The sequence below is a fragment of the Hesperophylax consimilis genome, chromosome 21, assembly GCF_061612785.1.
Source record: "Hesperophylax consimilis isolate HC1 chromosome 21, BYU_Hcon_1.0, whole genome shotgun sequence".
Taxonomy (NCBI): Eukaryota; Metazoa; Arthropoda; class Insecta; order Trichoptera; family Limnephilidae; genus Hesperophylax; species Hesperophylax consimilis.
This window is the reverse complement of record NC_142856.1, coordinates 21,826,974-22,115,331: the sequence shown is the minus strand read 5'-3', so window position 1 is coordinate 22,115,331 and position 288,358 is coordinate 21,826,974. Positions and strand designations below refer to the sequence as shown.

Here is a 288,358-nt window from a genome sequence, read left to right as displayed (position 1 = left end):
TACCCAAAGGCCGCAAAGCAGCTTTCTGACCATGGGAGGATAAGAAAGCTAGTATTTACCCGGCCGGCGAGTACTGAGCAAACGCGCGCCCGGACACAGTATTTATGTGGTATCCCCTCCCCGGCTGGACAGCACTGGGCACATTGCAAGCCGTGGACCCAGTATCTACGTTGCATCCCCTCTCCTTTGCCTAGGCGAAGCCAAGCCAAACAGTGAACGGCGACGGCTAGCCAATCACCGCAAAGCACGATAAACCTAGAAATATTTCTCTTTTCATATATAATTGCGCAAATTAATGTTAGATTTGCGTGAGTCTCGCCGCAATAATACTAAATAAAAATATACAGGTTGAAAGGCTGGACTCGCGTCTATGTTGTAAAGTAATATTGAAATATGTAAACATTAATATTAAGTAGTTATAAGGATTTCCTCACACCAATGTCGGTCTGAGGACCCACTGATTCATATTGTACAATTTATTATAAAAACATTAAAAATGCTAGGGAAAAACAGTGTTCATAAGATGAAGCGGCGTAAAGAGTACTATTGAATAAATAATTTTAATATTGACTATTAAAGTCATATGAAAACACACGAAGCTGCACAAAATGCACCTCGTTTACGTGGGGCGGTTCAGACGCGCGCACACCGAAGTGTGCACGCCCCCGCTAGTCCTATATATACCGCGCGTAAAGCGATCTCAACTCTCTCTCTTCCGACATCTACTCTGACCGCTTCACTCTGGACTGCTTCTCCCGCTGGAACCACTACAACCGCCTTTGACTTCTGACCTTGCGCTTCCTTGGACTACCTACTACTCTCTCCTTGGATACACGACATCACTCTCCTTTCACTGTCATCTCTGTTTATAAAACTTATTCGTGTAATTAATATGTTGTTAATGGACTATTTGTCCGTAAATAAATAAATAAATAAATAAATCACAGCAACCGGAAAAGGCCCTGAACATAAAGCAGCTCACCGACTAGAAGATTCAGCACCCCTTATTTACAGTCAATGTAAAGGACTTGCGTCTGATATAATATCCATATTTATATCCATCGAGATTTGTTCTAGGTATGACTAACTACCATTCTCTAGAAACTCGTGGATGTTTTGAGTGGCTAAAATATTTCTTTCAATTAATCAATGGCCTTGTCTCTAACGGTGTGACTCTGGCGCAAATCAATTTATTTGTCCCAGAGTCTCACTTTCGGGCACGTCACCATAACATATTATATTGCCGATTGAGTCGTACAAATCTGTACCCGAATTCGCCCGTGGGAAGAGCGATACGCTATTTAAATATATTAGATAAAAATTTTGACATATTCTTCGGAAAATTCGATGAGTTTGTAAGGTTTTTGGCGCTACATTCTCACTGTGAAAATGGTACTTTTACAATTAGTTAGATAAAATATCTGTTATGTTGTAAAATTTTTTGTACACAAATAAAAAAAATTCAAAAAAAAAAAAATGAATACCTTATGTTGAAGCACTACGAAATAATGCAAAATCATGTGTTGTTATTTGAAATTTTGATCACTTTTATTTAATTATTTGATTACAAATATTTTACTTCATTAAATACTGCGAATAGAACGAATCTTGGGATTTGACACAATAAAGAAACTTTTTTTTTTAATTTGTATAAAAATTACATACAATGTTATTTATAACCCCTAAGCTACTGCAAGTAGCTTGTCAGCAGGAGATTTGTTGCACGTACAATACATAAATTGAATAATCATCAACGCTTTATCGTAGTAATAGATACATATCTACAAAAACTTAACAAAAAAACAAAAAAATTGTGTTATACTTTAAAGTTGAAAATACAGAAACAGTGTTATGGGGAAAAACAGTGTATCACAGTCTTAATACATGAGGTTACTCCTTAGTAGCCATGATTTTAATTTTAAAGAGAATTTAATAATGGAGCAATGTTCTTTTAATTCATATGGCAATTTGTTAAAAATTAAAGGGATTTTGTATTCAAGAGTTCATTGACAATAACTATAACAATAACATTAACTATACTACTTTCTTAATCTCTATCAATACGCTTACATCACACAGACAGAATATAGAAACTGTTAATAATACTATATTTTCTCGAACTTACTCATTACGCTTACGTTATCCAGATATAATATAGAAACCGTAAATAATACTACACTTTCTTAATTTTACCCATCATACAGACATAATATAGAAACTGTTAATTAAACTACACTCTCATAATCTTACTCATTACGCTTACATCATACAGACATAATATAGAAACTGTTAATTAAACTACACTCTCATTATCTTACTTATTACGCTTACATCATACAGACATAATATAGAAACTGTCAATTAAACTACACTCTCATAATCTTACTCATTACGCTTACATCATACAGACATAATATAGAAACTGTTAATTAAACTACACTCTCATAATCTTACTCATTACGCTTACATCATACAGACATAATATAGAAACTGTTAATTAAACTACACTCTCATAATCTTACTCATTACGCTTACATCATACAAACATAATATAGAAACTGTTAATTAAACTACACTCTCATAATCTTACTCATTACGCTTACATCATACAGACATAATATAGAAACTGTTAATTAAACTACACTCTCATTATCTTACTCATTACGCTTACATCATACAGACATAATATAGAAACTGTTAATTAAACTACACTCTCATAATCTTACTCATTACGCTTACATCCTACAGATATAATTGCTCAGCTCTCTAATTGAAACAGCTCCAATTGCTACGGTGGAAGGGAAAGGTTGCTACGGTGGAAAGGTTGTTACGAAATCTTTACTATTGTGGGGTAGGTAATATAAGGTATGGTACATAGATGCAATCAATTTGCACAGTGAACAGCTTCATTTCCTTTGATGGAAACTTGGACGCCAAACTATGCCAGTGAAGACAAAGTATGGTGAACTGTGTGGTAGAGTCTGAGAATCATCATTATCAGGGATGGGCACTGTTTTTTTTACATTACTTAGAGCTTTGGAATCATAATAAAGAAAATAGAAGTGGATTGATATTAAAGATTTATTAATTAATATACCTGGGTTTAAACACATACCAGTGGACCAATTTCACACCTGAGCTATCTATCTAGTACCTAAGATCACTCGATGCGACGATTCGGGTTCCTGGAAACGGGATGGAGACTCCACGGGCCTGAGGAGCCCTCCATCTCCCTCCTCATGGCATCAGCGTCTGGTCTGGTAGCTCTTTCCTCCCTCTGGCTGGTGTGCGCGTGGATCCTCGACATGAGGTCGGTGGAATCCCCAAATTCCACAAATAAGCCGACACAAAGCTACGGTAATGCGATGTGACGTTTATTCCTCCGCTGTGTAGCTCGAACGTAGTCAGATGACTTTAATATCCATCGGATATGAATGTTACATTGACGGTATCACCACCCGCCATTATAACCGGAATTCCGAACATGAATTTCCCGATAAGACAATTAAATCAGCGCGGTCGCTCCTCGACCGGCTGTAAACTTAACGATCACATAATACTACTAAATAGCACATCGATCCGTTACACTTTATTAATAAATAATCCACATTTTTGTGACCAGTCGGTAACGTGCCGTGGCCTGTCGGCGCGTTCCCAAAAAGTGACCCGAACGACCAATAACCCTCTGTAGATCAAATCTTAAACTATTCCCGGAGAAACGATGAAACTATACATAGCCAGTCGATAATAATGAACTGACTGCAATTTACCCGGGGTAGTATGAAACATTACTAATTTTAGTTCGGAAAATAATTATTTATAAAACAAAAGTAATTATTTTCATAACAAATAGAAACTGTTAATTAAACTACAGTCTCATAATCTTACTCATTACGCTTAGATCACACAGAAAAAATATAGAAACTGTTAATTATACTACATTTTCTTGATCTTACTCATCGGGCCTACATCATACAGACATAATATAGAAACTGATAATTATACTACACTGATATGTTCAGAGAGCGTTCATTGGCCCGAGGGGAAAATGGCTAATCATGATTTCTTTAAAACAAAACATGGCAGCGGGTTTGGAGTTTTGTCTGATATTGTTTTTGTTTGTTTCGGGTATAAAAAAGCCTACGGAATAATGTTTTCTATTATTTATAATGTTACACTCTGAGCCTTTTGGCTGCCTAATTTTTTGTTACCTGTGAATAAAGCAGGGATGAAATTGTTATTTTCCTCCCACGCCTTCCGATGACGAAGTGAACTAAGTGAGGTAAGTGAGGTGCGGCTTTAAAATAATATAATAAAATACCCCTGCACAACAGTCCCAAATTTCCGTAGCAAGTAGGGCAATGACATCTCCAATTATTAGAGTATTGGTGGGGGGGAGGGGAAGCAGATGGAGCAAAATTAATTTTGAAGTACCTGGATTGTCAGATCTGGTCACCAAACATGGCTCAAACCATTGGAAGCAACGTTTCGATTCTGAGTGGTGGTAAATAATCAGGGCGATACTGAGAGTATCTTCTACACAAGATAGGAGGAAAGGAAATTAGGAAGATGAAGATGTTCAGATCTGGTCATCAAACACGGCTAAAGTCATTTCAAGGTATGCTTAGATTATGAATGGTGGTCTTTTGCCAGGGTGATACATCTGTATTATATTATAATGGCGACCCGCGAAGCCGAGTATCGAGGGGTAATGCTCTCGACTAGCATGCTGAAGGTTGCAGGTTCAAATCCCGGCGTAGGCAAGTAAAAAAAAAAAAAATTGTGTTATTTCACAAATTTAAATTTAATTAAAAATAATATTGAATATTTGCGGTATGTTCCAAAGAAGAACATACTCTCAGTATCGCCCCGGTGTAAGACCACCATTCAGAATTAAAACGTTGCTTTAAATGGCTCAGTCCTCTTTGGTGACTAGATTTGAATAGCCAGGTACTCCCCACCATCATCTTCCCCATCTCCTTCTACCCCCCCCCCCCCAACCTTCGGCATCACAACATACCCCAATTGGGGATACCATAGTCTCACCGGCTTCTGACGGTTGGTTGCATTTCGGTTGCACATAAAACATCGGCTACGGAGGCTGTCGGTTATGAAACATGCTATGAACGAAACAATGTCATGCCATCATGTTCGAATGTCTTGCTTCAGTATGAAAAATATCGTATTTCGATAGTCGAGGTGGACATTTTTACTATCGTTTGTAATTTATTTATTTATTTATTAAACGCCATAAAAGGCTTTTACAATAATGTGAAACATGAGATTATAAGTACACAGTGGTACATAGGCGAATATTAGTATTACATTTAAGAACACAACAATATGTATACAAAACGACATTGAACGTGATACAGCTGAAATTTTCTTAAGGCATAGAATGCTACAATAATAGAAAACATTTCATTTAAACAGGATAAAATATACAGAAAAGGTGACTTACCAACAGATATAATCTAGCAAAATATTATAATAGCGCAAATAGTAGTGAGTTTATTGTTACAATCAAATTTATCTCCACTTGGCCACTACGGCCGGAGGGTATGGCAAAGTAGCTTCAACAATTCATGGCTGTCAGAGACTTGACAATTAAAAATAACATTTTTGCTAGCCAACACTATAAGACGTCTGAAGCAAGCAGTTTATATGGATGCTATACATATACATTTCACATATATGTGGAATGTATATGTATAAGAACACCATACATATTTTACACATAAGAACATGTCAGTATGATGCAGTACAAACAGACATTAAACATTTCACAAACATATCAGTTACATTCACAACCAAGTATTTTTGCCTTGATGCAAGACGGTGAGGTTTTGAAAATATCAAAAAAGTCTGTATACGTGTTGGCAGTGCGGTGAAAACGCGCCAACGGTGAATGATACAAATAGTTAGTGCTAAGATTCTCACTGTGGAAAAGGTGGTGGAGTCGAGTTGATTTAACAGGACACGAAAAATTATAACACTTAACATTAACGGAGTTGATTAATTAGTGAAGGTGTACACATCATTACTACTGCGAAAATATTTTATTCATAAAGGTAATTCTTACTAACTGGGAGAATAATATATGCCATAACATATATATTTACTTTTGAAAAAGAAAAATATTTCTAACGCAAAACAATCGATCACGTCCACCATTTAACCAAATAAAACTTCTACATTGTTTACTTAAATGGGAAAAATGATTGATTAACCAATACCAATGTAATACTTCACGACGCGCCCCGACACTATTTTAATAAACACGAATAAAAAGAACGTTTCTCTTTGAAACCGAAAAAGGTTTTTCTTTGAAGGCTTCGGGGCAAAGGCAGGACGTTTTATCCACTAGTTAAACCTCCGTATTATTATTAAGTGGAGAACGGAGCAGGACTATTATCATATGTGTATTCCCAAATCGGATAATTAAGGACTAAACGACCAAAACTAACTTCAAAGCAGGGTCTTGTAAAGATACAGATTTACGGATAGAGAATTACAGGTGGGATGCTTCGAAATAATTTATTTATTTTGTAAGAAACAATCAGCTTTTATATAATATACAATGATATATATAAATATACAAGTTAACTGAAGTCAAGCCAAAGAAGTTTCTCTTGTTAAAGTTCATTGGAAATGAAGTTTTAATATCTTAAAATTAATTTGGTGTTAAAGGGAGGGGAGAGGAAGAGGAAAATAGGAAGAGAATAGGAGATGCTCCCGATACATTCCATACTCTCATATTAATAATCGATCGTACGCATTACTTCATATCGATATTTCTTTAGGTTATTACCAAAAATGTCAATGCTGTAAAATTTTGTATTATATTATGCACATATACGAGGAAATGAGGATTTTTTTCGAATGTTTGTTCTACACGAGGGTAGATAAAATAAATTAGATTGTCGGTTGATCTAGATGGAATATGAAGATTTATTAAATTGGTAAATTGTGGTGAGTCCAGACCATTATTTAGGATTTTAAACAATAAGATTTGATCAAAAGTTAGACGTCGTGTTTGGAGGGAGTTAAAATTATGAAATTTATTGGATTCGGTATAAGTATTATTATTATAATGTTATATTGAAATGAAAAAGGACATTACAATGTTTCGAACTGACATTTACATTAATTTTTTTCAATTGAATCTGAGTAGTTTTTTTTAAAATAAATAATTTGTGACAACGTGTGTGGATTGTTCCACTTAATTATTAATTTACGGTTACGACAGAAAATCAGCAGTTCAAAATCATCGTACCATTCCTTATTCAACAGCCTCAATCAACGGGCATTCCTTTTGGCTGGTGACCGGGGCAAGAAATGAGCTGATGACAAGACTCCCCGCTCTCTCAAGGAAAGAATGAGTTTGAGACATCCTGGCTTCTGCTGCCAAAGTCTGCTTGCAATGCAGTTCGATTTCAAATCGCCATGAGACTGCACGGTATCACATTATAATTATTACTTAAGAGGAAGCTATATGCCAAAAATGTGTATATTCTTCGTATGCCTTACATCGTCACTAATATAGGTAATAGGCATTAAAATCGGTTGACAAACGGAGTCTCGAAACGCTCAATTTCAAGCACAAAAGTGGTTTTTATCTATTTTGTAAATATTTTTTTAAGAAAGCAAAAAAGTAAATCAAGTGAAACTGTCACAGATAATCTTATCTATAATATTTTATTTTTAAAGGTTGTTCTTCTAATGCGTTCATACATTGCTTTTGAAAAAAATCATTATTTTAGAAGTTTGCATTTATATTTTTTCTAGAGTAATTAATTTTTTATTTGTATTCTACTCAAGCGAAACGATAGGAAAACCTTCAATTTATCTTAAGCATATTTTTTGGTATTCATAATGTAAACCAATTCGTTATAAAGATTAATCGAAAATAGTTATTCAGCATTTAGTTCGCCTTAAGCAAGCCTTTTGCCAGATAGATTATTAACTTAGGATGAAACTGATATTTAATAAATATACAATACAATTTTTGTCAATACATCACTGATATTACAATTTTTTATTCTTTACATACGTTAAACAATGTTCTAGATACTGTTCGAATTTTCAAGTGATAAGTTTACAACTAAATAGACGTTAAATTTAATTATTCAGCTTAATGACAGCAAATTTATTTATTATTTTTTACCATAGTGTTGTACTCTCGATAGCCTTATAAACTCAGTGTGAATTTCAATTGGAAAACAGAAATAAAAGAAATATAATATTTTTATTTTAAATTTTGTTTATTATTTTCTGCATATTTGATTTTTAAATTTTCAAGGTCCGTTGGAACATAATTTTTTTCCTCAAATTAACCAAGCTGTTTATGGATCGTACTCAATAAATTGTGATAAAACTTGTTTTTTTTTTTTTTAATTCAATCACTTTTTATTAATTTTTCATTAAAATATGTCAGGGCATTGTAAAATGGGAGACTCCAGTTCATGAAAGTAAAATCATGTGCCTGCCAGTTTTAGTTGTGCACATTGAAAATAAATTTAAAAATTTAATTATCTTAAACTGTTTTAAGGTGGAAGGAATTACGCGCCAACCTGGTGAAATACAGAAATATACAGAATATAAAAGTTGCCTTAAAATGCTTTCTAAAATGCCATTCTCTCACGTTATTTAAAATTTAAAAGGCGATGCAAAAGATTTTCAAACAAAAACAAATTCGGATCGACGAACTTGTCAAACGAAATATAAGACTTTAAAATATTCGTAGACTAGAAAACCTAAAATGATTTTATTATGCAATTGTTCTATCTTTATTAAAATACGGTATTATCGGCTGCGGAGGAACATATGATAATATTTTAAATCCGCTTTGAATAATTCAACAATAACAATAAAGTCATCTTCGAAAAACCATCTATATTTTGGACTGAAATATTTTTTACACAATCAATAACACAATTTTTCAATGAAAAACAGTTAAATGACTTTAATTTATTATTTATTTATTTATTACACGCCCTAGTGGGCTTTTCTTTAAAAAAAAATACAAGCATTTTGTATCAGAGTAAACACTTAAATTAAAAAATTAATACAATAAAGAAGAATGTAAACATAATGGCAAAAATGAATCCTCACGCATATAATTGAAATTAAAAGATTCAATAAAACAAAATAGTAGAAGCGTAGAAGTTATATGGGTACATAGGTCTATTTGTGTCTAAAAGAATAAAAGTGATAGAATATACAACATTTATACTGATTAGTTTTCAAATGAAATATATTACTCAGATCATAATATTTGTTTCCGAGATTGTGAAGTCTCGGAATCGGAGAATTTTGGTAAGCTAGTGTCCTGGTGTTATTGAAGTAAAAAGGTAAGAAATGTCGGCATGATTTTTTGGGAACATGGATATTGATACATTGAAGTAATTCGGGACAGTCAATTTTAAAATGTAGTATTCTTTGTAACAGTTTTAAATCTGTGCTTATTCTTCTTTCTGAAAGTTTCAATAGAGACATTTTATCCAAGAGATAATTGTAATTTATGTTTTGTATGGGAATATATAATTTATAAACCTTAGAAACTTCCGTTGAATCTTTTCAATGTTATCTGAATGAATATTGAAAAATGGAGAACATAACGTAGAGTTATACTCAAGTTGGCATCTGACAAGGGTTTTATATAACATAATAAATGTTACTAAATTATTGAAATCTTTTGCAGCTCTCAAAACAAAGCCAAGAGTCAGAATTTCAGCAAAACATCAGAATAACATTAAAATCCCAAAATTGAATACTAAGGCTCGTATGTGAAACGATCTACCGGCATCTACCGACCGGTCTGTGGCTGAGTTGACATGGCGTTTGGGTCCCACCCAGGCGTAGTGTGTTCAATTTCTCGGCTGGCTAAGTCCTCCATCACAACACAAGCAACATTTTCCGCCTACTGTGGTGGTAGTAGGAGATTTTCAAATATTGTCAGGTTACTCTTAACCCGGCAATGTTTGCCTTTCTTTAAAAAAATAATATTAAGAAAACTGTTTTCCTCCTTCAACACCATTTAACCTCTCCCCTCCATTCAACATCTCATCTCTTCTAAGTCTGAATTCGACTCCAATCTTCTTAATAATTATGAAATTTGCTAATATAAACAAAATCAATATATAAATTCACCTTCCCTCTCTCCATAATTTAAAATGGTGGCTTAGAACACTCTTGAACGATGAAGAGAAACTAATCAAAATACTTAGCTGTAAAACTATTAAAAGAGTTTAATTTTTTTTTATTATTCTTCTGTTTATAAATATTCCTTTTTTCTTATTTATTATCTTGTTATCACAATATTTTATTACTTCAGCTTAAATTCCGTCACCAAACAGAAGAGCATTGTCTCTTTACGTTGAGGAAAAGCTATTATAATTTCTCTTTAAATAACATAACGCATTGCTGCGGCTTAGTCTGTCTGTGCAGAGAGAACAAACAATAGCGCTTGTTCCTTTTACGTGTAACAGATGGCGCTGTTTAAAATTATAAAAATAAAATAAAAACATGTTTTTAAGTGTCCCAAGTGACATCTATATAATATAGGCAAATACAAAAACACACGCGTATTCGAATGCAACTTGTGTCATTTCAGAGCAATCGGTGAAGATCTTTCAAAAATTTAAGATTTTGAACAAACGAAAATTTTATAAACACTTACATTTTTATTTATACCGAAGATAGATTGGGAAAAAAACATGTATTAAATAAATAAAATATATGAAAAGATGTGACTTCTTTTAAGTTATTCATTAAGAGTTTGTGTATTATCAAGGTATTGGACAGATCCTCATTTCCTCCCTTCCCCGGTGTCTAGATGATTACAGCAAAGACGTGGAAGGAAGAGTCCGACCGGACAGGCGTTGTTTATGGAAGCTGTGGACAGTCGGCTAACACGACACAGGTAAACAAACAATCAAGGAAGGAACATCACTCGTGATTTTCTCAGCGTAGTGTTTGTTCGTGCAGATCAAGCAATACAAAGGACAAACAATACAAAGGGCAACGAATGTAAAGATAAACACTTTGGTTTAAATAAATGATATAATGCAAGTAGCAAAATAACTCTTCTTCTTAAAATTTTATCTGGAATATTCTAAAGCACGTAAATTTTGTCAATATTAAGGGTCAGTTGTTAGAACGACCATTGCGTTTTAACTTTGTCTCAAATCGCTATTTTGAGTAATCGCACATTTTAATGGTCTTTGGTTTTTTATTAACCCAGAAGTAACAGAAGGTAGCTAGCCTCCGGCCGGAGATGAGACAATGTCGAGCCTTTTTGTTGAGCTAACCGCGGATTGAGGTAGATTTTCTGACAGTCAAACAACTCGGTCTTGACACACACTCCTTGCCTCATTCACATTCATACATCGTCTCATACATACTCTTCTATTATTCTGACTCTTGACATGGCCCGACTCGAGTATCTGATTCACTTGATCGTGCCATGTCTTCCTCGGGCGTCCCCGACTTCTGAAACCATTCGCTCACTTTTATACAGTTTGCAATATTTTCTGTGAACTTCAAAAGCGCTATAAACATTTTTTTTTAATTTTCTGTAAAAAAATACTGTTTTAGAAACTACATAAAATTATCTTTCCGGTGAATACATTTAAAATAAAAATTTCTTTTACTAAATAGTTGAATTTTGGCATCAAACGTGAAAAATGTTGTCAAAAACTCTAACCACATTTTTACTTAAATTTTGTAAGAAAACTGTTTTCCTTCACTTTTATCTCGTTCATATAATAAAAAAAAAATATAAATAATTTTTAAAGTTAAATCAAATGTTACGATAGCGGCGCCAAATATAAATTATTCGTTTTGGCCATTTTTAGGATTGTATCAATGGGTTGCAGTATAAATATTTGAAGCAAACTGGAAAGAATAATGTTTTCTTTTTTTTGAGAAGTACGAGCTTCACAGATGCACCCATAGAGGGCAGTGCATAGAGCTTGCGTGGAAGTCCGCAAGATGGCAGCTAGTAGCCAGTAGTCGCCAGGGCCAGTGAGAATGCTCCCAGACAAACTTACTGTTTCAGACCTCAATTAGCCAGCTTCTAGTTAGGTTGACTATCGAGTCACCATTGTAATATGCGAAGTATTTATAAATCCCTGATTTATCACAAATAACCATTTATTTATAATCTCCTTCCATGACGAGTTCTAAAATTGTTTGTTGGAACACAACACTTCTTAACGTCAAAAATGAAATTATAAATACTTTTATAAAATATGGTCGCCCGGTCATATATGGCCCTCAAATGCTGAAGGGGTTAATGACTTGACAGCCTTATCAACGGCTGTTAATTATTAATATCGATGATTGTTGATTATTTGTGATAAAGTTAAATAATATGACTGTCGGTAAAACTACTATAATAATAACATATTTATTTAAGAAATTAGAAACTATAACTGACAATACATTTTAACAAATAGAAAATGTTGAAGTTTCTCCTAACTTGCCTTACTAGGCTAGCGACTACTCTGTTCTGAGGCAGTCATTTAAAAAAATAATATATATTGATTTAATGAACATTCCAAATTTTATAGCTGCATTTATAAACAAATTACGTTTAAATGTTGTTACCTATCTGCAGGTTTCCAAATACATCTGGTCTGAAAAATTGCTTTTTAAAATCATTATTTTTTTAATTTATTAACGCCATATTGGGCTTACAAGAAAATTTACACTTCTTTACAGAAAGTATGTATGTCAGGATACATTAACATATTTGTAGATAAATACAAATAGTAATACTCTGATTAACATCGAATCCAAATACAATCTGATACAATAAATAAAACATAATATAAAATACAAATGCAAGTATGTACGGATATGCATACATGTGTGTTGCAAACCATTAAAATAAAAACAAGAAAATAATTTTGTCATAAGGTGTATTTTTTGTTGTTCTTTAAAGTTTCCTCTCGTTAAACCACAATTAAGCAGTTTGTAGAAATATTTCAATAGTTTGAGGAAAATAATTTCACTCAAGGCCTATGTTGCCGATGATTAGGAAGAGGAAGTTCTAAGAAGGAAAAAGGTATGAGAGGTTTTTAGGAATCTAAGGATCAGTCTGTCCAGGACTGAAGTATAAAAATATCCCTCCCGCTGTAATCGCAAGGCGATTAGTCCAGTTGGAGAGGTCAAAGGGTCTCTCCAAAGCAGCCTCTCCCGATCTGGCAACCCACGCAACTGGTGGGCAGCCGCATCCTGAACACACCTTAACGAATAAACCCAGGCACCCCTGCTAAATCAGCATTTTTGGCAGCTTAAAAAAGTTGAACTGCTTGATATATTTGTTTCAGCTCCTTTTATAAATCTTAACTTTAAAAAACTCTCCAGCTGTAAAATTGAAAAACTTCAAGAAGTTCGCCTTTTATAAGAAATGGAAAACATACAATTTTAATGTGATTTATCGCTTAAGAGTGCTGATTTTAATTCAAATTACTCTCAAAATAAAGGCATTGTGTTTTTCTTCCTACTTATCTGAATCAATGTTTTACTTTATGAAGGTTTTTAAAATTTAATATAGAAACAGACTCGCAGATGTACATCTTAATGATAGCATTCGGATGGGGGTGACAATTTACTCACCGAGAATTGAAATAATCGTAGAGGAAAGCGAATTCCATTCTTTTCTCTTTTACACACCTATTTTAAGATATTTTTCATTCATTATTCTATTGAAAAATAAATAATTTAAGAACGCATTTTATGCTTTATTGGAATTATTGTGTCCTTATTTATTTGAAGTAATATAATAATATTATGTATGGTACGATTAAGTACGAGGAGGAAAACATAAAGAAAGGATACTTATAATTAGTTCACCAGACAGTTTCAATTTCATAAAGTAGCTCACATCCTCTTTGAGTTTGGAGACTGCTGGTATAGACTAATAAAAGAGACAAGATTTTTTTTTAAATATGAGAAATAATAAAGTTAATAAATAGCAAAAAGTTCTGAAAATAGTCTGCCTTTTGAAGCTTACAAAAATATTTACAACATTATTTATTTGCAAGACGATTCTAGCAATTGGTGAATATTATTCTCAAGACATTCTTCAGTAATTCAAAGCTTTCCAAATTGTTCCCGAGTGGAAGCAAATAATTATTAATCTGTATTTAATATTTTTAATGACGGCTCCCATTTTAGTTGTAATCCAATGAGTGAAGACAATACATAAAGCTATTATCGATGTCAGATTTAAAGATTCCTGCGGAAACATTTTTTTTCCTTTTCCATTGAAAGCCTCCGTGGTCGAAGGGTAAGGCTCTCGACTAGCAATCCGGAGGTCACAGGTATCAAATCCCGGCGTGCGCAAGTAAAATTTTATTTGATTAAATTGTATTATTTTGCAATTTATTAATTAAAAATAATATTTTGTATACTCGCGGTACGTTCCGGAGTGGAAGATACTCTCAGTATCGACCTGGTGTAAGACCACCATTCAGAATTGAAAAGATGCTTGAAATTACTATGGACGTGTTTGGTGACTAGAACTGAATAGCCAGGTACTTCTCCACCTTCCTTTTACCTATCTCCTTCCCCTTCCCATTACCGTCAGCTTCACAACATACCTCATAAATGTAAGTCTACTCATACTTACGTAAAAAGTCAAATAAATATGTATATAAAATGAACTGCCTGGGGCAACTGAGGAAACTTGGGTCAATAATAATAGTCAATACGGTGAACCAACAGCTTGATTGGCACTTAACTACTCTCAACCAGAACCTGAAAATAAATGCATAAATTTTAGCTCTTGTAATATATATTATCATGTATCTTTACTATCATATATTTCAATCAATACTAATCTAACCTAGTCTACCTACAAGTTTTGCATGTACTTGTATCTCTAGCTTTTATATTTTATTTTTGTATCTGTTTATAATTTATTGTATACGGATATTTTATACCGTTGATATTAAAATAAATTGGGGATTCCATAGCCCCACCGGTTTTGAAAATTAGTAATCACTGTTAATTTCAAATTCATTCATGTTAAATTCAAAATCAGGTATCAACAGCTCACTGGTTAGTGTCCCGATAAAGTAGAGGTCCTTGGTTGCTATCGTAACATTTTCCGTGTCTTGATCTCTTTCAATTTATTAATAGTAATATATCTGAGAATTGCCTGGTTGCTATCGTGACATTTTCCGTGTCTTGATCTCTTTCAATTTATTAATAGTAATATATCTGAGAATTGCCTGGTTGCTATCGTGACATTTTCCGTGTCTTGATCTCTTTCAATTTATTAATAGTAATATATCTGAGAATTGCCTGGTTGCTATCGTGACATTTTCCGTGTCTTGATCTCTTTCAATTTATTAATAGTAATATATCTGAGAATTGCCTGGTTGCTATCGTGACATTTTCCGTGTCTTGATCTCTTTCAATTTATTAATAGTAATATATCTGAGAATTGCCTGGTTGCTATCGTGACATTTTCCGTGTCTTGATCTCTTTCAATTTATTAATAGTAATATATCTGAGAATTGCCTGGTTGCTATCGTGACATTTTCCGTGTCTTGATCTCTTTCAATTTATTAATAGTAATATATCTGAGAATTGCCTGGTTGCTATCGTGACATTTTCCGTGTCTTGATCTCTTTCAATTTATTAATAGTAATATATCTGAGAATTGCCTGGTTGCTATCGTGACATTTTCCGTGTCTTGATCTCTTTCAATTTATTAATAGTAATATATCTGAGAATTGCCTGGTTGCTATCGTGACATTTTCCGTGTCTTGATCTCTTTCAATTTATTAATAGTAATATATCTGAGAATTGCCTGGTTGCTATCGTGACATTTTCCGTGTCTTGATCTCTTTCAATTTATTAATAGTAATATATCTGAGAATTGCCTGGTTGCTATCGTGACATTTTCCGTGTCTTGATCTCTTTCAATTTATTAATAGTAATATATCTGAGAATTGCCTGGTTGCTATCGTGACATTTTCCGTGTCTTGATCTCTTTCAATTTATTAATAGTAATATATCTGAGAATTGCCTGGTTGCTATCGTGACATTTTCCGTGTCTTGATCTCTTTCAATTTATTAATAGTAATTTATCTGAGAATTGCCTGAAACTAATAATACTATAACACCCCTGTTTATATAGTGCGTAATGTGAACCGGTGACCTCTGGGTCCTGTGTCAAGATTCTTACCACTCTGTCGTGAAGATTGTCATTCTCCGCCCTGATGTAATTTCAGACTGACAGTTAATTTAGAAACGCGGTTTATCCCTTTACTCTGCCTTTCGCTAACAGAAGAGACATGTGACATTTTTGATGGACAAAGCCATTTGTTTATGGCTCTCACGTACAGATATTTCACTTTAAAGTCTTAGAAAAGTAATGTTGGTAGGAGTTTCCATAATTTTTTGCAATTTTTATCATGGAATTATTAAAAAAAAGTGATAATAACAATATCCTCACTGGGATCTCCAGTGCTGAGGATTTAGTAGTATGGATAATATGATGTAATTATAAATATATTATGTAGTTTTTTTATAATTATAACGATAATATCTACATACATTTTGTTTTTAAGGATCTCGACTAGTAATCCGGGTTCCAGTCCAGGCGTGCTCAAGTAATTTTTTAAAAATTTAATTTGTGATAGTTCACAATTTAATATAGTATGCAGTATACTTGCGGTACGTTCCAGAGTGCTCTCAGTATCGCCCTGGTGTAAGACCACCATTCCGAATTGAAACGTTTGAAACCAAAACGATAAAAGATTATTGAAATGGCTTTAGCTATGTTAGGTGACTAGATCTAAATATCAAGATACTCCCCTACCTTTCTCTGGCCCATCTTTACCCATCCATACCCCAGTTGGGGATGCCATAGTCTCACTAGCTTCAAACGGTTGAGAGAAGTTGAGACTCTTGTATGGTATACACATTTTAAAAAAATCTCTATTTGGGTCAGTATATTTTTTTTATTTCTGATCTCCCTATGTTTTGTACCCAGCTTTTGTTTTAAAATTTAATTTTATTATATTTTGTGAGTTTTGAATGAGAGTGGGATTATATTGTAGAGTTTAGTACCATTGTTTAGGAAGATTTTTTGCCCAAGTTTTATATTTGTAGTTGCTTGTTAGATATATTTTTCACCCTTAGATCTAGTATTCTTAACATACTATATTTATTTTCTTGTATTTTGTATTTATTGTATGAGTGTAGTTTTAGAATAGAGTTGTCATTGATACAGTGTTAGGATTGTTGAAGATTTCATCAGTGCTAGTTCTTATAGAATAATTTACACTGTGGCCTTATGTAGTATAGTTTATAGTACCGTTTCATGTACCTAAATATAACAAGTACAAGGAATGATAGGACATGAAATTGTATTTTCGCTGACATTAAAATAATAAGCTCCTAGCTTTCAAAAAGGTTATTATTCTACCCACAGCGAACTACGATTGATAAGTCACGCTAATAAAGGTTCACATTAATTTCTCAAGGTTAATCACTGATAACATTATAGAAACATGAGGTTAAATCTGATAGTATTATTTTCTTATTGACTGTACAGTATAAGATTGTCGTAAACGTAAGTGGTGCCTTCTGTTATTTTCAAAACGAACCGTTGAAATTCGTGGTAACGGGTTTTTATCTGCTAATAATTAAGTAATTGACTGATTAGAAAGAATTGCTAGTTTAGCAAGAATGTGACGACTTGTTGTGGAATCTATTTTTATTAATTCAATTATTTGCAGTTTTAACGCATTATTATAACGATATGATTTAAATTTTCAAGATTAATTTTTTTCGGTGCTATGCCGTGTTGCGCTTCTGTATTTTTTAGCCAATATTTCTCACTCCGTTACAGTGTACATCTTCAGGCATAACCCAAACATAAAGCACGATAATACTTTTGACCATGAAAATCTCAAATCACATGATTAAATTTGAATTCATTTAAAAATTTTACAAACAGAGCATTGAACCACTCGTCTAGAAACTGTTAAATCTTTATAGATCCGAAATTATCTTCTGGTAAAAAGCTCCTGCCCGCTAATAAAAAATAAAATTACCTATGAATAAATCTGCCCTGACGTTGAACACTGCAACGCTGACCAAAATGTTGGCTGAAAATGAAGGAAGCGCAACATAGCATAACACCTCAAAATAAACCTATTCAAGCAATTTGATGCGTTACAGAGCCGTTAGTAGTTAATAGTTACACGGTAGTTCTGTTTCTTTGGTATTTTTTATGAACCATTTATTCCTTGGGCCAAGTCCAGAATAGACAACAACGTTAATTTATTGTTTACTGTTTTATTAATGTGATTACAGAAAGATAGTCCAAGCCAATAGAACCACCTTCCCAATTATAGGGATACGTTGTAAGGTGGCCTAGAACACTACTTCCGTTTCACAGGAGCTTATAAAGAAACGGTGTTTTATCTAAGTAAAAAATTACGTTTTTTTCCACGAGCCTGCCATTAAAGGAGAGGTTTATCGACGCCATTGGGAGGAATGCAATCACAAAGGTCCTTTAACAACTCGGTCCTTTAGTATGCTATGTACATGCTTTGGCCGCAGAGGGCGGGACAGTCGCCACAAAGGGAAATTGCCAAACATCAGGGTGGACAAGGGTGGTCCTGACGGACCGTAGCCGCCCTTAGCTGTGATGAACAATTTTGTCGAATTTAAGATGTTCAATAAATTAGCATTAGTAAATGATCGGTGGCACTAACAAGGAGAACCATCGCGTTTGCTTTTTGTTGCGCATTGAAAACGGTCCGTGGTAACAAAATTCATTTACAATTGTTTTCTTAAATACAATAGCAATGTACCTACCGACGCATAGCGTAATCAGTCACCAATTAATACAATAGCAATGTACCTACAGACGCATAGCATAATTAGTCACCAATTAATACAATAACAATTTACCTACCGACGCATAGCATAATCAGTCACCAATTAATACAACAACAATGTACCTACCGACGCATAGCATAATTAGTCACCAATTAATACAATAGCAATGTACCTACTGATGCATAGCATAATTAGTCACCAATGAATACAATAGCAATGTACCTACCGACGTCTAGCATAATCAGTCACCAATTAATACAATAACAATGTACCTACCGACGCATAGCATAATCAGTCACCAATTAATACAATAGCAATGTACCTACAGACGCATAGCATAATTAGTCACCAATTAATACAATAGCAATGTACCTACCGACGCATAGAATAATCAGTCACCAATTAATACAATAGCAATGTACTTACCGACGTATAGCATAATCAGTCACCAATTAATTGTTAATCAGAAAACATTATTACCTTGCTTACAACACATTTCAATTTGTAATGTCTATTGTATCTTTGTATGGTCTATTTATAGAAAGAATGTTCAAGTCCATTCATATCTTAGGTTTCTATTCTCACGGCTTTATTTCATAGCTTATATTAAATAGATCCGGGAGAACAGATCAGGTGAGAACCCGGCTTTACTTACAATTTTTCATAGAATTATCAATTTCCAGTTCTTTCTTCAAGAACGCCTTCACATACATAAGATGTTTTGTCGACTTGGAGAAAACTACCGGTATTGAACGGGATAATCATGAACAATTTTTTTTAAATTAACTTTTTTTTAATTTGCTGTGTCAATACGCTGTATCTATGTATCTTCACAGCGCTCAATCAATTCCATTCGTCGAGTTACATCATATGGACTTCCTTTTTGTTTTTGTTAACTTCCCAAGGAATTGTCTATGGTACAATACCGTAACTAAAAAAAAAATTTGTAATGGCAGAATATTGCAAATTTAAATAGACCATTCTGCCAGGACAACCCCCATAATTACACGGTTTTTTTCTATCAAAGAGCTGCTGCCGTGCGGGAGACGGCATTTTTTAGTTAAAGCTTATTGGGCTCACATTTCGGCAGCTATCCGTGTCATGTGTCTCATTATGCCATATCTCCACGAAGCTCTTTTTGAGATTAATGACCCTATTTTGTTATTTTCCTCGCAAACCAATAGTAGTCACAATTAAAAAAAAAATTTAAGGTTTTATTGAGAATTAATTTTAAATGTTTAAAAAATATAAGCACCATGAATTTCAAAATAAGATAAAGATATCAAAAAAGTTTAAATTGATTTATCTCTAAACTGTATTTTTGGACATCATATTGCCATTACACACTGATGTATAGATGGAAGACAATAGGTTGATAAATAAACATAAGCAAATCGAATACATTATAAAATAAATACATATTCTTTATAGGTACGTTTTGGTAAAATTATAATAAGTAAAGAAAAGTTCATTTACACAAAGGGATTCAGAGGGTGATATTTTTTTACCTATTCTTGGAGATTTTTGTTGAAAAAATCATATCATGTCGCAATCACCAAATTGATCTTCGGCCCGAATATTCCGTTTTTATTCGCTTTAAGTCCATCAATAATTATAACTCAAATGAACAGTTATCTATGAATTATTTAAAAAAATCAGGATTAATTTTTTTTGGTCAATGCAACTCTGCTAACCAAATTGTCAAATTATTAATAAATAAAAAAAAATTCCGTTTTGAGCCATTTAGAATCCACAGAATCGTGGCTGGTAATAATGTTCCCCGTCAAAATTTTGCTTGTCAAAAAGTTCCCGGTAAAAATGTTCCCTGTTAAAATATTCGCAGTAAAAATGTACCCAGCTACAATTTTTCCTACAAAAATTTCCCCCGTTATAACACCCCCTGCTAGTTAATAGTCGCACAGTGGAATAGAGGTTACGTTAGAAACTTTTGGAAGGAAAATTATTACTGAGAATATTTTAAACGGGAACATTTTAAATGGGAAATTTTTATTGAAAACATTTTAAGGGGGATCATTATTACCTAGAACCCTACAGAACAATTCTATCATACAATCAAATGTTCGGAGATATAACGTGTTACATATAAGATTTGTAACAAAGTGAATGTGCATCACTTTACTTACATCGCATCTATGGTCTTGGTGTGTGGGACCTTTAAGTACCTACACATTGTCATTTTGCTATTGGTCAAATTGACAGCCCTGGAATTCTGACTTGGAGAGTTGCCAAACCTGAGGGAGCAAGGATCTGTGATTTGCATTGGAAGCAGTCGCCATTCTTTGATCACCAGCCCAGAGAATCGGATGACATCTGCCGATCCTTATTGGTTAAGAGGGACCATTTCGGAGAACAGCAGTGTGAGGTTGTTTTGCAGTGGACTACAAAATTATTCTTTGGATAAATTATAAACTGAGAGTGAAGAACCGGAATCTACTACTTCGCATCAAGAACGAACTGGTATCACACCTTCATTTTACCTATGCAACCCCTTTGCCAGACAGATTATATAGTAGGATGCTAATTAATTTCTTTTTTATTATATCTTTTTTGTGGTAATACATTTTTAGTATCCTAAAATATTTTTTTTATTTCTAGATAATAAACCCATCCTTACTTTTATTTGTTGCCTGAAATAGTAATTATTTTCAAAATTGCTTAATAATATATTGTATCAGTAATCAGCTTTAATTGCAGTTTAAATCTTCTTAACGTAAAAGAAGATATCGTTCCGATACAATGCACCGCTTCCGATGCATCCTATGACTTCCGAAACTCGGAGCATTAGACACAAGACAGGATTTGCTAAGAATAAACAAAGCTAAGTTTCTGTCAGAAATTTATAAATAAATGTAACTATTCGTAGCTATATTTACCATAGAATAGATTTTTACTATAAGTAGGTATATAGAACGGTGACCGGATAAATCATCAAAATTATAATTCATCACATCTTTAAAAAGTTATATAAGTTATATAAGGATCAGTAGGATTTATAGGCCCTGTTAGAAGTTCTACCGAGCCGAACCCTCTGATATGAAAATATCTGGAGTCGGTGAATTATTTTCCCATTTGATCTCTGGTGAGTTGACGTGTTGTTATTGTATTGTTTTGTATTTATTTTGCTTATATAATGCACTTGCATAATGTTGATTGACTAGATGATCATTTGTGGAAAAGTGAGTGGAAGGGTTAAGTTTTTCCTTTGGGGAAGATTTAACCCGGACAACTAAATCGGAAGTTAAAAAAAAAAGTCATGGAAAGTGATGAAACAAAACTTTATTATCTGGGTTAAGTGGGTTAGGTTAGGTTAAAAAAAAATTTCATCATTTTTAATGACCTTATATCAATTTTTAAAAGTGTGTTGAATGGTCACTGTGTTGAGTTAGCATGGAACCATACAGAACATTAGAAAATAGTTTTTTTCACGCATATAAATGGGATTGGGAGATATGCATTATCAAAGACTTGGCGAATAGCAAATCTCAAATCCTACGATCCCAATGTACCCATGCCAAAAATGACATGTCACCATGACCAGTTTAATTGTTGCAAGATAGGGAACAAAGTGACTCTGCAGAGCTCAGTACAAAATAGTATCTCAGACAGGGAGAATTTATCTATAACATAACCACAACCCTGGAATAAATTATTGTGCATCCAGAATCTGTTAGACTTGTCCCAACTGCGACGCTTGACTTGTTTTTTATTCTATAATCCAATCTGGGCTTTTCTAATGTTCCAGAAGCTCGGGTATAAACATTGAAGAGTACTGTCTATCAAGCTTAGCGGATGCATTAAAAACCAATTGTCCAATATAACATATCAATTAGCACAGTTCTGGGACTGGTCCTTCGTGCGTGTTGCGTAGGGCTTATTCCAACAACATCAATAATAGAGTGGAATCGCAGTTTCGCGACACCACATTTCATTCCATATTCCTTAACACAAATCTTTCGCAGAGAAGATTTCATAAAAATATTTTTGATTTGTTACCGATGCACGGAAGAATAACCAATTGTTTTATTATAAGTTATTAAAAAAATTAACAATTATTACGTAAATTAGCGCCAACCCGTAATGAATCCGTGGATATTATAAATACTGTAGTATTGCTGTAGGATGATCAAGTAAAAATATTTACGAGAATGTACTATTTCATAGGTATGTATTTTATCGCATGTCTGAATTCTTGACATATTAATTTTCAATTTTGTAAAAGATAAAATAAATTTCTATCAAAATATTATATTTTCGGATTGGTACTTTATCGCTTGTCTAAATTCTTCATAAAATTAGTTCCAATATTGAAAATGACTTTTAAATTCAAAGCTTATATTCATTGAATCTGAGTTACACAACATTATACAACAGATAGGCTTGTCTAGAAGTAGATGATAGCGCAAAACTGGGCTATTCTATATACCTACTTAATACAAAACAATTTTAACGATTCTGTAGAATTTTCTGTAATATGAAGACTTTTAAAAGGAAATCTTGAGTTTTGTGACATAAAAATATTATTACAATCATAAAATTTTATTGCAAAATGTATCTGTGTTACCATAATGACATCTGTCGTTTTTTGTAAAGTAATAATCATTTCCTTCAAACTTTTCAATATTTCGACGTTTTATCGTACATTCACTTAAAAAATAAACATTAATGGGTAGTAACAATATATATTTAAATTGAATAATAAAAATATTAGTTTTAAGTAATGAGAATTGTTTGGATGTAGAATTAACGAGATATACCTACGCTTTACTACAAACAAGTGAATTGAAATTGAGGAGGTATACTAAAAATAAAGCCATCATCTTGGCGACGTAAGCTAAGAAGAAGTGTACAAAAATAAACGACGCGCGGCCCTGGTGTATTGGACTTTAATTTTCCCCACCAAATTCTCTAAAATAAAGTGGGAATCTTAACGTCATAAGTGAACCTAAAATCCTGTTTTTAACAGGATTACAAAAAGTTTGAAACAGATTCTTAATAAATTAGCAATATTCGTTTTTCTCCGTGTATAAAAAAAGCCAAATCCTAATTGGATGGAACGGAGAATTATTTCATGTATAAACTGCTGTAAATTTGAATAGTGTGAGGAATGCATTGTCATCAACAATGAGTCTAATTGCAGAGTTTCAGCTCCATCGGATGTTGGAAAATGGGTTAATTTCCACTTCCCATATTCTACTTCCTTCATTCATTTATTTTTTTTCACTCAAGAAAACGAAATCGAAATTCAAATATATGTATTAAAAAACTTAAGTCCTAGCAGTGCGCCTTGAAAAGTAACCATGTGTTACTTATAGCAGGGTGGGAAAGCGGTGGGTCCCATCAACATTTATTTATTTATTTATTTATTTATTTATTTATTTTTTAAGACATACACAGTACAATAAGATACAGTTAGATAAATTTAGTTATTACATAGTTGTAGTACCTATTACGTATGTCCATAAAATATCATTACGTAATTTCGCCTGAGATTGTTATAAAAGGAAGGAAGTGTGTGGATAATAATAAAAATGATAAATAATAATAGTAATAAATTAATTGAAAACAAGAATTATAATAAGCTCACGAATTGTAATTGACTGTTAATATGTACATAGGAGTTTTGAAAAATGATGTGAAAATATTTTTGAAATATGTCATGCCAAGAAATTTAATAATTATAATAAGCTCACGAATTGTAATTGACTGTTAATATGTACATAGGAGTTTTGAAAAATGATGTGAAAATATTTTTGAAATATGTCATGCTAAGAAATTTAATAAGTTAGTTTTGTATGTTAGAAAGGAATCATGAAAGATGTCTAAATGTAGTAATTTTTCGTAATGGGTGTATGTTGTGATTGCGCGAGTAATTACTGAGTTGTTTGCTGCATTGGTATTGTTGGCTTCAATATGAAAAAGTGTAGTGTGCCTGGTACGCCTTGTTGGAACATTTAAACCAATGACGGATAGCAATTCGGGACTATCTATTTTATTATTTAGCAGATTATGTAGAAACAACAGGTCTGACAATGTGCGTCTTTTTTGTAAAGTTAACATATTATTTGTAGTTTTGTTGTATTTCTTGAGCAAATGTTTCGAAAATTTATTCTGTATACTTTCTACTAAATCTATGTATACCTTATATTGAGGATTCCATATTGTGGAAGCATACTCCAGTGGACTTCTGACCAATGAACAAAACAAAATTTTCAGAGTCTTAGCACTTTTGAAAACTTTGCATATTCGTAATAAGAAACCTAGCATTCTGTAGGATTTTGAAATAATGTGTTTAATGTGCTTGTCAAAAATTAATTTGCTATCTAAGTAAACACCTAGATCTTTACACGTAGACATAGGTTGTAAAGGTTTGTTATTCAAGTTGTATGGATATATGATTTTGTTTTTATTTCTAGTAAATGTAATCGAGTGACACTTAGATATGTTTAAGGACAATAAATTTGATTCACAATATACGCACAAATTATCAAGATCGCTTTGCAATTCCATACAATCGGGTAAACTCTGTATAGCTTTATAAATTTTCATGTCATCCGCGTATAAAACAAAGTAACTATTTTTAAAGCATACGTAAATGTCATTTATATAAATATTAAATAAGAGTGGTCCAAGATGCGATCCCTGGGGCACACCTGAGACGATTTCCGTTAAGCAAGATGCAAAACCATTGACAACCGTGATTTGATGCCGATTATTGACGTATGATGCGATCCATCTATAGAGGTCACCGTGAATTCCTAGACCTAATAACTTTTGTAAAAGAATATAATGATTAACGCGGTCAAATGCTTTAGAATAATCCGTATAAATGGCATCTACCTGGCATCGCATATCCATTTGAGCATGAAGAAAATTTGTAAAAAATGCAAGATTTGAAGTTGTGGAGCGATTTTTCATAAAGCCGTGTTGATTATTTAAGAGTGAGGGTGAGATAGTAGAATATAATTGATCGTAAACAATTTTTTCCAATACTTTACTTAGTATCGGTAATTTGGATATAGGTCGATAGTTCGAGACATCATTTTTACTGCCATTTTTATATATTGGGGTAATCAAGGCTGTTTTCCACTTGTCGGGAAATGTTCCTTCAGATAGCGATAGTTTGAAAATAACAGAAATGGGGGGTGTCAATTGTTTACTACAATAATTTATGAAGATCCCTGGAAGTTGATCATCCCCTGGCCCCTTTTTGATATCAATGGACTTAAGGTATTTGAATGTGATGTCTTCATTGATCTCGATTGAGTTGATTATGCTATTTGAATTAGAGCAAAGGCTGGCATTGCTTGTATGTGCAGGTTGAGCATTCGAAAATACAGATCCAAAATACTCAGAAAATAAGCTGGCTACTCCTCTACTGTCATTAGCAGTTTTTTCACCGTAAATCATATGATCAGGGATGGCAGGAGATTTTCTTTGAGAATTGACGTAGGACCATATTTTTTTAACATTATGCTGTATACCGGATTCTATTGTAGAAATGTAGGTTTTGTAAGCTGCTGAAGCGACTGTTTTTTGCCTTTTGCGAAGCAATGAAAATGAGAGATAATCAAGGGGGTTCCGATAACGCTTCCATTTTCTAAAGAATTTTAATTTTTCGTTTGTTATTTTTATTAAGGCTGCCGTGTACCATAGTGGGTATTTTCCAGATTTCACAACTTTCTTAGGAATAAACGCTTCGATAATCTGTTCAATTATAACATAAAACGAATTTAACGCTGTATTTACATCCGGTGCATTTATAACGGTTGACCAGTCGGTTTCTTTCAGTCTCTCATTGATCTCTGCATAATCTGCTTTATGGAATAATTTTATTGTTCGAGGAATTGAGAGGGTTGCAATAGTGGATGGAAATTCTAGTTCTACAATCAATGATTTATGATGAGCATCTTCTTTAACTAATGGGTGGTCGGCAAGCGACACATTAACTGAAGTGTTACAAAAGACGAGGTCCAAAATTCGACCGTATTTGTTAGGTAAATGGTTAAATTGGGTTAAATTTGCAAAAGATAAGCAGTTAAGTAACGCGAGTGCGCATTGATCTCTATTACTTGGCATTTGTTGATTATTCCATTCGATATTGGGCATGTTATAGTCGCCAATGATTAAAAACATGTTCTTCTTTATTATATTCTTTGGCCTCGTAGGTATTTCACGTTTTCCTGTTTAAGCATTGTCACCCTTCACCCCCTCCTTCGCCCTTTTCACCGTCTCTCACACCTGATCTAACAAGAAAAAAAAATATTTTCGTGCTCTTAACTCGTAAAATGCATATTTTATTTTATTCATAATATCTGCCCAGGCGAGGCATGTTTTTTTATAAAAAGCGATGAACGGAAAGTTACGGTTTTCCACCTCATTATAAAAATATAAAATTTTACGCAAAACGTTTGTCGGAAATACAGAGTTTTCCAATAAGAGGTATTATTTTGATATTCAATCGTAAAATATCAATGGTTTCGTTGCTTGTGTGGCACGTAGCGCCGTTTTGTTGAAAGTAAAGGTTGTCCAGATTAAAACCATACACTTTCGGCCACAAAAAATCATTAATCATCTCTCGATAGCGATCCATTTACTGTAACTGTTGCTCCAGCCTCATTTTCAAAAAATTAAAGTCCAATGACTCTGCCGGACCATTAACCGCACCAAACAGTCACACGTTGAGAATAGAGAGGCTTTTCAACAATAACTCTTGGGTTTTCCGAGCCCCAAATGCGACAATTTTGCTTTTTGACGAAGCCACCAAGGTGGAAATGGGCCTCCTCACTCAAGATTATTTGCATTTGATTCACTCAAGTGAATTTTAATAATTTCAATGCGTTTTTGAAGCGTGTATCATTCCATTTTTATTAATGGCGTAGTTTCTACTTGTCAAATGTTAAAAAATTACAGCTTTAAATGTAACATCTACCGAAATAGCGGGCTATTTAAAATAACACCTCTTATTGGAAAACTCTGTATTTCCACCAGACTAAAGAAACATGAAATAGAAAAGTCAGTAAACGTATTTCATCGTTAAAGATAAAGAAAAATAAAGAAAACAATGCAAGAACTGCTGCTATGAAAAATGTGGAAGTGTTGGATGTTTATTGAATTTTTATTAATGGCGTAGTTTCTACTTGTCAAATGTCAAAAAATGACAGCTTCAAAATTAACATCTACCAAAATAGCGGGCCATTCAAAATAACACCTCTTATTGGAAAACCCGTTATTTCAACTTCTGTAAATAGTGAAATTAGCATTTATGATAGTATTATTTATCGATGGTAAAATTTTAATTTTTGAAATAAAAAAAGTTCAATATAAGTACCGAGTTTTAAATTTAAACGAATAAAAATGCAGTTTTGGAAAACCAACATTCCGAAAGCTTTTTACAGCCTACTTACGTTAAATATATACATATACGTTCATACGTGGAACCCGCATCGCATTGGAACATAATGGTAAGACGACGAAATTACTGATAGAATAATAGTAAGGCCGCCGGCTTATCTACTTGCGATTGCACGGATTGTTCTCGAACGCATTTGCAATAATTAGCTGTTACAAGTGATTACGCGCCGCTATGGGCTACGGGCCTACTACGCCCGGCGTTGCACGAACCTTAAAGGAGAGGCTACGGATAATCATTGACTCTGTGGGATTACATAAGCGCCTTGTCCTTGTAATATCTTCTCTGGCCTGCGCTCCCCACTCGCTTAGACCCTGCGACATCTTCGTTGGTCTGCGTCTTGACCTTGCAACATCTTCGCCGGCCTGCATATCCCACGCATCTGCCGACCAGGTCAATTATACCTCAGCTCTCTTGCTTTATTCTGGAGTACCAGGAATGTCATCCCTAGTGCTGAACACCATCTACAAGTCCGGTCTCCACTAACGCGATGTCGAGCCACCCACTTTCGATCACTTCACCGCCATCATCTCCGCTTACATCTGGTGTCGATATTTGGCTTAGAGGACTACGTTTACCGACGCGGTGTCGATCTTCGGCGATAAACTATGTATTATTTAAATTTTATTTATTATTAAATAATGTATATTATTTTAAATGTATGTGTATATGTTTTTTTCGGCGATATATTGTTTTTTTTTCGGCGATGTGTACGAGTATATAATTTTTTTTTATATGTTTATTTAAAAAATATTATTAGATTTGTAGCATTCGAGAAGATTCCATTGAATAATTTATAAAAAGCAGCTCGACGCTACTTAGGTACGTATTTGCAGCTGAAATCAAAACAAAGCAACCTACCTGTTTCAAGTATCTACTCGCGACAATACTATCGCGCAGTCAGTCTGGGACATTACGAGAACTCGTCAGAAGGTTCGAGTCTGCCGCCTATGCATAATTGCCGCGCTGTCGAAGGTTCCCGAAACACACAGACTGAGCGAGTGGCCTCGATTTAGTTGCCATTTAATTACCTGCTGTTGCCACCAGCCGAACAGTATAAATAAGCCCGACGCAGCGAGTCAGTCAGTCAGTCATCAATCTGCTGCCAACGATTTACTAATCTCACGAGTGACGATCGGTACGTATTTGCAGCTGAAATCAAAACAAAGCAACCTACCTGTTTCAAGTATCTACTCGCGACAATACTATCGCGCAGTCAGTCTGGGACATTACGAGAACTCGTCAGAAGGTTCGAGTCTGCCGCCTATGCATAATTGCCGCGCTGTCGAAGGTTCCCGAAACACACAGACTGAGCGAGTGGCCTCGATTTAGTTGCCATTTAATTACCTGCTGTTGCCACCAGCCGAACAGTATAAATAAGCCCGACGCAGCGAGTCAGTCAGTCAGTCATCAATCTGCTGCCAACGATTTACTAATCTCACGAGTGACGATCGGTGCGCCCCTCCCGCCCCCCCCCCGTGAAGGACAAGATACCCGGCTTCGCCCGTACCATCGTGGACTCTATCGGGACATCATCATAGCGCTTTGTCCAGATCACCGTCCCTGGCAAGCGCTACTCGGATAACAAGCGCCCTGGTTCCAGTGTCTCTGACTAGCGCTTCTTCCACGCCACCATGACCACCACGAGGACACGCAGCATCCTTACTGGTCTACGCCGCTCCCGCTCAACCGCCTACAAGGTCCGCCGCACCTTCGGCCTTCCGTCAGCACTGGAGTATTGATTCCCCAGATCGCCAGTGCCTGACAGTCATCGAGTCCCGGTCACCAGCGCCCGGCGTTGACTCACTGACCCGCGCTTGACCTGTCATCACAGCCAGCATCCGGTGAATTCTTCCGTCCTACGTCAACTCTCGTTACGGCTACTCTGACTCATCAATAAACACAGTGACCTTCACCACACGACTTTTATTTCGTGTCTCACCATTGATCCCCAAAGATTAATTAAAATATTTACAGAAAACATGTTAAATAATAATCATTTCACACTATGTTATACATGTACAGGGTTTTCCAATAAGAAGTGTTATTTTGATATTCAATCGTAAAAGATCAATGTGTTCGTTGCTTGTGTGGCACGTAGCGCCGTTTTGTTGAAATTAAACGTTGTTCAGATTAATACCATCTAATTTTGGCCATAAAAAATCATTAATCATCCCTCGATAGCGTAATCCAATCACAGTAACTGTTGCTCCAGCCTCATTTTCGAAAAAGTAAGGTCCAATGACTGCGCTGGACCATAAACCGCACCAAGCAGTCACACGTTGAGAATAGACAGGTTTTTCAGCAATATCTCTTGGGTTTTCCGAGCCCCAAATGCGACAATTTTGCTTGTTGACGAAGTCACCGAGGTGGAAATGGGCCTCATCACTCAAGATAATTTGCATTTGATTCACTCAAGTGAATTTTAATAATTGCAATGCGTTGTTGAAGCGTGTATTGTTCCATTTTTATTAACGACGTAGTTTTTACTAGTCAAATGTCAAAAAATGACAGCTTTAAATTAACATCTACTGAAATAGTGGGCTATTCAAAATAACACCTCTTATTGGAAAACCCTATATATAACAAAAATTATGAAAATATAAGCAACTGAATACTTATATATAAATTAACGAACACCACAACACTTTTTCCACATGCTCATGCCTATTTTTATAACTGTGGTACATCTCATATCAGTTGTTTATATTTTCAGTGTGTTTGTTAGATGAAAATTATTTTTTTTTAAATATATTTTTATTTCTTGTAATGCATTAAAAAAACCTTACTCCAAGATATTAGTTGGGAGAATTGAAATTTGTCTGAATTTTCAATTAGCTTTAATTGGTGCAGTTTTATTTATAAAATTATCGCGGCGCGTAAACTGTGAGCATCCATAGTATACTGAAATATGGCGCGGCGCGGATTGCTGTACATTGTACAAGTGCATAGAAGCGCTTGCCTTGTAGAGCCGGGAAAGTTTCTGAAGTCGCAGGTAAAACGGCACACTTTCGTTGCCGATCTAGAAGCTTCGAGTTGTAATGTGAACTGCCCACGATTGAGCTGCGAATGGCTCGTATAATTGTAGTAGCTTGCTGCTACAAATGAATATTGTAATGTTCTTGCTGTTTTAATAAAAAAGGTTATATTATACGAAGTATTGTTTATTGTTAACTCAGTTGTTAAAAAGTACAATCCAGTCCAGCTGCATGGAAGGAATCGAATAGAATGCGCTCCCGTCCGTCCCACCGCCCGCGTTCCCCGAGCAGAGTCGGAAGCGTTCGTCAAATAGCCCAGTCAATGAAGGGAAAAAAAGACCCAATGTCGGAACTAATTCCCCGGAAGCTGAATTTCTCACAGATGTTAGAAGACCTTTAAACATGTATTTTTACAAAAGTCCCCGACTTTCCCCCTTGTGCTTCCTTCCCCACCCCCTCTTGAATATATTTTTCAAAGCCTTTCGGAATACGCTAATATCTCCTTAATGGTTTTATTAAATCAGATTATTTATTTTTTGTTTAGTTTTTAATTAGTTGTTCTATAAAATTGTATTCTTTCATTTTTGCGAGAAAAGCTATACAATCTCTACAATTTATTAGTAAAGGAAAAATATCAGTTTTTAAAATAGTATTTCAGAATATATTTGCACATAACTTTTTTCTGAGCTTGTTAACGAAAAAAAATAAATCAACAAAACTTGTAGACAATATTTTTAGCTATAAAATAATGTATATAATGATGGGTTTTAATTTATAATAAGGCACGTAGGCTGAATAAGGAGCACGGCGCGCGGCAGCGGCTCGAACGCGCAGCGGTTCGCGGCGCAGCGAGAAATTACAAAAACCTAAGGAAAGTAATGATTAATTCATGTGTTTGCTTTATTTTTATAACAAATTCATCTAACGTTGAAGAGTTTTATTGTTATTTACCAGTTTTAGTTCGGAGGGGGGGGGGGAATATAAATATTTTCCCCTACCCAATGAAGCGCTTTCATTATCCACCAACCGCCGTGCCCTGGTCTGGCTAAACAGTCGTATTATGTTGTATGATTGTTTGTAACTTATTATTTAAATAAAAGTATGTGGGAAATTTTTGAGAATCAGTTTACGCGTCCTCACAAGTCCTACATGCTCCAGGGTCATGAATATTCTCGGGCAAACAGAGCCTACACTTAAACAGCAGCGTCTCTTTTCCACGTAATGAGAGAAGAATAGCAAGATATTGATGGTAAATTAAGACAAATAGAAATATGTATCAAGATTTAGTTACGCGGAAAAAAGATATGGAGGAGTTTAATAATGATGACAATCTAAAAGAGACGATTCCATATACTGAAGCAAGTGAAGACAGGATTAAGGAATCATCGAGTAGGACTGCCAAGTTGTGGCTTTACCTTCTACATTGCATCGACCTCATGCTTAGATTTATATTTGCAGAGAAGTCCGGGAATCGGAAAATGCACCTAAATACTATTGTTGATATGCTTCCATTTTTCAACTCGGCAGGACATTTACCATACGCAAAATCAGCACATATGTACGTTCAAGGTATGTTGCAACTCGAATCAAGAATAACCAAAGAATAATATAAACTATTCACTAAAAATGGGTACTTTATAATAAGAAGAAGCGACAGATATTGGTCCGGTACGTGGACGGACATCATCATCGAGCAGTGTCTCATGCGACCAATGAAGTCAGTTGGCGGTTTGACACATGGGCGCGGAATCACTGACGGCGCTTTTTCAAAGTGGAAACTTGGAATCACTTACTGCGTGAAAGTGCAAGAGAGCATTGAAGAATTCATAGGTATAGAATTTGATTTTAGTGAACAGTATGTTGAGCTGCGCGAATCACGGAAGAAAAGGGGTGAGCTAGATATAGGAAAATATACATCATGGCTAAGACAGCACAGCCCGTTCGCCAAGCTCTCAGGGGAGTTGATGTCTTTATCTTTAGGGTTTGTTTCAGATAATAGTGTCAATTGTGATAATGCTTATGAGGTGGGCCTGGCAGCTGTTCAAAAAATGAAAGGATGTAATTTTGGATATATAAGACTGAAAAGGAAAGACATGGTGACTACCTAGCAAGATTCAAATCCGCAAGTGTTAGGACGAGACAAGTTGCAGTAAACCCCCAGCAGTTATTTAACAGAATACTGTGCATTAGTGATAGTCCTAGCAAGCTTTAGACCTACTTAGGATATGAATTGGCTTCAAGACCCCCGTCTATTTTTGATGAAGTCTTCCTTCGTAAAGGAACAAAATCATGTATGGCGAAAGTATTTAGCGAAAGTATTCATGACGAAGTTAATTTGGAAAATGCTGCAATAGTCATCGATGGGGGATACCTCCTACACTCTGTTGTTTGGGAAACTGAAACTTCTTACGGAGACATCATTAAATCATACTCACGTTTCGTCCATATTATATTTGGCAAATATTCTATTGTCGTTTTCGATGGATACCCTGAAGAACCAACTGTAAAATATGAAGAGCAAAGACGAAGTTCGGCTAACAACTCATCGTGCGATATTGGATTAAACTTCACTACACGTTGTTTGACTAAGAAGGAAGCTTTCTTATCTAATAACAACAAAAATAATGATTGAAATACTGTGTCATGAATTTAGTGAATCTGTTTTGAAAACAGTCACGGCCGCAGGTGATGCCGATATTGACACTGTACTAACCGGCATCGAAAAACTCAACATCTTCTCAAAAGTGATTGTTGTTGGCACGGATAGTGATCTTTTGGTATTATTTTTAAGTCTTGCTCCTGAAGGAAAATCTATTTTTTTCTGTAAAGATGTTGGTGGAAAGGCCCCTTCAAGAACTTTCTACATCATAAAGAAACCTTTAATGATACATAAATATATTCTAAATCACATGCTATTTACGCACTATTACGGGCTGTGATACGACCTCACCTTTATATGGGTTAGGAAAGCTAAAAGCTATTGACATGATGAAAAACAATCCCGAAGCAAAACGCGCAGCTGAGGCATTTCTGGAAAAAAGATGCAACTGAAGAGAACTTGTTGCAAAATGGAGAAAAATTCGCTCTCGCCATGTATGGTCTTGGTAGCTTCTCTAATTTAAACGAAGCTCGATACTATAAGTTTACCAGACTAACGACAAAATCAGCTTTTAAATCTAAATTTGACTTGGCAAAACTACCAACGACTTCAGAATAGTGTCATCAAAATTTGTTGAGAGTTTATTTGCAAGTACAGTTTTGGTTAGGAAACAAACTAAACCCTATAAACTGGGGATGGAGGTATGAAAATGTAAATGAAAATGGTGGAAAGAAGAAATTTATGAAACCATTTGCTCCTGATGACCTTCTTTCTTTGGTGTCCTGTTCCTGCAAGTCTGGATGTGGAAATTACTGTGGCTGCAGAAAATCTGGATTTACCTACTCTGCCATGTGCGACAACTGTAACGGATTATCATGTCTGAACACACCCCAGTATGACGAAGAAATGGAAGACTCCCTTGACTAGAAAATTATTTGAATATTTGCCTAATTTTGTCATAGATAATATTGATAAGTATATAATTTACAAACCGTTTTGTCATTATAATATTTTAAGAAGCTTGTTTGAAAGTAAACCATTTTAGATCTATGCACTATTTTAAGTGATTTGTTGTTTCGGTATTTTATTGTTGATAAGTGCACATAATAAAACAAGTGAGAATTTCCACAAAAGATTTTTTAGAACTTCGCCATAACATAAGTCTGCAATATTTTAATGTGATGAAAGGGTAATCCCACGCTGTCTTAGGTATTTTTGGCTTCTTTCACATAACTTTATTTAAATAATAAGTTACAATCATACAACATAATACGACTGTTTATCCAGACCGGGGCACGGCGGTTGGTGGATAATGAAAGCGCTTCATTGGGTAGGGGAAAATATTTATATTCCCCCCCCCCCTCCGAACTAAAACTGGTAAATAACAATAAAACTCTTCAACTTTAGATGAATTTGTTATAAAAATAAAGCAAACACATGAATTAATCATTACTTTCCATAGGTTTTTGTAATTTATCGCTGCGCCGCGAACCGCTGCGCGTTCGAGCCGCTGCCGCGCGCCGTGCTCCTTATTAAGCCTACGTGCCTTATTATAAATTAAAACCCATCATTATATACATTATTTTATAGCTAAAAATATTGTCTACAAGTTTTGTTGATTTATTTTTTTTCGTTAACAGGCTCAGAAAAAAGTTATGTGCAAATATATTCTGAAATACTATTTTAAAAACTGATATTTTTTCTTTACTAATAAATTGTAGAGATTGTATAGCTTTTCTCGCAAAAATGAAAGAATACAATTTTATAGAACAACTAATTAAAAACTAAACAAAAAATAAATAGTCTGATTTAATAAAACCATTAAGGAGATATTAGCGTATTCCGAAAGGCTTTGAAAAATATATTCAAGAGGGGGTGGGGAAGGAAGCACAAGGGGGAAAGTCGGGGACTTTTGTAAAAATACATGTTTAAAGGTCTTCTAACATCTGTGAGAAATTCAGCTTCCGGGGAATTAGTTCCGACACAAAACCTTCATTGACTGGGCTAAAACCTCGGCTGTCTCCGGCCGTGCACGATCGCCTATACGATACACTACAAATATCTTAACAAATTGTATCATTGTGTCCTCTGTTTACTTCAACCATATAAAACCTCCATCCGATTAACTATAGATTCAAATCTTTGAATTAATATCACCAGATTATACATTTTAGTAGGTTATAAAAAAGTTAAAAACGTTTGTCTATCTTTACTGACATTTAAATCTTTATCAGAATTATAAGATGAGGAAGAAGTGGAGAAGTACCTGGATATTTAAATTTTATAATTAAACACCGGTAAAGTCATTTGAAGCGACTTTTCATTTCGGAATGGTGTTACTTCGAGTACCTTGCGCTTTGTCAAAATTATACTTTGTATTTTTTATAATTAATTAGTCGTGAATTAGAATAAATCAATCATATAAAATTGTATTTAAATATTAGAAATTAAGCATAAACTACATAAGGTACTTTTTTAGAATTAAATGATGTCACATTTTCTTTATCTATCATTTCCAAATATGTAACATTATTTTACCTTCGACCAGTGTACATTTTTTCTCATACTAGCCAAAATAGGTACCTACTGTTGTGTTGGTTGATTTCCCATCGGTTTTAACGGGACCCTGACACGTCAATAATACATTGCAAACACCTGTTTATTGAGAGTAAAAATACCAATATTGTCAAAATACACCAAACAAAATGCAAACTTTAAATCCTTAAATCTTAATTTATTACTTAACAAAAAAACAAACTCGGATTTTTTTTAAATAATTTTAATATTTTACGAAAATATTTGTTGAAGAAAAATAATCCCAACTGAAGAAGATCATTTTTAAGAACTGGTGGAACTCAAATGTTGGGTATTTAAAGCTTTTTTATTATATTTTTTATTTTATTTATTTATTTAACGCCCAGAGGGCTTTTACATGCAGGTGGTACAATTTTAATGACAGTTTTGAAACATGAGAAAGAAATAATAAAAATAAAATTACATTCAAAAATAATATATGCAAGAAACAAAAATAAGAAGAACGAGAACATAAATTAAAAAATACAGCGATTTGACTGGTTTACAAAAATACAACTTCCATTTAGGAATAGTGTTGAAATAAATCTTTTACGTGATCCACAAAATTCGCAAAGTTAATGTTAAATATATCGAAATCACCTAAGTATTGGTTTCCCATAGTGTGGAACTGTTGTATTGGGGAGTTCGCTATGTAATTGCACCTATGTGTGTTGCAGTGGAATAGTGTATTTTGTCGTGTTGTTATTGTAGGTATTCGTAAGTTTATGAGTTGCAGAAGTTTGCAACAGTCGAATTTAGAGTTAAGAATCTTGAATAAAAAAGTTAAGTCGTTTATTTTACGCCTGTCTTCCAATGTGTGTATTTAATTAATAAGAAATGATATTGTAAGTCTTCTAGTGGGATATTTAATTTAAAATTTACATAATATGTTATTAATGTGAATCATAATATATTATGGGAAATATGTGTTTTAGTAAAAAATTAATGGCCACCACTGATAAAGGATATTTTTTGCTAAAAAGTATTAGATGTTAATATCCCCAAGTTAGGCATTCGGCACTGGGCATTCGCATTCCGTAATGCAGTTTTCTCCACTGCGGACATATCCCTTGGCGCAGACACATTTCCTCTGGGGGCAGTTATCCACGCAGTTCTTGAGAGGGGTTACACCACAGGTCCTGTCGCAGGGGGCGGGGCAGTCCACTAGCCGTGTGCCCGGCTGCGTGCAACCTTCACAGACAAACACAACAAACAACACAAAATATTAATTTAACATGCGTAATAAATAAAACTGTACAGTGACAAAACATGACAACGAAAAAAGTAACAAAAAACAACAAACCTAATGTTATTTTCGCGTTCACTTTGCTTCTGTTCTGTTATATCTGGTTACATACTAAATAAAATATAAATGTATTCCACTTCGGTCTTAAGAGATATGGCTGCGCGGCTTTTTGCATATAAAATTCAAATTTGGATTTGAAGCAAAAAAAAATACTTGACCAGACTCAATTTTTTTTTTAAATAAAAAACTATAGGAAATATCTAGTATAATATTACATAAAATAACGCATTTTAAAATTAAATGCCCTGAATTGCTTCAATTAATCAATTTCCATGTTCCCAGAAATTTTTACCGAGATGTACAACCTTATTATTTTAACACAACACCAGATTAAACAACATATTTTATCTTAAAACTAGCCAATATTAATGTTGTTTATTCTACCACTTTTATTTTTCTATACACAAATAGACTACTGTAGGTATATATCTCTACTGTTTTCAAGTTTTGTTTTGAGCCTTTTAAATTCCATAATCCATGCGAGAATTCTTATTTTCGGTTAAAATTATTACCTATGTAATTTGTTTTTTGTTTTTGTTTAATGAATAATACCTACTTTTTTCAACTTATTACGTACTTTAAAAAACAACTGTGGTGTTATTGTAAAAATGCGAATTTAATTATATTTCGGAATAACTTTTATAAGCAGAGTTTGTAGTTAGAGTTAACATTTACTTGTTACTCTTATTAGTATAATGTGTCATTTACCGGAATGTTATTCTTGATACAAAAGATGGCTTTAACTAAAACATCATTTATCATAAGGCCGAGACACTCATTCAAAGCAGCTTCCTAACTTGTATGGGGTTTTACAAAAAAAAAATATTTTTTTCTATTTATAACTATATTTATATTTATTATTAAAAAATCTTAAAATGTTTTAATTAATTTTTAAAAATAAATAAAATATTTTTTTTGGAGGTTCTCATACAAGTTAGGAGGCTGATTTGATTTAGCGTCCCGGCCTTGTGCTCTAGGAGGTTTTGCCTCGGGACACGGGAAATATTGAGTAGGTGTACCAACTTAGAACCCGGTTACCCGGCTCAGAACAGAAATTGTCTAGTGAGTCGGGTAGCGCACATAATTTGTAAACAAATATTGATGTCAATAAACGCCCGGGTTACCGGCAATAATAAAAAAAAATAATAATAATAATTTTAACTAAATTGCATTTTTTGCGTCTTCCCCAACGTAGGTTTATTTCAATCATTTGTGCGTATAACTTAGATACAAAAATACATAATTACATTTTAAAAAATAGTTTCAACGTTGACATATAAACCGTATTTCTATTTACACCCTCGTCTAGGTTATTCTGGTGAAGCGTTTATGAAATTTTCTTATGCTAGAGATGTCAGATTAAGTGAAATGCATAGAATATGTACAACTTACTTATGACTGCAGGACGACGATCGTACAAAATTCATCAAAAGACATTTTAGAAAAAAAAATCGGATAATATACAGTTTTCCTTCGTTTAGTATTTTACACACAAAGAAAATTAAAATAAAAAATCTGCTCAAATTATTCGTGTTCCCTTTTAAAACACGAGACTGTAGGCCTTCAACGAATGAATTGACAGGTTTCCTAACAAACTGTCAGTAAAACACGAATATATCATTAGGATGACGTAACACGTGTTCATAAAAATTCTTATACTGTCGCATTTCGTCATTATATTTACCAGGAAAATTGACTAATATCTTACTAACATGTTTTTTATAGAATTTCAATAAATCATCAATATTCATTTTTCTCCGTAAAAATCATGTTTACAAAACAATAATAATTTACGAACTTTTTTCCAACTTTCGCTACCGCCAATATTTTCTTTCTGACTTTCTCGCTAAATCATTTACATATATATTACCTTCTACCGCCAATAAGCGATCTGTCAAAACCAAATCCCATCCTCTCTTACCTTATCTGCACTTCTAAAATCGAACACGTGTTTAAATACGAATGAAAAAATTGCAAAAAAGTAGTAAGAACTGCCCAAAATACAGTATGGATTCCTAACATTTTGTTTGATATTAGGCTCCGCCATAGGTGTTTTCAAATTATCATTATCGAATTCACAGCCCACGCAGCCACGCTTCTTGCTTTGTTTCACTTGCTTGCTCTTTCCTTTGTTGCTCCCAGCAATGGACTCGTCTATTATCATCTGTTATAGTTATTTATCATAGCAACTTCAACGTCACAACAATGCATCCCTACCGACTCTACCCTGCCCTATATTCACACAATGCCCAGGGCTACATTAAGGGCGGGGGTTGATGGGAAAATATTAATCAGTTGGTTTAACAATTGTGGGTTAATTTACGTTGTGCCTTTTCACAACCGAAGTGATGTTGTTCGTAAAATCAGGTTTCACGAATAAGGGTGAGAAATGCAGAAAGGGAAAAGAAAATTATGGAATTACCGACAGACACGCCAAATGCGTGCCTACGCGTTATTTATTACACGGAGAAAACTTACTTATGGAAAATCCTGATTCTCATCAGGACCATCGTTCAGAATCGAAACTTGGTTGTATTTAGTGACAAAAATTTTAATATTCAGTAACACTAACAACAGTGACAACTAACAATATATCCCCAATCGGAGTCCCCATAGTAGTCCCCATAGTAGTCCCAATAGTATTTCCCAAAATAGTTCACATAGTAATCCCCATAGTAGTCCCCATAGTGGTCCACATAGCAGTACGCAAAATAGTCCCCATAGTAGTCCCCAAAATAGTACCCATAGTAATCCACATAGTAGTCCCCATAATGGTCCACATAGTAGTACCCATGGTATGTCCCGTAGTAGTCCCCATAGTAGTCCCCATAGTGGTCCACATAGTAGTCCCCATAGTGGTCCACATAGTAGTCCCCATAGTAGTCCCCGTAGTAGTCCCCATAGTAGTTCCTACAATAGTCCCCAAGTAGTCCCCATAGTAGTCCCCACAGTGGTCCCCATAGTAATACCCATCGTATTCCACTTTGTAGTCCCACTGGCCGTAGAACGTGACCAAGCGGGTAACCAAGTGGAAACAACTCAAATATAGGACAAGTAAGAGATGGACTAACTGTGTAGAATGATTGCACATAAGAAAAGTAAGGATTGGATGTGAATGGCTAATGAACAGAGCCTGTGTAGAGCATTTGTGTGAAGTGGCCAAATCCCACCGTTTGATTTATTAGCGATCAATGTATCTGTCACGGCTACACTATGGTACAAATTACGACTTATATTTAACCCGCATCGATATTCAACTGGAAGCTATTAAAAATACACGAAATATGGATTAATAAATAGTTCCGAAATATTTATTTACGTACATAAATAAGTACGAACAGAGAAAGTCGGAATCCCCAGGAACGGCTACGCGCTTATTAATAACTGGAGTTCGTGGATGCGGCCGGGAGAAGTACTTCTACGGAGTAACGTCAGCCGCCGGATGGGGGTGCGGGACGTTCCGTCGCTTCTCCCATCAAGAAAACGCAGTGTTCGGCACTAGAAAACGCGATGTTCGGCTCCCGTAGTTAAGATTCAGATAGCTAAAAAACTGGTCGGTCTTTGGGGTAAGTCAAAATTGTATAATACTGTTGATCTGTCGAGTTAGGGCTCATTATCAAAATATTACGTTTCCAATACATGCACCGCCTTTTATTTATGTATTATGTGATACTATCCTAAAAAACATCATGATACTGACACTTGACCTGGTTGCGAACTTTTACCCCTGAGTTTATTTGTGCATAAACATTCTAGAAGTTTGATTACTACCTAGATTGGCGCGTTCCAATTGAACAAAGTTTATGCAATAAAATATTTGTATATCTAATAGTGAAGTATTGTTTAGAATATACTCCTTTGTTTGGTGTTTGATCTCTGAGTCAAAATATCACGTAACAATGCTTTCATCCTTCCTCTGCCAATTTCATGCCTCACTGCTGTATATCAGGGTCGGTATCAACACTCCACTATGAACAGTTAGCTTAGCTTCTGTTCTTGTTTTTTGTTAGCACCAACCGCATTCAGTTCTGCATTAATGGAGACCTGTACCTTAACCTGCATTTAAGATGAATAATGTAATGTATGAGAACATAAATACGTTAATAATTAAAAAAATATTAAAAAATATGGTGATAGTCCCATCGTATCCGGAAATGAAACTTTTACAAGGTACTCATTATATTAATAATTAGGTTATAACATTTTTGTGGAGAAACGCAGTCATTCCCAATCCTCACAAAACCGTTCTTGCAGGTACAGGCTGGTTTACAGAACATTTGGTCTGGTGCTGGTACAGTACAATCCCTAATCCATCCATTGACATATCGGTCACAGTAATCGTCCGGATTGCAGTAGTCGGGACAAGTGTTCCAATATTCGTTATTTGGGCATGGCTTTGGAGCTGAAAAGACAGAATAAATATCGGTTGATTGAATAACTCGAATCTGAAACACAAGCCCAAATTTTATATTATTTTTGTTTACATTAAACCCACACAAGAGGCCTTGGGAAAAATAATTTAATAATAATAATCCCCATGGTCTATGTCGTCTTTTGGGATGCTGTGTAGGGGGTCTTTTTATGGAAAGGAATTTATAGGAAAGGAAAAAGTATGAGGAGTGGGTAGGAATCTAAGGATCAGTTTGTCCAGGAGTGACGGACGAATGTTCTATCCCTCCCATTACGGCGCAAGGCGATGGATCTAGAGAGACTACTTGGAGAGATCAAATCCCAAACACACCTCCCCTGATGAACCCGGGCACCCCTGCTAAATCACCAAACGTTGCGAACCACTTCGGATGACCTAAGGCAGAGATGTTGGTTATCTAATAAATGGTTCCCGGGGCGGCGGTACTCAAACCCGCCTCCCAAATTGAGAAATATTTTAGAAGAACGAATCCATAAAACGGTTCTGTTCGGGACTATGTAAATCCGTTCAAAGTCCAATGTCGTCAAGGCTTTTACTTGAAGTATTGGGACAAAACTTGTAATGCAATAATTTGCATTAGTTATCAAATGATACACTTGAGTAGGGTAACTCCAAAATTATTAAAATCCCTTTAAAATTCCATCACGCATGGCCAACTGCTTTCATCTTTGATTTTCTATCTGAGCATGCGCAGACCTGTCACCCATCTTACGAAATATCCTTAACTCCTAATTTCAAGTTTCAGATTTTTTTTTACCATGTAAAAAAACAGCTTTTTGATGCAAAGAAAATTAATTATATATATTAAAGGTTCAAAGTAAAGCCAAAAAAGTTTCTTATGCTGATGTTGATTATAGATAGGAGTTTGATTTTACATTAAAATAACATAATGTTAAATGTGAGAAGAAGAGGAAGATGAGATGGGGATATTCGATATATTCTATACTCATGCATTAATTTGTGATTCTGTGTGGAAGAGAGACGAATGACAGATGGGAGCAGGTGCGGACAGAGGATTGACGATATCGGTAACCTCTTACTCTTTGTCATTTTTCTGTTACTTGCATCAGTTTTTTATAAAGAGAGAGGGTTTGTGAAAAAGATTTCAGCTGTATTAAAAATATACAAGCGACAAGGTTTCCTGAAATGAATTAAATTTCTTACGGCACTCTGTGGATTGGATGCAAATCCCTTCGGAGTTGAGGACGTAACCTAAAAAGCAGGCACAGCCTTGCGGACTGCTGGTCTGGTTGCAGCCGCCCGGGGGCCCACTCAGCTGGTCGCAGGTCGCGGGGCACGGGTTCGGATTGTTTACCAATTCCGAGTAGGGGTCGGGGCAATCGTAGTCTATGAAAACATATCAATATTTAAGGAGGAAAGAATAGACAAAAAAATAATCGGAGTTTTGAAGAATAACAGCAAATGCCTTACAATATTAATAATACCGCCAAATTCTGACATTTCCCATATATTCTGATGGCAACATGCTACACTAGCGGCAAAAGTTGTGCGAATTGGTTTTCTCTCATTCATTTTATGTGAAATATATTCTTTGTTTTAAGTTCGGAAATTATAGAAATAAAAAAAAAGAAATTCGTAATTTCGAAAGGGGATAAAATACTTGTAAGAAATTTTACAAAAAAAATGTACATTTAGAAATTTATTATACTTATTCCGTACTAATACACATATCAATCTATTTAATACATTCAATATTACATTCAGAACATCAACATTGACAGTGATTTATAAATTCAACATGAACATGCTACATGCAACTCAACTAACACAGCTTTGCTGAATTAACCTAAAAAATATACAATTTTATTTTTCGTGATATAATTCACCTTTTACGTAATCGATAGCATTTTATTTTCTAGGACTTAACGATCACATATTATATTTCAATAACATCATTAATAATGATTTGGCATCCTAAAAAATGACATGAAGTTTTTTTTATGTTTGTAATTATTAGATCCGTAAAAAATATTTTTTTATCAATATAAAACACCGTCACCAAGTACTAAATAAATTAAATTTTCCGTCATTTAAAGGAATATCAAAGTCAATATTGCTACACTGGCGCCTCTAGGTGCCTAAGTTGTTGATATTGCCACTATTACGCTGGAGTTGGACGTATTATTAATATTATAGGGTATTTGATAACAATAAATACGTGTTTAAGTGCGGGCAAATAAATTTAAGGAGGACAAGCTTGAATAAATATCTGAATACGAATCAGATAGTATCCAAAGTTTCAATTAAGTTTTTTGATGTGGAGTCCCAAAGTCCCTCTTACCCCGCTAATTTCCAAAGATCCCGACATAAATCAATTTTTATTTTTGTTAAAAGCTGGTTCAACAAATTCATATTTGCTTTGAATTTAAGTGTCATTTTCAAAATGGGGAGTGATTGTTCGAATAATTCAGACAAGCGATTCAATAGACAAATAATAAAATATTTTAATAGAAAAGTATTTTACTTTACTCGTCTTTTTCAAAATCGGAATTACAATATCCCGTGATTTTTCACAGATATTCAATTTTCGCCTATCAACAGTAACCTACACAAGGTCTAGTAAAATGTACAAATTTGAATTTGTTCCGAATGTCAAGCGTCAAAGAGGTGAATAATCCTTATTTCTTTATCAACGGCTATGGGTAAAATGATCCTAAGCAAAATGATCGTAAGCAAAATGATCGTAAGCTAAATGATCGTAGGCAAATAACTGTGTCTGTGTGTCATGTTAAAGTAAGACAGCCTCCGTGGTGGAGGGGTAGATTTATCATTAAAATCTTAATAATTTTCAACTACTTATGTACTTATAAGAAAGGTCTTAATATACTATTCATTTTCTAGGATATTTGGCGAATATAAACTAAAAAGTAATTCAAGAAAATACTAAAGTAATTATGTTTGGACGCCAGGGCCTCGATTCTCGACGAAGTCATTCCACTCGAACAACGAGTGATTCTACCCACTCGTTGTTCAAGTGGAATGACTTTTGACGTTTGGCGTAAGATTGTACCTTTACCGAGACTCAAGAATAAGATCGTCGATCAATGGATGTACTTTTGACGGCCTTTGCGAGCGGCCTAAATTGGAGAATCGATACCCTTACATAATACAACAGCTGAATTTTCAATCAAAACTTAGTTTTCGCATTAATTTTAGAAAAAAAAATATCCCCGTTATGGAGGGTTGTTAACATATTATGTATATATATATTAACATTTTCACTATTAACAATCAACATAGCAATTCAACTACTCCGATTCGAATGAAACGATTCTGCATTGACCATCGACATTTTCAACGTCACTACATACAGTTTTGCAACTGTCTTTTGACGCATGTCACAAAATAGTAAAAATGCCCCCGTGACCTTTTTATTCTTACATGTACTTCAAATTTGTAAACTTCTCCGTAATATAGGGTGTATAACCGTTTTATGAAAACACAAAGAAATATATAAATAAATGTCATCATACCACCAAACACCAGAGCAACAATTAATGCACAAACAAAAAATACCACTAGTAAGGCACGCATGTCTATTTTTTTAGACCCAACTCGAAAAATTTTCTATAAACTGAAGAACACGACAAGTTTATTGATCATGCTAATTCATTATAATATAATGAATACAGTCAAAATAGTTTCACGAATCGAACAACAGTCCGCCATCGTGACTATAACGAAGGCCAAGCGCACACAACGTGTTAAGTGCAATTTTAAAATGCTAAAAGTTAAAAGAATACTCCATATTTAAAAAACAACATAAATTAATCGTAATGGTTTCCAAAATACTTAATTGTATTTAATTTAAACTGCAACTAACACATGTGTAAGCTGGGCCATTGATAACATGTTTTTGTGTTCAAATTCATCTATATGTTTTCGACTTTTGTTTTCGGGGATGAATTAAATACACCCGATCGAGCTAAAACTCGGCAGACAGTAATAATAATATTTGGCTGATTTATATAGCGCCGTTTCGGTGAAAAATCACCTCTCAAACGGCGCAAATATATGTTTTTTATTGTTTTTTAAAGTTTACAACTAAGCCGTTTGTCAACAGAATGTGCATATTTAATTACAATGTAAATATGTATACATAATATTATTACTAATTAGTTCTGTCAAAGAATTTATTTATAAAAATGCAAAAATCAGTCATTTTAAATACATGTAGGATTACGAAAAACTTTTTAAATATTTATATTGAAGGATCAGTAGAATTAATAGGTCCAATTAGAAGTTCTACCGAGCCGAACCCTCCGTTATGAAAATATCTGGAGTCGGTGAATTATTTTCCCATTTGATCTCTGGTGAGTTGACGTTATGTTCTTGTATTGTTTTGTATTTATTTTAATTATATAATGCACTTGCATAATGTTGATTGACTAGATGATCATTCGTAAAAAAGTGTGTGGAAGGGTTTAGTTTTTCCTATGGGGAAGATTTAACCCGGAAATAAAGTCGGAAATTTATAATATTAGAAAATGAATTTTATAAAATATATTATGATAAAACTATTCTAACAGACCGATCGATTAGTCATAATAGACCCAATATAGTTTTACATAACAAAATTTTAAAAATAACTTATATCAGTAATGTCGCTATTCCAAATTCCTGTAATATTCAAAAATCTGTATCTGAAAAAATAAGAAAATTCATAGATTTAGAAAATTAGATGATCATTTGTGGAAAAGTGTGTGCAAGGGTTTAGTTTTTCCTATGGGGAAGATTTAACCCGGACATAAAATCGGATGATAATATACGTAATACTTTAGCTATTTATGAGATGTTCAGATTATTATTATTGGCACAAATAGTCTAAAATAACATTAAATCTACATGCTAATACATAACAACTATTAATTGATAGTGATGATTAGTACAAAGTATTTCTACTTATGAGCCATGTTTTCAGCATATATCTGAATCTATTTGGGAATTCACAATTTTTATGTTACTTGGCAACATGTTGAACATTCCCGCTCGTTATATTCTAGGGTTAGTTATCCGTACTTATTATTATATTTTGGAACAAGCAGCCTTCATTATTTGTGAACCTAGTGTTGTATTCATGTTCCAACTTATTTTTATATTCAAAGTCAGATATATGCTGAATCAATATTTTGTCCCATAGTAAGGCCTGCCCAGGCAAAACATTTCAGTTCAATACAACAATTAAATGTTACGTCTCTGTGAAAAAACATTTTTTGTAACTAGTAATTTAACCATAGAATTTAGTACTTATTGTAGGTAATTTTTATTAGTTTTGCAAGAATGTCCTCAAGTGGTTAATCCATATCGTATAATTATTTTTTTTTAATTAACGGCAATATGAAGTAAAGTAAAAAAGATACAATATTAAGTAACATAAAAAGATATAAAGTGATGTAGTTTGTTCTCAGTCCTCCTCAATAGGTATTGCTGTTCCGAGGCGGACTGTAGATTTTTGTATGTGTGTTGATCATGATTTCCTCATCTTTTAATTTGTTGGTTCCCACAAAATATAAAATAAAAAAAGCAAAAAGTATTTTTGTTTGTTGTCTGTAGGTTGCGTTGGGGTGAATTCATAAATTTAATGATTTCCTCATCTTCATGTTTAATTAGCCATAAGTTGGTGTGTTTTTTAAACTTTTCTATATCCATGGTATTTTTAATTTCAATAGAAAGGGCATTTTATAATTTTATAGCATGGAAATAGTGGTTTTTCTGGCCGAAAGAAGTATTTAATTTTGGAATGTTTAGTAGATTTGAGGATTTCTGTATGTGGTTCAGCAAGGTACTCATATTTTTCTTTAAAATTGAGTAGTGCATTTTTTGAGTACAGTCAATAATAGTTCCATACATTAGTTGATTCTTCAAGTGATAGGCAATGATTTTTAAAATATTCACAGGATCTAAACTACGAAATAAACGTATTCATTTACCATTTTAATTTCATCGCATTTGCAGTGAATTATTAAATAAAAAATATGACAGGCTTACTACTAGGATTCATATTAACTAGTGACCTACATCTAGGAATATGCATTCCATCAACTTTTGGTGGCAATATATATGTGGCAATTTATCTGGAATCTGATGATATTACAGCAGTTGAATACGAACTAAAAGTCGGTCCTACCCGATCGGCATTTGGCGAGGTTGTTAGTGCGATTGACTCCAGTCCCTCGGAAAGGAAGGTACAATCCTCAGTCAAACCAATGAAAAAATTTAAAAGACATTATTAAATTAAAGAATTACAGTTATAAAAAAACTTGGTTTTTACCGGTTGATTTTTTCTATTATTATCATTGTGTTACAAAGTACTGAAATGATGTGATTCGTGATCTTCAAAGTCATTAAAATAATTTTTTGATCTTATTTTTTTTGTTTAGTTAATAGTTTTATCGTGTGCAGATGTGAAGTTTGTGCTGGTTTCATCATGTGCAAATGTGAAATTTGTGCTAGTTTCATCATGTGCAAATGTGAAGTTTGTGGTAGTTTCATCAAGTGTAGATGTGAAGTTTAAGCTACATAGTTGCATCATGTGCAAATGTGAAGTTAGTGCTAGTTTTATCATGTGCAGATGTGAAGTTTGCGCTAGTTTAATTCCGTGCAGATGTAAAGTTTGCAAAAGAGTGTTAAATATTATGTACTTTACTTTCATTTTTCTTAAATAATGTTTTGATAAAATTCTAAAAACACTGCTAGCTTCCATTTTAATTTGCACAGTTTAATGCGTTCCTACCATTCAGTCTGTATCAATAAACTGGAAAATAATTCACTTTTTTTTAAATTTTAACGTAAAAAAATGTTTTTCCTAAAACTGAACAAATTTACTTTACATGTTTTTGCACCAAGCCATTGATATCACTATGTTGATAATTAAAATTACTGCTTATCTCTTCAAGTTCGTTATGAATAGAAATCGTGACACATTGAATAATTACAAAATATTCAATTAGGTAAAAACCAAATAGCAAAAAAAATTACAATTTCTTAAATTGTTTCACCAAAACTATTAATTTCATTTGTATTAAAAACTAGTAATCAATTTTATTGGGTGTATGATAAGAAGAAAATTAATTTGAACTTAAACAAAATAATATTTTAAAATTAATTTTATTGGTTCTAATAGTCGTGAAATTTGAAGTTATAGTAAACGTTCGTCAGACATTAAGATATGCATAATGTCAACCGTAATCGAGAGGTATGGCTCTCGACTAAAAATCCGGAGGTCGCGGGTTCAAATCTCGGCGTGTGCAAGTAAATTTTATTTGATTGATTTGTGTAATTTAAAAATTTACTCATTTGAAATAATACATATACTAAACTTATACTAATTAGATTCTTAGCCGATCATTCAACGTCGATGTGGTAAAGCTGGCCTTGAGCCTGGTTTAAAGCCGTTTTAACCAAACAAACGCTATGGTAATAAATCAAGTTTTTCACTGTTCTGACCTTACGCGCCGTTTAATATTTACACCACATTTTTGATGTACATAAGTAAGCACCTGGTGTAAGACCACCATTTAGAATTGAAACGTTGCTTGAAATAGCTTTTACCATTTTTGGTGAGCAGATCTGAATAGCCAGGTACTTCCTCACCTTCCTCTTTGCAATCTCCTTCCCTTCTCCACCACCTTCAGACTTACAACATACCCCAATTGGGGATAGTATGGTCTGACTTCCTCCAGACGGTTAAGGGCAGTTAGGAATCTTGTGCAGCTTAACGTAAAAAAAAAAAAAAAAAATAAACAAAAATAAAATAAAAAATTAAAAAAATTAAAAAATTAAAAATTAAAAATTAAACTAAAAATTAAAAATTAAAAATTAAAAATTAAAAATTAAAAATTAAAAATTAAAAATCAAAAATTAAAATAAAAATAAAATAAAATGGATAAATAAATATTATTATGGTATATTGTGTAATATAAGGTACATAGAAAATTTTAATTGTTTCCCATATTATTAAGAATTTTTTTATGTGAAATTATGTTGAAAACTTGTATTCCAAACGAACCAGCTGATCTAAGACTGTTTGTGTGTGTGATGTGTTTGTTAAAATGTCCGGAGTAGCTTTTCCACACCTGAGCAAGTTTCCCTAATTCACTTCGCCAAGAAATCACTTAGAACGCTGACAGAAGAAACTACGGGTAGCCCTTAGGCAAAAGTAAGATATCTGTGGACATTTCAGATTCCTGGTGCTTCAACTAATTCTTTTGAAGCATTTTGATGGCGATATCCGCAGTCGTATGTAAATTATCACTGTTCGCACAAAAAATTAAAGTCCCACACACCTATATTATTTCTAACATTGCTTTTAACGCTAGTAGTGTCTGTGAGTAGTAAACCTAGCGTACAAAATGTAATTTTTCTAATTTTCTCTTGTTTTAAATCCGAACCAAACTTTCCTCTTAAATCTTTTTTTGTTTTCAAATCTCGTCTGTAATAATTTTACTGGTGTCATAAGTTCAATTTCTCGGCTGGTTACGTCTTCCGTCGCGACACAAGCAATATTTTACAATGACTGTGGTGGTAGTAAGAGATTTTAAAATTAAATTTTTTTAAATTATATTGTCAGGTTGGATATGTTTTGAGATATTCACTATAAGTAAAAATATTGGCTATAAAAGGAGAAAGCGCAAGATGCTATTATAATATTCATAATATTTTTTTTCTATCCATGTCCTATCATATCTCAACATAAAAGAAAATTACATATTGACCTGGACCCAGGTATAGGTGTCTGCAACATGGAATTAAAGCGGGCCACAGATAGATGCGCTCGACTACGTTTCACACGTGGTTTTAGCTTCGTTCATTATGACCTACCGTTTATGTTAACCCATAGCGGGCCACGCGCACGCTGCGTGGGTATTATTGTTGATTTTTTTTTCATAAACCCCACACGAGAGGCCCTGATTCTTGATTTGAGCGAATCTTGCGGGGTCACGGCAGCCACGTTTTTTCCACACTGACTTTCCCACTGCAAACCGTTACAAACACTTGAACGAGTTAATACGTGTTTATTTTTTTATTTGACAAAGCATCTTGGAAATGGGCGTTGTCATGGTGAAGCTCAGTTAGCAATGTGTGTCCACATCACTGCACCAAACTACGTAGCTCTCGTGTCAATCGTGGCCGTGCTATCTGTGGCCTACTTAATATTCATACTAAGGGTCTACAAATATATTATATATTTGTTTTATTTGTTTGTAGACCTAAGGGTCTACAAATATATTATATATTTGTTTTATTTGTTTATTAAAATGACAAAGAACCTGTTATAAAATGTACAACGATTGAGAGTTAAATTAAGAACAGAATGATTTAACATTGAATTGTAGCTTGCCTGTACGAGTTACTGTTAAATTCACCGGCAGGACGTACGTGTTTTTCGCCGCGCGCCGTAATTTTAATTTATTAAATAATTTACAAGTTTACAAGTTTATCCTAATGGATATCAACGAGGAAACGAATGCGCTTCGTTTGCTAACGATGGCCATCGAAGTTCTCTCGGTTAAAGTGGACAATTTAACTAGTGAGTTGAATGTTGTTAAAAATATTATAAAAACGTCACCAGTAATTGTCGGTAGTTTGTACAATAGTGAAACTGCGGTTGCAGGTACATGTGTGCACAACATTCCCGTTCTCGCTACAGGCGACACACTCGGCCCGCCAGCGCCCCTCGTCACCGCCACCTCACCGCCCCCGCTCGCTGCTACCGCAGACAATACAACTGCAACTGCCGGGCCCGGTTTCTCCGTTCCGTTCCCCCCGCACGTCGACCCGTCTACTAAGCCGACTCGTACCTCAGATGACACTACAAGTTTGGCCGTCGGAAAAATAATAACCCGCTCACAGGCTGCAAAAGCCTCCCAAAGAGGGAAAAAAACGAGTAACGCTTCAGACAAGGGACAATCTTCTTCCCCTTATGCTTCATCCCGAAGTACTCCTGATGTGACACCCGTTGCGTCTACCTCCACAGCGTCTACCTCCACGCCATCTGATAGTGATGCGCTGCCACCGGCCGGCGGAACTGATGTGGATGCACCGCCCCCGCCCGATGGAGCTAAAGCAGATGCACCGCCCTTACGTCAAACTCCAGGAAGTCAACCTTGGATTTTGATTAATCGTAATCGTAAACGGCGTCCCATCACCGTACGAGGTAGTCAAAAGGACCAGGAGGAAGTGAAATACTTCCATCTTTACCCCTTGCATCCAGACACTACAGTAGATGACTTAACATCGCACCTCAAAACAATAAGTAAATCTGTCAGTATCTCCTCATTTAAAATAACAAAAATCAAAACGAGGGGAGAATATGCATCATTTAAAATCGGTGTACCCGGGTCAGCGGTGGCAGAATTACTGCAGTCTAAGCATTGGCCTAAGCATTCGTTCTTAAAAGAATGGGTCAATAAGGTAATTACACCACGGCTACCAAATATTAAACATAGTTGACAGTACAATAGTTTTCATTTCTCTTACCAAAACGTTAGGGGACTAAAAACTAAATGTTCTCTATTTTATTCTAACGTTTTGGTAAACAATTACGATGTAATAGGGCTCACTGTGACTTGGCTGAACTCCAGTGTGTGCAACCAGGAGTTATTCGATGACAGCTTTCAAGTGTACAGAAAGGACAGAGATAGTGGTAGTGGCCACAGACAAGGCGGAGGCTGCCTTTTGGCTGTCAAAACTAAGTTTAAGGCCGAACAAATGCCTGATCTGGAAGCTGACATCGAAGACTTGTGGATAAAAATTACAATCGATTTGTTTGTTACTTTTATATGTGTAATATATTTTCCACCGGTATCAACTCTGGAAACATATCAACTATTCTTCGATAAGTTACACGAAAACGTGGATCTTCTCGGAGGAAGGAATATTACTGTTTTGGGAGATTTCAACATCCATTCAGCGCGTAGCGGCAAGGATGTTGAAAATGACCTCAATTTTTTATGCGAAGTGTTTGGGCTCACCCAGAATAATGATATTCCCAATTCTGAGTTGAGGATGTTGGATCTAGTTTTGTGTAACATTGAATTAAATGTCATACATAGCGATTCTCCCCTCGTATATGAGGACAAATATCACCCCGCATTAGAGTTCCGGTATTCTTGTAAAAAGCCTCCGAAGACTACCAAATTACCTAAAACTACAGACGGCACTTTGCGGGGATGGATTTTTGGTAGGGGTGATTTTGTCAAACTTTATCAGATGATGAGCCAATTGGATTGGCATGAACTTTCTAAATTCGATACCGTTAATGAGGCGCTACACCATTTTTATTCATGTATATTTAATGTATTTGACGCTTGCTTCCCTAGGAAACCTCCCAACAGAGGTGGACGTAGGTATCCGAAGTGGTTCACTAGAGATACCATCAGGAGCATTGAGATAAAACATGCTCACCATAAAAAATGGAAAGCTACTGGTGACCAAAATGAGTATGAAATGTTCAGTAACCTCAGAGCAGTTGTTAGAAGAAATGTTCATATAGCATTCCGAACGTATGTCGACTCAATAGAGAGTGATATCAAGCATGATCCCAAGGCATTTTGGGACTACGTAAAATCACTGCGCAAAGATGGTGGTATAACAGACATCATGATGCATGGTGATCGGGAAGTTAGAGGAGCGTATGAAGCCAATGCATTTGCAACTCATTTTCAATCAGTGTACAGTAATGAGCCTCCATTACTAAATCCCATTTCTGCTTCCAAGATGAATGTGAAGGGAGCCCAAAACATTGATATAAGTCATATAGACGAATCAGATGTTAAATCTTCAATTAATAACATGAAACATACACATTCACTTGGGCCAGACTTTCTTCCAGTATTTTTTTTAAAAGGATGTGTTGAATTTTTAAAAATGCCACTATGTTTTATATTCAACCTATCTTTAGATACTGGTGTATTTCTTGATTCCTGGAAAGTCTCAAAAATTTTTCCCATTTTCAAAAGTGGATCAAAGACATCTGTCGAAAATTTCAGGCCAGTGGCAATACTTTCCGCCCCGGCTAAGTTATTCGAATCGATAATTCATAAACATGTGCTGTTTCAAGTAGAGCCTTTCTTAATATCGGAACAGCATGGGTTTAGAAAAGGTCGATCAACAGATACTAACCTACTGGTACTCACAGATTATGTTTCCAAATCTTTAGATATGGGCTACCAAGTAGATTGCTCATATAATGATTTCTCGAAGGCATTTGATACCGTAAACCATGACATATTATTGAATAAATTGTCAACTAAAGGTTTTTCTTTACGGTTTCTCATATTCTTTGCAAGCTATTTTACTGGAAGAAAGCAATTTGTATCTCATGGAATATGCATGTCAAAATTATTCCTTGTACTCTCAGGCGTTCCACAGGGCTCTAATTTAGGACCGCTCCTCTTTCTAATTTTTATTAACGATATTACAGAAAACATTCTGCATTCCAGGTCACTTCTTTTGCTGATGACCTAAAACTATTCTTGGAAATTAAAACTTTAGAAGACTGCATTCGACTCCAATCGGACATCAATAGAATTGTTGACTGGAGTAAACGGAATCGGATCGAATTCAATGTTTTTAAATGTTTCATTCTTTCTTTCACAAGGGCACGTCATACTTGGTTTTACCGGTATACCATGAATGCCCGAAGTTTAAAACGTGTCTCCACTATGAAAGATCTTGGCATCATGTTTGATAGTAGGCTGACATTTCATACTCATATCGAAATGACGTGTAGTGCTTCACTGAAAATGCTGGGCTTCGTCCTACGCACTGCGATGAATTTTAGAGACACCCGGGTTCTCCAAGTGCTATACATTGCGTTGGTTAGGAGTAGGCTTGAGAGTGGGTCGGTGGTTTGGAGCCCACATCAGGTTAAGTATTCCCTCATGTTGGAGAGAGTGCAGAAGAAATTTCTGAGATTCCTCTACCTGAGGGAGTATGGCTACTACCCGTGGCTCTATCCTACTGACTTTCTCTTGGGCATGCTCGGTATGAACCATCTACGGGTCAGAAGAGATGTGCATATTGTATCACACTTCTTCAAACTGATTCGTGGATGGTTAGTAAATCCGACTATCATGGAGAGTATTAGTCTCTATGTTCCTGATGGTTATCTCCGTCACCGACAGCATAGACTGTTTTATCTCCCGGCCTGCAGGACCAACTTGCCAATGGTCATGCCGGTGAGGAGAGCAGTCTTGCTGTTGAACAGAATTAATTCGGATATAGACATATTTAGCATCGGTGAAGCTGCCTTTAAAAGGCAAGCTCTATTGATGCTGGTATAGTTTATACACCACTTATTATGTAATACCATTTTAAAAATGTACTTAAAAACGAAATAAAATGTAATTTTGTAATGTTTTTAAAGGAATAAACTAATTGAATTGAAAAAATTGAATTAATTAATACACTTGATACTATTTTGGGGACATTATTATAATGTTTGCTTTATTCTGACATCAAATTCTGTTATTTTGGCAATTAGGCATAACAAATCCTATAGTGAATCATTTTATATTACGCAAATGTCTTAGTTTCACGTTAATTATTGTATATATACCAGAAAATGTGAAAAGGTTGAAATGTGGAGGTTAGAGGAAAATTTTAAAAGAATTATTCTTCTTCTAACACAGCAAACTTATTTTGTGGCACCATTTTAATTGAAATTAATAAAATACTTAGTTTTTACCACTTTTATTGTTTATAAATACCAACATGTTTCATGAGCAACGCTCACTTCTTCAGGGTTTTAATAATACTTATTATAAATAATAGACATAGAAAATGGTGTCATTAAAAAATATAATAGACATAGACAATGGCAACAATGAAAAGATGAGAATGGATAGGGGAAAGAGAGGCAACATGGAACAATTTACAAAGGGAATAGGTTTAATATTGGGTCATTTAAAAATAATTTTTGATTGTTAATAATATTCAATTTTGCATTCACACTCTTTCTAATCTCTAAAATGTCTAGTTTATCCAACTGAATGCCATTGACATTCTATGAATCCTATTCTGTGAATTCTATTCTATGAATCTCTATCTTTATTATTTACTATGTAATTTTTAAGTTTGTTATTTGCATAAAATACTAGAAATTTTAGTCAAATTATAGTCCTTACTTGCAAAGCTCTGTTGCTTAGGTTGTGTCCCATTTATATGATGTCTAAATGTATGGGCTATACTTGGTAAGATCGTACAACTTTTTTATTTTCTTCTTCTTTGTCTTTATCTTGTTGCAATGTACCTAAAATTTATTTGTCCGAAAGTAGTATGTATAACAGGAATTTGGAGTAAATCTTTGTCATTGTTTCGAGTACAGCGAGTATTTAAATTTTTTTGTTTAGTATTTATGTATGTTTGTATAAAGGTGCGTTAGGATTGTTTTTGCGTATATCTGCCGAGCAACACATTCATAATATTAAAGACTTAGTTCGATTCCGTTGTTAGAGGTAGCCTAAGGATTATTTTGATTATTGTTTTCTGGGCTTCTATGATTGGATCTAGTGCCGATGAAGTGGCACCTCTCCATGCTATGATTCCATACTCAATGATAGATTGAAAATTAAAATGCCCAACAAAGGTTTCAAGGAATCACGATTCCGAATGTTTCAAGGTCATGGCCATTGCCAGCATGTTTGAGTCGGGCATTGTTAAGAGTCAGTATATCAGAAAGAAATGTATGAGACGATATGAACATGAATGAAACATAAAAGCTACTGATAGATTCTGTGGTGATTTAACTCTTCTTTCTACAGCTGCGGAGAAATGGTATGATAGTTAGGTGGTTACAACCAGAAGATGTATCTACTAAATATCTCTCACAGGCCACCCTGGTGTATTCTTAACCATTGCGTGACAGCTAACAAAATGTCAGGATGCATCTACGTGAAAGGAAATCACCGTTAGAACTTATACGTTGGAAGTACTGTCTAAGAAAAATACTTATTTGTTCGTTAAATGAATTACTTATTTGATTCATTGAAGGATGATTTAGAAACGCTCTTTCCCTCTTTTACGTAATAAAATAAATAACTACATAAGGAATCAACTCTAAGCACAGCATAACAAAATGTACTTTGTTTTTCGTAATTATTTTTTGGGTTATCGTGCCGTGTTGCGCTTCTTTAGCCAACACTATCTGTCCCGATGATGGACACTAAAGCTGTCTGCAACCTTGTCTAAAGTAAACGGAGGAAAAAAAAGTATGTTTTTTTTGTTAAAATTCTGTTAAAAACGTGATTACAATCCATTTCCTAATAAAATATTAGTCGATTCAGAATATATCGGAAAACGTGTTCATGCAGGTATCATTTTCCTGATATATATGACGAAATGTTACAATATTAGATTTTTTATGAACACGTGTTCCGACATCCTAACATTTTCGTGTTTTACAGAAAGTTTGTTAGTAAATTTGTCAATTCATTCGTTGAAGGCCTGCAGTCCCGTTTTTAATAAGAATACAAATAATTTCAGCAGATTTTAAATAATTTTTACAATATTTTATATCAGTGAGTTTTCTTAACCATAATCCTTTTGGTCGTGAAAATTTGAAATCATATCAATCCGAAGTATTTTGATATTTCTGCCTAAATTAAAATTATTTTAAATGCATTCTTAATTATCTCTTCATTATATTAAAAATTAGTTACTTGGGATTTCAACACAAGAAATAATATACTAATTTTGTATACAGCCTTACCTTCGGGTATAAAGTGTAGGTAATAGAAAACTTTTCATGTAGTCAAACAAAACTTTGTTCAATAATTGACTAACTAATGAATGTTTTATGAGTTTGTCATTGCTATATTCAGGTGTAATTATTTTGTAGATACCTACCATTATTTTCTTTAATATCTACTGTTTCTAATTTAGTCTTATATGCTGTGTACTGTGTTATTATCAGATAATATTCTGTAAACAAATGTAATCATACATAAACAAAGTTAATTAATGAAAATATACACATGTTGAAATATTAAATGTATTCATAATTGCTCTGATGAACAACAACTATATTCAGAATCAAAACGTTAGTTTTGCTTGAAATGGATGTGATTTAGGTATGTTAAACAAGAAGCTATATTTTTATTTTACAAATTTCCACTTCTCGGTACTGTTTCATTTTTCTCCACAACATAACATTATGGAAAAGAGATAACTAAGCCACAAGCGCTGAGCAATTATTTAAAAATATTTGTAAGATATAATGCATCGCTAATTTCTCTTGTGAAATACCACCTTGACGACATAAGACTCTAATAACGGGGGTTTGCTCGATGATCACATGGTAATTATTTCTGATGAACGTATTACTAAAATCTCAAATGTTACTAGAGGGACCTCTCGAGAGGTTACTAAATCATCGTCTTGAAAGAGATTAATAAAAACAGGGCCTTAACACTATTTTTTTAAAGTAAAACCTTTTGAACATTTTATAAAACGTTTTTAGATTATAAAATTAGCGTTAAGCATCAGATTTTATTTTTCAAGACGATGATTTAGTAACCTCTCGAGAGGTCTCTCTAGTAACATTTGAGATTTAAGTAATACGTTCATCAGATATAATTAAATTAAACTCCACGGAAAGATAGATCTTCGACTGCTAGGGCAAAGTCGACCGTAGGTCGGTCCATTACGGCAGGCCGCGCTCCGAATATTGTTTTTATACGACTTCATCACTTATGTCGTAAAGATTCCCACTTTTCTTTAGAGATGTGTTATGCCAAATTCAACCGCAGGTCTGTCCAATACACGTGGGCCGCGCGTCGCATATTTTTTTTTCACGGCTGCGTCACTGATTCTGGCTTTATTTTAAGGTATCGTCTTGTCTATAGGGTGCTCTATACTAGAAATAAATCATTTAATTCAAGGTAAAATTAAATTGAAAATTACCTTAATATCTACTACGATTAATTTGGATTTTTGAAGTGAACCATTTTTACATATATTTTATCTAAATTCTGTGGTTGTAGGTTGGTTCCTACATACTCATGAAATAAACTAACAAATTGTTTTTAAAAAGTTGCACAACTTTTTTCAAAATTGCATAGGTAGGTACCTACTTGAGTTGTGATTTTTTCATTCTTCGGCTGGCTCTGAAAATATGGTTTTCCGCTCAGTTTTCCATTAATGTAAATATATTGGGATGCTTCAAAAAATTAAATTTTATATTTATTTAGCGGGGCCCACTTGGTCGCTATCATTGATCAATGTTTCGAAAATACGCGCCGTTTGGGGGAAATATTGCAAAGCTTTAATAATAAATAATAATATTTGGATGATTTATATAATGCTGTTTTTGTGCAAAATCACCTCAAGGGCGCTATGACCAAACATATAACTGCATTCAGCTGAAATACACCCCACACCTAACCCCCGTAGAGTATATTATAAACAATAAGAAGCGATGTATTTTGATTTATTTTTGGGATATTATGCCGTATGCGCTACCTGTTGTTGTGCCCCAAAAATAAAACACTATAATACTTTTGGCCGTAAAAATCTCAAATCATATCCAATAAGAAGCGAGTTTAAACGTTTTAGTATTGTAACTTCTTTTAGTATTGTAACTTCTTTTAGTATTGTAACTTCTTTTAGTATTGTAACTTCTTTTAGTATTGTAACTTCTTTTAGTATTGTATCTTCTTTTAGTATTGTAATTTCTTTTAGTATTGTAACTTCTTTTAGTATTGTAACTTCTTTTAGTATTGTAACTTCTTTGATCTTCTAGTATTTGAGTAATAACGTATTCATTGTTCTTAGACAGAATTTACGGTTGTACCATACACTCACGTCTACCAGGGAAAGTGTTTCGATGGGTAAGGCTGTCGACAATCAGCTCGCGGGTTCAAATCCCGGCACGAGCAAGTAAATTTTATTTGATTAATTTGTGTTGTTTTAAAAATTATAAATTAAAAATAATATATAGTATATTTGCGGCACGTTGCAAAGTGGAAGATACTCTCAGTAACGCCCTGGTGTAAGACCACCATTCAGACTTAAACGTAGCTTTAAATATCTTTGATCGTGTTTGGTGATCTTTCTCTCCTTCTTCCTCTCCCAACTACCTTTAGTCTCACAACATATCCCAATTGGGGATTCCGTAGTCTCACTGGCTCCAGACGGTCGGGATTATTGTGCATTTTTTTAAATAGTGAGGAAAAACAATAACCCATCTGCAACTTCCACTGCGTGTGATGTTCTTCAAATACAGGAAAAGGCAAGTATTTCCACCAGACTAAAGAAACGTGAAATAGAAAAAAGTCAATAATCATATTTCATAAGAAAACAATACAAGAACTGCTGCTATGGAAAATGAGGAAGAAAATTGTTGGATGTTTATTGAATAATGCTTATGCCAATACACTTGTTTATCCTAAACACGTTAATTAAACCAAATGTTAATTATTATAATCAATAATTATTAGCCTAAAACAACCATACAATTTCTATTTAATCTTTGAGAAAAAATAAATGCCGCCGACCAGAATTAAACCTGTAACCTTCCGATTTCCGGTCAGCTGCTCTACCATTACGCTACATCGGCTTATTCTAAACCCGCCAAATAATTAAATACTCACTAGTATCTTTTCATTCAATATAATTGCTTATTAGGTTTTTATTTTTTTGTGCTATGCATAAAAAAGCTTTCATTAAAAATAATAATTTATAAAATCTTTTTTAGTATAAATTATGTATTATTTTATGTTACTGTTACACGTTCATATTTAGTTTTCAGTTTATTATGTTGCATGCTTTAAACACTTTTTTGTTTAATTTTCGTTTCGAGAGCTCACTGGGCATATTCTGTTGTTATAATTCATTTAAAAGCTCAGTTGGTTGTAAAACCAAATAAAAATAAATATATTTGAATAAATACCAGGATTAAATAGCATCTTTATATACATGTGTTCCAATTATATTCTCTGGGTGTGGAACAATAAACAGTGTTAATCTCAAGTGACCTGCCAAGTAAATATGATCCTATATATAAAATAATTACATAATTTGCATATTTTAGGCAGCATTGGTCACATCCATTAGCCAAATGCATTGAACATATGGTTTTGAATAATTGATCGATGAACTGGTGGATGCAATAAGGACAATAGATCGTCTAATGTATATTTAGTAATAAGACAGAGCATTAAAAAATAGGGAAAAGCAGTTTTCATGAGATGAAGCGGCGTAAAGAGTGCCTACTACTGAATAAATAATGTTAATATTGACTATTAAAGTCACGTGAAAACACACGAAGCTGCACAAAAATGCACCTCGTTAACATGGGGGGTCCTGTATATTCTGTGCATACCGATCTGTGCACGGTCCTGCTATCGTCTTTAGAAAGATCTTTATCCTCTGCGAGAAAAGCGATCTCAAGTATCTCTCTTCCGACATCTACTCTGACCGCTTCACTCTGGACTGTTTCTCCCGCTGGAACTACTACACCCGCCTTTAACTTCTGACCTTGCGCTTCCTTGGACTACCGACTGCTCTCTCCTTGCATATACGACATCACAGCAACCGGATCAGGCCCTGAACATAAAGCAGCTCACCGACTAGAAAACCCAGCACCCTCTATTTACAGTCAATGTAAAGGACTCCGGTCTGATACAATATTTACAGGACCCTTGAGGTAAAATTATGTCAACGATGCAGTGATTGGTATTGGGTTTAGTTTTATTAATAACTAGTTTGAAAGAATGCGAGGTGAAGTGACATTTCAACTCGAAAAAGGATTTCCGTCATCAGTTAGGCAACTAATATTATTGAATCAGGAAGGTCTCGAACACAACTTGTGAACCCTCTTCATGCTTGCTGTGTCCACAGAAAATAATCAAATCTAGATTCACTAATGGCAAAATTCTTCTCTAATCGAACTTACATATTAATGTAGCAATTTTTTCTTTAATAGAATTACTAGATATTAAGTGAATTGTTAATGATGGGTAGAATATAAAAATAAATTGTTTGTCGATGTAAAATTTATGCTGTTTATTGTCGTATTGTGCTAAAAGTAGTGAGTAATAATGTAAATGGTAAAAAATATGAGTTAAAAAGCAAACATCTTTATATACGAATGTCTATTTCATACTTATAGACATACGTTAATGAGATAAGCAATTTAAATGTTGAAACTCAGGCAAGGTCGGCCAGTATCTCGTACGTCTAGTAATGCACATATAACTATGAATAAGTGGCATATTATTCAAAATTGTTTATTGAGATAATGCTTCAAAACAGTGACAATTCAACACACTTTTGAAAATTGATATACAGTCATGAAAAGTGTGAAAAATAGTCCATTTATTTCATAACTTTTCTAAAGTGTGTTGAATTTCTACTATACTCAGTTGCTTTTGAGCTATTTTCTCAATATTTTTTATTTACTCGAATGTTTTTTTTTTACGCTAACCCACACGTGAAGGAAAAAATTCCCTTAGGGCCTATGTCATATTTTGGAACGCGGGTCTTTTTAGGGAAAGAAAGGAAATGAAGTTTTTGGTAAGTTTTTAAAGATAAACTTATGTTTACACGACAAGGTTGTTATGCAAAGCACAAAGGATAACACATTATTATAAACAATAATTTTTAGCCTGAAACACCTTTATTAATTAAAAAAATTAATGCCGCCGACGGGAATCGAACCCGCATTTCTGACTGCCGTTCAGGTAAACTAGCCACTACGCTACGTCGGCTTATTTTTAAACCGCAAAATAATTCAATAAATACTAGTATTTTATTAAAAAAAAGTTCTTATTAGATTTTTTCTTTTTTCATTGATGTATAAAATTTTGATAATTTTTGTGTACATACTGAAAATATTGTCACGAATAAGTTGGAAAAATAGAAAACTTATTATTGTTTTTTGCGCTATCGGAGGATGAAGTAAAAAGCTACACTCCTGGAGATTTGTGATTTCTGTGGCGCAGTCCAAGACTAAAAAAGATTTTTACAAAGTTGGCATTATTGGAAATGTTATAAATATCTGCAAAGTTTTACAACAAATCTACCTTTTTCCTGGGAACTGTGAAACAGAATGCCAGTGTCTCTGTTGTTGTAATTGTGTATTATTGTCAGCGCAATACGACATCATAAATTCCAGTTATCCGTCATATAAAATGCACCAACTAATTTTATTTAAATAATTCGTTTCATTTCACAATTAATTAAACAATATGTATCAGTGGAAGATACTCTCAGTATTAGATACTCTCAGGTAAAAGACCATCATTTAGAATTAATTAAAACCCTGGTTGAAATGGCATTAGCCGTGTATGATGGATAAATCCGAATAGCCAGGTGCTTTACCATCTTTCTCATTTTCTTCTCCTTTCCCTCTCTTCTACTTTAAGCCTCACAATATACTCTAATTGAGGATAGTCAAAGTCTCACTAGCTCCAGATGGTTGGGAGAATTAGGGACTCTTTTGTGGTTTCACATAAAACAACAACATTTCACAATTGTAGAGAAGTAATTCAATTTTTCAATTCAATTAGTTTATTTCTTTAAAAACATTACAAAATTACATTTTAATTCCTGTTTAAGTACATTTGTAAAATGGAATTACATAATAACTAAGCGGTGTATTAACCATACCAGCATCAATAGAGCTTCAGCTTCACCTTCAGCTAAATATGTCGATATCCGAATTGATTCTGTTCTACAGCAAGACTGCTCTCCCCACCGGCATTACCATTGGCAAGTTAGTTTTGCAGGCCGGGAGATAAAACAGTCTATGCTGTCGGTGACGGAGATAACCATCAGGAACATAGAGACTAATACTCTCCATGATAGTCGAATTTTCAACCCATTCACGAATCAGTTTGAAGAAGTGTGATACAATATGCACATCTCTTCTGACCCGTAGATGGTTCATACCGAGCATGCCTAAGAGAAAGTCAGTAGGATAGAGCCACGGGTAGTAGCCATACTCCCTCAGGTAGAGGAATCTCAGAAATTTCTTCTGCACTGTCTCCAACATGAGGGAATACTTCACCTGATAAGACTCTAGCATTGCAATGTACCTAGCATTATAAACATTTTTGGAATCGAAATATGTTTTAAAAATTTATTATATGTATTATTCTATCTTTGTACTCGGTGCTTGTTTCAATATATCCATTTCTGAGACTTTTTTAAGAAATTACATACATGTTTTACTTACAAGTATGGCCTTACCTCGACTTAGGTAAACTAACTCAATTGTAAACGGCAATAATTACCAATTAGAAGTGTCGTGGCTCGCTTTTGACATAAAGCCCGTTGTCAAACCTAGGAGAAAGAATTATAGCGACATAATGAATAATAATAGTGAATTTATAATAATTTCATCACTTTAAGTCCAGTAAAAGTTTGCTTTGCCACCAGAGATACCCCACTATTGACAAGAATATCAATAGCATGCCAAATAATGATTCTCGATGAAATAATATGGAAATAGGTCAACGCGTTTTGTAGCAACGCAACCACTTACAGAATTCAATGGTTCTTAACTGTTGTAGAGTGGTGAACAAAACTTACGTAAGTGGCGTCGTGGGTCCCCGGGCCCCATATTTTTCAAAACCACTAAAATAATAGATATAGTTAATATTATATGCGTTTTTTATTATTGATCACAAATCTTTAGAATGCATTAGAAATATTATGCATTTAAATAAAACAATAGTTTTATCAATGTTAAACTTAATACGGCAAAAATTCTCTCCCAAAAATATCTACAAGAAACAAATAAGATATACCAAAATACGACATCTTCGTTACTAAAAACGATGTTGTCTTACAATAAATGACAAACTTTTAAAATATGTGTAAACAAAACATAATATTTTGCTAATTTATATAGAGCCGTTTTCGTGAGAAATCACCTCAAGGGCGCTGAACATCAACCACTTTTTACACAAATATACTGATAAGTGGTAAAATTTCCATTTTTTTTGCACTAAATGCAATACATCTTGCACAAAGTGGGATTGAATCATCGAATTCTGCATAGTTTTACAGTTTCTCCAATAATGGCCAACGCTTATGTGGTATTTAAAGTACTTGGTTCGGGGTTTTGACTCGAAATCTTCACAATTATTCTGAAAAAAATATATATTATAAGTGACGTGGTGGGTCTCGGGGACCCACATGACTTTCGTAAATACATTTTGTACGTATGTGAGCAAGATATCTAATAGTAGGTATACATTTGCGAACCATGAAATACGGAAAAGGAACAAAGCAACTGCAAGCGTTGTTTCGCCCCCTTTGCAGATGCTTCGATTCTTTCCCATAAGTTGAGGTTCATTTCGGCAGTTCGGCTCACGGATGTATACGTAGCATAACCTTCTGCGTGATTTCAATCAGAATTTGGGAAGGTACTGAGATGCGCGGGGCTTAGGGGGTATTTCACTATGTCGGGCTAAATATCTGACTAGCTATCCGTTGGCTGGATTTAAAGATCAGAATAACTTCGTTATTCAACGGCGACCGTTTCACCATTGTTTCGAGCTTCCAGATAGATAACACTCGAAATAGTCTGGCAACATCGCAAAATGTTTGCAGTTACTCCATCTACTGCCACGGCTGTCATGCGTCACAGTCCGCACACCGCGAAGTGTGCATTTTTTTGGTTATGTTATGTTGATTATCAGGTCATTTTAGATAGATTCGTGTCGAATTAATACATTGTTTCTTATTTTGAACACAATCAAATAATTCAGGATGGATCATACAAGCATTCAAATTCATTCAACAAAATTCGACTCACTTCTCAGCTGTCAAACTCGGAATGTTTTGACGCCATCTTTGATTCGAGGAATAGCACCTAACGTGAAGTTCGAGCACTGATTAGTCATATCGAACTTTAACCCGAGCGTTAGCGTTATTCAGATATAGTGAAAACGAAAAAATGACTAATCCGCGGAGTAGTGCTTGGTCAGAACATAATCAGAGATAGTGAAATACCCCCTTAGTGGTGAATAGGATGGCAGAGAGTAAGAGTTTCGATGTGGGTCCCATGGACCCACTACGTCGTTTAAGGGTTGATATAACACACAAAAATGAATAAAAGTTAGATTTTATGACTTTTACATAAAAAGCTCACGTTGGAATTCATCTGTTACCGTGTATACACAAAATAAAGAAGAAAACTAGAAGCGCCTTCAATACTAATTCGAATGGAAACAAATTTACCACTGACTGTTCTAAGTTATAGTAGTTATAATGACATTTTAACTACGATATTCACATTAAAGCAGTAGAAGCGCCTTCAATACTAATTCGAATGGAAACAAATTTACCACTGACTTTGTACTAAGTTATAGTAGTTATAATGACATTTTAACTACGATATTCACATTAAAGCAGTTTAATGGCTTTGATTAGTGTTCAACTAAAAAACAAAACCCCCTAAAAATATTTTCAGTGTACCTACTCAAAAATCCATAGGTAGGTACGTATGACGTGTGATATATACTTTACGTAGTTTCATTCGGAAATCAAAATGATTGAACTTGGGGTAGGTACCTATACAAATAAAAAGGCGTGAAAAAATACTTACTCAATAAAAATAATTTAGATAAAATCAGCTATTTTTTATGCAACTCAATTTTTCAACTTTTGAAATGTTAAATTTCTATTTTCAATTGCACAAGTCATTTTTTTCCGTTGAAATTTGCAGGAAAACAAGACTTGAGTTATTTCCTACAAACATCATTTTTCTGTTTAACAACATTTTTTTGATTAAATTGAGTAATTGATTATTTTCCTCTATTCTCTAAAAATTATTTGTAAACATTTATCAATGGATATTGTGTACTTTCTCTCATTTTTTCACAAAAGATAATTTTCTTATTCACAAATTTATGTGAAAAATATTTGGCTTAAAAGGCTTATTATTTTTAACGGCTGTTATCTTGATTTATGAGAAATAGTTAGAATGCAGGTGAGTTCTCCAATTTAGGCTTTTTATTGTCTTGTTTTTTTACTATCTACGAGTATATAAATAAAACAACTCTTTTAAAATACTTAAATAAAAATATTAGCTTGCTATATGATGCAACGTATACACATTCTAAGTATACGTACTTGTACTAATATCACTTATACTTAAGAAGAAAATAAAATCATAAAACGATTTCAATTGATTTATGTTTATTATGTTATATGCTACCTACCCGTCTCCAGGATGTCCTTCTCAATAGCAAAAAGGGGGTTGCCAATAGCAAAATACAGTGGAATTTTTTTATGAATGTTTTGACATTTCCCTTTGAAGTGATGGTTTGTTCTGACCTAGTTAGACTTCGATCAGCACACTATTCAGGAACATGTTTAGTAAGGTGTTCACTTAGATTTCATGATGAAATAACGTTTGGTTTCGTTAAAAAATACACGTGTTGAAGATTAATACTTCACAAATATATTTGATTTCTTTTTGACCTGTTTTCCTTACTTTAATAATAATTTTATTAAGTTACTAATAATTTCGTTCAAAACAGGAAGTGAAGAAATTATGAATTTTCGAAAGAGCATTTTAAACTCTTTATTCACTAGCTGAAGACTTCGTGTTGCCTGGAATTTACACAGATTTTTTCGTAATCAGATGTAAACAGCATTTGAGGAGCATTTTTGCAAAGATAAATTATATACAAACCTTTTTTTGTTAGACAGTTTTAAGAGAATAATCCATCGGGATAAGTGTGTTGTGATATTCTTTAACTGCAAATTATTTTAAATGAAAATTCAAATGGTTACAAATTGTATGAAATGAAAAGACAAATGATTACAAATTATATTAAATGAAAAGACAAATAAATAAGTAGAAAACTCAAATCATTTTCTAAAAGATATCTTTATTTAAGAAAAAAAGTAGAAAATTGCGAATTATGATGAAAGACAAATAAAATCAGTACATTTTAGCTCTAAAACATAGTTTGGTTAACAAAAAAAATATTATTGCTTTATGTTTAAATGTAACTACATAAAAATATATTACAAAATAATAACAATTTTATTTATAATTCACTAGTGGACCCTGTAATGCTTCCCTATGACTTATGTCTTTCTCGAGCGTCTCTGACTTCTTTCACCATTCACTGCTGTATACCACAATGTTACTGTTTAAAAACTACATGACATCGACTATTTCAACTCCGTGTCTCATTCCGGTGAAGAGATATTGCGTTTAGTATTCCTTGGGCGTTCCCGATTTTTTTCTACCATTTAAACCACTCTATAAATACCCATGGCACTGATAAGAACAAACTTTGTAATTTTCAGCGATATCAGTAGACTATTTTTCGAGTTTCGCTAGCGGAAACATACGCAGGCTGATTATTTAGTTATTAAAGATTATTCCTAATGAGTTTAATAAAACTCATTTCAGGAAAGACAACACAAATAAAAGCAAATTATTTTTACACAAAATTACATTTATTTTTGTGAAACGCTCATCAATTTTTCTCTTAAAATAAAACCGTTTGGGTTAGATATTTCTCTTTGTGAAACGCTCCTCAATTTTTTTGTCAAAATAAAACCTTTTGGGTTAGACATTTTTCATTGTGAAAAGCTCCTCAATTTTCCTCTTATTTCGATCGTCAAGTGAGAACAAATTTCGAATGTGATTTTAAGCAAAACATTATTTTTTTAAATTGCCACAACTAAATACAATTCGCTGAAAAACTGCGCTTTATGAGAAAATAACAAATAAAAATGTATTGCACAAATATATCGACAGTGCTTTAAACTTTTAACTTAGTTCTCGAACTCAATAAGCTTATGTGTGTTCATGACAGACCGTCGAAACTTTTTTTAACAATCTTGAAAAACTGTTTTCGAACATTTTTGACGACTTGAAAGTGATTGAAAATTGAAGAACTTTGACCCTTTGTATTTTTTCAAGGACTTCCCAATTCGTTTTACAAAATTCTTTCTTCGCAAATAACGTACTTAATACACACATTTATGCTTATAACTTAATTGATTAAGTATTAAGTGTTTCTTTTATTAACTAATCATTATTCTGACAGAACGAAAAATAGAAAAAAAATTAAACATTCACTTATTATATTTTTTATTTCAGTAATTTTTTACATCCGAGTTTACGAATTACTAATTTGTTATAAGTTAAATACATTATTACACTTCTATTATTTAGTACATTTTTTAATTATGTGGCTCCTACAATCCAGTGTGAATCTAAACGGAGAAAACGTAGTGATATAAAATATTGCTAATTTATTAAACATCTATTAAATTATTCATATTCCTGTTAAAAAACTGGACTGCAGGCCTTTAACAAATGAATATCGAGATTTTCTAATAAAATATCAGTAAAACATGAGTGTTATGATATATTGTGAAAATACTATTAATTTATCAGGAAATGGCATGCTGTCACATTTTTAACAAGGTTTTAATAAATCAGTAATACACATTTTTTGTTGGTGCTGACTTTAAAATTTCATTCACTCACCAATTTCAACATTACATCAAATTCACTAATTTTATCGCACGTTCTTGTGTTTTGTCTTTGAATATCCTTGATTTATATTATTTTGGTTGAAAAGTATTTTGGTAATAAGTCATTTATTATTTTATGTATAAATATTATCACATCACTGTTAGCTAATTTAGTTCCTTTAACATTTTAGTTACTTTTGAAAATCAATTTTCTTTTTTGTATACTGAGCATGCTTGTTAAAGATCAGTTTAGAATCTAATATATCTTAAGTACTTCATATCAGTGACATTTTCATAATTTCACCATCAATTTCAATTTTGCTTTGACTGCATGTGTTCTTATGTCCAATTATCCTATATTTTGTATTTTTTATCTGCTATCTGGTGAAAAGTAAATATATTCACCATCGATTGCAAATACACTGATTGATTGCTAATTAAAATAAAGCATTAACCCTTAGAGCTCGACTTAACGGAAGTTTATTCGCACAAAATGTATACCAATGAGCGAGCAGTTACTCAGTTACGTTGGTGACAGAGATTTGAGGTACGATTTATCAATCGCCCAGTTTGAATACTTAGCAAAAACGGACGGGCTTTTAATTTCTTCAAAATAAAACAAGCCTATAATGATTCACTGCGATATCGAACACTGATTACAGTGATAAGATTGGAGCTATATTTGGAATTTTTCCTGTAGTAAGGCGATACCAACTAATTTTCCGTATTTGGAGATTCCGAAATTCTACAAACTTTTTGTAAGACATAATAACGCTCTAAGAAACTCGATTAATTAAAATTATTATCTTCTGTTTGTAAATTTTATAACGTCAAAGAAATCATTTTACCTGATCCGAATTAGGAATTTTCATGACAAATTAAGTCTATTGATATAACTTGATTTGCATTATGTTCGGTGTAATTGAAAAGACGAAATAATTTCTAGAACATATGTACTAACACACAATATATTTATCGTTTTGCTTAAATCATCATATTTTCAATCAAAATAGTTAATTTTTAACATAAGTGTCATCTAAATATTAAACTCATAAAATTAAATGTTGAATTTAGTTCCGGAAAAAATTATGTGAAGAATTATTATTTAATTTCTCAAAAGAAGTAAACACATTGTGACTTGACATTTTATATAAATTAAACGAAAATATTTTGTTTTAAGTCACCTTATTGATTTATTTTATTATCTATCGGTTATTTATTTATTTATTTTCACATATTACGGCACAACATGTGCCATTCACATACTAAATTACAGAGAATAGTACAGCAACATAAGGAATGCAACAATATAAATGTAAGTATAATGGTATAATTAGTAAATAGTAGTAAGGTTAAAAATATGAAAAAAAAAGATATAAATAAAATATAAGTAGCAATCTGTAGTATAGTATTAAGTCAAAGTAAGAAATTATATGTAATAATATACAATAAAGTAGTATAAGCAAGAATGAAGTGCTTATAAAATTTCTGAAAGGCAATAAGAGTTTGTAAAAAATAAAATAAAAAATTTTAGAAAGGTTTATACTATTAGAAAATCTAAAGAATAAAATATATACTATTATGATATGAAAAGGAAACAAAAGTAATAAATGGGCGAATCGCGTGTATAATAATAATGTGCGACACTGCTTGACAGTCCGATAAAGCTTTACATAGTACCTATGATGACTATGATATAAATATAATGCATATCAAATAATGCTATCAAATACAGAAGTACAAATACAGAAGTACTTCTGAATTTTAATAGGGACACATATAAACCGATTATTGTGCTATATAGCCAATGAATTTACTTATATTTGATCGTATATTTTTAAGAATTATTAAAAATATTTTAAAAAGCGCAAATTCTGTGGGTCAAAAATGTTTTTGTTTTGCAAACTCGGCATAATATGGCCAAAATCACTCAAATGGTTAAGTACCTACTTACAAAATATACGACTTGAGAGGAAATTTTTATTTTGATTTATTAAACAAGATAAAATTAGAAACATACATTTTTTGACGCGTGGGTAACTGTTCACAGACTTACTAGTATTAATCGCGCTATATAAATGTATTACAATATTTTCCAAAGATATTGGTAAACATAAAGAGACCGGATGAAATAAAGCAGATAATAAACCTACTAGATGGGAATTCTAAAGATAATTTTTTTTTTTTTTTTAAACAAATTCAATTTATTCAATAAATAAATATACAATGTGTGATATACATATATATATTTCACTAGTAATAAGATAAGATATATTATGATATGATTAATATTTATTATTTTTCAATGTTCTCCCATAAAAAGCAATTGCAATGAATGTAAATGAATGTCGGCCTATAACACTCCTAGGAGATAACATTACTTTGAATGATTATTACACTGAATGGATTATTGTACGTGATAAATTTTGAGAGACTAACAAAATATTATTAGTCTTTTCGTGACCAACATCATATCAATATAACTGGGATAAAAACGAGCATTTTGATTGACTTCGTATTCGGTTTATTATATATTCACTTCTAACCACATTTATTTATTAAGACATACACAGTTGCACAGTTCAATTTACTACAAGTGATATGATTGGTATATTAACCCCTCAAGGTAATTTGTTCGGTTTTGCGAACAACTCGTATGGTCTAATATAAGTCGATCTATACCCCTTACTTTCATGTTGAGAAATATGAATTAAACGGTGTTTTAAAGATAAAAAACCAAAGAACTTTAAAAAAATATGGGTATGCGAGAGCTAAAGGTATAAGAATATAAGACATAAATAGTATTTAATATTGTTATATCTGTTTCTTACTATGCAGATTTTGGTGTTGGGAACTCTTTGTAAAAAGTAAAAGGTTCTATTTATAATTGTGTTTATTTACGTTACAATAAATAGGTCTGGATTTAGCTACACTGTTCATTACCCGAGGGTTGGTAATTCTCTGGTTCGAGAAGCTTGTTCCCTGTCACTATAACCTCACAAGCATTTGTTACACTCTAGCGACATCTGACGGACTCTGGAGTAAACTTTATGACTAGCGCATCTATTGCTTAAATACTCAACTTATTACCATACATCACAAGTATACATACAGGTTGTCCGGAGGTACAGTTCACAAACTTCGGGAGGTGATTCTACAAGATAGTAGTTTTTAAAATTAATATACAAAAGTTAAAAATGAAAAAATAACAAGCTTCTATAGAAAAAAAATTTTCATGGGAAAGAAACAACGGACGTTCTAAAAAAGTTATATTTCATTTTTACTTTTACCGTCATGTAGAATCACCTGTTTGTGCACTTTACCACCCGACACCATGTATCTACATCGTCAGTTAGATCATAGCTTAGCCCATATTTCGTGTAGAAGAATCATTTAAAATAGATTCTCGCTTGTGTAGTTATGTCCTTTTTCGTAGGCGGGGTAAGAGGGGACTGCGAAGGTGATTTTTTTTTTCAATTTCAAATCAATTTGAACCACTGTCGAAGTACACAAATGCATTCAAACGTGCGCTCTAAAAGTGATTTACCTGTATTCACTTAGTAACAAAGGAATGAAAAAAACCCAGTGGTTAAGTCCATTGGAAATCCTATACGAAGCTTAAAGGATTTTTTTTAAATACTCTATTATGATATGAAACTGTGATGTATGGTAATAAGCTGGGTATTCAAGCGATAGATGGCACTAGTCATAAAGCTTACTCCAGAGTCCGACAGATGTCGCTAGAGTGTAGCAATTGCCTGTGGGGTATCCTTGTCAGACTTCAAGCTTCTAGAAACAGAGAATTACCAACCCTCGGGTAATGAACAGTGTAGCTAAATTCAGACTTATTTATTGTAACATAAATACACGCAATTATTGTAAAGAACCTTTTACTTTATCAAGAGTTCCCAACACACTAAATCTGCAAGTAAGCAGAGATATAACAGAAACTTAAATCGTACTTTGCCATAAAACTTGAATATTCATTTTTAAATTTGATGAATGGTTGAAATTCTGTGAAACAACCCGTCCAAAGTTAAGCTAGGACTATTTTATGTAAATATAGAAAAGACGTTAAGTGGAACATAATTATGGTTATGTAAACAGTAGAACGCGCTTAGTATTGATTATTTGTATTTATGACAGCTCGTGAAGCTCATTCTGGCGGATTAAAAAGGAACTATTCAATACGGTTACCATCTACACAGGATTGAGCGTACACGGAACAGATGAAATGGACTTCGTTATGTTCAGTAACAGTGAAGTTATGGCAATCGATCAGAAGACACGATCAAGTGAATAAAATACTTGAGTCAGGTCATCTCAACAGTCTGAACTTAATTGAGAACCATGATGGTATGTAGACCTTCATCATGAACTCTGCAAGCTTTCTTAGCTGAGGGGTCGGATCATCGGTGGCTACATACAAACGAAGGACTCGATTTGCCAGAGTAAGCCACCTGGCGTGCGAGATGTTGCCGGGGTTTCGTTTGGCCAACTCTTCTGCAATAGAATTGTCTTCCATATTAAATTGAAATTTTATTTGGGAACTGTAATAACATTTATAAAATTTTCACTAGGCCTATGTAAATACTATACATAATTTTGATTTAAGGTTTTGAAGCCAAGATGAAAGGACGAATACTTAAACAAGTCAGTAAATTTGCAGTAGAACAAGAAAACTGCCACTTATGTCGTATGGAAAGTAATCAGCAACATTTTGTACTTAGTTTTTATACTACATTTTATGACATGTTATAACCTTTTATACTTTTGTAATAAACAACAGTAATAGCAAATAACATCAGTTTCTTTCAACACCTTTCTCATACAATTTACACCGTCCAACTATCTTTTTTCAGGTATAAAACATATTATATATATATAGTATATATGTGCTATATATTTTTAGTGTATGTATATAAGAATTATGTATATATATTTTGTCTCATTTTATGCCTTCTGTAAAAAAAGTACAATTAATTCCGGTGGCTTAAACTTTAAAAAAACATGGTTCATATATGTACACAAAATTACAAAATTTCATCAAAATTAACAAACTTTAGGGCTTGTGCGGGAGACCAAAATACCATATTTTATAAAAAAAAACCGTTTCTTACTTATTTTTATGCCCTAATATTACTGTTTTTTAACTTGGAATAAACACAAAAGTTATGAATTTATTTTTTTAAATTAAAAAAAAAATTGATATTTTTTGAAAAAAATTAAAACTTTAGGCCTTGTGCGGGAGACCTACACATTTTTTTAAAAATCCAAAAAAAATTGTGGTAAGTTGTGGTACCTAGTAGCAACTTTATTTCAACTTGGAATTTGAAAACAAAAAAAAAGTTAAAAATCGATACACCCTACTGCACACCTTCGCTTACGCTAAGGTATCCGCACTAATACATAGAACAGATTTCTGTGCGTACACGTCCTGATAGTATTCAAAGTACCCTAATTAGGTAGTACTCCGCCTACGGTCCGGCGGGCAACACAGCATATCTCGTTCTTCTAATATCTTTGGTCTGAACAATAAATGATTTTGTACGAGACAATACATGAATGTGAATGAAGCAAAGAGAGAGTGTCGATAAAGATATGCGTGACAGTATATCCTGTCTGCCTACCCCTGCGGAGAAACTGCGTGATGGTTAAAAGCTATTTCACATATAAATTCTCTTCCCTAGTTAGCTACACACACGTCATGGAAATAAATCAGACAGGAAAATTTAAAAAAAAGAGTATTAATGAAAATGTATAATTCTGCATCCACTGGTAGATAAAACACGTGTTAAATGTTTTGTTTGTAAAACTTTGTTTATTCAGAAATGTAGGACGGTTAAACTCAAGCTACGGTAAATAAATGATATTAGCTGCAACAAAGTAGGGTAAATCAAATACCTTACTATAATAATAAAACGTCCTAGAGGGAGAGACCTTTCAATCGCGGCAAATTTAATTTATTAGTACTTTGTGGCAGTGTTTTACGCTTTCTAATTTGAATTTTGATAATTTTTTATTAAAAAAAATGATAAAATTGTTGAATTCCGCCGCACACTTAATACGCAAAAAAAATTTAAAGTCGTTTTTCAAGATGCCAAAAAACGTTGACAGGTTATATATAGTTGGTAAAATATAATATTAGTTCGTTAAATCCTAGCAAATAAAATGTTATTGATTACGTAAAACGTAGATTACTCCATGAAAATATAATTATTAAAAAAAATAAGTTTAATTTAGCTGGGTTAGTTCCATTTTGTGTTCATGATGAAGTTTTTAATCATCGTCAATGTTTCAACATTTCTTATAACTGTACTTTAGTTTAGTATTTTATTTTCTATCTAAACCATCAAAGAGTCCATTTAATGTGTTTTTTGTGTATGAGCAAAAAAATCAATAAGGTCAGTATGAGGGTTATCTAATTATTTTTTTTCACTTTTGCAAATTATTAACGTAAAATAAATAATATAATAATAATAATAATAATCCTTTTATTCTGAAGTTCTGTTAGGTATATTAATATTAGAAATGTTTTGTTTGTTATAATATATCCCGAAGCTCAGTTTGCCTCTTGGCATAGGCCTCCTCTAACAATGTCCATTGGGACCTGGAATAGTATATAGTCAATGCGTTCCTCAATCTTTCCTCCTAGTCTTCGCATCTCACTAATAAATAATATATTTCACATAAAATCCTTTTAATTATATGAGAGCAAGCTTAGGTGCACAACTCATGCCGCTAGGAGGCGCTAGATCAGAATGTATGGGAAATATCAGAAGTTGGAGGTATTATTAATATAATTGGGTATTTGATTAAACAAATTAGCTTCGTCAGTGATATATATATATCTTTCTTGTAGTATATATTTTATTACTTTTATTATATTTTTTTATTACTTTTATCATTTTTCCTTGGATCCCGATTACTGTTCCATGATAACTCAACACAGTGACAATTCAACACACTTTTAAAAAGTGATATAAAGTCATTAAAAACGATGAAAAAAATATTAAACCTTAACTAACATAACCTAACTTAACCTACTTAACCCAGTTAATAAATTTTTTGTTTAATCACTTTATATAACTTATTAAAGATGTGATGAATTATCATTGTGATGATTTATCCGGTCACCCCCGATTACATATCATTTCGAATCAACACGGTTCCGTGACCGAAAAATCAACGAAAACTAATCTGCGTGAGTTTTTTTGCCACAGTCATCGTCGCTATGGATAACGGATATCAAGTTGATGTGGTCTACACAGACTATTCCAAAACCTTGGAGAAAATTCCACACAGTATTTTGGAAGTATTTTTTATTGGGACAGTCGAAGCAATGGGTATACACGGTAACCTCCTTCGTTGGTTAACCTCTTATTTCGACAATCTGAACAAGATTTCTGCCCGGTTTTCGTATCGGTTACCTCATGAGTTTTATCTGGGAGTGTATCTACTATTCAAAATACTAATACTACTACTAAAATAATACTACTACCATATTTAATATTTTTTAATAGATAAATCGTTAAATAACACAGATCTCGACTAGCGATCTGGAGGTAGCGGGTTTAAATCCCGGCTTGCGCATGTAAATTTTATTTGTTTATTTGTGTTACTTTACAATTTACTCAATGAAAATAATATCATAGTATATTATTGGAGTGGAAGATACTCTCAGTATTGCCCTGGTGTAAGACCAACATTCCGAATTGAAACGTTGCTTGAAATAGCTTTAGCTGTGTTTGGCGATCAAATCTGCATAGCCAAGTACTTCCCTAACTTCCTCTTCTCAGCCACCTTACCCCTATTAGGGATGCCATAGTCTCACTGGCTCCAGACGGTTGAAAACAGTTGGAACTCTTATGCGGTTTCACACTAAAAAAAAGAACATAATTGAATTGTGAAATAAATAACTGTACACAACTATTTAATCAAATAGGATCAACGTGTTTCAAAAACATTGGTTACTTTGTCGGGATAAACGTATAATTACATTAAACAAATTTAAGAAGAGGTAAACAAGACATTTCTTAATATTCATTGAACGTTTATCCCGATGAAGAAACCATTGGTTTTGAAACATGTCGACCCTTTTTTATTAAATATTGGTGAATGCAGAATAAATTTATTGTTCACGCAATTATGCATACTTCTAATGCATTTTTACCTTTGTACCTGCATTCTCACACCTCAGTCTCTTACCCAATTACCTATCCTGTTCCGAGAACAATACTCTAAAACTGTGGAGTGCTTACCTCAGTGACAATTTATCATTACCTTGCCACTCTGCGTGAGTTATTTATTTATGCTCTCTATTGAGACAAGCACTGCACGGTATCCATCTTTAACTGATACTCGGAGTGTATTAATATCGAGTGTACTAAAAGAATCTGGAAAGTGTACATACTCGTATATAACCTAACAAGACGTGTTCCAAAGAACCACGGGTAAGTCAAGTCCAACTATAACTAAATATTAACCCGCATCTTGATTACAGTTTACAAAATTGATTCGCATGCGATGTGCCACTACATTTATTTAATTTAAAAGAAAAAAAAATTTGGCTTTTTAAATAAAATTAATTTCATTTAAATGAAATTCCTTTCATTTAAATAATTAAGTTATTTTATTAAATTAAAATTTAATTAAAATAAATTTATAAATATTTTATTTAAATAATATTTATTTAATTCAATCAAAATAAATTTATTAATATTTTATTTAAATAAAATTTATTTAATTTGAGTAAAATAAAGTTATTAATATTTTATTTAAATAAAATTTATTTATTTTAAGTAAAATAAAGTTACTAATATTTTATTTAAATAAAATTTATTTATTTTAAATAAAATTTATTTTATGTTATTTAAATCAAATTTATTCTGTTTTATTAAAATTAAATTTTCTTTATTAAAATTAAATTTTCTTTATTAAAATTAAATTTATTTTATTTTGTTAAAATTAAATTTGTTTTATTAAAATTAAATTTATTTTATTTTGTTTTAATTAAATTATTTATTTAAATTAAATTAAACTGCAATTATTGAAGAAATATAATTTACTTTGGGATTTGAACAAGCGACTTCCATATTCGTTGCAAAGGATCATAACCACTCAACCAAGGAGGCCATCTTGTGTTCCATATTTTTAAAATGTTATTAATATAGATTTAATAAATATTAATATGGATTTAAAATTTTGTAAAAGCTTTAGCTGCTTTTTTAATTATTTAAAGATCTTTCGCATAAAAAATGGCTAAATCATTTATGTAAACAAAAACAACCAAATTTCAGATTACAAAAAAAAAGGAGAAAACTTAGTGATATCAAATATTTATAATTTATTAAATTTATCTTGTCAAATTATTCGTATCTCTGTCAATAAGGGGAATGCAGCTCTTCAACGAATGAATTGACAGGTTTCCTAACAAACTGTCGATAAAACACGCATTTTTATGGGTATGTCGGAACACGTAGTCACAAAAATTCTTACATTTTCGCATTTCATCATTATATTTATTAGGGTGGACGCAGCTCAACTCAGTTTATTAAGAAATGGCCTGCCATCATGTTTTAACAGGATTTTAATAAATCAGAAATACTCAATTTTCTCCGGCAGGAAAGATAAATTAACCGAAAAAAATAATTTATATGAGGATTGGTGTTTTAATTTTGTAGATTGCAAATTACTCATTTTGAAATTAGTGATTTCGTATCGGTTTTTATCTTATTTTTAGAGTGGGTAAAATCTTATCTAGTTGACCGATAATTTATAGGTAATAGCTTATATGAACAAAGTAATAGCTTATCGGAACAAATTAATAGCTTGTAGGAACAAAGTAATCGCTTATTGGAAAAAACAAAATAATACCTTATGAATCCAAGTAGTAAGCTAGATATATTTATTATTTAATATATATTTGTACAGCGCCCTTGAGATGATTTTTCACGAAAGGGGTGCTACATACATTAGCCAAATATTTGTATTATAGGAATAAAGCAATGACTTACAGGAACAAAGTAATGGCTTGTACAAACCAATTAATAGTTTATAGGAACAAAGTGATGGCTTATACTATCAAAGTAATGGCTTATACAAACAAAGTAATAGCTTATAGGAACAAATTTATAGCTTTATTGGAACAAAGTGCTGAATCACTAGACTGCAAAAATGTTAGCATTGTATTTTGTGATCAATCAAAAAAGAGATATTTCCTGCCTTATCAATTTTTTGTACTTTATTTCGTTTTATTAGTGTGATACTGGATGATAATTTCGGAAGAATAAAGATTTTTGACCTGTTTGTAAACGAGTCATTCAAGCCCGGGTTCAATCCTGTACTAGTTAAGTCATCCATCATAGCATGAACGCAAGCAACTACAAACAAGCCCCTACCTTACTCCGCCTCACAACGCCGCCCAACCGGGTGGTGACATAGCTCCCCTGTCTGTGCACTGCACAGGCAGGGACACTCTTGTGAGGTGTCACATAAAAAAAACAAAAAAAAAAAAAAAAAAAAAAAAAACAAAAAACAAAAAAAAGCAACAATTTTCTCTTTCAATTGTAGAAACAGTATGATTTTAAATATTGCTAGTAAAAAATACTGATTGGTAGCAATTCCTTAATGAATTTATGATTATTGCAAAATGCAAAAACAATAACATTATTGTATTAACACGATTCCGGCTACTTTTAAAAATTAAATCCAAGCACTTTGCAATGAAAAACTTTACCTGATTCAATTTTACAATTTATGTTACCGTTCGAAGATATTTTTGTATAATCGTAAATCACAACTGTCAGTTCAATATTTCACTCAATTTTAATTGCAACAATTTAACATCAGCACATACGTGGAGTCGTCTAGCTGTGGCAATAAGTCACCCCTATAACTCCCTTCGTGTAGTGCAGTCTACTTTGAACAAGTCAAGTTGCATCCCTTCTGAGTAGCCATCGCTGCCGCTACCACCAACAAGTGTCTCCCGCCCCCGCCCTTGCTGCCGCCCCCGCCGCCGCCCTGCCCGTGACGTCACGGCCTGTTGCCGCCTTATAAGGGCGGGCGCTGGCGGCCGCAACCCAAAACCACTCCAGCCGCCGCCCGTGAAGGACGCCATAACAAGCACCCCCTAGCGATTGCACCGGACACTAACGAACTAATTAAAAAAAAAAACTTTTTAAAATATATTTTTAAAGATTATTTTTGCTATACGTTGTTCATCGCATTTTTCACAATTTTTAAAAACTTTTTTTTGAGCTGTTTCTTTTCCGTGTCGGTCGTTAAAGTTTTTGTAAGTTTGGATTGTTATGAAACTCGACTGAGCTGAAGCAGAAGAACCGGTTTCGCCGTTAATCAACTCGGAAAGGCAGCCCTTCAACATGCTCAGGTAAGTCGAAGCCTAATTATTTAACGCACCCTTGATTTTTGAAAATTCTATACAACTAATCAAACACATTTCTTAAACTGTGATACCTATTTTAAGGACTAATGAGGATTTAGTAAACCAACACTTTGTGATGTGACATTATAAATAAAAAATATTTAATAAATAAGATTGTTACACGCTTATAATTAATAGTTTACCATGGAACGACTTGTTTTTCCTGATTCAATCATGGCGAAACACAAATATTGGTGTCAAAATATGATATCATATTAATTTGTCTAAAATAAAGAAACCCTTTGCGTTTTAATTTATTTATTTGAACGTTGATTTTAGTGGGTTATTACAAAAAGTAATAACAGCAAAAAAAAAATGCGACGTCGGTTCCAAAAAAAACAGGTTTACAGTTTTTAAAATCCAATTTTTCAACTCCACAACTACCTATTCAATTTTTCATAGTTAAGAAAGCAATTTATTTCACAAGACCATTTTGGTGTCTTTATTTTTCATGCATAATTATAATTTAACATATAAAATATATCCTTCGTAAATTTCAACGGTAATGTGCTGGATTCATTACGTAAGGTTGATTACCGAAAACCAAATAGGTTTTTGCGAATGTTTTGAGGATTTGTCGCGGTACGGTATTATGAATGCAGTTTTTTTCCCTACGTGGTGGACAACGGCATTTGAGAAGCAAAATGCGTAGTGAAATTTACAAATCTGAAACATGTTATAAGATTATAATCACTCATTTAAATTATTTATGAAAACGCTAATACTTAATAATCAACGCTTTCGTTTTAAAGAAGAAAAAACTTCGCAAACATTTCAAATTCTTACCTGTCAAAAATAATTGTCAGCGTTTTTCTTTTGGATTTATATTACTGAACGAGCAAATTCTGTGTAAGTATTTAGAACCGCAAACCAAACTTTTTCCAGTTTTCCGGAGTTTCCCTTAGCATCTGAAAAGTTTTTCAAGAAAAGTGTCTAAGTGTCAAGTTCCACACATAAGCGAGAAGTCTGCATTTTTGCGCACGAAAAAAAAGACCAAGATAAATTAAACAAAGTCTTGAAATTTGTAAAAAAATTCACTACGAGTGGACCATAATGAATATATTATTTTAACTTAAATATAAATTAAACAAAGTCTTGAAATTTGTAAAAAAATTCACTACGAGTGGACCATAATGAATATATTATTTTAACTTAAATATTGTTATGACGAATATATTCTTTTAATTTACCTATCATAATGGCGAATATATTATTTTTAATGGAATAAATAACTTGCGTACACAAGTATTTAATCAAAAGAATCTACATGTTTCAAAATCAATGGTTTCTTCGTCAGGAAAAACGTTTAAAGAAAACATGTTTTTGGTTTTCTGAATGTTTTTCTGTCTTGTCTGTTTCACATCTTTCGTTTGAGAATGTCGTCTTCAATGATTATATTATATTTTTTCTTCAATAATCCCAAATTCAATTTGTGGCGCTATTTAATCAATATAATCTAAATGTTTCAAACCATTTTTTTCATTATCTTCATGTTCCTATGTTGGTAGCTCTCAGTCGAAGTATGATACAGTTAATAATTATGTAAGTTGATATGGTTGAATTATCTCAGTGGGAAGAATGTTCTGGCAAGGAAGAGGTTCTATGTTCAATTCTTAGATATGACTGAATCTTTTTTTGTTTCGTGTCTTTCATCTGAGATATCGTTTTCATTGGTTAAATTTTGAGGATTTACTCAATCTGTATTCCACTATAAGAATATATTTATTATTATAAAGAGTGCTGTGCCAGTTACGTAAGCAAAGCATTAAAACAGTATTATTATTATTACATACAAGTAAATCTACATGAAAGTTTCTTCCAATATTAACGGAGAAAAACGTTCGGGTATTTAAAAGCTGTTCAAATGACCTGTCTGAAGTTTATGTGGTGACTTTGTTTGCTAGTCTTTCCAAGAATTTAAATGGTAATCTGTCTAATGCACATTTGAATAGGTTGTTAGGGGTGTAAAATACAGTACCTCGCCTAGAGCCTGCTTCTTGGTACATAGCAGGTCGAATCTCTCCTTTTCCGCGCGATAGCCTGGGTTAGCTCATTGTCTCGGAAATAATTATTCTACATTTTCAATTGAATGTGATAATTATTAATAATTACCTACATAAAACCACCGTGGTTAATAGACAATATGGTTTCATGTTAGTTATAAACATCAGTCAGATTATTGATTTATTTAGATATATTCCCGCTTGTCATTCAATTTCAATTATATTCGCTATTTTTGTATTTATCTTATAATAAATGACTGTTTTTGAACGCAAATAAATTTTTAGCATTTAATATTACAAACAGACATGTGCAATTGAAATATTATTTTTTTGACGTAAATATGGCAAAAGTTTAAAATCGCCTGCCGAAAGTTTTATCTTGTAATTTCATTTACCACTATATACTAAACAAAGAAACGCATTTAATTAGACAAAAGTATTATATAAATTTTATTTTTAATTCATTTTTTTCTTTTTTAATAAAAATATTTTTAATAATTGACAAATTGACACAGGGAGGTTTTCTATTCTATAGAATTATCTCAAATAATACGAGAGCGTACGTAGTAAAGTTTTCAATGCGAAGATAAAGTTTGGCATTCTCTCTTCCTAAATCTGTCAAATTATAAGTCCGTACTGGAAAGGGAGATTTTGAAAATGATGAATATTTTTGATGTCATGTCATGTTGTTTTGTGACAAATAAAGTAATATATAATCCCGGTGGTTAAATAAGAATATACACAGACTGCTGATATTTTATTATATTGGCTTCAGTGTGATATATTCCCACATTGATTTTTTTTCATAGAAATAAAAGTATTTTAAAATTACATCGTGTGTATGGTGATTGATTTTTGGGCTAATAAACCGTGTTGCGCATCTTTATCCCTTTACTGCAGACAGCTACGCAATGCCCATCATCGGGGCAGATGCAAATAGACCAAGCAAGTCTATCCAATATTGTCTGAAGGAAGAGGAAACGCAATACTGCTCAATACTTCAAAATCAATACTTTTGGCCGTGAAATTGTAATTGATTCCTACCTTGTTTATAAGGATTTTATAGTTTAAAATTTTATTAATTTTTTCTCCGATCTCTGAGTGAGATGCAGTCTCCTCGAAAATAAATCTTACGTAGAGCAAAACTGACGCTAACAGATTGGCAGCCTTTTAGTAGGATTTTTTTTAATATTTAGCAGACCTAATTATCTTACAGCCTCACATCTGTTAGCAAATCATTTAAAATAACGATTATATTATGTTTTTTTTATAGTAGAGTAACTTATTTAGTAAAACCTATATATCCTTTTTAAATGTTAAATAAAAATGTATTTATTTATACAAGACACTCTTTGGATTGCATTGACTTCGGGTAGAATCTTGCAACCAAAGAAAATGTTGGTAGCTCTCTGGCGAAATACAATAAACTTAAAATGACGTAAGTTGATATGGTCGAATTTGCTCAGTGATCAGAGCTCTCCCCTGGCAACGAAGAGGTACTGGGTTCAATTCCTTTATGGGACTGAATGCGTCAATAACTAGAATACGAGTTGATTGATGACGTTAGAGTTGGAAACCTCATTCTCGCCCTCATTAAAAAAATCATACCTCTGAATTTGAATACAGAGAAATATAAACTGATTATTTTGCTATATAGCCAATAAATTCACCTATATTTTACTGTTCATCCTATATTTTTAGGATTTCTTAAAAATACACAAAAAAATCATAAATGCGAGAATTCTGCGAGGTACAAAATAGCATATTATGGCGTGCGATCACTAGAGACGTTTTGCAAACTCGGCATAATATACCGAAAATCACGCGAGTGGTTTTATTTCACATCTTTCGTTTGAGGTTAGTGAATATTGTCTCCAATGATTATATTACAGCGTAGTGGAATCACTTCTGATATACTACTTCTAAAAACTACCAATCTGGGAAACGCGAACGAAACATATTTTATAAATAATCACAAGTAATACAAAACAAGGCTTTTAGCCAGCAATATATCTTCAATTCCAGAACATCTATCAAGAAATTTGATGTAAATTTAATATTTGTCTCCAACTATAAAATTAATGAATAAACTCGTATACACAAAAACGCAGAATTTATTAAAACGCACCATACGTGCACGATATGGCAAGCAATCCATTGGCTACGATGAGGGCTAACTAACTAACTAACTAACAAACCATCACGCATCCCCGTATCTGCGTTTCCCCGCAAGGGTAGGCAGAGATGACGGACCGCCAAACAACTCGGTCTTGGCACACATTTCTTGCCTCATTCACATTCATACATCGTCTCATACATACTCTTCTATTATTCTGACTCTTGACATGGCCCGACTCGAGTATCTGATTCACTTGATCGTGCCATGTCTTCCTCGGGGGTCCTTGACTTCTGCTACCATTCGCATTTGCATCATATATCCTCCTTACACTCCTATCTTCGCTCAAAGCGTCCCTTTCTTAATCTTACTTATTACGCTTACATCAGCCTTGCGCTCTTTGCGGATCTTCACATTCCTAACACGATCAAACATGGTTTTACCACACATACCCCTCAGGGATCATAGAGATCACATCATCAGCATTTAATCTACTTTCATTATTTCTTTGCCAGTTCCATGCCTCACTTCCATACATCAAGGAAGGTACCAGCACTCCGTTGTGGACTGCTAACTTCGCTTCTTTGGACAATTTTTTGTTAGCGCCAACTGCGTATATATTTATGTACTTATTTTGGTAATCAAAGTGTGTAATGTAGTAATTAGTAATGTAATTTAGGTAACATTCTTTTTCTGGAATAAAAAATCTTATATGTCTTTGACTGCAGCAAACTGCTCTGATAGAGTTTAATTGGTTTTAAAACGCAAAATCTTTACCTACGTTAGTTTTTACGTGGATCATTTTTGTCAAATAAAATTGTTCTAATAAAACTCCCTCTCTGTCATTTTGATACCGACGCGCGGGCATTTCGTAACATCTTTATATTCTGTCAAACCAAAAATGAAAATAAAGTGAAAGTAAAATATGTCCATAAGCTCTTGTGTCACCAATGAAAATAAATTAAGGCAATTTTTCATTTTCACGGATTAATGTCAATCTGGATGTTTTCCTTCGCCATCAATCATTTTGTTTATTTATAAGGACAGTTATGATTTAAATAATCAAGTAGTGAGTTCGTATCTGCGTATACAGGGCTTAAGTAAAATATGTATTACACCTCGCATAACATGAAACACTTATCAGTAGGTAGTAGGCAATTATATTTCATTATATTCATTATTAATTAAATCTAAAAATAACAGATGGAACAACATACAATTTTTCAGACCCTTCTCATTTTCCTCATTCGAGTATTTCATCAAAAAATTACAGAATATATAATATATTTTTAGTAAGTTGTATAATTATATGTCAGTTAGAAACAATGAAATTGTTGAAAGAATAATGTTACAATAATACTGCAGTTTATAATATAAGAAAAAAGTTGATTTTAATGTAATAGTGTTATATAGAAATGGCATAATATACTATATTTTAGGTTGTGCATAACCTGCCTCACTAGGCGAACCTGTATTGAGGCAGAATTTTTAGTTAATTATTTCTCCATTTTGTCTATGGTTTGCTTATATGTAAATGTAAAATAATGTTTTTGAGATCTCTTTCTCCGCGATCAATGCTGTCTCTTTCATCTGATTTAACTACCTATTTTTGTAAACTTTATAAATATTACATTTGAGTATATTATAAGTGGGCTCATTTTCTGAACGAAATTTCTTCGTCTATTTAATAATTCTTTTCTCGTACGGAATTATCACAAAAAATAATTTGCCTAAATATAAATTAGAACTAACCTAGCCAAAAGGTGATGACGGATGTCGAATGTTTTATTTTTACCTATAGCGTTTCCTTTTACAGTGCGATCAAAGAGTGATGGGTATTTAGAGGCCTGTCTTGGAATATCTGAAACATAACTACTAAAGTTCCTGGTGTACATATATAAGCCAAACGGTGCTTGCTCCAAAAAATAGTTACAAAAAAAAGTCATGTATTTGTTCAACTATTGGATGGTGTAATTACCGAGAATTTCTGAAAACAAAATATCTTTGTGGAAATCCCTGTCCAGATATTTTTGCAAGGCAAATAGAGATAAGGGTGAAAACGGCTATAACAGCATATATGCTTGAAACCTGCTAAATTGGTAAAACAGAGTATCTGAACCTTTTTCCGAGAGGCAGTTTTCAAAATGGAAATTGTCGCAAAGATTACACAACATAAATCAAACAACAATTATACTAAAGCATAAAACAAAAGCCTAAATAATAGCTTAGACTAATATCAAATCCATCTTTCGTATTACAAAGATTTTACTTGTAAATATAATATTACAGCATATTTAAAGTGATTCTTAATCGCCAAGTAATTTATTGGTAAATGCAGTACATATCTAATAATTTAATGGTAAAAGCAGTACATATCTACTAATTTAATGGTAGATGAAGTGTATACCTTTTTTATTTTTTTTTATTATAGCCACTATTAAAACATTGTGTATACAAAATAGGATAGTAAATACATGTATGGTAAATAATATTTCTTAGTCCTCCTCACGAGGGTGACCTGTGCTGAGGCGGACTAAAGTTATTCATTTCTGTTTTATTAGTTTTCTATGTGGTTTTTTATGTTAGTTTTTTCATTAATCTCTTTCAGCCAGATTGTTATTCTTTATTTGTAACTATTCAAATTTTATATTCGCTTCATGTCACGGGGAAGGATGTTGTGAAGTTTCGTGGCAAAATAAATAAAATTTAACGGTAAATGCCGTACATATCTACTAATTTTTATGGTAAATGCAATACATATCTACTAATATACTGATAAATGCAGTACAAATCTACTATTTTACTGGTAAATTCTGTACATATCTACTAACTTACTGGTAAATGCAGGATATAGCTATAATTTTTTTTAACAAAGACATAAGAAATCTCGACCTAAATAATATTTTTTACTCGTGTGTTACAACAACGTCGTGTGTGTGTTGGACAATAGTAATACCTTTTTTGTTATTTGTTTTTGGGGTGTTATGCCGTGTTGCGCTAACTCCTTCTTTAGCCAACGTTTCGGACAGCATTGCAGTTTCCATCATCAGGGCAGATGTATAGATGGACACTGATGATGGACACTGCAATGCTGTCCGAAACGTTGGCTAAAGAAGGAGTTAGCGCAACACGGCATAACACCCCAAAAACAAATAAAAAAAATACTTTTGGTCGTGAAAATCTTAAATCATATTTAATAGTAATACCATTTTCAATTGGAAGGAAGTAGAGAGGAGAAGGAGATGCTTTTGAGGTAAAGGTAACGGTGAAGGTTTGTAAGTATTTGGCTAATTGGATAAAGATATTTAATTCACATACACAGCTCGATTCGCACGAATAATGTAACAAATATTAGTGGTGTAATGGGATGACTCCGCCGGGAAAGTATTAAAAAATACACGGAGAAAACACCCGGATAAAAAATATTGCTAATTTATTAAGAATTTCTCATTAAAATAATTATTTTTATGATTTGTATAGCGCCATTTTTGTGCAAAATCACATCAAGGGCGCTATACATGTCTTTTTAGCATTTCTCATAAAAATGGGACTGTAGGCCATTAAAAAATGAATTAATAGGCATCCTGATAAATTTTAAGTAAAATACCAATGCTTTGTCACCATGTCCAAACGACCATTCAAATAAACATTTTTACATTTTGTCATGATGTATTATTAAAACAAACGCGTGTGGATGAACACTTGTTCCGATATTATTATGATTTTTTTTTCTTTATTCATAATATATATTTGAATACAGTTTATTACATGCTTTTCGACTACCACACTATACCCATGTCCGTATTGAGGAAGTACATTAACGCTTTACCTTTACTTTAAATTTACATGAACGGATTACCAATATTTTTAAACAAATCAGGACTACATTTTTCTCCGTGTAAAGAAAAATTGCTGTTTGCTACTTAAATTTATTTTGTCAAAAATTTTAAGTGAATCGGAATACAAATGATCTGCGTTCACAAATTTTTCCGAAACCAATTTCAAATGTCTTTTGGAAGATTTCCAAGCTTTGAGTGGAAATAACTAACTAACTAACTAACCATCACGCCGTTTCTCTGCAGGGGTAGGCAGAGAGGACGGACCGCCAAACAACTCGGTCTTGGCACACACTTCTTGCCTCATTCACATTCATACATCGTGTCATACATACTTTTCTATTATTCTGACTCTTGACATGGCCCAACTCAAGTATCTGATTGACTTGATCGTTCCATGTCTTCCTCGGGCGTCTCCGACTTCTGCTACAATTGCATCATATATCCTCCTTTCTTTGCTCATTCGCTCTATATGCCCAAACCACCTAAGCATCCCTTTCTTGATCTTACTTATTACGCTTACATCAGCCTTGCACTCTTTGCGGATCTCGACATTTCTCACACGATCATACATGGTTTCACCACACATACGCCTAAGGGATCTCATTTATACAACATTCAGTCTACTTTAATCCTTTATCTGCCAGTTACATGCCTCACTTTTGTACATCAGGGTAGGTACCAGCACTCCACTGTGGACTGCTAACTTCGCTTCTTTGAAAATCATTTTGTTAGCGCCAACTGCGTTCAGTCCTCCATTACTGGAGTTACCTGCATTTACCCTCCTTATAATATCTCTGTCAGCCTTCCCATCTCTCGTAAATATACTTTCTATATACACATACTCATCCACTTGCTCCAAATATTCCTCATTCTCAACTATATTGCACACTGTTTTCGAACTCTCTCTTTCAAACACCATTACTTTAGACTTACTTATTCATCATTAACTCATTCTTCATGCATACTTCGTTCACCCTAGACATCCTAGGAAATATATCCTGTCATTAACAACAACTAACGGTTTTACAAAATGTTTTTTCTGTATTTGAAATGAATTCTCGGTCCGATAAATGATAAAACCATCAAAATCCAAAACAAAGAATTAATGTATTTCTGTACTAGGGGAATTAGTATTATTCCTAAGTCTCTGTCGACACGATCGCAGACCGTCATTAGCGGGAATTTAACGACTTTAGTAGGTGGCTACGCTATTAGGTTACAGACTACTATTTAACAAATTATTTATCATTCGGATACCTGTATGTTATATATAGGATTCAAGAGGTAATCGAAACACCCACGCCTTTATCTATAATCTATTGAAATAAATTATTTAAAAAAAAAGATCGAACAGTTTTTGGTCTTAAAATTCCAACGGCATTTGAAAATGTAGCGTTTTTAACACCTTACAATAAAAAAAATTGGTTGTCTCAACTAATATCTCAATTCTAAAGCAGCAATTCTTATGTTTCACAAAAAAGGGTTGAGCACCGGCGTCATTGAATTTTTTAAAGCTCGTCTTGACCCTCACAAGTAAATAAACTTGTTTTATCTTCTTTACACACTTTTTTATACAACTCGTTTTCCTCAACACCGACCGTTTATGTAAAGTACCTACCTAGTTGCTAGAAATAAATCAAAATTTTAATAACATTTCAATTCTATTGAAAAACTGCTTAATTGTAGTTAAACAGGATAATACTTTAAAGTACAATAAAAAATAATTTAAAACAAAATACAGAACGTATCAAAATAAAAAAACATATATAAAACTATGAAACTTATTCATTGATCACATTAACCACGAAATCGACGATTCCATTTTATTTGAGTATTTTAAGGATCCTGCTAAATGCTACTTATCGGCTCGTTTCAGCTTTTAATCAAAATCAGCAATATTTTTGTTCTTATCAAACTGTTTTGAGCTTGGCAGCTGATCACAATTGGATTCAAAGCAAAATGGAGCTGATCTTCTATTTGATTCAAAGCAAAATGGCGATGATCGTCTATTTGATTCAATGCAAAATGGCTCTGATCGTCTATTTGATGGTTATCAAAAGTGACGATAGTTTGGAAAATCACAATCATTTTTTGAAATTTTACTGCCTCTGCATTTCCAAAATTTATTTTCGCTAGTATTTCAATTGTTCATGTGGCTTGTAAATAATGAAAGGTGACCTAAACCCAAAAGTAAAGCAAACTAACCACGTTTTTGCGATTAGGAAAAATGTTTAAAGGACGTTCTCAAAAGGTCAAGTCGTGTTTACACTGTTTGCCCTTGTGATGAAAATACTTTATATCCTTGAAAGGTAAAAGTTTCGATTTATTTATTTGGAACTTTTTCCCCCGAACATACCAACAAAGGGGTAAAACCGCAACAGAGTAAAACCGGTTCGGTCCCAAATAAATAAGTAAAAAAAAAATATTACAAAAATTCAATGAAATTCTAAAACGAATTGCAATTTTCCACGGCACAAGTAAATTTTGTGTTTTCTCTGCTAATGCTTTTTTTACAATGTAAAAATTATTTCATGATTTCTTGATTGAAAATTAAAGAATGAAATGGAATCTAGTAAGTTGAAATTAAGCCATTTCCTGTCATGCAATCAAGCTGAAACTTGACAGATATGCTCTTTGTCGATGACAATGCAGTATGTTAACTCATGTGGCACTCATGTAGGCACGCGCGCACCATAATTTTCCTGAAATTGGATGATATCAGTAATAAATCTCAGTACCATCGAATTAGGATTTTTCTTATGTTATATGTACCAATAACATTTTATTTAATTTATACAATCCTTCAAAATATTAACACAAAAAATATATGAAACTTGCTTGGTCGCCTTTTGATTATATATTTTTTTAAATAACTTGCTCTAGGAAAAATGTGAAACATTTTCTCGTGGAACAATTTGTAAATCATAAAATAAGATTTTGTATTTATTGTTATCAAGTTTAATTTCTGGAACTCAATTCTTCAAAGCTTCAAATTTTATTTTAGTCATTTAGTTGCCAAAAAAAACCTAAGAACTTTTTTCCTATGTGATTTGAATCTCACAGAGTTTCCAGACATACAGGGTGCGGCAAAACAAACGGTTTTAAAGAGCTATTAAAAAAAATTGCGTAACTTACAGAACTCGGATTTGTTTTATTTTATTTGGTACATCATGCATCAAGTCTTAAAGATGACATCTGAAAGATGTTGCCCCCAGCAGCGATACATTGATGTAGGAGATTTCTGAATTTTTCGGCAGCATTTTGGCACATCTCGATCGAATTTGATCCTTTAGTTCTTCCAAGGGATGAGGCTAATGTTTAAAAAAAATTTTCTAAAGGAAGCCTTACAAGAAGAAGTCGCAAACTGAATCGACAAAAGAACGACCTATTTCAAAAAACGTGCGAACGGCGAAGCCCTGTGTTATCCGGACCAAACCATGGTAAAGACTGAAAATGGCACGACCCTCCCAACACAAAGAGACATCTCCCAGGTTTCTACCCCCACCACACGGGAAGTACCAACTCTTCCAAAACGCACTAGTTTTTTTTTTGTTGAACCTGCATATGTTGAGTGGTGGATTGATAAAACGACGCTTTCCTGTCACTAAACATATAAAAAGCGTTATAATTTGGTCCTTACCCCTTTTCCGTGAAGATTGTCAGACCCAATATAATTAAAAAGTGATAATTACGAGCTTCCTTTTCGGCCATTTTACGTTTCCTTTAAAGCTAAATGAATTTCTTTGCCCTCCGTGCGAAAGCACAGTATGGTTATACGGCACGGTAACCGAATAAATCATCACATCTTTAAAAAGTTGTATAAAGTCATGGAAAGTGATGAAACAAAAACTTTATTAACTGGGTTAATTAGGTTAGATTAGGTTAGGTTGAAAAAAAAACATCGTTTCTAATGACTTTATATCACTTTTTATCGTGTTTTGAATTATCACTGTGTTGAGTTATCATGGAACCATACGGCACATATACGCATTAAGGCGGATAATATGGAAAGGTTACAGGGTATTAGGAAATGGTTGACCGCCTGTTCAAGAGCAAATACCGCAAGCGTCAGGCCAACATGTCATCAGTTGCGGGGTGTTTTCCCCTAAACCCACCTTTGATATTACCACACGGAATTACAAGAAGCTCACCGCTTTACCTTACTGGTTTTCTGCTGCCCTGGTACCTACTGAAAATCTTTATCACTGAAAATGGACGGGCTACCAGGAAAACCAAATCTCGACGACAACAACTAATTCATCCTACATGATTGGCATTTTGCCAGCATTTGGAAAACATTATCAAAATAATATTATCCAATGAAAAATGAGAAGTGGTCTCTCCTTTTTGATTTTCTTGCTCTTAACTATCTAACTAACCATCACGCCATTTCCCCGCAGGGGTAGGCAGAGAGGACGGGCTGCTAAACAACTCGGTATTGGCACACACTCCTTGCCTCATTCATACTCCTTGTCTCATACATACTCTTCTATTATTCTGACTCTTGACATGGCACGACTCGAGTATCTGATTCACTTGATCGTGCCAGGTCTTCTCGAGCGCCCCCGACTTCTGCCACCATTAGCAATTTCATCATATATCCTCCTTACACTCCTTTCTTCGTGCATTTGCTCTACATGCCCAAACCATCTAAGCGTCTCTTTCTTAATCTTACTTATTACGCTGACATCAGCCTTTGCACTCTTTGCAGATCTCCACATTTCTCACACGATCATACATGGTTTTACCACACATACGTCTCAGGGATCTCATTTCAACAGCATTCAATCTACTTTCATTCTTTCTCTGCCATTTTCATACACCTTGTTTTTGGCGTCCCAGAATTATTCTACCATTTACATTCGAGACATATTCTCCTTGCACTCCTTTCTTCGTTCATTCGCTCTACATGCCCAAACTATCTAAGCATCCCTTTCTTAATCTTATTCATTACGCTTATAACAGCCTTGCATTCTTGTCTCCACATTTGAAATACATTCTAGCTATTAAATTTTAAAACTAATTTTCTTCCAATTTACAAAATAAAACATGAAATTAGAAGAAAAGTGCTGATTTTAAGCAAAGTATGGTACATTCATTAAGAAAACATAGAATACAAAAATAAACATAAAAAATACTTTATATTGACGGTAAGCGCTATGCAGATTTTAAAGGGTGCAATCAATTTTGGGGAACTTTTTTGTATTTCGATGGAACTTTACGCTTCACTTGCAGCATGAATATTTCATTAGAAATTTACATGAAGATGATGCTATTTCATACCGTATAACTGACCGTACCGCTTTATGTGATTTATACAGCTAAAACTTTAATAGACTATATACTACCCAATATACAGTTAAATTATATATTTTCAATTGATAGATGAAACAAGAATGTGTATTTATGTTTTTTTTATTAATTTAGTTAAGGCGATGGACTACGTCGTGTAATATTTTGAATCGAGCATCAATAAAACACCTTACGTAGATGGCGATAAGGCTTAAATTCCCGCTTAACACCATCCGCCTGTTTTGATTTATGCAAGAAAAAAACAAGGCCAAAAAGTGCCTTTTATTTTATGTTGTGGATTTTCAGGCACAAATATTTCAATGTTTTTAGAACATTTTATGAATAATTTAATTTGTCACATTAAACAATAAAACCATAACCGAAAATGGGTTCGTAAGTAGGAGATTTTGAACTTTAAAGCAGTTTTTATAGGCCTTTGCATTATTTTTTTCTGGGCTTATAAAAAGACTTATCTAAAAAATACTCCATTATTTCAAAGGCCAATACGTATTCTACTCGCAGTATTTAATTAAAGCATCTGAAACATTTCTAGGCGACCAAACTTTTAAACCAAAAACACTTGATTTTAAATTACGTAGTGCATCGCCTTAAGTTAAGAATGTTTTTAATAAAATTTGTCGGAATTTCGAAAAATTAATCAATTTTCTGATCAGATTGGTTGGCTTCACATTGAATATTCACTGCGTTTTTCACAGAAATTTGCACATTAACTTTTGATTATTTTGGATAACATGATTAAAAACAATAGATTTTTCAATTTTTTCGAGATTATAGATTTAACTATGTATTCGGTAATTAATGAAATAAATATTGATTTTATTTATTAATACAATAATTAACAGTTACAAAATAAATGCGTAATTTATGGGCTAGACTCCAAAAGTTTTAATTTGATTAATATTCTGCATTCACTGTTCGAGATCTCCTGGACTCAATGACCCCCAGATATCCTACCCACCCTTTGACGGTTTTCCTTCCCAGAACTTCCTTTCCTAAAAAGGTCTTCCAATCAGCATCCTCATAGATGACATAGACCATGAGGTTAATTATTTTCATCATAGCCTCCTGTATGGGGTTAACCTAACCTAACCTAACCTGACATGTACCTAATGTAAAAATAAAAAAGCATTTCATCAATATTATAAAACAAAATAATTTCCCTTTCCTTTTTCTGGATGTTTTGTGATAGGGAACTAGCTTTTGTAAAAGGCACTTTAAAAAAGATCAACCACACGCACAATCACCCAAATATATCTTTTTACATCGTTTACGTGAATGTTTTGCATAATCGATGGATTTTTAAACTTATCTAGACATGGGTTCCTAATCTACGAATAAACCATAATACACGAGATAGATTACGTTAGATATATTTTTTGGAATCGCTTGCTGTTTTTAGATGAAACCTTGAATGCACGAGTACAAGTTACTAAACGTAAATCTCAGGTTTTACGTGCGTTTTAAACGTATGACTCAAGCATTGACTTTTGGCGGACACACGATGTCGAGTTAAACCGTCGAGTAAGTACGCATGTGAATAAACTAGGCTTAAGACTTATACCACTGAATATATAAATTAATAATAAATACATTTAAAAAAAATAGATAAATAAATAAGAGAGAATTGTTTCGTGGGAGTGTGCACTGTTCGTTGTGCTCAAATTAAAATTATTTTTCTTTTCAAATGGTGAAGACATTTTTAAATACCGAAATTATATCTTAAATACATAATTAATTGCATCGGCTTATCTGGAGCCAAAGAGTCGAAAGATGTTATATATTGATTAGCGCAGACTCGTGAAAAATCACGGGAAATTAAATACAGCCAATTTAGTTAGTATACTTTACTTGTCAAGTTTAACCCTAAAAAGGAGTACACATTTCAAACATAGAATAAAAATAATATTCTGTTATTGACCCATGTTCACTCCGCCATCTCCTCAAAAAGACCCTACACACACCATCCCCAAAAATGATGTAGGCCCCGAAGGAAATATTTGTTTCTTTTGGACCTCCTGTACGGAGTTAAAACAAAAAAATATTATAAGCAATAATTAGTCGCCTGTAATATCAATACAAATTAGAAAATATCTCCCGATTAAAAATAAATACCGCTGACGGGAATTGAACACGCGCCTTCTGATGTCCAGTCAGACGTTCAGGACCACTGAGCCACGTCGGCTTATATCCAATTCAATATGTAGATACTAGTACTTCAATCAAGAATTACTTTATTTATTTTTTATTTTTTTATATATACAATAATATTATTATTGGGTTTATAAAAACAGTTTATATTTAAACAAGTTCTGCTGTGTAATTATTATTACGCGTGACAGCTGTTTCGCCCTCTAAAGGCATTATCAAACTGTGGGTAGCCCACTTACAGACGATACATTTATATTATTTCTATGTAGGTATTTTAATTTAAATTACTGATTTCTGTGTAAAAATGTTAGAAATTATTGATGGTTATTACCCAAGTAAAGTTTCCCCAATTAGTGTAATGTTTAAATTTGACTGAATGTCTTAATGTTAGTTATTCCCAAACGATGACTCATAGGGTTATTTTAATAGTATAATTAAGTACTTCAATGTGCACTCGTATTTGCACTAGGTTTGAAGATATCTAGTAGGGGTGAACGAATTATATTGGTTTGTTCATTAATTAGAATAGCTTTCGGATTATTAGAATTTTTGTTAATTTCTAACTGCTCTAAAAGATTCAGTTTACGGCCTTTATTTTGTACGTGTAACGGAGTTGGTTTATTATTATCATTAAGTGAGTGATTTTCATCTAGGAGATGTTTGGCAAATTGAGATTGCATTTTATTATTATTTTTAAAAGATCTTATATGTTCTTTGAACCTAGTGTTAAAGGACCGACCCGTTTGTCCAACATAAACAGCGTTGCATTCGTCACACTGGAGTTTATAAATGCCACTATTTTGTAATTTGAGTACCTTACTTTTTGAGTTTTTAAGAGATGATCCTAAGCTGTTATTTGTGCGGAAGGCAATATCTAAGCCACATTTTTTGAGGACTTTGGCAATTTTATTAGATGTCTGTCCGATGAATTCTAAACACCCGAATTTATTATTCGTCTTATTATTAGTCGCTGGGTAAATTAATTTAAGGTTATTTTTGTGTTTATTATTATTAATTATTTTTTCGATGTCTCTACCCTTGAAGCCATTATTTTTAGCAATAGTTAGGATTGTATTTTTTTCCTTCTCGTATGCTTTCTTGTCGAGTGGGATGTTAGTAAGCCTATGTACCATTGAGTGGTAGGCAGATAATTTATGTGACCATGGATGTAAAGATTTATAATTAATGGTCGTATCTGTAAACGTAGGCTTACGGAAAATTTCGAATGTATGTTTATTATTTTCTCTACCAATTGTTAGGTCTAAAAAATTAATTTTATTATTACACTCTCTTTCAACCGTAAAGCAGATTTTACGGTTGATGGAGTTAGCAAATGTGACAAAAAGATCTAATTGTCTGTTGGTGCCTTTTCAACAGACCAAAATGTCGTCAACATAACGAACATAGTAAATGATGTGTTTGCTAAAGATTGAATTTAAAATTTGTTTTTCAATGTAATCCATGAATATTTCTGCAAGAAGTGGACTGAGGGGCGATCCCATTGGTAATCCGTCGTTTTGTTGATAGAATTTATTGTTAAACTCAAAGTAGTTGGTTTCCACACAAATTTTAAATAGATCGAATAAGTCTTTTTTAGTAACTGGGTTTATATTAGATTCGTCTAAAATATCTTCAATGATTTTAAGGCATTCTTGAATAGGTATATTGCTAAAGAGGCTTACTACGTCTAAAGATATGAACTGGCAATTGTGCGGTAGATTTATGTTTTTTATTTTATTTACAAGTTCGAGAGAATTTTTAACGCTATGTTTTGGGGAGAATTTAGTATGTTGTTTGAAAAGAAAGTTAAGTTTTTGGCGAGTATTGTCGTTGGGGCGTTTATAAAAGAAACAACGGGACGTATGGGGATATTATCCTTGTGAATTTTAGGTTGTCCGTATAATGCAGGAGCCCTTGGATTCATCACCATTGCACTTCTTCTAGCGTATTTATTTGGGAATATTGATTGGCAATTATTTATTAGGTTGCGCACGTTTACTGATATTTTGTCCGTTGGGTCCTTTTTTAAGATTTCAAAGTCTTCTGGTTTTAGGAATGCTTCTACTTTATTTAAGTAATCAATTTTGTTTAATATAACGACGGAATTCCCCTTATCCGCTTTAGTAATTGTGAGGTCGCTATTTTTAATTTTGGCTTTAATATCATTTAAAATTTCCGTTTCTTTTATATTGAATTTATTTTTATTTTTACTTGTTGATTTCAAAGTTTTTCTCAAGATATCCGCTGTTATTTGTTTAGGTAAGCCGTTATTTTTTTATTTTAGACAGAGAAATTTCTGTGTCGATTGCCAAACATTCAATTTGTTTTTTAGTGATATCTGAATTTATTTTATATTTGAAGCCTTTATCTAGTAAATTTATTTCATCTTCTTCAAAAGTTTCACCTGATAGGTTAATAGTTTTTATATAAAACTCCGTATTTGTATTACTTTGATATTCATTGACTTTTACATTTTTATTTTTAGATTCGACAAGTTTTTTAAGTTTATTTTCCTGAGTTTTGAATTTATCAGATATAATTCCGCCGATGTGTTCACGAGTATCGTAATCCAGGGTATCAAATTCCCATGGATGCAGTTTAAAAGTTAATTCCGAATGCAATACCTTGATGTAGTGAAGTATTGTGTCCCTTTTCCGACAACATTCCTTAGTCTCCTCCTTCAGCCATATCCTCTGCGCTCGATGCACAGTTTTTATGGCTGCCGAGGATTTGCTTTTGGTAGAAATATGCACGTACTTGGGGATCACGTTTAACTTCAAACACTCTTGGTTAAACCAAAGGTTTTGCACTATTTTCCGATGTTTTAATTTTAATCGTCTGTAAAAAATCACTTGGGTAGCTATATCAGCAACCTTCAATTTATTTATTGTTATTAAGTTTAATTTGTAGAACTCCATTTTATTTATTTTTTATTTTTTTATATATACAATAATATTATTATTGGGTTTATAAAAACAGTTTATATTTAAACAATATATATATATATATATATTTAAACATCCATGGGAATTTGATACCCTGGATTACGATACTCGTGAACACATCGGCGGAATTATATCTGATAAATTCAAAACTCAGGAAAATAAACTTAAAAAACTTGTCGAATCTAAAAATAAAAATGTAAAAGTCAATGAATATCAAAGTAATACAAATACGGAGTTTTATATAAAAACTATTAACCTATCAGGTGAAACTTTTGAAGAAGATGAAATAAATTTACTAGATAAAGGCTTCAAATATAAAATAAATTCAGATATCACTAAAAAATAAATTGAATGTTTGGCAATCGACACAGAAATTTCTCTGTCTAAAATAAAAAATAACGGCTTACCTAAACAAATAACAGCGGATATCTTGAGAAAAACTTTGAAATCAACAAGTAAAAATAAAAATAAATTCAATATAAAAGAAACGGAAATTTTAAATGATATTAAAGCCAAAATTAAAAATAGCGACCTCACAATTACTAAAGCGGATAAGGGGAATTCCGTCGTTATATTAAACAAAATTGATTACTTAAATAAAGTAGAAGCATTCCTAAAACCAGAAGACTTTGAAATCTTAAAAAAGGACCCAACGGACAAAATATCAGTAAACGTGCGCAACCTAATAAATAATTGCCAATCAATATTCCCAAATAAATACGCTAGAAGAAGTGCAATGGTGATGAATCCAAGGGCTCCTGCATTATACGGACAACCTAAAATTCACAAGGATAATATCCCCATACGTCCCGTTGTTTCTTTTATAAACGCCCCAACGACAATACTCGCCAAAAACTTAACTTTCTTTTCAAACAACATACTAAATTCTCCCCAAAACATAGCGTTAAAAATTCTCTCGAACTTGTAAATAAAATAAAAAACATAAATCTACCGCACAATTGCCAGTTCATATCTTTAGACGTAGTAAGCCTCTTTAGCAATATACCTATTCAAGAATGCCTTAAAATCATTGAAGATATTTTAGACGAATCTAATATAAACCCAGTTACTAAAAAAGACTTATTCGATCTATTTAAAATTTGTGTGGAAACCAACTACTTTGAGTTTAACAATAAATTCTATCAACAAAACGACGGATTACCAATGGGATCGCCCCTCAGTCCACTTCTTGCAGAAATATTCATGGATTACATTGAAAAACAAATTTTAAATTCAATCTTTAGCAAACACATCATTTACTATGTTCGTTATGTTGACGACATTTTGGTCTGTTGAAAAGGCACCAACAGACAATTAGATCTTTTTGTCACATTTGCTAACTCCATCAACCGTAAAATCTGCTTTACGGTTGAAAGAGAGTGTAATAATAAAATTAATTTTTTAGACCTAACAATTGGTAGAGAAAATAATAAACATACATTCGAAATTTTCCGTAAGCCTACGTTTACAGATACGACCATTAATTATAAATCTTTACATCCATGGTCACATAAATTATCTGCCTACCACTCAATGGTACATAGGCTTACTAACATCCCACTCGACAAGAAAGCATACGAGAAGGAAAAAAATACAATCCTAACTATTGCTAAAAATAATGGCTTCAAGGGTAGAGACATCGAAAAAATAATTAATAATAATAAACACAAAAATAACCTTAAATTAATTTACCCAGCGACTAATAATAAGACGAATAATAAATTCGGGTGTTTAGAATTCATCGGACAGACATCTAATAAAATTGCCAAAGTCCTCAAAAAATGTGGCTTAGATATTGCCTTCCGCACAAATAACAGCTTAGGATCATCTCTTAAAAACTCAAAAAGTAAGGTACTCAAATTACAAAATAGTGGCATTTATAAACTCCAGTGTGACGAATGCAACGCTGTTTATGTTGGACAAACGGGTCGGTCCTTTAACACTAGGTTCAAAGAACATATAAGATCTTTTAAAAATAATAATAAAATGCAATCTCAATTTGCCAAACATCTCCTAGATGAAAATCACTCACTTAATGATAATAATAAACCAACTCCGTTACACGTACAAAATAAAGGCCGTAAACTGAATCTTTTAGAGCAGTTAGAAATTAACAAAAATTCTAATAATCCGAAAGCTATTCTAATTAATGAACAAACCAATATAATTCGTTCACCCCTACTAGATATCTTCAAACCTAGTGCAAATACGAGTGCACATTGAAGTACTTAATTATACTATTAAAATAACCCTATGAGTCATCGTTTGGGAATAACTAACATTAAGACATTCAGTCAAATTTAAACATTACACTAATTGGGGAAACTTTACTTGGGTAATAACCATCAATAATTTCTAACATTTTTACACAGAAATCAGTAATTTAAATTAAAATACCTACATAGAAATAATATAAATGTATCGTCTGTAAGTGGGCTACCCACAGTTTGATAATGCCTTTAGAGGGCGAAACAGCTGTCACGCGTAATAATAATTACACAGCAGAACTTGTTTAAATATAAACTGTTTTTATAAACCCAATAATAATATTATTGTATATATAAAAAAATAAAAAATAAATAAAATGGAGTTCTACAAATTAAACTTAATAACAATAAATACAAGAATTACTGATTATTATTTTTTTTCAATAAATTAAAGACGGCATCTGATAAAAGTCAACAGAAGTAACATATTTGTAAACTTCCCTTAATTTATTCACATTTATATGTAGATATTATTTTGCTTTACCAAATACTGTACAATCATACCTCCAACTTCTGACATTTCATATCTTCTTATGGTAGTATGCTATACTGGTACCACCTAGCTGCATGAATTGTGAGGCATGGTTTACTTTTTAAGGTGACATAAGACTCTAATAACGGTGGTTTGCTCGACGCTCACATTTTAATTATTTCTGATGAACGTATTACTAAAATCTTAAATGTTTACAGAGGGATCCCTTGGGAAGTTACTAGCTCATCGTCTAGAAAAAATAAAATAAACCCCCCGGAAAGATCGAGTTTCTAGGCTTGCCAGGGCAAAGTCGACCGTAGGTTGGTCCATTACGCCAAGCCGCGCGCCTTATATTGTTGTTACACGACTTCATCATCAAATTCGTTAAGATTTCCACTTTAGTCAAGAGATTTGGTAAAGAAAATTCAACCGCACGTCTGTCCAATACTTCTGGGCTGCTTCACTCACGTCTATTTGTTGTTGTTGTATTTGCTTGTACCGACTTTTGAATTAATCCGACTCAATTATTTGATTCACTCTACTGCTCTTCCTAGGGCATACTCGACTTCTTCTTAAATTCACTGGCTTGGCACATATCCTCCACACACCCATTCTCCATCCAACCGTTCTACGAATCTAAACAATTCAAGCGTTCATTTAATAAAATTGTTGAATTACCCAGGTAGCAGACATAAGCCTGAAAATATCAACAACAACAAAACATTCGGAACGTCAATAATATCGAATTCTTTAAATAAAAACAGTGTAACATCAAATCAATGTTTTCGTAAAAGCTAGTGGAATTTATTCTGATTATTGACTACACTCCGTTGAATTGCTTCGTTTTCTTTTCATAAATTTCACAACAAAGAAAACACGAGGCTAAACTATGAAATACCTTTTAAACAGTTAATACGTCGTAAGTATACCTAGTGATTAATCTTTGGGTTATTTTGCCGTGTTACCATCGACCGCGTGTTGCGCTTCCTCGCATTTTAAGCCAAAAATTAATAACGTTAATACTTTTTGCTGAGAAAAACTTTCCAAAAAATGTAGACTTTTTTCATTAGTGCTCAAATGAAAAAGTCATGCTAAAATTCTAATTTTTTAGTGGTTTTCAAGTCGTTCGTATAAACACATCTTTATATTTCTTATTTCTTACTACTCGGTCAGCTGTTCTATTTAAACTTTGAAATGTAAGGGTAGCCATTTTATCGTCCGAACACGTGCGATACTCGCAAAAGTAAAGCTACCATTACACTGAACATTTTTTTTGTAATAACAACTTCTTTGTTGAAACCTTATTAGAATAATTTTTTTGAAATTACTAAAGAGCATTATTAATTGGTTTGTTTTTTTTGTAATTCTTTGTCATTTTCAGTGAAATAAGAGAAGAAAAAAAATTATTCTGTACGAATTTACACAACACAAATCATGAACGAATCTTGCTGGTAAAAGTAATTTGTTTTATTTAAATATTTTTTTTAATATCTCAAGGGTAGGTAGATAGTAATAGTGGACCACAATACAACTCATTATTATTTTTATTTACGTTCTTACTATATATTTCTAACGGCATATATTTCTAACGACATATATTTCGTAACGGCATATACTTCGTTCTTGCTATACAGGGTGTATCGGCACGTACCCGACAAACTTTAACCAGCTATTCCTTAGCACATTTGAAGTAAAAAATGTTATTGGCACTTTGCTGTCCGGTAACATTTTTTTTTAATAAAAAATTTAATATTCATATTTTCACCAAATGTCACCAATGTTTTATCCTTTGTCAAAGTTTGAAAACCCGTCTGTCAATATTTCGTTCGAGTTTCGTTGAATAATATACGTACGTACGTACGTACCTACGTTGGCCGTACCTATTATTATTTAGTGTGTACGAAAGAGCGAGGACACTTTTTGACGCACTTGCTAATAACAGCTGTTGAACGCGAGAAACAAGGCAAATGACAGTGACGGAGTGTGGATTTTTTTTTTTTTATGGAAAAAAAATGTTACCGGACAGCAAAGCGCCCATGACATTTTTTACTCTAAATGTGCTGAGTAATAGCTGGTTAAAGTTTGTCGGGTACTTGCCGATACACCCTGTATATTTCTAACGGCATCTCCGACTTTATCATCCATTCACTTCCTCATTATATATACTCCTGTCGCGTCTCTTTATTTATCTGATTGGTTATAACCCTATTTATGTTGTATAATATTGTTTTTCATTATTTGATCATTTCATTTATTTGATCATTTTTCATCAGAATAAATGATCAAATAAAACGAATGGTGGTTTCTAATTACCCACCAAAGGGCTATATTATAATCATTCTGGAATTTCCAACTAAAAGGATAATCTATTGATCTATGATTAACAAACCTTAAATAATACAGAACGTACCCTTGTAAATCATTTCAGATATTATTGAAAATAGTAGAGTATGAATCCATTAAAATTAATTTAGTGTTCCGATCGTCAAAGCCGATAGACGGCCTAAAGGGGGGCGGTTCGTTATATAATACCTTTCTCAAATGAGTTAGGTACTTCTTTATTTCAACCATTATCAATAATGTCTGTATTATACTATCGAAACAAACCATTTTTATTTAATTTATTATTTATAAGAGTCTAGAGTCAGTGATATTTCACAACCATTAAATAACTTCGCCGAAATTATTGGGTTCAATCTATTCGTAATTCACAAGCATTACTAGCATCGATATAATAGCTGGTCTTTGATTACTACCCAACATATTATCGAAGTATTTAACAAGTTTAAAATAGAAGACTTGTAGTTGGGAGTTGAGATAGGCACGCCTTATCGAGGCGATGAAACAAGGGGGAAAAGATGAAATTAGATTAATCAAACTTTAAAAAACTAACTAATTAATCAAATTTGAATTAAAAATCAGTACTCTACTGACCAACACACTTACACTACAAGAACGAAAACCTGAAATCAACTGACTATCCCAAAATTAAATTTATGTGTAGGGTAAATTATGGGGAGTTTACATCTCCCGAAAATAATGACAACATTACTTTTACCCACATTTTTGTGAGGCTGGTATCAACAATAATAAAATAATTCATTCTATCTCTTGTGGTCTAGCCACCGGTTTAACCCTAAAATCTCTTCTAACGTACGCAATCTGTCTTGATCATAAAAATTATTGTAACGTGAGTTTTGTTAAAGTAAAAACTAAATTTAAGATATCCGAATTCTCATTGTTGCACACCGAGAGTAATCACGCAACCTTGGATTCCGCGGATTGGAGAACCACAGAATCATTCATCCAACAACCCATTTAAATTGGCGATAATCTCAATCCTCCAAACATCTTTTGGCCATAAAATCATGATTTCCATGCTACACAACTAAATAATGCCCTTTCAAATGGAATTAAAAACACCGTGAAGATAAAAAAGTTTAAAAATGACAGCAAAATATGACTAACTAAACATGAAGTTGAGGAAATTAATAAAATTACCAAGTAACAACAACATAACTTAGAGTCAACAAGCATAAAGTTTTTTTCTGGAAATCAACATACAACAATAAAATTATAACAAGATGTAACATGTGCACCCATACAACAAACTAAAGTACATCTAGGAACAGGAATACCTGGTGAGGAGGACATGGAATAAACTGCTTTAGTTTTTTTTTAAATAGTAATTAATAATAAATAAATTAAAACATATCTGCACGTGTTCCTTGCTTTAATCACATTCGTATATCGTCTCGTACATACTCTTCTGATATTATCGACAATTGACATGATCCAACTCAAGTATTTGATTTACTTAATCGTGCCATGTCTTTCTCGGTCTTCCCCCACTTCTTCTGTCATTCAGATTCTCGTCACATATTATTCTCCTCATACTACTTTCTTCATCCGTCTACATGCCCAAACTATCTAAGCGTCCCTTTCTAAACCTTAACAATTACTTACTTTGATCATTGTCAAAACGATCAAAATTTTACCGTCGCGGTTTTACCGCACATACGCCTCAGAGATCTCATTTATGATCTACAGTATTCAGTCAACTTCTTTTACAAAAACTTATCTTATTTTATAAAAGTTAAAATTGGCATTCAAAGACTTCATACGTGTGACTGAAATAATTTTTGTAAGTTGAAGACACTCAACTTGTTTGGTGGGAGGTGAGAAGGGAACATCTAGGTTAGTGACCCAGTGTAGAACCTCAGGCGTCGCCCTGTATACCTTAATAATCCCGCCGGGGAATTAATACAGCGGGAATTCTTTGATCACGTGTTCGGTGGTCTACACCGCACCGCATTCACATATCGCCGACTCTTTAAGGCTCCACCTGTGCATTATATGGTCACAGTGGCTGTGCGAGGACCATATCCAATGGAAGGTGGACCAGAGTTTGCATTTTGCAAGATTTATTAAGCCCCGCATTCAGAATTTCTACGGATTTATAACATATTTTTCTTTGGCACTATAAATTTTTAAGTTCCTAAAAACATTATGTTATTTATTTATGATAATATCTCTACATTTTTAATGCCGAAACGGTAATTATATGAAATTCCCTCTATAGAAAAGAATCACAAGGCATGCTCTGAAAATTATTAAAAACACGTTTTTTTCTCTTATTTAATATGTCATAAGTATTTTAAAAATCTCGTTGTGTCTTTTAATACAACTAAATTTGCCAAGAGATTTTTACTCTATTTCAAACGAGTCTTGTTTTATTGAATAGTACCATTTTTGCTCAATTATTATCGTTTTTTTAATATTAGCGCGCCCCCTATAACAATCGTATTTACATGTCCCTTTCAAACTACCTTGTCTTATAAACATTAGTTCAAACCTTATCTTATAAAATTAGTTTATCATTAAAAAAATAATAATATTTGAAGTCAAAAATATTTCACCAACAATTTTTTTTTTTTTTTTTTTATTATTTTAATATAGATCATAGTTACATTAAATCATACATATTTTGCAATATATCATATTTAGGTACATAGTTGGTCATGTATACCTTATCAGAAAAGAGGAGCTCTTGTGCCTGATAAGGGAGCCACGATTCTTACTTAGATTCAATGTTATGTGTAAAATATAAATATTATATATATATACATATTTTTTTTAATATAAGTTTTTTTGGAAAAAAAGTTTGATTTTATTTATTTGTTCTTGTTGGTTCGTAATACAGCGCAATTCGGAAGGGAGATTATTGTAGTTTTTTATGGCTTGGTAAATATAATGGTTTTGCATTTGAGTTGTTTTAAAGATTGGCGTAATAAATTGATTTCCATTTCTCATCAGTTTGTAAAATTCTTGATATTCTGTGTTATTTTTTTCTTTACACATTTTTATAATTGAAGTTTGCTTAAATATATCATCAATATTTGGTACTGGAAACAATTTAAAAAGCAATTTTGTTGGGAAAGTAGAGTTTTTTTTAAGTATTACCTTTATAATAATTTTTTGTGAGACTTTTACTGAGTGTAGGTTGTTTTTATAAGATCCTCCCCAACCTATGATTCCGTAAATAAGCAGGGAGTGGACAAGAGCATAATATACATTTTTTAGTATTTTCACATTTAAAATATTTCTTAACCTAACAAATATATATAAATATATATACATTTCCTTATTCTCTTTACTAACTCCGTAATATGGCTTTTCCATTTCAAATTTTCATCGATGATCACACCAAGATATTTTATTTCAGAAGAAGAGTTGATTACAGTACAAATAGGATTAAGTAGTTTACAGTTGACATTGTCACAATTTTCATTATGGATTATGATATTTACTTTGTGTTTAGGTATTTTTTGTAGTGAAAATAATACATATGTTGTTTTTTTGGCATTAAGTGTGAGTAGGTTATTATCAAACCATGATTTTAAGATATTAATACATTCATTTGCAAGTTTGTTAACTAGTTCCCATGTTTGACCTTTTATTAATAAGACAGTATCATCAGCATAAGAGATTAATTCACCTTTGATTTTCTGTTGGAAAATGTCATTTACATACATTAGAAATAGTAATGGTCCGAGGACCGTGCCTTGAGGAATGCCAAATGTACTTGTTAGTGGTGTACTAAAGGTTCGGTTTAATTTTACAATTTGAGGTCTCTCTGTTAAGTAGCTTTCTATCCATTTAAGAGCTAAGTGGTCAATGCCATTTTCTTTTAATTTTAATATAAGTCTTTCATGGGAAATGCTGTCAAATGCTTTCTTTAAATCAATAAAAATTCCTATACATTTATTTGATTTGTCCAGGGCACTCTGAATACTAGATGAAATTTTTGCAATGGCATCTTGGGTACTTTTTCCCTCTGTGAAACCGAATTGATTTTCATTTATAATCGAGTTTTTTTTTAAGAATGCAGTTAGTCTTTTTTTAACAATTTTTTCAAAAATTTTCGATATATTAGATAAGAGTGAAATGGGTCTATAATTAGAAATGTCCTCCGGGCTACCGGACTTAAATATTGGAGAGATTATGGTTTTCTTATACGTGCTCGGGAAAAGTCCTGTCTTAAAGCTATTGTTTATAATATGAGAAATTGGTGTAGAAATATAATTTTTAATGATTTTTAGTGTTTTTACAGCGAGACCGTCAAATCCCGGAGCAGAACCACCTCGCATTTTTGATATAATTTGTACAATTTCAGACGGATTGGTTGGTTCGAAGAGTTCAAGTTTAGTTTCTATATTCGGAATATTTTCAATATACATCTTATTTATTTTTTTCACGGTAATTTTTTCTGCTAGACTCTTTCCGATATTTGCAAAGAAATCGTTAAAAGCGTTTGCTCCTTTTTTAGGTTCTTCAATACAGTTAATTATGTTATTGTTTTGTATTACACTCTTAATAGTATTACTTTTGGTATTTTGTTTATTTTCCATGATTTCATTGATTATATTCCAAACTTTCTTACTGTCATTTTCAGAATCATCAAGTTTATTTTTATAATAATTTTCTTTCGTGTTTTTTATGAGCGTGGTTAATTTATTTTTGTATTCTCTAAAATGAACATTTAATTTAATGTCTAGTGGTTTTTTTTTTGTTTCTTTATAAAGCCATTCTTTGTGTCTTATGGACACAACAAGCCCATGTGTTATCCACGGTTTGATTTTACGAAATTTTGCCGAATTTCCTTTTGGAATAATTTTTTTTGAATCATTTATAAAGTTCGTTAATCTATTTTCAAATATTTTACAGCACTCGTTGACGTTATCACTTTGGAGAATATCTAACCATAATTCAGATGACAATTTATTTTTCAAAGATTCGATATTAACAACAGATATTTCGTTCTTATTATTAGCAGTTTGTCCGCAATGTTGGTTTATCGCCTGAGGTATTATTGAATTGTAATGTAGCAAAGTCATGTAATGGTCGGTAATTGAGGTTTTTATAATTCCCGAGTTTAAATTATTTATATCCTTGATATTTGTGAAAATGTGATCAATGCATGATGGACGTTGCCCATTGACGTTTCTGGTGTAAGAGTTAATACACGACACATAATTCAATTCCGCCATCATATTTAAGTAATTATCTTTATCGTTCGATGTATAATCGTGCGATATGTTTAAATTAATGTCACCTAAAACTATTGTATTCGCGTTTCTGTAGTTTAATAACACATGTCTTAATTCTTCAATAAACAAACAGACAGTAGACGAGTGCGTTCTGTATAGAGAGATAATATCATTTTTTTGTTATAACACTTCATTTGTACATGTAAGCAGTTTGTTCCATTCACATTAATTTCTTCCTCGCACAATATGTCACAATTATTTTCTACGAACATAACGATTCCACTGTTTTTGTTAATTCGGTTTGTAGTAGATACATAGGTATATCCCGGTATATAGTACGCCACTTCGCCACTTGAATGTGTTTCCGTTAACACAATGCAAGCGGGCTTCCTGAGATCATTATTTACTGTTGTCAAAAATTCATCCATGTTTCGTTCTAAACTTCTTATGTTCATGTGTAGAATTAAAGGGCTGCGATTGAGGTCGTTTTGGTGGGTACGGTATTCTTGATAGCTGTCATATGTTTTTTCGTCAATATTATTTTTTTCGTCTAGTGCGTTATATAAAAATTCTGTCATTTTTCTTCGAAATCTATTCTGTCTCTTGCTACTTTGAGCATTTTATTTTTGTAGGGACATAAGTTGCTGAAAGCTGCGTGGTCTGTTTTATTTTTATCGCCATATTTCTTATTTTGCGATGTGCAATTTGCACAAACCGGTGTTTTTTCTCTTTCAGGGCATTTAGCAAAAGTATGGTCACCCGTGCAATGCGGGCACACCGATGGATTCGTTCGATTTAGGCATCTGGAGGCTGTGTGCATGAATTTGCAGCAGTGGTAGCACTGAGTTAAAGGATCACAATCCACTATGTTAACCCTTTGGTACTGGATATTTATCTTTTCTAATGATAGCAAATTTTTTCGTGTTGTACCGCTGGTTTCCACGATATAGTTCGAGAATTTGTTTTGTTCTTCATTTTCTTGATCCCGAGTACCACGTTGGTATTTATTAGAATATTTGTATTTTATTTCAGTAATCAAATTTATTTTATTTTCTTCGTTTTTCGTTACAATGTCTTGAATCCCTTCGTTTTGTGTGAGTATCCCATTTACTATTTCCTCTTCCGTCAAGTTCGATTTGAGTCCTTTCAAAATTAATTTGGGTTTTTTCTTTTTTATTTCATTTATTTCCAGGTTATAATTGAGTTTTTTAATTTCCTCCGTAAGAATGTTGGTATATTCTTTTTTTGGGCATGATATGATTACTTGCTCTTTATTTTTTTTTCTTAATCCATTTATTCCAATTTTAAGTTGGTCTAGTTTGATGTTTTTCTGTATCTTGTCACATATTTCTGCAGCTTTTGTTGTTTTTTTAGTTGATGATATTATTATAGAGAACCTCTCTTCTTTTGAAATTTCTTTTTTATTTGCTGCTAGAACTTGCGCGTAAGATGGTATTTTACTGTTTTTTTCCGCGACTTTTTCTATTTTCTTCGTAAGTTCTTCGTAATTTTCGATAATTTTTTTTTGTAGTTTGATTATTTCTTTTTGGTGTTTAATTTTTTCAGTTTTCCAAAGCTCTTCTAATATATAAACATTTTGTTCTAGGTTCGTTTTTGCTTTCGAATCTTTCACTGTTGTAATTTTTTGTATTTCAGTTTTTATATTATCAATGGCCGTGTCCATAATGTGTTAACTCGCTGCGCTCGCTGCGCAAGTAGCTCGGCGCTCGGCAGCGCTTGCAATTTTTGCGACAATACTTTACTTCGCTGCGCGCGACCGTTCACGTTGATTATAGAACTGATATAATATGTCTCTACGCCATCTAGTGAGAAATTTAGCACTAACAATGCCTTTCCTACAAAAATAAAGTTGGTTGTTTACAGGTGGAAAAAATATAATAAGCAGTAATATTGTTGATTGAGGTACTAGTACATATTGAAATATTTATTTGGATTGGCAATAAGCCGACATAGCTCAGTGGTTTCAGAGCACCTGACCGGACATCAGAAGGCACGGGTTTAATTCCCGTTGGCGGCATTTATTTTTACTCGGGATATATTTTCAATTTGTATTGATATTTCAAGCCACTAATTATTGCTTATATTTTTTTACTACAGAGCCTTAATAATTTGCAATAAGCGCATAAACTAATTAGGTACCTATTTAAAATAGGTTGTATGATATTATTTAAATACCTAAAACTTCTTTAAATAGTCAATAGAAGCATATTATGTACATTTAGGTACTCGACACGTTAATTATACGTATATTTTATGTAAACATTGAAAACTAACATTCAATTAATTAAGTTATACATACATTACAAAATAATTAAGATATCTCTAACAAGGAGTCACCATTTATGACATGAGGAAAATTTTCTTTTAATCTCACAATTCAGAATTAGAGCGTAATTGGAAGTCGGTTTAACCAAACATTATATTATTGTGAATAATAACTTCACAAGAGATTTCTGGAAAACACCCACACTTACATATCACATGATACCTGTTCAGACAATGTTGTAATACAAATGAAATTATATTAATTTAATATAATACACGTACAAGCGGAAAACCGGTAAATCTTGGTTCTCTATGTCAGTAATTTTCAAAATGGGGGTCGCGAGACATCGACTAGTATAATTAGAATTTTTTTTAGAAATCCAATCATTTCCAGGTTACGAATAACCTGACAAAATAGTGATTAATTTTTGGGTTACCATGCCGGGTTGCGCTACGTCCTTCTTTATCCAACGTTTTGGACAGTATTATGGTGTCTTCGGGGCAAATGTGTTATATCTGTTACACATCTGCCCTGATGATAGACACTGTAATGCTGTCCGAAACGTTGGCTGAAGAAGGAGGTAGCGCAACACGGCATACTACCTCAAAAATAAATCACTTAATACTTCTTATCGAGTTACCTTCTGCATACATTCTAAGCATTGAAACAAAGCGCGTTACTACTGTTAAAATTAAGAAAACTATATGAATAAAATACATGTCTTCTTATATAAAAAATAAATAATAAACTCATACTTACAAATACAGAATTCATTTAAAGGTTTCAAGTACACACACACACTTTACACGTTAACATACATTTAAACACCATACATACTCACGAGGGGAAACATATATAATTGCCTTCCAGGCAACATTAAAAATGAAAAAAGTGTAGGTACATTTAAAAAAAAATTGTTCACTCTTATGCTAAATCAGCAAAACACTTAAAGTAAATAATATTATGTTGTATATTTATGTGTAATATAATTTTAAAATAGTTTTTATTTTAGTTATTTCTAGTTAAATAAATGAAAATGTAATTTTCTTTTATCTGGGAATAAAGAAAACTTAATTAAAAATGATGTTCCATTTATGAATACTATTTTCCATTCCAGTTTAAAAACTATTTTGCTTTTGAATTTTGAATAATATTCTACGAATAAATTGTCTTTTTTTAAACAACGCAAATCATGTAGAATTTCGTTTTATTTATGTTATTTCGACACCATTTTCCATTAAAATCCCTTGTTTAACGAGCATCCCAGTTTTAATGTTTTTATTTATTGAGAATACATAAATGGCTGATCTACAAAGCATAGAGATAAAAGTTAACAGATTAACCTTGTGGAATGTTTCTTAAGACTTAATCGAAAGAAAATTTGAATTCATAATTTTTTTTCTGAAAACACTTCAAAAAGAAAAGCATTCAAATTGATTCATAGCAGCTCTGTACATGAATGCTGTACGTCTAGACATTGTGTTTTAGGTGCTAAAACGCAATTAAGGCTCTGTAATAAGCGTTCAAAAAGAAGAAGAAGATGGTGTGAAAGGGAGATGTTGCGAAAATACGATTATATTGAATAAAGCGTGTATTTAAAAAATAACGTATTCAAAAAAGAGCAAATTTTTTTATGTAGCATTAAAACAAACACTGTGAATTGTTTGATTACTGTAACGTGATAACAGAACCAAATTTATTTAAAATATTTTTCGAAACATAAATTGAGATTTTTTCAATTGAGGGAATTTCATACAATTACTTTTTCGGCTCTGCAAATGTACGGAGATTTTCTTCAAATATAATGTATATATTTTTTAAGAGCTTAAAAACTTGTTAAAAAAGAGTTCAAGAGAAATATGTCATATATATATATATGGAAATTCAGAATGCGATGTCTTAACAAATTCTTTGCGGGAAACGAGAAAACTCGTCATACGCCTTTTTACAGTAAGACGCGGGAGACGAGTTTACTCGTTTTGTTGCGCAAAGCGGTAAGGAGCGGGAAACTTGTATTCAAGGGGTTCTAAATGGGTGCGGGGTCATGTGTTTTCTATTGTCGGCGGTACCCGATCTATCTACCTGTCAATACAATGAGTTTGAAACATAACAAAAAAATAAAATCGCTGTGGCGTATGTTCCGCTCACAAACTACGCAGTGAAATGCGGTACATGTGCAAGTCTTGCAATGTGCCCCTGCATAAAGGAAAGTGTTTCAAACGTTATCACACCTTGAAAAACTATTAGGTTATAGTTTTTTTTTATATGAATTGAAAATTTCTAAATAATCTTGTAATTTTTTATGAATAAATTTTGACTATGAAATACTGTTTTTTTTCTATGATTCCCAAGAAAGTAGAAAGTTTTTGTTCATAAAAAATGAATTACACATACATTGCTAAGTAAATAAATAGAGACATCTTTTTAAAGTAAAACGCTGAAAGTTTCATGGAAAAATATCAAATAGATTATAAGATATGAATATTTTGCGGAAAGTCTAATTTTGGCGCAAAAATTTAAAAAATAACACCCGCGCTTCGCCCCCAATTTGGCGGTAAAATTCCCGACAATATAGTGAAGTTAAAATTGAAACCAACAACGATAAATTTTTTGAGAGATGTGGTGAGGAACGTTGATTGATAATCACATTAAAGGCGTTTATATCATCCATAAGGCAGTTGCATGATACAGAAAAACATATATTGAAGCGTTTAATTCCAAAGGATTTTTAAATTCTGCCTGCAGGGGCCTAGCTAGATATATATCCCAATGGCCGAACCCGATTAATTTTACTTCCGCGAGATATTCACCCGTCAGTGATTACGTTGGGGAGGACCCTCTAGGACCTGGAATATATTCTGCCACTCAGAGCTCCGCCGTAATTTCTTTTTACGACGTTTATGAATGGAGAGGTAGTAACAGACGTGTCAGCAGTATGCATCTGTCAAGCAGGCCACCAACTACTCCTCGTTGGCAATAATTAACTTAACGGGTCTGCTGTAAAAGATGAATCGCACGTGTCAAGTGTTTTTTCATTACGAAATACTGTTATGTTGGTGGTTTGGTGATGAAACTGAATTTTATTAACTTTATCGACAGTAATTCTGATTAAGGTCGGTTTCGATCGGTTTAAACTCGTAAATATAACAGCTTGGGTTTTAGAAGTGGGCTATAGGATGATCGTGTCTGATCTCAATTGTATCACATGTCAAGAATCGAAATGTGAAACATAATCAATTGTGTTTGTGTGCTAATTCCAGAAAACACGGAGAAAAATACATTATAAAAAATATTGTTTATTTATTAAAAATCTTCAAATTATTCGTAATCCTGTAAAAAACGGGATTGTAGAACATTAACGTAAGAATAGATTGAGGTGTGCTAAAAAACTAAAAAGTAAAGTTACAATGTTTTGTCACGATGTCCGAAGTAAAAGTCGTCACATTTTTGCATTTTGTCCTGATAGATTACTAAGACCAACGCAAGTGGATGAACACGTGTTCCGATATTATTACGAATTTACCAACACTTTATGAGGAAGCAGCTTACAATACCTTTTTCAATAAGATAATAATTTTAAGAGATTTTCAATTAATCAGAATTACTCGTTTTTCCTCGTGCAGGATATTTTTTTCTTATTTTTGATTAGAAGTAATGGTTAAATAGAATATTATTAAACACGAAAAAAACAAATATTGATAAAGATTTTTTTAGCAATTCTCCGAATAAGGGAGGGGTCAACTAAGAATAGGGGCAGCGTTACTGAACTGATGCCTCCTTTGTACAGCTCGCTGATAAGGTAACGGAACTATACATATTTTAAAAATTAAGATAGCACTATTCAAGTCGGTTTATTGTCCCACCTTTACAAACGGAACGCAGTTTAGGGTGATATGAAACTTAGTGGGTGGAATACGTTGTAATATTTTTTACACACTAACCCCACTCATCTCATCTTTTGGGGGTCACTTTTAAGGAAAAGAAAGAGAGGAAGTTCTGGAAAGATAACGATTTGAGGGTTGGGTAGGAATCTAGGGATTAGTGTGTTCAGGAGAGACCAGTTTGAGAGGTGAAAGGGTCTACCGATCTGGCACGCCACGCAGCTGGTGGACAATCACATCCTAAACACACCTCACCCAATGAACCCGGGCACCCCTGCTAAATCACCAAACGTTCGTGACGAACCACTTGGGAAAACCTATGGCAGAGGTGTTGGTTAGCCAATTAATGGTTCCCGGGGCGGCGGTGTTCAAATCCGCCTCCCAAATGGACGGTGAACGCTACTACTGAACTATTCAACAATAGGTACTGAAAAAGACTGTTAAGGCGTAGAAGCGTAGATGCATAGATGCGTGAAGGCGTAGAATTTAGAGGCGTTCAGGCGTAGAGGCTATAGAGACCGCTGGTAGAGCAATAATTTTGAATGCTCAGGTTATGAATTCAACGCTCCGAACCCCACAAGAGTCCTAACTGCTCGGAACCAGTGGGTCTATAGCATACCTAATTTAGGTTTTTGAAGTGAAACTTCTTTAGGCGCGTAATGAATTTTCTGGGACGGAGTAAAACCGAGTCAGGATCGACACGAAAATGCGGGTACCCCCACCACCGCTCACCGTTCACTGTCCCTCTCTCACCATATGCGCTTGTTGAGGTGGGGGAGCCGCTCACGAACGTTCTCTCCCGACACGGGACAACAATCGATGCAGTTTTTGCACGATTCATTAAGGATTTAAGTGCTCATGTATATATCTCGCACTTTAGTTACCATAACCCAATTATCACGACATTAGGAAATGATATTCATGAAATTGACAATGAAAATGGCACATGATTGGTAAATTGTCATTGTAATTTCTTTGTAATTTTTAATTGTAATATTGTTATTTATGTAATATTGTATACTTGTGAATAAATTGAAAATTTTTGGAACTATACATTAATCGAACGTCATTCATCTATAAGAAAATATTAGAAAAAGCAAATCCATGCTTCGTCGTTGAATTATTTAACCTCTAATTTTCAAACTAACCTAAGAGAGAAAATAGAGATGATGAAATGAAAATAGAGAGAGAGGAATACTAGAAGTTTCACTTCTGTCTTGCGTAGGCTTGACACACCCACTTTTTTTTAAGCAAATTCAGAAGAATGCGGGCACATTATACATTTATATATTTATTAATTTATTTTTATATGAGAGATTTTTGACTGTCCAACTAGGAAGGATTCCAGTTTTAGGGTATTTAAATTGGCAAACCCAGTTCATTCAAAAATATAATTTAAAGTACCACACTATGTAAAAAACATGTCATATGAAGTGAAATGCTTGTTGATATTTAAGTGCGGTTATAACACATTAAATAGTAAATATATATTTATTTTTTGTTTTATTTAGATATTTTTTTACTCTTTTTATTTTACTTACATCATTTTAACCATTTTAGTTTGTCACTTGCATCGTTTTTAGGTGTATCAACAAAAAAAGGTATGAATAGTAATTTTTTGGTAATAATTAAAAACAGACAGATGGGCACAATCCAAAAACAAGATAATAAGGAACTTGAGTGAAAATATTATTGCACAAAAAACGTACATAGATCAATTAACTTGAATATATTCCAGTTTTATTTTATATAGTAGACTCGCACAAGGGTTCCTACCGTAGTACACAAACTATTTCAAAATAAAACATGTTTTTGGAAAATTTTGTTAGTAATAATAATAAGAATTAAATTAATTAAAAAATATTTAATTTGGGATTTGTTGATCTTATACCGACCCGAGTGGGATTGACCTTATTGTTAACTGACAAAACCGAGATACGTATGACGTCACTCGTACCCTTTCAGATTTCGAACGTTTTGGCGGGCTTTGAATAATGCATACTTTGACAATTATTTTAACGACGAAATACTGATATTTAATCTTGTTGTCTTATCGATAAAAAAAAGTATTTTAAGAATGTAGAAAATCATATATTTTACATATCACACCAACATGTGTGATATCGCAAAAGACTCTAAGCGATAAGCCTGTTAATAGGCTCACTAATTTTATACTGAGCGTATCATCCAATACCCGAACGTGTTGCAAATTCAAATATCTTCAGACGGGCTGTTTCACAGAATAAGAATTATAGTTTTTAGCCAGTTGTCTCACAAAACGAAACTGAAATAATGACAGAACTTGAATAGAACCTTCACAGAACTTTTATATTTGGTGAATTATTCAAATTCTGTAAACATCCTGTCCTTGAACTCACCTGACATGATAGATCTCCATCCCATTAAAATTTCGAAAGCACGGTTTTGAATTGTAGAATAAGACGCGTTTGGGCAGATATATAAATCATGAATCACACCCAGAGGGCACTTCTTGATTTATTCTATAAGCTATGTACGCAGTTTAAAATGCTGTAATGTCCCCTCGACGTGCATTGAATAAAATTTATTAATTACCTATTTGCAAAAGTTATTTTACCAAAGTATTTTATTTTAAAAGATGAAACGAAAGTTGATTAAGCCTTTCTTGAGGATATGCTTTAAATATATGCGACGCAACGCTTTTCCAGACGTCGTGTCTTGAATACATTAAAAATAATGTAAATTTAAATAAAAATTGTTATTTGTTTGTTATATTTCTTACCCGAATTTCCCGAAAAGCACAAGATTTGATTTCCCTTCACTGTACTCTTTTTTCCTTTGCTTCATGACCCTATTTATTTTTATTATTATTAAATTCTAGTAACACGAATATATTTGGTATCGTAAGTATTGATAACTTTGCCAAATGCTTTGTCCAAACAAATTAATGATTTCCTTATTTCATATTTCATTACCATTTCAGAATTAATGAAATTGCTTTAATTTTATTTAAAATAAAGGGCTTAAAAACATAAAGTGAACGAGGAAAATATTTTATAAATCGGTAAGCATTCGGAATGCGGCAGCCACACAATGTTCCGTAGTAAGAGTTCAAAAAGAACAAATTACACAATTTTTGTAAACTTTTTTGGAATTATTTTTGTTTGCCGGCAAGTTATCAAATCTTTCAACTTTTGAAAACACACAATGCAAGTGAATCATTCATTTTATAAAACTTCATCGAGTTTTTTTATATTATTCTTGATTTATTTAATTATTGTATTTTCTTTTTTTTAACATGATTTTTTTTAAATGGAAAATGAAAGCGTTTAAAACATTTGATGAAAATAGGAATATATTGGACGGAAAAATTAAAATGTTAAGTTCTTTATTATTTTTTTACATTTTCTTCAAAAGCATCTACATTTAAAAATACTCTGATGAATTCTGTTTAAAACTTATCAATATATATTATATTATATTTTCATCGTCAGAATGTAATCTCGAGTATGAATGTAGATTATAATATGTACTTGAACTTGTACATTATAACGTGTTACTATGTGATGTGGGGAGTAGGGGAGAGTGGGGTGTGATGGTAAGGTAGGAACTAAGTAACACTTGCTGTATTCCACGCTATCAATTTATCGCCTAAATAGAGGCGATTCGCCGCCGTTATTGATTAAATATTTACTTGTTAAATTACTGTGTCCTTTCATGGGGCGGTTCTTTTGATAGGTGAACCAGAACACTTGAGATTTTTTTAATATAAAGCGATCGGAGCTTTATTTACTTTGACTCGGTGTCTGACCATTTTTATGGTGATTTCCCACTGTTTTTGAGTTAATAACTTGTGATTTTATTATTTGAAACCATCCATGAATGTTTGGATGCAAAAGAAAATTTGGGTATAAAAATACATTTGATCTTATAGAAGCATTCGCTTTACACCACCTTCTCATTTCGTATGGTGGAAACCCGCAAACCCTCCAAACCCGCCAGAAAATTAATGGAACTGGCATTCGTTGACCACATGTCCAAAGATCTACACCGCATCGCATTCACACATCCGTGACTTTTTAAGACGAGACTATACCTTAAAATAAAGCCAGAATCTTAACGACGTAAGTGAAGCAGCCGTGCACAAAAATATGCGATGTGTGGCCCTGAGTATTGGACAGGCCTGCGGTTGAATTTGTTCTATCAAATCTCTTAAATAAAGTAGGAATATTAATAACGTAAGTGATGATCTCGTGTAAAAACAATGTTCGGCGCAGTTGTAGCAAAGTTATGACAGGCCTAGAAAATCGATCTTTCCGTGGGGTATATTTTAATTATTTCTGATGAACGTATTACTAAAATCTCAAATATTTCTAGAGGGATTCCTCGGGAAGTTACTAATTCATCGGCTAAAATATAGTTGAAAAATATTTTATAAAATTTTTAAACCATTCTACATAAAATATCTTAATGGTAAGTCCGGTTTTTATTTATTTTACTTTTAAATAACTTACATCTGTAGGGATCCCTCTAGAAACATTTTTAATTTTAGTAATACGTTCTTCAGAAATAATTAAAATGTGAGCGTCGAGCAAGCCCCCGTTAATAGTCTTATATCGCCTTAAGGTCCCACCTGTGCATCATGCGGGCACAGCGGATGTGGAAGGACCTTATCCTATTGATGGGGTTTCGAGTTTACGATGCTATGAGCTAACCCAGCATCGGCTGTCTCTCAATTAAGTCGTACACGAGATGGGAATCAGGCTACCATTTTCAGGTGATATTTGAGAACATATATTTTACTAACCCTCACAATCTCCGTTTGCTCGGGCATGGGCCAGCAGGTTCACAGAACTTGAACAATTCATCAAGATTTTCAAGATTTGTGAACGTTTGATTCAAGTTCTGTAACTATTCCATTATGGGCCAGTTGTATCACAGAAGTTGCATAGGACTTTCACAGTTGAATATAAATTACACAGAACTTGAATATTAACTCGTTATGACAAATTGTAATGTAAAGGTAGGTACATTATTATATTCCGTTCTCGTAACATTTGTCTGCACGCCTTATAACACGACAATGACCATTAGACATCGCTGACGTGCCTGCGCGTCATTTGCATTTGAAGAGTTAAATCTACTTATTAAATCTAGTGAAAACTATTCCAACATTCCTTTTCTGAGTGGTTTTATCTCTCCACAAAGTTAAAACCGGGAAATAAAGCTTTAATTAACGGACAATATTATTAATTTTGTGAAATGAGACATTTTTCGTTTTGAAAAATCACCTCTTTAAAGCAGAAAATATCTATGTAAAGTTAAAAACCATCACAGTATTCCAGATGGTGACCGGATAATTCATCACATCTTTAAAAAATTATATAAAGTGATGGAAAGTGATGAAACAAAAACTTTATTAACTGGCTTAAGTAGGTTGGGTTAGGTTAGGTTGAAAAAAAAAATTCATCGTTTTTAATGACTTTATATCACTTTTTAAAGGTGTGTTGAATAGTCACTGTGTTGAGTTATCATGGAACTGTTATTTAACACGTTACACATACAAAAATAGAGTGTTTCTTTTAATACAACTTTAAACAAGTCGCGTTTTATTATATATTTTCACAATTTTCGTATAATTATTATCGTTTTTTAACATTGGCGCGCTCTCTCTAATATTTGTATTTACATATTTCCCGATCAAAACATCTTCTTCTTCTTTTTGAATGCTGATTACGGAGCCTTGATATGTTTTTCACTAAAAAGCCTATGTTTCCTGTTGAGCCAAGTGATTATTGTAATCGGGCGGAATTTCTCCTAATCCTGACGTCACTGCAAGAAACCAATATAATCGCAATGAGCCTACATTAACCGGATCCATTGGAGGTATGAGGACGTTTTGAAGTGGCGAATGTCAAACACCTGAAAGTGGGTATTAAATTGATAAGGTTTGTAATTTACAACTGCAATAAATTTCGCCACTATCGTTCATCCTTTATCTTAACACCGTATTCATAAAATTGATATACTGTTCATTAGAAAGGCAATAATCGATCTAAAAAATAAGTTGAGCTTCGTGTATTTTCCCTCCAGCTGTGACATTTATCCAAGAAGTGTAAATTTTCTCACACAAGGGATATAGCCAAAAACTCTAAATTATTCAAATATAAGTAAGAACTGATAAACTTTGGATTACGATCAAAACTTACATTGGAGAGTTTTGGTTGGATCATTGTAAATTTATTATCATTGGAAAATCCTTTAGCAGTGGCAGTAGTTTCTCCTTTCAGGGAATGAATATCGATACTCCTATGTGAGAAAAATCGTTTTTTTTAATTTTATTTGTCTCTGTTCATTGATCAGAAACATTTGTTTTATTTCTATAACGAGCTGATTGGAAGTAAATAACAAACGTCAATTTTATACAAATAAACCGCAAACGGATATAGTAGGGAAAGTTGCTGCTTTCGTAACAGCTACGAGTGTAAGGCTTTTTTGCACAGGAACACACAATTATCCGATACTCGACACTTGGCGAATACCGCCATACATCCGGAGGTTCGTACACAGGAACACGCGACCAGCCGTTCAAAGTCGTTAAGACTCGCATCGCATCGCGTTGTCAATACTTTAAACGTGGCGGAACAATTCATAAATGTGACAGTCTAGCAAACATCTGATCATCGTTTGTATCAGAGATTTTTTAACAAGGTTTTAGACCAGTGCTAGAAACAAAACAGTCAACAGAAAATGACAGATACAGCAGTGGTGAGTGAGGTTATGAAAGATAACTTTGACGTTTCCAAAGGTGATGGCGTCGCGGGTCTCGTGATTTAAGTATACTAGTCCCAGTGACAAGTCTTACATGACGTCATCATTTTAGTATCTTTTGCGTTTTTCGTTTTCATGCAAGGCCTATGAAAGAGAAGGTAACGATTTTTGATGACGTGTACGTACAGACTGTGCGCGACAAGTTGATTAAGATGTGAATACACAACATCAGTATCGGATACTTCCGTATTCTTGTGAAAGAAGGGCCCAAATCTACCCACTTGTTCTGGGCTTCGATACGCAGGTTATATATTGCTTTGGTTTATTTATTTACCTATTTACTAACGGACTAAGTCCAATTACAACACATTACATATTACACGAAGTTAATACAAGAAGAATTGTTACAATACAGGATAATTAGAAAATTACATCCATAACAAAATTGGGCATAAAACAATAAAGATAACATCATGTCAAGACAGGGAAAATTTTTTGATGGAGTTCACAACTTCTGCCACATTGACGGGTTCTTCAGGAGAATTTGAACAACTTTTCAAATGTAAAAGTTAATTTTTAAGTTCTGTTATCACCTAGTCTATTTTGATAAAATATTATAACTCGAATAGGACTTTCACAGAACCCGAAAACGAACATTGAAATTTTATTAATTGTTCAAATTCTGCGAAACAACCCATCCTAAGACTACACAGAACAATTCAAGGTCTGACTTGAGTCTTGTTAATGTTACCAAACCTCCAATAAGAGAAGGTTGCAAGAAGTATTCAAATAGCCGTGCTCACATTTATCTTTCTAGTATTTAATCCAGCATTTTATGTTTGTTTTTTAAAGAGTTTTTAAAAGGTTGTTAGGGTTGCGTCGCATAATTATAAGCCAAGCTTTGTAGACAGCATTAAAGTTCAATCGGGTACCGCTAAGAAGTGCCTGCTGCCTACTGCGTACTGCTTAGTACCCAGTACTCTGTGCTTAGCTTTAGCGAGACGGGCTTCCTGTAATCCTGTCAGTTAACTTCTGGCTTACGTCGCCTCTAAAATAAATTATTATTCAGTCTATGAAACCGTTAAAATGTGTGGAAGATTTAAAGTTTATTTTTCTGGTTCTGATCGTTGTACTAAAAATGTGTAATTTTAATATTTTCATTAATAATTATCGATTCCAAAAACGATGTAAAATCGCACATTCCGAAACGTTTCCAATTGGCTATAACATTATTATGACAGAGAAAACCAGTCTGGAAAGATGGCTGTCACCAACGTCGCCTAGAGCTGGGTCCAGACATGTTCTTTTGTCCGTACCGTACCTCCGTTTCGTACCAGCGTCGCGATCCAAAAACTCTGGACGCATCATCTTTTGTCCGTACCGTACTTCCGTTTCGTATCCGCGTCGCGATCAAGAGCCCGTATCTCCGTAACGTCGCTCCGATCATCGCGTGTTCATTTCCTCCCACCATGTCGTCGACTGTGGAAGTGTTTGAGAATTTTACGATTGCTTGCGCGTCCTTCATTGTTATTCACAATAATATAACGAAAAAAAAACGAAAAAGGCGACGTTGGTGGGAGTTAGAATTGTTCAAAAACAGAGAAAGATGTAAGACGCCGCGAACACGTCCAGACTGGCGCAGACCCGTACCGTATCGCCTTTGAACGGGTAGAAAAACCGACTCGCGATGGATCGGAGCGTACCTCTATCCGTATCGAGATGCCGTACCACCGTACCGTACCGAACGGGCGTCCAAACTAGCGTTCTTGATCGCGACGCTGATACGAAACGGAGGTACGGTACGGACAAAAGAACATGTCTGGACCCAGCTTAGTGTGACGTCAACATTGCCGAATTCACGAATAAAAACGAACATAGCGTTTTGGCGTCAAATCCAAAATGGAACATTTTAAATCGTTATAGAAAATTAATTCGTCAATTTAAAAACACTTTCACTATCGTAATTTTTTTTATATTTTTTCTGTTATTAAAAAAGTGCTACTATCCAAATGGAGCAATAAATGGGTAGCTAATTTATTTCATGTTATTTTTTTTATTTTGTTTAATTCCTAGAACTCATTTTTTTTATTAAATTTAATGACGTTATTGTTAAGTTTTGCAAGTAAGTATTTTTGTTGTCATTAATGTGACAGATGTTTCGGCATTCAAGGTTTTTCGGCTGTGGGTAAATAATTTTCTTTGAATAATATTTAAACAATATAATTTCGGATAAGTGCACGAAAAAAACATTCTGAAATTCAAAAATACAAATAATTTATGCCTATATACATCATAAATGTATTAAAAACTTATACACTGCATGCTATCCCGTTTTTAACACTATTTTAATAAATCAGCAATACTCGTTTTTCTCCTTGTGAATTCGACAAAATAATACCGCTGCCCGGAGCCATCCTTTCATTCATTTTATTTTTTCATTCTTTCTACAAAGGAGTTCAATAATTGTATGTAATAACAAAAATAAAAAATTAGTACTTAAAAGAGTAGTCTCAGGGCAATGTGTAGTAACTTTGTTGATAATTATAAAAATATACATGAACAGTTTGTTTTAACCCTTTCAGCCCCAGTGTTAATTCAAATTAACACGAACTTTGTGATTTTTTTTACCGTAACGGTAGCGATTTAGAAAAGCCATGTTTTCAATCGGTTGAAATCTTCATTACGGCCACAAAAACGATAAATATTTTGACATCTTCTGATTGTGAGTTTCATCGAATTTCTACCGTCATTGATTACTTCATTTATGGTGAGATATCAATATTTTCTATTCGAATTACAAATATTTTAACGCATAAAGATATGTTCCATAGTAATAACTACAATTCACCAGTCCTGGATTTGTCAATAGGCCTTATAGGCCGCGGCCTAGGGGCGGCAGAGTTCAGGGGGCGGCACTCGATCGCTTTGGTAAGCCGTGTATGCGATTATCAAAAATATCAATACCTATCAAAAACTGTCTGCGACGAGTTCATTTGCTTAATGGCTGAGAAAGTACTGATATGCATTAGTGATGAGATAAAAGAAGCTAAATACTTTTCTTTAATTGTAGACTCTACACCGGATGCAGCACACGTAGATCAACTGACACTTGTGATTAGATATGTTTTAAATAATGGAGAGTCATGTGAGAGATTTCTTAAATTCTTACCTTCTGTAGGACACAAGGCTCAAGATATGTTTGATGCCATTACTTTAGAGCTAGAAAAGTTGAACATAAATCTAGAAGACTGCCGGGGTCAGTCAAACGATAATGCCTCGAATATGTCAGGAACTTATAATGGTTTACAAGCCAAAATTCAAGAACAAGCACCACTTGCCATATTCGTCCCTTGTGCAGCTCATTCATTAAATTTGGTGGGAACCTCGGCCGCTGAGTCTTGTACGCCTGTCACTTTTTCGTGTTGCTGGAAGAGGTATATACTTTCTTTGTGAAGTCAACCGATCGTTGGAAAAAAATGGCTAATGAAATAGGAAAACGAAAGACGCTGAAGAGAGTAAACCTCACACGTTGGTCAGCAAGAGCAGATGCCTGTCAAATTGTAAGAGATTCCTGGGATGAAGTACTTACGGTTTTAAAAATGATTGAAAATGACGCTACACAGAAACCCATCCCACGAATTGAAGCAAAGGGAATTCGCATTAAATTGAAAAAACTAGAAACGGCATTTATGATCGTATTTTGGAATGCTATTTTGGACAGATTAAATAAAGTGAGTGCTCAGATTCAGAACTCATCTGTTGATGTACTGACGGTATATGATCTTTATGGATCTCTCCTCGAATTTACAATAGCAGAGCGAGAAAAATTTGATTTTTTCGAAAAAAGTGCAATTGAAATGAGCGCACTTAAGCAATATCAGGGGTGACATTAAGAGTAAGAGGAACCCTAAGAGAAAAAACTTCATAGACGAAGCATCAAATGAGGAAATTGAAACAACCTCCAGAGACTCTTTCAGAGTCAACACCTTTTTGGTAATTCTGGATAGACTGAGAGCTGAGTTAGAGAGAAGACATGGTGCATATATAATCTTTAAAGAAAATTTTTCATTTTTAACAAGAATGAGTGAATTTTCAACACAAAGAGTCTCAGAAAAAGCTCAGTCTCTTGTGCAATATTACTGTAATGATTTAGAAGACGATTTAGTTCAGCAATGTGTACACTTTTGTAGTCACATTTCCTCTAATAAGACGGCAGAGAAACCTGAATCGACATCATTACTGAATCTTTTTAAGTTTTTGAGGAAACAATCTCTATGTAATGTTTATCCAAACTTGTATATAGCTCTCCGAATCGCACTTTGCACTCCGGCCACAAATTGTTCTGGAGAAAGGAGTTTTTCCTGTTTAAAGCGTGTGAAAAATTACCAAAGGTCTTCACTGTCGCAAGAAAAACTTAACTCTTTGGCTCTTCTGAGCATTGAAGCAGACTTAATGAATACTATAAGCTATGAAGATAGTATAGATGATTTTGTCAATAAAAAAAATTGTAATTCTTGTTATTAAATTTTAATAATTAAATTAAATTTTAAGTTTAAAGTTTATTTTATTTTTGAATACCTACTTCCTACATTTGAACTTTTATTTTGAAAATTGTGTGTCACCTAATGGCAGCCTAAAAGTGAGTGATTATGTTTTATTTATTTTTTTTTATGATAGATATTATCGGTGACAATTTCCGAGAAGGGGTAGGGGGCGGCGCAAACGAAGTGGCCTATACTTGTGAAAAGTACAAATACGGCCCTGCAATTCACGGTTCACAGTAATTTGCCAGAATATCGTAAATGAATATCAATGTTCATTCAAATTAACACTGGTAGTGACGGATATTCTTGTATTTTTTGACTAGTATGGCGAACTTTTAAAGATTTTTATCCTTGATTAGTTCTGGATGAATTTTAGTTAAAATGTTATTTGTTTCAAACCTTAAGAGATTATCACCACATTGTAAATGTGCATTTTTGACACGAAACAGTTATTTGTATTACTTTTGTATTGTGTTTATTTTACCTGACTATTTAAAAAATACCCCCTGACGTCCAATGTAAAGCCAAATTAAATACCAAAATTTTTACAAAAAAGCATTACATATTTTATATATGTGGAAACAATAATTCGGGTGTGAAAGGGTTAAAGCACGATTGTATTTTTATCAACCATTTAAATTAATACACCAACACCTACCTACTTTATAAACACGACGATTCGACATATTTTAAGACAATATTGTTCGCTTAATCATTAACCTGCTGATTAGTTTTTCCCTAAAAACTTATATATTTTTGTAAATTGTACTGTCTTACGAGATAATGCTAATATAATTTTTTTAAGTGGTATGTATATAATCATCCATAAATATTTTATGCAGAATAGCTTATTTTATCCAGAAAAATTATTTTTTTTGCCTATCGGCACACAACAGGTTAAAATGGCCACCATATTTAACCGGAACCGGAACGTAAAAAATGAATTTACAGGTGATGAAATGCAAAACTCTCGAGTAGTCTGAGTTAAAACAGGACTTTGCCGTGCTTAGTCAATCGTTTTCCTGCCTTCCTCCCATTTGGGTTGTTTTCTCGGAAATCGGTGGTAATCAGTGTAATAAGTGTTGTGTAGCAGGTGATTGTGGTTTCTACAGATGGTTATATTATATGGCCGAAGCAGTTTCGGTTCTTGGCCTATCTCATTAGAATTCAATCGGAGATTAAAAGAGTAAGAAAAAATCCCCTCAGGTGTGCGAAAAATATTATGTTGATCTTTTTGATTATACAGGGTGTTCAGAGATGTACTGGACTCACTTTAAGCAATGTTTTCTGTCATTATTTGGAGTAAAATGTTAATGAAATTTTAGTCTCCGGTGACTTTATTAGGTTTTTTTCATTACTGGTCATCATTCCTCATTACTGGTCGTCAGCCCCATCCCTCACTCCGACCCTAACTGCCCAATACCTACTGATTTTTGTATGTTTTAAGTTGAAAAAAAAACACCATTGTCCAACGGAGACCAAAATTTCATTTCAAATAATTTCAGAAGTGTTAACACCTTTGTATATTTTAACCCTAAATCTAAAGAAATCTCTTTACATCAATGCACCAGAGATTAGCGATCTGGCAACTTAGGACAATACGACGATTCCTTAAAACGTCGGTGACCATAGACATATGAATATTAGTAGAACTGCCCTAAGTGATTAAAAGCGTATTATCCCCACTCCCCATACCGGTTCCATTGGAGCCGGCTGTGCTCGCGTATGGCCTCAAGTGAAATTTGAAAACGTGACGTCATCATTCTTGTGCGAACTATGGTCGAGGCATCATCGGTTCATTTTACGAAATAACACGGCAAAATGTTGACTTGTACTATGAAAACTTGTAAAAATAGATTTGAAAAAGAGAATAAACCCAATTGTCGTATTACATTCCATATATAAGCATTATTTTACTTTATTTTAAGCATATTCACATCGTATAATATAGATCAGTTTTAGAAACATATACTATCACATCGAGAAACGTCTGGACGCGAAACACAAAGCTGGTTGGTTGCTGGGAAGTAAATTATGAACATTTATAAAAGTGTCTTAACTAAATACTTAAACGAAATATTCGACTCTGAAAAGAGAACCGAATTTTTTTGCCGAGTTTGGACTTCGCAAATTTGTTCATAACGTGGCGAGTAATTTGCGCTCCCATGTAAAAATGTCTATTCATTCAAAAGCAGATTTTACTTTTAAGAAGTAAATGGTGATATTATAATGTGAGATGCCTATTTACTGTCAGATTGATTTATTGACGAATCACAGTCAGCTTCACTCCCTTCGTTCTTCAACAGTTGATTTTACCCCTCGCCATTATCTTCTCGTCTATTAATTCCTATGTCTGTGTCGGTGACTAAAGAACATACTAATATACAATAAACACTCTTTTGATAAAGACCGAGATGTTCAAGTTCGCATACCTGCAGCAAAGGATACAAACTAGATAGACTAGAATCACTAGAAATAACCCGCTTGAGGCGATGCCATACGTAGTAATGCAAAATCATGTGTTTTTGGTTTGAAAATTTGGTCGCCTAGAAATTTTTCAGATGCTTTATTTAAATACTGCGAGTAGCATACATCTTGGCATTTGAAATAATCAAGTATTTTTTAGATAAGTCTTTTTATAAGCCCAGAAAAAATAATGTATAAGGCCTATGAAAAAAGTTCAAAATCTCCTACTTACGAACCCATTTTCGGTTATAATTTTATTTTAAAATGTGGCAAATTAAGTTATTTACAAAATGATCGAAAAAAAAATAAATATTTATGCCCGAACATCCACAAAATAAAATAAAAGGCACTTTTAGGCCATGTTTTTTTCTTGCATAAATCAAAACAGGCGGATGGTGTTAAGCGGGAATTTAAACCTCATCGCCATCTACTTAAGGGTTGTTATTGATAGCGGCTCAATTTAAAATATTACACGACGTAGTACATCGCCTTAACTAAAAAATAAACAATTAGAATCATATGCCAAATCTCAGTTCCTATATCCATTGTAACACATGTTCTAAATAAGTATGTATTACTTATATATCGAGTATATTAAAATATCATGTGTAATATGTGCTAATCTAATTTTACATACACCAACTGAACATTCGAGGAAACCATAATTATAATAATAATAGTAATAGATACCAACTTGACAAAAGTTAATCTACAAAGCAAACAAACTAAATAATTTATAAATTTATAAACTAGGTAATTATTTACCTTTATGTAGGTCTATTAAAATATCATTTCAGTTGGAAAGAAAGACACAACAAAAATTCTAGGAAAATCCAAATAATTTGAATAGACCCATTGTAAGACACCTCTTATTACTCCCTCCCCCAAATGTAGTGTATTATATAAGTCATAGGTTAAGAAATATTTGTACCAGTCTAAAAATGGTCTTAACAGGCTGAAACCGGTTACGGTCAAAAATAAAATAATGTAGAAAAAAGTTTTAAAACCTTCTTATTAAATTGATTTAGATTTCCACCACGAGTTTTGTAAGTCCCAAAAATAGTTTTTAAAACAAGACTCACAATTTACACAAGAAATTTGTTATGTAATAAAGTAACATCTTAAGTAAGGAACTTATTTTACTAACTACGTAAAACACGATAATCACAGAAAAATATCTTTTGATTATAGTACTATAGCTATTTCCTACAAATAATCGCTGTGCACAAAGTTACTTAGTAAAACCACAAGGTTTGCACGTCTACCGTTTTGGCGCCACTAGTGAATTATTTGCCATAACAGAAGTTCTGTAGTCACTGAGATGCATAACGCACGGACTCACTCTTGGGCAGTATAATTCGGACTGTTGGATTTTTAATATGGAATTTGAATAGCGCCGTTTTAAATATAAAACAATTATCTAATTCAATACGTCTGTTTTATTGATTGTATGAATATATGAATTGGAATCTTGAAAGTGGAAACCAACCAATTTCCCGACATCCGATCCAGCTGAAACTCAGCAGATAAACTCGTTCGATAATAATGCATTCTCTCAAGTTTAATGGAACTTGTGTATACACACACCCCACACGCACGCATTTTTGGAATATTTTATGACATTATGTTTAATTACTAAAAACTTAGAGTAGTTAATGTACGAAATAAATGTCGGTACTATCCAATTAAAATTTAGCTTAATTGTTAGCGTTATTGACTCTGATCCCTGGGGAGGTAGGTTCAATCCTCAGTCAAACAAAAAAAAAACTATTTTAAATATTTATAAAAATATATGTTTTATAGTTTAAAAAATATTGATTTTGTTGGTTTTTTTTTCTTTATTTTTTATGGGATTTCACTGCTCAAACATAGTTTAGAGAAAAGCGCCACTGGGCAGGAGGGTGTATAGGTGGGTGGAGGTAGTATGACCACACTAACTAAGTGAGCCAGGCTAGGGTCAGCGGATGAAGGTGTCACTCCCAGGCTCGAGCTCACGTCTCTCAAGCATTCGGTTCGCTCTGTTTACGCAACTCGACATGTATCTCCAGGGACGAACTGGTATATTTATTGAATTTACTAAAACATGAAGAAAAAGAAAAATAACCTAACCTTACATTATTATTATTTTATCGTGTTATTTTATTCGGTAACCATCTTATACATGTTGCTCTTCCTCTTCCATTAGCCATTATTAAGTTTCGGACAACCCTGCAGTACACTCCCGCCGCAATGATAGATTTAAACTAATAATTAATTTGTTTGTAGATTTTTATCAATAAATTAGCTATCCCCGCCACGCAGATAGAAAAACAATGGCGCGTGTTGCTTTCACGTCCAGCAGATTGCAGCGTGGTAGCAGCGCTCATGGGCTCTGGCGGAATAAAAAAGTACCATCAAACACGGCTACCATCTTGACAGAATTGACCGGACACACCAAAAAATTTACAGATGATATGCAAAGTGGTCGAGTCAAAATAGAACTTCGCTACGCTCAGTCAAGTATCCATCCTTGTTCTTAACAGGAATGCTCGATTTCAATACATTAGAAACCCGCAGAAAATTATTTTTAGGCAAACAATTTTTTAAGTTAATCTCTGGTACAATACACAATCCGCCTATGTTGAAAGAGGTTAACTTTTATGTCCCTAACAATTATACTCGAGGGAGATCCCATGCACTCTTATATGCTCCGAAAGTGAGGACTTCTGCCTATCAGAACGCGCCAATAAACAGAGCGACTCAACTGCTTAACGATTCTGCATTAGCCATCGACATTTTCAATGTCACCTACAGACAATTCAGTACCTATCTTTTAACACATCTCACAAAATAGTAAAACTGCCCCTGTAAACTTTTTAATTTGTAATCTTCTCCGTGATATATTGGTGTATAACCGTTTTATGGAGAACATGAAAATAAATAAATAAATAAACTAAGTTAACTAAGTAACCTTACCTAGTTTAAAAAAAACTAACCTAAACTGTAATCTATAGAGTAGCCCACAAACAAGATGCAATTACTGACAAAATAGTATATTATATTATCCTTATAAATCCTTCATACTCCACAGATCAAAAATTTAAATAAGTAAACAAAAGATATTCAATATTTCAATCGGTTTCAATTATTCAAGCCATACTGTTAAATTGATCACGCGAACAAATTTCTAGTTGTATTAAAAGAATCCACTAACTTCGGGTATTATTTTTTGTATTATACCTATAAGCATTAAAGTCGTTTTTTGTGCTTTGTTCTTTGTATTTGCAATGTCGATAAGTATTAACAAGACAGACCGAACTGAATGTGTACGAGCGAATATCAAAACCTTTAGCCTTTTGAATACCGAATGAAACAGAGAATCCACTCCACACTGTTGCTGGTGTCTGTGTGTTTACGCGACATTTGAGCATTGAGAATGTATTATATTATGTTTCGACCCGCTTTGTGCGTTGTGTCGTGCTGTCTCTGAGGTTGGGACGGCGTCATTAAATTGAAATAGGTGACTACATACCGTTTACGGCTAGAAAAATAAGTCCAAAGTCCTTATTTTAAGCCTTGAAAACAAGGGAAGCGTAGCATTCAAAGTACGTATGATGGGTCCGTGCCAGGGACTCGTACTTATCCAAGTTAGTTTTTTTCACCATTTTAATGATTTCATATCACTTTTCAAAAGTGATTTGGTGGTCACCGTTCTGATTTTTCTTGGAGCCAAAAAAAATGTATCTAAAATCAAGTAATGAAATCAGAATTAACCCAATGGTTATGTCCGTCACTGTAGGTGGGTCATTTAGATAAAACTACTTTACTTGCATTACCTTTTAACCTATTACCTAATGCAGGTGTCGTAAGGTTCCGGCGATAAACAGGTAAACGTGGTTAGAATACGTTACCCTGAACTATCCGTAAGTAGGTACTTTCCTACAGGTTCTTTGCGGGAAACAACACTGCCCGGAGCATTTACTGCAATTGCTAATGCAACGAGTGTAATTTTATTCATGCGAGATGTCGTGTAAATTCGTGGCATGCGAGAAGACAGATTAATTCATGGATGAAATCTCAAAGAACTTGGTAAAGCTGAATCACCAGTATGAACATTACTAACATTACTAGATACATAACATAAATTATCATTACAATTATTATATAAGCTTTATAAGATGGAGGTAGCATTAAAGAGGAATGATTTTTCCAGTGACTGTCTATAATAATTCGTGAAAAAAATATTTTTTTTGTTAGAGGCATCCTTTGTTTTGATCCCAATAGTTACGGGCTTAAATTCTTAATGTATGTTTTTTTTATAATTGATTATAAGATAATCTTTATATTATGTGAAGACGAGAATCACGATGCGGATGGTGGTTAGTTATTTTTATACATATTTACAGTTTCATATTAGATTGATGAAATTTTGCACACTTGATCTTCAAAACAAGAGGAAGGTCACCGTCTATGTGAGATTCCGAGAAGCCATCCCGTTTTCCAACCTTATAGCAGAATGTATACTTCTTGATGAAATTTTGCACATTGTTTTGTTATTAGGCACAATACTTCATATATATTTTAAACATTATTTGATAATTTGGGCCTCGCTGAGTGCTTTACCTGTAAGTTATAAGAGGAAAATTAATTTCTATATCTTATTTCGAAAAAATATGATTTAAATTATAGATAAATTAAAAAGCAAAGAATCGCATCGAAGAAGGTACAAACTGCGTGGGGATCACTCAGATTACTTGTTATTTTCTGCGATGCGATCCGAGCTTAAAAAAGATATTGCAATTGCAAAACGCCAATATTTAGAAAAAGTTCAGTTTGGAATCAAAGATGATGTTAAATATTTTTGGGATTTTATTAAATCTCAAAAAGCAAATCCTCATACCCAAATAAACTTAAGCGACGGAACGGCGACTATTTCCGATCCCGAAATAGGTAGCCAAAAAATTTGCTGACTATTTCAAATCAGTGTACAGCCAGACAGCCCCTCTACTAAATCTAGACTTTACTCGAACAAAGGAGCCCTGGAATATCGAAAAAATCAGTCTTGGGCTAACCTGTGCAGAGGAAGTAGATGCCTGTACTCGGACTTTAAAGCTCGATAAGGCGGCAGGCCCAGACGGAATACCCCCTAATACAATTGCTTATATCTCAAAAATCATAAGTCATCCACTGAGTTATATATATAATCTAAGCATTTCTACTGGTTGTTTCCCCCATTCCTGGAAACTCACGCGTGTGAGCCCAATTTTCAAAGCTGGAGACAAGGCTGATATTAAGAATTACAGACCTGTTGCCATTCTGTCAACTATACCCAAAATATTTGAAATGATTATTTATAAGAAATTACATCACCAAATTATGCCGTTTCTAGGAGAAAAGCAACACGGTTTCATGTCAAGAAAATCCACGGTATCAAATTTGTTAACATTTTCGCGATTGGTGGCCGTCGGACTGGACTCGAGACACCAAACCGATGTAGTGTATACGGATTTTGCCAAGGCTTTTGATCGAGTTGATCATGATATTTTATTACTTAAAATGTTTAAACTTGGCTTCGATCAACTGACACTTATCTTCTTCGCGTCATATCTAAAATCCAGAAGACAATATGTATCAATAAATGGACAGGAATCTAAACAATTCCCCGCCTTGTCAGGTATTCCCCAAGGGTCAAACCTTGGTCCTCTGTTGTTTCTAATACTTATAGACGACATCCAGGTCTGTGTAAAATATAGCAGATGTCTTTTATTTGCGGATGATCTCAAACTTTTGATGGAAATAATATTTTACGAAGACTGCTTAAAAATGCAATCTGACCTTGATGCTATAGCAGAATGGTCAGATAAAAACAAACTAGAATTTAATATAAAAAAATGCGTAACAATGACATATACCCGCTCTCAGAAGCCCGTAGTTTTTGATTACACCATTAAAGAGAAAAAATTATGCCGAGTCAATAGCTATAAAGATCTCGGTATCGTCTTTGATCCCAAACTAACATTCTCGGACCACATATCACGACTTGCTACAGCATGCTACAAACTCCAGGGGTTTATCACCAGAACAAGTAAACAATTTCACGACCCAGATGCAATGATAGCCATGTTTGATGGCGTCATACGAAGTAAGCTGGAGTATGCTAGTGGTGTGTGGACTCCGCACCAAACTAAGTATATTAATATGCTGGAACAAATACAGAAAAAATTCCTCAGGTATGTCTATATGCGGATGCGTGGAACTTATCCAAGGTTCATGCACCATGTGGACTTACTTGAGGCAACAAATAGATTTAGCTTGGAAACTAGACGTCATGCAAATCTTGCAATACCTACTTAGTTTTAACATAATCCATAACTATATTGATAGCCCGTTCCTCTTGGAATGCTATGGTTTATACGTGCCCGAAAACTTCAGCCGTAGTCGTCGTTGAGAATTGTACAGTAATTGGATAATCTATCTGTTGTGCAATAAATTTAAAAAAATATATATAAAATAAATAAAAAAATTAAAAATTAAAAAAAAACCTAAAGAATTTCAGGTATTTTTGCATAAAATTTTGTTTCATTGGTCGGACAAGCAGTTTTTTTGTTGTCAGTAAAGTTATCATAATATAATATTATTTCAAGAGTTTTTTTGTCAGTTATCAAAATATAATATTATTTCCAGATTTTTTTGTCATTTATACTAATATAATATTATTTCAAGAGTATTTTTGTCATTTATCATAATATAATATTATTCCAAGAGTTTTTTTGTCAGTTATCATAATATGATATTATTTCAAAAGTTTTTGTCAGTTTTCAAAATATAATATTATTTCAAGAGTTTTTTTGTCAGTTATCAAAATATAATATTATTTCAAGAGTTTTTTGTCATTTGTAATAATATAATTTTATTTCAAGAGTTTTTTGTCATTTATACTAAAATAATATTATTTTTGTCAGTTTTCAAAATATAATATTATTTCAAGAGTTTTTTTGTCAGTTATCAAAATATAATATTATTTCAAGAGTTTTTTGTCATTTGTAATAATATAATATTATTTCAAGAGTTTTTTGTCATTTATACTAAAATAATATTATTTCAAGAGTTTTTTGTCAGTTATCATAATACGATATTATTTCTAGAGTTTTTTTGTTCAATTTATACATTACCTTTGTTCACAGAGAAATGCACACTTTTACTCGATATTTTAATGACTTTCCGTTAGAAGGACAATTATAATATTCATTAGTTCCCCAGTGCCAGTTATCGTGATCTTCTTTAAATAATTAAACGTTCAGTAATAATTCACCCTCCTTAACTTCGGAGAGATAATGAAGAGTGTTATAGGCGCTCGACTTCAACTTTTAATGACTTCTGCAGGCTTAGAAATTATTTCATCGGCATTAAAAAATATATTAATGCGTTGATTTTAAATTTTATTTGTCGTGAAAATAATTAAATTAGAATTATAAAAGCTCATCTCAATGTGCAAATATAATTTTTATTACTTCAATGTTTTTCCAACTTTTAATAACTACCCGCTATTATACAGGGTTTTCCAATTTTAAATAGCCCGCTATTTCGGTAGATGTTACTTTTGAAGCTGTCATTTTTCAATAGTATACAAGTAAAAACTACGCCATTAATATAAATGGAACGATACACGCTTCAACAACGCATAGAAATTATTAAAATTCACTTGAGTGAATCAAATGCAATTCATCTTGAGTGATTTCCACCTCGGTGGCTTCGTCAACAAATTGTCGCATCTGGGGCTCGGAAAACCCAAGAGTTATTGTTGAAAAGCCTCTCTATTCTCAACGTGTGACTGTTTGGTGCGGTTTATGGTCCGGCAGAGTCATTGGACCTTACTTTTTTGAAAATGAGACTGGAGCAACAGTTACGGTGAATGGATCGCTATCGAGAGATGATTAATGATTTTTTATGGCGGGAATTGGATGATATTGATCTGGACAACGTTTACTTTTAACAAGACGGCGCTACGTGCCACACAAGCAACGAAACCATTGATCTTTTACGATTGAATATCAAAATAACACCTCTTATTGGAAAACCCTGCAGTAAGCCGTACCTTTCAAATTCAATTAAAAAGTCCGGCAAAAATTATTATCTAACTAAAAATATTGTTTCAGAAACACAGGAAAAATTGGGAGTAAACAAGAGTCGTGCGCTTTGTTTACAATTCTTGTGAAGTCTTGCAAACATTTTCCAATCGAACGCTTCGTAAAAATTACACAAATATTTTGCTCTCGTTTGAAGTTTTTATTTTAACCTATTAATCATCTCCAATCTCCATATGCGATGTGTTAAGCCTGTTTCACACGTGGAGTTTTTAATGTGTTAAAATTACACTGTTCTTATTTATTATTGTTTCTCACTGGAGTTTTAGAATCGCAAATGGTAGCCCAGCGATTTTGTCAAGTCATATGTGCATTTCAAAATTTTCAACAAATAATTATAATAGTTAGTGTTTTATTTTCTTAGTTATTTGATAATTATATCCTAACTGGGATCTCCCGTGCTGAGGATTTTATTTACAAATTATAAAAAAATTGTTGTAGTAAAAATTAGTTAAAGTAATTATAAATATGTCAAATAGTGTTTTTGTTTCTGAAATAATTATAAATACATCACAAAACTGAGCAGTAGCTGATTTAATATTAATTTGTCCATTGAATTTTAAACAATAATATAGACTTTACCGAACTTCTTGTCCCTAACTATCTTTAAAATATCTTTGAGACGTAAACCACATACAGCGCTATTCCACACACTTAATTACAAAACAAATGCAGCATATAATTTGTCGATTACCCGTCCTCTTCAATCTATTCATACCTTCCACAGGGTTTTCCAATAAGAGGTGTTATTTTGAATAGCCCGCTATTTCGTTAGATGTTACTTTTGAAGCTGTCATTTTTTAACATTTGACAAGTAGAAACTACGTCATTAATAAAAATGGAACGATACACGCTTCAAAAATTTAAATGTTTATTTATTAAAAATCAAGACAGACTGAGCCACAGCAACGTTTGGCGGGGTACAGCTAGTATAAAAATAAATAAGTTAGGTGGGTACTAAAAACTCTTGAGACTAAAATTAGAAGATATTTTTTGTCACCTCACAAAGTCAATTATAAATTAAATTGCTGCGTGTGGCAGCAGCTTTAACCATTTTTTTCAAATATGAACTACTTTCTGTATCACCTTTGTGAGACACAACCATAAGAAAACGAAACATTCCATTGCTTGAAATGACTCTAGCTATGTTTTGAAGCTAGATTTATATTTTCTTACTATCATGTTCCACAATCACCTTCCCTGCCCTATCTCCTTCTACTTGGGGTGCCATAATTCTATGTCACATAAAAACCAATGATACAAGTGATGAAAATATTTGGATCTGAAAAAAAAAAAATTATTAATTGATCTTAGAGCCGACACAAGGCTTTTGAAAATTCGCTACGCAAAACGAGAGTGTAAAACATTAAATGACAGCACCTAGTTCTAATGGCAGTAAAAGTAGTAGTAATAATTAACTCCTGTGTGAATGAGGCTTCGCGTAATTCGAATAGTTGTATACTTACATTATTTTACAATAACTCTGACCAAACAGCAAAACTCACGCTCGCCTGTTTGAAGGACTGAAAATATCTCTGAATATTTGATTTATGAGCAAAAAGATGTTCCGTTCAAATAGAGTTACACCTTTTTCTACGTAAATCGGTGAATAAATTTTAGTAAATAATTATTATTATTGTATTATTTATTTTGTAGTAGGAATTGACGAATTGTGTAAAATTTCTGCACCGGATCAATTTTTTTGTTATTAATATTTATTAAAGGTAAACATTTGTTTACCAGAAATGGTTTTATACAAAGCAGAAAGGAAAACCATTTATTATTAGCAATAATTATTAGCCTGAAACACAAATATAAAGTGAAAAAATCTTTAAGAAAAAAAAAAAAATTAAGTTTTTCATAATACCTTTCTTACAAACATAAAGTTGGTTGTTTTTAGGGGAAAAAATCAAAAAGCAATACTTGTATTTATTGAATTATTTGGTGGTTAAAAATATGCTGACATAGCTCAGTGGTTCCATGCACCTGACCGGCAGTCAGAAGGTGCGGGTTCAATTCCCGTCGGCGGCATTTATTTCTTCTCGAAAGATTTTTCAATTTACATTTGTGTTTCAGGCTAATAATTATTGCTTATAATAATTTGTTAAAATTTTTGTTGGTAATTTTGCACTGTATTTTATAGATAAATGTTGTTGAATAAATGTCGGGCCAGCAATGAAATTCTACATATAATTTAATATGATTACCATACAAGGGACTACGGACTATTGATTCCCTAATGTCGGTTATATTTAGAGGAAAAACGAGTCAAACCCCATTGAACCGTATTCTATTACACGGAATGGACTGTAAACCAAATCAACAAGGATGCCAAAATATAAAGCACATTCAATTGGGTTTGAAAATCACGGGAAATGTGGAATGATGGAAACAGCCTACCTTGAATTCCCATAAATCCCTTCAGCAGTGCTCTCGACAAACTGGCACTGAACACAGGGTGAAAATTTCCTCCAAAACGAGATGATAATTTGCAAACAGAACACAAAGCATATAAATATACGACTCCAATTCACGACGACACAACGATTCCGTGATTTGTTTTTTTATGCAACGAATCCAACTGCTTGCCACAACACCACGAAAATGAATGTATTGACTTGATACAATTTGCAATGCAACAAAAATCATCTTCTTCTTTCCAATGTGGGTAAGGCTGTTTTAAATAAGGAAATGGATAGTAGGTATCATAGTATATGATGGTAGGTATTATCCCAAATGTTTCAATACTAAACACCCATTCTAAGCATTGTATGATTTTGTGGGTTGTCTCTCAACAAGACGATTCGATTGTCAACCACTCTGGAACAATTCAAAAATATCTCATTAAATATTATTAAATACCAAAAATAAACTCACGTTTCTATAACCGTGAAATCGTGTTATAAATTTAATTTTCACGATGATTTAAGATACACAGATGCAAGAGTATTATTAAATGTGTTGATTTATTTCCTAGTAGCCTTGTAAACTAAAGTGGGCATTTTGAGTAAATCGAAATCAGAAAACGTCTTCCTGTTTGCTTTACAGTTACAGTTTCCACAATAGGAATAATAGTTATGATCTACAGTCACAGCCCGCATTGAATTTCATTGGGTTTGTTTGTTTGTTGATTGTTGAATGTTTGTTTATTTGCTGTAGACAAAATTCCTATCGCGCAGAAATAGGGTTCCGCTGGACGATTGCACCCACGGAACTTGAAGGCTCGAATGATTACATTTAGTATAAATAATAAACCGGTTATATTTAGGTGGGAGTACAGAATAAATATAGATTTGTTATTGAATTATAAAGGCCACTGGAATTGACGTGTTCAAAGATACTGTGCGTAAACAAAAAAAAATTGTTGGCCTGAACCAAAAAAAAATATCAATCATATTGACAGGAAGTTTTTCAGCCAAGTGCCGTTAATCAGAAATGTTGAAAAATTACGATTAAAAAACTTTATTAATAGATTTCAGATAATCTATCCTTGGTTCAGATATTATAATTTATAAACCTATCAAGTTAAAAAAGTTGAAAAAACGTTTAAAATTTTTTATCATAAATTTTAATTAATTATAGACATACAACTTATAACTAACCGATGAATCACTAATTAAGAAGTACACTACCACTTGTATGATACCATGTATGACACATATCACTTGTAAATGAAATAGATGCAAAGTATGTACTTGATTAAGTTAAGATCTGTAAGACAAACTTTTACACATCATTTTTTTACTGATATAAACCACGAAGCTCCATCAAGCTATAATAAAATTAAATTGTTTGAAAGAGTTAAAACATGTAGTTGAAAAATTGGTAGCAGATGTCACAACAGTTGTGCTAACTTTATACTGTTGACTTAATAACCTACAAGGCTGATGTCAACAATCAACAGCCAACGTGGCATTCTTTGATATGCAATGAAATTCAATGAATTCTAGCCAGGAGGAATAAATTTGATTAACAAAACACAGAGTAACAAGAACAAAACCACACATCGGAAATTGATCACGAATAAAGCAATCATCGTTCTTCATATTTGACTAAATTGTACAACAAATAAGAGGTACTTATTCATGGAAGACTTAAGACATGTCATAATAAATAACAACGCGCACACCAAATAATTGAAAATATACGAACTTTTTTTAACATTTCGTAAACACAGCAGTATAAATAAAAAAGTTTTTCTTACAGAAGTCCAGGTTTTCAGTTACAGTTTCGGAACACTAGATATAATAATAAAAATCACTTCCCAATTAACCCTTAATGTATAAATTATTTGTCGGAAATTCATTACCATGAATAAAGTAAAATACAAGGTTGAGCAAAAGTAATCACCCTATTGGAAAACGCTATAACTTTAGCAAATTGCGCCAAATGTCAATTCGGTTTTAGTATTTGTGAAGTAAACAAACGCATAATACAAATCGGTTTACTCCGTAAGAACACGGATTTTGCGCAACAATTACAGCAAAAGAACATCGGGTGGTTACTTTTGCCCCATCCTGTACATTATCCGTTTTACTCTTGTGATCACTATGTAGAATTAAAAAATAATTAGCTCCAAAAGATCTGACCTGCCTGTTGTTTTTCAAACATTCTACTCCCGTTTTCCTTCCCTTGAGATATCCCACATGGGATTTAAGAATAAATGCAACGTTCGTTGTATGTTACGAGTTCATAGATGGCGTAATTTTTTTATTATTAAAATACACTTTTTGCAAGTTAGGTTTTAAAATATTAAGACGAATTATTTGTTATCGTCCGTACATACGCAATACGAATACGAATAAATTGGTTTGTCCGTATAAAACTGAATTCCTTAAAGAAAGGTATACAAATACAATATTGTATCAGTGATTCAATCCAAAATTGTGTATACATGCCTTTCTTGAAAGCACTGTTTTTTATACGGACAAACCTATTTATTCGTATTGGTATTGCATATATACGGGCGCAAACTTATAATTCGTCTCAAGTCTCAAATCTAAAATGTTTCTAGAAATGTCCCTACGGATGTAAGTTATTTATATTGAAGATTAATAAAAACAGATTCTTACCATTTAAATATTTTATATAAAACGGTGTGAAAACTTTATAAAATGTATTTTGACTATAAAATTAGCGGTAAGCACCAGATTTTATTTTTCTAGACGATGAATTACTAACTTCCCGAGGAATCCCTCTAGAAACATATGAGAATTTAGTAATACGTTCATCAGATATAATTAAAATAAACTCCACGGAAAGATCGATTTTCTATGCCAGCTAGGGTAAAGTCGACCGTAGGACGGTCCATTGCGTAGTGCCGCGCGCCGAATATAGTTTTTACATGACTTCATTACTTATTGTCATTCACATGTTTTTACATACTTCTATATACGTCAACCTCTTTTTAAATGCTTTAGCAAGTCGTAAAGGCTCTAAGGATCAAAGTTCATCAAATATACAATGGTATCTGATCGTAATGACAACAAAACATTGATCAATTCAACTATTTGTTTTGATCAAAGTGACTTAAATCATAATTTAAATATCCCCCGCGCTCACATAAACAGTGGGACGAAGTGTTAGAATTTAAATGATATAATTCCATGAATAAATATTGTTCATCGTTAACCCAACATCGAACTCTGTTTCACAAATTTGTCTCGAATTGGAATAAATAATGGAAAGAAAATATAAAAAATACCAAAAGCCAGATCATCCGGTAATTGTTAGGAAAGTGGGCGATAAAGTCGGGTAATATGAGACAAGCGGATATTCTATTCGCCAAACAGAAGTGAGTTTTCTTTCGGATAATTTATTCTCAGCGGTAACAAGCAAAGGAATTTTCAAATGAAAATAAAATCTGATTATTTCCTTGTTGTTTCCAAAATTATTTACAAAGTTTTCCTTGGTACTTTTATTTTAAATTGTACTTATTTATTTTATTATAATGGCACAATGTTGATTGTATCCATTGCAAGATATCTGACCAACTAGAGCAGAGGTTCCCAAACTTTTTTGCCCCGTAGACCACTTGCCAAATATATGTTTTTCCATAGACCCCCTGCCTGCCGAATATTGAATTTTCCTAAAACTATTAACGTCCCATGTGATAATTATTTCTCTTTTTTGTAAGAAGATTCCCTTCCCTTGCCTGTCCAACAACCGGGTGGCGGGTATAGTTCCTCTGTCTTTACGTTGTGCAGACAGGGGCGCCTTTGTTAGGTATTACACCAAATGAAAATGAATCGGGATAAGCAACGGGAATTTCTTTCTGTAGCTGGCCCTACAGAACTGCGCCTTAAGTTTTTTGTTAGGGCTTATTCCGGTCAGTTCTTCTTGTCATATGATATCCGATTCTTCAACATTCCACTTCTACAGTCAAAATGTCCTTAAATTTAGTTTTGAAGTCTGTGTGAAGTACCTACATTTAAATTTTGAACGTCATTATTACCCTGGACGTTTTTTAAAAACAAGTTGGTAATCTAGGAAAATTCGCGGCTTCCGATTTGCAATGTTTTGCTTGAATATATTACTGACAAGAAAAGGAACGTATAATTTTATTTATATACTTCAATAAACAACTTTACGAAATATAAAAATACAAATATCAAATAAGTAATTTCTCAGTCTATTATTAGTTTTACGCAAACTGCGTTATTTGTGTTAGGTGTATTGTGTCATTTACGGAACACCTAAATGTTGACTTAATGTAAATAGGGGTCGCTTGTATTTACCCCCATTTGAATCTCGTGGACCCCCAAATTTTTTTCTCGCTGACATAGACCTCCAGCAAGCCAATATCGACCCCTGGGGGTCTATATAGACCACTTTGGGAACCTCTGAACTAGAGTTTCGTGAATTTATTGAAAAACTGTTCAAATGTTATCACATGACGTAGAATTTTTAAAATATTTAAAGCATTGAGTACTTCATTAGAAAAATTAAATTACTGTTTGCCTATAAAAACATAGTTACCTTACAAATGAACACCGTTAGTAAAATTATTTTTTTATTGATAAACTAATGTTTATAAGACAAGGTTTTTATGCATAGCATAAATGATAACAAATAATTATGAGCAATAATTAGTCGCCCGAAATATTAATACAAATTGAAAATATCTCCCGAGTAAAAATAAATGCCGTCAACGGGAATTGAACCCGTGCCCTCTGTATCCACTGAGTATATCGGCTTATTTCTAACCCCCCTAATGATTCAATATGTACTAGTACCTCAATCAACAATTGCTGCTTATTATATTTTTTCCACCTGTAAACAACCAACTTTATTGGAATATGTAGGAAAGGTTTTGTTAGTGCTGAATTGGCAATATTTCGAGCGACTAACTATTGCTTATAATTATTTGTTACCGTTAGTAAACTTTAAACATCATTAATGATTCAGATTTAGATCGGTCAATTTTTTACACACGTTTTAGTGCTGTTAAAAATTTAAACAAAACACATTTCAAATATAGGATTATTATTTAACTTTCTAAATTCAAAGTTCATTGAACGTGTGTAATTTTACGCAAGAATGTTTCACATCACGTAGTAAATCGTCACAGACAACCGAAATTTTTACGTCTGATGATGTCAGGATATAAATACTTGGCTTTGAAATGCGAGCCAAGTATTTCTGTGCTATAAAATAATTAAGATCTTTGATGATATTAATAATGTCTAATCTTTCAAAAGCTTAAAGTTTATAAAGGGAATTTATGGAAATGGAGTCTGTCAGTGTCTTTCCTAATTACTAAATAAGCGACACGCTTGACGACGTGTGAGTTGCTTGAATGAGAAAGCAGAGATTTAATTCAGTCAGTGTGACTGGGAAGAAGCCGAGTAATTAGCCGATGTGTAAGAGCATTTGTAAACAACCTGTTATAATAATTATCCAAAGTCAAGTTAATAATACGCCCCTTCGTGAATTGTCTTTGTTTTAAAGTACACACTCATCTGGTTGTATGATATCCTTAAAGTACGTACTCCAAACCACACATTCTAAAATTGATAATTTGGTTTACGTTATTAGTTATAGCATGCAAATCAAATGTGCATTACATTTTGTTTAGCACGTTCCACAGTAGAAGATACTTTCAGTAACTCCTCGGTGAAAGACCACCATTCATATTTGAAACGTTCGTTGAAATGACCGTGTTTGGTGACCAGATCTTAAATAGCCAAATACTTCCCCAAATATCTCTGCCCCTAACCAATACCTTTAACCTCGCAACATACCCCGATTGAGTATGATATGGTCTCGTTTCTACGAGACGGTTAGGAGTTTAGGGATGGATTTTGGTTTATATATTCAATAGTATTATTATTTAATTACGAAAAACAGTTTATTATTGATCAAGTTTTGGTGTGTAATTATTATAAGCGTGACAGCTATTTTGACAGACATTATCAAACTGTGATGAAGACACTTACAGACGGTATATTTATATTATTTTCATATTACGAAAACAAATATTATTCATTTTTATTACCTACGCCATTATCGATTTCCGAGTATCGGAAAAAAATAATGGTTATTACTCTATAAACTTTTCCGCAATTATTGTAATGTTTAAGTTTGTATAAAGGTCGTTAAAGTAAGGTGTTTCCAAATTAATAAGTTGGTTAATTCGAGGGTTTCATGCATTACTTTATATATGATACTTACACTCACTGGCTCCAGACGGTTGGGAGCAGTTGGGACTATTGTGAGGTGTTCACATAAAAATAAATTAAAAAAACCTTTTTCTAAATTTCATTAAGTTATTACAAAAATAGTGTAAGCCAGCGTACGGCGGACGATTGCTATTTAACCCCTGGCATTCCAACAGTTAAAGGATGTGATGGTATACTAATTATAGTATTTATACATCCATACGGGGAATATTTTTAAGGATTGTCCCATTAAATTTAATCTGCTTTTGATAAAATCCGGTAAACTAGTTAACCGTGCACTGGAATTGGTGACTAAATTAGGAATATATGACTACACATTATTCAATTTATTACACATCTATGAAAATATTCTGACTATCCGTTTTCCACAGATTTTTAATAGACAGGATTTAAATTTAAGTACTACAAGGACAGCATTTCACAGTTCAAATATGTGTATTGGTTGAAGATATGCATTTAAGAAAAAATAAATTACAGATTATTGCATCTAACTTGTTATTAAATGTACCTACCGTTGATAATACTGTGTATGTATTGCCAAAAACCATGCACTCACTAAATTCTGGTACAGATTTATACTACTCAAATAGTAAGCGTAGCCAAGTAATTTTCAGCAGAAGCAGAACTTGTGAAGATCTTAGATGGGACTTACACATTAAATAATTTGATGAAAATATTAGATGGGACTTACACATCAAATTATTTGATGAAAATATTAGATGGGACTTACACATCAAAGTATTTGATGAAAATATTAGATGGGACTTACACATCAAAGTATTTGATGAAAATCTTAGATGGGACTTACACATCAAAGTATTTGATGAAAATCTTAGATGGGACTTACAAAGATATTACGAAAAAAGTAACAGGCTTTTTATATTTCTTTAAAACTCTAAGAAATGTGGTAAATATAAAAGGATTTTACTTATTAAAAAATATATATACTATTGTAGGACAGATTAATACTACATTTACAGTAGAATCTTCTCACTCTGACACTCTTAACTTCTGGGATGATAAGTATACAAAAAGGCTAAGGCTATTGAAAGAGGAATTAAATACATCCAATTTCTCGTATCACTCTATGTTGTGCTAGAACATCTATTCTGCCGTGTTGGTTTCTTGATCATTAATGCATCTTCGTGTTATTGACATATTAAAATTATTCTTTTACTTTGTTACGTACTTCTTTTCTTCTCCAGAAAATTATTGCAGCTACGAGAAACAGAAATCAATTTAATGTTCGCAATTTTGATTCACCTATGTACCTGACAAATAAATATAATATTTAACTTTAACTCACAAATATTTTAAATATTTGATTTGGGGAGCTCACACCCTAAGGGCTCACTTTGAATCTCTCAAAGATCCCTTTCAAAACTGAAGGTATTCTAAACACTTCATTAATCTTAAATTCCGATTATATTCAGATTGTTATTATGACTACAAGTGGTAAACTTTTTCTTTTGGGTGTCTTTCGTCGGTTGTTGCCTTTCCAAGTATTTAACACTCCAGAAATAAAGTAAAAATATCATGGTATAATTAAATAAAAATTAACCGGCAAAACTTTGGAATTTCTTCATCTTACATTTAAGGCGATGCACTGCGTCGTGTAATATTTTAAATTGAGCCGCTATCAATAACAACCCTTACGTAGAAGGCGATAAGGTTTAAATTCCCGCTTAACACACTTCGCCTGCTTTGATTTATGCAAGAAAAAAACATGGCCAAAAAGTGCCTTTTATTTTATTTTATGGATGTTCAGGCATAAATATTTAATTTTTTTCGATCATTTTATAAATAACTTAATTTGCCACACTATACAATTAAATTATAACCGAAAATGGGTTCGTAAGTAGGAGATTTTGAACTTTAAAGCAGTTTTCATAGGCCATTACATTATTTTTTTCTGGGCTTATAAAAAGACTTATCTAAAAATTACTCGATTATTTCAAAGGCTAAGATGTATTCTACTCGCAGTATTTAATTAAAGCATCTGAAACATTTCTAGGCGACCAAATTTTCAAACCAAAAACACATGATTTTGCATTACTACGTATGGCATCGCCTTAAGGCGACATAAGATTCTAATAACGGGGGTTTGCTTGACGCTCACATTTTAATTAAAGGGACTTTTACGGATGTGCGTTATTTATATTTAAGATTAATAAAAACTGGACCTCACCATTAAAATATTTTAAGAAACAACTGTTTGAAAATTTTATAAAACGTTTTTCAACTACAAAATTAGCGATAAGCACCAGATTTTATTTTTTTAGAAGGTGAATTAGTAATTTCCTGAATGATCTCTCTAGAAACATTTGCGATTTTAGTGAAAAGTTCATCAGAAATAATTAAAATGAACTCCACGGAAAGATCGATTTTGTTTTTACGCGGCTTCATCACTAATCTCGTTAAGATTTCCACTTTATTTTAATGAATTGATACGGCAAATTCAACCGCAGGTCTGTCAAATACACCACGGCCGCGCGTCGCATATTTTTGTACACGGCTGCTTCACTTACGTCGTTAAGTTTCTGGCTTTATTTTGTGGGGCTTACAAGTCTCACTGGCTCCGGACATTGGAACTCTTGTGCTGCATAAATTTTAGTTTAGTTTATTATATTTTTAACCGCGAAAAAAGATTTAAAACACCGACTTTTACTTTTTATTAAGACATCGTGTTAATACTGAAAGACGCCCACAAATCAAAACCAAAACGATGCTAAAAAAGTATTTAACTATCTTGTAAAATAGATAAAGGTAAATAGACAATAGAGAAACGTTAAACACGCACATTTTATTTTAAAAACAATTATATGTTTTATATGATTTAAGATTTTCACGGCCAAAGGTATTTTTGTTATTTTTGGGGTGTTATGCCGTGTTGCGCTACCTCCTTCTTTAGCCAACGTTTCGGACAGCATTGAAGTGTCCATCATCATGGCAGATGTGTTATTTGTTATGTGTTATTTTTAAATAAAACATCTGCCCTGATGATGGACATTGTAATGCTGTCCGAAACGTTGGCTAAAAAACGAGGTAGCGCAACACGGCATAAAACCCCAAAAACAAATAACAAAAAAACTTATATGTTTTGTGTATTTCAGTTTCAGGAATGTAAGAGATGGAAAATAGTGCAATTATGTAGCAATTTCGTTAAAAAACGGAAAATTTGACGTCCGTTCTTCACGTCATGTTTTCATATGATAATATTAAAACATTTTTTTTAGGCAATTTTCGTGGTTTTTTTTTAATGATATTCTAATGTTTGTAGACAAGGATTTTATGTATAGCACAAAGGATAACAAATTATTATGAGTAATTAATTAATAAAGCAGCAAGACCGTGTAGCTGACCGTAGCTAAGAACCTAACAACCTATTATAGAATCAATGTTTCATATTTTGGGTTAAATACGAAAAACCACTTTTAAACCTTTCACATTGTGATGTTTTGGACACTCACATAAAATAAACGAAACGAACGTGCTCAAAAAAAATTTTTGTTTAGACAACGACGGGAGATTTATGGACAGACAGGCCTGGAGTAAACACATTCACACGGGACAGGGCGCAGGGACGGGCAGTCAGGTTTGGAACTTGAGTGCGTTGACAACTCCATGAAATCGATACAAATGAGAAGTGTTGTGTGAAATTGCAGTGAATTAGTGGATCCAGATGGTGTTAATAGTATTGTGGAATTTTGAACTAAAGTGAAAGATTATTGATCCGGTGCTTGTGTGAAGTGAAAGTGGTTCGACTCAGTGAGAAAACAATTAATAATAATAATGACAATAATAACTTTCTATGTTACGAATTGGGATGCACAAAAACAAATCTAAAGTCGAAAGAGGGAGATGGTAATCTCCGAAATAAAACTACCAACCGAACAACTTTTCTCAACAGGTACCTTTCGAGAGGTAGGCAGCCTCTTTAAATTAAATGCAAAAAATCAAACCAATTATCCGTTTATACCTTACCTGAGAGGATAGGTATTCAGTAGGAGTTACCCATACCTAATACACGAGGATGCTAGTAACCTCATAAAATAATTACTGGAACCAAATATTAAAATACAGACAGTCCTCATCCTAAATTTGGCATTTCGAGTAGACCTTACATATATCTTACATGATAATTGGCTGAATGGGTAGGCACACAACCTATCGTTAATAAGCGGGCAAAATGTCGACAAGATCGTCGTGTGTTACCTATGTATTGACCTAGAAAGGGATGTAAATCCCCGACGACGTGGGAGTTACAACGTTTTCTAGAGGTGGCACGTAACTTAGGACCTTACGTGTCACATTTTCGCGACTAGATTCGTGATAAAGGGATGTTATGGTTTTCCCCTTCTACACTCAGTAAAGTAGTTTATCCTGGAGGTGTTTGAGATTGGGGCAATTCTGAAATTGGTGAAGAGACCTGGTTTTCTTTATTCTGGCGTGAAGGTTGCCGATTTGGAACAAGGGGAGACCCGGCCGGTTGTGATATCCAGACACGCAGATATCGATTGCCTTGTTCGAATTATCATCCATCAGTTTTGTTTGGTAAGCGGAGGAGCCAGTCTTAACTTGAAAAAAATTCATTTCCTTTCCTCTCCTTCCCCTCCCAAAATATATACATGGATGGCGCCGACAACTAACACCATAAATTTATCGTATGTATATCACATATATAAAATCTAACACTTTATTATACTCACATAACCCTACGATAGATAGAATCGCGTAGCTAGTTGGGGGAGCAGGCGACTTAGAAGATAAGGTTTATGAAATGGGTTTAAAACACAGCGGTAATGGATTCAACTCACTCTATCTCAAAAGAACCGAGGGATACCACACATACATACATAACTAGGATTCTAAACCGAGAAACAAAAAACCAACACAACGTTCGGTGAAGCCTTTTTATACTTACCCGTCACGTGAAATGAGTACGTTCAAGGTCGTACGTCACGTAGACAATCTAGGATGTACACACTTGAAGGGGTGTGTAATAAATAGAGGAGCAAAGGCTTATAAAGACCACAGGGAGGATATTCCTACCCCGGATATACATAACCAAAGCCTTATGGAAAAGTTTCCTATGGGACTTACAGAAAATTTATCGTAGAAAGAATAGAAGGAAAAGTTTGAAGTAGAAAGGGCAGATCATTACATCTGGTGCCGCAAACCAGGAGAGATAGATTTAAAAGCTGGCTTGAGTTCATTACTGTTGTTGAGGAAAAAATGGATTTCATAAACCTTATTAATTCACACTAACAGCAAAAGAAATGGTACCTATCGTCAAAAATGATAACAGAGACATCGTACTTCAAAGGCAAAATAGAATAAACAGACAGACCCGGAAAACATTGAATTCATTGTGACGACAAAAAACATCTAAAATGTTCATAAACAACGAAGCCAAAGGATAAACAAACATCGAAATCGGATTAATTATAACACAAGAATAAGATAGCTGGGACAAATCTAAAATAAACATTGCATTCTGATATCGTGAAGTATATGGCATATTTTATACTGTTGATATTAGAATAACTGTAAACAATTATTGTTTATTCCAGATCTAAAAGGCAGAGAATGTTTAAGTCATAAATAACACAGACGGACAAAAAACCATCGGATCACAGCCGAGGACACAAAATAAAAACAAATCAACATGGAAATAAATAACACTCGAACATAATACAAATAACGTATTGAGATGAAACAACACTGTTTAAACAATTAACTCAGAGTTTAAAATTCGAAAATAAACAAGTGTGACATGACATATTGAATTTCTACCCATAGAGACACAAAAGCACTTGAAAAAGCTGAGGGCGGGAAAAAACTCACCAGTAGAACAAGCCGATAATCACGGGAACCAAAAAATAAACAGATGCTAGGTTAGAAACGAAGAACAGGGGCGCTCAACATTTTGGAAGAATTAAAATAAAATTTAAAATAAAAATAAAAAATAAATACAGAGGTATTCGAGAAACGTAAATTACCTATAGTTATTTCTAATCCCATCGACTAACACGAGGAAGCGAGATTACCCGCTGGGCTTAGAACTAAAGGGAGGCTGTGATGTTTTGGACACTCACATAAAATAAACGAAACGAACGTGCTCAAAAAAAATTTTTGTTTAGACAACGACGGGAGATTTATGGACAGACAGGCCTGGAGTAAACACATTCACACGGGACAGGGCGCAGGGACGGGCAGTCAGGTTTGGAACTTGAGTGCGTTGACAGCTCCATGAAATCGATACAAATGAGAAGTGTTGTGTGAAATTGCAGTGAATTAGTGGATCCAGATGGTGTTAATAGTATTGTGGAATTTTGAACTAAAGTGAAAGATTATTGATCCGGTGCTTGTGTGAAGTGAAAGTGGTTCGACTCAGTGAGAAAACAATTAATAATAATGACAATAATAATAATTGGATAATTTGTAGAGCGCCGTTTTGTAAAAACCCACCTCAGGGGCGCCCGGTGTTGTGCAATCGCGATTGTGTTAAAGTTGAGTACGTTCAAGGTCGTACGTCACGTAGACAATCTAGGATGTACACACTTGAAGGGGTGTGTAATAAATAGAGGAGCAAAGGCTTATAAAGACCACAGGGAGGATATTCCTACCCCGGATATACATAACCAAAGCCTTATGGAAAAGTTTCCTATGGGACTTACAGAAAATTTATCGTAGAAAGAAGAGAAGGAAAAGTTTGAAGTAGAAAGGGCAGATCATTACAACATCAATAATACATGGCCGCTTAAAGTATTCCATTTTCTGAAAATTAAATACTTACTTTTCATTATTTCTAACTACAAAGTAAATGCATATTAAGCGTTTATCTATACCTCCCTCTTACCCTTCTACATCTCTCCCCCATTTCCTTCGACCTCACAACATTCCCTAACTGGGATTCCGTAGTTCTCTTGTGTAGTCACAAAATGAAACCTTGCGAAACTTGTGTAACGTATATTATCAAAGGTAGTACAGGTAAACACGGTATTTCTCCGCTGTGTAATTTTCCCTCATAATATTTATTGCTATGATCTAGTCTAGAGATAGAAAAGGTGACGTTACCGCTACGGTGCATATTTACAGTGTGCTTTAATGGGATGTATATATATATATTTAATAATGCCTCCGCTTTCACCAAGATTGCTTTCTACGCTACATTTAAAGCTAACATGAGTACCTGCTACTCTACTGTAAACTTAGAATGTATACACTTAGTGGAAGTGCGGAGAAGGGTGTTGTCTTTACAAGGAATTCCTTGTAACCTAAAGCGTTGACATGATTTTTTTATTAGCCCCATACAGGAGGCCCTGAGGAAATCTTTGGGGATGCTGTGTGGAGGGTCATTTTAGGGAGGGAAGGAAAGGAAGTTCTGAGTAGGAAAAGGGCTTGAGGAGTGCGTAGGAATCCGGGAGACATTGTGTCCAGGAGCGATGGACGTATGATTACATCAATCCCACTATGGTGCAATGTTCTGATGAAGTCCAAATGTCTCCCTAAACCAGTCTCTCGAGAGAAAACCCTGACAAATCTTACCCCATGAGTTCGGGCACCCCTGCTAAGTCACAAAACGTAGCGAACCACTTGGGGTCACCTACGGCAGGCGTTATGGTTATCCAATAAATGGTTCCCGGGGCGGCAATACCCATACCATCTTTTAAATTGAAATGATGACTAAGTCTAAGATGACTACCCTTTCATTCTTGTTTTATCTATTGTGCAATTCTCGTTTATACTTTTGTGCTAATAACGTTAAAACTTCATTGTTTTAATTACTAAATCAAATTTTATTATTGACATTTTTAATGCGAATATCGTTCAACTGTCGTCCAACCGTCTGGAGCCAGTGAGACTATGGCATCCTAAATAATTGGGGTATGTTTTGAGGCTAAAAGAAGTGGGGAGGGGAAGTATATGGGGGAGGAAGATGATAAAGTCCCTGGTTATTCTGATCTGAACACCAAACACCGCTAAAGCCATTTCAAGCAAGATTTCAATTAAATTTTCGAATTTCGGAAATCGAACCATCTGGTTCCAAACTCTAAAGCCCCTAGTACACCTTGGATCAACGCGTTGGCGCCAAGATCATTTGATAGGTGCACGATAAACCAACAATAATCGGGTTGACCGGCCAACGTTGGCGGCCAACACGTGCAATACCCAATATACGCCAAGTTGGGCCAGCGCATTGGCCCAATGCGTTAGCCCAACGTGTACTGGTAGCATACGAAAAATACGTTTACCACATCACAACGCAATGGAGGCCATCATATTTCCGCAAATTTTTACTAACCTTACTGTTTACTTGCTTAAAAAGTATTCTTTATTTTTTCATTCCTTAAAAACAAACATACAATATGTGGTCTGGCATGTTTTACAATGGCAAAAAGGGTTCAATTTCAAATTAAAGATGAAATTTTGAAACACGCTTTTAAATTAGTTCGAAATTTTTCCAAATTGGATTAAGAAATTTGCATTAACTGTTTAGTATATTTGTTCGAGATTTATCCCGAAGAGTAAAAATTGCAAAATCAAGGGAGTAGCAGAAACTTGTTGTAGGTACCTAGATACATAAATAATTCGTCTTCGTGGGAACTAACTCAGGGCCGAACTTCCACAAGGGGCCCAAAAAGCCCAAGCCTAGGGCCCCAACGTGGGTAGGGTCTCTGGTTTTTTTTTCTATTTTTTTGACAAATATTTATTTACACAAAATATTGGTTTACATTGATTTGGAAAGAAATATTTTGTCTAATAATAACATATATTCAAACATTTGTTTTTATTCCGACTCACAACGAATGTTATGTAATTTTTTAGAATTGGAAGATTATTACTAGGATAATTATTTTTTTTTACTTTTTAATTTCGAAACAGTTAATTCGTAATTAAATTCTAGTTTAAAATTAACATATTATGGTTAAAAAATATTTTATTTATATATTTATTTATTTATTTAGTACATGTGATGATACAATGACACATGTACATATACATAAAAAAATACTTTGACTGCCTAACTAGGAGGAATTCCAGTTTTAGGACAGTCAAAATATATATAACTATTAAATAGTGAGTGAAGCGGATACCAAATTGAATGGACCTCCAGCTAAAAACTATACCGCTATTTAAGGGGCCGAAGACCGATAGGTCTCCCGGCCAAGGGAAATCGATAAATATCGGAGAACAATTAAAAATATTTGGATATTGAGGGAACCTCTCTATCATAAAAATCACTATTAAATAATTAATTGAACCGAAATGTGCAGGTATTTTTAATCGTTAATTATATATCCATGTAACGTAAATAGTAGTTCGAATTGGTTTGAAATAGTTAGAAACACCCGCCCGCAGTCCCCTCTTACCCATTTCAGATTCACAACACCACTACACTACATATTGTTTGCGCCTGTCTAATTATTGAGATGTGCAAGTATTGTGCTAGTTAATGTAAACATACATTATTTACATATAAATATCAACTAGTATTAAAGGTTCCATGATAACTCAACACACTTTTAAAAAGTGATATAAAATCATTAGAAACGATGAAAAAAAAATAACCTAACCTAACATAACCTATATAACCCAGTTAATAAAGTTTTTGTTTCACCACTTTCTATGACTTTTTATAACTTTTTAAACATGTGATGAATTAACATTGTGATGATTTATCCGGTTACCATTATTAATATATTTAGTTACAGATGACATTTAATAAAACAATTTTTATTTTATTTAATAAGATTATAATATATGATCTCCCTTGACTCCAATTTCAACTTGCGTTCGTTTCGGCACGGAAGCAATTATTTTTTTTGCAGTTTACCAGGATCTTGTCATCCTATTCTATCCTTACGTATAGCCCACACATTATCAATGGCTTTCAGATAGGGTGAATTACCAGGCTGGTGGGCCTCTTAGTACGGACCTGACCAAACGAAAATCTGATTAACTTTGAACGCCGAAACAGCTGCTGTAACGATAAATTAATAACTTTTATTAAATTTTGTAATTTTTCATTAAATCTGTGAGGAGGTCCTCCTAGCTCGTTCTCACATTTTTTCTTCCCTTAAATCTGTCCTCTCCTGTTACCTTATCTGAATAATTAACGATTATGATCCCAGGTCCTGCTTTGCCCACAGTACACTGTACACAGTGTTATAGCCGCTCCCGTAAACTCGATTTGAACCCGACACCCTAATTGTCTAACACCCCACCAACCTAACTACCTAACACCCTGACTGTCTAACTACCTAGTTGCCTGACTGCCTGACTCTGTCAGATAAATACATGTATTGTGTTTTCACCGAGGCCACCCTCCACCACCTTGAGAGAGACTTTACAAATTGCCCAGCGTTCATTTTACTACACAAAACCAGATTTTATCATGTTACTTACGAACTTCCTAACGATCATAATATATTTTTTAACCATTGCACAAGCAAACATCTCCACTTAGAATAAAGGTAGTGGGAGGAATTCAAATACTGTTAGACTATTTGTAACTCGAGACAATATTTGTTTTTATTTCAGAAGTAAAAAAAATTATAATGATTCCTGACAAACTGACTCCGTCAAATTTTATTTAATTATTTTTTCTTCCATTGACTGCACACAGGAGGCCTTGAAGAATATCATTTACCTTAGGGAATTTGTCATTTTTTGGGTTGCTATGTGGAGGGTCTTTCTTTTAAGGAGGAATATTGTAAATGTTGGTCTTGAAAAGACCCGTGTCCTATGAGGTAGAAAACACAGAGGTCGCAAATAGTTCCACAGCTTTGGAACTCTAGAACGAGCCGTAAAAATGAGCCGTTTTCATGTGACGAATATCAACTGTGAAAAAAATTTGAACTGAAAGGATACATGATGCTTGTTTCTGGGAGCATCTTCCATTTAAATGCCGGTAGAACAAGGACAATATTCGAACCTGATGCCTGTGCTCTAAATGTTGCAATCCGTTTTTAAAATCGGGGAATCTATCAAACGGATCACCCGTTTCTGCACATAATCAGTCAGTTTTTGTTCAAGTACCTTAGGACTCCAGATCAGAGGTGTCTGCCCAATTCAACAGTGTTGTTTGATAATTAATTTATTAAAAATAATATGTAGTATATTTGCAGCAAGTTCCAGAGCGGAAAATGCTTTCAATATAACCGTTCAGAATTAAAACGTTGCTTGAAGTGGCTTCAGCTGTGTTTGATGAGCAGATCCAGATAGATAGATACTTCATAATACCTGATAACAAAGTCAAAATAAAATGAAAGAAACTCAAAACGATAAATCAAAAGCATTTGTTCTGAAAAGTCATGAAAATCGAGAAAAAACGTCACCTTGTTCCAGGGAGGATTATTGGCTTCAAATCTGAAAAACAAGGTACTCCCAACTGCGCTATATTCCTTTAGTTGTACCTCCTTACTCCACCCCCACACTTTCACCCCTCAACGCTGCAGACTAAAGGTAGAGGTATTGTAATATCGCTGCCTTTAACTAAGCCTTTTGGTTAGGTTAGGTTAGCTACGAGAAAACCTAACAAACAAATAATTAACATCAAAAACCAAACAGGAATATAAACATACATGCTATTTAACTAACATTATACGTTAACATTATCCGTCTTACTAATTACATTCTTACACAACCGTTCAACTTTGTTGTGGTAAAGCCGGCCTTGAGCCTAGTTTAAGACCGTTTTAACCGAACAAACGCCATGGTAATAAGTCAAGTTTTTCACTGTTCTCACCTTAGGCGCCGCGTAATATTTACGCCACGTTTTTTAGTAGGGTTTTAACTATAGATAATATCGTGCTGTATGACTCATGTTCAAGTGTTCTAAATTTAAAATACATTTTACAATCAATTTACTAATGAGAACAGTAATATGGAAAAAAATATAAGAGCAAAAAAATACCTACAGAACTTGCCTAATTTTAATCCAGAACTTCAATACCGATAAAATATATATTTTTTTAATTATTTAATAATTGTATATCGTATTCTTATCTATTAGTATTAATTATCTTACAAAAGTATAACACAGTATGATAATTGCTAATTTTTTTTACTTCCATTTGGTTTATTCAAAACTATTTTATTATGTGAATCCTAGTGTTTGGAGCTAGCGGGACGATGGTATCCACAATTGGGGACTATGAGGCTAAAGGGTGCGAGTAAGACAAGGAGATGGGAAAAATGAGGTTTGACAAGCACCTGGCTATTCCGATCAGGTAAAAAAAAGCACAACTGACGCCATTTTAAGCAACTTTCTTTCATCAAGATGACACTGAGAGTATCTACCACTCATGGATACGAAAAATATATAAATTATGTAGATAAATTAAAAATTATTAATTAACTGTGGGATTGTAAAAGGCGACTTCTGGTCAACTGGTCCACAGTCTTCAGACAGAAAGAATATTTCCGTGGTCGAGGGGTAAGACTCTCGATCAGCAAGCTGAAGGACGGGGGTTCAAATCCCGTCGTGCGCACATAAATTTTATCTGATCAATTTGTGTTATTTCACAATTAAATAATATTTTGTAGTGAAAGATACTCTCAGTATCTGTTTAGTCTAAGACCAACATACATATTTGAAACGTTGCTTGAAATGGCTTTAGCCGTGTTTGGTGACCATATCTGAATACACCTTCTTCTTCCACGTCTCATTCTCCTACCCACTACCCTTGGGCCTCACAACATACCCAATTGGGGATGCCTTAGTCTCACTGGCTCCAGACAGTTGGTAGCAGTTGGGAAGCTTGTACGGTATTCATTTAAAAAAAAAATGTACTTTAAGGCGATGCACTACGTCGTGTAATATTTTAAATTGAGCCGCTATCAATAAAAACCCTTACGTATATGGCGATAAGGTTTAAATTCCCGCTTAACACCAACCGCCTGTTTTGATTTGTGCAAGAAAAAAACATGGCCAAAAAGTTCCTTTTATTTTATTTTGTGGATGTTCAGGCATAAATATTTTTTTTTTTCGATCATTTTATAAATAACTTAATTTGCCACATTAAACAATAAAATCATAACCGAAAATGAGTTCGTAAGTAGGAGATTTTCAACTTTAAAGCAGTTTTCATAGGCCTTATACATTTTTTTTTCTGGGCTTATAAAAATATTTATCTAGAAAATACTCGATTATTTCAAAGGCCAAGATATATTCTACTCGCAGTATTTAATTAAAGCATCTGAAACATTTCTAGGCGACCAAATTTACAAACCAAAAACACATGATTCTGCATTATGGCATCGCCTTAAATAAAATCATTTTTATTTTATGTTTTTTAAAAGCATAATCAACAACAATCATCGGACAAAATAAAATAAAATAAACTTTATAACGATCTGAAAGCGTAACAATCAGTAAATTTAAGCTACCCGTTTTACCGGTTGACCATAAAAGACACCGTTAGCCGATAGCATCATCAAGCATATTATATTTCTAATTATTTAAGTTTGCCTCGTTTATAAAAACACTTGTTGTCTGAGGAAACCTTTGTCAGCGGAAAATAATGCAATTAGTGTTAGCCACGGGGAACTGCGAGGGGTTGGTAGGAGATGGGGGTGACCTTTGGGGGACCGATTCACGCAGTCACTTCGCACGATCCCTTGCTCGGAGCCCAAAGGTTGCATTAGTACAAAAATGTATCTAAATGAAAAAGTTTTTAACTAACTATTTTAATAAGATGTCATTGCCAAGTCCGGGCGTTATGAAACTGATTATAAGCATGATCTAACTGCGGTAATAGACACTAAAAAGCGAGTTTAATAAATAGATAATGATATTTTTTAATTTACGAGAGATGGGAAGACTGACATCAATATTGAGAGACGGGTAAATACATAATACTAATCCCCTAGTACAGACATACATTAGTTCTTTGTTTTGGATTTTGATCGTTTTATCATTTATCCGACAGAGAATTCATTTCAAATACAGAAAGAACATTTTGTAAAATCGCTAGCTGTTGTTAATGACAGGATATACTTGTAACACACATACATTTCCTAGGATGTCTAGGATAAACAAATTATGCATGAAGAATGAGTTAATGATGAATGTAAGTAAGTCTAAAGTAATGGTGGTAATAGAGTTCGAAAACACTGTGCAATATAGTTGTGAATGAGGAATACTTGGAGCAGGTGGATGAGTTTGTGTATTTTGGAAGTATGTTTACGAGAGATGAGAAGGCTGACAGAGATATTGAAAGAAGGGTAAATGCAGGTAACTCCATTAATGGATGATTGAACGCAGTTGGGGCTAACAAAAAATTATCCAAAGAAGCAAAGCTATCAGTCCATAATGGAGAGCTGGTACCTACCCTGATCTATGGCAGTGAGGCATGGAACTGGTAGAGAAAAAAACAAAGTAGACTGAATGCTGTAGAAATGATATCCCTGAGGCGTATGTGTGGTAAAACCATGTATGATCGTGTGAAAAATGTGGAGATCTGCAAAGAGTGTAAAGCTAATGTAAGCGTAATAAGTAAGATTTCGAAAGGAACGCTTAGATGACTTGAAAGAAAATCGATGTCTCTGTTTTACATAAAACCTCCCGACTCCTAGGCCCCAAGTTAATTTAAGATCCGTTCGAGAGAGAATGTCGATACCTACCTGTATGGAAATATTTAGACAATTCATCAGAAGTGAGGAATATTTTAGCTTACTTCGAGCCGCGGGTGTACTCAGAACACATATTATACGAGTACATATAGAATACAGATTATATTTTTAGCGTATAATAAGCGTAATATCATTAAAAACTTGATGAATTTCTTCAAATGAGAAAAATTATGTTTAAAAAAGGACAGCATGCCAACTTGCTGATAAAATATTATAATCAGAACATGTCGAGAACACGTGTTCTTTTCCTTATAAATATCATGACGGATTGAGACTATATAAACATCAGTATTTGTACGAACATGTGTTCCGCCCTCCTCATAAAACATTTGCTTTTGACTTGTACTTTGTTAGGAACTCTTTCAATTCATTCGTTATAAACCAACAGTCCCGTTTTTAACAGGAAAACAAATAATTTTACCATTTTTTTTAATAAATTAACAGTATTTTATATCCGTAAGTTTTGTCCGTGTATTACTTTTTGTAGGAGTTGATAGTGAATTCTTACAAGCTTGTATTGTGACTAAACTCTTAAGAGAAGTAACGGTGGATACATCTGGGACACTTTACCGAAGTGGACTCTGGCACTTGTTTATCGCGGTAGAAGGTTTAAAGGGCTTGGTCGCCAAAGAGCTACAAATCGCTTTTTCACACCAAAACTTAGTACACTTTGGATGTCAACACATTATACAATAGTATTATAATATTTACGTATATACTCGTATGTACAAATGTACATGTAGACACTGCGTATTTATGGTACAGTTTGTCACATCACTGAGCACGAATATTCAACTGTGGCAATTATTAATTGCAAATTTAATTTAAAAAAATGGACTTTAAACACGAAAACAACATATATAAAAACGCCACAAGTACGCGAACACTATTCAAGAAAACGTAATAAATTACACACTATAGAACCCTTACTATTATTAATATATATTAATTATCTATGCAACCTACAAATTTGTGGACAACACACTTGGCGTCCCACAAGGTAGCATCTCAGGACCCTTATTATTCTTAATATATATTAATGATCTATGTAACCTACAAATTTGTGGACAAATCAAAACTCTTGCGGATGATACTGTTTTGTTATTTTACGCTCAATCTTGGGATGAAGTCTATAAAACGGCAAAAAATGGCTTTCGTACTGTTAAAAATTGGCTTGATGCTCACATATTAACCCCTGAATACAAATAGTGACATGGGCAATAAGTGATTTCCGTAATGTAATATTAAAATAATGAAATAATAATTATAATTTACAATATCCTTCCCGATAGCCTCAAAGTGGAGAAAAAGGTAAACAAAATAAAAATTACTTTTCAATCATAATATGATAAGTGAACAACATTATGATGTCTATGGAATATACATCATAATAACTTTAATTGTATGGAATAATTTTTAAGATTTTACTTAATAAGTACCTTACTGTGAGATAACAATAATGTAATATATATGAATGATAATATCACTGATTTATGTAGTTAGAATGCGAAATATTAAAATTTCTTTATGTTGGGGACGGAATGAAGGTACCGTCGCACAGTGGATAGAAAAGGATTTGAAATCTGGAATGCCGACGTTTTTTCTTCTTCCACTTTTCTTGATTGAACTGGTTCAATACGGTTCACTTTCGCAACTTTCGTTCAACTCGCAAGCGAAATTGTTTTTAATGTCGACTTGGTCAACTAGGGGCTCCGTAATCAAACACAGGTTGATAGGATGAGTTTTGAATTTCAACTGAATTACACACACGTTGTAGTCGGCGTAGGGATATAGGAATTAGGTAGGCGGACAGCAATAATATAGTAGGTAGGAACCAAAAGGAAAGGTATAAGGTATAACAATGTTGGGTACCAACACTTTAACTAAAAAAAATTAAAAATTAAAATAATAATAATTGCATTATCCAACTGTCGAAATGATTGATACGCTCTGTATTGCCTTGGTGAAAGATCAACGTTCAACATACGTGTTAATATAATTGTTTAATAATTTGTTAATAACTCACTACTGACTATTATCATAGATACCGCATACTTCGACTTATAACAGGTCTTGTACAAACCTAGTATAAAGCAGTTCAACTATTGTTACACTGGTATATATTTCTTTTGAATTATGCATTGTCTTACTGCACTTACATTAATAACTGTATTACTTGCAATTGTGTTTTTGTTTACACATTAATTGTTCTTTAATTTATTGCTATTATTATCCTGTTTACCACTGTACGCTTGTAATTCGATTATCACTGTATTGTAAAAGCCATTATATGGCGTTTGAATAAATAAATAAATAAGTAACCATATCGAACAGCCACCAGATCTTCCTCTTCCACATCTTATTTCCTTGCCCATTCCGTTTATCCTTACAACATTCCTCAGTAGGAGATACCATTGTTCCTTTGGCTCCGGGCAGTTGGGAATCTTAGCGTTATTCACACTGCACCCTATTGATACACCAAACCAGCACACAACAATCAGTACACAGAATAGGTCATTTTTACGACTCGCCCGGCTATAATATACCGGCTTTTGTGTTTCCTCTCTCCTATAACATGAATCTTTTCAAGCCCCAGATTCAGCAGATATTTTTTTTAAGAGTTGCGAAACAAGATTCCATTCAATGTACCTGCGCGTTCAACACGCTCTTGTGTCCTGTTCAGGGTTGATCAAAGCAAAACGAACTCTAAGCAGAATACTTGCCTGAACAGACTTTGCAATAATTACAATAGCGTATTATCCAAGGTTGATATTTTCAGTTGCGAACTCACCAAATACAAGAGGTCCATAAAAGAATATTTCTCTGATGGTTTGTGAATAATATTTATGTCTATATTATTTTTATCTCTATTATGATTTGTTTTATATCTACAACCTCTTCTCCATGGCTTTAAATGTATTGTTTTGTAAATTTTTCGATTTATATAATTTTTTGTTTTGTATAATTTTTTTAATTCATATTCTTTCTCACAAATTTAATTTACTTATTCCATATTTTGCTGTCTCAGTAGAGGTAAAGTCACAAGAAGGAAATCCATAAATGGTTTTATTTTACTATATAATACTTTTGTACAAACTGATTAAATGTAAACTGTCGATTTCCAGAAAATGAATAAATAAATAATTATCTGAAGAAAACCCTCCACACAGCATCCTGAAAACTTAAGGTACAAAATATATAGAAAATAATGTATTATTTCTAATTGCGTGTTTAGTAATTACTGACAATGCCTTGAATGCATTAAAATTAAATGTTTGTGACCAAAATGATTAAATCGACTATTTTCGCAGGAAAGAAAAAACGATGACAAAGTATTTAAATTAATCCAAATCAATTGAAAATGAAAGTGATATTATTTTTATGTTAATATTATTTTTTAAAGAGCAAATTAAATTTAATTCCCTACACGTGTTATCATTTTATTTTCGCAGAATTCACACACAGAAACACACATGAGTGGGAGTGTGTGTCTGTGTATGTATGTGTGAGTGTTTGTGTATTCCTGCCTCACGATATGAAAATATTCAGAAGGATTCATTTCTTAAGTACCTCATACAACCTAAAACAAATCTATCGAAAAAAATGTTAAAAAATGGCATTCCGTAGCTGAATGGGGTCTCATTCTCACTGCAAATTAAGTCATGCTCGGCAAGCCGATCCGTTGCGTACATTCACACTCGACTCATGACGGACAGACGGGCAGCCGATCTTGAGCCGATCTATCCGTCGCAGGAATACACAGGTGGATCTGTCCGCCGAGTAGATTCTTGTGTGAATTCTGAGCATAAGCGGTTGGGAGCAATTGGGACTCAAGAAAAATCAGTCTTATAACTTAAAACTTTACAATAAACAGAAAACGAAATTCATTTTGGTGGTCACCCTACGCGAGAGATGTGACGGGACTTTATGACTTAATGACTTGGAGACTCGAGACGACACTAATTGACAAGAAACCATGCCCAAATGACTACGTAAATACTCATTATTTAGATTTCATTTAAGTTTTTCCATCTCCCACAGGGAACATTTGGGGAAAATATCTCATCCTCTTTACCCAGCAAAGCAGAAAGTGCCACTGGGATTATTTTGAGATTTCACTAATTGAGAAAGACCATACAATAACAAACTTATTTTTGAAAGGATTATTTAAGAACTCGACGCTAAAACAACAAAAAAGCCGTCACGGGATGCTTGGCAGATATGAATCATCAAAATTGATCATTATTGAAGGAAGTTAAAATGAAAGTAAACAAGTCTTATTATTAAATTGAAATATTAAAATATACACAAAGAAATATAATGATAGAATATTATGTATGCATGTGAATGAGGCAAGGAGTGTGTGCCTAGACCGATTTTTGTGGCAGTACGTCCTCTATGCCTTCCCCTACGAAGAAACAGCGTGATGGTTAGTTAGTTAGTTGGTTAGAAGTAAATATACCGCACAGAGTTTTGGCTAGTCACGAAGCTGGCCGAGCACGTGCGTCGTCCCGTCCTGCTACGCTTGTGGCGCCTAATTCAGTTTTACCCCCTCAGGTACGCTAAAAGATGTTTTACATCAATAAATCAGCGACATACCATTCTCCTTAGTCCAAAATATCGAAATTTTTCTACTCAAGTCAAAGCTGTTTTTTTGGGAATATTTAAATGATTTTTGTCTTTGGTTAGGCAAGTAAATGTTGGTAATATTTTCGATTGAAAAGACTCAATTATTCTTCGACTTCTACCGAAACCCTGTTCAGGCTTTTACTTTTTTTTTTTACTTTATTATATTTAGAAATCAAACATTTGTTTAAAAGATAATTACACTGTAAAATCAATATATATATGACAAACTAATTAGGTTCCATTAATTATCTAAATATACTACAATGTAAATTATACATAGGTACTCATCGGTATATACTACAATGTTAATTATACATACCCATCGGTGTAAAGTACAATGTAAATTATGAATAGATACTCATCGGTATAAACTACAATGTAAAATAATGATACATTGGAAGTGTCAATGAACTCATTTTCCGACAGCCGACCCAGCTGAAACTCGATAGATAGATTCGTTGTCGATGACAATGCATTCTATCAACTTTTGGTGGCAATTACGCAAACACACACGGAAAAATACGCATTTCTTTGGAATTGGATGACTTTACAGCAATTAATATACGAAATAAATGTCACCATCTACCTAATCAGGATTTGGCGCGTTGTTAACGTGGTTGATTCCAGTCTATGGGGAGGAAGGTTCAATCCCCAGTCAAACTAAAAAAAACCTTTAAAATTGGCTACCAGTCGGCCCAAGAAATTGAAAAATGAAAAAAAGATGATTTTCCTGATTATGTAAAATGGTGAAAGCATCATCTTACGTATCTTCTGACAGAAGACCGAGATGACAAAATAAGTGTAATAAAGATAATATAAGTTTTTAAATAGCTTACTTAACCCTTTCACACCCGCATTATTGTTTCCACATTTATAAAATGGTGACCGGATAAATCATCACAATGATAATATAATTCATCACATCTTTAAAAAATATATAAAGTCATGGAAAGTTATTAAACAAAAACTTTATTAACTGGGGTAAGTAGTTTAGGTTAGGTTAAATTTAAAAAAAAAATTCATCGTTTCTAATGACTTTATATCATTTTTTAAAAGTGTGTTGAATTGTCACTGTGTTGAGTTATCATGGAACCATATAAAATATGTTATTCCTGATAATACCTCAGAAAATTATTTGAAAATTTTTGAAATTTAAATTTATTTTTTTAGAAATTATTCTATGTAACATTGGACGTCAAAGTGTATTTTTTAAACAGTAAGATAAAATAAACATAACACAAAAATAATACAAATAATTGTTTCATGTCAAAAATGCACATTAACAATGTAGTAATAATCTCTAAGGTACAAAAAAATAACATTTTAACTAAAATTCATTCAGAAATAAAGAAATAATCTATAATAAATCTCTGAAAATTCGCCAAACTAGTCGAAAACATGTCCGTCCGTACCAGTATTAATTTGAATGAACGTTGAAATTATTTTACAATATTCTGGCAAATGACTGTGAACAGTGAATTGCACCGATGTTATTATTATAGAACACATCTTAATGCGTTAAAATATTTGTAATTCGAGTAGAAAATAGTGATATCTCACCTTAAATGAAGTAATCAATGACGGCAGAAATTCGATGAAACTCACAATAAGCAAATGTCAAAATATTTATCGTTGTTGTGGCGGGAATAAGGATTTCAACCGAGCGGAAAAAATAGATACCACAGAAAAGATTACAAGCTATAAGAAAACAAAACACGGCTTTTCTAAATCGCTACCGTTACGGTAAAAAAATTCACAAATTTTATGTTAATTTGAATTGTCACTGGGGCTGAAAGTGTTCATAAAATATTGTTGCAGTATGCGAAACAAAGAATCTGTGATCAGCTAGTTTTATTCCAAAGGGTTAGAAGTACCGGGGTGAAACCAATGCAGTCCTAACACATACTCTATCAAGGTAGAGTATTTTCATCATAAAATTGAAAGTGTCACAGCGCGCCCTTTTCGGATGGAAAATATTAGTTGGTTAGTCCACCCATCATTTGTAGGTTGGTACAAATATGTATTAGAGAAGGTTCGGGCGATTAAAGACTGACTCAGATCAATACTTTACTCAATTTAGATTTGGTTCCTTGAATACTGTGTAGATAATCTTCATAGTACTATATCTAATTACATTATTTATACTATATTATTATATATTACTCATATTTGTATAATTTACTACCGTTTTCTAATTCATTTGATATCAAGCAATTCTTGCTACCATTTTGTTTTTACTTCTTGCTATCTCATTAATAGTACTACATCTAACTACAACATTTGTACTATATTATTTATATTAAGCACATTTACCTTTTTAACTTCATTTGGAATCGCATTTAATTATATATTACTCGGGAACCAACTTCTATACAACACTCAACCAACACATACTTATGATTCAATTAAATTATGATACCGGAAATGATTCCGGCATAGATCTTAATATGAATGTCATTGATGATATGAACAATCTAAATAACTATAAATGGTGTGCTTACGGCGTTAAAATTATACACCAAAATATAAGAAGCATTTCTAATATTGACGATTTTTTAATTTTTCTGGATCAATTCAATTACCAATTCGACGTTATTATTTTATCGGAATGCTGGCTTAGTAAAGATTACACCTCAAAAGTTATTCACAATTACTCTGAACACCACACAAACATATATCTTAATAAGTCTAGCGGGATCGTTGTATACATCAGAGACGGACTTCAATCTCAAGTTGATGAAATTTTCTTATCACAAGCCAACTGCCTGAAAATTGTATTGAATAATAATCTATGTATTTTTGCAATATACAGATCACCCTCTTTTCAAAATATTGACACTTTTCTGAATTCACTCCAATCAATTATCAACAGCTCAAAAAATATAGAACGGCAAATAATTATAGGCGACCTCAACATCAATACAATTACCGAATACCACCGCCAATCCAACGATTACCTATGTTTGCTAACTGAAAATGGGTTCATTCAGACAATTATTAGCCCTACTCGTGAGCAGGGCATGAGTAAATCTTGTCTTGACCACATCAACGTCAAAAAAATTAACCATGTTGACTCATTTGTCATTCACTCTACAATCTCAGATCACTATACAACAGCACTGTGCCTTAAAAACAAACCTCCTAATCCTGCTAAAATTAAACATGTTGCAAGAATAAACTATAATAACTTAATTGAAGACTTGAGCTCAGAAAACTGGCAAAATGTTCTAGACCAAACTGATGCCGACTCATCGATGAATGAATTTATCACTAAATTACATTCATATATTTCAAAACATACAAGCAATAAACTCATACCACATAAACAAATAAAACTTACGCCATGGATCACCCCTGGCCTTATCAAATCGATTAACATTAGGAACCAACTTCATAAAAAGGCAAATAGGTGCCCTGAAAATATTTTAGTACAAGCTCATTACAAAAATTATAGGAACTTTTGCAAAAAACTAATAAAATCGGCCAAAGAAAATTATTATAAAAAAATAATTTACGAAAATAACTGTACTCCAAAACGTTTATGGGAAGCATTTCGCAATATAACTAAAACAAAAATAAATAAATCTTCCGATATTAAATCACTGAACATCAATAACGCGAACACCTCAGACCCAAAAACCATTGCGAATTTTGCCAATAATTATTTCACGTCAGTGGGAGTCACACTTGCGAAAAAAATTCTCAACAATCTTAATACAACAGAATCCGATCTCGCTAAGTTAAAAATCTCTAATTTCGGTCATAAATTAGACAACATCCAAACAACTTCAAACGAAGTCATAAATATAATTGACGAACTCAAGTCATCGAATGCTTGTGGTCCTGACAACGTTTCATCAATTCTGCTAAAAATTACTAAATCCTTCATAGCAACTCCAATCGCGTATATTTCCAATCTAAGCTTCAATTCAGGAAAATTTCCAAATCATTTAAAACACTCTATTGTTATACTGCTTCGCAAAAATGGAGATAAATCGCAGATACACAATTACCGGCCAATTTCTTTGCTCAATTCAATCTCGAAAATTATTGAGAAAATTGTAAAGAATCGTCTAAGTCATTACCTTGAAAAAAACAATATCCTTTCCAATAGACAGTATGGCTTCAGACCAGGATTGAGCACTGAAAATGCCATTACAAACCTGACGAAAATCATCTCCAACAATATAGATAGAGGAAGAAAATGCATTGCGCTCTTCTTGGATCTAGCCAAAGCGTTCGATACTATCTCACACAAAATTCTCTTGAAAAAACTACAGCGCATCGGCATTCAGGGTCAGCTACTTAAGTGGTTAGGTAGTTATATAGAAAATAGGAGCCAAAGAGTGAATATTAACGATACTCTAAGCGATCCGGCTGATATAAACTTTGGTGTACCTCAAGGAAGCACTCTAGGACCACTTTTATTCAATATCTATATAAATGAATTATGTAACAGTTCATTTGCCGATCATATTATCACCTTTGCCGATGACACAGTATTATTATTTGAAGGCAAAAATTGGAATGAAGTTCATAGTAATGCAGAAATTGGTATTAACAAGGTAAAACAATGGCTAGATAATAATCTTCTCACTCTCAATACTGACAAAACTAAATTCATTTGCTTCAGTGCAACTCAAGCGGGACAACCAAGAGAAACTCAAAGAATTATTATACACCATTGCAATGACCCAAACACTTGCAATTGCAATACCTTAGAGTATGTGGATAGCATAAAATATCTAGGAATTATTGTAGACAAGAATCTGAGATGGAATGAACATATCTATTCAATCTCCACAAAGGTCAGAAAACTCACGCATCTTTTTATGGCGATTAGAAATATTCTATGCGCAAAAGATCTAAAACTAATGTACTATGCCATGTGCAACTCTTTACTTGAATATGCATCTTTAGGATGGGGAGGATGTACCAAATCAATTCTGGACCCCTTAGCCAAAGCACAGAAATCACTACTAAGGGTCATACTTAAAAAACCATTTAGATACCCCAGTAATGATTTATTCAAAGAGATAGGAGTTCTGGATGTGAGGCAACTATTTATAAGAAAAGTTATATTATACACACAAAAATATCGTCACCTCTTCCCCTCCGTAGAACATTATCACAACACCCGACATGCAGGGAGGAATCCAATAGTTCCACTTGCTACTATGACATCCCTTGCTCAAAGACAATATTCTTACCTAGGTCCAAAAATGTTCAACCTTATACCCGGTTCTTGGAAATTGAAAAGTGGAAGCGTCCTGCGTAAATTAGTCAATGATTGGATTCTAAACTTAGGGAGAGTCGAAAGTGAACGTATGCTGTATAACTGTTAAACAAAATCACCAAATCAACTGTTAAACAAAATCACCAAACTTCTGATGTTTTTCAACCTAAGATTTATGGTTATGCGCCCCTTAAGCCTGTCTGCTCATTAGGTACATCACTACTGTAAAGCGTATCACATTTGTACGTCGCACACTAACTCTGTGTGAAACTTGGTACCTACTACGGTAATGATTTATAATAAATACATAACACAATATGGCGTACGAAGTAATGCACCAATTTCACCAAAGTAGCACTAAATCAGATACTATGTATTTATATTCATAGTTTATGCTTCATAGTTTATATTTCTATCTATATATAGTTATTGTTTTTACATTTTAGCAGTAGTTTAAGAAATGAGCGCGGTATATATTCGTATTGCCGTATAATATAATTTGTTCTGAATTCATGTTTTAATTCAGTGAAAACAATCATGCACATAATTTATTACACATTCTAGTTACAACGCTTACCTCATACTCTGTAAATTTTAATATTTTATGTTACCAGGTTAATTCGGTAAATCCGATTATAATATATGCTACCAGATTATTTTTTTCTACTTCTCACAAAACAATGTATGTGTACTTATATTTATTATATACATTTTCTTTATTACACAACTTAGTTTCAGAGAAAAATGAAACTTTTTTTTGGTTTTTGTTATGTAATTATGTACATTTCAGTAATAATATGAACTAAACATGTCAATTTGTCTGTCCTAGAACGGGAAACTTTCCTAGTTGGACAGGCAAAGCATCCAATATGTAATATGTACTTTCTTTTGATAAATGAATAAATAAATAAATAAATAAAATAAATAAAATTCTAAAAGGCACCCCATCGAATTGAAAGTAGAATAAAACATGTGGGTGAGTTTGATAAGGAGTTGGGATTTGTGAGGCGAACGAAGTCTCGTTATGTGTGAAATCACCATTTTGAATATTGACGTAATATTACTATCGGGAATATCAGGATAGATTCTGAATAATCAGAGTTCGTATAATTTTTAAGAAACGTGTCCAAAATACATATTTTCAACTATGTATTTTAAATTGAAACATTTCGTTAAATAATAATATTCAAAACACAAACTATTAATTCTATAATTAATTATTATGTGACATTTTTCTATTTTTATATGACAATGATTGTTGTGAAATTTTTTAAAGTTCAATATTTTACATGAAATACTTTTTTTAATTCAAAAAAATTTCGTGACAGGACTTAACTAAAATTACCGATGATTCAATCCAATATTGTATTTGTATGTCTTTCATCAAGGAATTGAGTTTTTATAAGGACAAAACTGTTTATTCATATAGGCGCAAACACATAATTTGACTTAATATTGTAAAAAAACCTTGCAAAAAGCATATTTTAATAAAAATAAATTAATTAACGCCATCAATAAACACGTAAAATATAACAAAAGTAGTGTTTAACCTTAATGCATACAGTTTGAATATTATTAATATGTTTTTGATAAAATTAATTAATAAAACTAATTAAAATTATACGATCCATTTTTTAATTAGTACTTTTATATGGGACATCACCTGCATGCATCGTTTGTCAATATTAATTAATGCAAAGCAGTTATTTATCAGCTTCGTCATTAGTGGATTCCTCTCGTTCGCCAAATTTCGTGCGAATATCATAAATATTACGAATAATGTTTTTTGCAGGTCGCGGAGCGTTATAGTTTCGTTGTAGGGTTTTGTCACCGCTTCGTGAATTTTAAAAGTGAAGCACATTTCAAATGGTCAATACATACTGATGATCTCTTTAGATACGATTATTCCATCACTGACAGTATTGCCTTTGTTTTATCATAAAGAAACATTTTTTAATTAAAAATCTATATAGATGAAAAGACGTTGGCAGACTGAACGCGCAAAGTCAAATATTTTCAAGTTATTGAATAAAATATAGAATTCACACTATTGCTGACATGGATATTTTTTTTATGCGATATATAGATATTCAAAAATTGAGAATTTATACGTTTTTCAACTGTCACTGGGTGCGTTTTTCATATTAATATTTTTACTCGGAATAAATAAATATAATTGACAATGTATTTTTACTCTAGATATTCTAGCATTGAGAATTGTATACGTATTTCAACCGTCACAGTGTGCGTTATTCATTTTCATATTTTTACTTGGAATAAACATACGGGATGCGAAGCATTTAAAGCTACCCCTCCAGGGATGGTTAGTTAGATAAAACAAATATGAGATTTACTTGCGCAGGATGTTTATTTAGTAAACTATATATCGTGATTGATATGATGACTTGTAAATGAGGTGTTGATATCCCTTCCTAAATAACTTTTCGTGTCATAATATAACCAAATTTCTGAGATTCTGCTGGCTTCCCGCCAATATCGAACAATTGATATTAGCGGGTTGTTTTACGAGCAAGACCGCTGTTAGAAGAAATGATCGCCAAACTCACAAATTGCCCGAATAGGAGGCTAACATTGCCCCGCTTCCGGGGTAGCTAGAAGATGTAGCCTGAACAGAAATTTACAAGAACAGAGATATAAAATTCGCTAGATTTGGACATTGTGTAGAGCTTTGCCATAAGTACTATAATAGAGAGAATTTAAATTAGCTTTGATCCATGTCGCTAGCGTACATGTCACAACTTTTGTTCTTGCTTTTTTACTATCATGTTTTTGCGATACGTTCCAGAGTGGAAGATACTTTCCGTATCGCTCTTGTGTAAGACCACCATTCAGAATTTAAACCTTGCTTTAAGTGGCTTTGGCCTGGTCTTGTGACCAGATCTAAATAGCTAGGTACTTCCTCACCTTCTACCATCTTCTACCCCTCCCCATTATCTTCAGACTCACAACATAACTCAATTGGTGATGCCATAGTCTCACTGGCCCCAGACGGTTCGAAGCACTGTTAAATGTCCTATTGAAACCCCAATTAGTGAAAGTTTCCAGTGTAGAACGACTGCTTTAATTTGCATTACAAATATTTTTTCCTTCACAATATTTTATACCATTTGTATCACTGGTAAAGTAGTAGCTGCTAACCGTGTGTGTATAATTCATTCTGTATCTAGCGTCCTAACCCCGCGACTGACTACTCCTCACCGTCGTTACACCGCGAGTTCCTTCCAATAACTCACAAAACGGCATAAAACCCCCAAAAATTAATCATGATATTACGTGAATATCTCAAATCATAGCGCTATCACACTATAACGCTGTCCGAAACTTTGGCAACAGAAGGAAGTACCGCAACACGGCATAATACCCCAAAAATAAATCATGATATTACGTGAATATCTCAAATCATAGCGCTATCACACTATAACCCTGTCCAAAACTTTGGCTACAGAAGGAAGTAGCACAACACGGCATAATACCCCAAAAATAAATCATGAAAATACGTGAATATCTCAAATCATGTTGGTTGTTTGTTTTTGTGGTGTTATGCCGTGTTGCGCTAATTCCTTCTTTAGCCAACGTTTCGGACAGCATTGCAGTGTCCATCATCAGGGCACATGTGTTATTGTAATAACACACCTGCCCTGATGATGGACACTGCTGTGTTATTGTAATAACACACCTGCCCTGATGATGGACACTGCTGTGTTATTGTAATAACACACCTGCCCTGATGATGGACACTGCTGTGTTATTGTAATAACACACCTGCCCTGATGATGGACACTGCTGTGTTGTTGTAATAACACACCTGCCCTGATGATGGACACTGCTGTGTTATTGTAATAACACATCTGCCCTGATGATGGACACTGCAATGCTCTCCGAAACGTTGGCTAAAGAAGGAATTAGCGCAACACGGCATAACACCACAAAAACAAATAACAAAAATACTTTTGGCCGTGAAAATCTTAAATCATATCTCAAATTATGTATAAATAATATAACGGCTGACTTTCTCAAATACGGTACCAATATGTATGAAATTTGTATTTATAATCCTCATGTATAATTAGTAGAGGGTTAATCTAGTAGTTTATGTATCTGTGGCAGCCACCCACAGAACATAATATTGTCAGACTAGGGGTTATAAAAAGAGAAGGAACTGTATGAAAATGTCCACATTCGGCCGTCCATATGTTCGTCAAGGCTTACGCGCTCGGGTATTTGAAATATTATTTTCGTATGCTTTGATAACGTTACTGAGAGCTTTATCAGTTCACAACACTCAAAAAAGCTCATTTTGTAAATTCGTGAATCCCGCATAATTTCACATTCATATTCTATTGTTATTTCTTTAAAAATATATTGCGTGCCATGAAAAAATATCCGAATATTTGTAAGAATTTTTTGCTAACATTTACTCTTTAGTCGTTTTTTAAATTAACTCCACACAGGAGGCCCTGAGGAAAATACTTTCCTTAAGGGCTTATGTCGTCTTTGGGGATGCTGTGTTGACTATGTAGAGTAGGAAGTAGGAAGGAGGAAACGTAGGAAAGTAGCTATCAGTTTGTGCGCTTAGTTCTTTTATACTACCGAACAAATTTTGATAGGGTTTTCACTATCATTTAGATAGTTTCGTCCGGAAGGTTTACATATATAATACGTGCATATTATATTTATAGAAAGTAGAAAAAAGTGATGTTATATAATCAAGTCGAAAAAATATATTTTCGAGCACTACATTGTTAACGCTGGCTAAACCTTATGAGATACATCAATATAATGTACTACGAAATTTTATATCTTGAAAAGGCCTACAAAAAAATTTGCGATGGTGTATGTCTATGTCTTAAAGATAATCCCCAGCAAATCCGGATACACATCAGCTAGTAATTAATAAATCAACTACTAACCACCAAAATAGAACAAGCATATAAGTTTGTTTAGTATTTGGATAACACCTACCATTTTTCCCATCATATACCTACTATCATACCTACTGTCCATTTCCTTCCTTGAAAACAGCCTTACCCATACTTGGAAAGAAGAAAATGATTTTTTGCATTGTAAATTGTCGCAAGTACAACATTCGAATTCGTGTCGTGTAGCAAGAAGATGCAATCGTCGTGTCCTCGTCGTATTATTCACATGCTTTGTGCTCTGTTTGCAAATATCAAAATCATATTAAAGATTATCTCGTTTTGGAGGAAATTTTACCCCGTGAACAGTGCAAGTTCGTCGAGAGCCCTATTGCCGGGATTCTTGTGAATTCAAGGTAGGCTGTTCCTTCATTCCACTTTTCCCGTGATTTATTCAAAACCAATTGAATGAGCTTTACACTGTCGCATTTTTGTGGATTTGATTTATAATTCATTTCCGTGTAATAGAACACGTTACAAGGTGATTGAACATGTTTAATGAAAAACTTTAATTTTGTGCAGTTACTTTTATAAGAATATGCTGACCGGTTTGAGTATTCGTCTTTTTCTGGTTGTCACTTTGTATTACATCCTAACAACGGCTGAAACTGGTTGGCGTACCGCTATAAATCAGTAGGTGATGTAGGTATTCAACATTACTACGCGAAATCTTTCTCTATCACTTTGTATGCATTTAAGATAAGCCAAATACTCCTGTTATTATTTTCCTCTTGCTTTTCATTTCTTTAAATATTATTGTTGTCGTTTGAAACCATTAGTTTTTTTTTGTATGATGTGAACAGATCAGTTTACAAAATCAAAAGTAATTAAGTAATACTTCTTCTGGCAATCTATTTTTCAATTCAATAGTGTTTTGTTTACCCGAGTCTTCTGTACCAGATCCAATGGCCTCTCCCCTGGACGAAGGCGTCACTTTACCCCTCTTGGAAAGTTTAATCGACACGGTTTTCCGCATCCGAGGCAATATGTCGGGAATAAATTTGGCTTAGGAATGCAATATTTCCCCTTAAGGCAAACGAACTGCGAACTCAACAAACTAACCACACCATCAAGGTCACTGAAATAAAATACACTAGATTGCTGCTTGCGGAAGATCAAATTTCCCATAAGCGCTGAACCGATATAGGCACTTACATCTTACGTCATGGGCAAAAAAACTTTACCAAACCATCAATTAGGCGCTATGGCAATAGAGAATTATATTTTGATAGTTCGATCTTCCCGACATGTAATGATAACGGCAAGATGTAATTAAAAAAATCAGTTAATCACGCTTGGAACAAAAATAATTTTAATTCTGTTTTTACAGTCTGAGATTTGAATTGATGCAGTAGGTATATTTGCGCAGTGCTTAACCTGGAGAAACCATTTTTAAGAAGTGCAAAGGTGCTTAATATTATTGATTTAGTTACTTATGTGTAGCAACTAGATCTGAATAGCGGGCTACTTCCAATCCTGATGTTATTATCCCTCTTTGGTTTTGTATTGTTGAATTTTTGTTTGGCAAAGATATAAAGGAAATTTTAACGAAAATAAGCACTATTTAAATGGGAAATATGAAACACATTTCATGCCAGGTGTCAGGAGGTAAAGGGCACTAACTTCGTGAGGTGTTTCTACATAAATTGCATAAGTAAAAGAGGTTAACTTTTTTTTAGAAAGTACAATATTTTATAGCAGTTTTCAAGTAAACAAGTTGAATTGTTTGTATAGAAAGATAAAAATAATTTTATGAAAAAACAATGGAATTTTGAAAAAGTTACTTTCTTTTTTACTTCTACCATCGTGTAGAATCATCTCCCGAAGTTAGAGCACTTTACGCCCGGACACCCGCGTATCATATTTTGGCTATTAGCTTATCTAGTATCATTTATGTCTTATTACTATCGGCCATGGCATTTCAAAGGATAAGACTTTCAATAAATGTCGCAGAAGTGTAACATTGGTGCCTACTACCAAAAGCTTGTGGGTTTCTGTATTTCACGCTCTGCTCTTCCACACAATCAGTTTTACTTCTGCGTGATCTGTTTACTTTGGGAATTTAGGGACTTTGTCGGAAATCTCAAATCGCATGTTTTCTAAATTAAATGTCAACGAGACGGACGAAGCAAAACAAGATGTATTTTGCAGGAGCTAGACTACATAATATTATGCGGAGTCTAAAGTCTAGAGGGATGTCTCACATTATGTGATATGACAGGAATATTAGGGCGGCTTCATTACTTCTTTGTGTTTCAGGCTGTCCATATAAAATCTTATTTAATATGGTAATGTTTGGGTTTGTTTTGCATATATTTTGAATTATATTAATCCCGCATATTGCCTAATGTTCCTAAATGCTTGTGACTTGTGCATGGCCTTCTGTGATAGCACAGTACTGTGAACGTAAATACTCCTTACAGAGATATTTAGTCTGATGATCATTTCAAGTTTTGCAAATTACAATGGTTTAAAATGTTCCATTTTAAAAAAATTTTGCCAAAACTATCCATAGAGATAATTTAAAACTAATTTGAATTAATAAACACATTGTAAAAGTGTTTATTTACTTTACGTACATTATCGTGTTAACATTTTATAAACTTGTCCTGACGTTATCTTTTAAATATTTAGTCAAAAACTTTATTTTTACCTGTGTGAATATGGTACCTTTTTAAAAATAATTGAAAAATATAATTTATAAGTATTACAATTATTATGAAATCATCACAGTTTTTCTCAACTTGCCGTGGTTCAAAGAGACAGCGGGAGTAGGGCTCGGTCAAGGCAAATGGCAGGAATGAAATATGATATCAGCTGTGGAATATGTTCTTGGAAAAAACTATGACCTTTGCTAGGGGCTTTTCGTCAAAAACAAAAACAAAATGTTTTACGTTAAAAATGTGTCCGATACTGTACATTGACATCCAAAAATCCACAATTCTTGTAATTATCATTATGCACTAAGTATTTTGTTTCGTTTTATCTTATTATCTTCTTATTTTTTATTGATAAACTAACGTTTATAAGACAAGGTTTCATGCATAGCATAAAGGATAACAAATAATTATAAGCAATTAGTCATCAAACAAGCCGACATAGCTCAGTGGATACAGAGCACCTGACCGGACATCAGAAGGCACGGGTTCAATTCCCGTTGGCGGCATTTATTTTCACTCGGGAGATATTTTCAATTTGTATTAGTATTTCGGATGACTAATTATTGCTTATAATTATTGGTTATCTCCTTGTTTATTTTTGTTTAAATGTAGTGGTGTATTTCTGTATTGGTATATATTAACACTTTAAAGAAATTTATTGTGTTAAAACGTAGATCTGATTTGTCCGATACTACCCGCCGTTGTCTAATTCTATAGATTGTTTTTTCATTTTGAAATGCAATTTTAGGACGCATTCGATTATTATTGTTTTTTTTTGTATAGTTATAAAATTATTAATGTGAAAAGAAAAAGAAAAAAATACCTGTAAAACAAATTGCACCCGATAATATCTACTGAATCGTCAATATAATAAATTTTTTTTGTTGCGATGTTTTACTGGATTTCAAAAATTTTCCATTCATTCTCTCAGAAATATCTTTTAGTCTTTTTGCCTATAATACATAAATAATATTAATATTTTTTAAATCATCCGTAAGATTAAATGCCTTCAAAGCACTTTTTGTATTTTAGCAGTACAAGTATTTAGGGAGATCTAGTTTCAATTGTTTCGTGGAAGTCACTATCGGAAAATTGAATTACTCATACCTTTTTCTTAGTACACTAAACGACTAGAAATTTTCTAGATTTTAATTACAAATTTTACGATTACTAACGTCATTTCTTCCGCTTGAAGAAAACAGTAAGAGGTACACAATGAAAGATATTGCCTTCAGTATTGATTGGAATAGAAATAAAACAAATTAAATTTCATCGCTTATTGGAAAGTCTAAAACTTTGATTCAATCAAATTAAATAAGAACCATAAATAATTTAAATTTGAACGGGCAATCTTCCATTGAGCTTTGTGAACTTAACCAAGTAATCAGAGAAGTTATAGCATCGAAATTCGTGACTCATTTATATCATTTATCTGATATTAAAACACCTGTTTAATTATTCGCTAGTTATCTGTCTAGTTTCTAAAAACTAACTAACCATCACGCCGTTTCCCCGCAGGGTCAGGCAGATGACTCGATCTTGGCACGCACTCCTTGGCTCATTCACAGTCATACATCGTCTCAAAGATTCTCTTCTATTATTCTGACTCTTGACTTGGCCCGACTCTGCTACCATTCATATTTGCATCGTATATTCTCCTTACAGTTCTTTCTTCGCTCATTTGCTTTACATGCCCAAACCATCTAAGCGTCCATTTCTTGATCTTACTCATTACGCTTACATCAGCCTTGCACTCTTTGCGGATCTCCACATTTCTCACACGATCATATATGGTTTACCACACATACGCCTACTGTCTAGTATATGATAGTATTATTATGTTAATGGCTGTACAGTTTATGATTGTTGTAAACGGAAGTGGCGCTATCTGTTGTTTTTTTCTTTAATCTACCAGTTTTAATTAATATTTCAAAGAAAAGTGACGAATTCACTTCAATTATTTAATTGTCAATAGTTTTGACTTGATCGTTTTGCATGTCGTATGTCCGTATATTTGTTTTTAAGTTCCATTTCGGGTTCAAAACCGTGGTCGTTTTAATGGTTCATTATAGATTATTTTTTCAAATGTGTTATTTTCGTGTTTGTTTGAACTTTCTTAATCGCATTTGTATTCAATTTTATGGTACCTACCTGACAGAAGAAAGTTTCAAAAAAGAATCGACATTGAGATTGTACTATTCCTTATTTGAAATTTAAAATAAAATTTAAATTTTAGCATCATATTGAGCACTGTTACAAATTCCCGTCTTCAGAGACTTAACCTAACACAATGAAATTACGTACGCCAAGAGCGAGTTGTAATATAGGTATGCTAACATTCTCACTACTGGAATACACAGTTACCAGCAACAGTGTATGGCGGTTTCTATGTTTATTTCGCAGTTTTTTTTATTTATTATTAGTGTCTATTTAATAAGGTTTGATGAGAGTTACATAATATAAAAATCTATAATATTTCATTCATATAGTTTCCTCTTAGTCCTCCTCACTAGGTAGTCCTGTGGTGAGGCGGACTGGTAGATTTCTTTGATTTTCTGTTATTTAGTTTCTATGATGTTTTTTATACATTTTCTAGTATGTCTGCATTAATTTCTTTCACCCATGTTTTGATTTTTTCCTTAAGATTATTTATCTTTTCTATCTTTTTCAAACTTGGAGGAAGGATGTTGTAAAGTTTGGTTGCCAGATATATGTGGTTTCTTTGGCCAAAACTTGTCTTGAATTTTGTAACATCTCGTATATCCCTTTTTGAGGCTCTTGTATCATGTATCCGAGTTTCATTAGGAGATTTTCTATTTTTAAAATGATGTATTAAAATATTCTTGGCATATATTTGTTTTAAATTTAGAATGTCAAAACACTTGAAAATTTCTTTGAAGGGGGTTCTGACGGGTAATTTTAGTATGGTTTTTATAATGCTCTTCTGAGCAATATCTAAGTGGTTAATATTATTTACTGTAGCAGATCCCCATACTAGAATTCCGTACTCAAGACGGGAATGAACTAAAGCATAAAATACTTTTTTGATGTCTTTCCTAGGTAGTATGTTTCTTAGGTTTTTGAAGAAATATACAAGTCTCGTAAGCTTTTTAGTGAGTTCATTTATGTGTATGTCCCATCTAAGGTTTTCGTCTATTTCAACTCCTAGATACTTAATACTTTTTGCCTTTGTTATAATAGGGCAAGAGCAATGTGACTTATTGTTTTGACACTCGTGCAATTTTAGAGTGTATTCTTTACCCGGTTGACCGCTTGAGTTTATTGAAAAGGCTAGATAATTAGTTTTAATTATATTGAGCGTAAGAGAATTCATCCGAAGCCAATTTTGAAGTGCAGTTAGTCCATGTTCAGCCTCTTTATAAGTGTCCATCCAGTCCTTTTCGTGGAATAACATAACAGTATCATCGGCAAAACTAATTTTATTTCCATTGATGGGAAGTTTGGTAATTTCATTTATGTAGATGAGAAATAAGATTGGTCCCAAGACACTTCCTTGAGGGACGCCGTAGTTTATTGGAAGAGGATTGCTTTTTTGTTGGCCTATTTGTACTTGTTGTGTTCGTCCTGTCAAGTACGTCATCAGTAAATTTAGTGGAGTGCCAGATATGCCAATTTTTTTAAAGTTTTGTGAGAAGAATTTTATGATCTATTGTGTCAAAGGCTTTTTTTAGGTCTATAAAAACAGCCAGACATTTTTTTCCACCGTCTAATTTTTTATGGCTATTCTTGTAAAATGTTCAATTGCGTCCACGGTACTCAAACTTTCCAGAAATCCATATTGTGTCGGGGAAATTTTTTTATTAATTTCCAGAAAGTGGACGATTTGGCTTTTCAAATTTTTTTCCAGGATTTTTGAGAAAGTGAAATTTAATTAAGGATCTGTAATTTTACTGTTGGGGAGCTTAAAGGTTTTATGTGGCCAATTTAATACATTTTGGTCGTTAATCTTGTCGCTTGCCAATACATTTTCATATCTAAATAGTATAAAATAAAGTTGCTATCTCCGTCTGTCTGTTTGTGCGCTTAGTTCTTCTAAACTATGTAACGGATTTTAATAGGGCTTTTACTATCATTTAAAAAAAAAATTTCGAAAGGTTTACATATATAATACATGCATATTGTAATTATAGAAAGTAGAGAAGTCGATGTTTTATAATCAAGTCGTAAAAATGTTTTTTTCTGGCACTACATTACTAATGCTGACTAAACCTTATGAGATACATCAAAATAATGTACTACAGAATTATATGTCTTAAAAAGGCCAACAGAAAAATCCAGGGTGGTATATGTCTACCTTCTAAGGATAACCCCCACCAACGCCGGGTACATGTCAGCTAGTATTTGATAATAGGTTTATATTGTCCAGCATCCCTTCTACCGGGGATTGCAGAAAGTATTTTGGTTTTAATAATAGAAAATTAGAAACATACTTTCTGGACGCAAGGTTAACTGTTCACAGTTTTTATTTTTTATTAGTTACTATGACAATGTTTGTCCATGGTGTGGATATAAAGTATAATATAATTATTAATTCAATTTTTTCACAGTCCTCCTTACTAGGGTTTCTTGTTTCTTCTTTTATTTACATAGTTTCCTTAATATTTATAAGTTGATTATCACGATGTTCTCTCACCCATTTTTTTTACTTCTGTTTTAAATATATTCATTTCTGTAATTTTTTTGTTTTATGGTAGATCATTATTTAGTTTCTTAAGATAGAATTTAATATTTCTCTTTCCAAAAGATGTATTCAAACTGGGGGCAACCACTATATTTTAACTTATTGTTTTTGTTGAGTATTTATGTTAGACAGTGGAGTATTCAGATATGTTATTTTTTCAGTTTAAATAAAATATTGTTTGCATAAAATTTTTTTACATTGTGAACATGAAAGTTTTTAAATATTTCTACTGACAGAGTTCTAACCTGAATTTTCAGAATTGTATTAAGTACCTCTTTTTGGGCTTTCGGATAAATTATCAAAATGATAATTCATCACATCTTTAAAAATTTATAAAAAGTCATGGAAAGAGAAAAAACAAAAAAAATTATTAACTGGGTTATGTAGGTTAGGTTAGGTTAGGTATAATTTTTTTTCATCGTTTCTAATGACTTTATATCACTTTTTAAAGGTGTGTTGAATTGTCACTGTGTTGAGTTATCATGGAACCGTATAATCTCGAGGCAGACTCCATCCAGTTATCCGGTGCTGTATTAGTGATTGACACAAATCTTTTTTTAATAAAGACGTATTTATTTGTATCCCTCAAACACCAACATTCAAAAAACTGTCAGAACTATCTCTTTTTCATATTTTATGCGCGTTTAAAAAATTTAAGAACTTTTAACATTTTAATTTTTCTAATCTAAATTTAATTTTTCCTTAATTTCTTTGTGACACTCGGTAAATAAGCTCTCAGATAATACTATTTACAATATTTTTTTCCAATAACCTTTCAGCACAGTTTACTCGGCTCTCGGTAATAAAATCATATTTTTCTAGTATAAAAGTACGGAATACGATTATTTACTCGAGTGAAAGAGCACAATACTGAATGGTTCAGTGGATATGATTCAAAGGAGGAGAGACAATATATCTCGTGGCAGCCTGTGGTCATCTTGGTAGACCAGGATCATCTCGCGGGAAACCGAATGGTTTCGTTCGATTGTTTGTTTAGTCTATAGAAAGAAACTGGAATAGAATATCAAACGTTTCCGTTAAAAAATATTATTTTAGATTAACAAAGGAAAATGTGTGGTCTTGGAAATGTACTTTATGTTATTTTATACGAAAACTTGAAACAGTTTGTAGTCCAAGGGAATGTGGTTATTGTGGGGCTAGAGAAAATGGGGAATAGAATGTTAAAGTAAAAGAAGATTAGAAAAAACAGCAACTTTGCATTCAGCCTTCTTTATAAAGATATAAAGGTTCATCCTGACTCTAGACGCTTAGACGGGGATATACAGGGGACCCAGAGGAAAATAATTTCCTTCAAGGTCTATGTCATCTTTGGGGATGTTGTGTAATGGTTTTTTTTAAGGAATAGAAATAGAGATTAATAATTAATAATTGTATTAATTATTAATTATTAATTATTAATTATTAATTATTAATTATTAATTATTAATTATTAATTATTAATTATTAATTATTAATTATTAATTATTAATTATTAATTATTAAGTATTAATTATTAATTATTAATTATTAATTATTAATTATTAATTATTAATTATTAATTATTAATTATTAATTATTAATTATTAATTATTAATTATTAATTATTAATTATTATTCTGGGAAGATAAAGGGTATGAGGGGTGGGTAGTGTAATGATCTTGCCCTTTCTACTTCAAACTTTTCCTTCTCTTCTTTCTACGATACATTTTCCTTAAGTCCCGTAGGTAACTTTTCCATAAGGCTTTGGTTATATATATATATCCGGGGTAGGAAGGTCCTCCCTGCCGTCTTTTCTTTATTACACACCCCTTCAAGTGTGTACATCCTAGTTTGTCTACGTGACGTACGACCTTGAACGTACTCATTTCACGTGACGGTTCAGTATAAAAAGGCTTCACCGAACGTTGTGTTGGGTTTTTGTTTCTCGGTTTAGAAACCTAGTTATTTATGTTTTGTGTGGTATCCCTTGGTTCTTTTGAGATAGAGTGAGTTGAATCCATTACCGCTGTTTTTCAAAACCATTTTATAAACCTTATCTTCTAAGTCGCCTGCTCACCCCCCCCTAGCTACTCGATTCTACCTATCGTAGGGTAATGTGAATATAATAAAGTGTTAGATTTTATATATGTGATATACATACGATAAATTTATGGTGTTAGTTGTCGGCGCCATCCATGTATATATTTTGGGAGGGGAAGGAGAGGAAAGGAAATGAATTTTTTTCAAGTTAAGATTGGCTCCTCCGCTTACCAAACAAAACTGATGGATGATAATTTGAGCAAGGCGATCGATATCTGCGTGTCTGGATATCACAACTGGCCGGGTCTCCCCTTGTTCCAAATCGGCAACCTTCACGCCAGAATAAAGAAAACCAGGTCTCTTCACCAATTTCAGAATTGCCCCAATCTCAAACACCTCCAGGATAAACTACTTTACTGAGTGTAGAAGGGGAAAACCATAACATCCCTTTATCACGAATCTAGTCGCGAAAATGTGACACGCAAGGTCCTAAGTTACGTGCCACCTCCAGAAAACGTTGTAACTCCCACGCCGTCGGGGATTTACATCCCTTTCTAGGTCAATACGTAGATAACACACGACAATCTTGTCGACATTTTGCCTGCTTATTAACGATAGGTTGTGTGCCTACCCATTCAGCCAATTATCATGTGAGATATATGTAAGGTCTACTCGAAATGCCAAATTTGGGATGAGGACTGTCTGTATTTTAATATTTGGTTCCAGTATTTATTTTATGAGGTCACTAGCATCCTCGTGTATTAGGTATGGGTAACTTCTACTGAATACCTATCCTCTCAGGTAAGGTATAAACGGATAATTGGTTTGATTTTTTGCATTTAATTTAAAGAGGCTGCCTACCTCTCGAAAGATACCTGTTGAGAAAAGTTGTTCGGTTGGTAGTTTTATTTCGGAGATTACCATCTCCCTCTTTCGACTTTAGATTTGTTTTTGTGCATCCCAATTCGTAACTTAGAAAGTCAAATAATAGATGAAAAGTATTAAATTTGTTCCGTCTGGTTGCATCCGATCGCTTTCAATTTGGGACGGCATACGCTAGCAAAACTTCCCCTTTGACTGACTGTACTCCGCGCCTCTCGGCCTATATATGAAAAGGTCGTTGACTCGTCTCTCGCTCACAGCTGATTGACAATGCGTCTAGCGTATCCCTTCTTATGGGAAGATTATTTGGGTTGCAGGCGTTGCAAACTCGGTTCCTGTACCTCGGTTGTATCCTATTATTAAAAAGGTCCTCTGAAATTTAATAAATAATATTAAAAAAACTCACCCTGTTAGTCACCTCCAAATCCTCGTGTGAAACTTACCTGGTTACACTATATAGCTAAATCACTTTAATTTTCGACCTCCTCCCTACGCTTATAAAAGGGTAATTAAATATTCCTGTAAATAAAATTGTACCTCCCTAATCTGTTAGGATTCGAACCCACAGTTAATAATCTATTTGATTCTCTGGTTTTCGGTCTCCGTGGATAGAATGCCATCTCGCCAAATCAATAACTTAGCCCGATTAAACACTTCCTGCCTTTAAGTACATTCACTCTATTTTAAAACGCAATCAATATTTTTATTATTTTCATGTTTTTAAGACAAGCAATCTAGTTCGAACTGTATACGAAATCACGTTTAAATCAACACAACTTTATAACACAATCGCGATTGCACAACACCTGGCGCCCCTGAGGTGGGTTTTTACAAAACGGCGCTCTACAAATTATCCAATTATTATTATTGTCATTATTATTAATTGTTCTCTCACTGAGTCCAACCACTTTCACTTCGCACAAAACCGGTTCAATAATATTTCACTTTAGTTCAAAATTCCACAATACTATTAACACCAACTGAATCCACTAATTCACTGCAATTTCACACAACACTTCTCATTTGTATAGATTTCATGGAGCTGTCAACGCGCTCAAGTTCCAAACCTGACTGTCCTCCGGTCTCTCCTTTCCCGTGGGAATCTGTTTACTCAAGGCCTGTCTGTCAATAAATCTTCCGTCGTTGTTTAAACAAAAAAAATTTTAGAGCACGTTATTTTATTATTTATCGTTTATTTTTGTGGATGTCCAAAACATCACAGCCTCCCTTTAGTTCTAAGCCCAACGGGTAATCTCGCTTCCTCGTGTTAGTCGATGGGATTAGAAATAACTATAGGTAATTTACGTTTCTCGAATACCTCTGTATTTATTTTTTATTTTTATTTTAAATTTTATTTTAATTCTTCCAAAATGTTGAGCGCCCCTGTTCTTCGTTTCTAACCTAGCATCTGTTTATTTTTTTGGTTCCCGTGATTATCGGCTTGTTCTACTGGTGAGTTTTTTTTCCGCCCTCAGCTTTTCAAGTGTTTTTGTGTCTCTATGGGTAGAAATTCAATATGTCATGTCACACTTGTTTATTTTTAAACTCTGAGTTATTTGTTTAAACAGTGTTGTTTCACCTCAATACGTTATTTGTATTATGTTCGAGTGTTATTTATTTTCATGTTGATTTGTTTTTATTTTGTGTCCTCGGCGGTGATCCGATGGTTTTGTCTGTCTTTTATTATTTATGTCTTAAACATTCTCTGCCTTTTAGATCTGGAATAAACAATAATTGTTTACATTTATTCAAATATCAACGGTATAAAATATGCCATATACTTCACGATATCTGAATGCAATGTTTATTTTAGATTTGTCCCAGCTATCTTATTCTTGTGTTATAATTAATCCGATTTCGATGTTTGTTTATCCTTTGGCTTCGTTGTTTATGAACATTTTAGATGTTTTTTGTCGTCACAATGAATTCAATGTTTTCCGGGTCTGTCTGTTTATTCTATTTTGCCTTTGAAGTACGATGTCTCTGTTATCATTTTTGACGATAGGTACCATTTCTTTTGCTGTTAATGTGAATTAATAAGGTTTATGAAATCCATTTTTTTTTTTCAACAACAGTAATGAATTCAAACCAGCTTGTATATCTATCTCTCCTGGTCACGGCACCAGATGTAATGATCTTGCCCTTTCTACTTCAAACTTTTCCTTCTCTTCTTTCTACGATACATTTTCCTTAAGTCCCGTAGGTAACTTTTCCATAAGGCTTTGGTTATATATATATATCCGGGGTAGGAAGGTCCTCCCTGCCGTCTTTTCTTTATTACACACCCCTTCAAGTGTGTACATCCTAGTTTGTCTACGTGACGTACGACCTTGAACGTACTCATTTCACGTGACGGTTCAGTATAAAAAGGCTTCACCGAACGTTGTGTTGGGTTTTTGTTTCTCGGTTTAGAAACCTAGTTATTTATGTTTTGTGTGGTATCCCTTGGTTCTTTTGAGATAGAGTGAGTTGAATCCATTACCGCTGTTTTTCAAAACCATTTTATAAACCTTATCTTCTAAGTCGCCTGCTCACCCCCCCCTAGCTACTCGATTCTACCTATCGTAGGGTAATGTGAATATAATAAAGTGTTAGATTTTATATATGTGATATACATACGATAAATTTATGGTGTTAGTTGTCGGCGCCATCCATGTATATATTTTGGGAGGGGAAGGAGAGGAAAGGAAATGAATTTTTTTCAAGTTAAGATTGGCTCCTCCGCTTACCAAACAAAACTGATGGATGATAATTTGAGCAAGGCGATCGATATCTGCGTGTCTGGATATCACAACTGGCCGGGTCTCCCCTTGTTCCAAATCGGCAACCTTCACGCCAGAATAAAGAAAACCAGGTCTCTTCACCAATTTCAGAATTGCCCCAATCTCAAACACCTCCAGGATAAACTACTTTACTGAGTGTAGAAGGGGAAAACCATAACATCCCTTTATCACGAATCTAGTCGCGAAAATGTGACACGCAAGGTCCTAAGTTACGTGCCACCTCCAGAAAACGTTGTAACTCCCACGCCGTCGGGGATTTACATCCCTTTCTAGGTCAATACGTAGATAACACACGACAATCTTGTCGACATTTTGCCTGCTTATTAACGATAGGTTGTGTGCCTACCCATTCAGCCAATTATCATGTGAGATATATGTAAGGTCTACTCGAAATGCCAAATTTGGGATGAGGACTGTCTGTATTTTAATATTTGGTTCCAGTATTTATTTTATGAGGTCACTAGCATCCTCGTGTATTAGGTATGGGTAACTTCTACTGAATACCTATCCTCTCAGGTAAGGTATAAACGGATAATTGGTTTGATTTTTTGCATTTAATTTAAAGAGGCTGCCTACCTCTCGAAAGATACCTGTTGAGAAAAGTTGTTCGGTTGGTAGTTTTATTTCGGAGATTACCATCTCCCTCTTTCGACTTTAGATTTGTTTTTGTGCATCCCAATTCGTAACTTAGAAAGTCAAATAATAGATGAAAAGTATTAAATTTGTTCCGTCTGGTTGCATCCGATCGCTTTCAATTTGGGACGGCATACGCTAGCAAAACTTCCCCTTTGACTGACTGTACTCCGCGCCTCTCGGCCTATATATGAAAAGGTCGTTGACTCGTCTCTCGCTCACAGCTGATTGACAATGCGTCTAGCGTATCCCTTCTTATGGGAAGATTATTTGGGTTGCAGGCGTTGCAAACTCGGTTCCTGTACCTCGGTTGTATCCTATTATTAAAAAGGTCCTCTGAAATTTAATAAATAATATAAAAAAAACTCACCCTGTTAGTCACCTCCAAATCCTCGTGTGAAACTTACCTGGTTACACTATATAGCTAAATCACTTTAATTTTCGACCTCCTCCCTACGCTTATAAAAGGGTAATTAAATATTCCTGTAAATAAAATTGTACCTCCCTAATCTGTTAGGATTCGAACCCACAGTTAATAATCTATTTGATTCTCTGGTTTTCGGTCTCCGTGGATAGAATGCCATCTCGCCAAATCAATAACTTAGCCCGATTAAACACTTCCTGCCTTTAAGTACATTCACTCTATTTTAAAACGCAATCAATATTTTTATTATTTTCATGTTTTTAAGACAAGCAATCTAGTTCGAACTGTATACGAAATCACGTTTAAATCAACACAACTTTATAACACAATCGCGATTGCACAACACCTGGCGCCCCTGAGGTGGGTTTTTACAAAACGGCGCTCTACAAATTATCCAATTATTATTATTGTCATTATTATTAATTGTTCTCTCACTGAGTCCAACCACTTTCACTTCGCACAAAACCGGTTCAATAATATTTCACTTTAGTTCAAAATTCCACAATACTATTAACACCAACTGAATCCACTAATTCACTGCAATTTCACACAACACTTCTCATTTGTATAGATTTCATGGAGCTGTCAACGCGCTCAAGTTCCAAACCTGACTGTCCTCCGGTCTCTCCTTTCCCGTGGGAATCTGTTTACTCAAGGCCTGTCTGTCAATAAATCTTCCGTCGTTGTTTAAACAAAAAAATTTTTAGAGCACGTTATTTTATTATTTATCGTTTATTTTTGTGGATGTCCAAAACATCACAGTAGAAATCGAAAGTAGAAATGTAGAAATGGCAGAGTTTTTGGCTATCCAATGAATGGATCCCGGGGCGGCGGTGTCCATACCCGCCTTTCAAATTGATAATCCTTATTTGCGCAAGTAAGCATTTATGGACGGCAAAACGATACCTACACCCTCCTAACAGCTTTTAAACGTTTATTTGCACTAATAAAATTAGCTCTAATTTGCACAAGTACGAAAATACAACTTATTGTATTTTCGTACTTGTATTTACGACAAAACTGTACAATGCGCAAATGGTTTGCACAAACTGTTTGCGCACGCAAGTCACTGTTGTATGAACGCCGCACAGTGTACCGCGTGTTTTGCTCAAACTGACAGAAAGTTAAATCCGAAAGTTTGAAAATGCAAAAGCAATAATATCTAAAGAAACCCAATATACTATCATCTATGACAAATTTATTTACGGCATTAAATTATTATTCAACATAATGTCACTACTGTCGTTCCAATTATGTCTTTATCTAATTGTGTTGATCTACTTGCTTCTCCATTCTCAATATAATCTCGTATACATTATACATGTCCCACGAGTTGCCAGCTGTCAAAGTAAACAATAGTTCAATATGATCTACGATGGGTAATTTCATCTCTCCTCGTTTGGTCCATTCAAAGCAATTTCCTGTGCCATCTGACGTCTTTGGAATCACTCCACCGCAGGATGGTACAAAGCAAAGTAAACAATATTGACACATTGACAGTGGTATCAATTAATCAACCAGGACTTGACATTAGTGTTAACCTATAATTGAGTGTTCTCTTAGGGGTGAAATTTTGGCATCCTGTGATACGTGTTATACTGTCATATTTCTTATTCAGCTTTAAAATTGTGGTTAAGATTGTTTTTAATCCTTTCGTTCGTTTTCATCGATGATAACTGAGATAACGCCAAACTAAGAGTGAATGTTCCCTTATCGGAAATCTTCGGGAATGAGCTCAAATATAGGGTTTTCCAATAAAAGTTGTTATTTTGATATTCAAAGAAACTTTTCCCGTAAAAGATCAATAGTTTCGTTGCTTGTGTGGCACGTAGCGCCGTTTTGTTGAAATTAAACGTTGTCCAGATTAATACCATCCAATTCCGGCCATAAAAAATCGTTAATCATCTCTCGATAGCGCAATCAATTCACCGTAACTGTTGCTCCAGCCTCATTTTCGAAAAATTAAGGTCCAATGACTCCGCCGGACCATAAACCGCACCAAACAGTCACACGTTGAGGATAGAGAGGCTTTTCAACAATAACTCTTGGGTTTTCCGAGTCCCAGATGCGACAATTTTGCTTGTTGACGAAGCCACCGAGGTGGAAATGGGCCTCATCACTCAAGATGATTTTTCGATGGAATTCTAATAATTAATAATAGTGAATTTTAATAACTTCAATGCGTTTTTAAAACGTGTATCGTTCCATTTTTATTAATGGCGTAGTTTTTACTTGTCAAATATTAAAAAATGACAGCTTCATAAGTAACATCTACCGAAATAGCGGGCTATTCAAAATAACACTTTTTATTGGAAAATCCTGTATATTTCTTGAACGGTTTAAACCGATGGGTCTGAAAATTTCAATAGACCTTTTCTTTTATTTATCTAATAATATTATTATTCAATTTAAAAACAAATTTTAAACAAGTAAGTGTAAACATTTAGAAGGCATTATCAAACTGTGGTTTGGCCACTTACAGACAATATATTTATATTATTTCCGTATGGGTAGATACCTATAATGAAAACAAATTGGTTTTTTTTTTATTACCAATGCCCTTATTGATATCTGAATAAAATCTCGGAAAGTATTAATGGTAATTTTACCCTTTAAAGTATCCACGCTTATTGTATTATTTAAATTAAGGTCGTCAAAATAAGGTGTTACCAATTTAATAAATTGGATGACTCAGTGGTTTGTTTTTCCCGGCATTATTATAATACTAACTTGTATTTTTGTGTTCAGTAATAAATGAATTCAGCTTAAACATATAACGATCTTTTTTCAGTTTTATAATGCTTTCAGGGGGCGAAAAAGCTGTCACGATTAATAACATTAAAATAGCAAACCCTGTTTATAATATTTTTTAAACTTAAATTATAATGGACTTCTAAAAATAAACTTGATAACAATAAATAAAATCCAATAGACTTAACAATAAGTGAATTACGTTCGTTTGTATGATTATTTTCACTGTACTATTTTTACTGTGACTATGAAATAATTTGTTAAAATATTATAAATTTATCAATGTTAGATTTCTTGCATTTAAGGATTAGAGGAGTGCTTATGACAACAAAATGACACACAATAACTTTTGTATTTTTATTTGAAGGCTGTAAATTGCACGCGCAATGCAAAAACGCTGAAATAAAATGTGGAAATAATACATGAGTATCACTTCAACTTAAGCTCATTGTTGCAGACACCAGAAGTCAACAGAGACTCGATTTGTTATTTGCACTTGAAAACTTATCAACAACGAATCTAAGTTACTTAATTACTTCGGAGCTTTGGAGTTCTTCTGAAGTCTGAAGTCTTGCAAGATAAAGACAGATTAATTTGACATTATTTGAACACAAAAAATTTCTCCCTACGAATTTGAGCTTATAAGAATAAAATGAAAATAAAAATACCTCTGCCTAATTTTTACATTTAAATATTATGTTTGCATAGTATTTAGAATGGGTTTTTTCAGAGAATCTGAACAATTCATCAAATTTAAAAGTTAATTTTTAAGTTCTGTGAAAGTTTTATTCAAGTTCTCTTACTGTATCGGTTCTGTGAAGCAACTGGTCCATGATGATATAAAAACAGAACTTGATAGAACTTGAAAATTAATTTCTAAATATGATGAATTGTTCAAGTTCTCTGAAACAACCTATCCTTAGAAATTTATTTATTTAGAATTAACAGCACAATTGCTATTTACATACATGATAGTTATTGATAGCCATGGTACTATATAGATACAAGAAAGTTTAAAAAAAAATATGGTCTAATTAAAACCTAAGTATGGTCAAACCTAAAAATTATAACCTAAGTAAACAAGACAACAGAAATAAGAATAAACATTATTAGAAAGTTAAGGAATGAAATGACGAAGAAACGAAAATAGAAATAAAAAATCTGTTTTGCAGTGACCTCGTCAAAATATGCAATATGCACTGCTAAATATATATTTTATTTTATTTTTAAAGCTTTATTCTTCAGTAGATGAATATTAAAAACATCAGCTAACATAGCTTAAGAGTTACCAATAGTGTGTAATCTATTTATAGCAGAATTGTAGCCCTAATTGAAACCGTAGTACAATTGTAATAATAATAAATAATACTTAACCTTGAGTTAGTGGTGAGAACACGAAAGCGAATCAACACGATAATTTTCAATTTTTATTTAAAATATAAGATCAAAAATGTTTTTTCTATCACTTAACATAAACAATTTCAATAAATGTAATTAAAAATCATGATATTGTGATTTTAAAGGAATTCCAAGTATAAAATAAAAACTCCTCAAAAATTTGCGTAGGAATATTTCAATATGATTTTTAAATACAGGTGACCAAATTGTTGAGTTATATATTCTAAAATGCTTTGTAATGTAAACTTTTGTAAAGTGATTAAGGTTCTCTGGCAAATTATGCAATCCTATATATTTATTAATTATGTTACAATGTTGTATTAAGCTCAAATAAAGTTTTAACATTCTTCCACTGTCATACTGTGACACAATACTGTCACACTTTAAAATGACTGTGGCTATTAGTACTTCCAAATTTGTATGTGAGTTTACTGATTATATTAATATTCTTTTAAAGCATTTACTTTGTGGCTTGCCATAATTACACAGAATAAAGTAGTTTAAAGTAAATGTACCAAGGTTTGTATTAATCTCTTTTCTATTAGTTCGTCATCTAGACCTTATATTATTTAATGACCGTTTTTCCGGACTATATTTTACAGGTGAAAATAGAACGTTCTCTGGTCTTCTAAAATAATAATATAATAATTCTTTTCAAAAATTACATCTCTAAAGTTAATAATACCACCTTATCATAGTCTATCTTTGCATTTCCTCCTTTGTCTGTCACGAGTCACTCGGAATCTCCTCTCAAATTTGCAATCTTCGAGGATTCGATTCCAAGGGAAGAATATAAAAGTAAGTTCGAGCTAATCTCCGCTTAGGGCGGTGGGGGCGGAAGGAGGAAAAAAGGAAAAGAAAAGAAGGAAGAAGAGGGGGTTGGTGAGGTTTATTAGGGTGGGTGGGTCACAATCCCACCCCTTCCCCCTCCCGCAAGAACTCAAATAGTGTTCCGGCTAAGGGAAGTTACTTCCAGGAAATTTCTGTTGATATTTTGTACCACTTCTATGAAAAGTGGTGGTTGTCGCTCTAGAAGAGACAAAACTACAGAAATTCCTTCACTTTCTGAAACCCCTCGCGGAAACACCATTAGTTGATGAAGATGAATTAATTTAGATGTACGAGTAGTTAACTGCTGTCTGAACACTTATATATATAATTAAACAATATATACACCTAACTACCTTTGCCTACAAACTAAATTTAATATATTGACTTGATTACTATTCTTCAATTCCCATCGGCTAAATTTATTTTTTCTTGTAAGATTTAATACGTTTACGGTAGATCTGTTAGCAGTATCGGCTATAATAAGTTATTACTTATTGCGTACCGTGTTGTATTATATGTTATAAAAATACCGACATCTTTGATTCTTTAGGACTAGCTATCCGCTGACGAATGTTACCTTACAACTTGTCTCGTTTGATAATATTTTTTCAGCCACAGTAAACTATGTTTATTGAAAGTATTTAATATGAATTAAGATTTCTTTTCTTTTATAGTCACTTTTATAGTTATCTAATAAATGGTTCCCGGGATGGTGGTACGCAAACCCGCCACCCAATTGGAATAAAGGTGGGTTTATACTAACTTTTTGTAAACCACACAAAAATAAGAAATTTATCTTAACTTGAGACTTCGGGACTACTGAAAAAATGTCGACAGATTGAAGTTTTTCATCAATCACCCCATAAATTTAAATGGAACGAGCGCGGAACACGGTGTGTAGGTGATTATTGCAGTATATAAATTATGTTTTTTTTTTTATTCGAGATTGAGATTTCACCATCTCACCCGGAGGTGATGGTGCAATCCCACGAGTTCCATGTTGAGATCTTTAAATTTCACCATCCTGCCCGAGAGAGTGATGGTACAATTCCACGAGTTCCATGTTGAGATCTTTAGATTTCACCAACCTGCCCGAGGGAGTGATGATGCAATACCGCGAGTTCCATGTTGAGATCTTTAGATTTCACCAACATGCCCGAGGGGATGATAGTGCAATTCCACAAGTTCTAAGTTGAGATCTTTAGATTTCACCATCCTGCCCGAGGGGATGATGGTGCAATCCCACGAGTTGAATATTGAGATCTTAAGATTTCACTATCCTGCCCGAGGAAGTGATGGTGCACGAATTTCCACGAGTATTTCCACGAAATTTTACGAGTTCCATATTGAGATCTTGAGATGTCATCATCCTGCCCGAGATAGTGATGGTGCAATCCCGCGAGTTCCATATAATATAGAATATAAGGAATAAAATAAAACAAAAATGTTATGGGTAAAATCATCGATATATTATCAACTCGGTTATACACAAATAAAATATAAGATATAATTAATGTATTCGGTAGGTACCCACACCAGTATAAAATATTCTGTTCACAAAAATTTAGATTTTACGTGCGAACAACTTTTGTGAACGACCGACCTAGGTCCTAGTTATCTCAATTTAAACTTTTTTTTAATAGTCTCAAACTGCTCCCAATTGTCTGGAGCCAGTGAGACTATGGATCAAAATTTCTGCTAGAGAGCCTCAGCATTCAACCACAGAGGTCGCCCAACTAAATTAAAACTTCAAGAAATGCTGTTGCCTTACAAGTAATGTGGTACTATGAATTTCTATTAAATCATTAGAAGGAGAGTGAACTATTATCTTGTACAGTCCTGTACAAGAAAATAAAAAGTTAATTCGTTTTATAAAACACATTCTTTTAAATTTTCTCCGTTTCCTGACATTATAATTTTTATCACTTTCTAAACCTTTTCAAAAATAATGAATACTAGCACCAATAAAGCGTATACAATGGGTAAGAATTAATAGTAGAGAAAATTTTTTTAATTTTTTTATTTCAAAATTCTCTAATTCATATGAACTTTGATGTAATATTAATATTCTTATAATTAAATTATACATAATATGTAAATGAAATCCTCAGCACGGGAGATCCTAGTGAGGATATCATTATATCTATTTGTTACAACAAAAAAGATAATAACACTTAATATTTTTATTTTTTTATTTTTTTTTAACTTCCGATTTAGTTGTCCGGGTTAAATCTTCCCCAAAGGAAAAACTTAACCCTTCCACTCACTTTTCCACAAATGATCATCTAGTCAATCAACATTATGTAAGTGCATTATATAAGCAAAATAAATACAAAACAATACAAGAACAATACTTCAACTCACCAGAGATCAAATGGGAAAATAATTCACCGACTCCAGATATTTTCATATCAGAGGGTTCGGCTTATTATTATTATTATTATTATTATTATTATTATTATTATTAAGAATAATTTAAATAATGAATACTAACACCAATAAAGCATATTCCACGGGTAGGAATAATTTAAATAATGAATACTGACACCAATAAAGTATTTTTAATGGGTAAGAATAAATTATATAATGAATACTAACACCAATAAAGCATATTCAAGGGTGAGAATAATTTAAATAGAGAATTATAATTTTGCAGGCAACTAAAATTTATATCTAATCGGAAATTAATTAATCTATTCGTTGATTACGCGCCGTTAAAAATATTAACCACTTATAAATTCTTCGTAAATTTCACTCTATTTCTCAGTATTGTCGAAAACCGATTTCATTATTATTAAAAAAAAAAACTAGCTGAAGTGTACCCGGCGTTGCTGGGGGTTATTATTAGGAAATATACATACCATCACGAATTTTTAGGAAATATACATACCATCACGAATTTTTAGGAAATATACATACCATCACGAGTTTTTAGGAAATATACATACCATCACGAATTCTTAGGAAATATACATACCATCACGAATTTTTAGGAAATATACATACCATCACGAATTTTTAGGAAATATACATACCATCACGAATTTTTAGGAAATATACATACCATCACGAATTTTTAGGAAATATACATACCATCACGAATTTTTCTGTAGTCATTTTTATGATATCCAATTCCCTTGTATATTATTTACTATGTAGTTCATAAGGTTTAGCCAGCATCACAAAACATCGACTTTTTTCTACTTTTTTTATAAATATAATATGGTTGTAATATATGTATAAACCTTCCTGAATAAATTCTCTAAATGATAGTGAAAATTCTATCAATATAAGTTGCGTAATTTAGGAGAACTAAGCGCACAAACAGACAGACGCGGATAGCGACTTTATTTTATACTATTTAGAGATTTTTTCTCGAGCGTGTATGGTAATTTTTTATCGCATACTGAATATGCGCGATATTCTCCCTTTCTGACACTGTTTAAATCGTATTTGTCACCATAATACAAAATGAGATGGCATAACTTTTATGAGACCGTGTCATGCTGGGAGATATATCTCACAAAAATACTCTACGCATGTTGGTTTTCTGTGAAGAATATCTCCCAAAATTGTCCAGGGGCTTAATGCATCCAAGAGCCGACCATCCTAGTTTCAAAAAAATTTGTTCAATTGGGGCGGTCATCAAAGATGGAAATGCATCTACTTAAGGCGATGCCATACGTAGTAATGCAAAATCATGTGTTTTTGGTTTGAAAATTTGGTCGCCTAGAAATGTTTCAGATGCTTTAATTAAATACTGCGAGTAGAATACATCTTGGCCTTTGAAATAATCTAGTATTTTTTAGATAAATCTTTTTATAAGCCCGGAAAAAAATAATGTAAATGCCTATGAAAACTGCTTTAAAGTTCAAAATCTCCTACTTACGGTTATAATTTTATTGTATAATATGGCAAATTAAGTTATTTATAAAATGATCGAAAAAAAAATTAATATTTATGCCTTTTTGGCCATTTTTTTTGCATAAATCAAAACAGGCGGATGGTGTTAAGCGGGAATTTAAACCTTATCGCCATCTACGTAAGGGTTATTATTGATAGCGGCTCAATTTAAAATATTACACGACGTAGTGCATCGCCTTAAAGTGAAGGTGCATATTAATTGTTGGATAACTTTACATTAGACATAATCTTTTCTAAATAGTTAACATAACTTGTATTATTTATTAGATTTAAAATAAGTCTTGTCTCACTCCCTTCCAACGATTAAATCACATACTCCTTAGTTTATTTATTTTTTTACACGCATATTAATGACTGTATACATTAATTTATTAAAAAAAAAAAAAAAAAGAAAGACAAACATTCCCGGGTTACGAATAACCTGACAATATTTGAATATCTCTTACTACCACCACAGTAAGCTGAAAATGTTGCTTGTGTTGTGATGGAGGACTTAGCCATCCGAGGAATTGAACACACTACGCCCGAGTGGGACCCAAGCGCGATGTCAACTCGGCCACCGACCGGTGGCATAATATAGTATACATATCATAATATAATATATAACATACTTGATAAGTAAATTATATTTTGATTTATTTACCATTTCAAGTACTAGTATTTAAATTCGATATTTATTATAATGTTCATTACCGAGTGCGCAAATCATTTATCACTCCGCTATTAATACTGTTTAATATATCGATCAAGACTGGTACATTTCCAGATATATGGAAAAGAGCCTACATCACACCAATTCATAAATCGGGAACTAAGTGTGAAGCAGATAATTATAGACCCATTTCAAAGCTTTGCATTTTTTCAAAGGCGTTCGAAAACATAGTCTATGACCAGTTATTCCCTGTGGTAAAGAATTCGATCAACGAATTTCAGCATGGATTCTTTGCAGGTCGCTCTGTTGCTACTAATCTTATAACTTTTACAAACTTCTTGTCTGCCTCCATGGATAAACGTGTGCAAGTTGATACAATCTATACCGACTATACAAGATTTGACAAGATCAACCACAACATTCTGCTTAGAAAACTTGCTAATCATGGTATTCATGGAGATCTCCTTCGTTGGTTATCCTCATACGTAACAAACAGGTCCCAGGCTGTGACAGTGGGTGGATTTTCCTCCGTCTAGAAAATCATTACTTCCGGTGTGTCTCAGGGGTCCATTTTGGGTCCTTTGCTTTTCTCTATCTATATTAATGATATTACGACATGTTTTCACAACGCTCAAATTTTACTATTTGTTGACGATATGAAGATATACCTTCCTATAAGCTCCCCGGACTGTTCTGCGCGTTTTCAAGAAGATCTTGATCGACTGACGGATTACTGTCTCAGAAATAAGCTTTTTATCAATATTTCTAAATGTTGCAAAGTCACATTCACAAGTAACCGTGTGAAAATACTGCATGATTACACCATTGCTGGATCGATTTCAACAAATAAAGACTATGTACGTGATCTCGGGGTTTTCTTGGACTCTAAACTTACCTTTGATAAACACGTTGATAACATTGTCACCAAAGCATCAAAAAGTCTAGGTTTTGTACTGAGAACATGCAAATTTTTCAAAAATACTGACATATCTGACTCTCTACAATTCACATGTTCGTCCTCACCTGGAGTACTGTTCACCGGTTTGGAACCCGCGCTATATTGTTTATGTTAACAGGTTAGAAAGAGTTCAAGAACGATTTCTCAAATTCCTCAATTTTAAATCATTCAACATATACAACTCTTACGACGAAATCGAGAAACATTTTCGAATCACGAAACTACTCAACAGGAGGATTGTCGCTGATCAAATGCTCTTGTATAAAATTATTAACTCAAAAGTTGACTGCCTGGAGTTGCTGAACAAAATAAATTTCCATGCGCCAGTTCGATATAGCAGACAAAATACCCTTTTCTACATTGATAGATGCAATACCAATTCCAATCAAAATGAATTTATGCAAAGGACATGTAACTACTATAATAATAAATTTGCAAATATAGACACTCGTGCTGACATATTCACTGCTAGTTACTATCACTACAGAATTTCATTGTATCACATTCTAACTCATATTCACGACTGTTAAATTGATTGTACCTAATATTTTAATATTATTTGCGTGGCAACTTTTCCTTATCCCTCTCCTCCCCTTTCCCGTTCCAACCCAAGTCTATTTAAGTATAGTTATAATCGCATTTAATTTATTGCTGTTTATTGAAGGCATATTATAGGTTTATCGTTTGTTGAATTTACATTCGTATTATTATTTTTCTTATTTGCTGCTTTATTATTTTTTTTCTATTTTTATTAAATATTCTAGTTTACAGGTTAGTTTTATGTTTCTGAATATCTATCTGTGAACATTAATAATTGGTCTGTTTTTTTTGTTATCCTCTTATGCATATTGTATTACTAAGACTGTTTATGTTCCTCAAATAAATAAATGCTGGTATTTTCCATTACTTGTTTGTTTTTTTTTTCATAAATACAACAGACATTATTTTTATTCTTTTTAAAACATCTTTTTTATAATACATATGAGTATTTCGTATTTTTTTATATACTTTACGAGTAAATTATTTTCTTGTTTCCAGTCTTACTGGTTTGCAACAAACATGAATAATTGTATGCATATACGAATGTACAATGTACATACTTACTTTATATTTGAAACTTTGCTTTATTTACAATATCAGGTATTATCATCTGGATTTGATGTTAATCTTAGTATTAGCATTTGATTTTTATTTTTTTTTGTATACAGTTGTGCTATTTTCCGTAAATTATGTTAAACTGACCTACATAACTTCTCAATTTCCTCTGTAAAAGCCCCATAGGGCTTTGATGAATAATAAATAAAAAACATGTTTACACAATTGTTATATGCTAATAAAATGTCTTTCCTTTTTTTTCAGGTAAGTTCCTCTCACCCAATTATCGCCAACATCAATTGATTGGTGAATGGTAAGTTTTTTTTCAATAGTGGTTGTAATATGTATGAGTAAATGGCTATTGTTTAACGTTCTGTCTGATAGGGACATTTATATACGTAAAAAAATTTTGTTAAATTTCAACATATTTTTAGTCCAGAGTGGTAGATACTCTTAGTATCGCCAGGTAGCTACTACCCAACATTCCTCTTCCCCATCTCATTCCCCTCCACAACACTAAACCGATTTTGAATTCCGAAGTTCTTCTGACATCTGGCAGTTGGGAGTCTTGTGCTCGAAATGGTGACCGGATAAATCATCAAAATGATAATTCATCACATCTTTAAAAAGTTATATAATGTCATGGAAAGTGATGAAACAAAAACTTTTTAACTGGGTTAAGTAGGTTGGGTTAGGTTAGGTTAAAAAAAAAATTCATCGTTTTTAATGACTTTATATCACTTTTTAAATGTGTGTTGAATAATCACTGTGTTGAATTATCAATGAACCGCTCGAAATTCTAGGAAATATGTAACAGGTTTTCATTAAAATATCAACAGTAGGTACAGGTATTACATTAAAATATTCATTTAAAACGTATTGGGTAATTGAAATATGCTTTTAATTAATTTTCGGTACGCACGCCGTTCAGGTTATAGTGTAATTTAGGCATCTTAAATTATGCATGTATTGATAAATAACATTTCTAACCTTTGATCGACATTTGAATATGAATTCGGTATTAATTAGATGTCAACTAATTATTACCGATTGACCTTCACGATCATTCTCGTATTATATTATTATTTTTTTTAAGAAACAAACAGCTTTTATATAATATACAATGATAGATATAAATATACAAGTTAACTGTAGTCAAGACACAGAAGTTTCTTATGTTAAAGTTCATTAGAAATGTAGTTATAATATCTTAAAATTAATTTGGTGTTAAAGGAAGGGGAGAGGAAGAGGAAAATAGGAAGAGGATAGGAGATACTCCCGATGCATTCCACACTCTCATATTAATAATCGAGCTGTAAAATTTTGTATTATATTGTGCACATATACGAGGAATTGGGGAATTTTTTCGAATTTTTGTTCTACACAAGGGTAAATAAAATAAATCAAATTTTCGGGTTGATCTAGACGGAATATGAAGATTTATTAAATTGGTAAGTTCTGGTGAGTCTTGAATATTGTCACAATGATAAGCAATTTTGTGGGAAACAGCAGATGCCTATCAATTACATAATATAAATGCTTGTTAATTTTTATAGTGCGCTTAAAAAGCCAGAAAATAACTATAAAATAAAGGTACTTACTCGTAAAATCGTTTATAGTAGGCAAGTACTTGCCTACCCTAAATAATTAATGATGCAACCGAAAACACGTGTTATTTTTATATTTGCTAATAACGCAGCCCGTGAAAATGTTCAGAGTTATGGGATAAATTGTCAACAATTAAAAGACAAAGCAAATCTGAATTTGCATATAAGCCCAAAAATTATAAATTAGATTACACAATGTAGGACTACTGAAATAAGGGTATTCGTGTTAACTTTGTTATCAAATAAGGTCACTCCCGCTATAAGTGGTCATACCGCAAATTTATACATTGCAGACTATGCAGATAAATGCGATCAAAAATTTGACAGATGCAAGGATTAACTTTCTGAGCTGTCTGTGGCACCAACAACCACCATGTTTTCTTGTGGAAATAAGAGTTTTTCTCTTATTTATTTATTTTTTTTATATTATATAATGTCATACGTATAATAAATCAGTGGAACATTATGAAGGAAGTTATTTTTTTAAACAAATTGTTCAAGCGTAAGAGAAGAATGAAAGCTAACATCAATATTTATTTAGGAGGTATAACATTATAGCCTTCTTTAACTAAATTCCGTGCAATTGAAAACGTCTACTATTTCTGAGAAAATGTGACCAATCCCATGCAATCTAGGTAAAAGCGAGTATCTTAATGATAGTCTTGATATTGTTGTTGCAATAAACAAATAGTTTTGACGATATCTCTAGTTGGTATATGGAGTGTTATTCCAAGTAAATCAGGGCTGTCTGAAATACAATTAACCAAACTGAATAAAGCCACATTGTAACAATTGATGATCTTAGCGAAGTCCTGTTCTGATTCCACCGTTTGGCATTTCATTTGTCTGTAAATTTTTTTCCGGTTTCGAAAATCTGCTGCATCCACTTTATTATTCAAGCAAGCCTTACTTTGACCAGATGGCTAACTTTGAGTAATACATAGGTGGCTTTAATATAACTTTGACCGAGTTATTATGGTACCTACCTGAAGAAAATTTAAAAAAAGAATTGTCGTTGAGATAGTGATACTCTCTTTGGCCAAATTGGATAATAATTCCTTATTTGAATTTTGTAAATGTTTCATGAAATACATGATTAATAATTAAGTAGGTTGGTTTTTAAGTACTTGCTTGCAAATCTTACGACTTCGGAGAAAAATTTTGTTTTGATTTTGAAATTTGCTCGCGCACTGCATATAAATGCGACTGTCCGACTAATGAATATATATTTCTATACACTGTGCTTGTTTAGTATCGCTGTGTGCGTGGAAAAAAAATTATAGTTCGGTCGAAAGCGCAGTGAGCGGATTGTGTTCGGGGCAAATCGGTGTGTTATTTTACTACCTTAATGGGAGCTTAAAAGCAGCGCAATTACGCGCAAACACTAAACCAACTATATTACGTCGAAGTGTCGCAATAAACTATTAATTATTAATCCACCGATAATAAAAATATATATTTTTATTGGTACAACAACATACAATAAATTTTATAAATATTTATACATACTTACTTTCAGATTTTTTTGGAGTCATCGTTTTATGGCAGTTAATGTACAAAAATGTAAAAAATATGAATGTTTTTTTTACATTTTTAACTAAATTTTATGCAGTTCTACTGTTAAAGTATGGCCAATTGCATGCAATCTAAGTTCAAGCGAATACTTACATGACTCAGTCCTGATATTGTTGTTGCAATTTCTAACTAAATAGTATAAACCAAAGTCACTATTCGCGTCTGTCTGTTTGTGCGCTTAGTTCTTCTAAACTATGCAACAAAGTTTGATAGGGTTTTCATTATCATTTAGAGAATCTTCCGGAAGGTTTATCCGGGTTTTCCAATAAGAGGTGTTATTTTGAATAGCCCGCTATTTCGGTAGATGTTACTTTTGAAGCTGTCATTCTTTGACATTTGACAAGTAGAAACTACGCTATTAAAAAAATGGAACGATACACGCTTCAAAAACGCATTGAAATTATTAAAATTCACTTGAGTGAATCAAATGCAAATCATCTTGAGTGATGAGGCCCATTTCCACCTCGGTGGCTCGGAAAACTAAAGAGTTATTGTTGAAAAGCCTTTCTATCCTCAACGTGTGACTGTTTGGTGCGGTTTATGTTCCGGCGAAGTCGTTGAACCTTACTTTTTCGAAAATGAGGCTGGAGCAACAGTTACGGTGAATGGATTGCGCTATCGTGAGATGATTAACGATTTTTTATGGCCGAAATTGGATAGTATTGATCTGGACAACGTTTACTCTCAACAAGACAGCGCTACGTGCCACACAAGCAACGAAACCATTGATCTTTTACTATTGAATATCAAAATAACACCTCTTATTGGAAAACCCTGTATAATACATGGATATTATATTTGACCGGTCGGTGGCCGAGTTGACATCGCGTTTGGGTCCCACCCAGGCATAGTGTGTTCAATTCCTCGGCTGGCTAAGTCCTCCATCACAACACAAGCAACATTTTCAGCTTACTGTGGTGGTAGTAGGAGATTTTCAAATATTGTCAGGTTATTCGTAACCTGGGAATGTTTGAATTTCAAAAAAAAAAAATTAAAATTATTAAATTAAATTGAAAGTAGAGAAAAGTCTAACAACGTCGGGAACAAGTTAGCAAGTTAAAATTAATTTTTGACGATTATTTCTAGTTATGTAATATGTTATATGCAAGGTAATTAGGTAAGTAAAGTAAATGAGTTCTGTCTGTAATACCATTAAAAATAATTTAAATATATGTCAAGTCCAAATTATTGCTCAATATCAGAAAAATTGGATACAAAACCACTAGTTTTCCAGTAGCGTCAATTAAAGGATATTATATGTACATATCTTATATTCCTATCAATTGAAACACTTAAAATAATTTATTTGTCAATGGCAGAATTTATTATAAGATATGGATTAACAATATGGGGAAATACTACTATAACCAATCTGAAACAAGTTCAAGTTGTACAAAACGCAATTGTAAAATTACTAGTCGTCCCTAATATTTTTAAACAGAGACATAATACATCGTTGCTGTTTCAGAGTGCCAAAATTTTACCTGTTAAGGCTATACTATGGCAAAAAATCATAATTCAGTATATATTTACCCTGCAGCATAAAGAAAAATTAGAACATAAATACAGTACTAGATTCACGCGCAATGACGGGTTAATAGTTCCGAAATTTAATAATAAATACGGACAGAGAACGTTTGAATACAACATACCGAAGATATTTAACTTATTACCTGACACTATAAAGCAATGTAAGTCTATGAATAAGGTTAAATATGTGGTGAAAAATTTACTATCGGAAAAAAAATATTTACTTCAATATGTATGAAAAATTGTATGAAAAAATTGTTGATTCTGTAGATATAAGATGTAAATTATAACTTATAAAAATTTATATGTAACTAAACTTTAAGCACTTTTTGACAAGCCAATTCAATTGGCTTAGCAGGACTTGTTTGTTGATATGTATTAACTATTTATTCAATTAAAAAATAAAATAAAAATAAAAACGGTGTGTTATAATATTTATCACCTCAGTAGAAAAAACATGGAAATCTTTGAAATCGTTAAATTTTTCAATAAAGTATAAGAATATCAACGTTTTTTATTTTATTTTATATTTTACCTGCCGATCAAAGTATTTCCAAATCAAATATATCATAATTATTTTATATTTTGACGGCCTCCATGATCGAGGTGTAAGGCTCTCAACTAGCAAGCTGGAGGTTGCGGGTTCATATCCCGGCGTACGCAACTAAATTTTATTTGATGAATTTGTATTATTTCACAAATTACTCATTTAAAATAATATATACTATATTTGAGGCACGTTCCAGAGTAAAAGATGCTCTCAGTATCACCCTCGTGTTAGACCACTGTTCAGAATTGAAACGTTGCTTGAAATTGTTATTGCCGTGTTTGTTGACCAGATCCGAATAGCCAGGTACTTCCTCACCTTCCTTTTCTCCATCTTCTTCCCCTCCCTACTACCTTCAGCCTCACAACAAACCCAAATGAATTGAATATTATAGATCACGGTGATCACCTGCCTAGGCGTCTACTGGTTTTGACAAGGAGCGCCAAAATTTTACTCGAACCAGGCACCGTTTGGCTCAGGGCAGCACGAGTGTGTATGTGTGCACACAAGTGCACTAAAACACACAAGTTATAGCTACAATATGCTGTGCTGCAATCTATAATTTTCAAAGAGAACCGTTGAAGTTCAAATTGACAAATTTGGCGATATTTCGCAAATTGGATTTGTTACTGCTAGTTTTTTTAATGAATGCCGTAATACCAATTGTATCTTAATCTATATAACAACACACAAAATCTACTATTGGCGAGCCTTGTCATAGAGACTTGCCACAATCATATAAGCGTATTAGTTTCGGTCGTATCTCAAAAACTAGAAAATTTCAGTATTAATACGAAAATAACAATGGTGTTAAGTAATAGGAAGTTGTGCCTCAGGTGGAAAAATATCATAACAAATTTAATCTAATTTAAAATTGTGGACCGTTAGAAGAACAATACTATACCCAATTACAAAGGGGCCTTATGATTGATGAATAAAATAAAATAAAGAAATCCGCAAAAGCCTTAAACTGACCAATGTAGTTTAAAACAAAGCTAGAGTTATTTAAATTGTTTCAAAATATGAAAATACTGGAATGTTCCATTAAAGTGAATATGGTGAAAAGCAAACCTTTTTGGAGAGAAAATAGATATGATTTACTAGACAGACCCTCACCGTGTTACACTTAACCTTTTTTTTCAAACAGATATATGAAATCTAAAACTCACATATTCACATTGAATATACATTTGGGTTATCGATAACAACAGCATAAAATGATTAACTACTTATATTAAGACATTTTGTTTTTGAAGAGTTTTATTAATCGTCCACTTGTTACTTATCCTTACCGGCCCAAGCCGGTAGCGAATTATGCGGAAACTAACTAATAGTTACCCAGCTTTGCTGGCGCTTATCCTTATAGTCCAGTCAAGTTAAACATGAAAAGGGGGTTGTGCTTGCAAAAGGTCCAGTCATTCTGAATTTTTTATATGTTGTTAGGACCTAAACCAGTATTAAAAAAAAAATTTTGCAACTTCGAAAGTGCTGTGCGAGCGGCGGTGGACCTAAAAAACCAGGAAATTTTCGGATTTTTTTCAGTTTTTGCTCAATATCTCAGTAAAGGAAGGGTCTGACCGATATAGTTTGTATACACACTTTTAAAGTAGACTAAATTTGCTATAATTTGAGACCAAAACAAGCTATATAAAGCTATTGGTTTTCAAGATACAGTTCTTTAAAAATAGGCAATTTTTTCCAAAAAGTGAAATTTTTTCGAAACGGTCACTTATTTTGTAAAATAACTTCTAAAATACGCATCCCACGTCAAATATTTTAGTAAATAAAGTTGTTGTAAATTTAATTAGCTTTCATTTGAAACTATAATTATATCTGTAGACTTAACGGTTCTCTCAAAAATGGCAGATAACCAAAAATAGTCATAAGTGGATTTTGGGTGAAATGCAAATAAACTGTTCTCACGTCTAATATGATTTAAGATTTTCACGGCCAAAAGTATTTTTGTTATTTGTTTTTGGGGTATTATGCCGTGTTGCGCTAACTCCTTCTTTAGCCAACGTTTCGGACAGCATTGCAGTGTCCATCATCAGGGCAGATGTCTTATTTGAGGTTGTGTTAAAATGTGAGCTTAAGTATGAGGTTGTGATACCGTGTTGCCAGCTCCAACCCTCTGAGCTAACATTAACGTATCATTTTTTTTTATTTAAAGTGGTTTTCTTCGTTTAGCTCTGGTGTATCCGTCAATTACCGGATACCAAGAACTATTAAGCTTAGCTCCATCGTCTCTATTGATGTTTACGGGATTTTTATGAATTTCAATGGCCTCCGTAATCAGCCGTGCTCTATAAGTTTTCGGTCTCCCCAGGATTTCAGGAACAAATCCAAAGTAATGCCCGGTGTCAATCAAATGCTCGACAATTGCCGATTTGTCAGGGTGGCCGAGTTTACAAGCTCTGAAGTGTTCCGAAATTCTTTTGGAGATAGTCCGCTCTGTCTGGCCTACATAGACCTTGTCACATCCGGAACAGCTGAGTTTATACACTCCATCTGTTTCCAGAGGAAACTTAGTCTTTGCAGACCTCAGTAAGTCCTGTATCTTTGTTGTTGTTCCGAAGACAGTCTTGATATTTTCCTTTCTCAAAAGCTTTTGAAAGACTAAGTTTCCTCTGGAAACAGATGGAGTGTATAAACTCAGCTGTTCCGGATGTGACAAGGTCTATGTAGGCCAGACAGAGCGGACTATCTCCAAAAGAATTTCGGAACACTTCAGAGCTTGTAAACTCGGCCACCCTGACAAATCGGCAATTGCCGAGCATTTGATTGACACCGGGCATTACTTTGGATTTGTTCCTGAAATCCTGGGGAGACCGAAAACTTATAGATCACGGCTGATTACGGAGGCCATTGAAATTCATTAAAATCCCGTAAACATCAATAGAGACGATGGAGCTAAGCTTAATAGACTTGGTAGACATGGGCTTGGTAGACATTCACAATAATGAATCAATTCAGTCTTATTCACCTGGTCAAGTGAACTAATTCATTAAATTCATTCATTTAATTCCTTGATTCGACACTTCATTTTGGTTTTGTACCTAGATTGCTCACATTTAGGAAACTTAAAGAAAGCAATAATGAACCATTTTTTCGCATTCACATAAATGTGTTCGTTTTGAAAAAAACATTTTATATAAACATAAACACACAAAAAATATCAAATATAGGGATTTATTTTGTACATTGCAGAAGTACATTTATAACTTTACTTAGAAAACCTGTATTTGTAAGCTTTACACTTTATAGCACAGAGTTCTTAAAGCGAGGAGAGCTTTGGAGTAACTTTAGTAAAAAAAGATATGTCGTTCCACAAAATAAACATGTTACAAACTTTTTAATAAATATGTTATTTTACGAACAAAAATAAAAAGTAATTTTACAAGTCACTAATAAAATCGTTGAATTGGGTGCCGCAAAGGCCACGGAAGGCGCAGGGCGCTGGACCTGGAGAGGAATAGTCGGATGTTTATTTTTTAACTGCCATTTCTAAATTGTGGAGCAATGCATCCCTCCATCTACTTCAGAAAAGTAACACTAAAGTTCTATCCTTTTTCCGGAAGACATCTTGGCTATTCAATATGTTGCTTTTTCCTATAAAAAACGAAGGTAAAACATCATTAAACGATACCAAAAATAAAAAGTCCCACTCGATTTTTCTTTTGTGCATAGAAAATTTTTGCTGGCAAACTGAATCCCAGAATAAAAATTATTATTATCTTTCTTCGTAAAACTATCTATATATTTACTACAAAATGTAGGTACGTTAAGATAACCTTTACATAAAAAATATATTATTTTAGGGGCAATGAGATACGTTCTTAAAGCAATTATAAGAACTATATTATTATTATCCCACTTTTGTATATCCGACCCGTTCACCTGGAATAAGCTTCATCCACATATATATTATATTTATTTATGTTAATGTTTGCAGGTACTTACCTCAATGGTAATTTTAAATCCATGCGCCAAATAAAAACTGATTGAAAGTTTGAAATTGAGTGGCATACAATTCAGTACAAAAATACAGAAATCAAAACAAATTACATGTTATCATCACCCACAATTTGACAGTCAACTGATCTCTTTTTACGTCTACAAGTAGGCAGGTACATAAAAAACATACTTATAAGAACAATAACGTAAACATCGTTTTGTTTCTAAGCGTATTGCATTATTTTCGCATTAGGAAAGGAGAAGAATACAGGAGATACTTTCGCTTTTTTATTAGGATTCAGATTCCAAAGTAGAAAGTTTTCACCTGACTAGGTACTAAATCGAAGGTTTAGCCACGCGGGAACTAACGACGAACCGATTGACAGCTGACATAGTGCAATGAATTAGGAACTTCTGACTAGTAAGTGTGTTGTGTCTATCTGCGACATTAATGACTTGCGTTCTTGCAGACGGTGCGGACGGACCTGTAACTAGTAAGGAAAGGGACTCGATAACGAATAGGGAATTGGGAACTCTGTCTCGAGTGTCTATGTCTCTGTCCTGTTTCACTTATTCCCTGAGATTGAGATTGAGCGCTTGTCCGGACAGACTCGGTACATGGGACATAGGATTTGTGTCACGACGCGTGACGTCACAACTGAAAACGGAATAAATTCATTAATTCCTTGACTGGGGACTCGATGAAAAGAGTCTTTTGGATTACGGCGCGGGACGCGGGATACTAGATACGCGATTTAGTGCGACAGGGCACAGTACATATGTGATTGGTTTATGTATGGTACATATAAACTTCGCGGCGCGCCGCCATAGTACCGTAATAATATTTAATTAGATTTCTATGAAACACATCATATAATTATTAATTATTACCTTATTATCATGAAATAATTTAATTGTAAAATGTTTAGAAAAAAATGCCAACGATACGGAATTAAGATTCAATTCCTTTTTAAAATGAGAATAAGATCGATTGTGTTACAAGATTGAATTAATTCATGGAATTAATTCAATCAATTTTGCCCACCTCTAGTTCTTGGTATCCGGTAATTGACGGATACACCAGAGCTAAACGAAGAAAACCACTTTAAATAAAAAAAAATGATACGTTAATGTTAGCTCAGAGGGTTGGAGCTGGCAACACGGTATCACAACCTCATACTTAAGCTCACATTTTAACACAACCTCAAATAAGACATCTGCCCTGATGATGGACACTGCAATGCTGTCCGAAACGTTGGCTAAAGAAGGAGTTAGCGCAACACGGCATAATACCCCAAAAACAAATAACAAAAATGTTCTCACGTCTTTTTATGGTTTTATTTATCAAACAGTTAACAGATTTTTGATGAAAAAAAGAAAAGATATTACATCTATCGGGAATTACGTCATCTTCAAACATTGTTTTATATACCTACACACCTAAATGCTTGTACAAACATCATGGTACCTACTATAAGGACAAATTACATGTACACAAAAAATAAAACTAATATAAATCATGTAGGTATTGTGTCTTGGTTGCCAAATCATGTCTTTCTTTTTATCTTACTTGGGAGAGGCGCCCAGTCTGTAGTCGTGTCATCTTCATCGTCCGAGCATTTCAGCTCCACATCCGGGACGTTAATGCAAAATTTGCCACCGCATAACTGACAGAGGACTGAGCAGTGGAGCCCAGCCTTTCTACACGAGCAGCTCCCAGAGCATCCTTTATTGCATTTACACGAAATTTTTCGCAAAAGGGCAGGAGGTGCGGGATCCATCGTGGTGGGGATGGGGGTGAGTCCTTGAGAAGACAGCTTCCACCCCCATTCAGTGGGATTCAAGTTGACTCCCCGCCACTTCTGCACTTGGAGGTAGCACCTTGCTGCATGGTGGCCTGCAGCATCTTCCGTCGGTGGCAAACGGGCGAGGTTTATGTTTGTTGAAGTGACAAACGTCTTATACCTCAGAAAATCCAAAGTATCCCTCGCGATGTCACCCCCATATAGAGCCACGAAGCACTTGATGCCTGCTTCACTCACGGCTTGTGGGGTAGAGTCTGGCCGAAGGAAGACCTCCACTTGCTCAGCAAGTGGTTCACTCTTGCTCAGAAGTGTGCTGATTTTGGTCTTTCCTTGGCCAAACGGTGCTGAGGTGGTATCGCACCCGGCAAACGCGTGGGTAAATAGTACCGTTCCTGGTAATTGTCGGGAGTCCTGGTTGTTGTAGGAGGTCGTAGAGTAGTAACAGCAACCAGCTTCACCCTTCGTGCTCTTCTGAAGATAGACGTTTGTCTCTTCAGCGCCTAAACCATTGAGAAGAACGAGCAGGTTGACATCTTCTCCCACTATGACGACCCGATCGGCATCTGCTCTTTTTGATAACGCCATCATGACGATCTCTCGATCAGCATATTCTTCGGCAACAGCCACTTCTACTCCCTCCTTCTGAAAGGCGTCACAGAGAAGAGTTATAAGGCGTCTCTTATTGTTTTCATTGCCCAATACACGCTCTTGAGCAATTTGAATTACTGTGGATTCATCGAAAGTCAATTCGTAGCTGGAATGAGCTGCGTAGCGCCGGAGTCGTTCCGCTGTTTTGGTGTTTTTTTTGGTAGCATCTTCGGGGTAGCCGTCAAAAACGATGGAGACGTTCTTCCCAAAGTGGTTTCGGACGTAGGTGGTATAACGCGCCAAAAGTGCTCGAACCGTGCTTTTCCGCTGCCACACGACCTTGTGCAAGAGGTAGCCAACATCCAAAGTGACGTGAGTGCTGGCATCTATCGGCGTGTGGCTGGAAAAAGGAGTGAAGGCAGAGTACAGAGTAGATTTTGTGCCCTTGCGCATCCCTTGTTCATTGAACAGAGACATCGGGAACGGGGCCAACTCATATTTGAAGTCATCCTGTAAATCCTGTTCAGATTTCTTTGCAATACACACTCGCTTAAAAATTGTGAGCGGATCCACAGCCACTCTTCTGTTTTTGTCCGGCAGTTTAACGGTTGAGGTGATCGATGCCAGCGTGGTAACTTTATTTTTCCGTTATATTACTACCTTGTCGTACATTTTCCCCACAATTTTCATTACTCCTTCCGATCCAACTCTCTGGGCTGTGTGGCAATTAATTTCAGGACCTGCCAGTAAACCACTACTGATAGAAATTAAACTGTCAGTTTTGGGAAATGGAGGGTGGAGAGCAAACCAGTTTTTAAGTTTTTCCACATCACTATTATCCCGGATGATTCGAGAAGGTCTCATGTCTACATGCTGCTCTTCAGTATGACATGATAAGCTGCAAAAACTTTCCAGTTCTTCACAAATGTTCAACATAAACACCATTCCTGTTGTCCACCTTGCCAGAACACTTTCGGAGATTCCTCTTCCTTGGGTCAACCCACCGTAGGTTTTCATGGATCGCATCAGCTTCTGCTCAATTGTTAGGTCTGACCACAACCCAGACCAAAACTTGTCAGACCGGCAAATGGTGAAGGATCCTTTTGTGAACATGTCGTATTCACTTTTATCCATCCGATCTTATAGAGCCATCATATCCTGAAGATAGAGGTGCGCGCTCTTAGCATACAAAAAATGTCAAGCTGCGTGGAAAAAAGGGAGCATCTTGTGGACAGTGTACAAATGAAGGTTCCAATCACCAGCACACTCTGCCTGGATGAATAGTTTTATCAAAGTGGTCATACGAAAGTATAGGACCCACAACTGTGATGTTAGACCATTCGCTTTAATTTTCTCCAAGGCACTTTTAAATTTTGCCTTTAGTAATTGGTAGGTATCAATTTCTTCTGCTGATATAGTGAGAGACCTTTCAGTGTCTCGCAGCAATTTTTCAGTCTCGTCTCGCTCCTCAGGAGTTATGTCAACCTCATAAAAACAATGCTGGCCAGTGTGAGGTTTGCCAAAATGTGGGCTCGAACAGCTCGTGAATATGCGTGCCCATTCATATGGGTAACCATGGGTATAGGTACTAATGGGTACTTGAAATTTGAAATAGTCGTAATTATATTATAACCCTAGGATAAACTCACGAAGATTAATGGATTTACTTCACATCACAATAAAACCATAAAAAGACGCGAGAACAGTTTATTTGCATTTCACCGAAAACCCACTTATGACTGTTTTTGGTTATCTGCCATTTTTGAGAGAACCGTTTAGTCTACAGATATCAATCTAGTCTCAAATAAAAGCTTATTAAATTTACAACAACTTTATTTCATACAATATTTGACGTGAGATGCGTATTTTAGAAATTATTTTACAAAATAAGTGACCGTTTCGAAAAAATTTCACTTTTTGGAAAAAATTGCCTATTTTTGAAGAACTGTATCTTGAAAACCAATGGTTTTATATAGCTTGTTTTGGTCTCAAATTATAGCAAATTTAGTTTACTTTAAAAGTGTGTATACCAACTATACCGGTCAGACCCTTTCTTTACTGAGATATTGAGCAAAAACTGAAAAAAATCCAAAAATTTCCTGGTTTTTTAGGTCCACCGCCGCTCGCACAGCACTTTCGAAGTTGCAAAATTTTTTTTTTAATACTGGTTTAGGTCCTAACAACATATAAAAAATTCAGAATGACTGGACCTTTTGCAAGCACGGATGTACATCTTGACTGGACTATTAGGAGGTAAAGATTAAACATTATTATTTGTTCTGTAGGCCTTTTCAAGATCTACAATTCCGTGTTACATTATTTTGATTTGTCTCGTAAGGTGTAACCAGCGTTAGCAATGTAAGCGGCCGGATTTTTTTATTTACTCCTTGATTACAAAACATCGACCTTTCTCTAGTTTTCACAAACTATAATATGCATGTATTGTATACATAAACCTTCCGGAATAAATTATCTAAATGGTAGTGAAATCCATATCAAAATCAGATGCGGGTTTAGAAGAACTAAGCGCACAAATAGACAGACGCAGATGGCGACTTTATTTCATACTATTTTAAATAATTGGAAACCTTACCTATTTGGACAGTCTAAAATATTTTTTAAATTGCCATACACTGTTTTCTACGCTAAATAAATGACCATTTAAGGCGATGCCATACGTAGTTATGCAAAATCACGTGTTTTTGGTTTGAAAATTTGGTCACCTAGAAATGTTTCATATGCTTTAATTAAATACTGCGAGTAAAATACATTTTGGCCTTTGAAATAATCGAGTATTTTTTAGATAAGTCTTTTTATAAGCCCAGAAAAAAATAATGTAAAGGCCTATGAAAACTGCTTTAAAGTTCAAAATCTCCTACTTACGAACCCATTTTCGGTTATGATTTTATTGAATAATGTGGCAAATTAAGTTTTTTATAAAATGATCGAAAAAAAATTAAATATTTATGCCTGAACATCCACAAAATAAAATAAAAGGCACTTCTTGGCCATGTTTTTTTCTTGCATAAATCAAAACAGGCGGATTGTGTTAAGCGGGAATTTAAACCTTATCGCCATCTACGTAAGGGTTGTTATTGATAGCGGCTCAATTTAAAATATTACACGACGTAGTGCATCGCCTTAAATTAAATATGTTATTTTCAATTACTGACTTACGTTTATATACTGATTTGACTTTATTATACTGATATGCATTTTTATCATCTTGTTAATTTTACACCAATGGTTGTTAGCATTTTTTTACAATATTTCTCCAGCGGAACCTTCAAGGAATGTTTATCAAAAGAGGCCGGACCCTGGGACCTCAGATTTATATCCACATTTCCGAAACCCTTTTGTCTTCGGCCATTGTAAGTTCTAGAGAAAATTATGCAAATCACAAGGACACAACAATACTTGCAATTTTTATGAATTGGACAACATAATACAACTTTTTGTTTATTTTTTTAATTACTTCATCACCATTATAATAATATGCTTTTTTCGCTTTTAAAAATGTGTTATAACACTGAAAGATTTTAGTTGAGTTAAATACATGTTTAGCAGATCAAAGACAACGAAACTCTGTAAAAAAATATTAGTGTATTGGGAGAGGATATTCTGATGTATCAGCATTATTAATAATTGCAGTTCTGTTTATCCATGCAAATATAGAATATTTTATCTATTCTATGAACATTACATATATCAATTTACCCTTTATTTTATTACGGTCTTGCAGTTTAGCGGGTTTTATAATGAAAAATAAACAAAAACAAAACGCATGTACATAGAAATCCCGACTAGTTTGTCGAGTGTGATCGAAATGTTCACAATTCCGGATTGCGCAATTCAATTTAATTTTATTGATATATTTTTTTTTCACAACAAATTCATTCAAAAATAGTGTACATTTTATTTGCTACACGTTCCACAGTAGAAGATGCTCTTAGTTTCGACTTGGTGTAATAGCACCATTCTGAATTGAAACTTCACTTGAAATGGATTTAGCCATGTTTGCTGACCAGATCTGAACATCCATGTACTTCTCCCACCTTCCTCTGCACCATCTCCTTCCCCTCCTCCCTACCTTAGGCTTTACAACATACCCAAATTGGGGATGCCATAATTTCGCTGTCTCCAGGATTGTTGGAAGCATTTGGTGCTCTTGTGCGGTATACACATTAAAATAAATTAAAGGACATTTTCGTTGTTTGTTTTTGGGGTGTTATGCCGTGTTGCGCTAACTCCTTCTTTAGCCGACGTTTCGGACAGCGTTGCACTGAAAATGCTTTTGGCCGTGAGAATCTAAAAACTTACTAAATTAAAGGAAAGTTTTAAAATTCTTGTTAAAATAATAAACAAATAATAAACACGGCTCTCAAATCAGCCCCACATAATATGCAGTGACCATTCCCAGAAAATTTGCCACGGTCTAATGCGTGAGAACAACTTTTTAAACACGAAGTTGTTTCGATCAATTTCCTATCAGAACAGTTCCTAGCCGCCGTAGAATACTCGATGTCGATTGCAAAAATCAACCCTGTAGCAGAGGTAGAAAACAAATCATTATTTATAGTTTTGTCTTTGTATTATGCAGGCGATGATCCAAGAACAATGTTTGGAATAATTAATAATGAATCAATTCAACAAGAGGATGTTTGGTAATGTCTTCATTATGAAACAAAAATAAAATATTGTGTTATTTAGTCGGTGGTTAAGGATTAAGTAGTTTCATAATTGATTAAATATCTATTTGTTTTACGTCGTGTAAAGTGTGAGTGTACTTATGACGTTTAATTAATTCTGAGTTGGTATGACGTGTATTGATCTTCTTAAGGTGAAGCTTAATGCCAAATCAATATTTTTTATTAATCTTTCTAACGAATTGGTTTCATTAAGAATATCAAAAAATATGCTTCAGATATATTGAAGATTTTCCTATCGTTTCCCTTAAGTAGAATGCAAATAAATAAAAATTAATGCTCAATAGAGTAAAATATATATGCAACTACAATATTTTTTTTATTGAATAGATTATATGTGACAGTTTCTCTTGATTATTTTTTTGCTTTCTTATAAAAATGCTTCCAAAATAAATAAATCCACTTTTGAGCTTGAAATTGAGCGTTTGTGGACTCCTTTTGTCAATCGATTTAAATGCCTATTACCTATAGGTATTCATAACATTATATCTGGAATCATGACTGGTGTACCAAGAATATACATATTTTTGGCGTGTAGCTTCCTCTTAAGGTATAGATTTAAGTTTTACTGTGTAGTGTTATTCGTACAATGAATTTTTTCGATATTTTAAGTGATTAAAGTACGAACACCTTTCTCAATTCAGAAACATCAACAAACATTGTGATTCATAATCGTATAGAGCTATTTTCATTTAAATTCTAGTCCATTTTTATGGTGCAAAATGTTACTTCAAAATATATTTTATTGTGTAAATGTGCCTTAAAAATACAGTAACTTAACTAAATATTGTTAAAGAAGTATTTTATGAAAATACTAAATATTTTTTATACGGTTCAGTATGCCTCTAAACTTATAACAACTTAAAAGTTTTCTCAAACTATGTCGTTGTACATATTTTCCGCTAGCACAAAGCAAACCGCGACCACTCAGTACCACGTTTGTTTCTTGTTCGAAATACACAAAAGTTTTTTTTTCAAACACGTTAGCAAAGGGAATGTTTTAGCTGGGTGTCAATTTTAGAACAAATCTCAACACATTGGTATTTAATGTTGAATAAAATTTTTAAATACCTTTTTTAATACGGTATACACCACCATTATTGCTTGTATACGTGTATTTTACGCGTTTCGCAGTATTTGAAAATGTATGAGTATGACTAGAGATGGCAAAATTTCGTTTTAACTAAAAACGCGAAAAAATATTTATGTTTCGAAAATAGGGCATTTATAAGTTTTCTTTGCGTTTCAAGGCATTTGAAAGTGTTTCCATTTCCATTTCATTTCATTGTGATTTCTATTTCGCGAATTAACGCGAAAAACGTGATTTTGGCCGTATTTCAGCTAAATTATTCTATTTAGCGAAATAGGCGCGAATTTCCCGAAAATACCGGGTATTAAAATAATATGTGAGAATTTCAAAAAATCGATATTTACATTACGATTTTTTATAATTTTGTTACTATTTTATGTGTAAATATTTAATATTTTTGTACTGTAGGCTAAAATTGCTTTTTGGCATTACACAATTTGTGCGAAATAAATTACGCCTATTGATGTTAATCGCAATCTGCATTTGTTGTGTTTTTGTTCGACCCGTACTTAGAGTTTCCTTCCTTATTAATTTAATATTAAAATTAATTATTTATAATCTTTCACATGTAAATACTTGCAAATGAAGGTTAAACATATATTTTACCAAAAATACTTAAAATACGCGCTAAAAACATTCAGGAAATACATTTTTTTCTATTTTGCTACTAAATTATGCCTCAAAATGCTATAAAACGCTAAATTTCCAATTTTTAATGCTAAAAAATCTGAAAATTAATGCTAAATTTTGCCATCTCTAAGTATTACTAATGACTCGCCCGCGCACTCTGTATCATGTCGTTCGTTGTGCGTACACAGAAACGGGATGTCTTATAGTAAGAATATTTTTATTATTTTTTACAGCGCCGTTTTTGTAAAAAAAATCACGTTAAGGTCGCCGTAGAAATATTAAAATATTTAAATTGCAGTATTGCTGTTTACGGCTAGAAGTCCAAATCTTTTACTCTAAAAAAGCATGTATGGAGGAACTGTGCCTGCAACACACTCCTATTGGAGATACCATAGTCGAACTCTTTAATCTTGGGCATTATTCACATAAAAATAAAAATTTGATTTGTTGTGGTTAGAATCAAAGGTTAATAATGAATGAAGATTTCACCAAACGAATAGGAACACTTTTTAATTAGATTGCTCACACATAATAACATACCTGCAAGAGTTTTTTGGCGCAATTTAGAAGGATTCTGCTACGTTTTAGTTTATATTTTGAATAACATGAGTACGAGATATTTACATATTTAGTGTGTAGGTACCCTTTAGCACATGCCGTGGGAGGTCCAATTCAGTTGGACCATCTGATGCCTAATTTTCCAGCCCACTTGAAAATTAAAATTTGAAAGGCATTTATTAAAATCGTGCTGAAATTTCTGAAATTAGTTTTTTTAGATTCACCGTAAAGTACGTGTTTCAACTATATAAAGTTTTTACAGTATATTTTATTTAGTTAGTAGCGCAGAAACTAAAAATATTTGCCTAGGGGTCTTTCAAAAACAAATATTTATAATTTTTGTAGACATGTTAGAGAGAAATTAACGTTTCGAATGAACACCATTAACATTCTTGAGAAAAATGACGATATCTATCAAACAACTTTACAAAGGAAAAACTAACTAACTAACTAAACATCACGCCGTTTCCCCGGAGGGATAGGCAGAGAGGACGGATTCTGCAAGGCCCGACTCAAGTATCTGATTCATATAACAGAATTAGTAGGATTTTTTAAATTATTTTGATACCTTCTTTATCGATGGATTTTCAATGAGTTCTAATTTTGAAAATTATATGTTCTGTGAACATGATCAATTTTAGGCATTACGCATAAATATACAACGGAATATTTCGCATCACTTCCGACCAAAATTTGTATTTTTAATGGAATTTTTTTTTTGTAAGGTCATGGGTTTGTTTGGTTTTATTCCTAAAACCATGAATTTACTTTGAGTTTCATGCTATATTTAATTTCAGTGGATTTAAATTTAAGAATTAACCATCGAAATCTGTCTTTATACCGAGGGATGAATCACTTTCAGGAAAGTGAATTGTGATCAAAACCTTATACTGTAGTACCGCTCAGCATAAAATTTGCTTTTCCTTTCCTAAACACCCTCATTAAAGAACATCAATATATACTATTCAAATAAATACCGGAAAGTCCAATTATGTCTAATTCTCTAATTATGTCCTAAATCCTGTATCTAAATTTGGCCAATAAACAATTAATTGATGTTAATTAGTGTTAATCTCAAATGACCTTCCGGGTAAGTACGGTACTATATATGATCTCCATATATAGTTAGTAATAACAAAGATACAGCCCTTTAGGTATTTTGCACAAAAACGGCGCTTTGCAAATCATCCAAATATTATTATTATTTACCTGCGAAAGTATTTAGATCTGCAGCAATCATAATACATAGGTACTTAGCATTTCTAGAGCCAACTATTATTTAATGATCGATTTTTATCCACAAAAAATTGAGATAAATTATGACATATATGTGTGTTTTTTTATATACATGTACTATATGTATGCTATGAATATGCTTTTTTAACAAAAACTGCGCCATCTGTTGGACTTGAAAACAACACGCTCTATTGTTTCTCTATATGTCTGAGCCACGACAACGCGTATCTTATTATTAATTATAGAATAGTTAAACTATTATCAACTTATGGCTAACAGAATGCATCCACTGGATCGTTCATCAAACTATATGTACAATGCATGTATCAATGAACGAGATGCTGCATTAGAATGTACATGTATTGTTATTTATTTATACGTATATAAGCAGATAAAATACAGAACCATACTTATCTGGAAGGCTATTTTTAGATTAACACAGTTTATTTTGTGTATTACAGAAAAATAGATACAGTTCGCAGGCAGAGGACATAATTGGAACAAATGTAAATTATTAACTCCGGTTATTTATATTAATAATAAATATGTATGTTCTTTAATTTGCGATAATAATCCTTTCGTTAAAAAATTATGCCAAAGACAATAAATGAAATAATTTTAAAGTGACATTAACTAATTTCAACCTCTGGCATTTCTCCCGTGATATATTTCTACCTCGACTGATCGATGAGAAAAGTCTAGTTGTATTAATTATGACTTCTGTTAAAAAGCTTCAAGAAGACGACCATTATTTTCATAACAAACTCCTTCGACTAATGTCCATTGTCTGTTTTACCTCTTAATGTTAGACTTAAATAATCGGTGTTGCCTCAGGTAAAGGCGGTAAAAGCTTTTCTTCCTTCATTTTAAATTTCTGATTGATACCATTTTTTTAAAGAACCTGATGAAAAATATATTTGATAAGGAACAACAAAATTCTAGGCCATCTTTAAATATTTTTTTAATTCCATGACAAAAATCAACTCGACTAAAAACCCTGAGGTCGCGGGTTCAAAATAATATAAATTATATTTGCGGCACGTTCCTGAGAGAAAGATTCTCTCAGTAACTTTCGTTACTAATAATAAGTCAAATTCAAATTTTTTTCAACACTACTTCTCGAAATAAATATTTTTGAAAAAATCGTAATTTTATTTACGTCTTTAATAAAGTTTTGTTTTTGTGATAAAAACTGTTTCGTTACAGTTTTTAAGAAAAACTTGGGTTACAAGTAAGATTTCGAATATTTTAAAACATTTGGTTTTCTATCTCTCTCTAAAGTTTAGTTCATAAGTCACTAAAGTAAATATTTTTTCCTATCATGGTAAACGTTTATCCATATAAAACATGTTTTCATTAATATTCTACGTTTCAATTCATTAAATTACTCTTTGTTCCCTCCCCTATTTGTGTTTTCATTTTACATTTCTGAAATGTAACGTTTAACAATGATGATTTATGGTTAGGCAACACTTGGTCGGACGGTGACAATTAATGCCAAATGAAAATTAATATAAATCATCTGACCAACAATATTACGCCCACCCCTTTAGCAGCATGCTGCAAACCAACCGTTAAAGGGAAACTGGGAGACATGTGATATCGTATCATTTAAAGAAATACTAAAAAAGTATTCATAAAAAAATAAATCGTAGGCAAGTAAAAGAATTGTTGAAAATCCTGTGTACGTACCATTTCACTTCTTTTAAGCTTTTAATACATCGGACGTGCGATGTGGATGTGGTTTTTATACAAAGCTACAGGTTTTTTTCATTAACTCCACACAGGAAGTCCTGAAGAAAATAATTTCCCTCAGAGCATGTGTCATCTTTGAGATGCTGTGTGGAAGTTCTTTTTAAGAAAAGGAAGGATATGAAGCTCTGGAACGGAAAAAGATATGAGAGATGGGTCGAAATCTGGGGATCAGTATGTCCAGGAGTGAGAGATTTCTGAATCCATCCCTCCCACTACGTTGTAAGACGATATATCGAGAGATTCCGGCTGGAAAAGTCAAAAGGTCTCCCTCAACCAGCCTCCAATTGGTGGACAGACTAATCCACAGCAAAGGCCTGGACAAACTTCACCCCCTGAACCCGGGCACCCCTGCTAAGTCACCAAATCTAGCCAACCACTTTTGGTGACCTATGGCAGAAGTAATGGTTATCCGATGTTTGGTTGCCTGGGCGGCGGTACCCTTACCCGCCTCTCGAATTTAAAATTCAGAGATTGATGAAATGTATAAAAAATACAGTGCGTGGCAAGCCTACGCACGACGGAAGTGAAACTTTTAGTATTCTTCTCTCTCTCTTTTCATTTCATATTATTATTATTCAGAATGCTGTACATTATAGTTTTAAAAAGCATAAATTTATTTATAGGCGTGTTGTTAACAAATGAACGTTTAACTAGATTCCTAATATTGACATATTTATAAGTAGCATGTGATAAAAAAAATTAAAAGTTATATAAATATGGGATCCGAACCCGGGTCCTGCATAACGAGTGTCGAACGCTCTGCCTCTAGACCGCGAGGAGAGGTATCTCGCGCGACGAGAACCGCGTTTACAACGTGTACTCCTATCACATAACGTCTCGTTAACGCTTTATATAGGGTTGAATCGAAGATATATCGGCAGTGTGAAGTCATATCTTTCGTTTTTCAAAATATTTCCGTATATATGTCCGTTTTGGAAAAGATCTATCGTGTTTTAACAGTCTCATACCCGTAGTCTGAATTTGAAAAACATTTCTAAATATTGAAAAACTCACTTACGGCTGTGTTTTTTACTAAAAAACTTGTCACGCACGTCTGCCAGGGTAATCAGTCGCGTTATCGGCCTTGATTAGTAATTTTAATGATTCAAAATAAAAATAATTAATCAAAATACCGAGCGACTCTACGCTCCTCGAAAATGCATAACGCGCGTAAAGAAATTTCACTTCAAAACTCTACAAAAAAACCCTCGCAACGCAGTGGACTTCAGCTAGTATTAAAATAATGAAATGTGCCGCTCCAGAGCCAATTATTTCTCATATGACCACTGTGGTGTAAAATTAGAGCGCATTCCGAATTTTTCTGCCTTCTTGAACCCTTTGCATACCTATTACATTCCTGACAATCGAGCACTCGAACCTACATGGTATAGACTGTGGCCATTATTACTAATGATTTCCACAGGAATAAAAATTTTATGCATAGAATGCCGACCGCCACAACACGGGCATGTGCCTAGTCCAGTGGTCAAAATATCCAAAATAATGTCATAAACTATAGAGATACTAAATTAAGTACAATAATTAGAAAGTTTTATAATGTGTATTAAATCTTATTTATGAAAAGATTACAACTCAATTGCGCAGCGTAAACATACTAATGGAGCAAATTAACTTTAATTTACAAAGAGGCTTTGGAATACAAAATGTAAACAAATAACGGTTTTTAAAAATTGTTGTACTAAGGAGGTCAATAATTATATACAGGGTGTCCGGGGTAAGGTGCGCTAAATTCGGGGGGGGGGTGATTCTAAATGATTTTAGAAGTAAAAAAGAAGAATAACTATTTTCAAAATTCCAATAATCTAAGGTAGTTTTAAGATAAATAAAATTTTACTTTCACCATCATATAGAATCACCTCCCAAAGATAGCTTACTTTACCTCCGGACACCCTGTATAATAACAATAATACAACATAAGTAGATACTTAAGGTACTATGAAAGTAGTTACAGAGGAATGTGTAGAAACTTTGTTAATATTGATAAAAATAAACATGAACAGTTTATTGTAAAGCATGTTTGTACCAGGTGAGGCAAAAGTATGTCACAATGTGATGGTTCAATAATTTTTGCAAATTGCATCAAATGTCATTTTGCTTTGAAATTTATGTTGCAGACGGATAGAGAATTGTTGACAACAAGCGATAGAGCGATACACACCTAAAGAACGCGGTATTGTTGTTACTGCTTATTGGACCAATTTCCGGTCCGTTGTTTTAGAGCATCGTGAATTTCGTCATCGTTTTCTTCGTGTTCCTGCACCATGTGCTAAAACAGAGTCCTTTTTTCATTTCTTACAAAATTGCAGTCAATTCACATTATGACATTACTTTTGCCCCACCTGCGTTAAAACAACACATCGGCAAATGGTCAAATAAGCAATACCAATAATTCCGCTTTCTTTAGGTGTGCATCGCTCTATTGCTTGTTGTCAACTAATTCTCTATCTGTCTTCAACATAAATGTCAAAGTACAATGACATTTGACATCATTTGCAAAAATTATGGTTCATTCAAAATATGACATTACTTTTGCCTCACTTTGTATTTAGTAAACCTTTATCACGCCAGATTGGGTGTTTTACAGAATATAACTAAATTAATTCATATAATAAATAAAATGACATACCATTACTTTGTTTTATGTGTACATATTATATTAGTTTTTGTTTTAATTTATTTTTAAGCTTTATAATACACACACAATACAGGCCGTCAGAATCCACAGTGTTCCAAATATATAAATGTTGTATTGTCTTTCCTTTCTTGTAACAAGTGAGATAATGATATCCTCGCTGGAATCTTCTTAGCTGGTGATAGAAAAATAGAAATATTAGAGATATTATTTTTATTTTGTGTTTAATTCAAACGTCAAAGCTGATGTCTGTTTTCTGCAACAGCAAAAACTCTCGAACAGTGAACTCAGGTCAATGATTTTGCAAAGCTCCAAGGTCACTTAAAAGTACGAGCTTTTTCTTGCTACTCTGTATTTACCGCAATCGTTCAACTCGATAAAATACTGTGTTTTTTCATTAATTCTGGTTGAGCTTTCACCATAACTTGGAAGATTTTAAAAGTGTGCATAACGCGAGACTCGAGTTCCGGGTACATATTTATTAGATAGAGCTTACTAGATCAGTCAGTGGCTAGTTAATGCAATGCACATGGCTGGGCTACGTTGTAGTGTAATTCAAGTGGCTGGCCTGGTCGTTAGTTCACATCTAAAGGTTCAACTAATTATTATGTACCATACGGAATCCTTCTGTGTTTGCCTGCAAAATCAGAAGCATAAAACGAATGAATTATGTTCGTTTATTAATGAAAAATTTTAATGGTTAAACGTGGTTACTGATTGATGATTTATACAATACTATTTTTATGCCTGATTTCATGTGAAACGTAATCAAAGTTCACAAATAAAATAATCAGATTCATAGAAAACAATTCAGCAATACTTTTTTATGTACACCAAAAGTGATTAAATGCATGTGCGAAATCATTCAACCATTATTTGCACACCTTAAAATATATCCACCATGATTTGAACACATTAAAAGATATCGACCATCATTTGCACTCATTAATAGATATGCACCATGATTTGCACACATTTATAGATATGCGCCATGATTTACACACTTTAATAGATATGCACCAGGATTTGCATACATTAAAAGATATCCGACATGATTTTCACACATTAAAAGTTATCCACCATGATTTGCACACATTAAAAGATATCGACCATCATTTGCACTCATTAATAGATATGCACCAAGATTTACACACATTAATATATATGCACCATGATTTGCACACATTAAAAGATATCCACCATAATTTGCACACATTAATATTTATGCCCCATGATTTACACACATTAATAGATATGCAACGAGATTTGCACACATAAAAGATATCCACCATCATTTGCACACATTAATAGATATGCACCAGGATTTGCATACATTAAAAGATTTCCGACATGATTTTCACACTTTAAAAGTTATTCACCATGATTTGCACACATTCATAGATATTCACTATAATTTGCACATATTAATAGATATCCACCATGATTTGCACACATTAATAGATATATAAATTACCTACAGCGGTACTTGCTATTTTAATATGCAATTATTATACAGTTTCTCAAAATATTTAACTTAGCAAACTTCATTAGATTTTATGATACTGTACAATGTCTAATGTATACAATTATACAGCTTTTTTAAATCAAATAAGTAATTTACCCAGATACTATATTTCAATATCTTCCTAAACCCCTAGTGTGCCAAGAAATCAACAGTGGATTTGCTAGTAGCTTACCGCATTTGCCTTGATTTTATATAATTTTCAACCTTAAAATTGCTCCTAGCGTACTAAAGTATGTATATACTCGTATTATATTCGCTTGGCAAGGAAATTATGTATATTAATATTATTGTAGCTAGTCGTTTCGTCACTTGCAAACATGTTTATTTTATCTCTGTCAAATATCACAATTCCAATTTTCAAAAGTCTTATAACACTGTATTTTACAGAAAAGTCTCATATTACTTATTTTTATTTTGAATAACGTTCATTTAGCACGAAAGTATAATAAAATCCGAGAATATACTTGTATGTCTTCGTGACAAACATTTTTTATAACATAGGAGAGAGAAAAAAAAATTCACTGAATATAATTAGCTATCTTCAGGAAACTGTATAGAATTGAATTCTAATATATTCTAATATTCTATTGCACATTATCTGGCAAGACGGTACAATTTTTGAAAACATTATTTAGCAAAAAACAAGTAAGTTATTAAGGAAATAAAGGAGTGGCGATCGACCACTAACCCTTAGCGAGCCAAGGGTTAACCCAAGCGTTAATTTAAAGGTGTTGATGGAAAAATTCTGTAAATCACTAACTCAATTAAGTTTACGGCTTCTGTTTGACAAAACCGTTCAGAAGAATGCGCCAGAGAAGTTCTGCAAATCGTATTTCAGCGTCAAGAAGTATTTATTTTTATAAAGTATTCGTAGAGATATTTGATCAAACACTCGACCGAATAGGAGACAACTTTTCACTCGACTAAACATAGAAATAAAAGTGGATATTCCTTCACTTCGAGACCTTTTTCCCGAATTGGATTTTCATTTCACAATGAAATGATTTTTTGTTTTATAAAGTTTAATTTTTAATTACCGAGCAAACTTATTCTTAAATTAAACTTTTTTTAAATTTAAATAATAATATTATTAAAAACGGAAATTTTTTAATTTAAATGAACTATTTAACGACTTACAGACATTAGAACATTGAACATTGGCATAATAAAAAAGAGGAAGAAGAAGTTAAAGTAAAGAAGAAGATGAATGAATGCACTTTATTTCTATAACTGTCCATTATGTAAATATGTATCAAACATTCAATAAAAAAAATTAATGCGAATGAAGCAAAAAATGTGTGCCTAAACACAGTTATGTGTCCTTAAAGCATCTCTGCCCACCCCTTTACGGAAATAGTATCGTATTATTTAGTGAGCATATTTTTTTAAATAATGACATTGATTATGTTACATTATTGTAACATCTCAAAACTTTTCACAACTCGCAACTTATCTATAAATTATATATTTATGGAATTTTTCTTTTTCATAACATAGACAAAATCATTTGAAGTTAATCCATATGATTATTATAATATATCGGATTTCCACGGATAACTCTGTGAACTCTGTGGTATTCATAACTTTACTGAAGATGGTGTGAAAAAATCTGAAATATGGTTAAAAACAAAAAACAGAAACGTTTCACGAATCTGAAATATTTCCATTTTTAATACAATAATACCCCCCACACTACGTCTCCGCCCAAATTCTATCTTATAGATCAGGGGTGGGGAACATTTTTCTTGAATGTGTATTTGCCATATTCACCTATTATGATAAAAAGTACATTTTCGCAAATTCCTAGCTGCCTTGGAATAGGGAGAAATGTTGTTACCTGGCATTGTTTACAAAGTTTTACTCACAAATATTATCTTTCCTAAATAAAGATCGTTTTTTTAACTAAAAACAATTATTACATAATAACGTGGTTTATATTTGTTATTTAGTGTTTAAAAAATTATGTTCACGTTACAGAAAAAAACACAAGAATACCAATAATTTTACTGTGAAAAGCTGCGTTTTTTGGGGACGGTGGGACGTCTTTTTCGAAGTAATAACCTAAATGTTAATACAGTACAAGTTAATGCGTATCTTTCTTCCTTAGATGATGGTTAACGGATCGTCGCCACCCCCTCCCCTTACATGTTCTCCCGATGCCCCCACTCGCATTTGCCCTACCAGGGATATTCTTAACGTCTATGGGCGTGTAATACAACATGGGCGCTATGAGCCAGGCATTGTGATGTTGATTGATAACTTTGATGAACTATTTATATGAAAATGGTTTAACACACCGAATGCAAAATCCGTAGAAGTGTGATCTACACATCTACAGGAGCATTTTCCAACCTCTAGACCTGCGGATCGGTAAAAAATTGAGTATTATTTCGCGGACCGCCTAAGAATACAAAGTCTGATACCGAATGGTATTGATTTTACTAGTACTGTTATTTTATTTTTCCACAAAATAAACCTACTGGTTTAGGTTCTACAATTTTAATTTACACGAAAATCGAATAAAAAAAGCACTCTCTATTTTTAACTGTTTTTCAATTTAAAGTGGAGATAAACCATTACTATTTTCTGACTACAGCTATTCACTTTCGTGAAAATTGGATTTAAAAACGTGCATTTATATTTACTGCGGAGGAATGCATTCCCGTATTGTGGCTTAATTTTTCTTTTTCAAAACACCGGGACAAAATTTCCGGGATGCCGGAACAAACCTTAAAACTGGCACAATCCCAGAATCTTATTCTTACGGGCTCTGCGAAGAAACCATTTGCTGGTTCTGAATGAAGTGTTTATCATTTCTAAAATCAAATTTATTTATCAAATTATTCGAGGCCATTAGGAGTGAAACCATTCCCATGCTGAGAATGCAATTACTATCTGTAAAACATGGCAATCTTTGAGCTCTTGAAAGACGAAATTCCATTATGCTGAGTGAATTCTTCAATGAATAATGTTTTCTAAAATTTTTTTTAAAGAATCACATTTTTGATAGCTCTGCAAAGAAACCATTTCCATGTTCTGAGTGTGTTGTATTCCCACAAACAGTTCTCCAACTCGTCGTGGAAGGAGATTTTAAATAATAGGTTCTTTGTGTTAAATCAGGGATTTATTAATACTTCGCTTATTACAATGGTGACTCGATAGCCGACCTAACTAGGAGCTGGCTAAATGAGATCTGAAAACATCGTTTGAAAAACAAGTTTGTCTGGGAGCATTCTAACTGGTCCTGGCGACTACTGGCTACTAGCTTGCGGACTTCCAAGCAAGCTCTATGCACTGCCCTATCAGGCTTATAAATTATTGCATAAAATTAACATGTTATCCTTTGTGCTATGCATTAAAAAAACTTTTCTTGTAAACAGTAGTTTATCATTTAAAATAATGCTTAATTATTTTTTTGCAAGTTGTGAATCGCTCACGTGCGTTGTCCGGGATTTCTGAACGAAACTAGTGAGAGGTTTTATCTGTAGCGCCCGAATCATTCGCTGTCTTGTGGTTGGGTAACGCTGATCTATATAATAGGCACCGATTGAACGAAGACAGTCGAATTAATTTTTACATTTGGAAAAGTTTGGTTGATTTCTTCCGAAGTAAGGGAAAAATTACCTTAATTCGGGCATACCAGTTTATCTGCTCAGTGGCTAAACAGCTGTGGCAAGTAACTGTGATAAAATAAATAATGAGTGTCTCTGGAGAGTGTGGCGGGGGGGGGGAGTGTGTGTGGAATATTTTTAATTAATAAAGTATTCTCGTTATTCATGTGTGTTTTAATCTCCCCACAATGAAAAGATTGTTCTTGCTTTAATTCCAAGAATTCCGCAAACGTGTTTCATATAGTACGCACGTCTAATATAATAAAGATTTTAATAATTCTTTGGCAGTTAGTTCTGAGCACTTTTGCGAGAACAAAGGAAGTTGTTTGCTGAAATACTGAGTGTTGCGGCGGTTTTGCTAAATGAATGCGAAGCTTCGGCCCTGTTTTGTAAAGAATTCTAGGAAAGCGGCTTCTTCAACCGTACCTAAATGCAATCGGAACCAAACCGCGCAAAAACCTCCCCCTCAACTACTGGGTGTTGGTGTTACCAGATCTGAATGGACCATAAGACTAAATGGCCTATTACAAACGCCCAAAAGTTTGTTACATAAAGGATTTGTAACAAATGTGTGTATCTTTCTTCACATTTTATATCTGTGGTGTCGATGTGTGGCACCTCCATCATTTACGCATTGACCATTTTGCATTAGTCAGATTGACAACCCTGTAATTTTTGGGACACTTCGGTTGCTAAACCTGGAATCTAATCACAAAACCTGATAGTTAATATCGGAGTAACGTACCCAGGTGGCTATAATTACGATCGAATATGTTGACGTCATATTGTTGCCTAACTATATCCACCAATGAAAAACTCTGAAATTCTATGGAATAAACGTTTAGAGTTTTTGACCACCAATGAAAAACTCTGAAATTCTATGGAATAAACGTTCAGAGTTTTTCATTGGTGTATAATATAATAAGTAGGCTCCGAATGAGAATTATACTGTCTATATATCGGCATGTCTATGGTTTTTTAGGACTGATTTGTTTCTTACAAAAAGCCCGAAGATATCAACCTAGAAAATGGTTTATTTTTGAACAAATCATTCCTTGTTCAACAGCCCAGAGCAGTGGGAATCCTTTTGGTTGGGGACCGACAAATCCACTCGATAACTAAATAAATCTGGAGAGGATTCATCATGGAGAATCTAAATACATCTTCCCATCCTGGACTTTTACTGGCTTTATTCTTGATGACAAGGCCATTCTAAAACTATCAAGAGGAATATTTTGTGGAAATCAAGCCAAGATGATTTGCTGCGGACAAGCTGTTGTTTAACCACACTTCAAAGGTATTGTTTTGTAACTAAGCAGGTCCCTCCTTTTTGCCGGACAGTTTAAATTTAGAAAGCCAAATATTTAAGTAAAAATCTTAAATGCGTAAAGCTTGTTCCATACTGTTTTAAAAAAAAACCATCCTTTATATATCAGATGCTATTATTTTTAATTGGAGTACTCATGGCTTAATTTTAGCTAACCTTGACAAAATACTGAGAATATTGGCTTGTTTTTTCCATATTAGTTTTATTTAAAATTGTTGCCACCCAATCCCACGGCAACGGTACACAGCGGTTTACAAGCATACTTCACGGCTGCACGACCTTTTTCCTACAAAATAAATTTTAATAAAAAAAAATAATTTTAAAAATATTAAATAAAATAATGACAGTACCTACTGATCTGAAAAACAAGGTCCTCATATTCTTCTCAACTCATTTTCTTTTTTAGGCGATCGAGATTTGAACACTTATTTTGAAATCGCTGAGCTTTTGAGGCAACTTCAGACCCGCCGTGATATTCCAATAAACATTGTTAAAAAGTTTGAAAAAAAATTGAAAAAAAAAAACATTTAATAAACTTAAATTTGGATTTGACATAAAAACTAACCAAACTGAAATTTTAATCAAAGGGTATAGCAAATATTTACTACGCATATGAGCTTTTTTGAATTATTTGTGTTTCAGTTTAAAAAGTATAAGGTATTAAATAAAAAAAATATTGATTTTTAGTGAAATTTTTTGTAAGTTAATAGTTATTATTTTTATAAGCAATAATTGTTCGCCTGAAACACTCATCCACATTGAAAAAATCTCCTGATAAAAAATACATGACGCCAACGGGACTCGAACCCGTGTCCATTCGATTTCCGGTCGAAAGCTCTGACCACTGAGCTATGGAGGCTTATCTCTTACCCGCGAAATTATTCAATATATGCTAGTGTTTCATTCAACAATTACTGCTTGTTAAATTTTTTTTTTTTAAACACTAGCATATATTGAATAATTTCGCGGGTAAGAGATAAGCCTCCATAGCTCAGTGGTCAGAGCTTTCGACCGGAAATCGAATGGACACGGGTTCGAGTCCCGTTGGCGTCATGTATTTTTTATCAGGAGATTTTTTCAATGTGGATGAGTGTTTCAGGCGAACAATTATTGCTTATAAAAATAATTGTTATCCTTTGTACTATGCATAAATAAAATCTTGTCTTAAAAACATTAATTTATCAAAAAAATAATAATTAATAGTTATTATCATAAAAGTAATTTTCCCAACCTTCTACGACAGTATAATAAAACGTAAAATAATCAAATTAAAACTTCGTAAAAAAAGCATTTTTTCGGTGAAAATTTAAAATTCAAATTCGACAAAGTTGTGTTCCCACGTAAATTGGTCACTTGTTAAATTTATGCCCTTTTTGTAATTTTTTAAATTTATATTTCCTTATAATTACGAAGAAGAAAACGCAAAATAAAAAAAAAATAAAATAAAAATTCGCGACCATTCCCCTTGATGTTTCAAAAAAGAGAAAGAAAAGTTTTTGACTGTTAGCTCTAATGTGGAAACAAGGCCTTGTAATGAAAATTCGGCCCCGGGTAAAATGTGCACCTTGTTACTACTGCATAAATGCAATCGTTTCTTCATACATTCATCTCTTCAAGGATGCTGTGAGCCAAGACTTATTCCCCGCCGAATGGTCACATCAAATTGAGAATTTTACTGGAGTACTCCAATAGATATATATGTATTTATTATAAATATATATTTATTTTACGTGAATACCGCTCCAGAGTCCCAACTGCTCCCAACCATCTGGCATCCCCCAATTGTGAGACTGAAAACAGAGCAGAGAAAAACCAGGCTATTCAGGTCTGGCCACCAAACACATTTCAAGCAACTGAAAGTATTTGCCACTCTATTATACTCGTAGCAACAAGACGAATGAACATTGCGATAAGGCACTAAGCACTCATTCTCTAATTAAACAAGGACGCTACATATTGCAATGAACAAGAGGAATGAACATTGCAACAAGGCACTAAGTACTCATTCTCTAATTAAACAAGAACGCTACATATTGCAATGAACAAGACGAATGAACATTGCAGCAAGGTGCTAAGCACTAATTCTCTAACTAAACAAGGACTCTACATATTTGGTTTATCAATTTCCAAATAGAAACGTTATGTTATTAATTCTGAATTTATGTAAAAATTTAAACGCCCTGATGGGCTTTTATATGACACATATTTTACATGATTTACTGCATAATACAGTTCCAACCAGTGGCGGCCAGCTAATATGTGCTCCCGAGCGCCGAACAACCATCAAAATTTCGGATGTCTAATCACAGTATGAAATTAGGTGCGGTTATAATATCTCGTACCAAAGGTACATACTCATTAAGCGCGCTTAACTTACAGACCGACTGTGACTTGTACCTATGATAGTAGCAGTTCGATTTCGATTGCGATCCAAAATTTGACTGCTTTGTTCACATATTCTGTGAAACAGTCGAAAGCGTGGGTACATACTATTCCTTACAAATATTACCATATCGAGGACGGCGTCCGGAGCTTTACTACCACATCAGAAGGAACGGTTTTTTCAGTAGAAAGTTAAACTAAAACTGTGTGACATTACTGTCAATATTGTGTCTTAAATTTGTCATCTGCTCTTTTTCAAGCATACAAGATAAAACATATCATTAAGAGATGAGTGATGTTCAGATTAGCTGTTATCAGTTTAGTCAGTTGTCGCCGTTGTCGGGCATTTTCTATTGAATTTAAAACCTTTATATTTAAAAGTTTTGAAGTTTAATTGCAAGTTATATCGATCAATATTAATTATTAATTAGGTATATTAATTTGCAGGTTATACCAACGTATGATTACTTTTTGTGTTTGCTCGTCGTATAAATTAACAATGAGTTTGAATGTGGAATATACTCGTATTAAGAAAGAAAAGGTCGTGTAGAGAGACTTCCTAAAAAATAAATTTAAAATTCAGTCAAATTGAGAACTCTGTGCAATTTACGCCCGCGTAAATTTTTCAAGCGCTGACGGCGCTTTGTCAATTTTACAATTTTTTTATAGTTCTTGTTTATAAGAACACTTTTCCGATACAAATTCTATTTATATTATATTTATATTTCTTAGATAAGTTGCCTTTTGAAACCCACATAATTATTAATACATATCATACTAAATACATATCAATAGGTTAACAGCGTTTGTTTGCAAGGTGATGAATTCTTGGAATTGGTGAATAAATAGAGTAGTTAGTATTAAGTTTATTTTTACATTTAAAATTGTCTTTGCTTCGAGTTAGTCTGGCATATACATTAATATAAATGAATGCCAGTAATTCAGGGCTGTCAATTAGAGATTCAATAGTTTTAAATAAAAATAATGTATCAGTTAAAATTATTCTATCTGATTATTTTAATTTATAAATTCAATGGAAATATTCATTTTAAAATTGAAATGCCGAAAGAATAGCATTATGCTTAGCTTAGTTATTAATATGATTGAGGGAAGTTACTATAGCCTTCTTGTAACTATATTCAAACGAACCAGATAGTAGAAAGGACCAAATACTTTCGTAGAATACAACGCCTTGTGGTGTGGCATTACAAATTCAATACAGTAATTTTGTACTGCACTCATTTACATTTTGTATTACTGTTGATGTTGACCGGGTTTTGCTTTGAATAAAACTCATCATACCGCAATACTAATTAGCAATATTAATTAGTGCATAAACACATTAAAATGAACTGTAAATCAAATTTATATTAAAAAACGACAGTAAAGAGCTCATTCAATTGGTTCTGAATAAATCACGGGAAAAGTGGAATGAAGGAAACAGCCTACCTGGAATTCCCATGAATCCGGGCAATAGGGCTCTCGATGCACTTGCACTGGGTGAAATTTCCTCCACAACGAGATAAACGAGAAAACGAGAGAATTTTGATATTTGCATGTGAATAATACAACGACGATACTAAGGTGGCACCTTCTTGTTATACGACACGAATTCGACTGACTTGCGACAATTTACACTGCATCATAAATCTTCATAATTTCTCCAATGTGGGTAAGGCTGTTTTTAGGGAAGGAGATGGATAGTATGTGATGGGAAAAATGGTAGGTATTATCCAAAAAACTGTTTCAATACTAAACATAGGTGGATGGCTATTTCTGCGAAAAAAGAAAGAAGATGAAGGTTTGTCAACGTTGATGGTATATTTATGACCTTTTAGAATCAGGCCTTAAGTCTTTCCTTCAATTTATTGCTAAATCCGACCCTGCGTGGATGTTTAAAACGTTTTTTTTTACGTTATCTCCATACACGAGATCTGGGGGAAAACATTTGCCTGTATCATTTTTGAGGATGCTGAGTAGAGGGTCTTTTTAAGAAAGGAGATAAGAGGAAATTCCGGGAAGGAAAAGGTTATAAGGGATGGTTAGGAATTCGGGGGGTCAGTGTGTCCAAGAATGATGTAAATATAAATCCATCCCTCCCACTGCGAGGCACTCCCAGTAGCAGATGCATCCCCCGCCAAGACATGGACAAATCTCAGTCTATGAACCCGTAATTGAACAAGACAAACTGTTTATCAGTATAGCGAGGATCAATCAGGTTTATTTTGTATTTTCTGAATCTCTCTTCATATTTTCCTGACTTTAATTTGTATCGTGAGTTCAAGGGAGTAAATAAACTTGTAAGTTGAAAGGATATCGTAAATGTCTCGATTATTTGATATGGTGACACCGTAACGGTTAAAGTTTTATGGTCGTACGTAATATCTTGGTGGAATTGGTGTAATATAAATACATGTAATAGAATAAATAATGTTGATGTGTTCGTGACAGGTTAGGTACACGTTAAAATATGAGTTGTATAAATGGAAACTAAATACCCAAATATAGTGAGGTTAAAACATGTTTGGGAGTTTCCTCGCCTGAAGCAGTGTCAATCGTCAGACTTGTAACTTGTTATAATTTCTTATTCTACACGAAGAAAAATGAGTATTTATCAATAATCTCTACAAATCATTGGTAATCCCGTTATTAACGGGATTTCTGGCCTTAACGATTGGATTAACAGGTTTCCTGATAAACTTTTAGTAAATTGCTAATACTTTATCAAGATGTGAAAATACGAATATTTTCGCATTGAATTTCATTTTGGAGTTACTCGTAGCTACCTAAAAATCCACAAGAGTTAACGAAATATAGGTATCATAAAATATAAATAAGTAACATAAAAATAGATAATCTGTCAATATTCTCCAAAACAACGATAATATTTTTAAAAAAATGTTTAAAAATAAAATAAGAAAATTAATTTATATTATTTTTTAAATTCGAAATTTTCTTTCATTAGAAATTCTAACATCAATCTATCACGCTTTAGTACAATCAAATCTCCAATACGCTGTAATCAGCTGGGAAGGAGCATACAAAACAATCTACTCCATGTGGAAATTGAATAACGTCTAATAAACCAAGAGATTAACCAACACACCTAATTTTTGAAGAATTTAAAGTATGATCTTGTCAAAAAAAATATACTAACTCAAATAATAAAAGAAAAAAAAATTACAGTTTTTTAACTGAAAGTCGTACTCGTCAAAAACATATATTTCCAACACAAAAATAAAACACCACTTTTGCTCAACATCATTACATATACGAGTTTATATAGGGAAAAAATACTTCAACAGCCTACCCTAAAATATCAGAACAATAGAAAAAGATAAACACCTACTTACTAAAAGCAATTAAAGAGAAGTAAAATGTGAAAATGACAAAATGATGAAACTCTCTTTTTTATTGATTATAAATTTTAATATTCATAATTACAAACACTAAATATTCTTAATCTTGATGCTCACCACTCTTCTAGATACAAGCGCCAGCTTCTATAGAAGAGGAACATTAAAAAATCAAAAGCAGTGAAAACTATTTGTATGAATTATTTTAGTTAACATTATTGATTATACTCTGTAAATTGATTAATTATTTAATAAACAAAAACTAAAAAAATTGTGTTTTACTCTATCCTATGTACAAAATACATTTCAATTAATATACGTACCAACGTGCATATGTTTTACTAAAATTTCCGCGGACGTATGGTATAATTTATAATAATAATGAAGTGAAACCAATAGGACGCAGCTGCAGTCAACTGCAGTCCTTGTACGGATACCTGTTGTTGCAAGTTACCTGTTGCCTGCCCGTTTGTTAGTCGTCCGTAACTTTGTTCATTAGTGCAGATGGTTCTGTGCATACAACCTTCTCTCAATGAACTAAAGAAGCCAGATTTAACTTTTCCTTTTGCTTTACCTTCAGATATTGTATTCAAACTTCAAGCCAGCGCACCTCTAGCACGAGTAGCTAGTTGTGTAGATCCAATTAACTAACTGAATTTATTCTCGTATGTTATTTAGGAACTAAATTTATGAATGGAACACTTTCGAGTCAGCTTCAAAAAGCTAACTTATCATCAGAACAAAATCAAAGTTAAACACATTCATTATTTTGAAATTGTTGAAATTATTTCTACGAGTAGTTAGAGAGTATAAAGTTATTCGTGTATTATTCTTACGAAAGTTGTAAAGCTGCTTCTTGTGTTGAATTTAAAGCATGAGTACAAATGTAGAAGTAGATAAATTCATATTAACAGTATCTTCAAATAAATAAGTACAAGACACAAATTACAAATAATAATCTAACCTCTTGGAAGCCAAAGTATCTATAAGGACACGTTTAAAAAATCATTTCTATGAATATTACTAGCTATTCTGGGGAAACTACATAGGTTAGATTATATATTATTTTTATAAATGTATGACCACATTATCTTCCAAGACCGTAGAATAAATAAAAATACAAGATTTGTATTGAGGGTGTGTTTTATGGTCCATATATTTGCTTAATCGCGGCTTAAATTTCCAATACAAAACTGTGTTTTCGAAATTCAAGTGGGATTGAGATCTACGATGTCAGGCGAGTGTAAGTGAGACAGACCGCTGGTCTATTGGGCTAAATGGCACTTCTAGTTTTCTTCTTTATTTTATGGGTAAGACGGTACAATTTATAAAAACATCATTTTGCGAAAAACAAGTAAGTTATGACGAAAATAGAATCAGATGACGCACGGCAAAAATTCTGCGCCGGCACACTAAGAGTAAAAAGTCTAGTGAGGGCCACGAGGGATCTATTTTTTAATGGGTATTCAAGCTCAATAAAGATCTTTTTCGGTTTAAAATGAAAGCTTTCACTAAGAAGTTTAGTAAACGTTATGTTAAGGTAGGTACCACTGATTTAAAAACATTATTAGTTTAAGGCGATGCACTACGTCGTGTAATATTTTAAATTGAGCTGCTATCAATAATATAAGGTTTAAATTCTTGCTTAACACCATCCGCCTGTTTTGATTTATGCAAGAAAAAAACATGGCCAAAAAGTACCTTTTATTTTATTTTGTTGATGTTAGGTATAATTTTTTTTTTTTTTCGATCATTTTATAAATAACTTAATTTGCCACATTATACAATAAAATCATAACCGAAAATGGGTTCGTAAGTAGGAGATTTTGAACTTTAAAGCAGTTTTCTAAGGCATTTACATTATTTTTTTCTGGGCTTATAAAAAGACTTATCTAAAAAATACTCGATTATTTCAAAGGCCAAGATGTATTCTACTCGTAGTATTTAATTAAAGCATCTGAAACATTTTTAGGCGACCATATTTTCAAACCAAAAACACATGATTTTGCATTACTACGTATGACATCGCCTTTAACTAAATGAATCTGATTGCCGTCGCAAACAAAGTGAAAATATAGCTATTTATGTTTTTAATTAATTACCTAATGCATACCTATCCTTTCAGAGAGTTTTATTCGTATTTTTCACTTATTATAAGAATTCTAGTACAATGAACTCATTTAAAACAACTAGAGTTTAGTCTTTTGAACAATTCGGCCTTTCCAGAAAAAAAAACTAGACTAATGGAACCAACATAAGTGTTATAAAAGCATCGTTTTCAAGTTCTTTAAGTCTGTTCTTCAAGCGTTTGCGTGTTTGAGTAGATACAATCCCACCCTAAAGTTAACTCTGTTTGTGACAGTGTAAATATAAAATATAATAAAGACGTTAAAAGAATTTTTATCAACTATGTTCAAGAATGAGATAATGTAAAAATAAGTATTTTTATCAATGATACTCTCACCACAGCGCTAACACAAATCTTTACTATCGAGCTATCGACAAATAATATCATTGTAACGTAGTCTCTGGTGGTGTAGACCCAATGTTTGCAAAAATGATTATTAAGCCATTATTATTTCTTCGAGGTTAATTTAATCTTTTATCCAATATTTTCTCACAATTTGAGGTAAAATTAATACAATCGGAAAAGGTTCAACTGAGTTATTAGTATAATTTTGTACGAAAACGTGCTTAATTGTGCACTACCAGTTAAATTTGGACTGCCGTCTAAACGCTGAATTGCACGATCTAACGCGATCGGAATATATCTGCCTTTACTCTGCAGACTTCGGGTGTTGGGAGCTCTTTAAAACAGTAAAAGGTTCTTTATATAAATGTGTTTATTTACAATTTTTTGTATTTCTTTGGCATTCACTATGTAACAATTTCTAGACATTTTTTGTTTTTAATGAGTTTTATTAATTCACAATGTACATTTGTTACGTATAAATTTTTATAAAATTAGCGACCGGTTTCGACACGTCCGTGTCATTAACTAGCTATTTTAAAACTAGTTTTAAAATAGCTAGTTAATGACACGGACGTGTCGAAACCGGTCGCTAATTTTATAAAAATTTATACGTAACAAATGTACATTGTGAATTAATAAAACTCATTAAAAACAAAAAAAGTGTTTATTTACGTTACAATAACCTGCCTTGCTAGCTATAACTGATCGTTATCCGAAGGTGGTATCCCCAGGAGCTTGCTCTCTGATAATATAATCTTGCAAGTACCTGTTACACCCTAGCGACATCTGACGGACTCTGGCGTAAGCTTTAAGACTACCGCCATCTATCGATTAAGTACTCAACCTCATTACCATAGATCACATTTTTTTACACTTACAACAATTCAAACATTGAAACACATGGCATATATAAGGAATTGCACGAGATCATGTTGAAAATTAAAGATAAGAATAAAAACTGCATGATATCAAAAATATTTTTTTGTGTCTCTCCATTTTCGCTACTTGTGTTTTGTTTTGTTTGCCAATGTGTTACTCTCTGAGAATCTTCAGTCAGGAGGTTATACATCTGTAATGAACACTTGGTATCGCCGAAGTATTAAAACTTTCTGAAATTTAAAAATGACATTTCTTTTTTCTATGATTCATCGCGGAAATACTTTGGTTCCTCTTCGACGTCTGTGGAAATTATAGTATTAGAGTATTAAGTAGAGTTAGCTTTCTCCGGAAGCTCATCAAAGCGCCACGTCCCGAATGAATATCAATCACCTAGAGGCGGATATTCGTTCGTTATCCTTAGCCAAGGATATGTTCCTAATATACTTATCTCCCTCATTTCAACTTTGGCATAAACTAGAGCCAGTGAAATAGCAACGTAGACTTCCCATTGTTTGACATTCTTATTCTTAAGTCTCGTCGAAGGTACGTACTCACATACGCCAAACGTCAAAAATCTTTCGAGTGGGTCGAACCACTCGTTGTTTGAGTGCAATAACTTAGTCGATAATGGAGGCCCTGAACCCTTGTAGCACCTCAACAATAAATTGGAAAATGGTTAAATTGGCATAGAAGGGTGTATTAGAATTGTTGTTCATTTTCCCGAGTGCATTATGTAGCTATTTATCGTGAGACTGTTTAATTTTAAAGCAGTTTTGTCTCGGACAGATTAGTGGCAGAGTGACTTTGCAGCTGTAACGGATTATTTACAATAGCCAGCTCTAGACGGTACGAGAGTAAATGTTTAACATCTCTCGTCTGGAGGAATTTAAGAAGTGAGTAAAACAAAACAAAACAGAGTCAATATTTTACAACTAACGTCTGGAGGGCTCGGGTCATGGTGGACTCGGCAGGAGGCAGGGGGACCTCAGTGCTTAGGGGGCTTGAACCGCCCCCGGAAAACTCAAAATTACTGTAATTAAAACTTATTTTACGACACTTTCAACGTGCTTTGTTGTCCGCAGGAGTTGAGAGAGGCGTTAATATTAATTGAGACATTTTATATAAACGGAAAACGTAATTTAGGGCATTAATCTTGAACTGAATTTCGTGAAGTAACTAACCGCTTCGCTTCATGAGATGATTGTTCGAAATCCGTCGGCTGTTAAACAAATATAAAGGCGTACATTTTTAATGATAAACTAATTTTTAAGAGAAAAGGTTTTTTATGCATAGCACAAAGGATAACGTATTATTTTTAAGCAATAATTATTAGTCTGGTTCAATTCCCGTTGGCGGTATTTATTTTTTCTCGGAATATTTTTTCAATATATGTAGGTGTTTTAGGCTAATAAGTATTGCTTATTTGGAGAATTGTGATTTTCGCCAATTTAAATGGGTTTTTGGCTGAATGATTCTGTGGTTCTCTAATCCGCAGCATCCAAGGTTGCGTGATTACTCTCGGTGTGCAGTAAAGAGAATTCGGATATTTCCAATTTAGTTTTTATTTTAACAAAACTCACGTTACAATAATGATATGAATAAAAACAGATCGCGTACGTTAGAGGAGATTTTAGGGCTAAACCGTCGGCTAGATCGCTGGAGACAGAATAAATTATTTGCCGCGCAATGTATCGCGTGCAGGTTTACAATGATACCACTCTCACAATAATGTGGGTAAAAGTAATGTTGTCATTGTTTTCGGGAGATGTAACCTCCCTTTAATTTACCCTACACTTAAAAATAATAAATATAAAGGCGTACATTTTCTGAAAGTATAACATATAATCCAGATAATACTTTCTAAGTCTAGGTTCTTGTTATTAGGCAGGTATATTAAGATATTTTATCAATTTTATAGATGTAATTTAAATTATCTAATATTACTATTTGATCTATTCTAATGTTTCCTTAAAACTATAAATGTATTTCTCTACAATTATTTGCTTATACATCATATTAAGAATGTTTAACTGTTAGAACCTACAGACAAGCTGCCATATGACAGCTTTCTTGAACTACCCAAAATTTGTACAAAATGTATTATTTACTAAATAAATAAATTTTAAATTTTAAATTTTAAAAAATTTAAAAAAGGTTTTAAAAAAGGTTGAAAACATAGTTGAATTTTTTAAATATGAAAAAGGGTTCGAACTAGAGACCTGACAGGCCATCGCAAAGACAGGACATTTAATACGGACCACGAAATTGTCAGCATCAAAAATAGAACTTATTTAAGATTTTGATGCTTAGAATACAAAACTTCTAAGAGGTTTTTTTAATATGACTTTTTAACTAACTTAAGATAAGACTAGATGTTTATGGCCTTAATAATACTCAGTCGTTTAAAATTTTATATACGTTTATCACAGTAAAGGTGTTAAGTATTTAAACAAAAACATCATAAATACATATATACAAATGAGTATTTTTTCAACTACTCCCACCGTCTAGAGCCAGTGAGACTATGGCATCACAAATTGGGGTATTTTGTGAGGCCGAAGGTAGTGGAGAGGAGATTGGGAAGAGGAAGGTAAGGAAGTACTTGGCTATTCAAACCTGGTCATCAAACACGTTCAACACTATTTCAAGTAACGTTTCAGTTCTGAATGGTGGTCTTGCACAAGAGCGATACTGAGAGTATCTTAATCACATAAAATTTACTTGCGCACGTCGGGATTCGAAACCACGACCTCCGGCTTGATAGTCAAGAGCCTTACCCTTCGACCACGGAGGCCGTCAAAATTTATATAATATAATGAAACCATTTTCAACTTCAATCCACTTGTTTAGATCATACTGGCTTCAAACTTTAAACGATCACGTTCATAATTTTGGGGTATTATGCCGTGTTGATCTACCACATATGCCCTCATGATGGACACTGTAACGCTGGTACTGTAAAATGTTGGCTGAAGAAGGAGGCATATTACCCCAAAAATAAATCGTGATAAAACTGCAATAAATCTGTTTTTATTAGATATACTTTAAAATACACTATTTTTTTTAAACTGAGGATTGAACCTTCTTCCGTGGGGACTGACTCTTAACTGCTTTGAACTTTTAAAACTGAGGATTGAACCTTCCTCCGCGGGGACTGACTCTTAACTGCTTTGAACTTTTAAAACCGAGGATTGAACCTTCCTCCGCGGGGACTGACTCTTAACTGCTTTGAACTTTTAAAACTGAGGATTGAACCTTCCTCCGCGGGGACTGACTCTTAACTGCTTTGAACTTTTAAAACTGAGGATTGAACCTTCCTCCGCGGGGACTGACTCTTAACTGCTTTGAACTTTTAAAACCGAGGATTGAACCTTCCTCCGCGGGGACTGACTCTTAACTGCTTTGAACTTTTAAAACTGAGGATTGAACCTTCCTCCGCGGGGACTGACTCTTAACTGCTTTGAACTTTTAAAACTGAGGATTGAACCTTCCTCCGCGGGGACTGACTCTTAACTGCTTTGAACTTTTAAAACTGACGATTGAACCTTCCTCCGCGGGGACTGACTCTTAACTGCTTTGAACTTTTAAAATGTTTTTTAAACGTGAAAAAAAAAATGTTTGACTGATTATATTGTACCTTCCTCCCCAAGGACTGGAGTCAACAACGCTAACAGCTATCCAAATTTAATTTGTATAGTACCAACATTGATTTCGTATATTAACTGCTGTAATTTTTAATTTATCAACAATAATGATATCTTTATTTAGGAAAGTTTACACATTACAACTATACATACATATTATGGTGTACATTGATTTGTAACTTTTATATTTAATGTTATAAAATTTACAAAAAAGAAGAACTATTAATATAAACATAATATTGTGAAGTTAAAAAGAAAATAAAAGTACAGTTGAGGTTTCTCAAATACCGCCTCACTAAAATAATAAATCATAAAGTAATGTGTGTGCGCGCGTGTCTGCGCATGACTACAAACAAAAGTTAGAATAGATAGAATTCAAAGTTAGATGCAAAATGCATTGTCATCAACGAGTTGAGGATGTCGTTAAGTGGGTTAATTTCAACATCCAAATTCCACTTCATTCATCAATTCGTTCATTCATTCATTCATTCATTAATTTATTCGTAAATTCAGGTTAAAACCAAAGCTAAATAGATGTATTTAACAAATGAACCCTTCAGGTCTGCTCTGACTTTGCTGGGATCCGTCCAGATCTAGAAATGACTTTTGACAGCGTGATAACATGCCGTACCAGCATCTGTCAACGGCTGTCTCGTCTCTCTTCCCTTGTCTCATCATCCTACTTCCCGTTCCTACTCCCTGTCCCGTCTCTCTGTATCTTTATCTCAATGTCCCCGGATCCAGGGCCGTGTCTGGGTAGCGAGATGCCCTAGGCGAAAAAATGCCCCCAAAATGCCAATAGCCGCCAAAATTATTTTTTGGAAGCCCTTTGTTTTTGTTTATGTAATTAGCACTATGTTTCTTGCGTGAATCGAACTTTGTGATAATTGAACTTTGAATCCCGATATCTAAAATAAAATAAATGCCATAAAAAAAACAAAGTTTTTAATCTTTAAATGACGTGAAAAACGACACGGTAATGAGAGAGGTCTGCGACTAACCAACTGACCGGTGTTGCCAACTCGGCATCGATATTTCCGCTAACATCACATATATTAGGCCTTAACTTACTTTTAATGTTTGAGGATGTAAGCGTAGATATGTTAACATGACTGCTGACAGCATTGATAATAATTCCATAGACGTATATGTAGATCTAACGATTGGAAGCATCCGAATCCGATTTGGTTCCATCTCAACTTGCACTGCGAAGAAATTACTTCATTGAAATATTTTTTTTAACATTTTTAAACATTTATGAGTTTGTTGAAATTATACAAACTAAATAGTCCTTAATATTTCGGCAAAATGTCGCCCCGTAAAAATTGCCGCCCTAGACATAAATACGGCTTTGTCCTGGTCTCTTATCTGGCGCGGGTGGAAAAGCATTATAAAGGTTGCTTTCATTAAACGTTTTCAGCTTGGCACGCATTTCTAGAATACCCACATGAATGCCCCAGGGAGGAGAGAGGAGAGAAGAGAGAAGTGGCAAGGGGGTGTTCATATTATAATATCACCATTGAGTGTTTGATAGAATGTCGCCAGTCTCTTTGCTGCGTTGTGATTTAGAATCTCAACAGCTGGGAAATCTTAGCAAGAAGTCTGTATTAAAATATTTCTCCGGTTGGCAGCAGACGTAAATTTATACAATGTTACGTACAGACGAGTACCCACATTTACATGCATAATACGCCACCCACGCACTGATGTATGCTGTATGCAGTGGCGTGAATAAAAAACTGATTTAGTAAGTTTTAGCTAAGAAACGCTATCCAAATAACCGTTTCATTTGTGCATATTACAAGCCAATTACTGGATAATAAATAAAATTTCTGTATTTCAAGGAAAGCCAACATAACATGAAAATAATTTCGTTAATAAAATTGTTTATTTAATAGAGGTTCCAAGAGATGACACTAATTTCTATATTTGTGATTTGTGCCGAAAGTGACGGCCTTTTTCGACACTAAACCTAACGAGTCTGTGTAGAATACGTACAATGTTCATGTGAGTCATTTTGCATACTTAGTTCCTGCTTTTGACACGTTATAGTAGTTCCTGCTTTTGACACATCATAGTAGGGCGGTCGGTGGCGGATTTATAGCTGGAACTTCACGCATATTTTTAAAGTGTTGATTGATTTCTTGCAATCATTTTAATATTATTTATATTTTGTTATGTGAGTGGTATTGTAGGGAGTGCTTGTATAACTACATGGAATGCACGCCTCTGGATGTATGCTGTAATACGCTTTTAGGTTATTCTGTTTTTAGTTGTTATTCTGAAAATGAAAGTAAAATTAAATTAATACCTCGGCCAAATGAAAGAGCCACCTTGTTACGGTTTCGCGTGACTCACGATATTAGGCTTAGCGATAATTTCCCTCAACCACTGAAACATAACTAGTAACAGTTATCTGCTATGAGCTAATGATCAGAAATTCGAACTAACACCGCTATGGACACTGTACAGAATATCTCTAGTAGTGTGATCTATATCGAATTTTAAAAAAACTGATGTAATTTTGTCCCTGACAGGCCAATAAAATTTCTGTTTTTATCACAAATTCGATTTTTTTAATAATAATAATAATAATATTGTCACAAAAAAACATAACATAATGGCGTAACAAAATGGTGAAATAAATATATTTTTGTATTTTGTATGACGTGATTTAAGATTTTCACGGCTCGTGATTTGTTTTTGGGGTATTGTTGTATGGAAAATAAAACAATTCCGATGTTATATTTATGCCTTTTAATTATTTTAATGTGTTATCTTTGAATATTGAGAATATAACATGTATGGCTTCAATTTTTATAATTTATTTATATATTATACGCCCATGGTGGCTTTTATAAACATTTGATATGCATAACAGTTTAGTGCAGGGGTGAGGAACCAGCAACCCACGAGACATCCTTGAGAACACTTTCGGTGCGGCCTGCTGACCACAAAGAAATATATTTTAAAAATTACATTTAGAAAGCGTGAACGGTTTTCTTTCACGGTGTTTCAGCTACATTTTTCAGACATCATTATAGAACACAGAGAAAGGTACAACTTATCTGACAGGTGCTCACGTATGCTCCTACGTTACTAGAAAGCAGTTAAGTCACAAATAAATAGGCGATCCAATATCCCTTTTAATTCAATTAAAATTTATTTTTATTTTACCTTTCAGAAATTAAATGTGTTATAAGAAATTATGAGTGTAATGCTAATTAAACTGGGGACTGACTCACAAAAAATAAAGTTTCGACACAATAGAACAATATCTTATTTTTTTTATTTTGTTGTATTAACGTAGTAGGTTGGGAAAGATATATTTTTTAATAATTATTATTAATGCCAAAATTTTTTCTAAAAAAGTGAAATATTTAGGTTTTTTATGGATTATTTTTTTTTAAATTTAAAGCACAAATAAATAAAATAGCTCACATCCGTACTATTAGGTATTTTAAAAATATTTTGATACAATTTGAAAATTATTTAGTTTGGTTTGGTATTTTAATCTCAAATCCAAAATTAATTTTTGTGTAAAAAAAAGCAACGCAGCGAAATAAATATGTTTTGTTCCCACAAACAGTTCTCCAACTCGTCGTGGAAGGAGATTTCAAATGATAGGTACTTTGTGTTAAATCAGGGATTTATTAATATTTCGCGTATTACAATGATGACTCGATAGTCGACCTAACTAGAAGCTGGCTAAATGAGATCTGAAAACACTAAGTGTGTCTGGGAGCATTCTAACTGGTCCTGGTGATTATTGGCCACTAGCTGCCATCTTGCGGACTTCCACGCAAGCTCTATGCACTGCCCTCTATGAGTGCATCTGGGAATCTCTTACTTCCCAATACTTCAAGCATACTGACACGCCCACCACAAACTTCTAACGGCTCGTCTCTTCGGTGGCTACGGCGCTAATGACCGCTTACCGACTGATTGTTCGTGGTTACCAAACCAGGGGTGAATTGGGGACATTATCCCGTAGGCGATGTAAGTGGGCCGATATCTGATGGGGCCAAACTTTCATAGACTGTAGACTAAATTGATGAGTAATTTTGATTTCAATATGTTTTGTTTACTAGATACCGTTTTATCAAATGATTCCGTCCACACGAATCTCCCAACTAGCAACTAAATTAATAAATACTTGAACATTGACAAGAAGGTCCGAATACACTTTATTTTGCCCTTTTTAGTGCTTAAGTATTTATTTGCTAGTTGGGAGCGGACTAGACAATCTAGTCACCTTCAACGGAAGCAATCTCCTCAACATGCATTCCATTGACATGCTTTGTGTAACTTTAAGTGAGCGTCTATCGTGAGTGTCTATGGAATTGAACTCTGAACATAACAATAAAGTTGTCCTTAAATTATGTTAAAGTGTTGCTATATTGGTGTTTCAAAATAATCAAGCAATATATCGTTTTAAAAAGAAGTGGTAAATGAATGTATTCAAATAATTGGTTTTTCGTTGTCTTGAGTAAACAAGGTGCAATATATCTTTAAAATTTACATTAAAAGTTTTGACAGAAAAAAAACCACAGAAAAACATTAAAATAGACAGGTGATCTGAGATAAACGCACATAAAACTTGATTTTTGCCGTGAATAGTGAAATAAATAAAGTAACTCAAGATGGATCCTAAAAGTTTTATTGATAAAGCCACAGATGCAGTTCTAATTCTACAAAATTGCATTAATGACAGTTCGACAAAACTAAACAAAGAACAAATTAATAAATTAACCCCGAAAACAATTACAATTTTGGGGTTAATAAGCGAAATGGCAGCAAAAATGGCCGATATTTCTGGAGAAAATAGAATACTTAAGGAAATTACCGGTAACAATAAGCAATACCAAAATTTGGGGAAAAAAATTATTATCACTCCGAAAGAAGAGCAGACCACGGAGAAAACCGAAGAGGATATTAAAAAACAAATTGATCCAATTGAAACAGGAGTGATGGGAATAAAAAATGCAAAGGATGGTAAAATAATTGTTACATGTAGAAATAGTCAGCATATTGAAAAACTACAGGAAGACATAAAAATAAAGTTCTGTGAAAAATATACAACGAAGATCCCGGATAAAAGATTCCCATCAATAAAAGTCGTTGGAGTAACACATAAAATGGATGAAAAAGAAATCGTTCAGAACATAAAAATTCAGAACGAGTTTCCAGAAGAACCACAAAAAATGGAAGTAACTGTAATAAAAAACAAGAAATTAAAAACAGGAGAAGAATATATAATATATTTGGAAGTAGATACACAAACACATGGAATAATGTTGCAAATGCAAAAAATAAATATTGGATGGGAAAGGGTCAGAGTATTTGATGCATTTGACATTAAGCGCTGCTATAAATGCTACGGGTTCAACCATAAAGGGAGCGAATGTAAAAAAGACTCCTTTGTATGCCCTAAATGTACAGGTGGTCATAAAAGTGAAGAATGCAAGGCTATTAGAGGAACAGAAAAGTGTAATAATTGTATTAATACTAAAAACAAGTTGAAGATAAACCTAGACTCAAATCATCCAGCGTGGAGCTTCGAATGTCCAGTATACAAAAGGAAATTGGAATTGGAGAAGAAGAAGGTAAATTTTTTATAAAATGCAACCAACTGCAAGGAATTATATACTTAAATATTCAGAGTCTGATATCGAATAATGAAGAAATCCAGATACTAATAGAACGAAATGATCCTGCACTTGTAATGTTAAGCGAGACTCACATAACATGCGATATTGAAGATAGCGAAGTTACTTTTGAAGGATATACAACAATACGCTGTGATTCCTACAGTAGACATACAGGGGGAGCAATAATAATTATCAAAAAAGACATATTATATGAAGTTATTTCTAACACACAATATGAAAAGAACTGCTGGATACTTGCGATCAGGATAACTTCTGGATATAAGAAAGGAGTATACGGAGTAATTTACCATTCTCCAAATGCAAGTACCAAAGACTTTCTATCATTTATAGAGAACTGGTGCACCCAAAACCTAGAAGAGGAAGAAAATAATATCCTAACTGGTGACTTTAATATAAATTTCAAAAATTTGAATGATACATATACTAAAAGACTTAAAAAAATTATCCAAGCATCGGGAATGAAACAACTTGTTAAAAGTGAGACACGAATAACGGATAAATCCAGGACGTTAATTGACCTTGTCATATCCAACAGATTAGATTTGAATGTAAAAGTTCTAGATGAGCCAAAAATAACTGACCATAGCCTTATACACATTACAGATAACACAAAAAGAACTAATACGAAAACCAGCAAAGAAATAAAATATAGAAATTATAAAAAATATAACAGTGAAAGGTTAATTGAACTTCTGGGTGATATGAATGAACTTCATCAAATGGAATTTAATGAAAAGTCTAAATCATTAATAAATAACCTTCAAGAAGTAATCGACCAGTTAATACCAATCCAAACTACTAAAATAAGAGGAACAAATAAATGGTATAACATAAAACTACAATCAATACAATATGAAAGAGATAGAATGTACAAAATTGCAAAAATCTCAAGAAACTCACAAGACTGGAAAGCATTCAAAAATGCAAGAAATAAATACTCAAAACAACTGAAAGTTTGTAAGAACGATTACTTCAAAAATAAAATTATCTGTGAAAAAGGAGACACTAAAAAAATGTGGAAAACCATAAAAGGATTAATGCAAACTGAAGATAAAGGGATGAAACATGACATTGAATTTCCACATCAGATACAGGGTAGCATACAGAACTGCTTCAACAAATATTTTGTAAACAGCATAACGAAATTACATCAGAGTATACCAATACTGAAGGAAGACAACCGCGTGAGAAATGTTCCCCTAAACCGAGAAAAACTTGTGTTTAAAGAGATTGATGAAACATATCTTTTACAGATTCTAAACAGCACCAAATCAAAAGAGAGTCCAGATGGAATAAGTTTTACAGTTTTAAGGGATGCAATGCCAGTGATAGGACCTCATCTACTGAACATAATAAATGAATCGTTAAGAAGTGGAAAATTTCCAAACACATGGAAAACATCTATTGTGATCCCGATTCCGAAAGTTGTTAATACCAGAAAACGTGAAGAATTTAGACCTATAAATATGTTACCAAAATACGAACAGGTACTAGAAATTGTAATAAAGAAACAACTCGTTGAGTATTTGGAAAAACATCATATATTATGTGACGAACAATCAGGATTCCGTAATAATAACTCTTGTGAAGCTGCAATAAACATTGTGATTGATACATGGAAGAAAGAAACAGATAATAAAAAAATCACCATTGCAGCATTCTTAGATTTTAAAAGAGCATTTGAAACGATAGAAAGGAAAAAACTTTTGGAAAAATTAGAAGATATAGGTCTTTCTGAAGTAGCTCTAAATCTTTTCAAAGAATATCTCCATGAAAGAAAACAGGTAACAAAAGTGGAAAGCTCAGAATCAGAACCGATAGAAAACAACCTCGGTGTTCCACAAGGGTCGGTATTAGGTCCAATTCTATTCATTATTTACATTAATGATATAATTAAAACCATAAAACATTGCAAAATTAGATTATTTGCAGACGATACATTAATCTGTATTTCATGTGAAGAGTACACAGATGCAATCAATAAATTAAATGAAGACCTTCAAAATATAGCGAAATGGCTGAAATTAAACAAATTAAAACTGAATGTCAACAAAACAAAATATATGGAAATAGGCAACAAAACGCATAACACAAGAGTTAAAATTGACAATTAATGACGAAAAAATTGAAAAAGTAAATGAAATTAAGTACCTAGGTGTGATACTAGATTCAAAACTAACTTTCGCAGCAAATTTTGAATATGTGCTAAAGAAGGTATCTAAAAAAGTCAATTTTCTTAGAAGATTAAGAAATAAACTAAATGGAAACACTACAGAGCTGATTTATAAAACTATAGTTGCTCCACATTTAGATTATTGCTCTACTATGTTATATTTGGCCAATGAAGGAAACTTGAACAAGCTAGATGTTATACAGAATAGAGCTATGAGATGTATACTAGGAAAAGGAAAATACGCAAGCATAGATCAAATGAGAGAACAGCTAAATTGGATTTCTATAAAAAAGAGACTATTATATAATGTGTTAATTTTTGTACATAAAATCATGAACAACCAAATGCCAAAATATTTTAAGGATGAAATTGTTTTTAATAGAGATGTTCATAATTACGAAACCAGAAATGTAAATAGGATTAGATTGCCACATATGAAAAAAACAAAATCACAGAACTGCCTAATGTACAAAGGACTAAAAATGTATGATGAAATGCCTGAAAGTCTGAAGAATGAAGGAAGAATGAATGTATTTAAAAAGAAATGTTATATTTATTGTAAAAATATGTAAAATTACAAAATGAAATATGATCTTGTTTATATTAGTTTATATTCAAATGTATAAACTAACTCAATAAATAATAAAAAAAAAAAAAAAAAAAAAAAAAAGCTCAGGCACGGGGGTCCATCGAAGCCTCTCAGAAGCTGGGCGTACTGTAAAGGGCCCACAGATACTTAGATAGTATACAACTGCTGACCCTGTACAAATCGCAAGTGCATACTCGCAAAACACGCCAACCACGCGCCCAACATATGGGCACAGTTGATATTTGTTACATGAGAACGGGTCGCTTCTACGACTCTTTCTTAAGTTCTGAAGCTCGGCTGTGGAACGATTTACCGGCATCAGAGATGACATATGCCCTGAGAGTAATAATATTTTCCTCGTGGCCTCCTGTTTGGAGTTATTAAAAAACAAAAAAAATTGCGTTGTCCAGCCATCATTTGAACGGGGCCACTGAGCATTACGATTTGAGTTGGTAGATAACATAGTGGGAGGACCCTTGACTATCACTCTGACGGGTTGATTTCGACACTAACTCAGGATAAATTATAGTTATATCTCTGATTTACTTGCAGATTTCTGTGTTGGGAACTCTTTGATAAAGTAAAAGGTTCTTTAGTATAATTGCGTTTATTTATGTTACAATAAATAAGTCTGGATTTAGCTACACTGTTTGGTTTTGATTTGATTTAGCTACACTACAAGCTTGTTGTCTGGCAATAATATCCCACAGGCAATTGCTACACTCTAGCGACATCTGTCGGATTCTGGAGTAAGCTTTATGACGGGTGCTATCTATCGCTTGAAAACCCAACTTATTACCAAACATCACAATTATTTACTCCTTTCTCAATGCGAGTTATGCTTAAGTTAGTGAAATAAATGCAAAGAAAATATTAGGGTTTCGGTACAATTTTTTTTATGTCAATAGTCATAACTGCCCAAATCCAGTATGAAGATTGCATCTACAATAAGTAAATAATACTTTTTATTTGTTTTTTTATCGTAGAAAACACAGATAGCATTAAACATGACAGTAAAAAATATTAATTGGAGAATTCGCCTGCATTCTAACTATTTATCACAGATTAAAGGCTGCATCCTAATCATAATACGCAGTTGAAAGAATGCTCACTCACCTTGCCGTACAATAGTGCAATAGTGCAATGTGCAGTGTAAGGTTTTGGAAAACAAAATGACAGTTTTCACGTTTGTAGACTGTTATGTCTCTGCTTTACTTGCAGATTTCTGTGTTGGGGAACTCTTTAATAAAGTAATAGGTTTTTTTACTATAATGGTGTTTATTTACGTAACAATTAATAAGTCTGGATTTAGCTACACTGTTCATTACCCGAGGGTTGGTAATTCTCTGGTTCTAGAAGCTTGTTAAGGTTGGAAAGGATCGCTTCACATTGCATATTTTGTCTCTGTTAGTTTGAATCAATTGGGATGGAATTTAATTACCCCTTTGATTCTGATATTGCTAATCTTTTCTCAATAAAACGCGGGCCCAACGCAATAGCGAAACTTCTGACTTAATCCGCCCCTGTTTGTGGCCTGTGAAAATTACACAAATGATCGCAGCATTCAAGGACAACAAATTTCGAATAAATATTTTTTTTCAATTTAAGTTTTTAATTTTTTTAAATTTAAATTCATCCTTTTGGGTGATTTTTTAGAGAAAGATAATGGCCGAAATGGCTTGTGACTCGACTGTTAAGCAAGCCAAAAAGTGAAATTATAATTTCAATGAAAATTCCCGATATTAAAATTCATATTGCGTAAATAAGGAATTGATGATCGTATCAGGGGCTCTTCGAAAGTTTTCCAATTACGTATTCTCCTGTTAATGTTAACTAAGAATTGAGAACGGAAAATGGATTTGGAACGGTGTGAACTTGAAGTCAGAGAATGATATCGAACTTGGTTCCAGTTATTATTAATTTATAAGTTTCAAGAAGTGTTTAATTACTTTGATGCTTTTAATTGGTTGAAAGTTTTTCAATCAAACAATAGCTTATTGATAAATTAATTATCTGATGATGAACCGTGGCGCGCGTTGTGGTCCGCGAATTTTACTTTACTAAAGAAATCATCATAATGAAGGTTGGAGTGGGGATTTTTACTGTTTTTTTTTATTCTCGTCAAAAATTGATTGAATGAATGTAATTTTAATTTATTTTTATGTTGAGAAATAAATTTTCTTTAACGATTAGAAATGTGCCGTTTTCGATTTTCGCCAAAACGACATGTTCGTTTTTATTCGTGAATACGGCGGTGTTGACGTCACGCCGGGTGACATTGGTGACAGCCATCTTACCAGACATTGGCACAATGACGTTGTAGCCAATGACAACTAACCATGACGTGCAAGGTCACAGTTTACTTGTATATATGTTACAGTCATAGTGATTAAATATATATTATACATAATGACTGGTCATTATAAATAATAACAAAATTGTTTGAACAATGTGATAAATTAATCACTTTATCTGGATATTATTCATAATATCGGGTCAAAGTTAGCCAAAGTAATAAATACGGTCCAACTGACTTGTTACCCACCTGTCCTAACCTAACCTATAATAATCCAACCTAACCTAACCTAACCTAACCTATCATAACCCAACCTAACCTAACCTATCCTAACCTAACCTAACATAACCCAACCTAACCTATAATAACCCAAACTAACCTAACCTATCCTATCCCAACCCATCCTAACCCAACCCAACCTAACCTAACCTATCAAAACCCAACCTAACCTATAATAACCCAACCTTATAAATTAAAGGCAAATTGAAATAAAATTTTATAATCTTTACCTATTCCTACTTGTTTTATTACTTTATCCAAGTCTTCGAAGATATTATATAAAAGGGCTAGTTAATGTGATTAATTATGTGTCAATTATCACTTTGTCTAAATTGGGTAGACATTATAAATAATGGCTGGATAGTATATATAATATCCGGATTTATTACTTTGGCTGCGACATATATATATATACTTAAATTAACGAGAAAAAAAATCTAAAAAATAATTCAAGAAAATTAAAAGCGAAGAGAAAACTAATAACTTATCATATGTCATTTTTGTAATAATATTTCAAAATTTGTCCTACCTAAATCTATTATCCATTTAGCAATTTTTTAACCGCAGGAAGATAATTCACGGATTTACAGGTTTGAGGGGATTTTACTGTATATTTTTGGTCCGAGGTAGGAAAATCCTTTTTGATATATCGCTCTGTTGTTGCTTTGCTGTGTTGATGTTTCCAGACCCTTTCAGAAAAGTACTGATTTGTTTTCATAGAATTTCCAAGAAATAATTTGGTCCTGTCAAGAGGCGAAACTAAACTATAAATGAATCTGTCTCTATGACGCAGCCTCCCAGGAGAGACTTCAGAACCGAACAAGGCAACACATGCGATTTATGAAGCTTTGAAAGAACCAATCCCACAACTTAACGTAGGACCTTTTTGATTTTAACCTACGTCTATTCAAAAATAATTTGGGTAAATATCATTGATGAGACATGAAGCGAAAAAATAGATTCCACTTTTTACCTCCAACTGACCTCCAACTCTCCCAACGCTCAAACTAAAACTACCGAAGCCGGTCTACACGCTCTCACGTTCGATTGTTACGACAAGAGTGTATTAGTGTGCAGTAGCGCCTCTAATTTTTGTAGCTCTATGGTAAATATCTATTCATAAAAAAATGCACTCATTTTGTATCAGTTTCATTACAATGAGGAACAACTATTTCCAATTTGACAAAATCGTAATTTTCACTTTGCAGCCATCTTGAATATTATTATAATAATATTACTATTGATGTGACATAATGTTAAAGTAGGGTTTTAGGATATCATTTTTGCTTTTTTAATTTAACCTGAACTAAGGACCTAACCTAATGTTGATGGAAGGTCGAAGTAATTCCGCTTTACAACAAAATTTAAATAAGTCAAAGTTAAGCATCCGAAAACTAAAAACTGGAATAGGTTAAAAAACACGTTTTTAGATATATTAAAATTTTGAATAAGGGACACAGGCATTTTATCTAGACAAAAGTAGCTGTCACCTCACATTTTTGTTGTTTCATATTAAAAATAATCAATAAAAAAAATGTTTTTCAAATTGCGTTCGGAACCTTTGATTTCATATCGGTGCACATTTTAGTTACTCTGTGGTTAACTTCTTTATTTTAATATAAAGCATGGTGTTCTCTATTTCTAGCACCGCTTAACACCAAACGTTTAATATAGGAAAAAATAGTTGCGAGATAATATTGTTGAGTCTGAAATTGATATATGAGATTGACAAATATGACGTTTAATAACTAGGTCCCAATGGTCGACTTGTTAAGACGCTGTCCCGGTAATGGAAGAAATCCTGGGTTCGATTCCTAGTTGGGACCGATATCTTTTTATTTTCTTTGCCTTGTTCTATTTCATGTTTCCTTTAGATTTTTTAGTATTATCTTCCTCAATGATATGTTATATTGATGTGTATAACCTCGAAAAGTTGGATTGCAACAATAACATTTGGCTGTCATCAGTTGTTTTGTTTTGCTCTATCTAAAATTATTTTTTTTCCATTCTATTTTGTTTTCTGGCCAAAAAAAAAGTGTAGTGTGTTGTGCCTTGAGGTTTCTTCTCCCTTCTGATCTTCCAGGAGTCACTTTTCGCTGCTAATTTCCAGATATTTATAAACTTTTTTACTTCTGTCATTTTTCATACTATTATTGTAGTTGTTTACTGTTGTGAATAATGGAGGAAGATTTCCCTCCTGGACCCCCTACAAAGCCCCCAGATCCCTCTCCGGACCCCCCAGACGGGGAAAATGTAGAAATTTCTGACAATGATTCTGTCATTTTGACTTCTACCAAAAAAAGGAAATTTACTCCTTCTTCCCCAATAAAACTTGACTCGCCTTCGACTTCACAGTCCCCACCAGCACTTTCTCAACTTCCCCCAACAAACTTTTATTCTCCTCATTCCCGTGGCCCATTCATAGTATACGCCCAAAAAACTGAGCAAGGAAAAACCATCCACCCTCTTGAATTTGGCAAATTCCTATCAAATAGCAAGAATCTTTCAATCAAGCCTGGAGGTGTAAAAGCCGAGGGTCGCTTCCGAATATCCGTCGAATTCCTCTCAGGGTCAGCTGCCAACAGTTTCATCAAAAATATCTTCATTTCATCTAATTCAAAGTTTAAGGCATATATCCCTACTTTCAATGTCACTCGCATGGGCTTGGTCAGAGGTATCTCGACCGATCTGTCCATCGAAGAAATTCTGTCTTCACTTTCAACCCCCCAACACATTGGCAATCCCATAAAAGCCAGGAGGCTAAATTACAAGCACTCCTCTGAGGGTATAATTTCTTGGAAGCCCTCCCAATCTGTCGTTATCACCTTTGAAGGTCAATCTCTTCCCTCCCATATATATTTATTCTTCAACTCATTACCAGTTGAAATGTATACTTATCCCACCACTCAATGTTTCAATTGCTGCCGTTTTGGTCATACCAAAGCTGCATGCAGATCTCAACCCAGATGTTTTAAATGTGGAGAAAACCACGGAGCTGACCAATGTCCTTCTTCCTCCTCACCTAAATGTTTTAACTGCTCAGGCTCACATACAGCTATCAACACCTCTTGCCCAGAACAATCTCGCCAAAAAAATATTAAAATTTCTATGGCCTCTCAGAACTTGTCTTTTCTGCAGGCTTCTAAACTATTCCCGCCTGTCAAAAAATCATTTGCTGAGGCTTTATCCAGCAACTCCTCATCCAACCCTCTTCCCTCCACTACAACAACTTCTTCTCGTTCAACTAAATTCACATACAAAAACGCTATTTCTAAACCGGCTCCTGGATACGATCAGCAACAACACAACTCACTGCTCTTAAATCCCAATGGTTCACCTCTTTCAAATGCCACAAATGGGTGTGCAAATAATTATAATCCGTCCTCAATGAACTCTCTTAAACTTTCTGAAAAACTCTCCCAAGACAATTCTTCATTTATCCAAACTCTTATTATGCTTCTAATTGACCTTATTTCTTCTCAAACTAATCTACCGTCCAACGCAGCTACTATTATTTCCACATTAAAATCATTTATTCAAAATGACTCTTCAGGATGTCTTGACTTCAGTGGAATAGCCGAAGTGCTATTTCTAACAAATCTGATCTCCTTAACCTATTAAATTCCAACATTATTTCTTTGGCTGCTATCTCGGAGACTTGGTTTACTCCATCCACCCACTTTAATGTGGGAGGGTATTCCTGTCTCCGCGACGACCGCCCGGAAGGTTCAGGCGGCGGTGCTGCCCTTTTTATTAAAAAATCCATATCATTTTCCCCAATAAATAATATCAAACCCCCCAATGCTGACTTCCAAATGGTTGCAGCTAAAATAAAGGACACATCCTTTATTTCAGTCTATCTTCCCCCAACAGCCCACTTCAATAAACAAACTTGGTTGCAAATTGTAAGTCAACTAAGCCCTCCTTTCTTTATATTAGGCGATTTTAATGCCCATTCCCCCGTCTGGGGTTCTGCTTTCTCCGACCGAGATGGTCGAAGTGTGATGGATTTCCTAGATCAATCCAACCTTTTCCTTTTGAATGACGGATCTCCTATTAGGATCTCACGCCCCAGCACAAACCCCAGTGCAGTGGATCTATCGATATGTTCTACTAGTCTGGCTTCTCTCTCCTCGTGGGTGGTGTCCCCCGACCCTTGCTCCAGTGATCATTTCCCGATCACCATTACTTATCAAACTTCTTTCCAATCAGACAAGTCTCATATTTCGACAAAAATTAAAACGAAACACACCAAATGGGATGAATTTAACTCTCATATGGACAAGTTCCTATTAAATTCACCCGCCACCGATATATTTTCCGTCAAAGATGATTATAATAACTTCAAATCAATGCTCATAACTGCAATAAATAAATCAAATCCTCCCCCTAAAACTAAATCTCTCAAAAAACTCCCTCCAACTCCCTGGTGGGATGAGGAATGTTCCAAAGTAGTAAGAATTCGGAAAGCTAAATCTCTTTCCTATCGTTACAATATGACTATGGAGAACTATCTTATGTACAAAAACGCTGAATCCAATGCCAAAAGGGTATTGAGGTCAAAAAAAAGATCCGGGTGGTACAACTTCTGCAGTTCAGTATCTCCGAACACTCCAATTTCGGAAGTTTGGTCTATGATCCGAAGATTTAGATCCTCCTTCAGTTCACCATCTCCTCGAGCGTCTCATTCTAAATGGATCGATGAATTTTTGGACAAAATTGCCCCCCCTTCTGTACCTAACTTAGATGAAATAACGCCCATCTATAATACTCCTATGTCTAATCATTGGCTAGACTCTCCGTTTACCTTAATTGAGCTAAAAAATTGTTTATCAACAGTCAAGGACTCATCTCCAGGCAGAGATGGTATACCTTACAGCATAATCAAAAATAGTAATGATAATGTTCTAAACCACTTCTTAAGCATCTTAAATAAAATCTTCCAGACTGGTATAATGCCTGATGACTGGAGTTGTCAAATAATCATCCATATTTTAAAAACAAACAAATCACCAAATTCTGGATCCAACTACAGGCCAATCGCTCTTTCATCCACCCTCAGTAAACTTTATGAAAAATTAATTAAAAACCGATTAGAATTTTTTGTCGAGAGTAAACAGCTTCTCTCTCCATCTCAATTTGGATTTAGGAAAAAAAAATCCACTCAAGATAACCTTGCCATCATCAGTACTGATATTAATTTATCAATTTCTAAACAGGAAGTTTGTCTTGCCGTCTTTATAGATATAGAAGGCGCCTTTGACAATGTTTCCATCCCAATCTTGAAAAAAAAACTTCTAGGCCTTGGCCTTCCCCCCATGTTTGTCCAATCTATTATTAATCTATTTCTAGATAGAAAAATTTTCATTGAACTTCCAGATATTTTTCCTCAAAGTAGGTCTATTTGGAAGGGTTTACCACAAGGCGATGTATTGTCCCCCTTACTGTATAATATATACACATATGATATGCATGTCGCTATTCCCCCACAAGTAAAAGTTATTGAGTTCGCAGATGACATAGCTTTCTTCTTATCATCCAAAATCATCCCTCTGGCCGTCAAATATCTTAACGAAGCCATGAATGCCCTTTGCACATGGCTCACGTTAAATGGTTTTGAACTTTCAGTCCAAAAGACTCAGTGTGTCACCTTCTCAAATCGCCATAAAAACCCCCCCGTTCAAATTTTATTTAAAAATTCTCCAATCCCCAACGCTTCTGAAGTAAAATTTTTGGGAGTAACATTTGATAGGAAACTTAAATGGTCTTCCCATATTAATAATTTAGTTACTAAATGCGAAAAAAATTTAAATATCATCAGATCATTATCTGGCGTTTGGTGGGGTGCTCACCCTACTTGCATTAAGTTGCTTTACAACGCACTTATTCGAAGCCATCTTGACTATGCCTGCCCACTTTTTAGTACTGCCCCAAAAAATGTACTTGATAAATTAGACAAAATTCAATCTAAATCTTTGCGAATTATAACTGGAGCGATGCAATCGTCACCCATCAATTCCCTTCAAGTAGAATGTTCTGATCCTCCTCTTTATTTAAGGCGTCAACTATTTGCTGACAAATTTGTTCTAAAATGTTTAAATTCTAAATGTCATCAGGTTATCCCCAGCGTCTCGTTGTTCATTGACTCAACTCATTCATCTACAATCAGAGCTTCAACTAAACCTCTTCCTGACATCTGTAAAAATTTTAAGTCTCTCTCAGAGCTTCACATTATCCAAAATGATCTACTTCCCTTATACAAATTAAAATATAGTCACGTCACCCTATCCCCAACAATAATAGAAGGGATCGGAATCCTTAAAAGTTATTCCAATCTCCCGGCCCGAACTGTCAATAATATGTTCAATGACATTATTTCATCTAAATGGCCCAACTTTTCTCTTTTATTTACTGATGGATCCAAATCTCCCGACTCTCCTAACTGTGGTATAGGTATTAACGTTTACCACAATAATTCTAATTACAGAATATTTCATTCAATTTCAAATCAATTTTCAATATTTTCAGCCGAGTGCATTGCAATAATAGAATCTCTCAAATATATAATCAAAAATAATTTTGAACATTCCCTCGTTCTCTCTGACTCTCTCAGTTCCCTCCAAAAACTTAAATCCAGTCCTCTTCTTCATCCTGATGATCACTTTGTATGCCTTATTCGAGAAATGATAGCCTCCATTCAAAGCTCTGGTAAAACTGTAACTCTGATTTGGATTCCTGGACATGTTGGTATCATGGGTAATGATATTGCGGATGCCTTGGCAAAACAAGGAGCGTCTAACCCTGTTGTTACCCTCGTAAACCACATTCCCCTATCTGACATTTTTTCCATCATCAAAGATAGATCCCGCAATGTTTGGTCGGAGTATTGGCACATTGCTAGTCAATCCAAGGGAGCCTGCTATGCCTCAATACAAAGGACTATTCCATCAAAACCGTGGTTTCAGCAATTCCCTCATTTTTCCAAAAAAGAAATTTCTTCACTCATTCGAATGAGGATCGGACATTGTTCTGTTCCTTCCCATCTTTTTAAAATTCACGTTGTTGACTCCCCAGATTGTACATTCTGTGGTCTAGAAGTGGGAACTTTATATCACATATTTTTTGGTTGTCCCTCTCTAAACAAATATCCTCTCTTCTATCAAGCCTTATCTAAAATTGCATCCCCTCCATTCAACATCTCATCTCTTCTAAGTCTGAACTCGACTCCAAATTTCATTATAATTTTGAAATTTGCCAATTTAAATAAAATTAATATTTAAATTCACCTTTCATTTCTCAATAATTTTAAATGATGGCCAAGAACACCCTTGAAGGGTGAAAGCCAAAAATAATAAGAAAAAAAAAAAAAAAAAAACCTCGAAAAGTTAAATAAAAGTTTCTTAAATAAAAAATATTTTTATGTTCAATGTGCTTAGCATTTTATTGATAGCTAAGTATATATATTTTTCAATATTACGAATTGCGCTCACAACTAGCGTAAAGTACACCTCTGGCAAATATTACATCGGTGGAAAGTGAATTCTCACTTGTATTCATACTAACACTTTGCTCAAGAGACGAGACTCCAAACCTTTTATCTAAAAGAACTCGACACACCAACCTTTTTTACACAACTAGTAATAATACAAACGCTGCAGCCAATTCCCCTATTTCTCGCATCCTTCAAACATTCAACTCAATTCAAACAAGCACAAATACCTACCCATATTTTTTTGAATCTCTCCCTCTATTTAAGAAAAACTTTTTTAGCACACTGAATTCGCCCACATAACACACACAACCACACACAGACACACATGCACACGTACACACACACAAACACTCACACACACCTCTCTCCTTCCCCAGCACACTAATTTAACTTAACTTAAAAATGTAACTTAACCGTAAAATGTATAATATACCTCATATGTATATATGTCAGCGACATGTCATTGGTGCCAATTATTGTACTAACTTTTATAATTTTGTAACTATTGTCATCTATTTAATTATGTACTGTTTGTTTCTGCAATAAACAAAAATAAAAATAAAATTAAAATAATGTCTGATGTCTGATGTCTGATGTCTGATGTCTGATGTCTGATGTCTGATGTCTGATGTCTGATGTCTGATGTCTGATGTCTGATGTCTGATGCCTGATGTCTGATGTCTGATGTCTGATGTCTGATGTCTGATGTCTGATGTCTGATGTCTGATGTCTGATGTCCGATGTCCGATGTCCGATGTCTGATGTGTGATGTCTGATGTTTGATGTCTGATGTCTGATGTCTGATGTCTGATGTCTGATATCTGATGTCTGGTGTCTGATGTCTGGTGTCTGATGTCTGACGGGGATGTGTTGAGTCCTCCCTCGTGGCCCTTGATGCCTGTCGTCGGATAAGTTGAGTTAACGCAATTTGGCGTAGAATTTATTTTTTTTTTGTTTATGAAAGTATTTTCACAATTTATTATTTTAAAATATATTAACATATAAAACATTTTAATTTATAACATTGTTACAAAAGAACGTAGTGAACGACATAAGAACTAAATAGTGAAAAATATATTTTTTATTATTTCTACACAAATGAAGAAAACCAGCTCTTGAGTAAAAACATATTTATTGTGTTAGGAAGTTTAACAGTTTTTTTTCCCTTCTAATGACCTAATTGATGTTTTTTTTTAATAACTCAGTAGTTTAAAAATTAAAAAAAGTTTGGTGTCCATCTTACAAAATTCACATTAACAACATTGAGCGAATACAAAAAAAAAATTCTACGTTTTTTAAATTTTAAATTAAATATCCCTGTCGAAGACTTAAAATACAATTTCTTATTAAATACTCTAAAAATACATACATTAGAAGATAGACGTAAAATAAACGATCTAACGTTCTTATTCAAAATACTTAACTCTAAATTACTCTTACCAATTTGGCAAGTTTTGTGGATCATTTAAAACATTTATTTCAACAATACTCCTAAACACATCATGTAAACCTACAAATAGCTGTAATTTTCTGTTTTTGTTTCTTGTATTTGTATGACTTGTTGCATAGCTTTTATCAAATGTAATTTTATTCTTATTTTTTATGTTTCAAAGTATCTGTCAAATTAAAATTATAGTACCAACCATGTAAAAGCCCGCTGGGCGTTAAATAAATAAATAATAATAAAATAATAATAAAAAGTCAATTACAAGTTTATTGAATAAGGATCTGCAGTCCATTTTTTTATCAAATACTAATTTAAATACCTGATTTTTTATGGTTTAGTTAGTTTTAATGGTTAAAATAATTTTCAAAGTTTTAATTTTTCGGTTCTCTAAAAAACGCGTGGAATATATGGACGTGACTAGTGACGTCACCGGAGACCAATCTTAAAAAGTCTACGTTTTTTTCAATCGGCGCTATATTTTGTATGGGAGTCCATACTTTTTTTTAATGGTATCTTATAAACAATTCACCGGTGTTTAAAAACGTGTACTAAAATATTTTCATCAGTTAAAATCTTTTTTTTTTTTGCATTAACCCACTAACCCTGGAGAAGATAATTACCCCCGGGCAGTCATCTTTTGGGATGCTGGGTGGAGGATACTTCTTAAAGAAAGGAAGTAGAGAAAGTTCTGGGAAGGAAAAATGTATCAAAAATGAATCTTGAGATCTGTGTGTCCAGAAGCGACGGACGGATATATTCCTCCCACTGTGACGAAAGGCGATGGGTCGAGAGCCTCTTTCGATCTGGCACGCCACGCAGCTGGTGGATAGGAGCATCCTGAACACACCTCATCCGATGAACCCGAGCACTCCTGCTGATCACCAAACGAGTCTAAAGTCCTGATTTAGGAACCACTTGGTGTGACCTATGGCATAGGTGTTGGTTATCCAATAAATTATTGCCGTGGCGGCGGTACTCAAACCTGCCTCCCAAATTGTGAACATGGACCAGAGTTTATTTTTTTAGGTACAGAAATCGTGGAGATATCTCGTGAAACAAGTTATATTATTTACGAAAATATCTATGCAAGCATGTGTTTTAGCAATATCATTGTATGATCGAGACATTCTAGACATAGGATTAAAATAACCAGTGTTATTGGTAAAAATTTCGGTCCAAAATATGTTAAGGTTTCTAGTGAATTTGGGCCTAATCTACTTTATTATTCACAATTTTGTAAAGCATTAAGAGGTCATTTATGTTTCGTCTTTTAACTTGACTCTCTTATTTGAAATATGTAAGTCTTAGTTCGTAACCGTCTAGTAGATGGTAGACACCTGATCTATAAGACAAAATCCGTGTAAATTTTCTTTGGACAGATTCAAGTCTAGATACCTGTGTGATATAATGATATAGTTGCCAATGCATACGTTCTAAAATACCCGCAAGAGATGAAGAGATTTTCAAATTCCCCACAAGTTCCTTTACCTCCAAAATGTAACAATTTTTTTTAATAATAGCTTTAAAAACGAAAACGAAGTATAGTGCGTTCTTACAATTATTTCTTATATTATTTTTTAATATGGTTGGATAACCAAGAATTCCCAGAATCATAAAAATTCCCCGCAATTCGGGGGATTCTCCACGAATTGGCAACCCTGATGTGGATGTTGTAGATAATGTAAACCATAGATATATTACTCACCTAGACTGGTTATGATGAAACTGCGTGTTCAGTCGAACCAACCAAAACGGTGTGTTTTAAAGGGATGGTATTTCATTCGGTTTTAAATGATGATTTATGAATTTTACTATCTTAATACATAAAAATGAGTCATTGTGTTCGTACACGCTAATATCCGAAACCGCCCAACCGATTTCAATGAAATTTTGTGATTTTCTATGGTTGGTTCATGTGATGTATGGTAATAAGTTGGGTATTCAAGCGATAGATGGCACTAGTCATAAAGCTTACTCCAGAGTCCGACAGATGTCGCTAGAGTGTAGCAATTGCCTGTGGGATATTATTGCCAGACAACAAGCTTCTAGAATGAAAGAATTACCAACCCTCGGGTAATGAACAGTGTAGCTAAATACAGAATTATTTATTGTAACATAAATAAACGCAATTATAGTAAAGAACCTTTTACTTCTTCACAAGAGTTCCCAACACAGAAATCTGCCAGTAAGCAGAGATATAACAGTTCAGCTTGAAATATATTATAGTTTTGGACCCGATTTGGCGCTGTTGTCGAGTTTTTTTCTTCAGATTTCTCATCTAAAAATATGATTAGTGTCATGAGTGTTTGGAGATGTTTAAATGGCAGTAGAAGTCGGGGACGCCCGAGGAATACTTAACGCAATATCTCTGCACCATAATGAGTACAGAGTCGAATTAAAATCGATGTAGTGTAGTTTATTAACAGTAACATTGTGGTATACAGTGGTGAATGGTGGAAGAAGTCAGAGGCGCCCGAGAAAAACATTAGCAATAGCGAAGCATTGCGGGGAATCAATAATATTTAATACAAATTAAATATTCAAAATATAATATTTTTAAGCCATAATATTTTTCACTGCAGCTCCTCATTATGAAGAAAAACTAACAAAGTTGTTAATTAATGTTGTTTTACTTGTATATGGTTATTTACGTATGATGTGTGGTACGTACGATCAGGTAGACTTTCAATGATACTCTGGGTTGGATTATTGCGTTTACTAAACCGAGTACAAGATTACGGATCTTTAACTAGCTAGCAGCTGGTATGTGAGAGAGCGATCTACCTACTACATTCGTATTTATAATTCTGTCACCTATCTGTCACGCTCTGTACTGACAGAGTTGACCACACTTCTCGTATACCCCACAACTAATTAATTCTGTCACCTATCTGTCACGCTCTGTACTGACAGAGTTTACCACACTGCTCGTATACCCCACAGCTAATTAACTAACCATAACGCCGTTTCGTTTTAGCACATACTCCTTGCTTCATTCGCCTAAACATCCTCTCATACATGCTTTTCGGTTATTCTGACTCTTGACATGACCTGATTCAAGCATTTGATTCACCTGAACGTGACATTTATTTTTCAGTTTCTCCTTTCACCCAGAGAGAGCACACAGCACTATTTCTTAATGAAGTGTTTATCCTTTGCAGGATGTGTCCGCTGATGTTCGTGGCGCTGGCCGCCCTGGTCGCCCCTTGGTGCTCCGCTGAAGAGCCAGTGCAGAGCCGGGACCTTGGGCCTGCCAGCCCCGCACAAACTGAGGTGGCCGCCCCCTCGCAGGACGAGAGAGACCTGCGCCACGTCTATAAACGTTCATCGGCCTACAACTTCGGCCTGGGAAAGCGACGCGCCTACACTTACGTTTCCGAATACAAACGATTGCCCGTCTACAACTTCGGCCTCGGAAAGAGGAGTCGCGGCTACGAGTTTGGTCTCGGAAAGAGAAGCCGCGGGTACGAGTTTGGCCTCGGGAAGAGGTCCAGCCTAGAGGACGAGTACGATGAAGACCCGAAGAGCTGGAAGGAAGCGGAAGGAGATCCGATGGAGCACGAAGAAGATGAAGAAGACAGCAATGACGTCAGCGATGGACAGGAAGATGACAATGAAGAAACATACGGTACGTCTTAATTTTGTTAATATATTCTAAGATTAATAGCATATAAAAACTAAATTTCACGCAGAAACGACCCAGTGCCAGCGTCCAAAAGGCGAGCTTTGACCCATCATTAGTCATAATCTTCTCCATAATATATTAGTGCATAACCGTTTTATGGAAAACATGAATAAGTAAATCTACCTATGTAAATAAAATTGTTAATATTCTGTTGTGTTCCCACAAACAGTTCTCTAACTCGTCGTGGAAGGAGATTTTAAATAATAGGTTCTTTGTGTTAAATCAGGGATTTATTAATACTTCACGTATTAAAATGGTGACTCGATAGTCAACCTAACTAGGAGCTGGCTAAATGAGATCTGAAAACAGTAAGTTTGTCTGGGAGCATTCTAACTGGTTCTGGCAACTACTGACTACTGGCTGCCATCTTGCGGACTTCCACGCAAGCTCTATGCACTGCCCTCTATGAGTGCATCTGTGAAGCTCTTACTTCCCAACATATTAGTTTGTTAAAAATCTTAAATCTCCGAAAGACCTTGAAATGTTGACACAACGTTGCATTCGAATACGCGTGTGTTTTTATATACCTATAATAAATAGATGTCACCTGTGACTGGTAAAAACATGTTTTTTAAACGGCGCCATCTGTTGGACGTAAAAGCAACACGCACTATTGTTGCTCTATCTGCAGAAATCGCAACACGTGACGGGGTACAGCTAGTAAATAAATAAATAAGTCACTAGCCGTTCGATATTTGCCCAACCGCTTCAGTCGCGCTGAAACCAGCAACAAGACCCGGCTTCAGACGCTCAGGCAAAACCCACCGGCATACCTGTACAGGTGGCCTGCCCAGGTACGCTGGATTCGCATGGTTCACCCACAAAGTACATACTTCTCTTCTTGAATATCCAAGTAATAAAAAAGTTTTTTTACAGCAATGAGAAATACCACGTGAAAGATTAAACTCCGGTTTACCTGCACAATTCTCTCTCTCTGGTTTCAATCCTGGGATTGGTTTGCAGCATTTTCATCTAATCTCCTCTTCCATTCTTCCCTGTCTTGTGCGGCTCTTTTGACTTGTGCATATGATGAGCAGCGCACGTCCACCAGCAGGTCCTCCAGGTACTCTCGGCGTGGGCGTCCCCTAGAGTTGGTCCCCTCGGTCATACCCTCTATTATGACATGCAAGAGGCCTTCTTGTCGTATAACATGGCCGATCCATCTTGCACGCCTTTCGGACAAGGTCCTGAGCAGGTGCCTTCCTCCTTCGATTCTTTGGAGAACCTCCTCATTTGTAATATGGTCTCTCCAGGAAATTCCTAACAGTCTTCTATAGGACCACATCTCAAAAGCCTCTAGTCTCCGTTTATCTCTTTCGGATATGCACCATGTTTCGCAGCCGTACATCAAGATACTCCATACATAGGTCTTGATGAGGAGTATTCTCAGTTTTAGGTCTATATTATTCGCACAATTACACCTGTGCAATTTTAATTTTCGTATTTTGTTCCGTAACTTAATCGTATTCTATATCGTAAGATTAAGATAACTCCGCAGTTATTTCATCCACACGGTCCGGCTTACCAGTGCAGGCAACCTGTGCATTGTGCAAGCATACCGGAGAATTTTAACTGAACGTTTGGAGTCAGAAAATGCTAATGCCAAATTAAAGGTCCGGTCGTCCAGGGTCCCTTGGAATTTTCAGTTACGAGTACGTATACGTTCTTTCGTGTTATGTATACGACGCGTTTAACAGCAATGGGTTGTTTCCTTCACTGTCCGTATAATGTTCCCTTTTTATTTATTTATTTATTACAATACATTACGAAATAATATTTATTACAAAATAATACATTACAAATTTATAATGTATTATTCCCAGTGAGTTTAAAAAACTCATTTCGGGAAAGACAACATTAGATTAAAGACAAGACGACAAAGGCGATGTACTACGTCGTGTAATATTTTAAATTGAGCCGCTATCAATAACAACCCTTACGTAGATGGCGATAAGGTTTAAATTCCCGCTTAAAACCATCCGCCTGTTTTGATTTTAAGTGCCTTTTATTTTATTTTGTGGATGTCCAGGCATAAATATTTAATTTTTTTTCGATCATTTTATAAATAACTTAATTTGCCACATTATACAATAAAATCATAACCGAAAATGGGTTCGTGAGTAGGAGATTTTGAACTTTAAAGCAGTTTTCATAGGCCTTATACATTATTTTTTTCTGGGCTTATAAAAAGACTTCTAATCTAAAAAATACTCGATTATTTCAAAGGCCAAGATGTATTCTACTCGCAGTATTTAATTAGAGCATCTGAAACAATTCTAGGCGACCAAATTTTCAAACCAAAAAAACATGATTTTGCATTACTACGTATGGCATCGCCTTAAAATAAATAAACGCATAAGTTATTTTGGAGTTCCAAAGAAAGAATGTGTCAGTCATTAATAAAACTGCTGAGGAAATAGCTTTCAAGAGCTTTTGCCAATATTGTTTATGTTTAATATAATTTACACTGGTTAATACTATGATTTAACATAATATTGATAATGTAGTATGTCAATTATATTATTACATCGTAAATTCAGGCGGCTACTTCCCTCTCCCTGTAGGGAGGGCAGCGCGCTGGAGCTAGAATTAGAACAAATGTAGGTAGTCATTAGTTTACACAAGAAATAATGAAAACGGCCTATGCGCATAATTAGATGTAGGGGAAATTTATATTGAAAAATATATATTAGATACTGGCATGAATAAATAAAGCTCAATTTGCCTGGACTTAATAAAGAACGGGGCGGACCTTAGTAGGGAAATTCTCGACCAAGTTTTTTTTAGTTTAAAAGACAATTTATTACATTCTGGATTTCCATTACAGGGAAGTCTATTTATGATAAATTATGTATTCACGGAGAACAGTGGACATCAGTAATTTCCATATTGCTTACATTATACAGGTTAGAACTCAGCTATACACCTTCACACACATATTTAAAAATATCGTATTTATTAAACTGAACCTATGTCGGCAGCTGAAGATTGCGTCAGTGAGACTAAAAACAGGATAATTAAAGGATCCAAAGGATTGCACAATCTCTCCTCAATGTATTCAACATTATGACAATTTATTTAAGGCTACGTAGTAAGCGTTCAACGATGGTTTGTAAGGGAGAAATATAAATACGAATGTTAGAGGGAGCGCGCTAATATTTAAAAAAAACGATAATAATTAAGCGTAAATTGTGAAAATATTTAAAAATAGAGCAAAAATCTCTCGACAAATGCTTAAATTGCATTTAAAAATACACTGTGAATGTTTTCATACCTTTAACATTTTAAATAAATAAATAAAAAGTGTTTTTAATAATTTTCGTAGCTTACTTGGCGATTTTTTCAATCGAGTGAATTTCTTATAATTACCGTTTTGGATTTACAAATGTATAGATATTATCTTCTTTAGGAGCTTCAATTGTAAAAGAGAAATGTGTTATAAATCGATTGAAATTCGGAATACGGGGGCTAAAGATGTGTACCTTCTTAAATAATTTATTATCGTAATTTTTTGCACATTGGAGAATTAATCGTCCACCAGAACCAGAGCATAGTAATTGCGAAAAAAAGTATATTTGCATCTGTGATTTGAATCAAATCAATGAAAAAATTGCAGCTTTGGAGAATCTGCTTTTTCTAAAACCTAATTTGAATTTTCGTAGGATGCTTTTAATGCCTGCGTATTTAGCATTTCAAATTCGTTATTCAAACAAAGTCAAGCAATTCTTTGTTTGCAAATATAATTCGGTTTTCATATCTTACAGAAAAGATCGCACAAAGTATGTTTACAAGTCAATATGGATGTTTAAATATTGATAACAGTAGGCAATATTCATAAAATCCAAGATTGAAAAATAATTAAATGGGTAGAAAACCATTACTTTTTTACCATTGGAACATAATGTTTTTGGGAGGCGTTCGTACTTTCTCCCAAAATATTTATCGTACTGCTCTTAGAAAAAAAAATAATTTGGAAAGTATAGATATTAGACGTCATTGAAATTTAGCCTCGATCGTTCAATCGCATTTTATATTACCTACTGAACCAGCTTCTCCTGTGACTTCATTGGTTCTTAAGACCTTGTACAGGGTTTTCCAATAAGTGGTGTTATTTTTATATTCAAAGAAAAATGCCATTTTTTAATATAAATGATCAAATGTTTATTTTATTATAAAGTAAAAGGTACGCCGTTAATAGTAAAAAATAACATTAGTCAAATGACCACCACGACCACGCCTACAGGACCATATCCTTTTCATGAAATTTTCCAAAACCAAATCGCAAAGTGGCTGCCTTATGTCCTCGATAGCCGCACGAATTCCATCTTTGAGGTCTTGAATCGACGCTGGGCTGTTGGCGTAGACCTTCTCTTTCACGTGGCTCCAAAGGAAGAAGTCGCAAGGTGTTAAATCACAAGATCTCGGTGGCCAATTGTGATCACCTCTTCGAGAGATAACACGGTCCGGAAACTTTTCCCGTAAAATATCAATGGTTTCGTTGCTTGTGTGGCACGTAGCGCCGTCTTTTTTAAATTAAACGTTGTCCAGATCAATACCATCCAATTCCGGCCATAAAAAAATCATTAATTCCTTAATTAATATTCAAAATAACACCTCTTATTGGAAAACCCTATATTTCGAATTTCTAACAGTTTATAACATATTAGCTGACGTGTACCCGGAGTTGCTGTGGGTTATCCTTAGGAGATGGACACATACCATTTCGGACTTTTCTATGGGCATTTATAAGATATACAATTCCGTAGTACATTATTTTGATGTATCTCATAAGGTTTAGCCAGCGTTAGTAATGTAAGCGCCCGAAAATATTTTTTACGACTTGATTACAAAACATCGACTTTTCTCTACTTTCTATAAATAAAACATGCATATATTATATACACAAACCTTCCGGAAGAAATTTTCTAAATGATAGTGAAAACCTTATCAAAATCCGGAACGTAGTTTAAAAGAACAAAGCGCCCAAACAGACAGACGCGGATGGCGAGTTTATTTTATACTACATATATATTTAAAGATTTCCCTTGAACGCTTAAAGTTCTAAAGTTTTTTTAAAATATATATGTTGTTTTATGCGATAATCTCTACACATGTAATGACGTGAAATTCCATCAATAGAAAAAATCACAAATATTCGCCGTAAAATTTAAAAAAACACACACACATCGGGTTATGTTTTTAGCATGTGGTACATAGACTAAATGTGGTACTAAAAAAATAACAGTATTTCTTTAAAACATTTGTCGAGAGATGTTTGCTTCATATTAATATTTTTTTTACGTTAACCCACAGTAGGGCCTGAGGAAAATGAATTTCCCTCAGGGCCTATGTCATCTTTGAAGATTCTGTGTGGAAGTTTTTTTGCGGAAATGAAGGAGAAGAAGTTCTGGGAAAGTATAAGGTATGAGGAGTGAGAAGGAATCTAGGGATCAGTGTATCCAGGAGTGAAGGACAAATGATATATACCTCCGGCTGCGGCGCTAGGCGGTGGGTCAAGAGAAATCAGTTGGAGAGGTCAAAGGGTCTCCTCAAGCCACCCTCTCCCGATCTGGCACACCATGCAGCTAGTGGGCTAGCACATACTGAACACACCTCAGCCGATTAAGCCGGGTACCACTGCAAAATCATCAAAAAGTAGCGAACCAATTGTTTTGAACTACGACAGGGGTGTTGGTTATCCAATAAATGTTTCCCGGGGCGGCGGTACCCCAAACCCGCCTCTCAAATTCAAATGGTTTAATCGAGCTATTAAATAACCTTAGACTTATTAATTATAATCTCATATTTTATATTGGCGCGCTCTTCTATTCCCTTTCAAACCATCTTCTTCTTCTTTTTGAACGCTTACTAACACAATTATTTCTGTTTGTTTCCAGTTTCTCACCAAAAGAGGGCTCGTCCTTACGGCTTCGGACTGGGCAAGAGGTCGACCTGGGAGGGCCCCGAGGAAGACAAGAGACTATCGAGAGGATATGAATTTGGGCTCGGAAAGAGGTCAGAATCTGATGGCCCGGAGGAAGAAAAGCGACTCTCCAGGGGATACGAATTCGGCCTCGGAAAAAGAGCGCCGGCCTATTCCTTCGGACTTGGCAGAAGATCACCCTACGAATTCGGTCTCGGAAAGAGGGCAGCGTACGAATTCGGTCTCGGAAAGAAGTCAGCGTACGAATTCGGGCTCGGAAAGAGGGCAGCTTACGAATTCGGCCTCGGAAAGAGAATGCCGTCATACGAGTTCGGGCTGGGAAAGAGAATGCCATCTTACGAATTCGGTCTCGGGAAGAGGGCAGCTTACGAGTTCGGTCTCGGCAAAAGGGCAGCGTACGAGTTCGGTCTCGGCAAGAGAGCAGCGTACGAATTCGGTCTCGGCAAGAAGGCATCCTACGACTTCGGACTCGGCAATAAGGCAGTAGCGGGACTCGGCAAGCGGCTGCCCATCGGACTGCTGGACTACTACGGCCTGGGGAAGAGACAGCGCGACCTCAACAGATTTAACTTCGGCTTGGGCAAGAGGTCCGCCTCCGGGGAGGTACCCTCCGAGGGCGAGCCAGCCCCCGCCGACCGCTAACCTAACTAATACACTCTCCTATATACTTTATAAATGAAGGGAACTACTTGTTAAATCTAGTCAATTTTGTGAGATACAATTATATATTATAATAAATAGTTACCTACAATAATGTTTAAGCTGATCGCCACATTTACAAGAGACATCTTTAAAGTCAATTGTTTAAGGTGCTCCACGACTTGTAGTAATGTTAACCTGACTACAAACCTTTAATACTTCATTTCGCATCCTGCAGACAAGTATTTATAAGCCTAAACTGCCCACTAGCCAAAATGCAGTAAATCCATACAATAATCTCTGTACGTATGTAACTGTTAATGAATATTTCTATCCAAAACTACTACAGCACAATAAGTAACCTCTCATAACAATAAATAATAAATGTATTTATAAAGCAAGTTGTTGAATGTTGATTACTATTCATCTCTCTAGTGTATTATTGACAGAACAGTAATGTGGGTGATATTTTTAATATCGGCGTAAAATGAGTTCATTTTTAATGTTTATTGCAATTTACAAACAGATGCCCTCAGAATCAGAACTGGCTCTAAGAAAGTTTCCTTCGAATAATAAATACTATGTTTAATTAATTCGCTTAATTCCGGTAAGAAACAAAACAAAAATAGATAAATTTTGGTTTTCATCATAATGGAAATAAAAAAGTTTTTAGTTTTTATTGTAATATTTTGGGAAATAGGTACCTCATTAAAAATATAATTGACTCTTCTGTTGTATAGCGCTTACGTCTCTCTGATTCTGATTGCAACAATGGCTAACTTGACCTATCTCCATTCTAAACTCAGAGTACAGAAACAATAATCCAGTCAAAAAGCATCAATTCTTTTCAGATTTTTGTAAATATTTTAAATATAATTTAACCTAGATTAAAGAATTATATTATAATTATTATTATTGTAATAATATTATTATGGCAAGGAAAAGTTTATTGAAAGTTGGGCATTTTTAATTTAAAAGAAATAAATAAACCGCTTCTATCAATCATTGTGTGATTTATTATAAATGTATATTTATTGGAAATGTTAGAGGTTTAATTCTAAATCGTATTTTTATAAGTGTTGTTTTTAATCATGATACATTTAAATACAGGTGATTTTAAATTCACAAAGCCCGGAATGTAAATACTACTAAAGGGTAGTTTCACCAACAAACGCCATTTCCTACTGTCTCTGTGCCAATTTGTGACGTTTACCCCTGACAAGTAATGAATGGAAATAATGTAGTAACATTCCAATAAACATTTGATTTCTAATCTTCCTAGGTTCAAACCAACGTATTTTATTTAGTCATTGGTTAAAACGAATTAGAGAGCATTCGCATTCGGGGTTTAGTAAATTTTTAATCGCTCGTTATATCGAGAATGGCAACAAAACTAATGTTCTATCCACTATTTGAATATTCTGTAAACGTAATTTTAAGCAGTAGGTATTTATGTAAATCATTTGTGTACAAATTGAATAAACCCAAATACACAAGCAGCATGAGAAAAAGTTAAAACACAGTTTTACTTCTCATGTTTGAGCACTTCTTTACTCTGGCATTTTATTCCCCTTTGCTGCTAGTGACTCCCGGCTGCAAGCTGCGAGGCAACCGACAGCAAGCAGTGACTGAACAACTTATCGTAGGTCCTGTCCATAAATAATCCACTTGTCCTCTCTCGGGTAAACTATTGGTTATTTACTACACCGTCTAGGAGATACAGGTCGCAAAGCCAGCAGACCTGACAGAATACTTAGGAGTTCTGCAGCAATAACTTCAGTGTTCTCAAAATTATTTAAACTCTCACTTAAAATTGGAAAGGTGCCAGATGTTGGGAAAAAGGTGATCGTCCACTCAATTCCTAAGAAGGGGACCGCTCCAATCCTTCAAACTATGTACCACTCCATTTCATTACTCTCAAAGATATTGGAGAGGGTGGTTAGTAACAAACTTCTCAAATACCTCAAGAATAACAACATCCTAAGCGATCGGCAATATTGAGATGAACGAAATTGATCATGTGGCGATCTGTATGGTAATGTGTTGCATATTTATGTGCAGTACTTGGAATGTTTTGGAGAAACTCAAACAGTCAGGTTAGATATCTATAAAGGATTGATAGGGGCTGACACCGGGCGCTTGACGAGAAGATACCATCAATGGGCTCCATCCAACCCTGCAGTTGGATAGCGGACGTTCTCAAGGGAAGAACAATTCAAACCGTAGTTAGAGGCTCTTCTCCACACCAAATCAATGCGGGGGTGCCACAAGGATCTGTGTTGTCACCAATGCTGTTTTTGTTGCACATCAACGATCTCATTGAATGTGCATCAATTCATTGCTTCTCTGATGGCAACACCGTTCACAAGGGTTATTTTTTTGACAAGCCCCTTTCCACATATGTCGTCCGAACAGCTTGGGAAGTTTTGACACAAAAAGTTGATCACCACTTCGAGAAGGTTCATGCCTGGGGTAAGGCCAACCTGGTCAGCTTTAAAGTCTCAAAAACCCAAGCATGTCTGATTTCAGCGAAGAGGGAGATCAATGACTGTCTGGTGCAATTTTATGAAAGCACCCTCCTTAATAAAGACTCCATTGAAATGGAGTAGGTATATCAAACCGGCTCAAGTATCGGGCTCCATAGAAGCCCAAGTAAATCTAACTTCCAAGAAATTGGGCGTCTTGTATAAGGCTAGCAGATTCTTCAATAGTAACCGACTGCTAAACCTGCACAAATCTCAAGAATGCCCAACGGTTGAATTTGGGCACCACCTCTGGGCTGGAACCCAACAATAAACAATTATTGAAGACAATATTAGCGATTCCTAAACGAAAATTTGAAACAGAAAAAGATACGGTCAAGACAGAAAAAATCAATAGATGTCGCACATTAAAATAAAAATAAGTTACATTTACACTGTCTAGATTGCATTTAGTTAGAATCTTGTGATCATACATAAAGATAGCAGCCAATAAAAATGTGCGGTGAGTATATTCGAAGTATGATACAGTTAAATATGACCGAAGAAAATATGGTCCCATTAGCTCAGTTGGTAGAGTTGTACCTCGCAAGGTAAGGGTCCTGGGTTAACGTCTTAGATGCGTCCGTATCTTTATCTGATTTTTCTGTTACAAACTTTCGTTTAGGAATCGCTAATATTGTCTTCAATAATTAAATATAATAGGTTCTACTCATTAAGTTATTCCAAAAATAAAAATAAAATAAAAAACCCACAATAAACCTATTTTTATGTGAATACCACACAAGAGTCCCAGCTGCTCCCAACCATCAGGAGTCAGTGAGACTATGGCATCCCCATTTGAGGTACGTTGCGAGGCTGAAGATAGTGGGTAGGGGAAGGAGATGGGGAGGAGGAAGGGGGGGAAGTACCTAGCTATTCAAATCTGGTCACCAAACACAGCTATAGCCATTTCAAGTAATGTTTCGATTCTGAATAGTGGTCTTACACCAGGGCAATACTGAGAGTATCTTCCATCCTGGAACATGCCACAAATATACAAAATAAATGACATAAAATTTACTTGTATGCTGGTTTAGAACCCGCGACCTCTGGATTGCTAGTCGAGAGCCTTACCCCTCTACCACGAAAGCCGTCAAACCTACTTGATTCTGTGCAATTCGTGTCCGATTCTGTGTCTGATTGACAATTTATTTTTAACAGACCGATCGAGAATATTTTTAACGATATCCAATGCACAGACGCAATATGGGCATGCTGAGTGTGTTCTACGGGTATTTCAATAATGATACATAAGAACAGGTTGTTTCTTAGACTCCGTTTTTTGTGAGGTGTCAAATAAAAAACAGCCAGCAGAAATAAGACATTCCTGTTTGGGGAATTTAGTGAGGTCAAAAAAGCTGCTAATTAACCCGTCCCATCCAAAAGTTGTAGCAATAAGTTAGTTAATAAAACACAAACATGATAATTTGTTCAGTAATAATTTATTCATTGGCATATTTGTTGTGTATTTTTCCTTTGCGCAACAGTTACTAACACTTTAGGGGAATGCCACAAGAATGTGACTTTACCAAGAGAGGACAGAATCCACTAAAGGAAACTTTGAGGCAGTGGCTTCATACTTCATATATATTATTATGTCTGTACTTTTCTATCCCCAACTTCTAGGCAGCAACTCTTAAAACGAGTGTGGAAATCGCATCTAAATAGCATCACCAATGCTTCTTGCCTTATGAAGTTAAGAGTAATTGTGTTAGAATTGAGTTTAAGTGTCTGTTAATTATAATGAATGTTAGTCACCACATTCCGAAGTCACAGTCAGTGAGGCACTTTATTTTTCAATTGTTTCAGTCAACGACCGTTACAAATACTTGTAATATGTAATATACAAAGACAATACTACACATAACACTTCAATCAAATGCCACATTGTCTAGTTTAGTCAGCTGCAAAAATATGCATCGAATGTAATTTAAACCTTCCAATATTTAATTAAAATAATGGATATCTATCGGTGGCATGAAAAAGACTTTAAATATTATAGGTCCCAGTATGGGCACGAATTTGAATCTCAATGACTTAACAGATATGATCTTATGATCATCCTTATTCAATTACATAATAAAATAAGGATGCCTGAGAATAGGTGGTACCAACACATTTTGTAACATTCATTTCACAGCTTTTGATGTTAAAAGATTGTATATTTTAGCAGCTGACAGTAAATCCATAAAATGGTTTATAATCTATGATTCTTCCCCTCAGAGTAGAGTGACATTTTCACTAACAAAAGTGACATATTTACCAAGATGCATGAATTTAGTGAGGAAAATGAGAAATGACATTAGGTAAAGATGCCGGGTGTTGGTTGAACCTACTAATGTGTACAATCTTACGCTAAATAGGGCAAACAACCATCAAATATCTACTTATCATTATTCATACAAGTACAGTATTAAAATTACCTTAGGGGCTATTTACAGTCTGCTTTACACACAACAGATTCCAGTGGGAGGGTCCGTCTGCGACAGCCAAACAGCCAGACCCAAACCAGCTAAAGAGCCACCAAATGACAAAGATTATCACTACATATTGTCACAGCTGTAATTCTGCCAATAGGCCACAAGTTGCAGCAACTGCTGATCTGCCACAATCAGGTGAAATAGGCATCCTGGACACAATGATAACAAACCTATCAAAAGGTGGCAACCTTCACTAATAATCTGTCACAAAAGGTGACTATGTCGACGTGCAAACCTCTCCGGGAGATTAATCTTAAATGTTTTGTACAATTCCAAGATTATTACATATTGTATTATAGTATATTCTATGTGGGGGAGCGTGGAGATTTTTCCCTTAGTTACTAACATCTTGTCTCTTTCAGAAAGAAACTAAAGTGCACACGTTAACAAAATGATACATGGCGGATTCGCAAGTTCCGCTAAATCAAATTCGTTAAGGAGTATCATTGCATCGCGACCTCTCCTCTAACTGCCGTCCTGTAGGCTGTTCAAACACAATTATTATATTAGTATTAATCAAAACGTCTTTCGCAATGTTCAAACAGATTGCATAATAAACTAAATCCATATAACATAATATTATAGTCATCATAAAACAAGAACTGCAAAAAAAAATTATTTGTTCCAAATGATGCCCACATGACTGCTGAAAATGACACAATAATATCAAAAGACTAAATGTTAGGTATTTTGCACTTTTCATTTCTACTCACGATAATGGTTGTCACAGATCCACAAAATGTATATATTCCTGTCCCTTTTACTTGAGCCCGGTGACTGCTGTCGCTGGATTGTCCTTATCATTTTTTTAGAAGAACCGGCTCCTTTTGGAATTTTTATCAAAAGTATTCAAAATGACATTCCAGTAATAAAAAATAAAACAAAACATTTATAACATAAAAATTTGGGCTACATTTGAGTATGTTACAAAGAAGTTCAAAGAACAGGAAAATCAGAAGATTGTTCTGTATAATCTTCTGTTTGTGAGTTATGTACATACACATAGAATAAAGAATAACACACAAAGTTCATTGTAGGCGTATTTCGTGATCCAAATATAAACCCAATTTGGGCCTATACTTCCATGCAAAACTGTGTTTTACCATAATTAAAAAATAGGATTTTTTTCCCAACTGCTCCCAACCGTCTGGAGCCAGTGAGACTATGGCATCCCTAAATGGGGTATTTTGTGAGGAGGGGAAGGAGATAGGCAAGAGGAGATGGGGAAGAGGAGAGTGGAGAAGTACTGGCTGTTCAGATCTGGTCACCAAACATGACCATTTCAAGCAATGTTTCAATTCTGAATGATATCTTCCCCTCTGGAACGTGCCGGAAGCACACTATATATAATGTTAAATAAATTGTGAAATAACACAAATAAAATTTACTCACGCACGCCGGGACTTGAACCTGTGACCTTCAGGTCGCTAGTCAAAAGCCTTACCCCTCGACCACGAAGGCTGTCAAACGAAGGCAAGATGGCGATGTACAATTTCAGGCAAGTGTGAGAGACACAGACCGCGCGCTAAAAATTCAGTGGCACATTCGCTTCCATTCAAATTTACATGGAAGGCACTTTCCAAGTCTTCTTTATTCTATGGTTACATACATATTAAGTTTTGAATTTATGGCAAGGATAAAAAAAAAATGTAATTTTGTTACATAATGTATGTATTGATATTCTGGCTCCAATAGAACCTTGGGTCTAAAAAATCCTAGCAGACTAATAAGGAAACTGACACAGTAAAAATAATCTACCTACCTACAAACAAGTTTATTATGTCACTGTGGGGATATTTCACCATCCTCCTGATAGGTTATTCATAGGATAATGCATATTTTAAATTTACGATTAATTCAATCATAAAGTTTGAGTTACAATTCGGTACACGAACCTATGAATAATTGCTATATATCGCCATATATTTCACAATCCTCCTGATAGGTTATTCATAGGATAATGCATATTTTCAATTTACGATTAATTCAATCACAAAGATTAAGTTACAGTTCGGTAAACGAACCTATGAATAATTGCTATATATCGCCATATATTTCACAATCCTCCTGATAGGTTATTCATAGGATAATGCATATTTTCAATTTACGATTAATTCAATCATAAAGTTTGAGTTACAATTCGGTACACGAACCTATGAATAATTGCTATATATCGCCATATATTTCACAATCCTCCTGATAGGTTATTCATAGGATAATGCATATTTTAAATTTACGATTAATTCAATCATAAAGTTTGAGTTACAATTTGGTACACGAACCTATGAATAATTGCTATATATCGCCATATATTTCACAATCCTCCTGATAGGTTATTCATAGGATAATGCATATTTTCAATTTACGATTAATTCAATCACAAAGATTAAGTTACAGTTCGGTAAACGAACCTATGAATAATTGCTATATATCGCCATATATTTCACAATCCTCCTGATAGGTTATTCATAGGATAATGCATATTTTCAATTTACGATTAATTCAATCATAAAGTTTGAGTTACAATTCGGTACACGAACCTATGAATAATTGCTATATATCGCCATATATTTCACAATCCTCCTGATAGGTTATTCATAAGATAATGCATATTTTTAATTTACGATTAATTCAATCATAAAGTTTGAGTAACAATTCGGTACACGAACCTATGAATAATTACTATATCGCCATATATTTCACAATCCTCCTGATAGGTTATTCATAGGATAATGCATATTTTCAATCTACGATTAATTCAATCATAAAGTTTGAGTTACAATTCGGTACACGAACCTATGAATTGCTATATATCGCCATATATTTCACAATCCTCCTGATAGGTTATTCATAGGATAATGCATATTTTCAATTTACGATTAATTCAATCATAAAGTTTGAGTTACAATTCGGTACACGAACCTATGAATAATTGCTATATATCGCCATATATTTCACAATCTTCCTGATAGGTTATTCATAGGATAATGCATATTTTCAATTTACGATTAATTCAATCATAAAGTTTGAGTTACAATTCGGTACACGAACCTATGAATAATTGCTATATATCGCCATATATTTCACAATCCTCCTGATAGGTTATTCATAGGATAATGCATATTTTCAATTTACGATTAATTCAATCACAAAGATTAAGTTACAGTTCGGTAAACGAACCTATGAATAATTGCTATATATCGCCATATATTTCACAATCCTCCTGATAGGTTATTCATAGGTTAATGCATATTTTCAATTTACGATTAATTCAATCATAAAGTTTGAGTTACAATTCGGTACACGAACCTATGAATAATTGCTATATATCGCCATATATTTCACAATCCTCCTGATAGGTTATTCATAGGATAATGCATATTTTCAATTTACAATTAATTCAATCATAAAGTTTGAGTTACAATTCGGTACACGAACCTATGAATTGCTATATATCGCCATATATTTCACAATCCTCCTGATAGGTTATTCATAGGATAATGCATATTTTCAATTTACGATTAATTCAATCATAAAGTTTGAGTTACAATTCGGTACACGAACCTATGAATAATTGCTATATATCGGATAAGTTAGCCGAGTTTTTTACCTATTACGAGTATTTTTTTTTTTTTTTTTTTATCAATATACTTTATCCTATGGATAGGCTAACAAGAGGATGGTGAAATACCCCCTGTTTGTGTTTGCTTCGCTTGTTTCATTTGATCTAAACTAAACATATTTGTAATTTCATGTAAAGTAATCATAAAAGGAATAATACTTGTGCGTAGATTGCAAGTAAAATTTTATCTAAAGGCAAAGGGTTTTTTCCATGATTATGTGTGGTCATCATATCGACATGTATGTATATGTATACAAACACGTGTATGTACATTTATTCAGTATATATACATGTAATTTGATGACCCTGTAGTTGTAAATGTTGATTAAGAAATGTGTCTAATCTTCAATGCCTACGAATAAAATTATCCCCGCACTTCCTCGAGGGTTTCAATAAATAATAAAACATATCATAAAACCCTAGCAAAACAACAACTCAATACAAATATAAAATAAGGTATTTGGGGTCATGGTTTCTTCTGAAAAACAGTATCACATCCCTCATGTATGTACAACATACATTTTGTTCAATTATTTATAAAATAAACAAGTTAACTCTATAAAAATAAAGTCATGGCAAGTATGTAGAAGGAACTTCTATCCCTTACAAACACCATTTTATGCTTCCAACGTATAACGAATATAACCGTTAACCCCTCACGCTATCATTCTCAGCAGGTCTCATAGAAATCATTCTGTCTCCCTTGATGTCGTGGTGAGAAATACGATCGAAACCGTGTTAGAAAGAGAAAATACCGCTATCTGTATTCAATTCTAGAAGTTAACCAGAGAAGAATTAAAATTTACACCTTTATGAAATCAAAGTTTCCGACCGCAATTTTTAAAAAAATTATGAAACTTTTTACTAATTATTTTTATATGAAATGACAAGTAATTCATATGAAGTGATCAATAATTTCAGTTACAAAAAAGTAAGGTAAAGTTTAGTTTATTTTTTTATGTTTGCATTCAAAAATTATATGTTAATTTCCAATAATAAAATTTGAATGCGTTTTTCATTACCTTTCAAAAACAGTTTTTAGTTTTCGGATGACACATTCACAAAGAGTAAATACTCCAACCTTCTGTCAGAATATTCCAGAGGCCTGAGGGGTTTATGCTTGTCTTTTTGAAAACGACAAAACAATTCATTTAATGAATTGTAGCGATTGTTGTTAGAATTTCATTTTGTTCAAATAAATCGACATTGATATTGATCATGTATATTACGTATGTATAACAAGCAAAAAGTGAAAACAAAAAACAGTGTTTATAAGAGAAGAACCTCCTTAAAAAAGCTTAAAATAAAAATATATGTAACAATTATGGCGATCTTACGTCAATATTATAAGTAACAAGAGAGATTCCAGAATTTTATCGATTTTCCACAACAAAAAGTTCTCACTTATTATTAATAATTGTGAAAGTAATTTGGTTCTGCGACAATTCAATATTTTGTAAGGAATATTATTTATCGAGACCTTTCATGTGAACCTTTTAGTGTGGAAAATGCGAAGGTTAATACGGAACTCTGGCGGGTTCCGCGTAGACAAGACAAGCACCACAGAAGAGAAGTTACCAATATCAGTCGTGGTTACACTCTACTCTCGGAATAGTCTAGTTAATATCAATATTACCTTTGAGCAAAAGTGGAAACAATCAACTATATGGAGGTACAGAGGTGAACCAGAGAAGACACAACAAACACCTTATTGTTGTGCATGCACACGCACAACACACGCCAATGAAGATGATTGTCATTTTTTAAAATGGGTATAATATTATGACGTATTCGTGCCACACTCACTTGTCAGTTAGATTTGGATGCATGATTTGTTTAGATTAACTCCACACACTGTCATCTTTAGGGTCTTTTGAGGAGAGGAAAGAGTGAGCATGGGTCTTGAAGTGACCCATGTTGTAGAAGGGAGGAAACACAGAGGACGGCAGATCGTTCACCAGCCGAACTGCGTCAACTGTATAGAAATGTTGGGCGCGTGTTCGGCGTGTTTTGACGCCGGAGCTTTAAAGGTTGCAATCCGTTTGTTAAGATGGGGGAATCTATCAAACGGTCCCCCCATTTCTGCTCAGAGTAAATGAATTTTTCCAAGTGAAGTATTCTGGGGCTCCAGACCAAATTCAACAGTGGGACGAACTAAAATGAATCGTCTAAATGAGCGACAACTGTTTCTACTAAAAACAATTCACAACTGTAAATTTAGAAAATCTGAGTTTTAATATTCACCTTAAAAAATCACTAACTTCAAAACAAACAGCACTATTATAGATTATTTATTTTACAATGCCCCCACGACAACTGTAAAGCCATATTGGTAATGTTTGTCAACATCCAGACACAGCGCACTGCAGGTAATGTGTGGGATGGGATGGAGTAGGTAAACCATAATACAGCTTTATTGTATCTTCACTGGTTCCACTGTAAACAGTATTATCATTTGTTTCAGACGATTGTGTAATACAATGAGATCAATTATTATCCTTAATTTATTGCACAATTGAGACACACATTATTACGTATTAATCTTACTCTAATTTTGTGCAGACTCTGGGCGCACCCACTTGGTAAAACTTTCAAACAATTTTTCTAGAACATCGCACATCGCAGTCTAACTTCATAAGGTATTGTTGTTGAATCTTAAATGTGCGTTATGCCCCACGTACGTTACTATTAGTGATGAAGCTTATTCCGCAAAAACACGCACACACAAGCACACGGTGGGAATCTTCTACATAAATATCTAAATGTCCATTAAATTCTCTCGATGAAACGACGCCACCTGTGGGTGACAATTACAATCACGACAATTTTATTGAATGACTTTTGTTTAAATACATGTCATCGAAATACAAAAGTTGTTATGTTGAAAATATTTAGCAAATTATAAAATTGAACAATTCAGCAGGAAACTATTGATACTTAAATATGGAATGACTAACCTTAGTAAAACCCCACCCACAGTGAACACAATGGACAAAAAAGGGTTTTCAACTAATTATTATAATTAACTTGGATTCCAGTTTCTATCTCTGACAAACTCAGGACTAATTAATTAATTAACAGAAGCACTTGATTGATTTTAAAATCTTATAATGTTAGAATTTATTCTTCTGCCCACAAAATGGCAAGACAAAACCGAATGTTTTCTGGTGGAGCAAACTATAAAAATATGTGTAATTGCTTACCCACAGGCTCCTGTATTAGTGCCAAATTTATGGATACGTAAACTGCCAAAATCTTTGTGTTGAATTCAAATCGAAAGAAAATATTTTTTCCTGTAATTATTAAACAGAACCAGTGAGGTGATTCCTGTTCTACTTAAGGATAAGGAACAGTGGCGGATACTCACAAAAATGGGGAGTGCGCTAAAAATATTGCCAATCTATCCCTACGTCAGGTCCGGTAAACCTTCAGCTGAAAAAGATAATAGCAATTGGCAATTTTGAAGCTTATACTGACCTGCTGGAATGATCGGAATGCAAACTGTAAACTAAAGTGGCTCCATCTCACCGAAGAGTTTAAGAGGCATCGGCGAGCGCAGTTCACGTCTCAGAGAAATTTCAATACTATGGTCGACATCCACGCTCTGAGCGTATATATAATTGATGTTCCCGGGTGACGTTTCTCGATGAGCGATATGGAATTCGCTTGCACCACGTGACTTATGACACGTGATACAAAGAACGAGAATTCGAGCCAGTTGAATTTAACTTAATACTTTCATAGTATTACTTTTATTTGCTTTGATCAGTTGATAATTATTATTTTTAGATTGACTGATGTTTTGGGAGAGCGTTGCTCCAACGCTCCTTAGAGATAGCCGCCACTGATAAAGAATTGTCCTTAACCTTAAAATTGACAATTTTCTTCGGAGAGAACTGGAATCGCAGTAAATTTTCAGTTTAAAGACAAATCTGCTGTCATTCGAGAGAACGGGAGTCGCTGATTAAGGATAATTCGTAATACTTAAGTAGAACAGAAATATCCTCCCTGGTCATTAGTAAATTGAAAACAAAAAATAAATCATTTAATAGGATTAGGATCATGAGATATTTGGCAGATGTCCAGAAATTCTTAACAAAGCAATATATCCGGTCAAGGAGGCACTCCATCATACGTTGTTTATGGCATATCACGGTGTAGTGAATATGAAAGGGTGAAGTGAAGTTCTAAGGAGTGCTTGTTCAGAGGTTAAGATAAGTTCGAATAAGGATGTCCTTCAGGCAAGTGAAGTTCGGCCAGGAATAGATTTTCGATGTGTAACAATAATTGAATAGTAAAAGTGCCCTAACATGACCTGGAGGTCTAGCACGGTCGATCGATAAAGCCCTATGTCAAAACGATATTGACTAAATTCGTCATCTATGGTCAGTTATCGATATTTTAGCGTGGCCTCTATAGTATCAGATAAG

The 288,358-nt window shown here is 33.7% G+C and overlaps 1 protein-coding gene across 1 annotated transcript; it reads left to right on the top strand.

The window, feature by feature from the left end:
- Positions 1-80,780: 80,780 nt before the first annotated feature.
- On the top strand, positions 80,781-275,981 carry AstA (allatostatin A). Its single transcript, XM_089644701.1, has 3 exons — positions 80,781-81,061; positions 268,198-268,664; positions 274,619-275,981. Exons 1-3 carry the CDS (start codon positions 81,054-81,056, stop codon positions 275,305-275,307), a joined length of 1,164 nt encoding a protein of 387 aa, XP_089500827.1. The 5' UTR covers positions 80,781-81,053; the 3' UTR covers positions 275,308-275,981.
- Positions 275,982-288,358: the final 12,377 nt, after the last annotated feature.

Bases quoted from the DNA above. Each gene is read 5' to 3' on its own strand.
- AstA (XM_089644701.1), top strand. The intron at 268,665-274,618 runs GTACGTCTTAAT...GTTTGTTTCCAG, and splicing joins TGACAATGAAGAAACATACG to TTTCTCACCAAAAGAGGGCT.